Source organism: Lepisosteus platostomus, chromosome 7 (assembly GCF_059453375.1).
Source record: "Lepisosteus platostomus isolate fLepPlt1 chromosome 7, fLepPlt1.hap1, whole genome shotgun sequence".
Lineage (NCBI taxonomy): Eukaryota > Metazoa > Chordata > Actinopteri > Semionotiformes > Lepisosteidae > Lepisosteus > Lepisosteus platostomus.
The window spans coordinates 61,102,030-61,358,495 of NC_142617.1; the positions used below are offsets into that span (position 1 = coordinate 61,102,030).

At 39.2% G+C, this 256,466-nt stretch overlaps 3 protein-coding genes across 14 annotated transcripts; 2 read left to right on the forward strand and 1 right to left on the reverse strand.

Annotated features, from left to right (window-relative positions):
* Window positions 1-3,923: 3,923 nt before the first annotated feature.
* On the reverse strand, window positions 3,924-142,842 carry LOC148659401 (talin-2). Of its 8 annotated transcripts, none has more exons than XM_088641579.1 (60): window positions 142,692-142,842; window positions 102,180-102,225; window positions 87,681-87,793; window positions 74,981-75,155; window positions 73,010-73,107; window positions 72,374-72,503; window positions 71,747-71,899; window positions 68,526-68,668; window positions 64,914-65,041; window positions 64,260-64,323; window positions 63,674-63,778; window positions 61,429-61,584; window positions 59,958-60,059; window positions 58,864-58,940; window positions 56,563-56,743; window positions 55,919-56,032; window positions 55,092-55,200; window positions 53,892-54,100; window positions 52,277-52,375; window positions 51,384-51,551; window positions 50,556-50,850; window positions 49,401-49,567; window positions 45,576-45,704; window positions 42,633-42,746; window positions 41,796-41,909; window positions 41,280-41,414; window positions 40,862-40,990; window positions 40,357-40,459; window positions 38,713-38,921; window positions 35,927-36,046; window positions 35,399-35,596; window positions 34,561-34,700; window positions 33,968-34,061; window positions 33,012-33,101; window positions 32,760-32,882; window positions 31,157-31,300; window positions 30,817-30,978; window positions 30,284-30,424; window positions 28,714-28,895; window positions 27,052-27,184; window positions 26,464-26,565; window positions 25,525-25,695; window positions 24,867-25,013; window positions 23,653-23,754; window positions 23,354-23,473; window positions 22,149-22,295; window positions 19,866-20,032; window positions 19,236-19,419; window positions 19,013-19,138; window positions 18,324-18,401; window positions 17,705-17,821; window positions 16,881-17,066; window positions 15,204-15,311; window positions 14,965-15,070; window positions 13,900-14,024; window positions 10,936-11,061; window positions 10,276-10,338; window positions 9,857-10,039; window positions 9,437-9,562; window positions 3,924-7,790 (listed from the first exon to the last, which is right to left on the reverse strand). In XM_088641579.1, the coding sequence occupies exons 4-60, from the start codon at window positions 75,114-75,116 to the stop codon at window positions 7,662-7,664; spliced, it is 7,707 nt and encodes a 2,568-aa protein (XP_088497705.1). In that variant the 5' UTR covers window positions 75,117-75,155; window positions 87,681-87,793; window positions 102,180-102,225; window positions 142,692-142,842; the 3' UTR covers window positions 3,924-7,661. The 8 variants fall into 8 exon arrangements, with proteins under 8 accessions (XP_088497705.1, XP_088497710.1, XP_088497704.1 ...); XM_088641584.1 differs by lacking the exon at window positions 142,692-142,842 and adding an exon at window positions 142,109-142,362; XM_088641578.1 differs by lacking the exon at window positions 87,681-87,793.
* Window positions 142,843-155,659: 12,817 nt separating this feature from the next.
* On the forward strand, window positions 155,660-157,509 carry c2cd4a (C2 calcium dependent domain containing 4A). Its single transcript, XM_088641586.1, has 2 exons — window positions 155,660-155,809; window positions 156,016-157,509. The coding sequence occupies exon 2, from the start codon at window positions 156,049-156,051 to the stop codon at window positions 157,387-157,389; it is 1,341 nt and encodes a 446-aa protein (XP_088497712.1). The 5' UTR covers window positions 155,660-155,809; window positions 156,016-156,048; the 3' UTR covers window positions 157,390-157,509.
* A 1,807-nt stretch (window positions 157,510-159,316) lies between these two features.
* Window positions 159,317-256,229, forward strand: vps13c (vacuolar protein sorting 13 homolog C). Of its 5 annotated transcripts, XM_088641587.1 has the most exons (86): window positions 159,321-159,522; window positions 163,278-163,321; window positions 164,479-164,521; window positions 171,344-171,439; window positions 175,234-175,335; window positions 179,206-179,268; window positions 181,155-181,217; window positions 182,506-182,615; window positions 182,821-182,880; window positions 185,226-185,285; window positions 185,706-185,786; window positions 191,302-191,359; window positions 192,503-192,630; window positions 193,526-193,632; window positions 195,121-195,292; window positions 195,636-195,698; window positions 195,976-196,111; window positions 196,930-197,024; window positions 197,211-197,353; window positions 198,641-198,833; window positions 199,532-199,646; window positions 200,063-200,199; window positions 200,352-200,484; window positions 202,109-202,226; window positions 202,685-202,817; window positions 203,472-203,562; window positions 204,480-204,580; window positions 205,334-205,487; window positions 206,284-206,363; window positions 207,015-207,074; window positions 209,072-209,222; window positions 209,457-209,573; window positions 209,724-209,827; window positions 211,010-211,177; window positions 211,908-211,943; window positions 213,182-213,486; window positions 213,692-213,839; window positions 214,603-214,714; window positions 215,081-215,208; window positions 215,595-215,751; window positions 216,095-216,174; window positions 217,191-217,250; window positions 217,833-217,998; window positions 219,446-219,565; window positions 220,002-220,105; window positions 220,331-220,498; window positions 220,609-220,913; window positions 221,178-221,325; window positions 222,474-222,624; window positions 223,493-223,617; window positions 224,226-224,395; window positions 224,806-225,053; window positions 225,570-225,796; window positions 225,883-225,975; window positions 226,523-226,888; window positions 227,152-227,241; window positions 227,870-228,025; window positions 228,806-229,070; window positions 229,610-229,770; window positions 230,319-230,440; window positions 231,426-231,723; window positions 232,352-232,741; window positions 232,848-232,952; window positions 233,067-233,231; window positions 235,405-235,530; window positions 235,906-236,039; window positions 236,438-236,564; window positions 236,987-237,222; window positions 237,544-237,685; window positions 238,399-238,539; window positions 238,938-239,019; window positions 239,115-239,184; window positions 239,335-239,446; window positions 241,174-241,287; window positions 242,142-242,275; window positions 242,954-243,035; window positions 243,778-243,891; window positions 244,161-244,236; window positions 244,696-244,859; window positions 247,324-247,369; window positions 248,635-248,758; window positions 250,922-251,036; window positions 253,935-254,026; window positions 254,384-254,507; window positions 254,914-254,997; window positions 255,205-256,229. In XM_088641587.1, the coding sequence occupies exons 1-86, from the start codon at window positions 159,423-159,425 to the stop codon at window positions 255,304-255,306; spliced, it is 11,289 nt and encodes a 3,762-aa protein (XP_088497713.1). In that variant the 5' UTR covers window positions 159,321-159,422; the 3' UTR covers window positions 255,307-256,229. The 5 variants fall into 5 exon arrangements, with proteins under 5 accessions (XP_088497716.1, XP_088497713.1, XP_088497714.1 ...); XM_088641588.1 differs by lacking the exon at window positions 211,908-211,943; XM_088641589.1 differs by lacking the exons at window positions 179,206-179,268; window positions 181,155-181,217.
* The last annotated feature ends 237 nt before the right edge of the window (window positions 256,230-256,466 follow it).

Here is a 256,466-nt window from a genome sequence, read left to right on the forward strand (position 1 = left end):
TTTTATATTGTTTCTGAGAGTATTTTAAACCCAACATCTTTTTCTTTCTGTAACTCACAAAGGAAGAAAATTAAACTAGGCAGCCGGATCACGATTTGGTGATCAAGGCATGTAACCTAAAACCCACTATTTTGGGGGTTTTGATTGGGTCAGTAGAAATGGGAAAAGTTGTTTTAATTAAATTATCTTGACCACTAGACTTTTTTTCCCCATAGAGAAAATATGAGTAAATTGCCCACTCCATCGCAAATTAATTAGATGAGTAATCTGTCCACTTTCCCCTATAATTGTAAGGGGAAATTTACTTTTATTAACACTGTTAATTGCAAGACAGCCTGCAAGTATTTTTGTGGGAGATTAGAAACAGACGATATTGACCCTGACAGATTCTTTTCCTGCTGCCTTGGCGTTTTCTCCATGACATTTCTTTTTCTCAAATGGCTTCTTGGAGTATAAATACATTCTTGACCGGCCAAGATAGTTGACAATTTAACTAATGAGAAAAAACCCGATGCTATATGAATCCATTCCACTCTCAGGCTTTCTTGTGTTTTGGTCTGTGGTCAGTCTTTCTACAGTAATACTTGAAAAAATCAGGAATGAGGTTTTTGGAGAAAAAAGACTTCATAAGTACTGTGAGTTCATTTTTACCAATGGCCTTCTCAGTCATTTCACGTGATGATTTCCATCACCAATCCTTGAACTAGCTGTTATTGCCAGCTCTGGCCCACACTTCTAGAAAAATGAAAGGAGCTGGACATGGAAAAACCCCCAGAAAGGACACTTCCATATACAATTCCTTTTTTTTTTTTCAAAATGGCTTGGAGATGGTTAAAAAAACATAACCCGTGTACTATACCTCCCAATAGCTTATATCTTTCTTCATATTAGTGTAGCAGCAATCCATTTGCACCTCAAGCTACTTTGCAATGTAAAAAAATGACATCAAAGCAATTGCAATTTTAGGAAGAACAATCGTGTGAGACGCATTTCATCTAAAATAAAAAAATAAAAAAGGACTTATTTCGTTCCGACTTGCTCTCTGCCACAGTGCCAAATGAGTTTCATTCCTGTGGTTACACGCACAAATGTGTGCCAATGAAATCCAGCAGTGCAGGGCGTGTATAAATGGGCCAAAATGGCCTTTCCTCCTCTTTCACTACCAGAGCACATTTCCATCCTTGAATTTCAAGCGTGAAAGAGAGGCGAGTGGAGGTTCCTGATCAGTGGGCAATAATTGAAAGAAAAAATAAGAAGACGATTTCCAGTTAAGAAAATATGAAGACAAAATGATTTAGAGACATTATAAGCTGTTTACAGAAAACTCAAAACTTTGGGCATTTTATATGCACTGCAGAATCATTAGCCAGATGTTTGTTTCAAAGAGTCTCTTCTCCCTTTCCATTGTGCCACTGATTTGCAATACCAGGGATGTTGCACTTAACAGGTCTGGTGCTAATCATCAAAACAAGCATTTGATACAGGCTGCTCACAGTGAGAGGAGATGGGTGTTTTCCCAAGTCCCTTCATCTTAATGCTAGAATGGTAATTTCCCCACTTTTCATTATTTTGTTCATTGGACAAAGTTAAATATTTTTTTAAGACCTTCGCGGTTTGTGAGAGAGCTATGTTTTATAATTCAGATCTACATGGTAAAAGTAGTAAAAGTCTACATGGTTAAACTATGCTTAGAAATGAGCAAAGCAGCTGTAATAGAGATACCCTGAGTGCAGAAGAGCTATACATCATAATTTTCTGAAATTATGTTCTCATTAATGCTGAGTCACATTGGAAGGGAATAAGGCAAAATAAATGACTCGCAACATTTCAGCCAATTGTGAACTTTGTCCTCTTTTCTGTTTGAGCAGGATGGAATAAAGAAATGTAAAAAAACAAAACAAACAAACACTGCCAGGCTGCAAGCATACCAGTTGCCTGAATGTTGGGAAATACCAAGCTATTAATCGAACACGTTTGGAAAAGTGAGGCCCAGGGAGTGTGTTGACGGAAACTGCAAATTGTCCCATAAGCTTTACAGAAAATGGGGCCTGGAGCAATTTTAATAATTTAATTTTGTGTGTGTGCGCGCGCATGAGATTGCTCAAGTCAAAAATCCCCTCGTCAAGGTGCAGCTGTTTTCCATACATTACAGAGGGCAGGATGAATGGGAAAGGCTGCAGAAAGAAAATTCTTGGGCAAAGCGAGACAGAAAGCTGGCTGCATTCCAAAACGCAGATTCGACTGTTTCTTGCTATCTTTTCCAAACAAGAACAAGACTTCTTTTAAATATAATACCTTTTGAGAGCATTCATCAAAAAAAGAATTGCCAACATTTCTTTGGATAAAATTTTATTTTAGGTGGAATCAAATCACATCACCAATGATCACAGAAAAACACAGTATACAGGCACACCACAGTCCTTGCCATCCTGCTTCACCGTTTATCAAATTTAAATGAACTAATTTTATACAGCTGCACTGTGGTTGTAGCTTCCTTGGTGCAGTTCTTCACCAGAATGCTGTCCTTTCTTTCCTGACTTACAGAAATATTCATTTGTGATGCTCCAGTGATAGCCCACTCATTTCAGGTTGCGGAATTCAATTCAAGGGCCAAAACACAATCATACTTTTTTGTCTGCTGATAAGAGACTGCATTCCACAGTGAACACATGGCTTTGGTTTCACATCCTGCTGAGCTGCCAGAGGGTTTTCCAGCATCAGGTCTGAAAACGACCAAATATGGTCTTTATAAAAAAAGACTGCTTTTTCTTCTGCCCACCTTTATGGTCACAACCATAGCAGGCAACCATCTGAACTGTGGGTAGCTTAGGACGGTCTCCGCTTTCAGAAGGAAAGCTGTGCAAGGGAGCAGTTTGAGGGTTAGAAAATGAGTAGTTGTACTCTCTCGCAGAATGTGTTCACACTTTTGAAACCGACAATGAAAACAACAGGCAAAAGAAAAGCCCCGATAACTAATATCTCAACTTAGTTTCAGATTGAATCTTAGATATTAGAAAATTCTTGCCTCCTTAAATTCCAGTGGAAAATCAGGTTTAGTAGCTAGTAGAAGTGCTGACATTCGCTGACATTGGGCGAGTAATGGGCCAGTATTCAAAGTTTTTAATTTACAATTCACAAAGGTAGCAGCAATAGGTCCGGCCTGTAGCTATAGTGTAAAGTGTTATACTGACACCTGCTGGAATAAATGTAAATGTTTTTTTTTTAAAGATTAATGGTTGAATAACCAAAATAGGACTCTGTTCAGAAGATGTCAGTATTTGCGGATTCCCTTTGTGCTATTACTATATTATTTGTAATGGCTGTACACCTGTAAAAGGCACTGAGAAAAATGCTGGGAAGGGGCTGATACATTTTAACAATGAGGGACAATTATTTCCCAAGCTGCAGCAGTTTCAAACACATCAGCACCATCTTGGCTTAAGCCAAAAGGCTTAAACTGCGAGTTCAGTGACCACAAACTACAACTTAACTGTAATCCGAGTTGGGTCACAAAAACGTCCACTTGGTTACAGTCCCATTATCACAGGACAACTTTTCAACACTAAGCTTTAGTGCATGACGCTGAGCAAACTCTGCAGCACCTTTGCTAATAACTCTTGAAGAACAAACACAAATGCAGAATGGCCTTAATGTCCACTGACTTTAAAACAACAGTATGTAGTGAAGTCATTTTCAAAAGGATGGAGTTTGGGACAGTTTGCACAAACACAAAAAGAAATGATTCCTAATTTAGCAATTGCTTCATGGCAGGATTAAATCTTTGATTTGTGGATTATCATTGCTAATAAGGGTACCATGATCACAAGGGGGAAAAACAAATAGCAAATGAATAAAGTGATAAAAAATGTGATGTGCATCACAATGTAAAAAAAAAAATCAGAATAAAGACAACCACTAGAGAATACTTTGAAATCCTTTATTTTTGTTGAATACAAAAAAATATTTTTTTGTGGCCAGATAAATAGTATACATACAGCTTCAACTTCATATCTACTGTTTTTGTAGTTCATGTATTTATTCTGTAAAGGAAAAGCAAAACAAGAAGTCAAAATATAGGTAGGATTTGTTTTCATCTCCAGTAAAACACAACACACTAAACTGTGTAGACCACAGGTTCATATTTTACTGTCCTCACAACATTTACTCTTTTAAAAAAAAATCATCCGTAGTGACTTAAAGGAGGAAAACAAGAAAAGGCAGTCCCTTTAATGTGGGTGAGCTGTAACAGCCAATACGCATCATGACGAAAAGGTGCATCTCTAAAGAATTCTAAAGCACCTTAGCACATGCTCATGGAATGCAGTACAAAAAGGAGGTCTTGTTTATACATATATAACAAAGATTTATTTATAATGTTTTATATTTTTTATACATCAGCACATTATTCAGATGAAAGAAGCTGAGCTGCCTTGCAAGGCAACCAGAGTAAAAAGGCAGAGCTCTACGGGGTGGTCATGCACACATATAAAGCAGAGAGAAATGTAACTACAGGCAAAACAGTCCAGGAGAGGGTACTACCTGGGCTACAGAGCTGCATGGCAGGACTTTTGGTTTTGCAGATGAGGCTGTAAGCACTATAGACTAAGGCACTAATAAGCTACAAAAGCCCAGAAGGAAACAGGGGGGAGAAATGGACCCCCAGAAACACATTGACCCAGTGTTAAAAAGCTAAGCAGCATTGAGGGACTCCATAGTACATACAAAATGTATTCCCATCCAGAAATGGACTGATTCTTCTGCTGTTATGCAACAGTAACACCAGTGGAAACAACATTTGGCAAAAAGAACTTAATCTTTGTGCGCAGTGCTTAAAAAAAAAAATATCAGTGCATCCTACAGTGTTTGCAGTGTTGAAAAGAATAAAACGTGAATATATTATTTGTTTGACAAAAAGCCATGCACTTACAGCAGTGGAATTAACTTTTCACACACTGCGAGTCTGACAGCTAAGAGTTTCTTAAAACTAGCTCCTTCAGATTATGGAGAGGTTTTCAGAGTAACTGCTCCATCCCAACTCTGGCCTAACACCTGATTCTAAAAGAATCAGATGTAAGATCTACTTAAGTACATAGAAACGCTCATATTACTAAAAAGAAATGAATAAAACAGAACTTTGAGACAATATTGAGATGGACCAGGCGCTGTAGAATATATTTTTCACCCTCTTTAAATTAAAAAAGAGCTTAAGCCTTGAGGATTGTTCTAAACACCAAACATCTACTGCCTAGCTTAAGTCACTGTATTTTACCGTCAATTAGCAGTTGAACAAGACTGGAACCTAACCAAACAAAAAAAACTTTCATTAAACAGGAGACGGAATAAAAATATTGCCCATTATCAAAGGGTAACAGATTCACACTCAGAGCACCAATTGATTTCCATAGTAACAGGAAAAGCATACTAGACTAACACTGTAAAACCCAGATCAGTTTTAAATTGCTTAATATCCTTCTTTTTCCCCGCACGCCCGATGACAACTAAAATGAACCTCCCAAAATTCTCAAAACATGCTGCCTTCTCAAAATGCTCTCGTGCTTACAAGGCAGTACGAAAAAAAACCTTCTGTCACGCCGTTCTGAGAAATGGATCTTTGAAGATCCCGAAGCCTTCGCCACCTCACTAACCAGAGGCAGATGAGGCCTTTTCATTTGCTGACCCAGAGTATTTATTAGAAGAATACTATACGAGTACAACAAGAATAATATCAAGAAATACAATGAATTCATCTGCTGCCCCTGGAAGAGAAAAATCTTTTTATTTTTTTAAGAAAAAAGGACATTCTATGGTTTACATATTTTTTAAAAAAGTAACTGTACATTTTTTTGCTTTCTATATAGTCTTTATCATCTAGCTAGCTAGACTAAATGTTAGTGGTCTATAATGCCTCCCTGATGTTTTAAATGTGTAGCGCATGCAAGACAATGGAAGGCAGAGTATGGGAAGCAGAAATTAAGCTACTTGTTCTAAACTATCATAAGCCTGCTTCCAGGCGCAATTTGACCATCAGTTGTATTGCATGGCATAGTAGGTAGATACTTTAGAACAGGGGCCTCCAACTTCAGTCCTGCAGAGCCCCAATTCAGCAGGTGGTACACCTTAAAACATCTAGTCTTGGAACAGACGGATTGTGATCAATTAAGCAGGTGTAGTGTCGAATCAAGAAATTCAGAGATCATGCGAGACCTTCCGGCCCCAATTAAGAGTTCTGTCTTAACTGAGCAAAATACAAGTTTCAAGACTACAAGATAAAAAAATTCTTAGAGTTTACTTTAGAAGAGGTGACCCCTAATTCTGTCCGGATTGTAGCTCTCCAGGAACAGAGTTGGAGACCTTAAGAAGCTTTAGAATATACAGTATATGGCTCAATAAGTACTGCAGAAGCAACTTGTAATAGGAACAGGATACCGTTCTCTATACTCCTAACTCCACAACACACCTGGAACTGGTACAGTATGCTTCATAATCAAAAGTAAGCATACCAGTTCTGTTTTTTACTGAAACAAAACTGTACACAATGTCATTTGTAGACAAATCCAAACCTGTGGAATTCTTGAAATGGTTACAAGAGTTCAACAGAAAATTTCTTCACTACCACCCCCCCTTAAAGATTTTAAAGAAAGCTGATCAATTCTAGAGGCTTAGTAGTACTCCACTGAATGAAAATACTGTATTTGATTCAGTAAATCATTGGAACATTTTTATGAAATAAAAAGTTCCCTCAAATGTTTTGATGTGGTACCTATGAAATGTGTAACTGTCATGGAGACACACATGTTCCTTATTTTTTAATAGAAGCATATAAAATAAACATTGGCACACACCATGAAAGCATTTCCAAAAATGTCATTTGGTGTACAGCAATAAGAGAACTACATTACATCAATTAAGGTAAAACTCCCGATGTTTAGAATCATCCAGGATAATTTATCATCAGAATACTGCAGATTGCTGAAGAATCCCCAACTGTTTGCAGTACATTTCCTACATAAATTTAGGCATTTGCAGCCTTTCCAACGCTATACAAAACCAAAGCGCGTGTGTGTACTGTATTTCTTATTTTATTATTCTCCATTTTAAAATGAAGATGGAAAAAAATAAGGACTGGGTCCTTCACAGCTTTTTTTAAAAGGTATTGTTTTCCCAGAATAGTGTATAATACTTCGATGTTACTATATTCAACAAACTGAAAGAAGAAGAGAAAGCAGGTCCCAGAGTGGATATTTTAGAAGCTTAAGGAGTTGTTTTAATTATAAGACTACATGAATTTTCATCTGCACCATGTATAAAATACACCTAGTCCTTCAGTCGTGTAAAGAGCATTTTTAAGTTCCCGACAATTCAGATGCAAACCCTACGAAAGCAATAGAATCCCCTCTTTAGCAGACGGACAGGTTTTCAGATCCACCCGACTGCTAATGAGATGCATCCATAGCCCCAGCTAGTGGAAGAGAACTGGATGGCTTTGCTTAAGCACTAGAACTCTTGGGTTGTAGAAGTAGAAGTGGTCATTTTTTTTTTAAATTGCAGTACCTCCAGCATACACACACACAACAGATTGGCTGCCGCTGGTTACTTCACCAGTCACAGGTAGACCGCAGTGTCCCTTTCAAATCAAAACGGCAGATGCGCAAGAGAGGCCCTCAGTTCTCATCCCCCCTCAGCTCGGTGGGCAGGAACTTGTACTGCTGCTGCCGGATCTGGGCCAGCTTCTTGCGGGCCTCCTCCAGCTCTCGCTCCTTCCGCAGCATCTCCTCCTGCGCGGCGATGATCTGTCAGAGAGGGGGGGGGGGGTTAACCACAGGCCCTGCACCGCGGCCGGAGCTCAGCCTGGACACGTCTCCTCACCGGCTGAGCCCCGAGGTCACGGCGGGAACTGCCCTCGCGGAAACCTGGCTGGAGATGCCTCCCACCCGCGGCGGATGAAGAATGAACAAAGAGGCAAACCACACAGCGGCTCATTTTGTTTTTCCAACGAGTAAACGGATTCAAGAACATACAAGGTGGCACATGGCAGGAAGCCATTCAGCCCATGACGCATCGCGGGTAGATAAAATTAAAGGTGGTCCACCTGCTGCTTGAAGGAGCCCAGAATTTGGTCAAAATCATTTATTCCAGACATCCACAGTGGTCTGTGTAAAGTATTTCCTATTCCGTATCCTAATTAACTGCCTTTTAGTTTCAAATTGTGACCTCATGCTGGGGTTATGGTATGGAGTCTGAAGCAGTTCCCGGGTTTGATCCCATCTACAACACTTAGGAATTTATCAACTTTGATCGAACCCTGTCTCGATATCCAAAAAGAGATTTAGGTACTTCCACCTGTTGGTGTACAACTATTCTCCAAGACCAGGAATCATTCATGTTGCTTTTCTCTTAACTCTTACTGTGCCTACAATATCTTTTTTGTGGTAGGGTGACCAAGCGGTGAACTCAATATTTTATATAATGCCTTACTAAAACATTGTCAAGTTTGAGCACGACCTTATTTGATTTCAATTACACATTCTGCTATATACCAATGCATTTTACTACATTACATGCCCAGGGCTAATATGAAAAACATTCACATAGATATACTGTAACAAGTAAAATACAGACAACATAAAAGCAAATTAAAGGGTACTTTTAACTACTTCTTAAGGCTCAAAAGCCAATAAATTTCTTTCAAGGACAGTAAGACAGTAATTTCAGTAAGAGATGAAAACTCTCCTGTGACATGTGAATGATCTTACACTGTCTGAACTTGAAACTTATTTATTCACAAAACAAGGAAGCACACTTGTGGATTTGGATGCAAGTGTAGGATTAGTACTCGTCCACTTTAAAATGGGCAATTCGGAGATGGATACGAGCCCTGTTCTATCCCAGACATAAGTGGTTTATGGCAACTGTGGGGGTTCTCCAACAGGAATCTTCATTCTCAAGTGACAGCAAGCACAACAAAGAACAGAGAAACTAGGGCTTGGAAGTACTGGCCAAACTTTTAAAGGGCAGCTGAGGCTAGTAAGTACGCCGACATTTAACAGCATTCAGCTGTGGCAAAGCTGGATGTGGGTGCAGATGGAATAAATAATAAGACATTTAAGACATCATCTGGTTTGTAAAAGAGAAGAAACATTAACATACTCTTTAAAAAAATTATATTGTAGAGCACCTTTTTATGTCTAATATGCTGAATCAATTTTAAAGCACATCCAAAATGACAATGTGCAAAGGTACAGCTGAATTTCCCCCATGATACTTACAGTTTTTGCACTGTGGCACCACATGCACTTTTGACCACAAACAATTTGATTCTTACCCTGACTGGGGAATTTAATTGCCACGTACTCAGCATATGTGAAAATATGATTACTACTAAGAGAAACAAACACTGCTCACCAGCACTCCTCACACATTTGTGAAGATGACATACCTGGGCAATTCCACCGACGAATTTGGTTTCAACCACAACAGCGTCGTCGTCGGCCTTGTCAAACGCTGCTTTCTGAGCTGCTCGGACCAGGTTATCCGAAGCTCTCTTGACAGCATTCCCAGCAGCCTTTGGTTACAGAACCAGATGTCATAAAACGGCGTTTCAACCACGTGAAAATGTGCCTAGATTTTTCGTTTACGTAGATGAATACAAATAATTAAATCAAGAACGTTTTAGAGCAGTACTGAAACTGATGAGGCAGTAATATCAGACAAACCCTACCCATACTTACACATGGAACTCAAGTTCCAATTGCATCAGCGTTTTCTTAAAATAAGTGTGTAGGGGAGGATGCTAAACGAGAATGCAAAGTTGTAAATGATGCCTGAAGTGAGCCTCTGTGCGTGTTCAAATGGCTACCTGTAGCCTCCTCATAGCCTCGGAGTCCTGGTCCGCCTTCACTTTGCAGGCCACCAGCAGCTGAGCTGTAGAGGCAGCCACCTGCTTGGCAGAAGAGATCAGCTTCTCCTCACTGGCGTGGCCCTGGACGGAGGCGTTGGCAGCCTCACACAGGTTGCTGGTAGCAGCCGCCACCATCCGAGCCTAGGAAGCAGTGAAATCCAAGGCTGTTACATGAAGGAAAAACTCAGCTGCGTCCACAAATCCCACAATTGAACATGGGACAATTAATGAGTGTTTACCTGGTGGTTTGAAGTTAACTTCCCATTTTTACTACATTTCTTCCTAACTGAACGCTTTTCTTCTAGTCTCTCTAGTACGTGGGAATTTCCCTAAAGCTCTCCCGAGAAGCCCCTGCACATGAACAAGAGAGTACTCACTGCAGAGATTAGCCCCTGGGACCACTGACCATCGTCTACAGCATTGGCAGGAATGGATCCAACCTGGGCAGACAGCAGAAATCATGTGAGGATTGTGTTAGAGCAAAGCATATTCCTTCATGCAGAACAGCTATAATGTAGTTATAAGGATCGACTGACAAAAACCCTAGGCTTCCAAACCCATTCTTTATTGAGAAAGCTTCAATACGGTGTACTGTATAACACATGGTTACTGGAGAGCATTACGAGCCGAGAAATAAAATCGAAGACTGATTTAATTTTTGACGTTGCATATACAAAGATAAGTGTGCTTGCACAGCCCTCCATGCTTTTCTCATTGAGGTCAAAGACTGCAGCAATGTCCCTCTCCACCTCCAACAATGTTTTCCATTAGAGGGTATAATAACTGGTGACCTAAACTTATTGGAAATCTCCAGCTCTTCTGAGTTTACTGAACCTCAGAGAAACAGAAGCAAATCAACTGCTTTAAGATGCAGGACGCGGTTTCTAGCTGCTTCAGCTCCGTAGTCTTCGATCACACTTGACCTCGACGACTCCAAATCGTCTGGAGGTGAAAGGTCCCTGGCTCCTGACCAGGGCTCTGCCCCTCCACCCTGAGCGCCAGGCGCGCCCAGCCAGACTCGGCCCCGCTGCACTCACTTTGCCCTGTGCCACCAGCTCCCTCTGTGCTGCCGACGCAGATTTCACCAGGGCGCTGGTCGCGGCGGCAATGGATTTGGCCGCTTCCAGGATCTGCTCCTCGAAGTCCAGGTTTTCATCTGCTTGCTGTGAGCAAAGCACAGGCGTTAGTCCCAGTTCCCATGATCGCAGCAAAGCAAGAAGAGCATCGGCAACGCAATGCGATAGAACATGCTTTGAGGGGCAAAGAAACAACGTAATATCTCATGCGCTGTTCGGTGATCTTGGAAACAGTAATCAGCAGGTCTGTGTACAAGTGCACAGAGATATGAAATGTGGACAGTATCTAGCTCTGTAATCTTAAATATGTAATGGCCTGTTGCTGCTAGGAGCTTCCTTTGCACAACAGAACAAAGCTACTAGGGGATACTGACAGAAAACATCAGGACTGAGAACCCCTAGAGAGCGTTATAAGATTTGCAGACTGCGTCCACATCAATTATGGTGCCAGGTCTGGCACTTTTTCAGCATGCATGAGAACCTTAAAAACATCCATCAGTCATCAGTCTCACATATTGTGGGAAGAATCAAAAAGTTTTATTTTAAATAGAAACCAAGGCATTTTTGAAAGTCTGTACATCAAAATAGTTTATATTACTGTGCCCAAGATCGAGGGGGCTAATCAGTCCATAAGGAAACGTTGCATGTCCCCTGCCGCAGTGTTGTGCGCCTAACTTCCCTAACCTAGAGCTAATACCCACAAGAATGAAATCAATCTGCGAAAAAACTAAATGCCATCTGGGCTGAAGTGATAGGGTGGAAAACATTGTTTTATGTGATATAAATCACAGTTTGGACCTGCTGTATGGCACTCTTATCTTAAAAAAAATGCACCGCAGGAAGAGATGCCAACCGCAGAGGTCTGGCTTCCTGGAGATTCTATCTCAGCCCGGGGTCTGCCAACATGGCTGAGCAATTTTACTGTATGTATTTTGAAACTGAGTACAAAATATTCCAGCAACGCCTTTGTTGACATTGGTGGACAAAGTTATTGCATCCCAGTCATTTTTACATCAGATGGTGAAAGGAATACTTTTGCACCTAAAGAATGGAGTGCTTATCAGTCAACCCATCCATGTTAACAGTGTTTGACTGAAATGACTGTAAAATTTACTGCACAAACTGATGACGATATAAGGACTTCACAGTCCTTTTTCCACTATTATGAGATGACGTTTTAAAAAGGGAGACATCTTGTGGAGATCTGAGGAGCAGAAAGTGAAACTCAACTTTAGCTCTGTTACTGCATTAATGTTTCAAAACAAGCGCATCTCTTCACTTTGCGATCTCGTTTTAGAATTTTGGACTTGCTCATACATGGAGGATTTAATTAAATATTTAGGCTTTAATTTGCAGTGCCAGCATTTTGATAACGAGAAATCTGTTTTTGAACTAACAACAGTCTTCAAACTGTGTCGCAATCCTGTATATACATCTTAAACTCACATCTTGAAAGAAAGGGTTCCCACGCAACTCATATACTGCAGAATTAAAATTCCCAAGAGCAGATGGAAAAAAATAAATATCCATGTTCCTGTATATCTATAGGCTCTGACACACATGTTCATGAAACACTTTAACAGTATACACAAAGCACAAGTGTCTGGAGACAGGGCGGGACACTGTAGGAATATGTTTGATATATAGTTGGATTGAATAACAACCTAATATATCAAACATATCAGACAGAGCCCTGCAGAGAAGGCTTCCAGGTTTAAAATCAGCTTGAAAAACAACAGTGGGACATGCTGCTACTGAAGAAAAACATCTAATGCAGGGAGACAGAAGACTGGGGAGGGGTGGGTTCAGGATCAAAGGATGAGTGATCGCCCTGACTTTGTGAATTGTGTTACTGACATCTCAACTGCCTCTTCACTGCAGTTATCACCATAAAGACATGGGACAAAAACCCTGCAAGACGTAAACCGGCTCCATCTCAAATCTGCAGGACTGTGTGACACTTATGGGTCTTTGCTTTGGTATACTGTAAGGTCAGTCAAATATAGACAGTTCACAAAAAGTAAATTTCACCCTGTGGAAACAGACCTTTCTCCAGATAAAAAACACAAAAGAGATTTAGATCAATGTGTCATTTTGCTCCAGTGAAAAACCTGACCTTGAGAGCAAGAATTCAGAACCACAGTTTCAAATCTTTTAGGCCCAGTGGCTAGTGGGACCAACTAACTCAAAATGTCCGAGTAAGACAACTCTACACACCCATACAGTTTGCATCTGACAAGAGGGCATTTTTCCAGACACCCCCCCTCTCACTACAACTATAGCCAATGACAAAAGGATCATTTTAATTTTGGGGATGCTTCAACAGACAGGGCTATGTCTGGAAAAAAAACGTAGAGAAAAAAGATTGCTTCTTTTTTTGACTCGACAAAAATGAGGGTAAATCTAAGAGATGCCTTTAGCAGCTCCAATGTAAAATATGAAAACTGGAAAGGTGCACCTAAATTAATTAGAGATTATATTCAACTATTTAACACGTGAAAGCAGAAAAATGAATTTTATTGTAGCAGTCTGTTAGCTTATATCTATATAAGTGAAGTGGGACTGACTCAGTCTGTTTTAACATCGATTGCCCTTTCATTCAAGAGAATCTTGCACTTCTTCCCCTTAATTCAGTAAACAACAAACAGAAATGTGCAGCTGAGCAGAGTTACAACATATACTGTAAATGTAATCCCTGTACAACACACACCACTATTTCTCTAGCATACGAGGTGCAGATGGACTTGGCGGTACAGTACATCCAGGATGTTAAAATGATTCGCTGCGTATGGAAAGTTAAATCTTCTTTCACTACAGGGCGTGTCTCTTTTTGTTTCAGCAATTTCTGAACAAAAAGATGTGCAGGAAACGTGTACAGAGCCAAACACAGGTTCAGGACAACGGCAGAACGTATTGGTGTCATACCTTAGGCTTGGCCCTGGGCTTCAGCTGCTCCAGCTTCTTAGCTGCGGCCTCTATAGAAGCTGCCGCCCCCAGCAGCTCCGTCTCGGCGATGACAGTGGGGTCTTCCGGGTCCACCCATTCGTTACCTGGAAGGATTTCAAAGAACAGTGAGAACTGCTCCTCAGCCAAGAGCTCAGAGTTCTAAGCGTGCAAACACATCCAAAATAAAAGACAGAACTTGCACAATACAGACATAAAGGAAATACGACATTTACAAAGGAATCCACAAGAATCACCACCATAGTCATGTTACACGTCCAAATGCCTTCTCATGTACGAGTAAAGGTTATACATTTTTTACTCTTTCCACTTATGAAAATGTAAGCTTTAACAAAAAAAGAATTGCTATATGGATTGTAAACAGTTCTACAGTCAATACAGACTTTAAAGTGGGCTCAGAGTGTGGCCATTGTGAACAGCTTGCAAAAACAGATGGAATGGTTGTTTTTTTAGATTATGTTGTGCCCGAGGGAACAAAAACTTGCACCCCCCCCCCCACTGCCTCTTCTGTCCAGGACAGACGATCTGCAAGAACGACACGGCAGAATTTCAACTTACCTCCATCTGAGGCAAAAGAAAAAACAATGTGCATTACTACAGGGAGATCCTGTGCTGTTTGCTAGGCTCATGCCATTGCAGTAATAGGGGGAAATGATCAGTATGAAAGAAGAGCCAGTACCGCATTAAGCCAAAACGAAAACCACTTTCCTGTGACGTTAAATCAGAACCACGAGGAGTAAGAATTAGCCTTAATACTACAATTAAGAAAAAAATAACATTACAATGTTATATATATATAGAGAATGTAAACTACATCACAGCCACATGGCACTGGTTTTAAAAGCAACCTTATCATGAACTAATAGCCAAAATGGAAAAAAAAATTCACAAAGGGAGACAACTAGCAGACAGAATCAATCTTAATTCTTAAGAGCTCAAGATACATCAGTAATGTCAGGCTCCGGCTGTATAGGAGGTCAGTGACAGAAAGTTTCCTGTTGCTCTGGCTGGCCACAGTGCGCTCACCTTTCATGGCCTCTGCTGCCTGAATGAGCTCGGTGACAGCTCCCGCCACGCGCTTGGAGAACACAGCCAGCTGCTGCTTCAGCTCAGGGGTGGGTTTCTGAAGGACCTGCACAGGAGGAGAAAGGGGACAAACCCCCACAGTCTGACCTTGCTCAGATCACCACGTAAAATAAAAACGGGGGAAAAAAAAAAAAATCAGAGACCCAGATCAGATCAGATTTTTTTTAAAAAAATCCTACCACCAGCACATGTTCCAGAAGCTCTACGTAGCCCACGGTACACTCCGTGCCAAAATGAAGTGCCCGGTTTCTCACTTCCTCGCTCACCTCCTGGTGACAGGCAGCTTGCTGGAATTACAGGAAGACACACCCAGTATGAGCAGAGTCCGAATGAGAGATTTTTTTGTATGCGTTAAGCACCCTGCTGAGAATGACCCAAAGCAGCGCAGTGCATTTCCCCTCAGATGCATAAAACACTTGGAATTGTCATTTCCTTATGATGCAAAGAGACTCCTAGACAGGCTCCTCCAACAGGCCCACAGTCAGAGCCATGTGTCATTTGACATGCTGCAAGCAAGGGGAGTAGCGCGTCACTGCTGTAGCAAGAGCCCTGGCTAACCAATCCCACATTCATCAGCTGTACTCAGGTGGAGCACTTCTGCTCAGGAAATCCCTGTAACAGCTGGCTAGTGACGAGAGCCAGGCCCAGCCTAGTTAAACCTGGGCTTAGCATCTGCTCTGAATGAGTGTCTATTATTTTTATGGAAACAGAGTGAAGAATCACAAAGCCATTATGTGAATGTGCTTTTTTTGCAGCCCGAGATGCACTATACATCTTTAAGGATAGTTGACATTCCTGAATCAACCGCTTCTGACAGAAATGAAGTGCAGCAGCTGAATAAAACCTGCTTTCACTACAATGGAATTCAATCTGACAAACATGAGAGAATATTTGGGATTTTTTAGGAAATTGATGTTGGCCCCCTTTCCAATGGTTTAAGGCAGATTGCCTTTTTTCAGAACCTGAAAAGGTGAGTGTACAAAGTCATTTACGAGTCTTTAACTCATAAAGCAACAGACCTAAATGCAAAAACAAAGAATTTACCTATCAATTGAAAAGAAACACTTTAAGACTAAATGAAATAAACCCTTAAGAATCACACAGCCCACAATTAATGTTTTAAAGTTTGCTTTCCAGAAGAAATTAATTTTATTTTTCAGCAGCGGGTCCATGGACAGGCTTTTCAAGGTATTCTGATGAGTCTATATCATGATCTTTACAGCCTGCCTGGTAGATTGTGCTTGGATATTTTGACCACAGCACAACCACATCTTTTTGGTAGCTTTTCTAAGTTTTACATCCAAATATGCCTCCATTTGTTTTCTTTCAACCATTCACAAGGTTACCTCTAAACCTGTTTAGTCTTGAAGAGAAATGACTAGAAGGAAACCCCATACCAGTTGCCAAGGGGACTAATAAAGCCAACTCAACAGACCTCTCCAGAATGAGCAACGAAAGATGAACCAGAGGACAACAGAGGAAACCACACGGACGTTCACTTAAAAGCAAGAAGAGGAGGAACCTCGCTACCAATAATGTGGTGGGGGTCTAGAGAAGTTAATGTAACTGGTATCCTAGTCTCCGTCAAGAAACAGCTGGATGAGATCCTTAAATCAATTAGCTTCTACTATAACTAGAACATGGGCAAAACTTGGGCCCAATGGCATTTCTCTTGCTTGTACTGTAAGTTTATGTTCCTCAAAACGTGGAAAGCACCACCCACAACAAGTTCTATTTTACCCCGGACGGAGGGAGCTCGAACGCTCGGTGGTTTATATTTTAGGCGGGGCAGACCGGCACCGAGGGTCCGCTAGAACTTCACGAAGTGCGGCTGTGGAGTGAGGGGGGGCTCTCACCTTGCAGGTCAGCAGCATGTCTGAAATGGCCTTGCGGCTCAGGTTTGCGGTGGAGATCACATCCTCCTGCCGCGCCGAGTTTCCGGCGGCCACGGCTTTGGCCGTTGCCGTGGTGATGCCCTTTGTCATGCGGATGAAGTCCTCAGGCGTGGATGTTCTCTCTGGCACCTCCTTCGACTGGAACACCTGCAGAGGCAGAGCAATAGGCTCACTGCTTTGAAAAGGCACATGACAGCGTCTACCGCGATTATGAGGCGTTTGTTTTCAGAAATAAAAAATGCAGTTCTCCTCTACCCTTTCAAAACATGCATAGTTACACTCCATATACAATTAAAAAAAGAGGTGAGCCATGTTCTTGGAACAATTTAGTTACACAATACCACTTACAGTACTATGACTATTCAGACCGAAGAAGGCTTCCACTTAGTTACAGTATGTTATCGCTGATGCGCTGCTCTTTACCAAGCTCTGGTAGATGCAACGACAGTTACTGCACTTCCATGCACTACTTGAAAAGCATTATTGTAAAAGACCCAGACTTTGCTGTGAAGTGACACTGACAAAGGATAGCAACAAATCTGCAGGGGCGTTGATTTCTTCACCGCGCAGATCCTGACAAAACTCGCTAGAGCTGCTGCTGCAATTTATAGGGAGTATAGCCAGATGGCGGCAGGTACTTCAAGATGCTTTACAGAGGTAAATTAAGTTTGTATAGATCCCCGACGGAGCTGGGATGAGTCAGATGAGCACACATAAATCAGCTTTCATTTGCGCTAGGTCTTGGGTTATGCTGCGAGGATGCATAAGTGCTCTGAGCGCATTACCGTCAGCTCCTGTTTGATGCATTCAATGGTGGCCTCAAGTGCTCTCGTCCCCCGAGTGGCTTCGTCCTCCACAGCCTTCACTGTCTTCAAAAGCGAAGTGACATTCGTCACCATTACCTGAACGGTACAGGAAACGGGCTTTTAATCTCTGGCGGATTACAAAGTTGATGAGCTGCAAGGCGGCTCTTTGCTGGTGGCACAGAGTACAGAACACTATTATCTTCTTTGAATTGGCAGTTAAACCTAATACACAGGGAACCAGGAGCAGGCATCAGTTTGCCATTAAAAAGTGACACACCAGAGCAAACAAGAACTTCCACGTGGCACAGAAATACTGGCACCACTTCCTTGAGGGACGGAAATAAGATGAAAGCAGGTTATGTGAATAGTGAACCTATAGATCACAATGATTTGGTTAAATTAAGGTTGAAAACTACATGACTGCATGCAGGATACAGCGTGGGAAGCTGAACCGCTAGATTTTAGGGTACAGAGGTGAAAAATCTCTTACCAGTGATGAGATTAGAACGTGCATATGAAAGGTTTTGTATTATTACACCTTAAGGCATAATAAGGGTTTTTTGGTATGCACACCACATGCCTTCAACTAACTGCTCACCAGGATGTCTTTAATGTTCGTATCTGAAACAGGAGCACTCCCATGTCCTGTGGCCGTGATTCTTGTGCCTTTGTATAACTAGGGGCAGATCATATTATTGTACAGAACCCTTTATAATGTAAGTCAAGGCTTCAGAACTTCGAAAGGCCTTAGCAAAACTTATGCACAACATTTAATGTCTAAAAATAATTCCCAGCGATATTGAAAGAAGTTCAAAAAACAAAAGAAAATAGGGATTTCCTATAATTTCTACTATGAGCTGCTACTTTTCTTCTCCTCAAATACAAGGAGCTTTCACTGTTACCCTCATGAAAAGAACACAAGGGATGCCAATCCTGAGGAAGAGTGATCAGATTGGGCTCCTGTATAGAAATCCGGATCGGGAGTATATGACTATAAGAAAGAGGGACGTGCTTGTTTTCAAAGGGGCATTAATGATATTCTTCTTGGTGCTCTACATATAAAACACTTAAATTCAAGAGCGAAAGACAAAATGGGAGCTAAGGGACCAAGTGCACCGACAGCTCAGGTACGAGCCGCTAGAGAGAACGCCGTGATGAAGGTAGAAAGATCAAACACTTGCGATCCTGTGGTGCTGCTCCCAGAAAGCCACAGAATGCATTTTCCATTCCCCCAGTCTGCTGATGACAACAGCCCCAAGAAGACGACGTCCTGCCCCTGGGCGGTACCTTGGCAGCGCTCTTCAGCTGGTACATGGACGGGTCGTCGGCTGGCTTTCCTGCAGCGCTCTTCGTGGCGCCAATCAGCTCCGCCAGAGCCTTGGCGACGTCCTTCACCGCATTGATCAGCACCACCTGGAGAAACGAGCAGCACAGATACGCGGCTTTAATCGTACGGGGACCTCGGCAGAGAGCTCTCACGGCTCTTGGAGCCCCATCCTGCTCATATTACTTGTGTTTCCGGGTCATCCGAGCCGATGCTGGCCGCGCCGAGCTTCACCACGTCCGTCAACTGGGTGATGGTTTTGGCGGACGACTGGGCAGCCTGCGCCAGTTTGTCCTGACTGGAAGCAGCACCCGCCACCAGCATTTTGGTGTCTTCAACCAAAGCCTTGGCAGTCTTCAAGATGTTTTCTCTGTGTAAAAACAAGTCAACGCTTAACGAGCCTCACAACAAATGCCATAAATTGAAAACTCACCTTTATCTGAAAATAACAGGGGGGTCTCATCTGCAGTCTACCTTTAAAATATGATTTTTATACCAAAGAAGCAGTTTCCACCTTTGAGATTAGCTCTCAGCCATGCAGTAATGGTCGGAAAGCACCAAAAAAAAATAAATCAATCAACGCTGTATTGAAAAATAGCTTTTATATCCAAGTGACAGACACAGAGAGACATGTTTTAGCCATGCCTTCTCTAATGCCTTTGATCTGAAGATTTAACTTAATAACTGGACAAAACCATCTGTCAAGAGGCAAAGGCAGTAAAGACCGTGCTAGTCCTATAAGCTAAGAACTAATATGGCTGGCCTAAACAAGACCATTAGAGGCTTAACAGTCACCACCACATCGGACATCCTCACCTGTGGTCTGCAAACGACTCCTCGTTCTCGGAATTGAGCGTGCCTGCGGAGGCAAACATGATGGTGGTGTCCAGGTCGGCGATGATGCCAGAGACTGCGCTGGCGGCTGTGATGCAGGCCTGTGTGCCTTTATTCCCGGCCTGCAGTGCAGACAGGACCATGGAAACCTGAGGAAGGGAGCAGAGGAAATCTGGAGACAGTCCATGACATCAGCCTTTCAGCTGTAAAAGCTCATCAAGGTCTGTAAAAGGGGAAGACAGACGTGCAGACTTGCAGTTCACATTTGTGTGTTGTCTTCCCAAACACCTTCTTATCCTTTACTTCTGCCCATCTTCTTCTATACATCACACAGCCACCTAACACCTCCAGTTTCCTGCTTCTGTACAAGGCATGTACTGTAAACCACTTACTAAATGTAGAGGAAAACTGCTTATTGAAACCTTCTCACAAGTACGTGAGTGATATAAAATCAAATTATATGGTAAAATACTCTAGATGAAATATAATTTGAATTTACAATAAATTCTATTTAAAGTTAAATTCATGAAAAAAATATAACAGAACTATAAGCAGAATGGAAAATTCAAAGGTGTACTTAAAACAGAAAACAAAATTAAAAATGTAATGGAAGACATGAAGGACCTATCAGTGAAGGCATTAGGAATAGTATTTAAGGAAAAGGATGAACATTCAGTAGTGTTAAGTCGGCTGTACAAACATTCATTCATTTTGTGAATTTGTGGAACAAAGCAGTTCAGACAGACCGTAGAAAAGCACTGTGTCACTCTTGACAACCGACTGGAGTAACCCACAAATGAAAAATAAATCAAAATGAGCTTCAAGGTTCAATTCTTCTTACATACAAATCTTCAAATTATTCATGTTAACACAGGCTGAGAATGAGGTAAACCACAGAGCAGAACTAAGCGAGAGAAAAGTAGGTGCCTCTAATTGAGAACAAGAAAAGCTACTGAATAGAGCTTTGAAGAGATATTTGGTTTAAAGAAGAGGAAATATATATGTTTTGATAGGGAACCTTATGCTAGGTATTTTCTTTAAAGAAAACGGGTTCCAATGATTGCAAATTATAACACAAAGAGCTTTAAAGCTTATTTATAGATTCCGTCAAACGTCTTTCATAAAAACAAACAAACGTTGGAGCCCCTCTAATAACAAATCAATCAACATTCACTGCTTCCTAACCTCTTGCTTTAACAGGGAATTGTCCAATATAAGTTATGAAAAACATCCCTGTTTTAATCAGAAATGCAGATACATGCCCAAGCTGTATTCCGAATGGAGGACTGCTGGAGAGAACATGGAAAAAAATCTTACGTTTTAAATACTTAGCTTTTCAGTCCACTACACTTTGCCTAAACTGAGACTGGTTTCCTCATAACCCTCCTTTAATTAGTACAAGTTTTGAATACATGGCTTTGAAAATGTATGAATGTGCTTAAAAAGGTCAAGTTGCATTTCCCCATCTAATGCAATGAAGTCAGCAGCACTGTTGAGTGGAGACAGCAGGATGGCGGGACGTTCCATCTCCTGCTTCTCTCAGCACTTATTTTGGAAACTTATTTTGCCGAATCATGGGTACAGATACAGTAGGTGTGCAATACTTGGTGATATGCAAATCCAAACAGCAAGACAAGGGTGGGTTTTTTTTTCTAGATTGCATGGAAAAAGTTGTTCTCCCTATTAACAAATCATCATTTTCCAAGCTTGCGCTGTTTCCCTAGGACTGGAAGTGCCTGACCTCACATAGCCCTGCCATCTGGATTCACTTTCCAAAGCTGTCCTGGTAACTGCAGAGTTCAAGGAATAAGGAAGCCTGCCATGTGAAACTTCACAGAAGTCAAAAACTGTTCAAAGTACAAAGGAACCCACATGAAACTAGCATCTTTACCACAGTGTTCATTGCTTCTAATTCAGCGGATCCTCATTTTTATACTGAGAAAATACAGCATCTGATGTTTCATGGTGGTAAGTGTCTTGACTGTATAGTTACATTAACAAAAACTAGAAAAAATACTGTTCCAGTATCGATATAAAAAACATTAAGTATTTGATCAAAACCAATGAACCGCACATTTCCTGCTGCATTTAAGTATTAGTTCATATGATCGTTTTGTAATCCAGCTCAAGGGGTCTATCTTAACTTTTGTAATATGCAGTCCAGGTGTGAGGTCATACCAAAAATTAGTACTGATGACATTAAACATGCACGATGGCTATTTTGTGCTAATGACGAGTCATCCCTCTAACAGGTTGCAGCCCCACCTTCTCGGTGACAGCTCGGGCACACTCGATGAGCTCTCTCTTGGTGAAGCTGTCTGTGGGGCTGATTTGTAGGGCCCCCGCTTTCTGAACCAGGAAGATACAGCCGTGCCCCAGCTCCTGCACGCGCGTCTTAATCTGGAACCCGATCTGGAATGACAAACAGCTCGGCGCGTGAGTGGAGTCTCCATGGGAGGCTTCTTCTTATTGTGTGCTTAGAAAACAGCTCTAGTTATATCTGGAACGGCTCAAAAAACTAAAAAAAGAGGGTTATATCTTAATCTGGCCTCTGGCACACAAGTTTGTACACTCCTCTAATGATAAATTACAAGACACAAAAATACAGACCTCCTTTTCATATATTCTGAACCTTAAAACACTGAATTGCATAAACAAACTGTATCATTTTCAGAATTCACACAGATTTTCTGAATTCAGATTTCAAAATGTGTGGATCATTGCAGCAGCAGCAATGTTATGCTTTGGGGTTTGAAAATATGAAGTCACTAAGAAGATGAGACATTAAAGCAGACTGGTGATAAGTGTATCAATGACAGCTTGAAGATGAAGCATTATAGCTTTTACACCATCAAATACAGATTCCATTCCATCAATGTCATAATTAAGCACGCTGTAGTGGTGTTAGTTGCATCGCCTATGAGATGTGTCAAGAGTGTGAAATCTAAAAGATCTAGACCAAAAAGAAAAATAATCTAAATTGGATTAAATTGAAGCAGTTGTAATCTTCTCACTGCCTATTGTAAATCGTGGCTGGTGGAAGTGATTCAACTCACATTCTTGTGAGAGTGGGAATGTGCACACTGGAGAAGGAGACAGGAATAATATCCATAGAGGGGTTTGTGATGATTACAGATCATGTTCGTTTGGCCTAAATGAAGGCAATAAAATGCAAGACAAGAGCTATCTAGTTAGGAATGATTGGAATACAGGACATTGTGGAGCACTGCATCATTGTTGTAGGCTACAGATAAGGTGAAAATTAATGCTGGGGCTGCAATCATTTCCGTAGTTTCTACTGTACAGTTTCAGATCCTGTGCAGTAGAAAAGCAGTAGAGGAATTGTATTACCTTGTTTATCAGGGTTTATACCACTCACCAGCAGACTTCAGCTGGAGTTAGAATGTACTTGGGCAGGACCAAACCTTCGCCATGACCAGCTTCGACTCAAGTGAGAAGAGGCTCCTTACCTCTTCAGGCTCCGCGGTGGCGGCAGCGAGGCGACCCTGGTGGGCCAGGTGCCCATAGTCTGTGGTCACCTGAGAGGCCAGCCCCCCCAGCTCCTCTGGGCTGGTCACAGACTTCGTCATCTGGACGAGACCGAAACAGACAAGTTAGTCCCTGTCACTGTGCCCCTGGCTTGAAAATGAAGCCTGCACGTTTATGTACTGTACTTTTTATTTCGGAAAAAGAAATGGTCTTTGCTACATACAGTAGTGGATGATTGTAAACGTGAAAAAATTTACTTAGCATAAAATGTTCCCCTCACCATTTCCTGTGCAGTGACAGCTATTGCCTTGGAGTATTTCACCATGGTCGTCTGATAGTCCACAAATGAACCTTCTGGTTCTGGGAGTGTCCCCTCATCCAGCTAGGGAACAGGATGAGCAGTGAAGACATGCACTTCAATACTGTCCATCAAAGGCAGCTAAAGTAGACTGTGCACGCAAATTTCACAATGGTGCACTCTCTCGCAGGATCAACATTGGCTTACCTCCAGCAAATGGCACACATAAGCAACACAATAACAAAGAAAGTAAGAAAATAAACTTGAAAACAATTTTGAAAATACCTACCACTCCAACAAATCTGAAATCTGAGAATGTAATTGCATGAATGCCTATGGTTATACATTAGTGCACGGACGTCATTTTTAAGGTTTGCAAACAGTATTTTTGCTGTTAATACAGGATATGAAATATCAATGGACAGTTAAGTCCCTTCACATACAATAACTTTTTAAACCACATAAAAATCTGACTAACGTGGTGGAGAAAAGAAATGTTACTTGACATTTATAACAGGAAACCCTTTTGGTCTGGATCTTAGCCAAATCCCAATGGCTCTGGGAACATTAAACTGTGTCTGTTCAGACATTTGTTTTTAAAAAGGCACTTTAAAGACATAACTAAATTTTACAAACAAATCAACACACTAGTACTAACCAATGTACATAGTTATTTCACCATAAAAACAGTACACAAATTGAAATCCTTTCAAAAACATTCCAACAGCATTATGATAACTTGTTAAAGGTCAGCAGTAACTTTTACAGTATATTGACTTTTTAAAGCAATACAGAAATTTGTGACTTGAAAACCCACAGGGGTGTGGTTTAAAATGAAACCCTGACTATGTACTAAAAGCATCGGTGCATTTATTAAGATGAAAATCAAATGCCACCACGTACTGTAATTGGACACATAGAGGATGCCTTAATTGTGCAAGGTTTGGTCTTTTCTCACAGCAAAACCTACACGTTGTCAAGCACTGGCAAAAACACATGCATCTAAACAGCAAATAAAATGTCTTTCTAAAGAATTATAAAGAAGATGATCATCTCATCGATTGGGAAAGTTTTTATTGGGTGCAACAGTATCTTATCTGCCATAGGAAAGTCAAATTAAGATGACCTTTGACAGAACCATTGAACAATGAACTAAAAATTTGTATTTTGATCTAACATTTTCACAGCACACTCACTCTGCCCATGGCCTCTGCGATGGAGTCCACCATTCCCCCAACCATTCCCACTTCACTGGCTGCTTCATTCAGCGTGACCATGATGTCATCGACAGCCTCCTTCATCAGCTGAGCCGCCTCGGCGATGGCGTCATGGGTGTGAGCCGCCTGCGCCACAAGAGGGAGCAAAACACCTTGACCACTGCTCACATGGGCCTCCGAACTCTTTAGAGCTGGTTGCATAACTTTGACTTGTATAGGAGGGCATGGGTACAACATGACCAATAGGGTTTTAGAAGAAAGTAAGGTTTCCAGTAAGGTGTTATGCCTTTCGCCAGCCATTGCAGTAACAGTGTACTATCAGTGCTAACATCATCTTAGTACAGAAAGACATTTGCTCAGGCTTGATAAAGATATAAACAGATTGAGATGTTCCAATAATGCAATGGAGAACTGGTCAAGGTACTCACAATTGTCGTTATCTGTGGTTTAAACAACCTCAAGCAATTGAGTCAATAAATGACTCCAGTACACTGCACAAGCAATCACAAGGGAATATGTAATTCCAATGGATTCAACAGGTTTTGTTATACAGTACATCCTTACAGTTAAATAATGTGCATCAATCTACAGGAAATGGTTGGGTTCGGTACTCAGATCAGCTCTGTTCCAACAATACCTTTGGGTTTCCCCCTCCTTCTTTGGCAGCGTACAGCATCTGCAGAGCAGACTCAGCCAGGGTCTTAGTTTGGTCAAGCACAGTCATCTGCTGCTGGTGATCCAAGATCTTGGACGCCACGCCCACAGAAGCCAGGATTAGAGGCTCAAAGTAACTAGCTAGCTGCGTGACCTGGAAAGAAGAACACGTTGCTCAGCCCACTCAACAGAACTGAAACTGGAGTCAGAGCAGCGAGGAAAATCAGCTTGTTTCAAAACAACTTAAAGTTCATTTTTCATTAGAGCTCATTTGAATAGCTTAAGGCACTTGGACTAGTGCTGCTCTATTTTTATCCTCCTTCTTTTGCCCATAAGACCTTAAACAGTGATGAAACAATCACAAACCACTAATTAGTAATACAGTAATACAATTAATACTGTATAAACTTCATATCGGTCTACATTTATAAAAGTCTATATTAGATCTTAAATTTAATACAAAAAGCATGCACTTACACTTGCATATCTGACATATAAAGCATCTAAACTCAAGTAAAACTTATTAGCATGTGAAATGACTTGAACAGTACGCACAACAGTTAGGGTGTTTACCCAATGTGACTTAGTCCAGCCTCCAATATTCCATGAAGACACTCTTCACTTGATAAATGAGGCCTACTGACTGCTATCTGCATTTTTCCATTTTGATTTTCACCAGGGTTGACACTCAACAGGTTAAAATAGCCTCAGTACCTGTGCCCAATCGACTCTCACTAACAAGGTGATTTATTGTTTTTGCAACAAAGTCTCTTTAGTGCATCATGGTTAGTCATGAATGGAAAAAAAAACATGTGATGAATATTCAAAATCCTTCCATTTTATTCTTTAAAAACCATAATACCATGGATAAAAATGTTGCTTTTGATGATCACTATATTAATCCCACTTCATTTTAATGTACCTTGTGTCCCAGCTGGGCAGCCTCTCCTCTAGCTGCTGTAGATATGGGATCAATGAGATGTCCAATCTCCTGCACTGCAGATGTCAACTGGTCTTGCAAAGGCTTATGGGACAGGAAATTGCACAACTGCAATCAATAACTACAGTACTGAAAACGTCAACGTTTGCTCATTTGCTTAGTTTAAACACTTTAGAGCAACATGGCAATATGAACTGATGACAAAAAGCCTTACATTTTTATAAAACTGTTAGATTAAAAAGATAAGCATATACTAAATGGCATAACCCAGTTGAAGGGAAAAAAACAGTAGCTGCAATGAATTAAAAGGAAGGGAAAGCTATAATGAATCTAAATAGCAAGAAAAAACAACACTTTTACTAATAATGAAACTAAATCCACGTTTAAATTTTAATTTTTAACAACTGTCAAATAAGTTGAAAATGTACACTTTCATTAGCAACCATATCCCAACATCAAAATACAGTCATGATAAAACTGTCTCCCTCAAAAATAAGAGGTAATGCAAAATAAGAAAACAACAGATCAACGTGCTACTGGAAGTTCCAGGTGACTTCTGATGTTGATTACCTCCAAGGAAATGTCATCTCTCGTAGGCAGATTCTGGCTCACAGCAGCTAGAGAAGCTTGCTCAATATCCCGAATGCATTTATTAATGTTGTCGATGGAGTAGTCACATTCGCGCTGTCCTGGAGCTTTATCCCTGGATGAAGAACAAGAGGTTTCTTTTGCTTGCTCTTTTGTTCCATTATCATGCTGCGAGATGGGTCTGTAGGGGCTGTGAGGTTGCTTTTGCATGCAGAGATGTTTGCCACACTTGTAAGAAATGGTGCAGAGTTGTGGTTAGGGTTACGGCCTTGATCTGTAGGTTCTGGAAGGCTGTGGTTTTAAATCCCATGTGGCACTGCTGTTGTACACTTGTGCTTAATGACAACGCCCAGCTGCATAAATCAGTACAGGTGCAAATTGCTTTGGGGAGAAAGAGGCAGCCAAATTAATAACATGATTATGTATCTCAGAGTCTTGACAATCTGGCATTACTTGGCAGTGTAGCCAGCTGAGGGGAAGGAGCACTGCAGGTTTAGAAGGTTGCTGTAGGTTGGGCAAGGAGTTGTTTGCTTGTGACTCTTGAAAAGCAAGCCTCCTGTAAACTAGTTCAGATATTGCACTGATAAATGAAATAGGGGACAGTGTGGCACTATTCCCTGTGGCTATTTAACATCTGGAGTCCAAAGCATAAATCCATCTTGGAGGATGTGGCAGTGCTGGCTTTAGACAAGTGATAGATGGGCTGTTTATACTGAGATGCTGAAATGACAATTTACTCAGAGCAAAGGCAACATAGGGGTTGTAAGGCAGTACTGCGGCAGTACACTTAAGTTTACACTAAAAAGCAAGCTACAGAAAATGCCAGCACTAATGCAACTAAGACTTCAATGTGTATATTAGAATCGCCAGCGTAGGACCCAACTGCTTTGATTTTCCCAATTGCATTGATCTCTGCTCTGATCTTCACTGTCATTCTCATGACTCCTCACAGGGGAGAATGAGGAAGTGCAGGCAGACTCCTCCAATGTGCTCATCTTGGAGCCACTTGCCTTTCAGCACTTCACAGGCAGCACTGCCCCCTACTGCTCATCCTGTGCACTGCCGCCTGAGGGATCCTAGTCAGTGTCGGCTAGAGGCACAATGCGGGCTCAAAATTGAACTCGCAGAGCTCAACGTGTGCTTGGGCCTTGAGTGGTTCATCTACTCTGGACCCTGCTAAGCCTAAATGAACTTGGATCCTTAATTTCTGCAGCTTGGGTATTGCTTGCACTTCAAGAACTACAGAAGCGGAATGTCATGTACACAATAAGAATCGAGTAGGCAGATTGCCTGTTCCTGACACCAGAGCTGCATGAATGTTATAGTAAGAGATTCCCAGACTTTGTTCCCTTTATTTATCATTATTAGACTGGAACCCAACTGAGCAACACAAGTCACTAGGACCATCAGGAGCAGGGCACAGAAGCGCTGTTTTAGACAACTGCCCAAAGAAGTGTTCTGCTTCTTTAACAAAGCAACTCCTAAAAGGTCTGATATATATTCTCCTAGAATGAAAACCCAGAAATGCCACTGGGAAGAACAGGTTAGCTTGAACAAGTAAACTGCTTAGAAATGTAGCCCAAATTAATGCTGCATTTTATTTTTGTAAACATTTACACAATGTAGAAAAGGCAGTAGACTGACCTGATGGATGTGATCAGGCTCTTGATAGAGTCTGACACTGTCCGAGAGTGGCCAGCAAGAATTGACCAGGTTGGTGGATCCTTTGGGTTGATGACCAGAGAGCGGGCGGTCTTTATAAGGTTTGCTGAGCTGTCCAGCATGGCCCTAGCAGACCGCAGGATTGGCTCTTGGGCTGCTGACCCCTACAAAGTGTTTATAGAGGATTGAAATACATCATCAAACCTTACCTCTGAAATAGGACAATCTCTGTATGTTATATATCAAACACTGCTGGGGATAGCAACTTGCTATGAAGCAGATGTAGTTAAAAACTTTCTCTAACGATCACTCAAAATGATACAACAAAGTACTGTATATGGCTACAACAAAGGCAAATTAAATGGTAAATTAAAGGATCAAGCATTTTTCATAAATTATAGTAAATCTTGTTTATATTACACTTAACACAGAACATACAATATATTCAAAGAACTTGTGCCAATTCTAAAGCACTGGAAAATCTCTTGGCTTGGGTGAAGCGATGTAAATTACTGGGATAACTACTAAATCTCATACAATGCATAAAACCCTGACAAGCGGCTAAAAACCAAATACCGCATTTCTCAGATATTTTTTTCATTTACCTGCTAATAATCATGTTAACAACTTCAAGATTATACGTTTCTCATTATACTCTTCAGATTGTCTAAAGTTTATACTCTTGTATAAAATGCACACAAAACACGTGGCAGACTGGCTTTTTATAGCTGTTTGAGATAAAACAAAAAAGGCAAACAACCAATACCTTTACAACCTTTTAAACAACAACAAAACATGCATGTGAAAAACTCATATACTTCACTTTTTCACTTTCCCTCTGTTTTTCTTTATGCAGTAATAATTCTGCAGTGATCTACTCTCAAAATGTTATTCACGTTTTAAGATGCATAAACCCGATATGCAAAGCACAAAGAGTTGCCTTTTACACTTACTGGAAGTGTAGAAAGGAACAGGTGATGAGAAATTTGATAAGAAAATTAAATCATCTGAAAAAGCTGCATTTGGTTGCTCAGGTATATGTCGGCATCAAGTATATGAAGACGTTGATCGATGCGAATTAAAGACTGCTAAATGACAACCTTGGTTTGTTCTCACCAAAATGTTGTTGTAGAAAAATGTCGACAACCCTTGCAGAGGAGTAAACTGTTGATGCTCACAAGATGCATACTGTATATCATAACTCCTAATCAAGTCTAAGATGACTCAAGACTTGAAAAACAGTGTAAAGAAAAAAAGAGAAAAATCTCTTGTAGGCCAGACTAAGAGGATTTCTGTTCCGCCTCAAAGGGGCCTCAAAGTCTCCGTGAAATCAATTTGTTTTGCATGGAGGTCACTAATAGTCACGTTGAGTTCACTTTATGTAAATAAGCAGAGCAAATTACCGAACCTGAAAAACGATCGTCTAGCCAAAGGAATGGAAACTTGACTGTAAAAACACCCGGTCACTGCAGCTGCCATCAACATTACCTTATTTAAAGGGCAGCTAAAGACACAACATTTTTCGTCGGGAGTCCTAAACACACGCAGTTACCTCGTTACTGATCTGCGCCGGAACGCTGGCGAATTCCGGATTGGAGGCGAACGCCGTCAGGTTCTCCACAGCCTCTATGAGGGGCGTGGTGGCAACCCGGCACTTGTCACGGTTCTCTTCTGAGAAATCCCCGTCCAGAGCCTGAGGAAACCAAAACTCTTCACCGTGCCGCTTCTGCTTTTTATCACCACACAAAGGAAACAGCTCTGTGACGGTGAAGTGAACTATTCTGAAGAATCAGCGAAATAAACTACATGCAGCGATGACCGCAACAAGCCAACGTCTAACACCTTCCAAAGGACATTGGACTTCAATGCCACGACAGGTGAAAGAAAGCAGACATTAAACCCGACATCCTATCTTGCCGTTTTAAATTCCAGCAGCGTTCTGGAAATCTGTTACAAAACTGAGGAACTGTTAGAAGGCAGCTTGTCGGGTTATTCCACAAACTGAACAAATACATACAGTAGCAAAACAAAGATCCTCTATTGTATAGCAGTACACAGTAGCGCTTTCGTTAGAAGACAACTTACCTTGATTGTTTTGACAAGATTGGCGGTGCTGTTTGCCACCTCCTTTGCTGACTGCACAAAGTGTCGCTTGGCCACAGGATTGGCAGTTTTGGAGGAGGCGAGGCGACAGGCGTTGCACAAGGCGGAGGTGTGCTTGGCTACAATAGTGGCTGCAGACAACACCTGCCAAGCACATACATCTGTTCAAATTGCTGTGCCTTGAGCTGGGCTGTGCTGCTCTTTAAGAAGACTAAACAGGTGCAGTATTAATGATCGTGGCTTGTAAACCACTTGAACACATTGTCCTGAAAAGTTCCATTGTATGGGTCTTCATACTTTCTGCACCTCCCCTTCCACTCACCTGAGAGGGGCTGCTCGCTGGGTCCACCAGATTCTGACAGGCCATCTGAATAGCCTGGTTTGCACGTGCAAACTGGATGGGATCCACAAGGCCCTGATGGCCTGCCTGGCTGTTGGGGTCAGACACACCAACCAGATATGAAGCCTAAAAGAAAAAAAAAAGCACAAAGGAAGGAGAAAAAAACTCCAGAAGCAGCCTTTTAATCTGAACCCCCCCCCAGGTAAGGCTCTTGGGTTGGCAGGGGCTGCTGGAGAAATAACCAGACCGATGCCCTTCCCTTGTTCTGAAATTTGAACAGCCTCACCTGCAAGAAACACGTGTTCACGCCATTTACAGTATGAGCTGTGTGAAAGATATGCCAGACAACAGATATCACAAATTTGTTTCCACACTTCATGCTAAAGACTGCCAGACAGCTATGCAGGATTACAGCAGGATGAGCTGCAATACGACAAAGTAAAAAGCTGATACTCCAAAAGAAAAGTGTGATGGAAAAAGAAAAGATTTAGAGCAAAGCATGGTAGGCAACAATAATAAAAATGTTGCTCGGTGGATTGGAATTTGTTTTCCTTTTCCAAAGAGTGTAAGTACAACCCAGTTTGTTTAATCAAGTTGATGTGAATAAAAGAAATTAACTTAACCCATCCACCTTTAACAACACCCTTTAAAATGCCCTGCCTGTTGGAAAGCTTTTAAATGCTCACTCAAGCTTAGAGAAGATATGGATACTATTTCAGGGGAGGGGTCTCATATTAACATGAACTCCAGCAGTGCCGTGTCTAAGTTATTTCCAGTTAAACAGCTTTTCTATTTCTAGAGGCCTTGCTTTTTAATAGGGATACCGTTGATATCACTGAATCTGGGTCTCTTATTAATCCTAATATTAAAGGTTAAAGGTTAAAGGTTAAATCCTCCTGAAGGGCCTGTCATTAATGCTGGGGACAGCAGAGCAAAATGTAAACAGAGGTTCACAAACAACATGCCTGTGACAGGAAAAAAATGAGCTGTAGACACCTTTCTCAAAACTAATATATTAATTTAATGCAATGAACAAAACAAATTCTATGCTCAAAAGCCCTGGAATTCTATCTCCAAGGATATCAGAGAGTCACCTTCCCTAAAATCCAGACTCAAATCTTCAAAAAAGATTTTACTTAAAAGATATCCATGTCTGCCCTCTTTTACTACATTGTTATCTCCTTTAATTGTTTTCCTTACTGTAAGAAATTGGTTTTAAAGGTACTGTGTAAAGTTTAATATTAAACTCATAAAGGGGCGGTGTGGTGGCTCTGTGGCTCAGGATCTGTGCCTGTGGCTGGAAGGTCGTATCCCGCGGCCGGCAGAGGAATCCTACTCCGTTGGGCCCCTGAGCAAGGCCCTTAACCCCAGCTGCTCCAGGGGCGCTGTACAATGGCTGACCCTGCGCTCTGACCCCAAGCTTCTCTCCCTGTTTATGTGTTTCATGGAGAGCAAGCTGGGGTATGTAAAAGACAAATTCCTTATGCAAGAAAATTGTATATGGCTAATAAAGTGATCTTATCTTATCTTAAAGCTGAATTCCTGCATGAAAAGCTACGATGTCCGCAGCTGACCAGGGCCTTACCTGACCAGCAGCCTCAGTCAAGCCACAGAGGGCTTTGGAAGCTACACTGACACACTCCCCAAACGCTGGCAGGTCCCCCGTCTTGCAGTTCTGAGAAATGCCTGCCATGGACTCTCCGAGAACCTGTGAAAAGACAAATACGGATCACGACTGCACAGCCTCAAAGTAAAATGCATAACATAGGTTGAAACAAAACAAGGCGGGTATTTCCAGTTATCTACGGTTTTAAAATCAGCTTCTGCACGTTTCTACCTTGGAGTTCTCCATCACACTTTCAATGCAGTCGAAGTAGGAGAGATCGCTGATGGGCTCGTTAGGGTTATCCAGCATTCCCTTCACAGCCTGAAAAGCGGGTAAGAGCCGCACAGATTACATTTTGGTAGTCATAACACAGAAAAACAATATTTAAAAAACCACATTAATAAGATGTCTACAGGAAGAATTTCAGCAATGCTGTATTCTTCATCATCTTGTAATCGTCTGCATTGATTGGGAACAGTTGTTACTGCAGTAAGGTTCACTGTAACTAAGGATTCAAAATATTTTCGCTAGGCCCCAAATGAACGCTGCAGAGAGGTGAATGAGAGATTTAGAGTATTTGGCACAGCCTTGCATCAGAAAGCAGTCTTTTGTTAATATGCATTTCATATTTTGGACATCTGGAAGTTTTCTTCACAGAGTGATGGGTATTCTTAAAGCAAAGCAGCACAGGTCAACCATTACAAGCCACGTAGTCAAGTGATGATCACAGAGGAAGCGATATTGAGCACAAGGAGGTAGGGAACCAGTCAATACAACGTACAATTATCTCCAGTATGGCACAGCACACTGTGTGTATTAATTAAAATGAGTTTTTAAACAAACATGCGAGGGGCTAACTTAATAATACATTTTGTGTTGCAAAAACAGCCAAGAGGGTTCCAGAATGCATCCTTTTGTCCTGTAAAAAGCTGATGTTCTTTTCCACGGACAGAATATTTGCAAATGGAAATGCACCGCACAAGACATATTCCAGAAGGAATAAAGGAAATTCCAGCTGGCAGCTTATGTCAACCAGCATCATAATCATGTAGCTCTCTTCCACTAAGTCACAGTAGCAGCGGTATTTGAAGGGGGAGCACATGATATGATCCATTTTAAGTTATAATTGATTTATTGAAAAAAAGCACACTTCTGCACAGGTTTGACAGAAACTGGCATTACTGTACCTCCAGTTCTCGCAGAGCATTGTCACACTCCTTCTGCCCTGGCGCCTGCTGGGTACACAGTGTGATTAGCTGGTTAATGCTCTCCGTCACTGCTCTGAAACACAAGGGTAACACCAGGGCTCAAACAGATCGCTCAGCCTGACTCCACAGAAACCACACTGGTATGACACAAAAGCTTGCTTCTGTGCAATATAAAGTGAGTACATTTAATCAAGTACAAACACTCCTCTGACTTCCAAAAAGGAAGCTTTTCAGCATCAATGGGCACAGAACATACAGTCCAATTACAGCAGAGGAAAAGAACAGACTTTACACTTCAGGGCGGCTAATAAAAAGACCTACAATACAGTGGTATTTCTTGATGCAAAATTGGAAGGCTGAATGTAGTGCACTACTGTACATTAAAACAAAGAGTTACCATTTGATGCAAAGTGCTGACAAATTGGAATGAAAATACACAAGGCTGCAATAATTAAGACACGTCAGATTATTGCTAGACGGGCACTTTTTACAGAAACTGGACCATTGTCTACACTGCTCTGAAACCATAAACGGTATCAGCATGCAGCTATGTTAAATATTTAGAGCCATACCTTGCTGCTGCTGCCAAAAGGTTCTTGGCATTGGGTGCTCCAGGGTCCACTGAGAGGGACTTGGCAGCTAAAAGCAGTTTACTGGAAGCCATGGAAATGTTCTTCAGGTTTCCAATGACTTGGATCTGGTCCTCCTTGCACTAAGAAGGTGAAACACAATTGCATGTTGAAAACAAGGCCTTTACACACTGCTGACTGGGCACCAAGTCAAGGACCATACTGCAGTGTGGAACTCCTACTCCTCCTGCCCCTGTTGCAGTCTCACTTGTTCAAGAGGTCACCCCCAGGCACGTGGTTTTGGGCTCTGAGCTCGGGCAACGCTGGAGTCACATGCGTCAACGTGGTATTCTTCTAGAATGGTTTTCTTGTCTCATCAGTTCTCTATCAAGGCCGATCTGTCCTCCGTGCCAGGCACAGGCATCCCATTCATCGGAACTGTCCAGATGTGCAACTGATTCTTCCCTCCCATTCTTCTGTGCTAATTTATTTTTTTCAACATTTCCGCAGCTAACAGCTATCACCTGTGGTGATGTCAGTCATGACCCGGCAACCATTTTCTTTATTAATCATTTTGCAGAACTAGAGAATTAAGATCCTATTAAGGCTTAAGCAGACAATAGCATTTCTGAGTAAACCTGTTAAAATGTATGAATCAATTATCATAACATACTACACAAAGCAATCAATTCATGGTTATACTGAGACAGACCATCTTCTACTAATGTATTGGATTTATGCTCACGATACTTAACTAAAGGCAAAATGACTCTGTTGATGTTAACGAAGAGGTTCATTGTGAATTCAGCTCACAGATGCCAGCACATCAATATTGGATTACCTGAGTCTGGCCTGCCATTTCAATCCCAGCATCCAGGAATTCATCAAAGTCCTCACTGAATTTCCCAGAAGCTACAGCCAGCTCGCTGCTGGTGCCCCTGGAAGCATGGACCACCTCCCCAGCCGAATGGTTGAGATCAGCAGCAGCCTGGTTCAATTCACTCTGGGCTTCCTGGAAGGACTTAGTGCTGGGGGGCAGCTGTGGGATGAGTCAGAAGGCAAGGTTACCATCTTCGATTTGATCTGAGGCCTAATCAACACCAAAACCTTGAGTTTCGTTTTCTATGTTGGAAAAAATACCCTTAAAATTCAATTTGTACATGGCATTCTTTACAAAAATGTCTACTGGATATATTATTAAACTGGTAGTCATTACTTGGTAACTAATTTGACAGGTAATTTAACGGTTCTGAGACGTTTGAGACAATCATGGCAGCAACATGGAGTTGTTGCTAGGGCTCTTATTTCCAACATGGAAAAGCTCAAGGACCATGCGATGAGCAAGCGTGAGTGGTCCTGCTGAACTCACAGAATCCACCAGGAGCTTCTTGCTGGCTTCTCCGATGCTTTTCAAGGCCATGTCCACATCCTTCTGCCCCGGCAGACAGTTCACACAGTTATTCAGCGAGTGGGACACAGCCTTTGCCACCTGAAAAACAAGAAATGTAGATGTCAATACAAGCCGCATGTCTTTTTTGAAATCTGAGCTCAAGCCACTAGTCATTTCAGAGCTAAATGATATGATGAAAGCTACACACAATGTTTGCTGAAACTTAAAAAAAATTAGGTGGAGGAGAAAACACGCAAAATTACAAACAGAAATGTCAAACCACAGCTTGTCTTGTCACCCATGAACATGCTTGCACAACACAATAATTGAATTTCAAGCTCACTTTCAAAAACTTCTACCCAAGACCAGGTAATTCTATGTAATTTGCAAGTTGGGGATATCAGGGTATCAAATTCTTAATTACATGATAATCACCTGAAAATAATAGGGGCTACTGATAATACAAAATATTACACCAATGTAAAGTTTTGCATTGTAAAGCGTTTATTCAGCTGTTTATATCACACTGTATAAATGATGTATGTGTAGTAAGACAGTACGTTTACTTTTTTAAATCTATAGTAGAGTTTAATTCTTTGGCTTTTACAAATCTCTCACTTTTGAGACAAAGGCATGACAATTAGCTCTCTCAGAAGACATATCAGAACGCATGACCTCAGAACTGAAATAAAGTTATAAAATGCAGATGGCAGAAAAACAGAGCTGAGCTTAACATGCCCAATTTACACTTCTGATCCAAAAACGCGCTGCTTGATATGTTTGTTTCCCTGAAGGCCTGTAGTGAAAACAGGAATCTTGCTCTTGTGTTACTGAAACTAGAAAACGTGTCAGAGCAACTCTGACCATGAGAATGTAAAAAGGAACAAAATTAGATATATTTCAATAAATTAGAAATCTAATGGAAATAAAAGTAGGCAGGTTTAATAGTGGAAAACACAGAAGACTGTTTAAATACAAGGCAATTCACACAAAGGATAGATGAGGAATGGCCAATTTACACATTTCAACCTATTAAGCACATAAAGCTAAGGAATGTACTGTCTCGCATAAATATTTGTGCACTTTACTGCAGTTTTACTGCAAAACGCAGTTGACTCATTTTCTATATGCCTCCTCTTATCCGATGAACAGTTGTTAATAATAATAATAATAATAATAATAATAATAATTAATGTCTTTGAAAGAGTTAAAAGACCTAAAACGGAAAAGGACAATAAAAAAAAATCATAAAGTAGCTACATCAATTAACTCATACATTTAAATACAGGAAATGGATGAAGTAAAATTTGAAAATGTATCTAACTGATAACATACTCCAACAGACACTGGGCCAAGAAAGCAGAAACCTCATCCCAAGATTTCATGATGAACTGTCCCTAAACAGCATTAGCCAGCTTTGCAGCTTTGCAGCTTTGCAATGCAGGCAGCCCTTAGACAGAGTGTAAGGATAATTTTCTCTGCGGCTGTTGAACACGCCAATGAAATTTTTAGTAACGTTGTGTGGCACTACGGGGGGGGGGGGGGGGGGGCATGTTCAGTGTGGAGATGGAGCCTTGGATGAAGGGCAAAGCGCTACCTTAGAAGCCACAGCTGGGAAGGCTCTTTAAAAACACACTGGACACCCCGCAATGGGACAAGCAGGGCCAGCCCCGGAAGGGGAGGATCATTCCACCAGCCACCCCGGAGGGGGTTGTACCCGAGCATAAGGCCGTCGTTTTTTTCCATCGTTTTTACTTTTTTTTTCTTTTCGCCTGTCCTGTTGGGTATCTCTACTGGGGCAGGCTGACCTTCCACAAGCTGAGTTTCTACCTGGGCCATGTGCTCCCCCTGCCTGCTCTCCCAGACTGGACCCCGTTCGATGGGGAGAGTCCAGTCTGGTCCCCGCCGCCAAGCGATAGGGTAAGTCCAGCCTGGGGGGGGCGCGCTACATAACGGCACAGTGACGCTTTATTCAGCTGTACTGGGAAGCTTTTACCGGCTCTCGTCGCGGCTCCTTCCTCTCCCACATTGCTACAGCTGTATGAAAACAGCTCATTAATCATTATTAAGAAGAGATAAATGGGTATTAGGTCTCACTCTAGTAGACATTACAGGAGCCACTTACTACCAAGGTGTTGCATTAACAGGACACTCCCAAAATGTGGAGAAAAGTGTTGGGTATATTAAAAAACAGCACAAAAAAAGTTTCCTTTTTTTTTTAAATACATAATGCGGCAAAATGAAAGAAGGCTAACGACATGCTATTGGCATGTTAATGACATGTTCACTCATTCACACTGTTACAGTACCGGTGTACACAGTCAAACTACTGGATTGAACAGTTTTCAACCAGACTGATATCTGGAGGTTTTTCTGGTCAGGAAAAGGGGATGAAAATCTTAATGTCCTCAAGACAATTACATGCCACCAGGGTATTCATTCGATCAGGGCGACTCCTTGTGAAAATCAAGCATGGTCACCCCAACGCTTACTTTAATTCATTTACTTTCCATTTTTGTCTTGAATAACTGGAACATGATGGTGCCACAATTTATTACAGCAAACTACCGAGTGACAACTTTATTGTCACTATTATTTACAGTTATTTACTATTCTTTATTATTAAAACACATTATTTATTTAAATCATACGATGTGCTGGAGTATACTAAAATCCCGCCCAAAAAGTGCCGAGGAAAACGATTGTACTGCAAACATGCAAAATGTTCATTAAACCTTTATGAGGGACGTCGACGGCCTGCCCACCTGTGCCAGTCTCTGCTGGCTCTCGGCGTCGCCCTGGGAGACCAGGGCCTGCTTGGCCTCGTGGATCAGCATGGCGGAGCCCTCCATCACGTCCCTGGCTGAGTCCAACATGGCCGCCGCGGCCTGGGGGTCCACGGTGGAGGCAGCGACTCCGCGGGCCGCCTGGGCCAGAGTCTTGAGCGCCTGCGCCGTCTCCCTGGCTGCAACACCTACACAGGCGTTACCGGACATTAGCACACATATTTCTAACCTGCCCAGTTGGTCCAGCGCCACCTTTCCTGTATCCAACCAGTGTCTAAGCATTCATTCCTGGAAAAAAGGTTCATTTTACACATGTTCCCCACACCTTCTGCTAGCTACTGTCCATGCCTAACTTTTACAATCACTCAGTTTTAAATAAATTGCTTTCTGGTGTAAAAAGCTAATCTTGTAAAGTGAACAGTGCCAAATGGAAAGTGTTTCTCATGGGTGATATTTAAAAGTCGGCAGCCTTTGTTCCCGATGATTTGAAGGATGAGCAAAAGTATAAAAACACTCAAAATGACAATCTCCTTCATGGATTTTTTTTGATGCCTCAGTCAACGGAACATCACAGTTAAAAAAAAAAAAAGAAAATCTCTTTTCTTCAAAGAAACAAGTTGGATAGTAAAATGAGGCACCACTGGGGATGTGACCTTTATGTACTATATTCAAAGCCGGAGGAACTAGGCAATTTCCATTATCCAGTAATACATGCTAATGGCATGCTAAATGTATTGAAAATAAGATTAATGAGAAGAAAGTATTACCCTAGGCTCTGGTGTAAATTCAAGCTTTCAAATCAAGGGACCAATAAAGCAAAATCCGTCCATCCTAATTGGAAAAAGAACTCATTCCACAAAATAAAGCCTGCACCGTGTGGTAACCAAGCTGTGTTAAAGCACTGTAGCCTGCTTTTATTTAAAATCGAGACTAATACACTTAATAGAGAAATGGATTAGCTGCTGATCTTCCTAACCAGCGGATGAGTAATCAGTTCCTCGAGCATGTGTCTCTGCTCAGTTTGGGACTGTCCCCTGTTGGCAGATTAAACTAATTAGGCAGTGGATTAGCCTCACTGTCATTCCTTTGTAAACTGCAACTCTGTGTGCACAAATGCAGAAAAATGGACACTAACAGCAACTTTAATGTACAGTATAAAATATAACCCCTATCTACAGCCACTTTGTAGTGCAAAGCAACTGACTGACTAGCCTAATGCCCTCCCTTGCACACAGAGACCATAGACCATGGGAGTTAACCCTTGTGTGAGAGAGGAAGACTTCCAAAAAGGCAAACATACAGGAGGAAAAAAGCCTAAAAATAAAGAACTAATTTTTAATCTTTGTAACGGGGGCTTCGTGTTTTCTTAACAGCCCAAATTAAGAGATGAAATGTTTATAGATGCCAACATCCATTCCTCTGCGGAAGACATGTCTCAAGATAATACAGATAAAGATAGACGGAAAAAAATCATTTGTAAATGATAGCAGTTGCCTCGGGATTTATATTAGCATACAAAATGCAAATGTCGTCAGAGACCACAACTATGAAACGAAGGAATAATGAGAGCTGCTGTCTCCGGCCTGGCCTGTGTGTGTCTGAGGGGCAGTAACAGGGCCGTACCTGTGTAGTGCTCATTGCCCTGCGCGGCGCACGTCAGCAGCTGTGCCATCGATGACCCCACAGCCTTGGACGTGCTTCCCAGGTCCTGAGCACACTTCTCCAGCTGCACACAACATACGAAAACACAGCCGTCAGCGCAGTGACTTTTTCACTTCCTGATCTTGCCCTGGTGCTGTTCCATTAAAAACTCTATTATTCAAAAGGTGTGTTTTTTAAACATCAGTTCATGGTGACGTACAATTAAATACATTTGGTAATTCAAGAAATACATTTTACTGGTTGAGGATTTTCACTAATTCATTCATATGAAATGATATGCAGTACAGGCTCAGGGTCATGACTTCTTTTTGAAGGGATGACATTGCAGATTAGTACCACACAATAAAGGAACAGACCCACAATGCCATTTTAGTGTTTTTTTTTTGTTAAGTCCAAAGAAAATTCCTGCTTTGTCTGCAGTACGTGCCTGTGGTGGTCTTGATCAATTATTCAAAAACACACTTACCGACTCTCCTGGAAGAGGTTTTAACTGTCCTTCGGCGGCAGCCATCTTGGCATCCTGGAGTTCATTCTTCAGGGTCTGAACTGCAGTGAGGGCCGACTCGATCTCCATCGGACCACAGGCCTCGTGGGCCTTAACGACAAGCGCAACAAAACGCATTCCTTCACTCTTTGGAGTTTTGTGCTTAGGTTTTAATTGAATAAACAAAACACCAATACTAAAAAAAAAAACTATCCCCCATGGTTTAAAAAATTGAGATGATTAAACAACAGGATTCATTCAAAGAGAAGGAGTACAATGAATTACAAGCTTAGGTTGAAAAAGTCAAAGGTAAGATCAAATACATTCTTTCAGGACTACAAAAACATCCATTAAGGATGAAACAAAAAAGGGCTTCAGCCTTTGGTCACTCTCCCTGTACCTTCTGTGCTGCAGTCCTCAGTTCAGCCAGACAGGTGGCCAGGTTCTTGGCGCACTGGCCCAGCTGCATTGCTGCAGCCTGGTCAGTTACGGTTGGGACAGCGGATTTTGCAGACGTCACCATTCGACTTCCAGGCTTTGAAACAGCAGAAGGCAGAGTTATCTTTGCTTCATTGCGGCAAGACACATTCCCGAGAAACGCAACCTGTAGAAATGATTACAGGTGTACGCCAGACTGTTCCAGGTCTGCTAGTCACATGGGAGTAGATGGGGAGAAATGTGCTTGCGTTCTTCAAGCTGGAAAGATATCTAGACAAACATGTCTGTGTGCATCATGAACTGCATATAAATAGAGCTTTTACATTTATTTTAGCACTCACCTAAAATTACCAAGACAGGCGACAACTATAAAGATTTGTTAGGGGAGGTGTTGATGTACTTAGTCTGTCTGCTGCTATCCATCTGCTCATGAATCATCTGGCTCGTGCTGCATACGCAGGACCCGTAGCCACAGTACCTGTAAGAAGTTCTGGCTGGCGATGATGAGTGCGAGCTGGGCACTGAGGTCCTCTGGCTGGGCCTGGCTCCCCCTCACACCCTGAACCAGCTGGGGAATGTGGTCTGCAACAGCCTGCATAGTCACAGAACACAGACCTGCAGGTCAGCTTCAACGTGATTAACACAACCACACTGAGATACAGACCCATTGTTATTGCATTTGGGTGGTGGGGTGTGGTGACTCTGTGGGGGCGGGGAGGTGGCTCTGTGGCTCAGGATCTGTGCCTGTGGCTGGAAGGTTTCCGGTTCGTATCCTGAGGCTACTCCGTTGGCCCCCGATCAAGGCCCTTAACCCCAACTGCTCCAGGGGCGCCGTATAAATGGCTGACCCTGCGCTCTGACCCCCAGCTTCTCTCTCCCTGCCTGTGTGTCTCGCGGAGAGCAAGCTGGGGTATTTCGAAAAGACAAATTCGTAACACAAGAAACGGTATATGGCCAATAAAGTGATCTTATCTTATTTGGATGTTTACAGGATACACCCAGATGCCTCAAAATGGAACCAATAATTTGCAGGTTTTTCCTATATTGGAACAACGATGTATTTCAAAAGACTCTTATGTGCTACACTTTTAAGCAATGTCTACAAATACTGTAGCTGGGCTGGATAAACTAGAAAGGTACAAGTCAAAAGCAATCCATTTGCTCCTGCTTTTTTGTGCACATCTCATCTTTCTGACTGTAAATGACAGTCTCTGTAGCTGGAAATGCCAAAGCTCAAGGTCTTTAGTGCATGAGCTGTACAGAGCACATGCCCTGTTCTTCCTGTACCAGACCCCCCTGCCTGCGTCTCCAGTACCTTGCAGCTCTGGACCAGCTGCTGGTGAGCGGCCGTGTTCTTGTTGGATGCTGCTGCATTCTGGGATGCAGCGATGGTCTGGGTAGCAGCTGCCGCAGCCTGCTTAGCAGCGTTCTAGAAAAAAAAAGTTTCCATAATAAACACTTATTAAATCAACACTGACATGAGGACACCCCTGAAACTTTAACTGGACCAAAGTGCCTGTAAGAAACTTTTCAAGACAAGATTAACGAGAGGCTCATTGGCCTTGTTGGATCTTTCCGGTCTAATTAAGTTGTGCAAAGATGAAAGAAGGAAGATTTTAGGCAGTTTGACAGTCAAAGAGCATAAAATAAATGTTAATTCATAGGCTGCAAGAGGTTTTATGTTTACAAAATGATACAGTGTAAGCCTTTAAAACCCTGTACTCCTTTAAAAAATACTTTTCTTAACACATCAGGGGATCCATCTTGACACCTGTATTTCCACAGTGAGGATAATAATAATTGCTTACACTTATATAGCGCATTTCTGGACACTCCACTCAAAGCGCTTTACAGGTAATGTGGATCCCCTCCACCACCACCAATGTGCAGCCCCACCTGGATGATGCGACAGCAGCCATAGTGAGCCAGAACACTCCCCACACATCAGCTATCAGTGGGGAGGAGAGCAGAGTAATAAAGCCAATTCAGAGGGGGATTATTAGGTAAGGGCCAATGGGAAATTTGGCCAGGACACCGGGGTTACACCCCTACTCTTTTCAAGAAACACCCTGGGATTTTTAATGACCCCAGAGAGTCAGGACCTTGGTTTTTACATCTCATCCGAAGAACGGCGCCTGTTTACAGTATAGTGTCCCCGTCACTATACTGGGGCATTAGGACCCACATGGACTGCAGGGTGAGCGCCCCCTGCTGGCCCCACTTACACCTCTTCCAGCAGCAACCAGGATAGGGAACTGACGCACCCCAACGCTCACATTACCGCCTCTTTCAGAGTTGTCTGATATGGCAGGTAGAGATTGTACAGGCTAGGCTACACTATTGGACGAAGTTAGCAATGTGTAAAGGGAGCCAGGAAAGGAAAAGACGGGAAGATCACTGATGTTCTTTCATCTTTTTTAATCTCATGCAGGCTGGAAGGAACAATACACAACAGGGCAAAAATCAGTCATGCTTAAAAAAAACTCTTTACATGTTAAGTACTGCGCACAATATGAAACGCTGCTGATATTGGTAAGCCACAAACTGCATTCTTTCATAGAGTCATGAGAAACAAAAAAGAATTCCACCATCTGTGGGTGGATGAAAAAAAAGTTTCAAGAACAGAAATAGCTTTGTCCTGTGATACTAAAAAGAAAGCTCAGATGCTGTCCTTCCAAAGTGCAGAACAGAATGGCCTCAAACATTTCACGACAACGCAAACATTTGACTACCAAAAACATTGACTTCCACAGAAGAGAAAATTAACAGAAGTGGGGGAAAAATAGCAGGTGGATCAGATAAAGATTATTGCGCCTTCTTTTGTGATCTAGAGAGAGAGAATAGTTGAGGAACAGAGAGACATTTCAGTGTCAAAGAGCAGGAAAATTTGATGGGAGCAGCAAAAATGGGGAAAATCTTGCATTTGAGAAAATAAGTCCTATAAAAGATGTCCTATAAGCAATATAAAAACAACTCAGCCTTAGTTTTAGATAAGTGAGTACTAAATTACAACCCTCTGTTCCCAGATATTTTTCCATTCCTCCAGCTGTGAAATTAGTGTTCATCAATATGCAGCCCTAGAACTGGAATGGAATGTGAAAAAATGCAAAGCGGAAGTCAACAGCAGACTTATTCCTTCACACTGACAACAGCCACCGCCCAGTCCAATGCTTGACCTTCCCACAACTGTGCACGACTGCTAGGAATCAAAGGGCTGAGGTCAATTCTGACTGAAACAGAAATACAGACAGAGAGAAATTGTTTTGGCTATTTCCCTCTACTTCGTAATGGTGCTCTTGGTCCTGGCCTTTATTTTAATCACTCCCAGCACACCTTGATAAAAGCAAAATGTCTATGACGTGGACAGGCCAGACGGGTGAAACCTAGAGCACTAAGTGCAGGATGCATTTTAGTTGGACATCCAGCTAATATATGTACTAAAAGCAAAATACAATAGAGAGAGGTACACCAGCTCTCAGTCAAAGAGTGTGGCATGATGAGGATGCTGAGCAATAGGTATAGGCATCTTGCTTAATCAAAACAGAGTCTGAAGCCCCCTGGGATGAGCCACCACCTGATGTAGCTCCCCCCCATTAGTCTCCCACTGCAGCCAGTCTGGAGGAGTGAAAGCAGATGGTGGTTCATCTCCACAAGCTCTGACTGACTGGTGCTCTATTTATGTGCTTCTCTGTAACTGTAAATTAAAACAATATATTCTGTATAAAACGTACTTTTAAGTATATTTGGTGGTAAAAAAATGTCATTACTGATTTAATGACAAATGGTACTCCTCATAAGCTGTGAACATACCCAGAGCAGTCTTGCTTATAAACAAAACTTATTTAATGCGAGTTGGCCTGTAAGTGTACAGTCAATTTGTCCTGGCAAGGACTGAGGATGGTAAAACGCAGATCTCCAGCCCGACGGCTCTCAGATGATCTGTTTTTTGTGTTCTATGCCCGTCAGACTTGAAGACCCTAGCTCACGGCACACACGACTCCCATGTGACCAGTCTGTGAGCGCGGCCTCCCTCTCCAGGGCACCCACCGAACGTGCAGCGCGACACATCAAGAACTCCACAAAACCAGCGCATACAGAACATATTTCAGCTTTTATTTTCTCAAATGTGATTTTCCTTTACGCAGCTCGAGGCCTGAAGGCAAACCAGTTGAGAAACGCCGGCCGCCTGCAGCCACTGGGCCAACTAGCTCGCTCCAGCGCCCACCAACACCAGCCACACAGCCCAGCTGCTGCTTACCTCCAGCCTGTTGATGAGCTTCTTCTTGATGGCGTTCTGGGCGGCGGCGTTGGTGGCCACCCTCAGCCCCTCTGCCGCCTCCCTCAGCCTCTGCTGCTGGTCCTCGTTCTCGGGGTTGGCGGCGGCCCCCTGAGGGACACGGACATCCTGTTCAATGCCTGCTGGCACGGGGGGCTTGTTTCATAGCGACACTGGGTGCCGATATTTTATTTTTGTCCTCCTGTCTGTGTTACTCAGGCCAGATGTTCCTGTCCCAGTGGGAGCTGTGCTGGTATTGAAAGCAGTCTCCGTGAGACAATAGTTTATCCTTGGACAACTTCAGAAAATTGTCATGCTGAACCCTCCACTGATTTGTAACACTGAGCCAAACCAAACTTATCCTTGTTCTTTTTGAATGTCACTTACAAATGTGCCTGACTGTGGCCTTAACGAATGTGCCTCACAAATGATTCAGAAATGAAAACTAATACCATTAGCAGGGCTCTACTGTATATTGCATTGCTATTCTTATATGGATTTAGGGTTAAGCTTGGTGCAATTTAGTTAATTAAGAGGCAGCCTGGAAAAGCACTGTTAATGCCACCCAGATCTTACCAGCTAAAGCAAACAAACACAAAATGTGATTTAGTGTCTATAAAGCTTCCAGGTGATGCATACCACTAATGAATATTAATGAGTATTTAATATTCTTCTGACTTACCCTTTTGCATACATTAACAGCAAAGCATAATATCAAATGATGTCGTGCATTTGCAAAGGAGCATCTCCAGCAAAATTGAAGGCACAAGCAATCACTGTGAAACATGTCCGATAAAACTGTAGAACTGCAAAGGCATAAATTCTACATATCTACAATTCACAGGGTTCTTATAAGAACTGCTATGGGCTGCGGTGACTTTTAAACCAACTTCCATCAGCATAGTATTTCACTCATATTTCTTCACTGCATAAATCTCCCATCATCAGGATAAATATCTTCCCACAAACAAAACACAGCCCAGAGACTGAACAACCTTCTTTACAATGCATGGACTGTAGACCGAATGGGAGACTTTTTGGAGCAATCCTAAAGATAGGCATCACAATGGGTCAGTTTACCCAAAGCAAGAGATGAAAAACCATCACAAAAGAAACTTATTTCCATATTTCATGCGTTTAGACAACTGCCTGACTAAAAGCAACATGCAATAATGCACCTTTTCCCTTTGTCACTCCTTTACCTTCCTTAAACAGAACGAGCAGAAGACTCCATGTCAGCCTGTTACTGTATGTTCTTTCATGGCACAATGGGAACAATGTGCTAAGACATGACAGAGAGGTTTTCATTCCTGGCTTTTGCCAATTTCCTGCCGCATTTCTCAAGCCGGAAACTGTGCTCTTACAAAACAGCTTTTGGAACAGTGGAATAAACACGAGGTGGAGGTGAAATGTCAATTTTGAGCTTAAACGTAATAACGCAGTATCATGAAACCAGACCCATGAACATAAATCACAGAAATCATTTTCTCATTTCAATTAGTTTACCATCTAGGAATTTGCAGCATTTTCTTAAAAACAGTTAATTGTACTATACATTTAACCCAGATTTCACCACCTCCTCATTTTCTGTCCTCCATATTTGGAGCAAAGACAAGTACAATGTATCTTCCCTCAGCACAACTAAGAAAATATATTTAATTCTCAACTGTATACTATAAAAAAAGCAAAGAGGCATTAAAGAGTCAGTTTTTTATGGTTACCAAGGAAACAATCAGCACTGTATTCTCATATCCCTTAATAAAGCCAGTGATGATGTGACTAATGTGCCACAGATCAAAAGCATTAGCGACAAGTGATCAGCTATCTTTTCATTTGCCTTGGTATTTCACATTAATAATATCCTAGTAATGCCCAGGATATTGAAAGGTGATAAAGAGTAATTTGTGATGTTATTTCACATTTCCAAAGGGGGACTTGAACCGGAAATCAAGCGAGTTGATCCCTTCAAACACTTTTACACAAAGCAAAGTGTTACATTTGGAACAGAAACCAGGTTTATCTTTAAACTTACACACAGCGAAAAGCACTGCACCTTACTGAATTAGAATGGGTAACCGCATGGGAGGCAGTTTTTCACTGACAAGAAGTCTCCATAAGACAAAGGGATGATATGAAATTTACGTAACAGCTGTTCTATGCGTTTTATAACATGAACAAAAAAATCAGTTCGAATCATTTTTGTTTTAAAGAAGATGCCGATCGCTGAAAGATCACACTGACAGAACTCTGAAGAATTCCAACATATTGAGCCCATATGCTTCCTATTATTTTCAAAGTGAAAAGGGTGCCTCTTTCTGAAAAAGCCTCTTTTAGTTCTATCATGCCATTTTGCAATCACTTTGGATTAAAATGCAATTCATGTGTTAAGTCTTTTGCAGAGGCTGTGGCATTCAAAGTCACCTGGAACAATTTCTTGAGGACCTAAGGTCTTCTGGATTTTGTTCCAAACAGAGTAGTCAATTGAACTACTGCATGTCCTTTTTTAGTCTTTAATTTTGTAAGATTTTTTAATGTTTTTTTTACAACTGCTTAAACACAGCATTCACTTCATTAAAGCTACAGATACCTATAAAACACCTCAAAGTCTGGATAGAAGAACAGGTGTTGCACGCAGTTCAATAATTAGACCCATTATGCAACTGAGAGCTTGGGTCAAACAAAAATCAGATGTCACATGGCCTTTCAGGAAGCAAGTTTGAAACTCCTAGATTGGATAACCGGCAGTCTTTGAGCAGATTCAAATTTGAAAGCTTGACAGAAAGATCGTTCGTCACAAGCTTCAAACAAGCTGAGCAAGGGAGGAATGAGTGAAACACATTTATGTCTCTGTCTTTTTTTCTCCCCAAAGGCACAGGCTTCTCAGGGGATGTCAGGAGCTGTTTTCACTCTTGCCTACACTGAATAGGTCACCTTGTATTTAGAGAAAACAACCTGCTCTTGCCAGAGAATTCTGGGAAGCGGTCTTAAAAAGAAAGGTCGCAAGCATACGTTTTTGAGAAGGGTGTTTTCTAAACAAAACAGGTACATTCGGCTCGGCAAGTATATGGAAACACTTACCTCAAGAATTATAAATCCAGAATTGCTATGCAGAAAGTACATTAATCTGGGATTATAAAACGAGACTGTCAACAGAACCCCAAATTAATTTCAGACGAAGCTGGGAGGGAAGACAGATTGGCAAGGTGATTCATCAACTTACACGCCTTACCTCTTTTAACACCACCCCAGTGCATGGAATTCATATTAATTCTAAACTTCAATCTCATGATTTTTAGAAAATTATTACAGATTCATGAATCCTCCGTGTAAAGTTGGAAGTAATATATTATGAAAACTTAAATGCAAATGGAGTGTGCAGACAATGTGGATCAAGATGTGCTCTTTAGTGTATTCTTGCCCATTATTTTGACCATTTTTCCTGCAGTTAATATATTATTTCTGCATCATTCTGAAAGTTTTTCCAGCAGGATTTACTAAGGGGATTTAGGAATGAGCCTTCTACAATTAATAATTCTAAGAGTTATTTGGCACACTATCACTATGCTCATACTGTTAGCCAGTGAACTTAGAGAGGCTGAAGAAAGAACAACAGCTACTGCTGCAGTCACTACAGGGTGGCACCTTTACATCTTGGTGGACAGGGCACAAGGAGTAAATTTAAGGGCAACTCGGTGACAGCTTGGGCTTGAACCAGTAAGGTTCTGGGAGGAAGTTGGTCAACTTCACTATTTCAACTGGAAAAGCAAAAACCATTAAACAAGGATGAGTCTCTCTCCATCTCATTACCTTTGCAGCCTCAACCATTCGGGCTGTAGCATCAGCCAGGAGCTTAGCTGCAGCAAGAAGCTTCTTGGAGTTGTCCACATCTATTTCGGCCTCAGCGTCCGACCTCATAGCGTTCACTAAATCCGAGGTGGCCTGGGCCAAGACTCTTGCCTGACGGACCATTTCCCCTGAAAACCACAAGACAAACAACGGAATAAATCAGGCACAAAACGTTCAACATCTGTTTTAAACAAGACGAGACAGAAATAAAGATGTATCCAAATCATTCCTTATATTCTTAATGAAGGGACAGCATTACCCCTTTCAAAACCTATTTGTTTGGCATCAAAATTCAGGGATCTGGCACGGTGTTCCAGAGTCATGTGCCAACAACCGAGAGCGGGCTGGAATAAAGAAAAGAGTTTCTCTGATGTTTTGTTTTAGACAAGTGCATCAAGCAAGTAAACCTGCCAAAACTCAGTTTATCTCAATCTAAGCAAGGGCCAAGACTTTGAATTGGAAAGTGGCCCACTTTCTTCTTATGAACCTTTTTCCTAAAACCTAATAACACACAGTTTTCAATATTGAATTCAGAGCTTATTTTATGACTTATCACAGGCAAGTTGTAAACCCTGAAATTTATTTCACCTATACCCTCCTGTGAACCCTCAAGCTCAAGCTATCCCAGTCTGTGGTATTGTACAGAAGAATCGCATGAAGGAAGGGTTGATGGTCTATAAGGAATCCGCAATTCCTGCTAAACACATCAACTTGACCCAAGGCACATATTTACATACCTGAGCCAATGGCCTTCTGCATTACATCTAGCAACACTAACACAGACACTCACCCCATTCCCAGAAATGAAAGGAGTCAAGGGTGGCAAGTGGTTAGTTCCCCTGCCACACAGAATTTGGGTCCTGTTCCCACCTCACAAAGAGATAACGGGTGTCTTGAAATGTTCCCTGTGCGTGTAGCTCAATAAGTCTCTGCGCCACCCAGGGCACGGCCCAGTTTTGGTTCCCTGTAGTTCTGGGATTGGCTCTGGGGTGCTGCAACCCTTACCAGGAACAGGTGACTTTCTGATAAGAGCTGGGTTAATGCAAAAAGTCACAGCATCCCAATTCACACATTATATACTCGCTGCCCGGTGAAGGAGACTCTCTCGGTACTCACCAGCGTCCCCCATGGAGCTGAAGATGCTCTCCGTCACGGTCATGATGGTGTCCGTGGCCTGGTCGTAGCGCCCGATCGGCTCCCCGCGGCTGGCGTAGTGGCGGACGTGCTGCAGCAGGTCACTGAGGGCCTGGCTGACCACGCTGGCTGCTGCGCTCACCTGCTGCAGCAGCTCCCCGTCCTCGGTGGCAGACTGGCAGGCCTTGACGCACCCCTCCACAGAGCGGTCCACCAGCTTCCCGGCCTCGATCAGCTGCTCCTGGCACACTGGGGAGCTGATAGTGGGGCTCACCACCTGCGGGAAGAGCAAGAGGCAGCAGGGCAGTGAGGCGCAGACACAAATAAGATGGGCACAGAGCTCCACATACAAACAAGAGGGGAAAAATAAAAACAGACTTACTTGATTCCCAGACTTATTCACAACTCAACATCACACCACCCTCAATGGATAGCAGTAAATTAAACACGCTATCAGGAGGGCACCTTCTGTTTTATCTCATACAGTATGTATAATTGGGGTTAAATGCAATTATGAATCACCGCCACATAATGTAGTTTTTTCAATAGCATGTTTGATTGAGCCTTCATACCACTGCAAATGGCAATTGTTAACAATTGTTGCAATTGATAAAAATTATTATATATAATGTATCACATACAGTATAATACAGTATATCTATAATTACCAATTGAAACATTTGATGATAGCTTGTTGCAATGATAGGTTATCATTGCAACAATTGTTAGGAGTTGATTATAATTATACAGTACATCTTACAGACGTTACAAGTCATCTGTGCAGGAGCAGGCACGCGGTGGAGATGCTACCTTGGCACAGGCGACGAGCTGCGACGTGGAGAGGGCGCACTGCGTGGCCGCAGCAATGACCCGGTTCTGCAGGACGGTGTCCTCCGCCACCTGCGCCACGTTCTTGGCCTTCAGGACGAGCATGGCCGCGGCGTTCGCCACAGCTTTGGCCAAGTTCATCAGCACGTCCTGCACAACACCCAGACCAAACATGAAAAACCGCCCGAAGGGCTGCATCCGGAGCGCACGCAAATCGATTCTGAAACGCCTCCAAACAGCATGGCGTGTACAACAAGGATCGGCACAAAGCACACCAGGTAAAGGGCACTAAGAAAAGAAAATACTCTGCTAAAGAAGCATATAGTTGATAGTGATGCTGGAAGGGATCAATGGTACTGCCAGGGGACTACATATTAAACCAGCAGGAAGTTATCTTAACACTTCCTGGGCTGTGTGATGACAGGAGAATACTGAGGTTGAGCTCGACCGGCCAGTTCCCTACTGCTGAACTCCAGCAGGTGCACAGAGAAGAGCCTCGCACATACATGGGAATTCTTAATCGTGCTGATCTCTTGGGACTTGCACGGAACAACAGACAACACCACACAATGTAGACAGTACACTACAAACATCATAAATAATAACTACATATTTATTGTTCTTGTTGTAGTGAGAAAAGAACAGCAAAAAGCACATAGTGCAGATGTGTATTGAGTCAGTTAAGCAAAAACCAGGTGCAAAATAATTAAACTGGGGAAGCTACTGCATATTGACTAAGTTGGGGAAAAAACAGATGACCTCTGTCTTTGAAGAGCTGATAATTACGAACGAAGGAGCCCAGGATTTAAACACAGCACAAATGGCTGTATCTGAAGAATTCATAGCTGGCCCACCCTGAAGTCGCGTCCTCTTACCTGGAACCTCTCGTCCGTTTCGCTCTCGCCGATGTGGCGGAGCAGGTCCCCGCTGGCCTGCCCGATGCTGCCAGCAGCAGTCAGCACGGTCTGTCGAGGCTGGAGGGGAAGAGCAAGGTTACACAGCCAGGTCTCTGCAGGGACGACGCCGAGAAAGCCATTTACATACAGCCGCATAAAGGATTCTTCAACTGATTCCCTCAAAGTACCAAGACTGCAGCCAGCCTGATCCACTTCACTTTGAACTTTTACATACAATACACACCAGCCCCAAAACAAAGATGTATACATATATTTATATACATATTTTATACACTAAAGGAAACAATTAAGCAACCACAAGGAAAAATAATTTGACCAGGAGTAAAAACCCAAGTTACATCCTCCCATTTGCTCAAGATTTACATGTCTGAATAAGTTATATATACACACATTTCTTTACAGCTTTGAAAGATAATATTTAATTCAAGTATGAGACCCCTGTGGAAGTGTATTTGAAATTCGTTGTGCATGCTAAATGTGGTTGAATGTCTAATGAAGCCCTGTTTTTACAAAGCTTCTTTGTTTCATATTGTACAAAAAACACTTACCAAAAATACCTAAGAAACCGTAATTAAAGGCAAACAGTGACTTAATACAAGTGTGTTTGCAACAGAAACACGTTTGCATGGGGGAGAACCATAAGTAAAGTGTCTCAGTTTTTCTTTGGTTCTGGATTTTGGACGTTACTTTCTGCAAACATTTTTCTGTTCATACAAGGTATTGACAAAGTCAACAGAGAAGACTTCTTCAGAATGAAAGTAGTATGGGACAAGCTACCCAGTTACTGTTAAAGCAGATACCCTGGTTTCTCTAACGAAAAGGCTGGATGAGACCCATGAATATATTAACCATGAAAAGAGCTAGATGGGGTCAAAGGCCTCCTCTCATTTTTAACATCTTAAGACAAATGAGACATTAGTGTACTTTAAATTCCATAATGCCAACGAGGATAAAACCCCTTGTCTACTGGACAATTGCTCATTTCATTGTGTAGAAATGAATGAATGTTTCTCTTACTGAAAAGGATATTAAGAGTGGATGGCTTTCTACAGAAGCTTTCAGCTGCTAAGGTTGACTAGATATCGCTAGACATTTGCACCTGCTCAAACTTGTTTTCTTCATTCGGTTAGATGTCCCTTACGTGCATGGCTTTGCCCATCGAGCTACATGAGCTCGATTTATTCCTCAAATTGCAGTGCGCTGTTTAACTGGAGGTCATGGTAGTGGTCACAGTCTCATCCCAGAGAAGCATGGAAGAGAACCCCCACCTCTCTTGAACTACTTGGATTTCTCATGTTGTACATTTAATTTTCCATGAGAATTTGTTCCCAACTGATTTCTTCCTCAAATGTCAGTGCTCTGTTGAACTGGAGTTCACGGCAGGGATGTCATACCAGAGAAGCACGGAAGAACTCCCTCTCTAACCTCTCCTGGACTACTACACAATTACATGTACATGAGAACTTCTCAACTGATTTCTTGCTCCAATGTCAGTACTCTGTTGAACTGGAGGTCACGGCGGGGGGTGGCGCCTTCATGCCAGAGGAGCAGGGGAAGAACCCCCCTCTCTCACCTCTCCTGAAGCTGGTTCCACAGCTTTGAGCAGGTCAGACACGGCTCCAGCCAGAGTGCGGGCAGCGCGCATCAGGTCCTGCCCGCTGCCCACTTCGTCCTCCATCAGAGCGGCCAGCAGCTTCACGCCTTTGGACATCTCCGTCAGGTTGGAGGAGATGGTGGTGATGGCACAGCCGACAGCTGTGTAGTCCGTGTCAGCGGGGTCGCCTGCGGCAGGAGAAGCCCCACATTAACCCTTCCTACACTTCCCAGGGCATCACCAGGCCCTGAGCACTGCAGTAACCAAGGTGTCAAAGCAATTGGAGGAGACAGAGAGGTGCAGAGACAAAGACTCCTCATGATCGCTCGTGACCATAAGAACAACATCTCCGTCATGATTATTCATCATAAAATGAGGTTAGTAATACACCCAGCTGCAAGCAAAGGATAACAGTGCTCTCTGTTTGGTCAGGCAGATGGAAGACGACTGATTGGCTAGGTGCCTTGAGTTGACAGGCCATTGGCGATTACAACTTTGCTCACTCCAGGGATAGCCTCTGCGTGGAAATGTTATCTTCATTCACACTTTTTTTTTTAATTTGAGCAAATGTATTTTCAAAACATAACTGAACAAAAATGGTAACAAAGGCACAGACGATGCAACAAAAGTTTAAGATAGACTTGAGCAAAGCGGAACCCACAGTCTGAAACTGACAACGAGACTTCTAAAACTCACACTGCCTAAGGATGGCTGGTCATAGGATTCAAACATCATCTAATGAAAGAATGTTTTTGTATCTTACTGAATGCTGTGTAATATAACAGACATTCTTACTTTAGTCAAGCCTTATACACTTTAACGCATTTTATAGGGTAGTTCCTAAAATTAGAATGAATGCATGTAAGTGCATATCTTTGAAACTCTGCCTGTCTTTAAATCATACAAAATGATCTTCCACTATGCTTGACGACCAGCTTCGAAGGCGTAAGTGATGACTTATGGCCACATTAATCTTACAAGCCACTAAAAATAAGGCAGAGAGAACAACCTGGTACTGTAAAGGCATCCTGTGATTTACAGCATATAAGAAAGACCTAGTTAGGTATTTAAACCAATTCATTTATCAAACAGCAGTAAAGCCCACTACGTCTGAACATGTCACCTTTAAACCGCTGTGACCTAGCGCTGAGGGCACTTTCGTCAGCGAGTAAGGCTCACCGGCTGTAAGGTTGACTACGGAGGCAGTCCCCGCTGTGATTGCGTCAACCTGGGAGTGAATCTCGTGTTTTGACTCATCCACTTTGTTCTGAATCCAAACCCTCGACGCCTGGAAATGCAGAAGGGAGATGCGTCATAAATGAGGTCTGAAAAAAGAATACCTCAGACGGGATGTCACGGGCATCTCACGTTGCTAAGGTGGCGGGGTTCCTTTTATTCCTCCAACTATCAGGGCTTTGGCATTAAAAGACCTTGAAGCCTGTTTTGTTGGAGGCAATTTCCCACCACAATAAAAAGATAGCTGAAGCATTACTTTTGACAATTCCCCCACAGCTCCATGTATCCTTTAAATGAAATCTCATCACAGTTACAAATGATATTAAGTCTTATATTAATGAGCTGGTCACATGATACCTGTAACTGTTTTTGCTTTGGCTCTTCTAAAATGTGTGTTATTTCTTAGCACCTATTCCTATTAAACAGAACAAAAGTGTCTCAAATATTGTATGTTTTTATCAATGCACTCAGGAACATTGAGAAGAGGCTGGTACAAAACCAAACACATGTGAAGCTGGAGAGGTTTGGAAAACAGCAGAAGGGCAGCAAACCCACAGTTCTGCTACTGCATCATCCATCAGGTTGTAGCTTCACATGTTGGCAAGCAGCGTGTTTATTAAGCTGCTTACCAGTCTCTAACACTGAATAAAAGACAAACCTGAAGAATTTAATCTTCTGGTCCAGAGAAGGTTTCCTTTTGACGTGTAAGTCTGTTTTGAAAATGCATGGATGCAGACAGCCATATTATACACAACTTTTTGTGAGCTCACCATGTCTTGTCCCAAAGGTGGAAGGTTATCCACTTCACTGAGGTCAGCCTGGGCCTGCTGGACCGCTTGCATACTGGTGTTAATGGTCCCCATTAGAGCTTGCTGTGCCGAGCTCTGATTTAGATAAACATTCAGAATTATATTTTAGGAGAACCATTAACTTTAACAGTAAATCACAAATGATTCTTCTAAGAACAAAAAACAGTGGACAGTTTGACAGAGTGGTAGACTTCAATTTACACTTTCTAGAAAGTATTACATTAATGGGGTATTACAATTTGCAGAGGAAACAAGAGTGATCCCATGGGTGCACCATGGAATTGAACTGTTGCAACCTTAATGAGCTTGGAGAAACCTTTCTTTGGAAGAGCATACTTCCTAAAGAATCTTTTGTAACTTGTTACTAATAAAAATGTATTTCCCCCCCCCCAGCATGCTAGCTGTTAAACTGTACCTTGCAGATAAGTCCCGAAAGGCTACTGTATGGAACAGCATGAATTGTCTCTATTCAAAAGGAAAACCCAGTACTTACAATATATTAACAACACTTTAATAATGCAGCAGTTATTCAGGACCTGAATTAATAGTTGTGCTAATACTGATTAAGTAAGAAGTTGCGACATCGGTCCCAGGTTAATTCTTACCAGTGGGGGCATGTGCCCTCTGTGCATTTGGCCAGTCATGATCTGTTGCTGTGCAGAGGGCATGCTGCCCATGTTAAAGCTTTCTGGTCCACTCGATCCCGAACGCATAACAGCAGGCAGTGCCACACAGCCATGCTCCACGCGACCCATGCGGTTAAACTGCTGCTGCAGAATCGTGGACCTGTAGCAGACAAGAGGAGGACTGCTTTAAGAAGACCAGCTGCACCTATCTTCCAGTTCACTTTACCTAGAAAGTCTACACTCCACATACTGGATTTAAGTCACCCTAACCAACAAGGCAATTTCACACAATATTTTAAGTTTTGCATTGGAAAGGAATTCTCTCTTTTGGAAACGTACTACATTTGGTAGTACAGTTTAATGTAAAATCAGTTTCAAACAACATGAAGAAAATAATCCAGACCTTATCTAACCGCAATGCAAATAACATTCTGGTGAAAATTTAGAAAGGAAGTTGGAAAAAACCGAAGCTGTTTGACTTATATTGAGATTCAACTGATTGTAAAAAAACTTGCAATGTTATAGATTTAACAATGCAACTACAATTTTGTGTGCGTATTAAGCAAATGATGCCAAACGGACAACAGGGTATATGAATCTTCTAAATCTAAGGTTTATGTTGTAGAAACCAGAAATCAGGAGAATTTCCAGCATTGATATATTAAAGTAAGTAAAATAACTAACCGAAGACAAGTTTATTTATTGTTTAAATAAACAACACGGGAGTCTGGGCAGCCAAAAGAATTACTCTTGCATGTCTGGTGGTTGTGAAAAAAATCCAAAAAGTTCTTGAATATTAGACTGTTGCATGTAGAAAAAACATGTCAAATTAAAACCCAGAAGATAAAGCAGATTGGGCTTGGGTGCCAAGACAACCACATTTTATACAGCAAACAGCTATGATATCTAATATTAATCAAAGCGGTGGCAGAGTGCCATCTGTTGCCTTCAAACAACTTCCTACTCTTAGACATCGCTTAATTGAATGGCAGTGTAGAACCCACCAGAGAGCAGACTAGCCCAGAAAGAGCACTGACCGGTGACCGCTTGAGAAAATGACCACCAAATTCCTCATTTCCAGAGAATAAATACTAGCACCCAAGGCATAATGACTATGTCTGAGTCTGTGCATGGAGTTGTTTTTTAAAGGAAACTCCTGTATTGACCTAGGCACAAGACTTGACAGATTACAGAGAAGCAGAACCTAATGTTCGAACAGCAAGATGGAGACAGGTTGCTCTGCAACACAGCTTCCTTTATTTATTTAATGATTCTTTCTTCCAGATCAGTTAATTGGTTCTTAAGCACAAAAGAGGATGTAAAATTAAACGTTCCTGGAGAAATGTACTTCCTCTGTTTAATTTCCACAAGCAAACAAAAAACAATTGGACCCTCTTCATGCTGGGTTACATTGAACATAGAATACAGTTAACATAGGTTGAAAAAAGAACTGCAACCAGAGGTCTTTGCTACTCAACTGTAATGTCTTGTATTCTATGCACAATCACTATCCATACATTTAACAGCACTGGGAGACAGCTAAAAAAATAAACTAGGAAGTTCTCTGCAGCCTGGCAGACTATAATAAATGTATTTACTGATTGAAGAAATGGTACACATAACCAAAGCCAGCCAGCCACTCATCTCCATCTTGCACAACAATGTCTAAATCCTCAGTATTTTATGGTGGCTGCATGTGTTCTGATGAATGAACAGGCCAAATTCATTTTGGCAGCAGTTAGAGCTTGATGTAAACTTTAAATCATTTAAACCCATTTCCAAGGTGAACCGTTTTCTACCATCTGTGCACAATTTTTCATATCTTCCAACATCTTAACCACTTAAAGGCCACCATATAAAGGTGATGTATGCAATTTCTTTCCTTACCAAACAGGAACCCCTTTAACAGCACACAGAGAGACTGGTGTATTTGCATTAAAAGGAACAGAACAAATGAATAGGGGTGTTACCCCGGCGTCCTGGCCAAATTTCCCATAAGCCTTTACCAATCATGGCTTCCTAATAATCCCGATCTATGAATTGGCTTCATCACTCTGCTCTTCTCCCCACTGAGAGCTGGTGTGTGGGGAGTGTTCTGGTGCACTATGGCTGCTGTTGCATCATCCAGGTGGGGCTGCACACTGGTGGTGGTGGAGGGGATCCCCGTTACCTGTAAAGTGCTTTGAGTGGAGTGTCCAGAAAAGCGCTATAAACATGTAAGGAATTTGTAACAGCAATAGCTTACCAACATCTAAAATAATAAAGAAACTATATTCTCACTTCTTTGGGGAGACTGATTCTTCCAGCATGGTGGATTCTTCATCTCCTTCCAACCCAAATCGGTCTTTGCTTTGCTTCTGCAGGAAAAGGAGCAGATGATGCAGCGTCAAGAACAGTACAGCCCTTCAAATCAAGCCTGAAGTGTCCCTCAGAGACCCAGGCAGGTCTGCTCACTTGCTTCTGAATGACCTGTGTCACCTGTGTGAGTAACACTGTTTGATTGGCTAATATTCTTTAATTCTTTTAAAAGCATCTCCTTAAGCACTGTAATGGATAGTCTGTATGTATTAAGCTTCTGTTTTCAATTGCACCCACCGTACCAAAATCTCTTTTTATTAGTCACCCCAACATTACATACATTTCTTGCACAAATGTCGCTGAGATATTAGGGACACAACATAAAAATTCACCACACCTCAGTGCATCATTTTCAACTTCATGACATCTGTTTAAGATAAGTTGTTTCTCTGCTTTTGCACATCTGGTGGTGAATGTACTGTAAGTGACGTTGACATTTATCGTATTTTATCTTGGTATCAGTGCAACACTGAGTTTCCTCCCATTCCCTTGACAACATAAATCAATCTCAACTAGGCCATGTCTAAAGGTAAATTATATTTAAAAAGTATTTAGTTACTTTAAATTGCAGCTTAAATTTATGTTACAAGTAAGAAAAATTAGTGAAAAATGTTCTGAGTACTATGAAAAAAATGAACTATGCTGTATTTACAGTATGTAGCTACAAGTGAAACCTTATGGTCCCCCATCCCACTATTTAACTGATTGTTATGGAGAAAACATCAATTAATTTAAGGAGCATGGGCTAAGTTTACGTTCTTACTGTCCTTAATGTGGATATTTTCCTACATTTACATATATATGCACAGTATACAGTATGTTATTTCATTATGGGTTATGACTTTCCGGTCCCCAACTTTGCTGTATATTGGAGACCCTGTGTGCTTCATAACTATTTTGCATTGTTTTCCCACTACCTAAACTCAAAATGCTCTTATGGCCTCATACATCGTGGGTGGCAATATTAGCTGATCCCAGTGCAAAAATACACCAAACTCAACATTCATCTTACTTGCCTTTTTAAGGATGATGTCAATGTATCCAGCAATGAGTTGTGAGATCTGTTCACCTTCAGTGGTCTGGACAGAGTAGTAACTCTCCTGATACTCCCCAAAATCCTAGAGAATTAAAGAGTTTTTTTTACCACTTAAGAAAATGTCACTGTCCAACAACCACTCACATAACATCCACTGGAATCTTCCATCTGTCTGAACACATGGATTGAAAGATTAGTTTAAAATGGTTTAATGATGTAATACTTTCTTAAATGTTGTGCTTGGATTCCAAACAAATTATGCTCCCTTCTGATGGCTACTGAAATGGCTGCTGGTAATTAGGCTGAGCTATACAGACATGCACAGGGTTTGGGTCATGTATTCTTTCCAAAAGACAGATCATAAAGTCATCTCAAAAGTGTAAAAGATCTCAGTGATTTAACTTCATGTTCTTTTTGTAGAAACAAAAAGGCAGAATTTCATGGATCCCAGTAGGAGTTAATGCCATGATTTGAGCTTTTCCACAGATGTCAAATAAAGTGTAATCAGGGGAATTTGAATCCTTTATGCTACATTAATGCTCATAATGCCGCTCTGTGCTAGCCCTAAGCTCAGAACAAACAAAACACCTCTTCCTATTTCAACATGTGTCCTCCCTTGATAACTGGACTCAATACTCGTGGAAGATCTGAATCAAAACCTTTTAATGGGAGGTCAACAGACACTCCATTTAAAGGCACGTCCTGAGAGATTGTGCTGCTATAAGAATAGCATAGTGTCTCGGTCAAGATAAAAAAAAAATGCAGCACATCTATAATGCAATCAGTTAGCAAAAAAAAATGAAAGCATATAAATTTGAAAGCTGTGCCACATTCATTGTGTAACTGTGCAATTTATATGACTTCTAAAGTCAAGACACTTAGTTGTTTGGTCTTTAGCATCTACATAGCCTTTACAGCTCTCATGAACACTTAGCCTCTTCTGGCTCTGTTAAGCTAAGTTTCCATATTCCTTACACAAAATGAACTTCTCTAAGTGTAAGATGTAAAGTAATAGTGGCACTCTCTGAACCTCAAAGCTCTTTTCTTTGCAAAACAATTACTCTATGGTAACTGGAGCTAGCATATGTTTCTGCAAGGATTTTTTTTATTACTGATCATAAGACATCAATGATTAAACAAAAATCCTTTAAAAAATTTACTTAAAATGTCCTTCTCAGCCACCACTAACTAAACTAGTCATTAAAGTAAATGTAATCTAAACCTCTTCTTTTCTCATTTAGGCAGCATTTCATAGTGTTTGGTTCCACCTAAGAGATTCTGTTGTGCTTTCAAAACAGGAAAATGGCCAGCAAAACCAGCGACCACCTGTTGGTTTTGTCATTTCAAGCTACTGCTAATTAAGAGAGGCTTAGCAGAGCCTCTGGCAGAGTGTGAGGTTGAAGGAATTTGGCAAATGGCTCCTTCCATGAGGGAAAAGTGAGGCAGCTTACCAGTGTGAAGCTCTTTGGTGAGGCAGCCCACCTCTTCACAGTAGTCAAAGGCCACTCCTGCACAACGTCCTTGGTCTTTTCATCCACGCGCATCACCGAGTCTTTGGTTATGCCCAGCAAACGGGGGACCAGTTTGTTCTTGCTTTTCATTTTTTCCTGAAATGCACATCATTTTTTTTTCCTTTTACCTTTCACATAACTCAACTCCGAGGAGCGCTCTGCTGAACAACCACCCCCACCAAAACGGCCTGCTGCACATGGCCCTCTGACGGCCACTTGGCGTACGACAGGCCGTCGATTTCGGGACCCAGAGCGGGACGTACCATTTCAGAGAAGGAGGCAGACTATTATAAAGGCAAATCTTTGAAGTTTACCTTTCCTTAAGAATCTTAACCATTTGCATTACCCCATAATTACCACTCAAGTGTTGTAATAATCACAGTACTGTGCAGGCTTGATCCTCTTACACTTTGATTTCAATTATACCTCAAAAGAAGCTGGCAAGGTTTAGTAAGTTGTTAACATGCTATAAAAAGCCACCTTCTTCCTGACACCCTGCACTTCAGTCAGAGCTGAAATTGAACTAAATAGCTACCACCAGCTGCCCTGCTGGTCAGTGCGGGGGTGAAGCCAGGATATAAGAAGGGGACTCTGCCAGGGGCAGAACTCATCCTGGCAGGGCGGCAGAAAGCAACCAGTAAAGTATCTGCCTGCTCTGTGCCCCGTGAAAAATCACTCCACTTTCAGCTCCCTGTGTAGACCGATTTGGCACCCACCCAAAAGCAATAAATCCTAACATAAATTAGGAAGCAAAATACTTTACAGAGCCTCGGGCTATTGTTTTTTTTCCAGGTTTGAAAGATACATTTCACCAGATGACAAAGAAATAGACTTTCGGCTCTTCAGAAGTAAAGCTCTCCTTACAGACAGATGTCAAAGAAGCAAACCGCTTTCATCACATGAACGTGAAAAAAAAAAGTTGTTGTTTTTTAAATGTGAATGCTGGAGATGCATGATATCCTACATTGATTAAAAACTCAGAGTGGATACAAATATATTCTGTAAAAGTATTTTATTCCCTAAACGTAGATAGGGCTATTTTTAAATTTCAGCTGACTTAAAAAAAAAAACAGTAAGCTTAGTGTTACTCAACAAAAGATAACCAAGATGAAAATACATCAAGAACAGTGTAATATAGCTACAGAACATATCAACCCACTTTTTTTTTTCAATTGTAATTCCTTACTAGCCAGTAGATAGGGAACCAATAGCATTCAACTGCTTTCTTTTAGAATGTGGGCTTACCACAATTATTAAAGGAAGGTTGTAGTATTAGAGCCTTGCTTTTAAAAGGTGCTTATTAGAATACAAGTTAGACATTATTTTGACCAGCAGCAAAAGAAGTCCCAGACTCCTGTTAATAAAGGTAGACAAAGAAGAATGCTCATTCTTTCATGTTACTTATCACATGACTCACTGAGCCATTGTTCACAAACTGTCTGACAGAATAAGAAATAATCCCGGAGCTCTCTGCTGAGGAGAAATAAAAGATTTCTTTTTGTATTAAAATGTTTTGTGAAGCGTTTTGCTCTTTTATTATGAAAGTTGCCTTTCCTTCAGGCACTGTATAATTACTAGCAAAAAAAAACACTGTGGGGCACACAGCTCAGGTATGTTTTCTATCTGTCTTCAGTGTGAATGCCAGATGAGCATTTTTGAAACATCTGGTAGGCTTTAAGTTCACTTTTCAGGTGGAATTGAATTTTCTAAAAAGGGCTTTCATCCCCACCTAGAAACAAGTCAAAATTCTTGTCATATCTCGGAGCCTTACATAATGGTTTATTACTCCAACCTGGGAAGATCTGAAAGAGGCACGCAAAGGACTGAAATCTAGCGCCAGCAAATATAACCAACCTCCACAAAAATCTGTTGTTGACATATCTGTCTGAGGTTTGCTTGTTGAGACAGCAAAGATCTGCACACAAAGCAAACGTTTTTGAAAACTGACTTCTAATCTGTGTCATCCCCTCCTTACTGGCACTTCCATGTGTACGGTATGCCAGGCATGGTCTGATCTTTTCCAGACCAGAACATTAAAAAGGTACTCAGAGCAAATTAAACGCATTTCAGCAAACTTGAATACAGGACTCAAATGCTGTGCTTGATTAAAACACACAACCAGAGCCCTGCACCTCCGGTTTCTTCCTCACAGAGCTACAAGACGTCAGTCTGTGTTCTCACTTACCTTCACCAGGAAGAACGATACTCCATATGTCCGCAGAGATCGTGCCAGCTTGACGTATTTTACTTTTGCTTCTATCTCAGTCATCTCTCCACAGTTTTTGTGTTCCTGTGGTTTAGAAGGAGAGGCACTTTTAACTCTTTCAACAATGACTGTAAAAAAAGATGAAAATTAAAACATACCCCTAATTAGAGCTGACGGTTCACCATCTAATGTACGCTAAGCAACAGTGCATTAAAAACAAAAGAAGATGCACTGCTTATTAAATCAGAACAATCTTCAAAATGAATTCACTGGCTCTTGGTAGCTTTTGAAATCTAAGACGGCATTCTGAAAGAGCAAACCATTATTCAGAATACAGGCTTTGCCACTAGATATGAAATTAAATCTCTTTTGTTCAAATTATATATTTACATGTTACAAGCAAATGAAGTGAGTATTAAAAATTCCCATAAACTTCATATTAAACTAAAAATGATTCAAGCATATAAAACTGCTGAAAGATATTTTGCAGTAGGATATTCAGGTACTTAGTGTTTGTTTCATGCTGAATATTGGGCTACCTCCACAAAATTAAAAAGACATTTACCTGAAATATTTTCTTTTCTGCTCCCCTCTGTTTGATGTACTCTTTAGGCAGAAACTCCTTTAGGCTAAAAAAAGCAGCATATATCCATAATCAGAAATTTAAAAATGTGCCTTCTTTATCTTTAACCTAACATAAAACCTCTCCTCTCATTAAAATGGACTACATTAACATCTGTGAAAGGATGTGGTTTAAATAGTTTAATATTTTATATCAATTTGTTTTAAGCCAGCACTGTGTCTGTAATACCAACAAGCTACTGGATTCTTCTATGGGTCTATGAATTACAAGGTTTGAAAGACACCACCGGTGAAATGCGTTGACTGTTACCTACTGTAAGTAGCACTCAAAGCCTGAATTTATTTACACACATTCTACAGGATCTATATTCTTGTCTGTTTCAGTCTTTGCAGATTTGCTTAACCCATTTTTGGTTGGAATAGCAAGAAGTTCACAACTTCTAAACATTATGATAACATGCAAAACCTATAGTTAGTCAGTTCAGACAAATAAAAAAATGATTTGTAATGCTATATTATATTTCTCTAGAATATCTTGAAGTTCTTTGTGATGATTTGATGGGAATTTTAAGGTAAAAAAATATAAAGGTACTCTGTTTTAAATGTAGCACGGTGGCTATTATAAATATAGGCTTACTCTAGAAATCCAGGCTTATGCTTGTGTTCTACATGAGGCCCAAACTGGATCTGAGCCTGAATTCCTCCAAACTCGCAGGCTTTATCAAAAGAGACAGGATGAGAGCCATTTAAAATGTCATCACGGGCCTAAAAGACAGCAGATTGAAAAAAGACATTTTCAAGTCTGAAATTAAACTTTTAAGGTAACACATGAGAATATAAAAGTGTCAGAACATAAGAAAAGTTACAAAACACCAGCACATTTTTAGTCCATCTAATTCATTTGGTTGTAAGCAGCTCATTGATCCAGTGATCATGACTGTTCCTGAGAGGAACCTGAAACATCAATACAACGTTCCACACTCATATAGCCCATTGTGTGAAGAGATTCTTCCTGTTCATCATCTTAAATGCAGCTCTGATTAATTCCGTTCAAGATGACCATTTTGTATACAGTCTGCCAGTTTGAATGCACATGCGAGAATGTTCCCAAGTATCACCATGATTGAACATTATAAAGTCACATAGCACAGGATCAGTCAAGTAGAATGAAGGTTATGCTTGGAAAGATACTGTATGAACACTGCTGCAAACATGTTCCAATCTGTAACTAAGGATGCCACAGTATGCAACCAAGATCAAATGGCATGGGGGTTTTCTCAGCTGTGAACATCTTTCCGGCTGTTCAATGTCCTATTAAAGTGAAGCATGATCACATGTACTGTAGTACGATCATGCTATTGGTTGCATTAGTGGGTTTACTTTTTCACTCATTTATGTTATCAGAAATTAGAGGGGAAAAGGTACAACCGACACTTTCATGGTGATCTCCTTGTTGGTTCCATCAACCCCTGTGATCAGCCGAGGAACAAGTCTAAAAACTGCCCCATTTCTAGGGCTCTTTACTAGAAAAGAACAGCAGCTGCATTACTATTATAACAGGTCTTCCAAGTGGCTATTTACCTCTTTATACCTAATAGCTGAACCATAAAGTAACATCAACATTATTTGTGTTTTTTCTTCAGCAATCTCATCATACACATTTTTAAGGTGTTTCAATAATGTTACATAACATAAAAAAAAGGTTTGTTTCTACCTGTGGCTCGGAAACCATTTTTCTTTCTTGATTACACAAACTGTCAGGTTAACAGGCATTTGTATGTGCTGCAGCTAAAGCCTGAAGCTACATATTTCATAAACTAAACCCAACTTGCTCATGTAATGCTTTATGTCTTTCCGATAAAGAATTACAACTCTGTGCATAGATGAGCAATGCACACAGACTTGCTAAGAATAAATACCAGGCAGCCAACATTTTGGGGGTCCTGTTAGTTGAAATAGGCATTATCAGCCCTGGCATCTCAGATAAGCATTTACAAAAGAGAACAGTCAGTAAATGGAAATGGCACATCCCTGGAGGAAAGAGCCAAGGAGGTAAAGAGAGAAGAAAACTACAACTGTTAAAGTCCTGCCAGTATTCCCAGGGGGGCAGATCTCACACATAACGTACATGCATGACGCCACCTTTGCAATACAGACATGTCTGTTTTGTGTAGCCTTCTATACCTTTAGAAAAGCTGAGTTAAAGAGCCAGGAATAATCTCAAGCCTCTCTGAAATGAGGGCACTGTCCTATACGGTTCTGTTGCCGATAGAAATATACTGTAACATTCTCAAATAGAAAATCAGATGCAAATGCATTTACGGCATAATGAATCCCTCCCAGAAACCATGTACGGATGATCTCTAAGGCAGGTGGGAAGCGTTCTGGGCTCCTCGTGATGAACTGTAGGATTCTGCGGTGCCATTAGCAGCTGCTGGGCAGAAAACTCGTAAATTCCCAGCAGAGGTAATTTAGTTTGAATTGAACTGGAACACTCTCAGAGACCCTTAGAGACAATTCTCGTTTGGAGCCGCACTCGAATATTAGGGCGGGCAAATTCATGTAAGTGGCAGATCATTAATAAACATTTCAGTTAATTTGTAAGAGGCTCCCTACGGATTTCATGGGAGTGCTATCATAATTCAAGATTCTTCCCCGATTTACAGTACGACAACAGGAGACAACACATGTATGGCAGGTATCTAGGAATAGGAAGGACCAACCCAGCAGGCTCTTTCATCTTTCCCTACATGGCACATGTCTGTACTCAACGCAGATCAAAGGGAAGAGATAGCGATCATTTTGTCTATACAATGTAACCACAGGAAGATGACCTGTCAGTCAGACTTTTCAAATCACCTTCCTTCTGTTTTGGTTAAACCTCTTTAATGACACCTGCACACTAATGGGATGGGGTGAAGGACACTGCAGGTCAGTAGCTGTACTGGGGGGTCAAGCTGGTGGTCAGCCCCCTTTAGCGGCAGTCCACAAGCAAAGCCTGCCTGTCACCCAAAGGGTGGAGAAATCGGTGAGACCTCTCTTGGGACCGTTGGAAGGACAACACCGATAGCGAATCCTCCTAACTGCTTGCTCAGCTGACCTCATAGAAGCCAATGTTAACGGTTTAGAAAACCTACGTGTGGCACAATAATGAAGAACCGTGCTACAGTAACAGACAACGGTGAAGCTCAGGCAGATGTCTTGGCTTTGCATTCCCTTCACTGTGCACTGTAATTACTCTCTTAACATGAGACCATAAATGTCTGACCTGCTAGGCAGTGCAGCTAAGCAAGTACAGTACAGACTCTCTGTCATAAACACTAGGTGCATTGTCTGGATTTTTAACTCTCCAAACAGTTTGAGAAAAATGTTTAAGTTCCTTATTCAATTTAGGAGATTTTCAGTTTGCAAGTCCAAATGATAAATTCTTTATAACAGTGATGTAATGTAATGATGATTTTCATGTGTATTAACAGTTTGATTAAATGGTTTAATAGTCCATGGTCATAAACGCATTAGCTATTTCAGTGTGATCTGCGACTGAAGCTGCACGATTTAACTGAAGTTCAATCTGTTAATTGTATTGTAAATTACAATCGTGTCATTTATTGTATCCTATTTTTTTTTCTTTTTAATTTTTTTTCCCTATTAATTCCTGTCCTTCTACTCTTCTATCCCTCTTAACGAGCTCGCAGACATAGCATTTCATTGCCAACAACACCGCTGTATGCTGTACTGTTTGTGCATTGATCAATAAACCTTGATTGATTGAAGTGTTGACAAAATATTATACAGAGAAGGTTCAGGATGCATTAGACCAACAATCAGAAAAATTAAATTTTAATCAAACATTGATTGATGGATATCAACTTGCTCAATGGGACAAGTATCACAAAACCCAGTTTAACACTTTCATTAGACTAAAATGTTTCATTTAAATCGGCTACTTTAATGGCTTCAAACAAAACCGGAAAAAGTTCAGAATTACTTCATGCTTTATTTACACATTATTTCCTAAAAATAAAAGCTGAATTCTGATACATATGCACATTAGATATTAAATGGGGCCACTTCCTGCCATTCTACATAGCTGTGCCATATTTACTGTTTGGTTTTACAGTTCTGCTCCACTTCTTCTACTTTCCTTTAAGCATGAAGGCAGGAGAGACCCCAGATAAACACTGTGATTTAAAACAAACCTTTTGGATTCCCTGATCAGAACTTGGGCTTTCACAAAAGCACGTTTTACCTGCACATAGAGCAAGTTGAGCTGCACGGGGTCTCTGGAATCGACATTCTGGTCAGAGTAGAAGAACTTGCGCCTCAGAAGCAGCGTTTCATTCTCATCCACCCCCTGTTCCCTGAAGGTACGACTGTGATCCAGCCAGTTCACTGCAAACAGAAGTGAAAATACCCCCCATCAGTGTACCAGCACAAGGGAATTGTCTTTGGTTTTCACTAACTCCCCACAGACGTATGATTTTGCTTACTATAGCCCCAGTGAAATCTCCCTTCTCCTACTTGTAAGCTGTAGAGCAGAAACTGATCTGCATTTACAGTGCTAGGAAGGGTATCCTCTGATCTCTGCAAGTAATTTTTGCGTTTTGACACTGCAAGAACTGAAATCACAGGACTGTCACTGGAAGGTCTTCATCTGACAAATATTCATATCAGCACATCTGTAAGGGGGTTCAACATATATAACTAAAACGTGAATCTTCAATAATAAGGTACAATAACAAAATTAGTACTTAAATTGTACTCAAACTGCTCTACTCAGAAATATTTCTGTATTTGAGGTGCACTAAGACAAATTCCAATTAACATTTTTGACATGGCAATAAAGTATTGAATCTTGATTTTCACAAAACACTTTGAAATCCACTACTCTATGTAAAATGCCATATGATATGGTGAATACAAGTTTGTGCTCAATTTGATTTTGTACTGACGAAAGGTATAAATACTGTATTAACTTTGCAAACCTTTAAAAATACAACACATTTGGGTTGCTCCTGTTTGATGATTACTTTTCAGTTCCTCTGAAAAGGTTTCTAAGCAACAAATATTAATGATCATTGTCATGCTATAAAATACTGTAAGACCAAACTAAAGAAACAAAATACCTACAAAATTAGACATGGGTGATTAAACAATGAAATGACTCAATTTAATTCATAAGGACACAATTCTGGCTTGTGTTTTCCCAAGGCACCAAATAAAGATGTTAATGAAAGAAAAAAAATGAATTGTTTGGTACTTATGAACTCCACTTGACTTATCTAATTATACAGTTTTCAGTAGTCGGCACTTACATAATTAACACCATTGATAAACGGTGCACTTCTAATCTCCACTTATACTGATAGGACAAGGCAGAGCACGGTTCAACAACAGTCAAATGTTGTATGCATACATTTTATGAAAGAAGAATATTTGGGTGAAGAAGGCCGTTTGGATTTTTTTAGATGCTTGCTGGGGTTAAGAAGTACAGTACATAAACAATTTTTAGCATGACAGGTCCATGGCATACTGTTACTGTTCCAGACCTTGACATTACCTTGGGCAGTCCCAAGGGATCTGTACACACAGCTCCATGGCGAGAGGCTTTATAGCAGGACTGGTAGCCTCACATTAAAACAAAAGAAAACTACAAAAACAAGCATGACTAGCCATACAAGCCCTTTTTATACCAAACAGAACAAATTTAAATATGCATTTCCACACCCATAACCAATACTTGAATTAAACGGACACCCAGTGAGGTTATTTACAGGAAACAAGGCCTGTTTTGGCCGTCTCTAGCGGCTGATTAACTGTTATTGTGCTTCAGTCAGGCCAAACCTATTCTTGAACATTTTTACTAACTGATAATTAATTCAGTCATTATTTAAGAGTCATTTACCAGATACTTTTAGCCAGGGACTAAGGAGAAATTACCTTAAAACATAAAAAAGTGATTCTGTAGGATTAGTTACAGCAAGACCTTGGCATTACATCTCAGACAAAAAATGAAACTGAAAGGAGCTTAATGTATCTTGTTCACGGTAACCACAAATTAAAATAGGACCACCCTGATCTTCTCCTCTTAATCTTAACTATGACATATAATCTAAAAACCAAGATAACTGCTCTCCTTTGCTTGAAATGTTCTGTGTTTACAAGAAGTGTCTGTACCGTTATAAATAGATAACAGTTAACCTGTCCAATCAATGAATGTTTCACCTGCCCTACATACAGTACAAAACTGTTAGCAAAAATGAAAAGTCAGAACAGATAAAGGGTTGAGTCTGGTGTAAATGCAATGTTTTGCATAGCTAATTTTAGCCACTTTAGCAAGACCTTAGGAAAACGGAAGGCAAAAAATTACATGCTGTTCCCAAACATTGGTGCAAATTTGACAAAACTTCAGTCCAAGGTCAGTGTCTAGTTAATTCATTCTGACTTCATCTGCACAGTGGCTGTTCTGAGTAAACACCATATGCTTCTTCCAGATGGAAACTGGATACTTTATTGAGGGAACACAAAGAAAGAAAATACTGACAAGATAACACTAAAGCCCTGTTAGAAAAAGACTACTTAAAGCTCAATGTTTTAAGCTCTTTCTGTCAATAATCAAAAAATGTATACCAGAAAAAAAAGGTTAACACATGGTCAAACCAAATATACGTTTTACAATAAACTTCACTGATTTTAAATTAGATTTTTCTTACTGTTTCATAGTTATTGCTTTGAAAAAATATTAATCAAACCACTAGGAAGATTTATAGGAAGTGATATCTGTTTCAGTTGCTATTTCAGGAAGTCATTTACATTGTACTATAGAAGAATCTTCATGTTTTAGGCTTTCATTATCAGTTAAGCTGACTCATTACGTAGACAACTTATTTCTGAAAAGGAGGTTGACGTCCATGATGTCCAAGTCTTCAATGAAAACCATTCGTTAGGAACATAAGAAAAGTTACAAATGCAATGAGGCCACTCAGCCCATCTAAACCAATTGTTAGTAGATAATTGGTGCAAGGATCTCATCCTGTTTCTTGAAAGAAGCCTAGGCATGGGATTTAATAACATGGCTGGGTTGCTTGTTCCTTATGCAGTGAAGTACATTGATCCAGATGTACATGGGAATTCTTAAATGAGCTGATCTCTCAGGGTATACACAGTACAACAGACAACACCACACAATGCAGACAGTATATTAAAAAACATAATAAATAATAACAGGGACAATAAATAGATTGTGCACAATAAATATGTAGCAAACGTTTGTGATATGTAGTAATTTAACGGACCAAATAACATCTCCACTTTCTGGGGATATTTTATCCTGCTTAGCTCTCCATTCATAAACAGCACCCATGATCACCAAATGAAAAGGTAAAACACAAACTGAAAAACTGGTGAAGATATCTCTAAAAAACACGTTAATGTAGCAGGACTTTTTCACGCAGCATTCACAATACTTACAGTCATCGTCTGTGTGAAGCTTAGCTTTCAATTTCTCCATTTTCCTCTCATCACGCAAGAGAGTCCTGTCCTTCTTGAGTGTTCCCGTCCCATCTTCCTTCTTCTCCTCCACCACCTCCTGGATCAAGGAGTATTCCTCATAGTTTGTGATGCCTAAAAGAGAAGATTTAAGAGCTCGGAGATGGAGTGGTTGGTCTCCAGCAGTGTGAAACCAGATCCATCTTCTGTTCAAGGAAATCAATAGAGCGAATTGGAGGGCAGCCAGTAAGCTTAAGTGAGAAATCAAGCGAGGAGAACCAACAGATTTGTTAACACAAAAGCTTGTATACAAACTCCTATAATGCTGTTTTCACAATTCTCTTCACCCTTATTTCAGTGAGACAACACTTTACCAATGGGGAAAGAAAAACAAAGACTGAATTATAAAGGTCCAGAATCTGGTAAAGAAAGGTTTCTGATATTTTTATTACTGCACATCTGTGAAATGGCCAGCTCAGTCTAGCTAGTATACGTCATATCTTTAACAAAAATAACTGAAGGAAACAATTAATAGATAAATAATCCAGTGAGTATGCCTTTAATTTTTTAGTTATACTGACTGCAGGGAATTAAGAGAACTGAACAAACCTATTCTGCTGCATATGGTGACCAGCAGCTCTCCCACAGTTTTAGAATCGTCCACCATGATAGTTTTTACTGCACCATCAAGCATCTTGATCTTCTGAGGCCTCTGTTTCTTCTTGTACTCCAGAATGTCCTGAATTGACCATCAAAAAAGTAATAATCAAATTACACGCTAGCCTTGACTCCAGAGTCATTTTAAATTGGTAAGCTCTACGTACATACAACAGCTCTCCACAATTCCCCCTTCACTCCAACCCCCTACTATTCATTTCAAATGCTCTTTTGCTCATCTCATAACGACTTAAAAAGCAAAAGTGAACTGGATCATCTATTATGTCCAGAATATGAATTTGTTGAAAGGAATCCTCACCAAGGCTACAGCTCAAAACTAGTAGCACCTTTAAATACATAGCTCTTTGACGATAAACTTCAATTAAGCTTATGGGCGGAAAGCACACAAAGGTATAAAGAAATGTTCAAGTACTATTCATAATCCTTTCATATCGCTTCCCAATTCCCTTTTCCTCATCTGTACTGCTGTGTTAGCTCTAGGATTTCACTTTCACTCCTATGTGTGGTCAGTAGGCCAGGAAGTGGGTTTGCATACAACAGATATGACATTGCCAGCTCCTTCTTTACCCCATTCCGTAGCATGTAGTAATCCAGAGTCCTGCCAGACTCCAGCCAAATCCCTTTCCTGGGGTCTTCATCCGAAAGGAACAGCCCGTAATCGGAAGCTAGAATGGAATGAAGCAGGGAGCCCAAGTTAAAATCACCACGTGCAACAACACAGAGCCATCGGCACCCGCCTGGCTCGACCACACACATTTTCATTCATTCGCTTTTGAAAAGCAAATCCCAGTTCTCCAAACTATGACAATATTCAGGCTTTGTGAGTCCATGAAAGTAACACAAATCTGGATTTAGCTGAAAGATAGAGAAAGGGGTGCAACAGTGTTATGTATTTATATTATAGTATTTACATTTGTTTAAAATGTCACTTAAAACAAGGGCTGAAATGACTAAACCTATCCATCCATCTTGTAAGGTGACAGCTCAGCTGACATTCTTAGTTAAAAGTAGAGTCCTAGTGACTCCTGTACTTCATATCCAGCACAATATTTAAAAAAATGCATTATACGTTTATATACATTTACCAGGGAAATGATACTATGGCCAAAACTGTTAAAAGACTGGCATTTACAACTGTTTTTACAGTGGAGATAGTATAAAGAAAAAAATAACTTCTCTGTTAAATCCCTCTCTCGTGATGCTTTTCTTATAAGTCAGGTATACCGGTTTAAATAAAATATTGACCTGTCACTTCTGTTCTTAGCTGGATCAGTTACTGAGAAGGTTCCTTTGCAGACTCGATTTTCAATCTCATCAAGCAATGTAGACAAACTGTCAATGTTCTAGAACTCATCTTATGAAAACTAAATCCATAATATCTCAGCGGAGACATTCCTTGTAAACATTAAATGACATTTGTATTTATCAATTGCAGACAATCTATTCAGTTAACAAAACATAACAAATGTATTTTTCTTGGGTTAAGCAAAGCATTCCAATTACTTCCTCCATATTACATAAGTTGTCCAGATTTCTAAAAACATTTATGCTAAACGGATATTTAATTTTGTACTAGTAAAGCAGCTGTTTCTTCGTTTGTAAGTAAATGCTAAAAAATCTGATTAACTGCTTAATAATTGTGTAAAGCAGGCAGTCAGTCCAAATTAGAGCTTTACACTCAGCAAAAAATGCAACGTTTTCAAAAGTTGTAGATTATAACATTAATCTGAACACTGCACCAAACACCTAACTTTAATACATTTTACCGACAAAAGTCTGAAGAGTTGGTTTGTTAGCTCCAAACTTTAATACAACTCCTGTTCTCTCAAGATGAAGCAAAAATGAAAATTCTCGTCCTGCAGGTAACCTAAAAATACAGCCACTGCTGAGAAAATATCCGGAATGTTATTGAGAAATAAGCAGTCCTTGCATAACATCTTTATTTGTTCCACAATCTGTACAATCAGCCACTGGCAAAACAAGTACATAATTATGCAGCACAAACCAACTGAGGAACAGTGGTGAGGGCAATAAACAAGTACGACCGAGAGATTACATGAAAATGCACACATACAGTACAGCAATTTAAGATCATTTTGCAGTCATCTGTGCAGACATTTTTATTTGCATTCCAAATTTATTTGGCACATAAATCAAAATATCTGCATCGATAATGAAATGTAGTAATTAATGAGAAAAGCCGCATTTATGAATGGGCTTCATCACTCTGTTCTCCTCAACACTGATAACTGATGTGTGGTGAGTGTTCTGGAGCACTATGGCTGCCGTCGCATCATCTAGGTGGGGCTGCACACTGGTGGTGGTGGAGGGGAGTCCCCATTACATGTAAAGCGCTCTGAGTGGAGTGTCCAGAAAAGCACTATATAAGTGTAAGCAATTATTATTAATTATTATTATGAGTCTATTCATGGGTTAGGCAGAAGCATCACCACAAGGTGAATTCACTCCTACCCAGGACATGAAGACAAATCCCAGCCGAAGGAGGTACAACAGTGCTACATGAAATCAACACCTTACCTTGCCCAGTCTGAGCTTCAGGTACCCTCTCTCTAATTATCCGACAGGCATCATACACTGCTGTGGAGGGCTCAAACTGCATAGTCTTCACCACATTGCACTGGCGCACACAGATCTTCAAGGACAAGGCCACCATCTTGCCAGGTGGGGTGTGGAAAACTCCCAATGTTTACACCTGAGAAAAATCAAGAAAACAGATTCTGGTGGTAAGAGAGTGATTTGGACTTCTTGAAGACAAGTATTACCACTGGGATGAAGTAACTGGGTTTTGGAATCACCATATGTGGCGTTTTAACCTCCACCAACCTCGCCTAATGCACTAAAGAATCTTGCAGGTCCTGGCCAATAAATACAGCTATGATTTTACTTTTTAAGTGTCAATGCCCATTTGAAAAGGAGGCTAAGCAATTCCATACAATGCTAAGCAGGCAGTTCTTCAGACCTTTATATTTCAATTGAACCGTGAAATGAATGCAGAGAAGTCAAAGCTGAAAATAGAAGCCTGCAATGTGGCTCAAGTGAGAAGAAAAATAGAACACCAGGAGGCTACCCAGATGTGCGCTGGTGTTCCTGGTGGGGAAAAAAAGGAGGAAAAGCTCATTCCAGTGGAGCTCAAAGCACTGTCACTGAATCTTCAAGACCTCTGAGTCCAAGACCTAGAGGGGTACACCTTACAGACATGTAAAGAATCACTACGCCAATATCAGCATATTATAATGAGCAGAATCAGGCCTCTAAAAACACCAAAGGCATGTCCATGAAATTTGCCCTCTTAATGTTATTATGCTATTATAGAATATAAGAAAACAGCATACAGTACATCGCAATCAATTCATACCCCACTCTGTTCTCTGAACGCAAGGCTACTACTAAGTAACCAAAATGACCATTTTAATGAGACAAAGCCATAGTTTTCACACTAGTTGCGGTAGCAGTATGTAAATAGGTGTAAGTGTCATTCAAACTGATCAAATTTAACAAGCAGACTATTTTGGTATATTGTACTTAACATTTATGGCACTGCTCTACCCCACCTTTTCTCCCCATGTACCAGACAGATAAACTACTTTTGACCAGAACACAAGCCTTTTCCATTTTCCATTTCTCTGCTCAGGAGAACAAACTGCTTTGGTTTGAGCAGATAAGCAGTATCAACTCCACTAGTGCTGCACAGCACAACATGCTAAAGCAGCCTTAAACGGTGGCTGCAGACCTTAACTGGGTTTCAATTCTTTAAACCCCCCCCATTTGACCCCACAAAATATCTCTTGAACGTCTCTTGATTTTTTTTTCCCTTTGTTAGGCCTGTTCATACTCTGTAAAGGCTGGTACTGTAAAGGTTGGCCTAGTCAGACGATGCTGTGCTTGAATCTGCAGGTTTCCTTGGGAAAAGAGGAACCTCTCTTCTGTTCCCATGGAAACAAACCCATTCAGAAACAGTGCTGCTATGCACAGCAACCCATACACAATTCTCTCTGTGGCCAGCCTTGCACTGCATGACCAGACACCAGCAACACCTCGCTTTAATTTCCACTTCGGATACCCACACTCAGCTACTCTACTTCTGACTGTGAGAATAACTCCTCATTGGGATAAAAATCAAAGCAATTGTAGTTCATTTTATGATCTCTTGATCATCTGTTTACGTACATCTACGGAATCATGAAGCTGGTTAATTCACAAAATAACTTATGCAATTTAAACTTATTTAATTTTTTTTTAAAAAAATCGTAAATAAATATTTAGAACAGTTTCTGCCCAGCAAGTTATTAATAAGCTCTCTTTATGGAAAAACTCTACTTTAGTATTGGTTAAACTGGATAAAATAAAAGCTTTCAGTACTGCCAACTCGGCTGTCTCTGTGACCCTTGTGTAGCTACATCAGCTTACGACAAGGGTCAAATTAACTGCAAGGGAACATTATTTCCAGAGCTGAAACCTCTATTGTTACAACAAATGTGGTACATAATGAACAATTCCGCATCCCTTGGGCAATTCTCAAACATGAGCTCATTTATGACTGACCAGATTTATTCATGATTATCATCATACCAATCAGGGAATAATTTAACATAATTTAACAGGAGGATTCACATTCTGAAGAGTCTAGCATGAAAATAACAAAACAGCTATTCAGAAAACACTAACAGTGAGGATTAAATTTACTGTGGAAGCTACACAGCCCGCTCTGTATATCTATCCTCTTACTAAACATGTAAAAGACGTGTACATTACAAGCAGATTATCAGAGTACAATAGATACTGTAGACCTAGTTAATGCTCAGCACACTGTAACAGTCTAATCTACTTTTTGTAAAGAGGAAAAAAAACTGCTGAACAGTCTAATTCTGCAAAAAAGATTAATTTATTAAACTAGTTCACGTCCATTTGGAAAACAAATGCAAAAACATTACATATCCAACAGCAGCATTATACTTTCATTTACTGTATACTTTATATTAACTTTATTCTAACAGTTTCTATTAACTTTATGCCCAATATTTTAAAGGCCATAGAGAGCCAGTATCTGTATTTGGATTAGGAACTCAAAACTAGTCATTTACCACTTTTAGTAGTGTCTTATTAGAAAAGCATTATGAAAGATTATGTAAGCGAAAGAAAAAACCCATACAATGTAAGTGTCACAAGTGTAAGCCGTATGTAACCTACAAGTAAACAATCTTTTTACAGGAACACAGGTTGTCTTAAAACTTAAGTGATAGTACAAAGAACCGCAGATTTGAAACTTCATATTGGCAGTGCATATTGCTAGTGGGGTTACTTCACAGCACCTGAACAAACACAAAAACAGAAGGAGGGTTTGTCAAATATACAGACATGACGATGTGCTGAAAGTAACTGAATCGGACTCTGGCTCCTGCCAGGACCTTGGAGATAGTGGCCAGTGCTAGTGTGCAACAGAGAGTACACACACCAGCCACCTGATGAAGCACACCAACCCAGAGAGGGGTGGAGAGGGGCTGTATTCAACAGGCTCTTCTAAAGCATGACTATTTATTGGGGATGTGGAATTCTTAATCTGAACGATGTTAGGGTTTTAACTTTTGAAATTCAAAGGTTTTTGTTTAAAAAAGAGAAATCTGAATTAACTGAATTTGGGGCATTTGATTAATCTGACCTCTCCCTTTCTTAGAAGCGAACCCAAGTGAGCAAACTCTTGAATTCATTTTCACACAAACAATTAAAACCTCCTCTTCTATTTGCTCTTACAATATGCATGGCAACTTATAGTGCTCATGCGAAATTTAGTCAATTGCTTTTTTCTGCTCACTGAGGATGAGCTCATACTTTTTGCAAACGTATACAGTACTTGTAAGATCCCAAGTGTATTTTTTTATACCCACATCCCCAAAGGCCAACAGGAAAGCTAGTAAGGACTGAAACAGAACGGATGCTCTGGGAATAAGGATGCAGGGATCTGGCCTGTCTTTAGGGTGGTGGATGTGCAGAAAGCCAAAGATACCGATATTCCAGGGCTTTGGGCTTCAAGCAATTCGGGAAAGAAACTGCATCAACTTGTAAGCCAAGGAAAACCACTAATTGAACCACACCACTAAAAGACTGTGGTTTTAAAGAATGGAAGAACTGAAATTGGTAAAGGCATACCCTCATGCTTTGACTTTCAAAATCAACTGTTTTTGCATGAGAAATTAGATGACAGCGCATATTGGCAGCACATATTGTTAGTGGGGTTACCTTCACAGCACAGGGACCTACACAAACAACGCTTGAGAACTGGCTGCCAATCAAACTCCTTTTAAATTTCATTTATTAATGAAATTGATGGGGAAGTTAGTCAGGTTCAAATCGGTGTAGAAACCACCTGACTTCAGCAAGGTTTGGAGTTAAAACACTTGACAGGACTTTGTTATTCATACTCTAGTAACAGATACTTTTAATAAAATCAATAATGAAACTGTATACAGCTTCAACACTGCTTGCAAATGGCTTGATAAAAGTCAAACTCTTGAGAGAGATCCTGTTTGCGTAAGTTTTCCCAAAAAATAACATATCTCAGGTAGAAAATGGCAGTCTAACCATCCAGAGCAGTCAAGAGTTCATGACAATTAATGTCAGTTTTTAGAACAGAACATTAGATGCATGGCAAAGCTGCATGTACGAATACTATTCAACATCATCCTCCCTAGTGACCTAAACATTGGGGGTACTGGCAAAACTAGTATCCAGCAATTCAGGCAACTAAAGGCCACCTAGAGCCTATAGGAAGTACCACACTAGCAGCCATTATTTTACCCAGTAAATGGGAATGAAAAAGAAACTTTGACAGAGAAACAGGTTAACTAAGGCACTCTGATCTGTTCTGCAATTTAGAAAAAAAAAACAGCCGGACTGCCAAATAAAAATAATTATGGGGCTCTAAGCATTCGCTCCTCACAGCGAGAGTTTTGCAGGCAGGCTGTCTTCCTCCATTCCTCTGAAGATTCCACTCTTCATACAGTAACCCTTCGAACAAAGTTGCAGACAAATATCGTCCGTGTGACACTGTTCCCACAGATGTCGGAACAGCGATTCCTGCTGAGCCGTTGTCGCACAGACGCACATCACTCATCAACCCACCATACTGCCTGCAGCACCACGCAGGCCCTTCGCATTAACCACATCAGAGCTGTGCAATTAGCAACCAAACCAGGCCCTGACAGCATTAGCAGGGCAAAGGAAAAAAGAAAGATTCAAAGTAGAACAAAACAAATACTAGGAACAAAATTACAGCACTGCAGAGCAATTTAAGACCATTTCTGTGCAGGTTCTGAGTCATTCAGGTAAATTCTTCTTATTTTTGCAGGAAGCTTAAAATGGATTTAAAGTAACTTTTTATTGCTTTCTATTGGTAAATGGACATGTTCCAGTACTGGTCTCCCTTGGATCAAGTCATTCTCTTGCAGTCTTCTGTTGCAGCTTTCACAGATCAATAAGCTCACAACATGCTTTCCTATTCAAAGGACCATCCAGAATAACTGGCAGTTAAATAAATGGTTTGTGAACATACCCCACTGAATAGACTTTCACCGCAAAGAAAGGCAAGAACCATTACACTGCCTGATCTGTCAAAAAATCAAAAATGATTTTTTATATTTGGTGTAGAATGGTTTGCTAATGCATCCACGAGTGGAAAGGACACTTCTATATCTGGACAGATACTGTATCACAAACAAATGCAATCCATGAGATGACCTGAATCCCAAACCTGACATTAATACACATGGTCTACACCTGGACTACAGATCTTATAAGGCAGGGACAACCAAAAGGCCACTAGTGAACTCCTGCCTATTGACCGACATTGAACTATCAAAATAAAACAGGCTGAATATTATGAAGAAACTGAAGTTTTGATAATACTTTATAAGCACTGTGTCTCTTTACTAAAAAAGACCCGTAACCAGTGCAATCCCAATAGCAAAGTGCTTGACACCTCCAGAATGAAGACGGGTTTTTCAGAGTTACTCAGATATCCAGAAAATGAATAAGTGCTACCTAGAAATACAGTAAGTGGGCAAGACGAGGTCCTAACCTCACAGCTGGAGAGTGAGACTTGAATTGTCTGCATTGAGACCTAATTGTATTTCCCAACCAATGGAAATAATTACTCAGTTTTTAACTTCAGAGCAAACTTTTGACTTAGGATGTGAGTGACCAAATTGCATTGATGGACCTCTATTCACAAACAATCCCATTGCTTTTTTTTTTAATGGGGAAAAAATACAAAACAAAAATGTATCACAGCATCAATTTTATGTTTTTTTTAATGTAATTTATTGAATTACATAAAAAGCACACATTTAAAAAAGAAAATACTTATACAAAAGGGACCAGAATGACCCAAAGCAGATAGAATACACTCAGCTGAAAACACAAGTCAAGAAAGATATCAGTTGGAACCACATGGAAGGTCATATTACAACCGAATATTGATATAAAGATATTGAGATCTATACTGGATACAAGAGGCATCTGTTTTAAGTAACAAAAACACGCTGACACATTTTCTGTAAAACTACTAACGACTCCTGCTGCAATTTTCAGGCCTTACAAAACCTATGAAGTCCTCTTGTGGCATCAGATTTGAAGTGACTTTTCTTCAGAGCAAAGTGGACCACTTGGAAACCTTACACTGGTGGCATGTTTTGGGGACACTATTCTTCCGATTGACCAGAACAGCTGCATTCAGATCAACAGCACTATTCTGTTAACTGCAATCATTTGTGGCTTCCTCAGGATTATTCTAGATATGGATACAATAACATTTCACAAAACCATTCAAGAGATGTGGACTTGCAACCAAAAACAGAGATAAATTAAGAGAACCCCAAGACTTTAAGTGGAAGTTCAACATCTTGGACCAAGACATTCAGATGCATCACTGACTAGTTATTAGCTTTTCTTACTGGCCAACTGGATGCCTAAAGATCTTTAAAGTTTTTGGAAAAATTGACAACACTGACATTTGCAAGCCCTGACATTCTTAAATGTTTTTCATGCCCATGGCTCCAATAAATCTTATCCCACCTCTGAACACATGACGTGGGATCTTTAAATGTTATGGATTTTATTGGGGGGCATATGGATTTAAACTCATCTATAAAATGTTTTAAAATGTTAACAGACAAAAAAGGTAATTCAGTATATAGATCTCGAAATACAAAAAAAAGAGGTGATGTAATATGAGACTTAATGCATCACTTGACTTGGATGTTTTCCCTGGCAAGAACAGTATGATGGCTGGGATGGTTAGTAATAACAGGGTTGAGGAAGCCTCAGTTACATCCCTTACACATATGACCATTTGTCTCACATGCATTTACAGATAAAGGACAGTTTCTCCAGTTTCCTCCACAGCAAAGCTCAAAGTTTTGAAACAGAAAATACTCAAGCAACATCTAGTCTTTTGGACATACAAGGTCTGGATTGCAATCTTCAGACAGATGCCTACTTGTCTGCAAGGTATGATATACAAACGCGAGGGCAAATTAAACATTGATCCCAACAGAGCTTTGTAAAGACAGCTAATTGCTAATCAGTCATAAAAAACGTGCGCTACAGATGGCTAAACCAAATAGCTCCAAATGTAATCCTCTCACCACAAGCAACTAGATTACTCAGAATGTTTTATTAAAAAAATTAATGTGCTCAGCATACAGTGGATAACTTTCCCCAGGATCAGAAGCGGCCATTAGCCAGACAATGCAATTATGAGGAAATTGGCTGTGCTCAGTAACAGGACATGAAACAGATGTGCAATGCCCTTCGCTTGCACAGAGAGCCACAGGCTCCATATGGAAGGTAACTTCAGCCACAGATATCTGGTCCCTCCCACTCGCTGACAGGGACAGCCTGCTGGCTCACAGAGCAGGGCCACACACAATGAGCAGAGGTCAGAGTTCGGAGCAGCTCACGCTGAGCACACACTGCCATTACCCTAGTAGTAGGATCCGAGCACTTCTCCTGACTTTCAAATGAGACACATTAGAGGGGCTGTTTGTCTTGTACATTACTTGTTCAGATTAGAGGAACAGACCTTTTATCCCTTTATCGTCAATGAAAATCAGGGGATAGCAACACATACAACACCCAAAGGACAGGCTCAGTACATTCCCAAAATGCTTGTCTGCGTTCCAACAAGTACAGCCCCACTTGCTCATGTCCAGACTTCCTATAGAGGAGAAGACCGGAATACTTCGTACCGAATCTCCACAGAAACAGAGTAACAGTACATTTTTTTTCTGGAAAGGATATAGGAGTACCAGGATTTCTGGAATGTGGTCACTTTAATAGTTTATCATATTCTTTGAAACTGTCATTTAATTAGATAAACATCCTAAACATTTTAGGTTACCTTACCTTGCTTTTTCAGCAGACATGAGAAACCTGTATACATTTAAATGATTAGGCCACTGGATGTCTACTCTTGTGTTGAAAGCATACAGCATAAAATAAAATCTATAACAGCCACAACAGTAAGCACTTCTTAGGATGGAGATGGTCCATGGAAAACCATTTTCTGTTCACCTCCCATAGCGCATTCCTTCATTAAAAGGTTTTTAAAACCCTTTTTAAGCTTATAAGCAGCACTGGCACCACTCCACATTGAGCAATCAAACCAAAATGTTTCTTGAGCCTTTTTCGAACCATCTGTCTCTGAAGTGAAATTGTACAGTATGTGATATGTTTTGGGAATGCCACCAGTCATTTTCACAAATTCAAATCACGTGGTCTCAATCACATCTAAGTTAATTAAGGCTGACATCCTACCAATGGTTCTCTGTTTAGGCCTTCAACTAATTCCTGACTACAAAATTTAACAGCTGTAAGAAAACAAAAACATGACAGTTGTGGGTCATACCAGACCTCTCACTGATTGATACGCGTTAATCATCTCCAGGGTACTGCAGTTCAGCTATACCCAGCTGATGCAGAAGCAGGTATATCACAGGCTGTAAGTTACAACTCACAAGGAGGTGACATCTTCTCCTAAAACTACATTTTCAATGCTGCTTCATACAATATATCTTTTGATTCTGGCAAATTAATTTAGTTCTTGCACAAACTCTGACTTCATTCAGCTACACCGGCACAAATAACCAAAGCTGACTGCAGCTCTAAGCTCTTCTTTTGCCAGTAAGGATCGTACTGTACCTTTCTTTATATTCCAGAAAATTAACTTTAAAGAGCCTCGGTTAAGTGTTCTGAATCACAGACTTAAAAAAGTAATGGGGAAGGGAGTAGCAAAAACAGGAAAATCAAATACATGCAGAGTGAAAAGAAATGTAATGAGGACAAGAGTGAAAACAGAGAAGGGCAGACTCTCTCTCATGAGTAAGACACCAACATCCAATCAAATAAAACAAGCTGAATCCTTTCCACTTCCTCTTTCTCCTAGGTAAACATCCTCTCATAAAAGGCAACAAAACCTTTTTCAAAATGAAGCTAAAAGGTCACCTCATCTCAGTGTAAGAAACGGTTGCTACAGGGGTGGACAAAATAATGGAAACGACACATGAAAAAGGAGTTTAACTTTGAACTAAATCACAATTACAAATGCAGCTGCAATGGTGAATCATCTTAGGTTGATTGCCAATTAGCAGTATCTGTCAGCTATAAAAGAGGTCTGACAATTAGCACTTTGATGTGCAAGTTTTCAAAGCAGCCCAAATTGCAGGTGCATCAGTCACAAAAACTGCAAAATTATTTCATTTGTCAATGGGAACTGTCTCAAAACTAATGACAGCGTATGCCAAACATGGAGAAATTGCATCGGCAAAGAGGAACAGTGGTCACAAGTTGAAGTTCACCGACAGGGATAGACGAACACTTCACAGGATTGCTCTGCATGGTCGTATAAAGGCCAAGGAATATGAGGCCATTTTACAGGACCAGGAGCACCCTATGATGCAATCACTGCTCCCTCATGATGTTCCCATATTCCAGAATGATAATGCCCCCATCCACACTGCTAAACAAATTCAAGAGGGGCTTTATGAACACCAGGATGAAGGCAAACGCCTTCCATGGCCTCCCCAGTCACCAGATCTAAACATCACTGAACCTTTATGGGAAGTTCTGGAGCACAGAGTGCGAAGTAGATTTCCACCTCCTTCATCTCTCGAAGAACTGGAGCCTTTTCTTCTTGCAGAACGGCGCAATATCCCACTACTCACAGTTCAGGACTTGTATGACAGCATTCCAAGAAGGACTGAAGCTGTTAAAGGCAAAGGTTGGCCCTACTCCTTATTAGGTCCTTGATATAATATATTGTTAGGTGTTTCCGTTATTTTTTCCACCCCTGCACCTTTTTGCAGTTTGCAGAAAAACATGATAAAGATGTAAAATTTGGAAGATAGGAGGCAACGTGGCCACCAGAATTGCAGCCTTTTTTCAAGCGTTTTTTTTTTTAAAGCACTTGGGCCAACTATCTCTACCAAGAGATTAAAATTTGTATAATGGAATATATTTACATTTGTTGCAGCTGTGATCAAACTCCCATAATGTTCTTACAAACTACAATGGTTTGTAACAAATTAACATTTGCCGTCAGGGAAGGCTGACAAGATTTGATCTCCTCAGAACATACACCTACACAAGCAGTTTCAACAGGTAATTAAACTAATTTTCCAGTGTTACACCACTGCATTCTTAACCATCACCATGGTTTTCTGCTACTACAGACTGGAGTTTTCACAGCCTAAGATAAATATTTAAGTTTGACTGGTTCATTACTCAACATGTCAAAAAGTTTTAACCTGATAACAATTGAATTGTACGGAAATACCAACACAAGATTACTAGTAACTTTTATTATTTGCTTACACTTATTTTCACTTTTTTGTAGCTATGGTTTAATGATAAACTGCAAAGTCAATACCTGACTGTGATAGCTGAAACAAGCACACAGCAGAAAAGTTCTTGAATTTCTTATGCACCTGAGACCTGAACAAACGCAATATCCTGAACACCTCATCTTCCATAAAAATTGTGTCAAATGGCAGGTCATCACTTTAACTTTACTGAATAAATGGTTTCAGACTACTGACTCGAATAGCAAAGGATGTTTAGGTTAGCAAAAGCTGACCTAAGTCCTTCTTTAGCTCTTTAGAAAGAAATGACACGAAAGTGTAGTAGACTTCTGTGTTTGACACCGTGATGGTGTCAGAGAAGAAAGATCATTCTGAGAATTTGCAAGACCAATTCCTGCTTCCTTCTGTTTCCTTAACAGTGACTCACTCCTCAGATCATGAGGTCTTCGCTATTGAAATGTCAGACCACTGAAAATGCTATGATATTAATTTGAATGGTTCAAATAAGTTCCAAAAAACAGTCACCTAATTGTCTTTTAGTTTTAGTTTGTAGAATAGAAAACACTGAAAGCTCTTAGAAAGAACATGTTATTCCAACATCATGATGCTACACACGTATGAACATCAGGTTCACTGCACTGTGTGACATTTCTTTCTAAACAGCCAAAGTATCAGTGTCCAAAATATTTTGGAAAAAATATCTGAAAAATGTGTTGAACATACCTTCCTTTTCTTTTTCAGTAATTTATCTGCATGTCGCAGCTCAAACTTTTCTAAACCAGCAAAGGTCTAAATAACTTGTTTCAGGGAAAACCGCCTAAATTCTGACCTCATCACAGATGCTTCACTACTAATATAAATGCAATTTTAATCTTTGAAAAGTCACTTTGCATACAGCTTGACTTGCCCTGGGCTGACAAATGAGTCCAGCTTCAGTCTCCATAGTTCTATGTATGGAAATGCCAGAAATTAGTATATTTAGAGATCTAATCATAGCACTCATGTCACTCGCTGAGGATTCAGTCAGTTCCTTTTGGGCCAGTGAAATCATATGTGCTTCAAAGCTTCAAGAGTGAAACATACGCCATTTTATTTATGGTAAAGGCTCCTCAACTACATATTGAGTTTTTCAGGGGGGGGGAAACCCCTGTAAAGTATCTTGGGGGCCCTTTATCACAAAAGGCAAAACACACACCACATAACTTGAGACGTTTTTATAATGCAGAGAAAGAGATGAAAGTCTCCCTGCAGGATTAAGGAAGCTCTTAATGCAATGGTGAGCCATTTGTACCTGCACGCACACACACAATGGGCTTTGAGGATGTGTCAACCCTTGCAGGAGTGCGAGAAGGGTCCTTGCATTGCTAATACAGGTGGTTTTTATATTCTGAATGGCACAGAATCTCCTATACACAAAAGAACAATCATTCCCGTTACTTAAGACCGTATTTGACAAGTCTCTGCTCTAAAAAAGGTTAGGTACTACGCAAAGACTTTTAACATTTTGAGGATTTGACTGAAGGCAAAAATCAAAAATTAAATATTATGACCTAGAACTTAATTTTTGTTTTTCAGAAATGTAACCACTTTATCAGACCACCCAGCTAACAAAAAAAGATTTTATGTCAGAGCTAAACAAACACCCTTTTACCAATGCTCTTGTAAATTACGTAAAAGTATCAAGAACTGAAAAAAAGAAACATGTAGAAGTGACAGAATTGTGTGGCTACTGAGTTACCTCCAAGAGGCTAAAAGAAGCTTTTGAAATTAAACGTTAATCATTCAGAGAGAAACAAAAACAATCCTCCAGCCAGCTATGCAGAAATTATGTTGGGCCCTCAAATTTAAAAGGCAAACATTCATTATCACAATACAAGTATGCATACAAACATTCCCAGACAATATAGTCCAAGAATAATATCATTTCACAATCATTGTGAACGCAGATATGAACATCTGATAAAAATTGTCTTTTCAACCATCATAAAGACATAATGAGACACAAACAGTTGAGACAAGCCCCTGTGCTGAACAGCAGTACTTGACAGGGAAGATATTCTAAATAACTGAATCATAAGGATGAAACAACATGCTTGTTGCTAGACAGAGCAACAAGGCGAAAGCATACAAAAATGGCAATAAGCAGGATATTGCTGAGAGCAACAACAAAGGAAACAATAATTCACAGATTGTGATAAGTGCAGGTGCTGTTGCAAAAAGCTAACATCCTGAAAGAACACCTATTTAAATCTAGGCACAATAAAAGTTTGATCCTAGCTGGGGAAGCACTGTATTACAAAAGATCTGTGTTGGCTGTTAATATTTATGACTATCAAATTTCATTCCAAAAAACTCCTTTTACAAACCTGGTCAAAGATGAGTTGAACTGGTGTTCAGTGATGGAATCAAAGCAGTGATGGCTCATAAAATCAAGAGTCCTCCACTTTTCTCTCACCAAGAAGGATACCAAGGGGTAGCCCTGTATAGAAGCAAATCGCAATTGAGACATACTGGCAGGCTCTGTCCCTACCACCAAAATGTCGATGTGGCTCCCATCTCTAATAATTCATGTGTCTCTTCGAACGCAACACCAGCACGCTAACCCACCTGTCATTTTCCAACCCATGACTCTCCGGCCCCCATCGATTCAATTATGTACGGTCAATATGTTGATGCAGTGGAGCATGGCTGGCTGGCCCCGGGTCTCTCTCTCAAGGTCACCCCTGCTCACACAGCAGGAGAGCAGGGATGGGAGGAGAGCGCCGACAATATCACACAGACTGTACTCTTCCTGGCCCGCCATGCAGATCCACATGCACGCAAAAATCATCACTCAGGATACAGACTACAGCTTTCCATTACGTAAAAAACGTCACTAGCGTAGGGTGATTCTGCATCTGCGAGTGTGGAACACATCTGTCACCAAAGCTCTTACACCCAGGAAAATTATCGGGAAGCCAAATCATAAAACTCCACACATCAGCTGAATGAATAAGCAGGATGTTTCATTCATCTTTTTTTTTTCTCTGACAGTTTTCTCCTTTCTTCGTCACTTCAAGGGACTGTAGAAGCCAGCTGGGCATGTCTGACATATTAGGACTCATTTGTTCCCTCCCTTCCCCTCAAATTCTTCCACCACGTCAGTTCACTACACATTCCAGTTTGGTTTCAACACAGCACTCCTTGTAGCTTGGAAGAATTTCTCCAGATCCTGAAACGAGTCAAATAAAAACTTGCTACTGGACAGGCTGCTAAATTAGTTTGGGAGCTAAAGTTCACATGAATCCAACTGTCCCGAAATTATTTAAGCTCTACCATACAAATCATAGACAGCTCCTTTGGTCAAGGATCATGATTGCAACAGCAAACCAAGAATAACCACATTCAGAAAGAGTTAACATGTCAATCCAGACTGATGTTCAAGACAGGGCTCGAATTCCCTGGAAAACTTCACTCCTTTACACTGCCACTCCTCCTGGGAAGAGATTCTCAGCTTAATGGTTACATCCAAGCCGTCACCAAACAAGATGAAATCAAAATAAAAATTAGATAAAAATCACTATTAGAACAATGAAATGAGGGCTACCATTCAATGGATTTTAAAATAAGTATGCACCAGCTCAGACGCAATAAAAAAATAAGGGATCTTGTAGCACAAATTTAAAAAATGTAAAACAAGTAAATAAAAGCAAAACAAAAATGTAATTGAGATTAAAATAAAGCAGAAGAATAAACCAAAAGGGCCTATGTTGCCATTATTGACAGCCAATAGTTCACGTGTCATGGACAAACTAAATGACAAAACAGGCAAGTAGATCTTTGGAATATAATTTACTGTAGGCCGTCTCCTAGATGTAATCCAGACTTTAATGTCATTTTGGGAGCCGCATAGAGCACTGAGTGGACTCATAACTAATGGGCTGGGTGTTTAAACCCCCTCCGCAGACATCTTGAGTGGGGTACTTTATCCCAGTTACTCCAGGCCACTCAGATGTGTCAGTGAGGACCCGCAAAGGAACAGTGTACCATCTGGAGTGGAGTCACATGCTCTCTGGTCGACTCCTGCCTGAAGAACTGCTCTCTGCGCTAGCGGGGACTTCATATTACCAACATTGAGACATTCTGCTGTAACTTGGCGAAGATTATCTTTCATGATTTCAGGGGAGGTTTTGGTTTCTCTCGGCTGGCACAAAAAAGTTCAAACCCTAGTTATTTAATGTCTCAAGCGCCTCTTGTAATACCTCGTAAGTTGCTGATCTATACAGTATATGCCCTGCCTAAATCAAAGAGAAAAACTCCCAGGATAAATTATTGAAGAAATAGCTTGTTACTTGGAGTGCATTAATCACCTATCATAAATATTTTTCCAGTAAATACTGTACCATCATGCATTCTTGATTTATTTGCAGAACACACACGGGATTATTCTCAATCTATTTTATAAGCACTGCAGCTGAATAAGAAATAGAAAGGGTAATTTCATTTCACAGGATTATCTTGGCCACTCTTTTACACATTCATGATGTAATGCAAACTGAAAAACAAACTTAGATCAACACATTTTTACTCTACACTTTGGAAGGGCTCTAAAGCGTGTATACAAGACTTATCTGCATGTTCACATATCAATTTCTCAATTTTTAATCTATAAAATACTTATGATCCTTCTCTCAAATAAGATGAAGAAAATTCTATTATTTGTGCCCAATATAATGTAGGAGTTCAACATTTGCAAGAAAATGGGCAGATGATATTTAAGCCAAGACAAAAGACACTAAAAAAAACCACCTGCCACTCTTCAATAAGGATTTCCTTCTTCAAGGTTTTTTCATTAGTCCTTTAACTGTTTAATGCTATACACAGATTTCAGCTTCCAAAACTGGCAGATATCAGCCACATCTAAATAGCTTTCAGCCATTTCTTCAATGAAGTAAATCCAAAACCAGTACTAAAGCCTCCTTTTCCACCACCACACAGTGAGCTTGGCCATCTCTCAAGTCCACCAACACACAGCACATGAAATACTGCTGCAGTCAGGTCAGTAGGGTCTATTAATAGAGCTGACAAACAATGGTGTTCCTTACAAGTTCTTCAAAGAATCTTGCAACTATAAATCACATGCAACAGGGATGGAAGAGCTGAAATAGATACTAAATATACAGGCAAAAACCTAAATTTGAATCCTCACTGGTGACAGAAAAGAACTAGATAAAATGAGCCCCCTGAGCAGTCTGAACAGCGCAGTACATGCACTTGTTTGGAACACAAATCAAGCCCTGGAGTCCAAATATGACTGACTTCAGTCTGGGGTACCATAGATCATCACTTGACTGCCAGGACTCCCTAATCACTGGAGTGCAACTGGCAGAGCAACTTCAGGGATGGGAGCTCTCCAGTTCACTGAGAATAATCTATCTTGCAATGTCACGCCCTGTCACATGTAGCTTATCATTACAACCATTTTATACGCCAACTTTCATGTTGCCCATTGAAATAAACAAAATAAATCTACTTTGGGAAAATACAATTAACAGTGTATAAACATGTTCAAGTAGGGAGCTGCGTCAGCACGCGCAGGCCGTAAAGTAACAAGTAAAAGGTTTATTCCATGCTGAAAAGAGAAGAAAGGAAACAACATTTTAGCTATGGAGCCTTCTTCAGGTGCAAACGTGTTTTACACACCGTTGTAATGTTGAAGGCAGAGGGCTGAGAGCCTCATCCTGGGAACTGAAATAAGTCCAAAGAGCATAAACAAGGTGTAGGGAGTTAGCTCACTGTTATACTCTGAAGTCAAGAAGATCAAGGCTGTAAAGGTGAGCAGAAGTATTGTACGTTCATTCTGAAATCCACAGGGACCCAATGCTAGAAAACTAGAACAGAAGAGACACATTGATGCACTTTAGTTTAGACCCAGGCAGCTGAGTTCTGAGCATACTGTGACGTAAAAATGTTTGTATATACAAGTACATAATACTTGGCTGTTTAAAACCATGCATTAAATATAGTGAGCTCCAGCTGAGACAGATGAAGAAATACAGGGTCTGACTTTATATCCCCCAACACATCCTCATCTCAGAGAAAACCCAAAAGTTCTTCCCTTTGCTGAGGGAAATGTATCCAAGCAACTTTGCTTTTTGTTACAAGACAATGCATCTATAACTGGAATTCTTGGCAGAAATGATAAATCCCATTCTAAGTCTGTGGGAAAGAATTAGCCCTCTCCTCAGTGTCTGGATATTTTGGATGTGCTAAAAATACCCAGAAATGTAGAACGTCCTCTAGCACTGATTCACAGAGTTCCTCTGAGACATATGGAAAAGCAGATTTCAGTTTCTCTGGAAATTAAAATAAGAAATTATGTTTTACTGCATTAGCTCACACAAAAAGCACGTATTTCACCTACTCTATAGTGCATAAATGAGGTGTGCTTTTTTTAACATGCACACCCCTATACCCTGAAGTCACTAGTATACACTATATTAAAGGAAAGGACAGGAAATGTATTGTGAGGGGTTTTTCTGGGAGATACTGAAAATGCGTTAATAGGTCAGTCACAAGTGAACAGCAGAACAGCAAATGAGGAACACATTAAAAATCCCGAAAACAAAATCTACCTACAGCTGAAGTTTAAAAATGAATTAAACTTAGTGTCTGTAAGAAAAGGGAACTTAATGTCTATCAGCTATGTTTTCAGGCAAGATAACCTTATGTTTATTAAAGTGCTTATTTCCATGACAACCTAATCACAGGTAAGCATGGATACAAAAGCCTTAGGCACAGGAAGTGAACATACAATGGGAATATTTAGCCAAAGTTCTGCTGCCTCCCTAATTTCCAAATTCCGTGCCCATGTAATTCCAGGTTCCAGTTTTTCAATGATTCTGCTGTTGTACAACATGTCAGGCTGCACAATAAGCGACCCAAGGACGAAAGATTTCTGCCTGTGAAGATACGAGACAGAAAGCCATCTGTTGAAGATCCGCCCGCATTCAATCCTTGGCTCTTCCTCTCTAGTCCGGTCCTCCCGCCTGCTCAGCTCCGCAGTGGCGGCCGGGACACCACTCCTGAGTCGCTGATGGTATCCTCTTCATGCTCACCTTCCAGTGCTGCGCAGGGAGGTCTCTTCCTGGCTTGCGAAATCGGCACAAACTCACATGCGACTAATTAGCCGGGCATCTGGAATTCCTTAATGTTCAGGCACATGAGAGCCCCTCTGCTCTCTAGCAGCTTAGAGCTGCTAAAAGAAATGGATGTTGAAGCCTACAGAAAACTATAAGTGACTGATAAACTATAAGTCCTACGTACAGTAGGCTGGGTTTTCTCATAACGTGAAGATCTAAACTGAATTACAAGACTTGGTAGGAAGGTGCATCCACTGGGTATATGGAACCGGTTTATAATTTCCCAATTACTATAAGGTTTGAAGTTTGAGTCCAGGCTCCTGTATCTCGGAGCAAATTGAGAGCAGCGTAAAAAAAAAAAACAAGCAAAGTATCTTACCGTAATCTTGAGAATAATTACAGTATACAGTACTTCTGCTTAATTTATCACTGCTTTGGTGCACAATAACATGTGGATTCTCCCTTATGTCAGTAATATTAAACTGTGATGCTAGATGCTAAATTGTGCCATGTCAGTTTTATAAAAGTGGTTTCCGCTAATTCACACACTGCGCAGGATTAAAGAAAACCACATCAGTGAGAGGGCTGGAAGGCTCAGTATTAAGCAGATGTATAGGGTTTCAAGAAAAAAAACCCAGACAGATCCTGCTGGAGGGCAAATGGAAGAGTCTAATACAGACCCCGTTTCCTGTTCAGCACCAGGTAATACAGCTCAGGTTTGCCTTCTTCAACCTTTTCATTTTCCCTTTAAAGAGGCCCGTGATAATTAAAGTCTACTTTCCACATATTTCAAATCGCTCTCTTCACATTTTCAAAAGAAAATCTGACCTTTCTGAGGAAGACCTTTTGATTGCAGTCATAGAGATTCAGAGTCATTTGTCATAGTGCACTTGTGTTCTGCTCTAAAAAAGCATGTTTTCTCATTGTAATGCGCTCTTACTCAAACTACAAGAAAACTGTTGAGAAAATTCCAGTGAGGGAATTTATTAGGGCCAGATGAGTTGTGTACTTGAACTGGATACAAAGTTAATCTTATTTTAATACTACATCTATATCTGTATGTATGCATATTGTGGTTGCTCTTTAAAACACAAAGTTGGGCTACCCAAAATACCAGTACTGTAAAGACGATGTTTATCTGATTTCATACTGTAGTCCTGTAAATAGCACCCAGAAACAAAAAAAAAGATAAAATAGTGCTTAATTTAATAAGCTTTGTATCAAACAAGCATTGTATTTTTAGCATTCTCAAGAAGAAAGAGATGGTATGTCCACATTTATGTTTCCAAGATCCTTGTCTGGCCTAGGAGTCGCAGGTCACTCAGCACTCTTTTGAGAGGGCCCGCCTTAAAAGATCGGAGAAACGGAAAAGAGAAAACTACGAAGCTCGACTCATCTACAGAGCAGGGCTGCACAAATACAACGACAGCCTGAGCCACAAGCCCAGGAGGAATCATTTAGTCCACAGCACTTGGGGGGAGTGGACAGGATCTCAGGGGGTCAATGTACATGAATCGCTCTGCCTCCAAGGGTTCTGAGGGGATAGAGCTGTAACGGGGGGAGACGCAGAATGACCACAAGGTTTGAATACAGAGTTTTGAAAAAGTATCAAAACCCTGAAAAAAATAATGCTCTGCACCTTAAAAAAATATGGATTTACCACACATTCGTCTACACCTAGAACACAGAGTTAAATATTTAAACAGGTAAGCTACAGCCTCAAAACATCCATCCATCTGGTTTCTAACCACCTCTTTCAATTCCGGATCGTAGGGGAACCAGAGCCCAGCAAATAATGGCCACAGGGCAGGATACATCCTTGATGGGACACCAGTCCATCACAGGGCGGATGGACACAAGCGCGTACTCACACCAGGGCCACTTTTTACAGATGCCAATTAACTTAGCAGTTTGTCTTTGGACTGTGTGGGGGAAACTGGACCACTTGGAGGGAAACCGCATCAAAACATCACCGAGGAAAAAAAAAAATCAAAGAATTTCAAGTCAATTCACTTATCGGTTTCAAAAGTGTCTTTTAGGTTCAGTTAAACGGTTTTTTTCCACGTTTGAAGAAACGCCAAAAGGAAGAAAAAAGCTTACCCCCCCCCAATTGTGGGATAAGTTAGGACCTGTACCCGTTCCAGAAGGCGTCATTCACACCAAATGCAAACCACAAACAACCTGTGTTAGGTCATGCACTCTTCTTGTACCCCTCCGGCAGGGAAAACACATAATACAACTGTAGACACTATCTAAAAGTACCTGGTAAATTTAGCATCTTTGAAGATGATGTAAATAACATCCTTTTGATGTCTGGGGAGACTGCTGGCACTATAAATCAGAATGACTCACAGAAAAGTACAGGAGTGATGCATCACTGCCTGCATAAAGCTCCATTTTCTAATGTTGTGATTCAGCAATAGTTGTCTGAATATGATGTTCAGTAAGCCAGCAAACCAAACATATACAGTTGTATGCAAAAGTTTGGCCCCTCCTAGTCAAATTGCATGTTACACTGAATCTCTAAGTGAAAAGAAGGTAACAACCTCTGCAGGGCACAAACTTTAAAATGCTGTATTTCTGCACATTTCAATGCACAATTACTATTTGCTGAATTTAAAAATACAACAATTAATGTGGCATGTGCAAAACTATTCTAGTTGATTTATTAGTACTTTGTTATGGTTTCAAAACTTGATTGACTCATTAGGCCTTAAATTAAGCCCAGTGAAGACAATTCCATGAATGAATACCCTGACCCTTCTAACCCCCCAGGATATTTTGCCTACTTTCAACACCCATGGGCTCCTATAAGCAACACTCCTCACACTGTCCATGACTCCAGGGTTACCTTGACAACTTAAACATAAAAAACCCTAACTTCCTAAAAATCTCAATTTCTTAATCACAAAAATCCTGGCAATAGGGCTGTCTGAAACTTAACACAACGGTGTTGATAAGTTTCTCATTTCTTCCCACCCCTTTCAACTTATATTGACACTACAAAATCTGATTTCATAGCACCTACTTAAAGAAGGAGATGCTTTTTTTTGCTCTGTTGAATGTGACCCCCATGTTTACATCCTAATGCATGACACAGGTTATAATTGGAATAATGCACTGTAATCACAACAGTATGATGGCAAGGCAGCAGAATTTCAAACAATGTAACAGATTGGAAGTGACAGTAATTAAAGAGCACTCATGTGACAGTAATGCTAAAACAACAGTCACAGTCCCTTGCCACTTCGCAACTCCACAGAGAAAACTGCTACAGTGTAACAGATCATGGTCAGCAAAATGTCTCTGGACATCATCCATGTTTCTCTGAGTATTTAGCGTGATGCAGGAAATTAATAATGCTGTCAAACCCTAAGGTAAAACATTTTAAATTGGTTTCTCCAGCCTCTGTGTGTACAGCTCATCCTGCAATTGTATGTACGCTTATGCCAATTATAGCCAACTTTTTCTTCCTCTCAGAACAACCTCCCTAACCCTGTTCTTCACTTCGAAAGAACAATCTTTGTTCCCTGGATTACAGTACCGTCTTCACAGTGCAAGCTGCATGTGTAGAACGTGCCTGGTTATAAGACAGAAACACAGCACATCAGAGTTACAGTAGATAATAAATCTAGTGACAGCACCAACTGCACACTTTTCTGTAGAGGTATTGTCAGGTAGCCTCAGTAAGCTCCCCGTACCATAATTACTAAAAAGTACAATAGTGAGCACCTAATTTTAAGATGTCAGTGTTTAAAAAAACATCAAGGACAAACTGTCATGGACAGGTCACCCAGTAAACTAAATTAAATATTTCCCTAAGTGCCTTTTCTTCAGTTTAACAAATTTAACCGTTATGTTTTTACAGTGAACTGTGCATCTGTTTGAAAAGACCATGCAGTGCAGTCCTGTTGTAGTGGCAACACAAAATTACTTGAAGAGACAGAACCGATGTAAAAGTTTATAGGCAAAATGATTCCTAACAAAAGCAGTTTGTGGTTTATTTAGGACACAAAAAGGTTCACAGTTCCAGCAAGAAGCAAAATCATAAGCATTGTATGTAATTCTTCAACAGTTTACTTGAAAGATCCCTACTAGCATGTTAATCTTCAGATAAGCTCCCTCTAGTTACTTATTCTAGAAAAAAATGGAAATGGAATGGAAAATGGTCATTTATTTTTATACCCACTTAATCTGGGTTCTCCTGTACTGATCAGGAGAGATTTAAAACTCCAATGCACCCATTCGCATTGGCCATTATGTGACAGATTGGGAGCTACACAGGACTTGACAGGAGAGCTACCACTGACTAGAGGAGCAATGCACTTTTCACCGACATAACTGCAGATCTGCAGGCATGAGGTGAGGTCAGGAATCGCTGTTTGCTGGGAAGACAGGATGACATGAACTGACTAATGCCAAAACTGACACTGCAGCACTCTGCCAGCTTGAAACCACCATGCCTACGGTAGACTTCAGCAGTGGAACCTGCGCTCCACGTGTGCGTTCACCAGCTAAGCCACTCCACTCATTGACTTCCTGCTTTAATTTTACAGCTCACTCACCAGGCGTGCCACAAGAATTTACAACATGGAACACATTTCTGAAGACACAAAAAAGTGCTTGCAAAGATGCGAAAACCTAACAACACTATTATGAAGTTCAGGGCTTTTTTCTTAGCATTTCCCATCACGTACCATTTCGGCCATTATTCCACTGGTAGTCAGTATTTGGTAGGAAGGTGTTAAGGACATCACTTAGAGAAACAACACGAACCATAAAGAATTCATCTCACTTTGGTCTGGTAAATGTCTGATAACATTGTGTCTGGGTATACTTAGATATGAGGTGAATAAGCCAAACCAGGAGTGTGAATTGGGTGGTAAATGCATGCTCCCACCACACACTTTCCATTAGCCTGCTTTTTTTATTCTGCCAGAGCAATGTACAGTGCTTCATGCACACAACAATGATGTCTCATTATATACATAAAATATGTAACATCATGGAACAAAAGCTACAATTTAGCTTCAGTGATTCCAAAGTAAAAATGAGATATTATCTTGTTTCTCATGAGTAAGGCTACAGGAAGTAGACTAGTAATGAGCTATTATAATATTTTATTATTCTGTCTAACAAGCAGTGACAGGATAGGGCTCCTGTTACTTTGCTACTTTTACGAGTTGACTTTATTAAGCTACAGAAAATCAACTACTGCACACTTTAAAACCTGCTTTAAACCAGAGGTATGGCAACACCATGTGCTTCTTTACACATGCTGAACACTCACACAATTGGCAACTGATATCTAAATCCTAACGATGCACATCTTCATAAAAGGGAAAAATCTCCTCAAGCTGACAAAATTCCTGCATCACTAATGCTAAACCTAGTTGTGAATCTAAATCTTCTTCTGCAGTCAGCATGTATGTGGCACTTAGTTCTCCATCGCCATAAATCACTATCAGAAGGTGAAAACTGGGAAACCAGAAATGAATTTAGAAGTACTGTAAATAAAACAAGTTATTGTGCTCTGAAATAATTTCATCTTTGTAAAGTGAGGAAGCCCAGTTAAATTTGTCCTTGAAAGAATTCAAAACTTGTGTTAGATCTTTGGCCTATTTCTTTAACATACCCAAGAGCAACTCCCACTTTCCCAAAGGCAACAAAAACACCACATAGTATGTCTTGTGACTGCATAACTCAATACAAGCCAATCTCTCAACAAGGACTTAATCCAGTGGCCGCTCAGAATCAGAGAGTGCTATTGGAACAGCACTAAAGTCCTAACACAAGATTTAGTAAAAATGGCAAACGGCATATAGAAAAAATAACAACAAAAGAAAATCCTGCTTATTTCATTGCCTTTAGTGGCACTACAATATGCTCAATGAAAACACTAGCTTTGATGGAGGGCTCTGATTTAGAGTGGGAACATTCAGTGAAAGTCAAAGAGCTACCAAGGGAATTCTGATCTCATTCTAATGTTGATTTTGTCAGTAGCACCTAACTCCACTGGAGAAGTAGATCATTTTAGTAAGCTCAGGGTGGTCTAGAATGTGATGATTCAAAACTTCAGTACCCTACCATATTCCTTGGCCATTTTTTAAAGGTTTTATTTTTTTTTTTTGTTATAATGAATTGAATTTCATCTAGTCAGAAGCTGACCTGGTTATGTTGTCATGAAAAATGCTATATTCGGGTAATCACCGATTAGAAAAGATACAACATACCAAAGACACTGTCATTATACAGCACTAAGGGCTCTATAAAGTTAACTTTTCAATTTGAGGGTTTCTTCATTGTAGGATATAAGCCTTTACACAACCAAATGTAATTAAGGCTTAAGAGTGAATTACACCAGATCTTCTATTAAGTAGGGACGAAAAGACGTAAAGCACATCAGCAACAAAATATGTATACTCTCATGTAAAAGCAATAATGATGTAAATTTATCGTGGTGGCTGTTAATGCACTGAATAACTATGTCCAATATCTAAGGGGTTTCAGAGAAAAGGCATTTCAGAACAACAGTAATAGATTTCCTTAGGGTCATTTAACAAATAGAGGTTTTATGTAGAAAATCAAATATATACGATTATAAGCAGAGATTTTGTATGAAAATTACATTCTTATAAAAACATGGAGAAAGGCTGTACATTATGAATAGGGGCACAGAGAAGACACCTTTATCAATATTTTTTTTTTTAATTTAAACAAAAAGCATTTATCATCCATGTGTTTACAGCGTCCTTTGCCATGTAACTGTCATAGATGTTAAGTAACCCATTGCATCAAAGTGTAATGGTAGATCTACTGTATCTTTTCCTTTAGCATACGAGAAATAAAAATCAGTCCTTCAGATAACTATTATCAAAGTAAAAGCTCTCCCCTACAGCTTTACAGCAAGAAACAACATTTGGATTGCAGCTGGCACAATCTACACTTTGATACTGCTAAGCAGAAACTGCTGGCACACAGAGGCGGATCTTGGCCACAGATAATTAGTGTCGGAGACCAATTATTAGAACCAGACTTGGCTTGGAAACAAAGCAGAACTTCACACACCAGGAAAAATAAAATCAAAACGAACAAACAAAAAAACACAGATAAAGCAGTCATGCAAGAGGGTTTCAGTTCGCTCACAATTACGATGAATTGATGGCTCCCGTGCTCTTGTTTAAAGTGACTCTTGACTGATGTGCACTGCAATTAGGTATGATAAAGTTTGTCCAACTGAAGGATATAAACATATTCACAACAGGAAAACACGAACAAAAACATTCTTGCATATTTTGCTTCGGGTTTGGTAAATAATCTCCCATAGAAACCAGGCCATTTTTGTAAATGTGCAAGGCATTTCACAAAAAATCAAACACGCAGCTGAGTGAATAACAGCTTTTCTTGAGCTCATTGGATTCTTTGCATGGCTTTCACAATTTACATTTTAAATAAAGGGTAATAAACTAGCGGCACTGGACTGTAATGGGCTGACAGAATTGAGTGACGAAAGCAAAGCTAAATAAATGCCCCCCCCTTGCTTCCATCCACCCATTAACACACATTACAAATAAAGAGCCAGATGCAACATTTATGCTTGATCTGGTAACGGCAATGGAATGATTAAACTCTTTAATACAGCAATACAGAACTCCCTTAATGTCAAACAAATTGTTTCTGACGGATTTGAATCTGTTTATACACACTTCATAAGAAGTGGCTCACCTTTTAGTTCTTTGGGAAAGTTAAATGAAAGGGCAGAAATTGCACTGCAATTAGCACTACTGCCTCACAGCTCTTAGGTTCTGGGTTCCAATACGACCCCAGGCACCTCCTGAATGGAGCTGGCATGTTCTCACTGTCAGCCAGACTTTCCTCACACCTCAGAGACACATACAGTACCAGTTAGGTTAATCGATGAATCTAAATTGTCCATCCTAGGACACGCACACGGGGGCAACGAGCAGGTCTCTGATGATGGATGGACAAAGCTCTTCTGTAGAGCCATCCTTCCACTATATCTCTATTTTTCTTCCTGAGTTGGACATTTTCTTTTTCCTTTTCAGCAGGACCGTTGTTGACCTCAGGTTACAGCCGCATTAAGCCAAAAAAATAGGCAAACGCTGCCAGCTTCTTCCGGAGTCTGCGAGCTCAGCAGGGCTGCAGGTGTAGCCCCGGAAAGGCGGAGAGAGACCCTGAGTGGGAACAGAAGCCAGAGGGAGGACACGTTCCAGGTTTACCCTCCAGGCACATGCGGAATGCCTTCTGACAGACTGGCAAGAGTTCAAAGAAAGGAACAAAAAGATACCGCTCCCATGGTTTATCATGCTTTCCTTTCAAAATGAAACTCTTTTGCCCTTATCATGCGGCTCAGATGCTGCCAGGTTTTTGTACTGTGGGTGACAGCTGAGAGCCATTACAATATTCACTGCACACTGTACATACTTCCTCCCTACCACAGTGACAGCCAAGGCATGAGACAGGCCTGTACTGCAAGCATTTCTAAGGCATTGATTGCACAGTGAGGCACTCTATAAAAGCTCTTTTTTGAAATATCCAATAAAATATGATTATAAGAAACAGGGAAAAAAAGAGATCAATGCCCTTTGTCTAGTGCTTTTTTCCTCCCTTTCATTTGCTGATTTCACCTGATTTAATGATAATCGAGCTGATCCCTCTCATGTAGGTATTTTATCAAACTTGTAATGGACTTCAAAATAGGATCACAGACACAGGAGCAATATTAAGGACCAGCTAGTGCCAAGGGTAATGGAAAGACTCCAGCCCTGGCACGGCATAGATTTTATCTGGAGTGAGGAAGATTTTGGGAAGAGGAGACACAGGTGAACTCTTACTGTTCCTGTGCTGCTGCTTTCACATTAAGAAAAATAAAATAAATGAGGGCGAGAAGCGACTTGATACTAAAAGTAAGTCACTCGTGTGTGCTGCTTTCAAGCAAACTCTGTAACTGAATGTTACTGCTTTGAACAATCTCTATCAAAGTCAGTATGCTGTACGAGCAGCTCAAAGACATACAACAGGTCCGGTACAGGAAAGCGTTTCACTGAGCCTTGTCAGCCTGCCCACTGCTGACTGCTGGAAACCTGTTCCCATGAAAGAGCCCAGAATAAGACCCTGTGCCAGCAAACACTAATGACTATTGCTTCCAAACCCAACAGGATGTCATATGCGCCTGAAAAATCTTACACAGCAGTATAGATGCCATAACCAGGTACAAAGAAAATGTCTGTGCACATCTCATGTTTTTTAACTTAAGTAACTTAATAGCCACCTTGAACTGAGAGACTAGTCTGAGGATTATTAAGCAGCGTATGAATTATGCTTCCATGGTTGGTTAACACTTGGCAGCCTTACTATCTCAGGAGGTTCCCAGGCCTTCAGCGAGTCAGTAGTCAACAATCAACAGCTTTGGTTAACATTGTGAGCTGCTGCACAAGCACACCCTACTCTTAGTAATTGAAAAAAGAGGTGAAGCAGTTGAAAATGCAAAAGCTTTAAACCTGGCTATAAGCAAATAAATTCTAGACTTTATCGTATCATATACTGTACCAATAAAAACACTTTTCAGTTTCAAGATACACAATTAAAAAGTAGTTAATTTAACTATTTAGACCATTAGAAAAGGGTACTAAATGAGGCATAATCTACCGTAAAGGCTGATCCAAAACCTGAGAAACGGAAAGCATTCCAATAAGCTTCCAAAGAACAAAAGAACTCACTTACCTTACTGCAGGAGATGATGCTGCCAGTGCTTTCTGCCAATTTACAGCTGAAAGAAACAAAGCTAGTGTTAGGAAGAGAAACACCACACCACTGTAGAACAAAATCATGACTTTCATAGGCCAACAGTGCTTTACTGGTAAGAGCTGACAGATAATACTGGATTGTCACACAACAGTTTTGTATATCATACCTTCCATGGAAAGTTGCAGTTTGAAATATCAGACATACTAAAAGATGGTAAAAAGAGCATTGTCAGCTTTTGGTTACAAGCACTCATGCCTTCAGTATGCTTAGACATATTAAGCTAATAAATGAAACTTACTTTTTATGCACCACTATTTTGATAATGTTCCACATATATGTAGACAATGTAGAAAGATCTACAAGAATCACCCTTATTAAATACCACAGTGCAGCATTTTAAACCTAGCTCACCCTTAGTCACGTACAGTCCCTTCAGCACTGGGTCTAGACGGCACCAACCCAGTTACAGTACATCTTAGAGGTTACTTGTTTCTAAAGACTGACAACACCTGTTGTCAATGATTTAAGCAAATAACCCATTTAATTAAGAAATCTCTGGTCCTGGAGTGCTCAAGTGAACAAACCACCTGCTTAATTCATCACAATTAAATTGCCCCACGTTCATTAAACCTGCTCAGGGCTCAGGATCAGGGTCATTTCCAAGACCAGAGTTGCAGACAGCTGCACATACAATAATAATAAATAATAATACTATTTAAGTTCTATTTCATGAAAAAGTATTTCAAAAGTCATCAACTAAAAAACTAGAGCACCATTCCTAGGAGACTCTGCTCTAGTGATAAAGTATTACAAAGCGTATTTATAGCCCAGTAGTTTCCGACACTTGCATTATGATTATCAGTTTAATCAGAACAGCTTGAAAACAAAGACATCATAGTGGCAAAACATTTCTTTCTTGGAGGCCTGACATTAATTAGATCTAGGTCATTACAACTCCCCACCTGCAATTAAACAGAGTACAACATGCACCAGCCGTGAGCAACTATATTTTGCATAAAAAGGTTCCAGGAGTGTGGTTTTGAAGTGATTAATTATGATTAGAGACCATTTCCCTTATGATAGAATTAGAAGTTTTAGAACAAATTTGCACCTATTTTTAACAGCTTCTCAGCTGAGGACCTGTCATATGCCTGGCTGTGTGCAAAGTTCATAGTTTTTTTTTTCTTAAAAACTAGGGTGAAAAATATCTTGACAAGATTCTCAACATAAGAACCTATTATCCTAACCAGAATAAAATAATGCACTCAGAAACTGTTTATATGGACACGCACAGGTTGAGCAAGCCTTAATCGCATGCAGAAATTCTGTTTTCACAAAACGACCTTGCACAAACCATCAAACACACAACCTGAATATAGATATACACTGGCCAGATACCTTTCCTCTCTTTGCATGTTTATAACCGAGAGAGTGAGGAAAAGAAAATGAATCAAACTGTGAAGTCATCGCGTCTTTTAACTTCGCTACTCAAAAGGAATGGAAGATGAAATATGGAATCATATGAAAGGTGAGCCAAGTGTTTTCCCTCATTTCTGATTTTATTTTTTTATGGGTTTGGGAATCTCGGAATGCTGCATCCCACATGCAGGAAGCTGCTGATAACAGAAACAGCAACACTGATATCAACAACTGTGCCTAAAAAAACAGACAACGGGGATGTGAAGGGAGCAAAGGTCTTGTGCCTGATCCGAGACACTAGTCCATTCAAAAGAAGTTACATCCCACCCAAAGCTATACAGCAGGCTAAGTAGTTGTATATTCCACTGTCACACTTTTAACCCAATCACTCCTACAGCAGCACACAATTGTTATTTCACATAAGGTTAATACAGTACACACAAGGAAACAAATTACAGTCATTGGGCTTACTACTGTCATTGGTACACTAGCTTCTTTCAACACTTCAAAGACAACAGCAGAAAACAAGAAGACAGCAATGGTTCTTCAGCTCAAACTGGGGCTTAAATGTCTTGTAATCGTTTGCTTTAGTTTTAACATATGTGTACCAATTCAAAAACATCAATTAAGTCAGCAAAGATCTCATAAGAATTTTCTCCAGCTTCCACTAGACCTCATACAGGATAGACATGAATTGGAGCGATTGAAGGGACCAGTGATCATGAATTCGCTTGTGACTTGAAACTGCTGCGTCATAGAGGTGGCCCTGTCCTTTGGCCTATTTTCCCAGTAAAATTTTAAACAAATACTCCTCCGAGTAAAGTGCAGAACAACCAAAGTGCCGATGAATGGGTCAGGATTCCTTTGTGTTGTGTAAAAAAGGGTGAGAGGAACTTAATTCTGAACAGCACCTTGACTACCTTGAGCCTGAACGACTAAATGACATTTAACAGAAACAAATAAGTTAAACCAAACCAACTTTACATTACATTTACCTCATCACAGACTTTTCATCTATAATTACATTTGCAGTGCATAGGACTCCCATTATAAATATATTTACCTAAAAGTAAGCCTCTAGTTCTTCTATGTGTATTGATCTGCCAAAGTGTATTTTATAAAGTATTAAAACTTTATAAAGAATAAAGTGAAACTTTAGAAATTAAAAACGTGCATTGCAAGACTCATTCAGAAAGCAGATACGAGCCTGTTCTCCAGACGTTGCTAGTTCAAGCTTTGTTAACCACGTAATCAGCAGATTGTGACTGCAATTCCCCAGGTGATGATGCACAACTGGTTGATCCTCAGGCTTGGGCTGGCTGGCTTGCTTGCTGAGCCTCAGACACCAACCACTTGTGTGACCTGCCCAGCGTCCCAGTGGCCCAGAGCCACAGAGTCACATTGCTTCTCCAAAAAAAATGAACACATCTGTGGGCACTGCAGAGCTCAGTGTGTAAAATGACAACTTGGAAGACAGCATGTATTTATACTCAGATGGGTCGCTGCGTCAGCATGAGTAAGCTGCAAAGGAACAAGTAATACAGTAGGTTTATTCCATGCTGAAAAAAAGAAAGAAAACACAACATTTCGGCCGTGGAGCCTTCCACAGCCAAAAAGTTGCCTTTTCTTTCTTCTTTTTTTCAGCATGTATTTATACTCTTCCCCCTGTAGTCACATGGAGGCTGTAACATTAAGCCAACCCGATCAACACCTGGCATTCCAAATCAGACCTTAAAAAACATGCAGAAAAAGTCCATTCTAACATCAAAATAAAAGTTAGTGTACAATCTTACTTTCACTGCTGAAAAAAAAGAAACTGTCAAAGGTCAAAATTATTATTCTTTGCTAGACTGGATATCCCAAGGCAGTTGGTTGTATATATTGTTTACTGTACCAGGCATGTTTTCACCAAAGTATGAACAAGGACTATTTTTGATTTAATAAAAATGTGTACTTTTAAATTCAATACCAACATAGGCCTCGTGAAGGCCTGATGCTCTAATATGAGTTTATTACAAAAGATAGCATTACTCACAACACTCAAACTTCGGGTGAATAAGAACAAAAACCAAAGAAAAAATGAAAACCTGTATACAAATGTATAACAATTTCTTAATATTTAAACAGGTTTACATCTGCAAACAGAAAAGAAGTTTGAGCATGAAAGGAACATCATACACAGAGCAGCTTAGATAAACCTCTTCCATGTTATACAGGAAATGCAATTCCAGTATTAAAATCCAAACTACCTTATGCTAGACAATAAGATGACAACTGGGTGGTGATGAGTGGAATTTAATAGATGCTTTTAAGATTGAAGACCAGAGGGAGTTCTTTGCATAATGAGCAACATTACCAAAACACCTCAGCCGGCCTTTTAAAGATGATTTTTTGAGAACTTTACAGGGAGGTATTCTTGAATCGATTACCTTCGGACAACACCAGCTTCTCTCATGTGTAAATTTCCCCTTGTCACCATGAAGCGCATGGACACAGAATAGTCTCATACCTCAGACACCCCTCAATCGATGCTATCGTAGTACTGAGCGGCATACCAGAATCACAGACAGCAGTAGACTGGCAGACCACACCACAAATGCATAATGTTGGGAGAAACATACATTAAAGGTCTTGTGCAATAGACTATTCATTCTCCAGGGAACATTGAGCAAACTGGCCTAAAGAAGCACAGATCCTGCTGCCAGAGGACATGTGATCACAGATTTCCAAAAGTTAACGTCTGCTGCTGAGGGTATTTCTGGGGCAATAGATCTTGAAACAAGAATTCTGTGCCTGGCTTCATCTGAACAAAACAGAGCCCGGGAGAGAGATCTGCTGATATCATGAATAATATCCTTTCGAGTCTGTATAGCAGAATCACCGGGGGTTAAAGTAGGGCACTGCATGGGGGAATGAGCATTTCACATGGCATAATGGCAGTTTGGAAAGTCAAATTAATCTATTAATGCAACCTCCTGTTTCAGAACTCAGTAAGGTAAATCCCACTCAGAAAAAAAAATCTATAAGTTTTAAAATCATTATTTAGAGTATTGTGTAGAAGATGCTAGTGACCAATATTATTGTATATTAATGAGTATCTCTTGTAGGGGTGCTGTGACTGCAACAGCTTAAATCACTTCATTTTTCAAATCGCCATCTTCCACAGGGAAATGATCTTACCTGGCTGATTAATATGAGCGCTGCATTCCTGAATTTACTATAACCCTATTACAAGACATTTAAAACATTGCAATTGAGTGTGTATATTTATATTCATAAACTATTAGCAGAGCAAAGCAATTATGCAGATTAGAAAAAGAAGTCTAATTGTTTTTAATTAAATTAGGCATGTTTTGATACTATAATAGGCGGTGGTTAGAAATTACACAGCGCAGTATTTTTGATAAGTGCAAATAATTGTACTTGTATTACAAAATCTGTTTGCTTGCCAATTATTTGAATGCAATATTAATTAGCCTACCTATTGTGGCACTTCATTGTTTTTTCTGTGAACGAGAAGGGGATCATTTTTCAAACCTACACTAAGACAAACCATGTTACAGCTTTTCCAAGAACAAATTGAGCACATTTGGAAATTGGAACATTTTGTAATTTATATGCAGGTTTTGCAAAAATGCAGAGCTCCCACTGTCTAAGGAAGTCCTTTTCTACAGGGGGTAAAAAAAAATCTCTTCCATGGTACAGTACAGAAATCCAGTTCACTCACAGGGATCAGCTTCACGTGGGAAGGACAAATCAGAAGTTTCAGAAACCTTCTTTTGAAGGGGTTTTGGGTGGTGTATTATTTTTTTTAAAAGAATCGCAAGCATTTTGCTTAATGCATGAAACTACGGTATGGTGAAAGAGTGAGTGCAAGGAAATTTCTATTTCTAACTGCAGCACATGTGGTGCCCCAAGGCAAGAGAAGCCCAATGTTATGTGGATAATGGGCACTTCTGTCTCTGTTCCCAGTGGTGACATCAACAAAATCCCATTTTCCGGCACTGCTGTGATGAATGTAGGATGACCGAGGGGTGATGAAACAGATCCTTCTGTGTAACAAGATCGGACCTCCGCCGATTCTGGGTGCCATCGTGGGGGGGGGGTGCCCCACCCACCTCACACTAAGAGGAAACACCCTCTACATTTCAGCATCTCTCTCCACACCATGGCCCTCGCCTCAAACCCCCACCGTGCAACAGTCACCCCTTGTGCGACACAGCAACTATCCAGCTAGATTTCAATATAATGTTATAATGTTTCTTTATTAGCCCTATACAATTTCTTGCATTAGGAATGCGTCTTTTCGCATACCCCAGCTTTTCTCCATGGAGACACAGACACAGAGACAGGGAGAGAAGCTTGGGGTCAGAGCGCAGGGTCAGCCATTGTATGGCGCCCCTGGAGCAGTTAGGGTTAAGGGCCTTGCTCAGGGGCCCAACGGAGTAGGATTCCTCTGCCGGCCGCGGGATTTGAACCGGCAACCTTCCAGTCACAGGCGCAGATCCTTAGCCACAGAGCCACCGCTCCGCCAATATGTGGATTCAAACCAAATTGGGAATTACAGGAAAGTTAAAATGCTCAGAGATCCATCAGTATTCACTGCCTCCCCAAAATTATTCAAACAAACGCTTCTACCACAAGATCCATACAAAAAGTGATACTTTCAAGCTTCAACATCTATTACTGGAAAAGTGTCTATAATATGAAAAACAATGAGCACACCTCAAAGCAAAACACCAGTGTTCAGCAAATGCTAAGTGATAAATATACTGGAGTGTAGGAAAATAACTAAAGCATGGTTACGATACATTTGCCAGTTTTACGCAAGCTAAAAGGCTTTCCGTCATCGATAGCATATCAGACTCTTGTTTTCTAGCGATAATTCCTTGAATTTATGTAGTGGTTTTCATCTGAAAGTGCTTTAGGTACATGAGGGAACCCACTTCTTCTGGGGAAATGCCTCACCCCCTGAGTGCCTTAAAACAGCAGTCATTCTGTGCTAGGAGCCGCACTGTACAGCAGATATGGTAGAAATTGCTTCAGCCACTGAATTAAAGGTGAAATTTAGGTAGGGCAAACAGTGCATGGCCTAACTGGAATTCAGTTTCTAATTGATCAGAGGACCTTGTTCAGCTGTTAATTGAAAGAAGCTCGTAACAAAATCACTGGGTAGTTCATGCCAGATTTCCACAACCCTGTGCACTTTAGTGTGGTTCTCTTGAAATGCTGAAATTCGTCTTTAAACACTGACTTCTGAACAAGAAGCACAGACCTATTAAACACAGCAGTATTACTCACTTATTTATTGTTCTATGGATAAAAATCACCACACCTACCACCAAAAATAGCTTTAGCTGTGGTGCAGTTTCGATTTTAAACCGTTTTCTTTAAAAAAAAGCTACATTCAGTAACAGCGAAGACAAAATTTCGATTTGGTTTTTAAAGGCCTTCGTCCTTTTAGAATTCACTTCCCTTAATGTTGATGTACTATACAACCAATATCACAGAACGTCTGGCTCCCGGATATTTCAACAAACACCCCTTGGTTTGTCACATTAAAAACGACATTCACTTAAAACAGAAAAAAGCATATTAAAAGGCAAGGCAAATGCTTCCTTATTTAGTATAAGGTTGTAGTTGCAATACAATGAACATTAAATATACACAGTACAAAAATACACAGTGTGTACTCTTTCTTGAAGAACTTGATATAAAATATTATATTAAAGCCACTAATTTAAAGGGGGAACCACAGTCCCAATATCTTAGACTGGTTATTAAATCTTGGCAAAAATAAATTCATTGACGTTCCAAAAACTTTTATAAAATTGTGGACTTTGTGAAAGTAAGGCCTTTCCTGCTCGCTTGTCACTGTAACGATTAATGTAATGTGATGTATGAACGAATACGCTCAGGTTGTGCAGAAAACATTTCACTGCATAAATATTCCAACATGATCTGCATGCAGAGTTAACAAGTAATATTTGTTGAGAGAAATCTTTCGATTGGACTAAAAGAGATGTATTCACAAGCCTGCTTGTATACAATGTAACAAGGCTGCAAGGGACAGTTTTGTTGCCTTGTTCTGAATCGCAGAACACTGTGCTGTGCATACCTGGAAATTTTGGGAGTTGTGTGATTTCAATTGGAGGTTTTACAAATTACTGTGTCCATTTTACTTCTTTCGGGGTTTCAAATGCACTCATCAATGCTGGTTCCTTCTAACCCCAAAACATAAAAATAGCATTGCATTTCCCCTTTAAGAAGGAATAGAATAAACAATTTTTTAAAAAGTGCTACAAGAAACAGTAGTTAACCTTGGTTTGAGCTCTCCCTATAAGAAAACCTCTTAAAACAATATTTTAGTCATTATGGAAGATAAAGCACTAGGGATTAACATCATAGCCACTCATGCTTTACAGACATGGTTAGTCAATCTGTTGTCACTGTATGGTAACTTTAACACAACTACAGAAGTAGGGAATGTACAAATTGGATTAACGACAAAGCTGTGTTGCTTTAAATATGTTGTTAATTTCCATAAATTCATATGACAGACTCATTTCCAGCAGCTTTCTTCCTGCTGAGGATGGTGCTGAGTTGTCACAGAACCTTGTTAGCCAGAGGATAACAAGATCTCTTTAGAAACTGGAACACTGGCCAGACAACTACATCTGACTGCTCTTGCAATCTGACAAAAACAATTTAACTGCCTACACATTCAAGTTGGGGAAGAAGCAGGTAGGTCAAGAATTACAATTAAAAACATGTGGTATTCAAATGACTTGATTTCACTTCATAACATATTAAAAAGCCACATTCCCATTCAAAAACCCTAAACCTTTCCTGGAAAAAAAAGGTTAGTAAAAACTTACTCACACCTTCCTACCCTTCATAAGCTCACAAAAACAAGAAAAACAGGAATATCGATTAACCTTTAACTTACTTTCAGATGTCAATTGCAGGGAAAAAAAACTATTAGATTTAAAAACAAAAAAGGCAGAATATACTGGAGTGCATGGTTGCCATTTGTTATGCAACATGGGACCACGCCTCTCAGAAGTGCCTCCATGTTTTTCTGGCAGCAGCCTCTCAGCTGATATATGGTTCATTTATTGAGTGTGCAGCCCTGGCTTAAAACTTCTATTGTACTTGAACAACAGAGCCTCACAGAGCAAAGCAGAACAGACAGACTGTATTCTGCTGTGGTGTGACAGTGGTCAAAGCTTTTCTCATGTCCTAGCTGAACATCACCAATGCACAGACTACACCTTCTGGAGATCTACAGCAGTTCATATAAACTCATAAAAATCATAGTCAAGGTTCTACAAAGGGTACAAACAGTAGAGATCTTGTTCTCTGTATTGTCAGATTTCCACGAATTGTCTGAGGAACAATCTTAGTGACCTATAGTTCAGCAAAAGAAATGTCAACAGCTCCCAGCCCCCTTTGCAACAGGCTTATTTTGAAGTGAGGCCCGAGATCACAGCCAGCACAATACCATCACCTCCACAGTAGCTTCACAGCTAAATCCAATAATAAAATGTTTGATCCCATTCTGTTGCATTACTTTCAATAGTAATGCACAAACTCTAGGGAGCGTTGGCCTCCTGAATGCTTAATTTCCTGTTCAAAAGCAGCTCACTCACGTGTTTGTCAAGCAGATTAAGAGAAGAGAATTACTGGCATTTTAACCATGTGCCAAATTTGAGAAAAAAGTGAAATGATTTCACACCATGTGCAACCTCAAATTCAGATATTTTACAAAGGTATTTACTCAGAAAAATGAAGCTGATTTTTGCATCTCATTTCATTGTCACTTGTGTGAGAAAAAACTTCAGAAACTTCTAGAGGTTTACTTACTAATCCACTAGATCATTACTGTTCCACCATTCACTGAAAAAGGATCATAATTTAAATTAATGGTCCTTAAATTTCAAAGCAATACAAACTATCATTTTTTTCCCCCAACAGCTCTTTGTGAAAATATAGAACATGTCATAATATGTTCAGACTCTTTGAAACAAATATAAAAGAAACACACATGTAAATACAGTCAAGAAAAGGGAAACTAAATGTATCAAATACTATTATGAATAATGACTGCTGTTTGACTGCAAAAGCATTATCAATCTTATTTGTAGTATGCATCATGTATTGATTACATATGACACCTGTAACATTTATTCTGACAGTTTAACCATTTCTAATTCTAAAGACAAAGTGCATTACAATTTGGAAAGGTTGTACATGTTTGGTTTCATTAATGCCAGATTTCTCATTGCAGAACTCGACGTTCCCAATGACAGAGGAATAGGTCTACCTGGTCTCAGTACCCTTACCTTGAACCACAGAAGTGACCACTGTAGCCCACCAGAACCACAGCCAGGGGTACGCATTGATGCAGGCTCTGGCTGTTACAGTAACCAGGGCATGAAAAATAAATGGACTCGGCTGACATTTAATAGGAGTTCTCAAGGAAATGAATGGCACAAAACAAGTCTATAAACTGGGAGGAGGCACTATGAGACAGGGTGGATAAAAGGAATCGGAACATGATTGTATCCAGGTCTTGACAAAGGTTAGTCCTGCTCCCTCTGAGCATTGTTAAAGCATTAGACCGCAATTATGATGTACCAGTTCACAGAGATTGTTACCAACATAGAACGAGACGTATATAAGCCAAAGAAAACCTCTGTGGGCTGAGGTCCCAAGAGACAACTACTTCCAAATTCAAATCTCATTAGATCTGAAAGCTGATTTTGAATACTTATTAAAGCAAATCACATACAATAGTGATATTTAACTTAATCTGAGTTACACGGACGCCTGGCTATGCATTAAATATTATAAGAACAGATCATGCAGAAATCAACCTATAATTTTGTGAACCAATTTTGCTTCAGACGCTTACAATCTTTAGTGCCATCAAATTTCAGGATCTCAACATTATTATTCGTATGAGCTTAACATGCAGAGGTTACATAGTTATACTGTCACAGTCTAGTGCCTCAGCCAGTCACGGCTGGCATCATCCAAATCGGTGAAGTTGCCGGGGCATCTGAAGCGAGGGCAGGAGTATGGGATGTGGTCGGCCGTCTGCTCCTTGCCATCGCCACATTCGCAAGTTGGGTCGTCAGTGAGGCCCCACTTGTGTAGGGTGGCCCGGAAATGGCCATATCCAGTTCTTTGTCGGTTCAGCTTGACCCAGAGAGACCCATTGGGGGTCAAGAGCTACTTCCTCGTAGTGACCTCTAGGCAACGTCTCCGACGGCAAAAAGCTCTTCAAACGGAACTTACCATGCAATGCTTACCAGTAATGAATTGTACTCCGCAAGAAGAAAATAACCTAAGGGTCTTTCAAGAATCTCCACACATTTAAAGAGACAGCTGGATTACTTAAAAGCAGTAGCCCTCCTCCGACTATGTTAAAGTTGGAATATGGTAAAATAGCAAAACACATTAATGTCAACTATCCACATGTTGTATATCAAAGTGCAGCTGAATGTCACAATTTCCTACCAGAGCACTGCTTGACGAAGCTGAATTTACCCATTTTGGTTGTCCAGATACATCCAGTTCTCTCAACACAGTTTTCATACTGTAGGTTTCTCTTGGGCAACCGGAACTCACAGATACCTCTCTTTTCTCTGGACTTCAGGGCTCAAGAGAGAACAGTACATTGAAAAAATGGTGCGTAGTTGGCTCTCGTTCAGTATTATCACAGAGACCAGGTTTATCTGTACAGTGACAGCAATAGTACTATTTGTCCATTCTTTTAACAGTCTAGTGCTTTGAATATATGGTTCAATGTTATGAAAAAGCACAGCTTTTAAGCATGACTCACACCTCAATTTACACATCTTTCTACATCAACACAGTAATAGAACGAATGATGGAAAAAAAAAAAACATTGCTTAACAATTGTCTGACGGGGTTTTCTCCCACTCTTTCCAAGTCACCTAGACAGAACCCATAATACTAACAGCACAGGACTGTCTCAGTGTCTCAGGTGGCTACGCTGGGGGGAGGGGCGGGAGGTTACAGTGTGGCCGACTTGGACAGGCCTGTGAGCTCACTCCAGCTTGCCAGGCTCACCGAGCTGAGCGCACTGGAAGCAGCCAGGGGGTGTTCACCGTTTCCAGGTCTGCTTTTCTAGGGGATGGACTGCTGCAGTAGACCTTGATTACAGGATGTGCAGGATACCTACAGCTTCCCCCTTGTAAAATCTTGCCGCTGTCACACACAACTTTCCTGAAATGTGCCAAAGATGGTCACCGCTAATTTCACAATACTCTATTGCATAAAGAAGAGGGACAAAACTGCCCAGAACAGCACAGACCTGTAGTAGTTCTAGTTTTAGCTACTGTAGCTGAATATATCTTGAAGCAAAAAAGGCAGAACAAAACAGTCAGAAAATATGACCGATTTGAAGAAATGCATATTTTGATTTTTTTTACTTTTGACTTTAGTTTTCACGATTCTGGACTACTTCTCAAAAGTCAAATTACAAAGAAAGGAAGTTTTAAACCAGTTTGCCTTAAAATGGATGTCTGATGGACAAATGAACTTTGATCTGTACATGGAGAATAACAGAAATGAACAACACGTTAATGCATATTAAATGCTGGTTTACAAAAATGGTTGCAGGCCAAGTGAAAAGCATGCAGGCCTTCACCCCAGATGCAGAGCCCTGTTCTGGGTGCATGTGTCCATCCATGAATGTACTGTATGCAATAGCTATTTGCAGCAATGAATACCACTCATTTTGAATATACACAGTCTCTCGCACAAGGAGTGGGAGGCAGTCATTGTGTAGCTACACAGCTCTGCAGCTGCCAATTAAAGAAATTCATCTGTTTTCTGAAGTATCTCTGAACTCGCTAATGTATCCAATACCTATATAAGGAGAAATCTGGTCAGTTTATAAGTGCAGGTTATGATCACATCTGGGTGAAAACAGTTCTACTGAAGAAAGTACATAGGGTGATAAACAGTTCCTAAGAATAAACCGCAAAAGCAATGAAGCTGTTTTAAAATGTTATTGAAGCTGAGCTTTTACCTCGTGTTTTGAAGTTACACTTTGCAGATGGACTGTTTTTTCAAAGATTAATGAGTTGGCATATTTCTTCCAGGAAGAAAAAAATGTGTAATATCTAGATATTAAAAAATGAGACTCAACCTAACCTGTCCATACTCACTTGCACTTATGTCTCTAATATAAGTGCATTAGGCAGGCACAACACTATCACTGCATATTATTTGAATTTATTTTTATTAGTATTTTTTTTATTTGAAGTTAAGTAACAACATATTGTCTTAAACTGGGACCTCTTCTTCACAGGACTGTAGGTATGAAAGCAACCAATCATAAAACAGACAACGCTGGTAAGAAATTGAATTGCAGGAGAAAAGCTGACAGATCAATTTTTTTATTTCCACGATTCAAGTGCTGGTAAAAAACACAAGATGAAATTACTTCATTAAACACGATCTGATTACAATGCATTAGTTGAGATCCGTACTCTACAAACACTCCATTAGCAAAATATGTTCTTTATTTGTCCTTGGAACCTGGCAAGGGTAATCTAATCGTCTGAATTCTCCAGACTCAGCAAAACCATTGCATCCTGTTACACTGTCAAACAGAAATGCAGGAGAGAAACACTCCAGCACTTGAAAAGTTAAATAGGGAAACACGCCTTACTAGTGTCGTTCCAGATCTTTCCACTCCAACTAGTCTTAAAAATTCCAAAGTAGTAAAGAATAATCAGAAAAAGATATGTTTTCAAGGAAGAGCCTTTTCACAGAAAATGTACTGATTTATCTACTTTGCACATACTAAATTGTCAACAGAGAAAGAAAAATGAAATACAAAAGAAGCAAATGTAGGAAACCTGAGAAATAAGGATTTCTACTAAAGGCTTTCACTCATTATTCAACCACCACTTCAATTAACTCATATCCAGCATGTTTCACCACTATCAATCTATTACTGCTGATGCAGCAATTTAATTAGCTAAGTGGGGAGTTAGAGGTTCAAGCTTAGTCAACAAAGACAAACCCACAGTCAAATAAATGAACCACAAAATGAATTGCTGCTGTATGAAGTGGAAACAAAAACACCTGTTTCATTAAATAAAATACATTTTAGGATCCTTTGGAAATAGTAGTATAATGCAGGCTAAAAACAAGAAATAGAGCCTGTGAAAAGGCTTGACACTGGATATCAACTAATTGTTAACCCTGTTTAATGACCCAGAAAGAAAAGAATTGCAGAGAAATTGCAGTAGCACAGTACAGAGCACAGAGCGCCTGTCATAATTAAAAGATTTAAGCAACACATACTGCTATTATATTAACGTAATGCGCTAAACTATTTAAACGCAAAAGTGTTAAAGTAGGTTGACTTTTTTTGGCACCACATAAAATGTGTCCCAATCACTGAAGTTCTGATTGTAGCCTTTAGGAAAAGGTAGCTGAGGCTCTCAACCATTGAAAACATTTGAATGAAAAGTGACGGAAAATGCACCAAGATTGGCCACATCGAAACGATGATACTTTTATCAGTGCTTTTACAAACAAAACTGGTGTCCTGTCAAAGTCATTTTCAAAAGCCTCAAGCAAATAAATCGTTACTGTTCCCACCAGCAGATCTGTAAAATAAGTAACAATGGGCACGTCTGAGGTGCTGCCTGAATTTTGTGAAAGACTGGCCATTAAAAGCCTTTTAGAGAGGCTATTTCTTCAATACAAACTTTTTTGATGTGTAATTATCAGGTACGAAATATAATGGGATGAAAGTTTAGTTTTGCTCCTGAATTTTCACACCCAGAAATCCTATTGCTCTTCCTGACTTCAGCTTTCAAGTTTTAAAATAATCTTGTATTAACTATTAACAACAAACTAATTGGAGACAATTAGAAGTTAAATGGCTTTTGTTTCTATGTATGAGTGATTTAACATTCACTATAAACATCCAGGCAGCTCTTTTTTAATAAATTAATCACTGATAGAGGGAAAACTGAAACGTCATCCTTCTTAATAAAGACATTATTGAACCGTAACACTGAAACACATTCTGAGACTAAAAACATTAATTAGGTTTTAGTTAAGATGTCCTGGAAAATAATGATAGCAGAGAACTAACCATCCCATGCATCAATAGCACGTGAATCCCTTGATGAATAACTATCTTCCAAGTGTCGAGAAGGAAACCTATTCTACAAAATTAAATTAAAACAGAAGTGAAGTCTCACATCCTTTCCAGTCATATCATTCAACAGGCTTAAGTATTTTTGCACTTTTAACACTCTAGAATATAAACTGGTTGCAGCTTGCAACAACTGATCAAAACTTACACATTTAGCAAAATAATTACTTTTCAGATATTTATATAGCTTAAGTCTATTTTACACAGAGATATCAAACTAAAACAACCCAAAATGTTCTAACAGTTACTGGCACCAAAATAAATAGGAAGCACTGTTTAAATAGAAAACTTAAAGACAGCCAGAGAGGGGATCCTGGACGAGGCTGAAACTGATAGCTAGATTAGTTTGGAACAGGGAGCCACAACGCTGCTGTTCAAAAACTACTAAATATACATTGTACAAGGCATTAGAAACAAGGTCGTGCTCTGTGTTAACAGCTTCTAACAAAACCCTTTCAAGGGCAGGACATTGATTCGAGGGGCTCACTTTACCAAAAGCCAGGGCTGCTGAAACAGATTACACATATCATACAAAGATATGACATTATAGTTTGAAACGCCACATTAACATGCAAAGAGACAATACTCACCTGTATGAAGCACAAAATGTTGAAAGAGAAAAGCAATTAAAATATGAGCGCGAGGGTCTTTTCTACAGATTTTGTTTAATAAAAGGTCAAGCATTGAGCCTATCTTCTTCAGTATTGTCTTATTAAGTGAGCATATTACATTTTCAGGCAGTGTGATTTTTATTCCATGAAGGTGTCTTTAAACTTATGAATGTTATCCATTTATGGAGAACGTTTAGTTTAATCTGCTCTTAATGGGCTCCAGAAAGCAATGAAGAGGGTGAACAAGGTAATTAAATCAATCTGTTTGCTCTTAACAGTGACTCTCAGTTACTTTATTAACATGGATGCTACAGATGTTGCTATAAAGTTGATTTATGATGGAACATCTTTGAAATGCAACAGGAAGGTTAATGTTACAGTTTAATATTAGTCTGAGAGACCTGAAGTAAACCCATTCCTCACTACTAATTTGCCAATTAATTTTTCAAAATACTGAAAGAAAAATACTAGAAAAGCTGAGATGTCAGGCAGTCAAGCTGCTTCTTTTTATAGTTAATGCTAAAACAATCTGGCCCAGCCCCAAAAACAGCTTTCTTGTCTTAAATAACGTCTTAGGATGTTCCAAGATGTTACACTGAAGACGCTGACTGGAGGATGGTAATGGGATCTTCCATTTCTTGGAATTCTAATCTACAAAACATTTAAAACTCACCAAAATAAAACGGTGTCAAGCCGTGTCAGATCAGATAAAGCCATGTCTAAGCTAGAGCTCAGACACAAGCAACAAATGTGTGCTCAGTTAATTGAAAGGAACATATCCTTCTCATACTAGCAGAGTGAGGCAATTTTAGATCTTGCATGATGCATCACTCTGTGATAAGGAGGACAATTTGTAGGCCATTGGCACAAGAACTAAGTTTAAAGGCTTGGAAACAGCAAATCCATTTCTAAAAGGCCACATGTTTTATAATTTTACTTTTGCATGCTCCAGTATCTTCTTTCATTGTGAGTTTTGCAAAGATCACTACATCTGTGCACCAGCTGTTACCAGGCCTCTTCAGGGGTCAAAAGGTTAGAAGCCTTGTGTAGAGATGGCATCTAATCCATGCTGTGGAAAATCTGTAGAAAATGAAATGACAAAATACACAACCTCTTTCTATTACGCAAGGTAAGCTACCCATGGCCCATCCCCCACGAAAAAGCAGAGTGTCCCAAATGTTTATTCAAACCTTCCAATTGTGGAGACACCTCCCTCTCTTCACATCCCTGTAATTCAATTATTCCTGCTACAGCGTTCCTAACAAGAACCATGAATGGAAGCAAAGCATCCATTTGAGTGAAACTCGCTGGCAGCTTTCACGAGAGTATGTTTATAACAGAAGCTGGAATTAAAACAGCCCTAAATGGATCTTGAAACTAAGCAGGTAAGAACTAAGTTTCAAATAAACCTTTTACAACAAGCAACTAAAAACAAGATTTTTTTTATGTTATGCTGCTACTGCCCCTTCAGTGCCTTATTTAGTAAAGCACTCTCAAAGCCATGAACCTGACTTGGAGTTTACGTAACAACCAAGAAGTATTTGTCGGCACCAGTGTGACTATGAGGCTTTCATGACATGTAAAAGAAAAGGTCTACATTAGACTGTTAAAGCAGTACTGTAGTTCAACTAGATTCACCTGCTTAGGGTTAAAGTCAACGCAGAAAGAGATTAAATAATTCAGTAATTCAACCTTGGGTTTGCTATGTTTATAGTCATTAAGAAGCATTTTGGACTGAAAACCTTTCAGAACACTCCGAAAACACAGACACTCTCGAATCTATAGGTCCTTGACTTTAACATTAGAAGCTTTCGCGAAAGTAGTCAACAGCTAACTATTCAATCTCAAAGCATATTAGCTCTTGTCCTTGCAGCAATCTCATGGGATCAAGAAAAGCTGTCTCTGTAACATTTTCTGGAACCCATTAATGTGTTCTAGGTCCCAAAAGATTTCTCCTTAGAACAGGATGCAATTTATTCCTATCATGAAGCGTGTGCACAAGTAAAAAGTGTAAAATCATGTCCAGTTCAGCTAGCTTATCTACACGAACCATAAATGACAAACTGCTGTCAATTATTTAAAAAGCAGCAGTTTTTTTTTTTTATTAAGAAACCACGTCTTCTTAATAGTTATTGAAAACAAGTCTCACAACGAGAAGCTCCTGGCATCTCATTGCGGTAATTTAATGCAGTTTCTTCCCGGGTGCAAAGACATAAAAATCAAGCTGTCAACAACATATTAGTCTCTGAAATTACTTGCTGAGCATCTCTGGAAAAGCAACATTGGTGCCGTCAGTAATAAGGAACCACATAATAATTAGATCCATAATCCCACACAAGTGCTTCATTAGGTTCTGAAAAATCAACCCAGGAGCACTGGATGGCTTCAAAACACTAATGAAAAGAGGATGAAATGGAGCCTTCTGAAGCAAGTCATAAGGAAAAATTAACTCCCAGAAAATAAAAATGATAACTAAGTAACCCCAGCTGGACTGCTCCAGAGCCAGACAGCCTGACTGTCCAGTCCAGCTCCAGTGTCCAGCTCTGAGTGGCACATTCTACTGTGGCATGGGTGGCATCCAATCTACTGTTTTAAATAACCTCTACTTCAGTCCTTAACACTTGAGCAAAGCATAGAGTACACAATCCCTACTTAGTGTTTATTCACAATCCCAGCAGAGCACTCTTTCTGCTGTTAGGATGTCAGCCATGCTGCATTTGGAAAGTAGCCAAAGAAGGAGTAGATACAACAGTATTATTACAAGCAATAAAAACTGAAACATTTCATTTGTGAAGCACAACAAATATTTATAATGCATTCTTACAGTTTAATAGAGCTTCCAGAAATACAAAAGTCATGCAAAAAAATGATCTGGTACTCATATAAAAATTGTTGATGCTCATATTTCCTACATATCACCCAATTATGTTTTTCTTTTTTTATCCGTACATCAGGAAGCATCATCATAGCACCTGTAGGAAGGAACAGGGCAAATCTTAATATATCAGGTCCTGCCTCTCTGCCTAGCCACTGTTTAAATGAAGGTTACCATGTGTAAATTGAAATTGAACATGAGTCTGACTGATAATCATAAGGAAAGTACAATCTAGGACCTTTTTCTGTAAAAAGCTTTTTTATGCTATGCTGAGTTGTTTAACTTCATGAGGATAAGAAGATACTTCAAATGCTTATATTGAAAATCTATGGACACATTTTTTGACATCTTTCCTTCAGCTATCCACACTCATGAGCCTAATTGCATACAGCAGCAGAGGTCTCCAAAAAAAAACAGTCTGGACAATGAGAGTGACAAAGGGATCGTTAATGAATGGAATATTGTTTCGACAAAACAGTTGAAAAGCATACTACTGCAGACACAATGTATTGGCAGACTGAACTGGCACCATCGTGGCCTGCTGGAGACCACACAGAGAACACAGAGCCGAGAGATGGCACAGGCTTCCTCCTGCGTTATCTGCCTCGACTCCCACCTCCCCATGAATTTCCACTGGAACGTCACACCACCTTCCCCCTGCAGAAAGTGGGAAGCTGCCTTAAACATAAACCCTGGAACCCTCCAGATCCAGGGAAATTAATGCCTTTGAGGGCACTCCATGCTCCCATCAAGCCCTCACACTGATCAGACGCTAGCATTGCTGCTGCACACTGTGACTCAGAAAAGTTAAGGAGACAAGGCTGGATTTCACTCCACCTGTACTGTACTCAACAGCCTCTGAGACACACCTTAAGGATCCAGACTGCATTGTGTACATCTTGTAATGCTGTGCTCTAGTCCTCGTCTTTGCTTTTCAAATGAATTAATACCGACACTCAGGTCTCCACTCAAAAGGCCTAGCACCTGTCACACTTCCGAGCGGACGTATTTATAGGTAGCGGAGGGGTCATATTACTCCACAGGACAGTGGCACAGAGCATAGTATGTCCAAGGCACACACTATTAGAATATATGCTCCTTCTGATTCTCACTGGCACTAGGTCAGTCTTTGGGAGTTTTGAAGTGCTATTTCAGTCCATTTAAAGGAAAGTTAACAGTTGGAGTAAAACGAGTCATGATGAACTTAAAAGATAACATCTTAACTCCTTCCCATTCTATGCAGCGTATTGGCAAGCTAGAGAGTGGGGGAGGAACGTAGCAGATCCCTAATAAAAACATTCAGTGGATCACCATAGTTGCATTGCAGTTTGTCATCATGTAAGGAACTTTTCCTTTCATTTTTAAACTGCTTGCAAAGAAAATACTTTTAAAAAAACAATATTGAAAACAGGCTGTGTGGAAGGTGACGCCTATGGCACACATGCTGTTTGTTAGGCTTTTCGGTCAGTGCCAAAATATGTCACTTGTTTTTACTATAGGTGAACAGTTTATGCCTACGTAAGTGAAGACCAAAATATATAGCATCTCCATCTTGAAATGCATTCCATTAACTACACAATACTAATACATCAAAATAAAAGCATCAGCTCAAGTACAGCATTAAGAGGCAGAGAACTCTTCAAGGAAGCTCTCTACTCGAACATTATGTCTGATACCACATGCAACCTGCATGTAACGGTAACACCGCTTTGAATGAATTGCCACAGGATCCTTCATTTCATCCTTGTCAGCATACTGTAGCACTCAGAGAAAAGACAAGCGAGCGAGCTATTTTTACTTCTGACGAAACTGCACTGAATCTAGCCCATTGATTTTGTATTGCCACGTCACATATAATGCTAGAATTAATCACTGAAAAAAGGAAGAGGACAATTTAAAAGGCAAAACAAGACCTGGGTGACCTGGATATCACCAAAGCCAGGGCTGGCCAAATGTGATCCCAAATATTAAATCATGTGATTAGACAGGTACAACTCACATCAAGACTCAGCCAACCTGTCATCACCTCTAATCAGCAGATCTCTATTTCCCACCACCTATTAATCTGAGGCTTTAAATTGTCCTGGAGGGCCATTGTCTCTGCAGGTTTTCTAGGACTCTTCAAAGCAGCAAAGACTAGAGCTGGGAGACACTATTGGTTCTATTAAGCTAATAATAAGTCGAATTAGGTTAAGAGATGAGTTGGAAAGAAAACCTGCAGACACACAGACACTCCATGCTCAACCCTGCACTTTAACATAAAACGATGCACCAGGCCATATGTTAAAGGTGAGAGCAGATGGGAACTGTCATCCCTCTGTAAAGAAAGCCGAGTTTAACAAATTTGTGACTCCAAAGTAATCTATAAATAAAAATGCTTACTAGTTAACGCCTGCTAGTGCTTTTCAAATTGGTTTAATGGTAATGGTTTATTTAATGAAAAAGTAGCAGGAGTCTTTCAAACTATCACAGATTGTAAGCTCAGGTTCTCTGAATAGCAGCTAGCAACAACTAAGGAATCCCTGTGATCCTGACATGTAGGCAGTAATTTAAAATCTAGATATGTTAGCATAACTATACTGGACTATTAATTCCAAAAACAAATATGGAATGTTAGACGGCACTTTAATAAAGTTAAAAAATCCATTAAGATTTTATGACATCTATATGACAGCTATATTAACTTAGAACTCGCAGCTGGCAGCCCACTGAAGCTAACCAGTATCTGGATGGGAGACCTCTTGGGAAAGCTAAGGTTGCTGCTGGAAGAGGTATTAGTGGGGCCAGAAGGGGGCGCTCACCTTGTGGTCTGTGTGGGTCCTAATGCCTCAGTGATGTAGACACTGTACTGCAAAAAAGGTGCCATCCTTCAGATGAGATGTAAAACCAAGTTCCTGACTGTCTGTGGTCATTAAAAATCCCAGGTCATCTCAAAAAGGAGAAAGTAGGAGTGTTACCCCAGCATCCTGGCCAAATTTCCACCTGGCTTTTACCAATCACAACCTCCTAATAATCCCCATCTATCAACTGGCTTCATTACTCTGCTCTCCTCCCCACTGAGAGCTGATGTGTGGTGAGCGTTCTGGTGCACTATGGCTGCCGTCGCATCATCCAGGTGGCATATTGGTGGTGGTTGAGAGGAGTCCCCATTACCTGTAACAAGCTTTGAGTGTCCAGGAAAGATCTATATAATTGTACGGAATTATTAGATTTTGAAGTCTTACATGCAGGAACATTCAATCGGAGATAACCGAAGTGCAACATATTAGCAATAAATGTGCCAGTTTATTACAAGGGTGGACATAGAATAGCATACCACTATTTAACATTCATCCCGGGAAAAATATCTAAATCCTCAATCATTCTATTAACAACTCACAGAAAGAGGAATCAAAATGAGGTCAACTTGAATTTGCCATTTGCACATTCCGTTTTGATGCATGGTAGCCCCTGGAGGGTTATTTTTTAACCGTGCCGAATTTCAACATTTATCCCAAGTAATGTGCTCAGAGCATGGCTAGTGGACCAGGCATTCCTCGAGAATGAATAATGCAGCCAGACTTTGCAGTTCGAATGAGGTCTATCACTTACACAAACAATTCATAACCGCAAAGCATAAGACCTGCAGGGTGCCCACTGACAGACACACAGGATTCTCCGTCTGTCAGAGCCAAGCGCTCTGCAGGGACTAAAACAAGCAGCCATAAGTAGTGAAATGCACAACTTACTCGCTGTTCATTTCCTTGCTACCCACGTTAAAAGATGGCTGGTTCAATACGCAGCTCAGAAGGTGCCGATATGATAGATTTAATCTATGCCACCCCCAAAAATGAAGGGAGAACAACTATAAACTTCTATGTCACTGAAGCATATCAGCGCAATGAGAGCACAACTATGCCCTGCAGAACTGAGCGTACTTACTGCATGTCACTGATCTGGAATCCTCTTTCCCTCCTTTGTGCCTGTCCATTGTACAGGTTATAAATAATGGCCTCACCACGACACTATATCACTGTCGCGTCCCAGGTGTAAAGCCTGCCACTTTTGTAAAGTCTGCTCATGATGTCTCCCCTCCTGAGCGTACTGGAGCTGAGCTGTCGACATTGGGACCACTAGTCAGGCATAGTTACTATACTATTCTGGTCTTGATGGGAGGCAGTGGGCTGCAGGCAGTTCGAACAAGAATTATGTTAGAAATTACAAGGCTTTTCCTTTCAGCTACAGCTACAATGCTGACAACAGGACCAGAGAAGGAATAGACAAGCATTTTTTTTTTTTAAAGCTGATAACAGCACCATCACAGTATTCGTCAAATTTGGATCACTGGGACTAGACTCAGGCTATGGCAACAGCATTTTCATGAAAAACTAAAATTGTTTGAAATACATCTAAATAAATACCATGAGAAAGAATGGCTTTAAAATACAAAAGAACATGTTATAATACACAATTTGAGCCGCTAGGTTTAGTTAGAGTGAACCTTTAGCTTCTTTGTGAAAAGGATACAGGACAGAGCAATATCTGAATCATTTTTGAGTTACAGTATGTTTTTATTAATATTAAAGACAATACAATCAGCAAGACACTTCAAATGGTAACATTACTACACATTGAAGTGCATAAATATATGAACATGAAACTTGAGACCAGTAAATTCTTAACAGTTGGCACGACTTAAATGTACTAATGCAGTGTTCAATCCACACACTCCTAATTAGTTTGTCATTAAAGTCAATATGAGATAAACTGAGGCCATAATCATGTTACAATGTACATATCTAAAACTGCTGTATCTTTCACATGAAAACCCTTTGCAAAGATTTGCTTTTTCCAGGCCTTATGGCTCGTTATACACAAAACACCTAGACAAAATAAAATGTCTTTTTCACTATTTTTCACCCTTTTTCCCCCCCATTATGTGTGCAGTGATCCTGAGTAAAGGAGACTGGAACTGACCTCGGGGAATAGACCAGTGAGACTGATCCCAGTTCACTGATTAGCAGAAGCAGTCCAATCAGGCCTTGTGTGTTTCCGGTATTAGAAAATTAACTTCAGTTCAAAACGTGGTAACATTTTGTTCAGACCTTCATATCCAAAGCGGGCCAAAGGCTTGATTAGAAAACACTATTGGCAATTTTCTTGTTCCCGTTAGTAAATCATATTAAAGAAAAGGTGAATTAATTCAGATTTAGTCAATTTCGACTTCCAAAAATGTCAATGTGCAAAGCTCTCCATCATATGATTTCATAAAACTCTTAAATGTTTTGAACTCAGGATCAGGAATACAACTGCAGCAGAATATTACGTACAAAAATGCCATGTCAGCATATGTGATACTGTATGACAGGCAGAGTAACCCAACTGCAAACAAAGCAGACCCTGAGATATCACAGAGGCGGTTTTACATACAGTAAATGCTGTTGGTGTATTAGGCAATTCCTAATATGAACGCATACTCAACAAACTCAGGATTTTCGACAGAATCTTTAACTATGTTTTAAACCTCCACAAAAAGTGGTAGCAAAAACCATAATGAAAATGTGTTTCAAAGGTTAATCATCCAACTTGCAACCAAATGGATTTGAAAAACTTTTAGGTTACAAAGGACTGAAAAGTATGATCATTTTACACACCAGTTCTGAAAATTAGAACTACTCTCAACTATTCTTTTGCGCAACACCTTCAGATATTTCTGAACCACACTTACTAGATTACCTAATTTAAATGAAGAAATGCACATTTTTCACGTCAAAGCCCCCACCCCACTTTGGAATGAAGGTAACTCCAATATGACCAATCAGCACCATGCCAGTACAGTGTTACTGTACTTTTGTCACAAAACACCAAATGTCAGCAGGTCTTATTAAATGGCTTAACTATTTCAAAACCACAGACGCTTTCATCAACAATCCATGTGATTAACTGTGGGCCATAGCCAATCCTATATGGGTTATAGGTTTGCGATACACACTGCTAAGTTAGAAATAATTAAAAATGCAATTGTCCTCTACGCAAGACAATGACATCTGTAGTTTGAGGATTGATAAAATAAGAATTATTAAAATAATGTATTATTACAAGGGCAAAGTAAACAAAAATAATAATGTCAAATCACTCTGCAGTATGACTAATCCTGACTCCTTGAGTGAACGCAATGCAGTACATAACTACTGGATAACTGCTTATCTCCGCAACATAAGAATTTGAAGTTTATAAACAATAACAGTTTTAAGATGTAGCATTCCAGCAACCGCGGGTCAATTTTCAATTATTTTAAGTAAAGAATGTGGGGATAAAGCAGAAAAAAATCTTTTTGCAAGTTTGATCTGATCAGCTCCTGAAAAATGAACTTTGTTCAACAGGAAGGAGTCAAATTATATTTACCATACTGAGTAACTAGTACATCTAAGTAATTAAAAAATAAATTTCAGATTCTTATCAAAAGATTTGCTTTAGCAGACATCAAAAGAACTGCTTTAACCTTTATTTGCACAGCAAGGACAATAGTGGCTTTATTCTTTTCATAGCTCCGCAGGTGCAGGGCTGAAATATCTTATTATTATTCTGAATGCAAAAAGTCAAGATGCACACTGAAATATAAAGCATTATCCTCTTTAGCGAGATCATTCTAGTCAATTTTCATTTATTAACAAATTATACATCTTCATTGCAGGATAACGTTTTAATAAGAACTCGGCCAAGATCTTCTCACTTGCTATGAGAAGAACCGCTGTAAGATTTTGGTTACAGCTTTCAGTAGGTAACGAGATTTTACTTAAAATCCCAACCCTGGGAGACTAGCTGTATTTCATCACAAGTTCTGCAGCTACTACTGATAAAGCATGGCCTAAAGAATTTAACAATGAATGCTATGAATTTCCTCTTTTATTTCCTTTTGAGCAGCTCTTCTGAAAGAAAGTCGAAAACACAAAAACACTAAAGATGGGGGGAAACAGGAGCTTTTCATCTGTGGATGTGCATGAATCTGGCTCGAGACATGACTGAAGGTTAATACACGATGCACCATTCGGTGAGGTTTCTAGATCTGCCACAGTTTTGATTAAACGCAACAGCAAAAAGCTTTTTTGGCTTTAAAACGTAGTCACAAAAACATCCTTGACTTGATCCCATGAATTTGTCACTCACTTCATACTCAAGTATCCACAAAAAAAAACAATAATTAGGAACTTGAGAAACAGGAAGAAATGAAGGATATAGACATCAACAGGAAATATCTTACTGCAGATGTTCATCTTCACCATTGTGAACTGCTTTAATCCTATATAGACTAAGCCTTTCAGTATAATATACCTTTACTTAATTGTCAGAATTCCTTAATGGTTTGCTCAGATTTGGTTGTTTCCCAAAAAGCTGCATGCTCAAGTGAAATGTTAGAACTAAATTACAGGATCACCTGCGTGGAAATTGGATCCTAGGGAATAGTCAACATGGATTTAGAAAAGGTAGTTCTTACCCAACCAACTTGTTACAAACTATGTACAAGTAGCACTAGTAAGAGATGCACTTAGACCATACATTACGGTGTTTACATTGTCAGAAGGCTTGTGATCAAATCTTACATAAAAGATTCTTAAATCGAAAATGGAACAAAAGCAAAAATAACCTACAGTATTAGCTATAAGTGCAGATCTGTGGTAAATACCCTGTTTTTGTTACTCAGCCTTGCACCTTTTCCTAAATGTCTGTATGAATAGATCGGCTGCACTGCAGTTCACAGGGTCATGTCCTATAACACATTTAGTCCTTTCAGGAAGTGCAGTAAATGTCCATAGCCTCCCAAATGATGAATGGATGTTTATATTTATCCATCTTTTAAAATTGCCCACCACAAAGCAATATTTTTCAAAAAAGTACAACCGGATAAAACCATTTTAGGACACTGGCAAGTAAAAGCATTTTAAAAATTGCATGAAGTTTATTAATTAGCCCTTTAAAGCAAATTTAAAATACCGCACAAGAATAGAGACAGTGACTGCTAGCACAGAGTAGCATCCTAAGTGTTCAGCCTCCATATCAGCTTCCAGCATGCACCAGTGCCTTAAAGAGAACAGCACAGGACTGATGTCTACTGACCTACTTTTTTGACAGATGGACCGTATCCAAGTCTTCCCTTTTCAACTACACGCACAACATGGTGTATGATGGTGCGTTTTTCTGATGTTTTGGATTAACATTACCTTTCATCTTAGTTTTTTTCTTCATGGGTTCAGTAAAGGTTAATATTTGTATAAAATAAGCAGTTGCCTCTAAGCATGTGCATTAGGCAACTCAAAGACACCCCACGTTCACAAAATGTTTTTTAAACCTTTTGATTAACATAAAACAATTCACAAAAGTAATGCAATCCAGCTGCCAAAACCAAGAAGGGCCCTTTAAAAGCTTTTGACTTACAGCACAGTGAGAGTTTGTGAGCACTCAGCCTAGTCTTCCCAATTTCAGAGTTTGAAGACCTGGCTGGTGTCCCATTCACTCTCCATTTACTAATAAACAAAGCATGAATTCCCTTATATAGTTCTACTGTGGACACAAAGAAGACATTAACACATGCTCATGTGGTAGAATGTGATACTGTCTGTGAGTATTAAAGCCACAGAGCAACTGACACAAGACCTTTACAGTACCCATCTCTACTGTACTGCAAAATATAAAGTGAAATAAGTGAAAGCATCTTCTTAATCACTAATTAACCATGGTTTGCTCCTGTTCTGTTTAAGATTTGCAAGCCCATCCTTAGACAAGACAAATGGGGAACATTTACAAATGTGGAAATGTTAATGACAGTCCTAGACAAATTCTTCACATGTATAATTCGGTTTACCTTATAAATAAACCATGCTTTCACTTTCAACTATGTGATCTAAGGGAGAAATAAGTAAGTTGATAAATCACCTTGAAGAGTACACCAACAAATGCAACCTCTTTTTTTGGTGCCTAGAATAAATGCCAACGAATGCCACTGCAACTTACATTTCACTCAACCATTGTGTTAATTGTATCGGCATGATAATAACTGTTTTCAGCCATGGTTAGAGGTTTTGGATAATTAAAATTCAAAATATTTAACATAAGAACAGAATACACAGTGTGTTAAACATTAAAAAAATAGTTTTGGAAACACAACTTTGGATTTTGACAGTTGTGGAAAAGCCTTAAGTAATGCAAAATGTCATTACTGTAGAAGATGTGAACAATTCTAACTGTATCACATGCACCTGTATATGCATGCTATAGCAGAGGATATGCCCCCAAAAGAGTATTTTGATTTAGATTCCCTGTTAAAGGGTTAAAAAAGGCACATGGGAAATAATGGAAAAATTACCCAGTTCCTCGTTTAATACCAAAATAAGATTTTGAGCAAGCCCCGTGTAAACCTGCTCTTATTAATCCTATACAAACATATAAAGAAATCCTGTCATTGAAGACATCATTTTGCTGTGCAAATAAAGAATGCAAAATAGAAAAAAAGCCAGAGGATAGATAGCACAACAGATCAACATAAATGAAAGGGCCCCAAGAAAGCAGACTTTCAGCAGATTTCAAAATCCCTTTGACTAACAGTAAACCAGACAGTATACTGTAACTCCACCTGAGATTTCCATTCTCAAAGGGATAAAGGAAACAACCATTTCATTTCTTTCAATTATGAAAACACTGGCAAAATTCCTCTTCAGGATGGGCACCATTGAGTACACAGGTGCAGCCAGATCTGTGGTTTATGTGCATTTTCTTATTTTTTTTTACTTACGTCCTGTGAGTCTGCTTACTTACAGTAGCTGTAGATTGTTTTTTACTTTATGATCTTACCATTCTGTAAAAACCTTTCACTTTCATTATGCATTATTATATTGCTTCCCCACAGCATATAAAAGTTGATGTACTGTATCTTTATAAACACTCAAGTCCCTTTCTAAGTCTCTTCTGCTACCTGAACACAATACTCTGGACAGGGTGTCCTTTTCAAACTAGCTTGCATGTACTGGTCTCACCCATCTTAAGCCTTCCAAAACAGTGGAATAAAACTGATCACTCAAGATCTATACACTGAAAAGGAGGTAGCTCTCCCAGGCTACAGGAGTCCCACCTCTGAATCACGATGTGGTCATTTCAGCTATATGGCTCCAGCAACTCCGTCAGAGCCCATTTGATGCTCCTCGGGAAACGGAGAACATAACAGCTGATGCTTAGTCACTAATGGAAGCCTGTACTGATCCCATTATCTCCCAGAACAACAATAATACATGGAACTGAAAATCTATACTAATGGGAAAACTAAGAAGAGAAAATGTCAAACTAGGGACACAATATAAGCAGTAGACCAATAGTGTTTATGGTTTTCAACCCATAGACAATTTACAGTACAACACAATTATAGTCTCCAGTGATTTTCCCAAATCCCAACAAATTGCCTATTAGAAGACACTTATTTCTGATTAAATGCTAAAAAGTCCTCGTAAGGCTTAAATAATTCAATCCTCCCTTGCACATAGTAAAGATCTGTAGCAGTGACAGCAGATGAGCAGCCAAATCACAGGACAAATGAAGAATGTTTATGTTTTAAAATAGACCTAATGCAGATTCTGCAAATGTTTTATTATATTCTAAATTATATTCCGACACTGAAAACACAATTTCCACCAAACCAACAGAATAAGTTTGCAACGTTAATGTGAAAAAGTCAGTGTTGATATTACACTTCTGAGTACGTATGCATGATAGCTTCTTCTGTGGATACAAGATTCACAGCGTCACCAAAAACTGCCGTTTGCATACATCATCAAAAGACAAATACTAGCCAAGAAAAGAATAAACATCTATAAATACAATGCAAAATAATTAAGACATGGAAACAAGTCATTTCAACACTCCTGTTGTCTCATCAATAGATTACATCTTGCTATAATAATAAGACAGGTAGCCCAAGTCTTCTTTGTAATTTGATTAAAAGCATAGCAACACAGGACACACAAGTGCCACAGGTTCTGACCTTTCCCCTGAATCACAGTCCAGGTCCAGCTCTATTAGTGGTAAAACACCTGCTTACATTTCTACATCAGTGACTAAGGGACATGACATGAAAGGGGTAACCAGGGCAAAAATAGTTTGGCAGGAAAAATAGTAACAGCCAGCTACTCAACAGCTTCTCCCTAGCCCATTTAAAGATGTTCTCCAGTCTCTTCTGAAATCAAACCTTTCAGATAAATAAGACTAAAGACAGTCTTAAGGAGCAAGCACTATCATTTGTCCTTATCCAGGTTGTCTTGCAATACACACAAAATTTACATTAGCTAAGGAACAAATACAATAATGTAACTGACCACCTGATCTTTAGAATCATAACATCCTCAAAGGAGTTGACTACTGCAAATACAGGTGGGACACTTCTCCTTCCATTCATACAGTTTAATGCTCGTATTGATAGATTTTCTCCTGCGTTACTGAAACATATCTTAAAGCAAAGACTATTAACGATTCCACAGTCTACCATGAGATACACCGTCCAGGAGACGGAAAAAAGGAAAGTTCACATGGTGCTTCCTATTTAATTACATCTACAAGCAAATGCCAAAACTTCGGCAATTCAAGACAAACAGTAAAAACATCAAGCAAAGCAGTGCGATTCAGTATTTTAACACCTACAGAAGTATTAACTTCAAGAACTCAGGCTTCCATTATGTGGAATAAACACAAAACAGGCTAACTAATTCCAAACTTGCATTAATGATATTTTGCAGACTTTGATAAAATACACAAATGGAATTTATGTACCTTTTTTCCTTAAACGTGAACCCCCTTCTTAAGCCCTGAGGCATCCAAGCAATCTGAAGCAACTCTTGCCAAAGCTGGCTCAGCTGCTATCAGAGCACAAATTCAAGGTCACTGATAAAAGTCCAGGAGGTTACCAGCTTTCACTTTCCTGTTGTGGAATACTGTACAACACTTTATACACAAGAGCTGATCTAAACATACAGCCAATACACACACAATACAGCCAAACACACAGTTCGCACTAAGATTTCAGCTATTCTCATGGGAAGCTTTACCTATAAACTGCTGTCCAGTTTGTAAAATACTACAGCATTACATTTTGGAAATAAAGCATGAAGTGTGGAATAAATCTTTATGAAGTACGAACAGGTGCACAAGCACCAGAAGATGTAAGTGGAAACTACACAGAAGTGCAATCATAAAGGACTTAAGGGAACGCCCTACGCCGGCAGTCAAAAGGAACTGAAGATTCTAGGTCTTGAGCAGAGAAGATAAGGTAACCACATGTCATTCACAATCCTCTAATGCGTTGACAAATTCAACTTGGCAGACTTCAGAACCAAGACTGAAATATGAGCTAGAGGACACAAGTCAAAACTATGCAGAAATGTATATGAAGGCAAGAACAGGAGGCATTTCTTTGCTCAAAACGCTGTGGGTGTGGAGAACAAGCTGCCCAGCCATGCCGTTGAAGCCGATATCCTGGCTTCTTTCTAAAGAACAGTGTCTTCTGGATCAGTTAAACTACAAACCAGCTATATGGGCTCCCTTTCTTGCTTTCTTAAACTTTGCAATTGTGCCCATCAAATATTTAATAACAAAATGCAGTCCACTAGTAAGAGGTGCAATTAAACAAGAAATTCAGGCCACTGACTTGTTAGAATCAGGCCACTGACTTGTTAACATCTGTTTCCAGAAGGTAAGGGACAAAAGGAGACGTGGCTGAAGGTTTTTGCCAAAAAGCGGTGCTGACCATGAACTTTGAATAGGCGAGAGAACTAACTTGTATTTTGAACAAACCTAAAAGAAGACACCCAATCAATGTTACTGAACTGTTTTTAAACAAAAAGAAAAGATAAAACAATACAGTAAAAATAAAATCCACTGAAATAGAGTTCATAAGAAATCCTTACTAATCAGTTTTGCAGAAATAATTTTCAGTCACATTTGAATCACTCCCTTCATTTCCATGCATTTTACCCATTGGTTTTAAAACCACGTCATACATATACGTATAATGTTTATACTAGTACAAGTGTACTAATCAGACATGTTATAGTTTAGGAAATATATAATACACGGCTGTGACTTTAAGTATACTTTACCTACTGTATGTAAGTCTCATGGGGAAAAAAGGCAGGCTTGAGAAAAGAGAATAAAAAAGGAAATGAGGCCATTGTCTCGCATTACCAGATATATATATATAAGTTATATATATACAAAAGACAACTTCAACTTACAGACACAATAAGCTACAAAAAAGTCTTATCAGAAGAGCAAGAAAACCCTACCCCAACCACAAAGTCTCAACTCAAATTTCATCAATTTAAGTAACATTTACAGAGGACCAGCCAAGCTTCAGTAATGAATTTCTGGCAGCAGGCCACACACTCATTTGCAACACAGAAGAAGTCTTCAATATTCCAGTTCAGCCTGCTTACCATGTTTTCAGAAAGCTGCTGCGTTACTGACACTGACTTCGCTTGCTCTTTGGTTCACAAAGACTATCATCTTATACTAGACCCTGCTTTTAGATGCTGTAAATGTCTGAGATATAGTATTCAGTTGCAATTGGCAGATGGATAATCCTGCAACCAGCAATCGAGGTGTAGCTCAAGTCCCTTGCATGCATGCCATAATATATACCACAGACTTGTACTGCTGCCTAGAGCTAATTATAATTGTGCTAAAGCCAGATGAGGATCTTCAATGAATAATTAAGCTCTATGGCGGGACAGTGAATTATGCCGAGACTTACATCGTATGAACGCAGAGCGGGGGTGAACATCAGCTATTGGGCTGAAATTTCTGGACATTACACACCTTAACCAAGATAAAACGCTACTTGTTATATTGTAAAGGCATGTCTGGTGGTAGATAATTAATCTGGACAGCCTAACAGGTTTCTGTTCAAAGGCTTATGACTTTTTGTACATATACTAAGTTGTTAATGCAATTTAAAAAAAAAGTCTCCAGCACAAATATTCTCAAAGTACGACCTCAGGGCTCAGATAAACATCCTAGAAAATGCTGTGTCTCCTGAAATCTATAAAGGTATTTTAGCAACTGCAACACATTGTAATCATAAAAGGTTTTCCAGAGCTGGAGACCTGTGGGTGCATTTTGAGCAACCGGAACATACAACTCCGTGCAAGTGTTTTGGTTATCACTTTCCTTAACCTTATCAGTTCATCGTGCAACAAATAGGACTGCTCATGGGAAAGTAAATACAAACCTACAAGGAACTAAAAGGAGGTAGCATATCAGTACAGTAAGGACTGCTACCCCACCCCACACCTTTTCGTGTCATCACGCTTGCCTACGTTCGTATCCTTAATGGGCACACGTCATGCACAACAACAGCTTTCTGTGGCAAGAAGTAGCACTGTCCTTATTGAAGACCAGTGTCCACTGCTCTATCCACCATGCCTCTGGCTGAAGAGACAACCAGCAGAGACTGGCCACGAAGTTCAAGAAGTGCGGTCTTCGGTGGCTTTGTGTTTACACAGCACATCCCGGAATTATACTGGCTGAGATGCCAGTTTCACCCACTAATTATTCCGAGTCGGCGGCCTTTGATGACAGTTGAGGCATTTCGTCTCTTGTCCTCACGGGCACATGCTGGATGGATAAATGAACTGCGAAACTCTGGATTTTAACTCCTTCAAGACCAGGTGGTCCCAGACGCATAGAGTTAAACCACTTTAGCTGTGATCCTTGTTTACTGTACCAATGGTCTGTATTTAAGGTGTTTCATACAGGCCCCGATCTTATTAGTGTTGCAGCTTCTTGGGACGACTGGATAAACATCTCATGGAATCTTTGAAAGTCCATATGCTAGAGAAGAAACATCTATTACATGTGGAAAACCGCTAACAAAAAAGTAGCCCACTAGAAAAGAAATAGGTCAACAGAAACAATCTTTTACTTAAACCTCTACAAGCATTGAAGCAAACTGTATCAAACCTGACAAGTGCCTTCCTAGACGTAGCCCATATTAACGCCCTTGGGTGCAACCAAACAATGTCAGCCACTGTACAACTTTCTCACTAAAGACATTTGTCAAAGGTGACTAAAACCATACCAAATATTTCTATTTCTGGAAAAGGCCAATATGTGATATAATGAAAAGAGCCCTAATAAGAACCAGCAAATACGGTCAATGCATACAGTGCCTTGCAAAAGTATTCATCCCCCTTCGACTTTTCCACACTTTATAGTGGTACAGCATGGAACCATAATGTATTTAACTGAGAATTTTTGCCGCTCTCCATCCATCCGTTTTTCCTTCTATCTTTTTGAGTTTTCCAGTCCATGCTGCATCCCCAAAGCATGAATCCGCCACCACCATGGCTCACTGTAGGGATGGTGCTCAGTGTAATGTGCTGTGTTGGGTATGAGCTAAACATTAAGTTTGAATTTCAGTCTCATCAGACCATAGAATCTTCCTCCAAATTGTTGAGTCTCTCACATGCCTTCTAGCCAAGATGCGATATGAGTTTTTTTCCCCAACAAAGGCTTTCTTGCTGCCACCCTTCCCTACATGCCAGATCTATGAAGTTTGCATGCTATTGTTTTTCTCCTGCACAGTTTCTCCCATCTCTGTCATGGAGGACTGCGACTCCTTCAGAGTTGCCGTAGGCCTCCTGATGGCCTCCCTTACTACGGCTCTTCTTGCCCGGACACTCAGTTTTGGAGGACGGCCAGTTCTAGGCAGATTCAGAGTTTTTCCATGTTTTCTCACCTTTTTAATGATGGACTTCACTGTGCTTCGAGGTATATTCAATGCCTTGGAAATTTTCTTATATCCTTGTCCTGACTGGTATTTTTCAAGAACCTTGTCTTGGTTCTGCTTGCAATGTTCCTTGGTCTTCATGGTGTAGCGTTTCCTTGGAAATGCACTAAGTAGGGAAACTCACAGACACAGGTTTATTTATTCTGAAATCATGTGAAACACCTCAACTGCACATAGGCGGACTCCAGTCAAGTAATTCTGTGACTTTGACAATAGAGTTGGTTACTTCATAGGTAATTTAGGTGAGTCAAAGCCAGGGGGTGAATACTTATGCATTCAATTGTTTTCTGTTTTTATTTTTAATTTAGTAAAATGTCTGAATTTTTTCAAAAAAAAGTTTTTTCCTCACTTTGACATTATAGAGTACTTTGTGTTGATGAGTGGCAAAATTTCTCAGTTAAATACATCATGGTTTCATGCTGTAACACAACAAAATGTGAAAAAGTCCAGGGGGGATGAACACTTTTGCAAGGCACTGTATATTCAATAAAAGAGATCAAGAAACAGCCACAACCCATCATAATCCTATACATTTAACATTCAATGTCTTAGTATTACTCATCCAATGATTAATTCTGCAACAGATTCTTAATCAACAGTATGTACAGTCCCATCACACTTCCAGCACCAAGTCCTCTACTGTATTTGCCACTATGTCACAGGAGCAATGTGTGAATCAGTCCTGAGTCTCATATTGCAACCTACATTAGCAGAACCATTCATGCATCGCAACATTGCTGGAGAGCGAGCTGAGAATAATCTTGAAGACCGAACACTTATATAATAACAGACACAGGCAATGCTAGACATCAGACGGCATAAGACTAATATCTCATCACTCCACTATGAGGCTGTTGATTTATGCAGCCAGATCTCAGACAGACAGCCATAAGAAAACCTTTACTGCTTCAATTAAGTGACTTCGGGTCAATGTAAGCCACATGAAAGTTTCATAAAGACCAGTGGTTTTCCGTTTTGTAAAGGATGAAAAGAAAACAACTGCCAATGAAAAGGGTGAACTACAGCTCCAATGCTCAAGTAAGTTCAGTGTTACCATGGAAATAGAACACGTTATGACATATAAGAAATATAGGCCTACTGTATGTGCTTTGAATAGAATAACTACTTGTAAATCTGTAATATGCCAAGTTCTTCTTTTGAGAGCTGTATGAAAAGAGAAGCCATAAACAGAAAAAATACTAATAGCGAACTGCCAACGTGCTTGCCACATTAAGAAAATGCAGGAATTAATTTCGGATAAATTTTGATTAAACTTGTGTCTGGGTTCCATTCAGATGAACAACTGAACAGATTTTGGAAGTAAAAGTGTCCCGGTAAGGCACAAGAAATGTGATGATCTACACATTCTCTACCAAATCACATCTTAGGGAGATAAGCATTACAACAGAGTGTTCCTACTCTCCTAAAGTGACATTTGTGTGAACTTACGAAAAGTGAACTAGTTAGTGCTAGAATATCAAAGACATGTCATAAACTGATGAGACCGATGTGACGACAAAGCAATGGGAAAGTGCATCACGGATTACACTATTTTACCCTAAAAGTCATGTCTTCTCTGAAAACCACAAAACCATCAAAAATACACCCATCCACACATCCCCTTCTTCCCATTCTGTAAAACAGCATCCATTGTCACTTCCAGTACAATCTATGCCTACAAGAACTTGACCACCTTCTGTGGAGTCATCTTCTATACAGATGTCACCAAGCCCAAACCTAATCCAATTTAACATGTCTAGGATAAACTAGCATATCAGGAGATGGGGCCGTCCTTTTGACCACTATGAAACAAACTACAAGTTGGCACATTTTAGCAGTCTGCCAGACAGGATTACATCCACATTCTGAGTTGGTTGAGTTCTGCATTCTCTGGTTCTCCAATTGTGACCATTTTCACTGACTTCCTGTCTTTCACACACGTACACATTTGTTAATACAATCCTGAATATTAATGGGGGGAAAAAAGAGTGGTTCAGCATAAGGATACAGGCTGCAAAACACAAGATTCAAGGGCTTAACAATAGCTGCAGGCTACAGAAATGAGCAAAAATACTGTGGTTTACTTATAATGAGATCAGAAGGTCTGTAACAAAGATGTTATATTAGTGGACTTAAATTTTTCCACACATAATTTGGGATAGTGGGTTGGGCAATACAAAATATTAAACGGATACTGCTGAAATACTTGAAATGATTATTTTTAACCCACCCACCCTTTGTAAAAGTACCTACCAGGAAAGGTACTCTTAGCTGACAGTCTTTTCCAATAACCAGCATATAAATGAATGGAATAGATATAAACAAACCCCTCAGTATTTCTGTAATATGGTAACATTTGATGCATACTTACAATCTATGAAGAATGCATCTAAAATTAGAGTGTATAATTTTAGAACAGTCGACTATGAAGGAAAAGGGCAGAGCTTTCAAACAATAAAAAGGGAACAGACTGTCAATAGATGTATGATTATACGTCAGAAACCATGTTAAAGTCTCAAATTAAATTAATCCCCTAAAAACAGCTCAGAGTTTAAGAAAATTATATGGCTTAAGTGGTTTAATAGAGAAAAATCAGAACAGAGTACATTACAGACTGCAGAAAGAGGATTCAAAAACAGACAAAGCACATACAGTACCAAGCTACAGAGCTAAAACGATATTAGAACTGGCAAGAGAGGCAGAAGAGAACACTACAGAGGCAAACAAAAATGCATTCCTTTAGTAAAACATTTTCAGTACTACAAATCTAAAGCAACTGAAAAAGCCTTAATAGTTTACAAGATAAAGAAGGATTAAAAATGAATTGTGAAAAAATAGTAAATGTATCAGATGAATATTTCTTGCAGGTTTCTGCAACCAAAGACATTAATGTGTACTGTGCTACAAAAGCAACACCATCAGTGTAAGATGCTCATTTTGCCCATGTGAGTATTTAGCTTCTAGAGGGAATAGGTCAACATAAAACTAATCACCAGGGCTTGATTTACTCCTTAAAAGGCAAAACTGATCTGTGAAAATCTAAATTCATAATAATAAAGGGGGGCTATACTGAACCAAAAAACTATTACATGAGTCGATAGTTTATTAGGCTTACTTCTGGTACTGGTAAAGATATGGAAGCAATACTTGGACAACATGGATTTTCTTCCAACACCAAACAAGGACAGTTCATAAATTTAAAGCACACAACATATTAGAAATTTCTCAGAGGTCCAACATAAAAGATTAACTCTTGAATTATACACTATAGGAATCCAAGCTAATGTACACAGATCACGAATTGGTCAATGAGCAGAAAACAGTGCATCATCTTAAGGAGTATAAGCCTTAATGCAATGGTTATAAGCAGTGGAGCAATGGAGTACCAAAGACTGATCCATTGTGGTTCAGCTGCTCTTCCTGAACTACATCGATTGTTCCTAACTACCGACTAAATTTGCAGATAATCCACAAAGGTGGGAAGTGACAAAAAGCAAACGCAGCAAAGAAATGGTAAAATCATTAATTCAACAAGATATGAATTTGTCAATTCATAGGGGCACAGCGATCCCTGCAGGTAGATACACAAAACACAAACATTGCAGATTCTGTCCTACAGGGAAGGAGTGGGGGTGATTAAGTTGCTCCTTCCATGTCCTGGAAGCAATTCCATGAAGTAATACAATACAAATGCATGCTTCAGTATAATGCAAAAAGCGTTTAATTTCAAATCATGTTTTGGACTCAAGCTCTATAAACCTTTAATAAGACACTGATTCAGAATATTGTCACCACAGTATAAAAAAAGAAAACAGCACTTGGAATTCCATAGACCGCAAAAAGAAAACGGATGCAATTACCCTGGTCTCTGGGGGTTGCCATACACCGAACAGTTAAAGGAACTGAATCTCTTCAATCTAATCCAAAAGAGATTGGGAGCAGTTGTGAGCCAAGAGTACAAAATCCTACGGGGTGCAGATCCTGTCAGTCCACGTGACTCTTTCATACCCAGGAGGGAAAGAGGAGCGTGACATTACGGTGGCAAAGTAAAAGGTGATTTCATTGAGGATGGAGAACAGAAAATGCTTCTTTATAATAGGTAGTGGGCGTCTGGAATACGCTTCATAGTAGTAAGCATATGAATTTCTAATCATATGAGTTTTTAAACCCCCCACCACGCATTCTTATTTTATGAACAAGTTTTAGTTCATGGTTTGACTGCGACATTCCAGATTTCCTCTCGTTCTAGAAAAAGATGATCAGCGGTTAAAAGACCAAATCTGCACGTTGCACGGTACACATGCAGTGGCATATTGGAAAAATGCAAATGACTGATTTTTTTGTTTGTTTGTTTCTAAGGGAAAATAAAACATTTATCAACTTAATCATAGCCTTTTTTCTTTTAGCAGAAAATCTTGAAATTCCTAAGATTTTTCAAAGGATGACCCCCCCAACATGCGATTCACCTGTAGGTATTAATCGAACAAGCGCAAGGCTGCAGAACTGATCGTGTTGGAGTCTGCACCCCTGCTGATGAAAGCGATCTCGCCCGAGTCCTCGTCTTGCTGTCAGCTCAACCCGTCAGACTGACAAGCCTGTTCCTATCCAGGTTCGTTTAATTTATTTCGTTTCGCCTAAACAGAAGCCTTTGACCCGGGGGTCAGACGTTCAAGAACCCTTGCCGAGGCACTTTTCTTAATTATAACCCGCACGCCACCGCCAGTCATTGGGAGTAACAAGCCTGTGAACTGGAACCCGGTCACTTTGCAGCTAACCCTAATGCGCTGCCTTCATTCAACTCACAACCCTCTCTTTTGCTTTATATGCAGTAGTTTCGCCTCTTCTGGAAGCATTATAGTGTCTGGAGAACGGGATCTGTGAACACATTTAATTTCTCAAGGGGTGTGGCTCTACCATGATCCGCTAGTAACTGCACCAGGAGATGGTTTTTACTACAACTTCCGCTTGGAGATGCCGTGCAAAATTCTTAGAAATCCCAAACAACAAGACATACCACACACACACACACAAAAAAAAAAAACCCTTGTCGCGTAAATCTGCTGGTTTAAAAATCACATCTTGTGGTCTGAATAAAAACGACTTACCAGCGTTTACAAATATGCCTTTGCTACAATGTTTCTCTTACACGATACTAGTTAAAACGTGCGGTTTCTCCGACTGCTACATTGTGTTACAATAAAAACTACAGCAGAGCGCCCCTGGAGTACTTGATCTACATTCAATCAAGCGGCCGACCCGGTTCTGCTGCAACCTACTGCACAAAATGTTTATGGGGCAAAATGACAGCTGAGTTTACACGTTTAAAAATAAACTTTGTCCATACCGAGAACTGGATCGTACTGTTGGCAACCATCTGGTAAAACGCTGCAGCCAGTAATCAACATTTTTAGGCTAAATAAAACATTACTCCAAGACTTTTTTTTTCTCTCCAATACAACCCCGACCCATGTTTTTAATATTATCAAGAAGCGCTGAATTTATTTTGTAACCTCTTGGAAGAATACTTCAATTGATCTTTACTTTTTAGAAAGCTGAGTGACGGGATCTATTCTCTCTTCAGAAATGCAAATATAAATATCAGAAAACGGTGTTTTGTGATCATGGTCACGCGGAGGTAGGGGCACTGGTTTAAGCAACCCGCCGTTTATTTGTAGTCTATGTATCAGAGGAAAATAGTTTTACACTATTTCCTTGCATGCTCTCCGAAGGCTTTTAATTGTCCACTAATATCACAAAGTTTACTGGAATAGAAATCTGACTAGGTACAGTAACTACAAGATATTCACAGTGCTAAATGGGAGATCCATTAAAATATGGCGGCTTCAAATCTCTTCGCCCTTATCCATGCAGTTATCTTATAGGCACCAAATTACAATTTCTGGAGAAAAAAACAATACATACATGGACACAGACAACATTCGCGGCAGAACGTTTATTCTGTACGTTTAACTTACGACATACAGGTTAAAGGCAATACCCCTCTCTCGCAGTTATATCTCGGTTGCTTATTAGCGAAGGCTTTAAGAATCCCGTTAGGACTCGGTTCTGGCGTGGTATTCGAAGCGAGTTTTTTCCCCTCTTTTCCCCGGGAGTGAAAAGCATGATCCCATTCTCCACGGCGTTCCGTTCCCCGTCTAACCCGTCTCCGGCTGCCAGCTTCATTCATATAAAATTAATCAACAGGCAACATCACTCAGCCAGCAGCCTTCTGCCTCACAATACGCCAGGGTCTCCCTCTCGCTTTTAGTGGGCTGAACCTAATTATGTATTTTCAATGAGACATGAATCGTATGTAACAGAACGGGGGAACGGGCACTTTCTAACAACCCAAGTAAGTATTTTAAACATGGGATCAGATGGTTCGTAGTAGTCCTCGCTCTTTCCATTCAGCATTATCAGTACTTTTTCGAATGCACGCTGGATGGCAGAAATTTAAATGCATTAGTTCAGAAAATCAGCCCTGCAAAGGGGGGACAATTCAAGCTGCAACGGCGTACATAAAACAGCAGGCACAAAAAAACTCGCGGAAAACATTAAATCCTACCTGTGAAATGGCTAGTGTTTCATTGCAATCTAGCAGACTTAAGATGTACAGCAGAACAGCAGTCCCTGCCTCTCTGGAGCCAAACCCCTCCTAGCTGAATTCTCCACCTAAATGAAGAGTGAGGGAAAAAAAACGGATTCCTGCACTGGGAAAAGAGGAAACGCGTCATAATCCGGGGACACGCGCTTTTCTTTTTGGGAACACAGTGATGGTGTAGATTTTGCTTTATCGTGAAGCGTTATTTTTGTGGCGATTGAATCAGACGCGATCGGACCGTTCTGTGTTTCACGTCTTTCGTAACGCACTGTTTTATTAGTGGGGTGTGTGATATAACACATTTTAAAAAGTGAAGCTGTTTCACCGAGGGCGGCTCTATCTATATGAAATCAGTTTCTGGGGTGTGTGGAATTGCGAATGGGGGGGTCGTCGACTCTTCAGCCAAGTTAGGCAACAGACATGTCGTGTCGGTGTAAATGATGTAGCTACCACTGACCTTTATGCTGTTTCAGTTCTGGGCTACGCACATTGGACTCTCACCACAGAGGATATCGATCTCCTTGTTTGCTCGAACCTCACATTCCTTCTGTCCTTGTAGAATAGGCAATATTAAACAAATATTCCAAAAATGGACTGCGTTAAAATTAGAGTTTTATTACCCATTGGTAAGCATGTTAAAGTATTCCAGACAGAAACGTATTGTATCGTGTTCAAGTGTTCGCTATTAAAAACTGATGTAGCTTTTTTCCCAAAGAGGTGCTGACAACGGAGATTTACACGAATCTCGGTGCAACAGATGACGTACACTATAAAAATAGTATGTACAACACATTAGAGCAAAATGGTGACAAATGTTCTTTTGGCCTACAGAAATACTGAATGAGCTGGCCATTGCTTATGAAGTTCATTGCTTCGTTGGGTTGGAGTGCAGTGGGCTTAAGAGAAGAGAGTTAAAAAACAACTAGTGATCAGGAATAAGTAAAAGGTTTATTCCATGCTTAAAAGAGAAAACAGGAAACAACGTTTCAGCTGTGGAGCCTTCTTAGGGTGTGAAAAAGCTCTTTTTTAGCATGGAATAAACCTTTACATCTTCCTTTGCAGCCTATGCATGCTGACGCAGCTCCCTACTTGAACTAGTGATCAAATTAGTCAAACCGAGGTCCTCTCTGCAGTCATTAAAAATCCCAGGGCATTTCTCAAAAAGAGTAGGGGTGTAACCCCGGTGTCCTGGCCAAATTTTCCATTGGCCCTTACCAATCGTGGCCTCCTAATAATCCCCATCTATGAACTGTCTTAATTACTCTGCTCTCCTCCCCACTGAGAGCTGGTGTGTGGGGAGCGTTCTGGCGCATTATGGCTGTCGTCACAACATCCAGGTGGGGCTGCACATTGGTGGTGGTGGAGGGGATCCACATTACCTGTAAAGCGCTTTGAGTGGAGTGTCCAGAAAAGCGCTATATAAGTGTAAGCGATTATTTTTATTATAAATTGCATGTCATTCTGCATCACTGAGTATATTGCAAAGATTGGGAATTGACGTGAATCTGGAGATGGGGAAGCATGAATGGAGTTCTGCATCTTTCACCACCCTAGAATTACTACTGGTTAAAAGTGCATGGTGGTACATGTTTTATGAATATAGTTTTTAGTCTGATTAAAATCTGAAATACCGGTAAACATCATCTAAAATTCAGCACATAATTATAGCCTTCAACGTGACTGCCTTTTATGTAAACAAATACACTTGCGCTTTGTGGATATACTCGAGCAGCTTGGTTCAGCTGCCAGTTTATGTGAATCTGTTTTAAGCTGAATGTGCATCCAGATACGGTTAGCTTGTTTTCTATTTTGTTTTCTTCAGATGACATGAGAGAATGAATGAGCCACACAAGTGACAGGTTTATTGTGTTCAGAAGAAGTCCTATTCATTATATGATCCTTTGTTTAGGAACTTTCATTCAGGGTGGATTAGAAGTTCCCATTATGAAATAAAAACTGTAATTAAGGCAAGAAAATGTAATATGCAGCCTTACCTGGGTGTCAAGTTTGAATAAGCAATAAACTACAACATTGCACAAGAATAGCAATAGTGTGAACACGGAACACATTGCATAATTATAATTATGATGTATAATATGTCTGTGTGGTTGATCAGAAGCCTTTAATGCACGCTGATACATTAGTGGTGGATTGTGCAATTTCTTGGACACAGTGAGTTCAATAACTGCACAGCAACACATACTTCAACGACAGCAGACTCTGGAGTTGTCTTCGTGTATCAAGACCTTGTTGTCACAGCAGTGGAATGTGCTGTCGGAACACACAGCAGTGCAGCATGTGGAATGAGCCGCAGACAGAAAAGAGGTCCTGTATCACTCAGGAGATTCTGTGAGCGACACCTCCATGGGTTCGCGTATTTTCATGGCTTCCTCACCTTCACACAATGATTTCATGACCTTCCTTCGAACCTCCTTTCTTGTGCTGCTGGCGGGCTCTCTGTCGTTACCCAGGAGCAAGGCTGGGCTGTGACTGGGAGACCCTTGCAGCCTTGTCAGCAGTGAAAACTGAACACTGTCACTTTTTGTGCAGACAGTGGGTGGAGCTTCATAGACAACTGGACGCCAGAGAATGCTGATGGAGGGATCTGATGAAGAAACTTAAGAATATTTTACAAGCAAAATAAATATTTAAGGTTTCTCCACAATATATGCTTTTTTACATACTGTAGATCTTTCTACAGTTTCTTTGTGGGTTTATTTACATTACTTTTCTAACAGAAATGCCATAATGTCCTTAGCCATGAACAGGGGCTGGTGATGATGTGATGATGATGATGATAATAATAATAATAATTCCTTACACTTACGGTATATAATGCTTTTCTTGACACACCAATCAAAGCACTTTACAGGTAATGGGGACTCCTCTCCACCATCACCAGTGTGCAGAATTAGTGTGCACAGTACACTCAACACACTGGGCTATGATTCGAAACTGAATTAATTGTTTGAATGTATGTTTTAAAAATTCATCTAATCTGGTTAGCATCATCTTTGATTGGTCCTTTGAGTGGCAATCTTTATAGTATTTGTGATTTTCAAGGATTCGATATTAAAGGTAATTTCAGAAGGAAAGATCTAGACTTGAGCCCTTATCGGGGGCTGCGATTTCAACACCACAATCCAAGAACAGGAACCCATACCAAAGTAAAGAGTAGCATAATATTTAATTTCCTTAATTGTTTTGCCTTAATTTTTTATTTTAACATTTAACATTTTATTTAACAATGAAAGGATATACAAATATAACACATACAAAGTAAAATAATTTACTGCTTTCATCTTTCATTTTGTGATTTTTTTAGACTAACTATTTACCTTATACCACATGGATGGGAGGTTAGAAAACTAATCAGCAAAAACACAACAAATAACCAACAATCTAGACAAAACACTGCTTCATCCTCTTTCACAGAAGAAAATCAGGTCTCAATGGGACCTTTTGCCTTAAGTTTTATATGTACTAGTTTTTTTTGACAGGTAACTAACATAAATGGATTTTTTAAATTTTAAATACAGTAAGTGGAGTTGTAATTCATTTGATTCTGAGACGTTAATGCGATTGGTTATGATAGAGAGGCCTCCAAGTGAGGAACTCAGTGTATTGGTCTTCACACGAAGAGCAGGAGGTCTAGTGATTGAAGCTCGTCACCCTCAAAAGTGTAGCTTCTGTGTTCACAGGCAGCTTGTACAACACAAACAACAGTGGTGCAGCCTGTTTTAATACTTCTTTTACAATGCTACTCTTGGAAATCACCCGAGTTTCATCTTAAACATTCCTGCACCAATACATGGTTGCTCTTCGACTTACTGCTCCTTTACAGTGCACTGGTACTGCCTCTTATTGCCAGTTTTACTAGTGGCAAGTGGAGGGAGGACTTTCCTTCTTCTTCATGCTTCATACGGTGTACTGTACCCTGATTCGCGTAGGGGACTGGTGGGCAGAGGCCATGACTCAGAGTTTAGTCTTACAGTGTGTCTAAGTGGCTTTTTTAACAATGCCATTCACTATCGACCTATTTAGGTCAAATCTCTCTGCAGCCAGTTACCATTTCTGATTTTTAATTAAGGCATCAAAACCAGGAATTAGTAAGGAAGTAGTTATGTAGGGAAAAGCTCTTTTTGTGAGGATTTTCATGTTACATGTAGTGGTTATAACTGATACTTTAGGAGATAGTATGTGATCAGCTACCGTATAAGAAGCAGTTCTAGTTAACCCACAATCTCTCTTCAAAAACATCTGCAGTGATTCTTAAGAAAGTCCTGGGAAAACGTATCACACCAACAACAACTCCTTCCAAAATGTCCTTTTACTGTTACCTGCACCACAGATGAGGCCTTTTATTTTGTGTTGTGTTTATTTGATTTATTTTGTGTTGCTGGAAGTGGACGGCATCTAGATCGCAGTAATGAATTCAATGGACCTATGGAGTTAGTCATGTGGTATCTATAGACTTTTTAGCGTTGCTGTTTTAAAGATATATCCCCTCAAGCAGTGTCAAAATGCAATTGTATTGGACATTATTGTTAAGAGCTAAATTGTCACATATACCTAAATAAGCAAAGATCATTATCATATATGTATTTAAAACATTCCTATGGGGTATACAGTACCACTAAAGTCAACCTGTGTTTGCAGAAATTTCAAATTCAAATAGGAGGGTTTTGTTTGGAGAACTGATTTAGTTTGAAAACATTGCATTAAAATAAATACCCTTATTTTCTGTCTGACAAAATGAAATTTAAGTGGACTTTGAGAAAGTGTGAAAAAGTTGCACAATGCCCAACATGATGTTTAAGTGAGAAGAAGAAGCATTGTCAGCTCACTGGAGATGTTTTTTGAACTGCAGTCTAAGATCATAGCTATCTAAGTCCGCAATTCCTCAATTTGCACAAAACAGAAAGCTAATATAGTCTGATTCAGCAATGACACAGGAGTTTGTGCACTGCAGGAGCACAAGCAGTGAAACACAAGGACACTTATCTATGAGAACTCACTTCTGATTGAGAACAATGTCATTGGCATGCATTTCTGCTGTAAAAGTGTTTTAAACTGGCAGATCCACACAAGTGATTTGTGTGCTGGATTTTCATCCTAGATGGCAGAATGAAGCCCTTCATTAATATGGTGTCAAAAGATTTCTACAAATTGCTGAAAACATAACCTGGAAATGCTGAACTTTTGACTTTTTTTAATACAACAGATAATAAATGAGCAGAATGAAATCATTTTCCAGAAGGACTGAAGTGTCTTTCCAAGCGAGTGTGAAGTCTCTGCTTAGCGTTGCCAGAGAAAACAAAGTATTATAATTGGATCTGGAATACCAACATTCATATAGTGATTTCATTACAAAGTGAACAATATCCTTGACATCTACCAAAGCTATATTACAGCCCAACAGCAAAGCCAGTTGTGATTAAATGCAATTATAACTGTCAACTTTGAGAAACTTTTATCCATTTGACAGTAATGACGACAATCTGAAAACTTTAAACAACAATTATTCTTCAGTGCAATATGTGTTTTCTTTTTTACAAACATACACTAAATAAAAGTATATATTCGCCTGATTGGATTTGCTGTCTATTTCCTCTAAGTAGCTATCTAAATAAGAAAAACATTCCCTCCTAAATCATCACAGAGTTGGCTTGCCAAGAGCTTTATTAAATTATTACTAAAGAAAGATAATAACAGCAAAAAAGTCAGAAGTCAGAAAAATGTCATACATGACAGATATTGATGACATTTGAGAGATACAATTGTTTTATTTTAGAGCTACTTTTAACTCTAAATTACAAACACAAAGAGAGACAGAGTTACCCTTAAAGAATGTCTGTAATGTCAGTCTGTCAGCAGGGGAAACTCTAGCTCATTTAGCTGAACGTCTGAACATTTGTTTTCCCAGACAGATCTTACATTACAAGAGCACTGAAATTTCAGCAGGGGTTTGCTAAAACTTTGTTTAGGTGGTTGATGGTGATAAAAGAAAGTTTAAAAATTGTGAAGTAAGAATAATAGTTTTAAACTTACACCTCTTTGTTTTCTTTGTATGTACACTGTATTGTCAAAAGATGATGGATGTAATTTGTTTAACTATCATAACATTAATATTTTTTCTGATCCAAACAATATCAAAATTGCCAATAATTCCATCCAAGAAGCAAATATTTTTTTTAGTTAGCAGGAAAACATATAATTGGTTTTGAACTCAAAACAGGTTATTTTGGAAAGCTACTTTGGCCTTCATAACTATTTGGGACAGTGAAGTCAAAATAACTATTTTTGCTGTATATTCAATTTGAATTTGAGATGAAAAGTTGAATATGAGGAAAAAAACACTACAAAATGTCACCTTAATTTCTGGGTATTTTTGTGCCTACTGTGTATACTTTAACATTTTGGATTAATACCATCCTTTGTATTCCATCCCCCCATTTAAGATCAACATACTGTAAGTATTGTGACAAGTAAATTAAAGTTGTATAAAACGTAGTATTTGGCTGCAAATCCATTGCATGCAATAATTGCATCAAGCCTGTGACCAACTGACACACCAAACACCAAATCTTGTTCTTTTGAGATTTGCTACAGCTATTTTTCAGTTGATGTTTGTTTTGGGGGGGGGGGGGGTTCTGACCTCAGTCTCCTTTTCAGCAAGTGAAATGCACGCTTGATGGGATTTAAATCAGGAGACTGACTTAGCCTGTCTAAGATGTTTCACTTTTTCCCCCCAGTGGTTGCGTTGGCAGTATTTTTGGGTCATTTGTTCAGAACTCTAATGGCTCAAATCTCTATCTATTTGTGGTGCTGATGAGAGGTTTGCATCTTGTGGTTTTGCCTGTCTAATTCTGCTGTCAAAGTCTTCTGTGAACAGTAGATTGTGATACCTTCACCCCTGCACTGTGGAGGTTATTGGTGATTGCATCAACAGTTGGTTTAGAGTTTTTCTTCACAGTTCTGATAATTTTTCTATCATCAAAAGCAGTTGTTTCAACCTGGTCATTGCCAAAAGCTAGGCACACCAGTGGTTTCTTTCTTTTTCAAGATATTCCAATTGGTTCATTTTGCTATGTCCAGTTTCTGTGCTATGGTTCTGATTGAATTCTTCTTTTTTTAACATCCAAACTGTTTGCTTTTCTTTCATAGATAGTTCTCTAGTCTTCATGTTGGTATAGGTCTACTAACTCCAGAGGTAGACACCAAAAGTAAGAGCAAATCCAATCAAATCCAACAGTACACATTCACAGTTCTTTTTTGAGAGCACAATCATTGCAACAGGAAACACCTGACCAATAAAAAAAAACCCAATATCCAATTGTCCCAATACTTATACTCACCTGAAGTGATGAATTGAACATAAAAAGTGCTATTCTTAAAAGGCACACAATATGGGCACAGAAATACCCAGAAATAAAAGGTGACATTCGGTTCTTTTGCCTCATATTCATGTTTTCATCTCAAATTCAAATTGTTTGAGTATACAGCAAAAACAGCAATTTTGACTTTCTTGCCCCAATACTTACAGAGGGCACTGTAAATTTATATTTTGATTAATGCATTCTTACAGTATGTAATTTTACTTTGTTTCTAATTTATTTTCTTAATGGATCTGCAGCTTCATGTACTTTTTTTTATTTCCATTATCCTTTAGTGGGATACAGTAGTGGAATCTGTCGGAGTGTATGAATGTATTCACCAATGACTAGAATATGACTTTTACTAGGCTATTTGCAAACAGTTGTTACATACACTTATACTGTTTTATGTAGTCTCGATTTAAACCAGATCAGGTTAGTTGCTATTGATATCTTAGATACCAACAACAATGAAAATAAATGAACAATGACTGATTCTTTTTTGTTAGGTTCCAGTGGATTTTGTCAGCTGATGTGGTATTACTTTTACGTGCAGCAGACAACACCACAGAGCAGTGAGAACAGAGGAAAGTTGTGCAATATAGAAATATTTATCAAAAGTAACAATTTAAACTTTATTTTTTTCACTGGTACATCACATGAGACAGCAGTAAACTGGTTGTTATGGATAATCATGTCATCATGAAATTTGATGGTCCCGCCACAATGAAAGTCTGTAATAAATATACTGGCAGGAACTGAAATATTTTAAATGTCTTCCAAACCTTAAAACTTTGGATTTCCCTTCAGGCAGCAGCATTAAAACACTAACAAAACTGTTCAGAAAAAGATTGTTGGCTTAAAGTTGTAAATGAATCTGGAGCGTGTTTGATGTATGTTGAATCTCTCGGGAGCGTAAGTGCCTAAACCACAAATAGACTGTTTAAAACTATTCTTTAAAGCTCTTGCTGTTTAATGATCCCAGCACTGTAATCTCCAAGTGATCCCATATTTCACACCTGACTATAACTTTTAATTTAGCAAAGATATACTGTACATCCTGCAGACAGTACTGGATCTCTCCAGCTACAAACAAGAGCTGTTGTGACAAGATGTTTAAGGTCCTTATCTTTTAATGAATGAAGGAAAATTAAGTGCAGATGGATTTCATCATAACTTTGGCTGTAGCACATGTTCCCCCAAAGCACTATTAAAAGGCCAGCCTCCTGCATGGAAAAAATAAGGTAAATGTGGAATTAATCATTGCAACATAACTGGCATTACATGCTTTTCATACCTTAGGACACAACTGTTAAATAATTGAAAATGACTGCGGTGCAATCAGATTTACCATCACAGGAGGGTGCATTTTCTCCTCTATTGGATGCATGTGCTTCAAAAACTTGGAAATATACTTCTTTAAATGAAATTGCTTCGTGTTTTAAAATGTGTCAGAGCATCTATAAAAATAAGTGTTCGCGTTATTAAAGGCAGAAGGGCAAATGAAATTTGTTCATCTTCTCCTTCCTTCTCACCCCCTTCTTCTTGTAATTAAATCTGCAGTTGTGGAAAGTTACTTTTATGGGTGAGCACATCTCAAATTGCCATTTCTTGAATGTGGGTAAACAGCTTTAATGTTGGTTCCCAACATTCATTTTGGGCGCGCTACACCGTAGGATCTTCTGAGGCTGGACACGGAAAAATAACCAATTCCGCGGGCTGTTCAGTCACACACATACTGCTCTCTTGTGGACAGTACAGTTACTGTAAATTTAAAAGCTAATTTTTTGGCCTCATGCTTTCTCTTTATGAGTTGTCAAGGCTTAGATATTTTTCTTTTCAACCGCTTCCTTTTTAAAGCGGCGTAATCTGACCATTCCACCATTCAGCATGAAAAGGATTAAGGTCGTGGTGAGATTCCTGTCATTAGACGCAGGGAAAGCAAGATTCTACAATAAACACGTGAGCCTGATTATGTAGCTACACACTGTATCATTACGTATTAGAAACAGATACAGGATATTCAGTGGTTCAACGGGGGGCATTGCGCAGATGCACCCAGATAATTAATGCCATCAGTAGGTAAATGATCCTGTCTTTTCATGTCTTGGATAGAGCCCCTTTGGCGGGTTGAATTGACTTTTTCCTCCCTGGCGAGAAAGGTCTGCCAGTGTGAGAGACCCAGCTGGGTAGTTGTCCCTGCGGTTCGGACTGAACACTCCAATTTCGGTACTGACGTTTTCGCTTGATTGATTCTCAGGCTATTACATTCAACAGAAAAGTGTTCCCCCTCTGAAGAGATCAGACAGAGATACGTTTCTTAAAGGTAAAAAATATATATATAGGTATCGGCGAAAGGTAAGAAATTTAATCACACCTAGAGCAGAGCACGCCTGCAAGCCCTGAACTCCCACCCCCGAACACACAGGACAGGACTGCTCCACACAGAGAGCCAGCGCCAGGCGAAGCGGCCGAGGTGTCGCGTAAGAACTGTAATAACTGAAATTGTCATTGCAGCGGGAAGTAACAGGATAATGAAATTATTTTTAAAAATCTCAAAGTAGGATTAACAGTCTAACCGTATTACAATAGTTAAACCGATTTCAAACATTTTTAGTCTTTTCTATATCAGACCTCTTTACAGTGATAACACCCTACACAGAATTTGGTAGAAAAATGGTTACGACATCACTTGGAAGACAAATTGCGCCTTAATTGGCCGAGTCACTCTGAAGTCCTAGTTGTATACAAATATTGAAAGGATATACCCCAATGGTAAATATATCTTTGAAATAAATTTCGTGCTTAATTTCTGGAGGAAAAAAAATCCGTTATGCCAATATTTTACTTCCCACAGGAGGGCGCTGATGCTATACTGAATGTGTTCTGAATGTATTTTTTGTGTGTGTGTATTTCGATAAGGTTATTTTTAACATTAGGCAACACGTGAATTGAAAAGCCTACACCAATCTCTGCACTGATACAACAAGAAGGGCATTCGTTTAACGATACTGGAACATCTTACAAAAAAAACAAAATTGCTGGACACATCTAACAAGACCTGATATCACAGGCTGTCTCTCCGTTGCCTTCACGGAATAGCAGAGAAAGAGATACACAGAGCTACAAGGAATACTCCATTATTAGACACTCTTCACTAAAATGAGAAACATAATCCTAGACTTGCCATACCTGCCAGTATCAGAACAGCAGACCAGCTTCTCATTCCATTGGAAGAGGAAACTCAAGACTGCTGCAGTCTAATATTCAATTTACTATTACAGCCTGAGGAACAGAGAAGAAGCAGAAGCTTGGTTAAAGTAGACCCACAAAATGTAGAATTTATAAATCTCACCAAGACAAGCAGACTGAAAATGGAAGCATGCAACTATTTAACATAAGGTAAAAGCTTCTGTCCACTAGATAGCACCGACAAGCTTGTACTTTGTTTTTATTGGCAATGTTTTCATTTTGTCAAGGTAGTTTCCAAAAAAATGGCCATAAACACAACTGATTTTATCCAAAGTAAGTGAATTTCTGTTAATTCATTTGGACATTCAAGGCCCACTCTGTATTTAACAGTATTAGCACACAAGAGGCAAACATGTTGACACAGGTAAGATACCAACAACAATGACAACTGCTGTCCAATCATTCTTTGTACTTAAAGCAGCCCATAGCTTTAATGTGGGCAGTTTACCTGCCTATAATTAAATCCACCACACACTGACAACAAGTACCAGGTGGGATATGGAGAACAACAGGTGGTAGGGTTAAAAAATGGGGACTGCCAAGGACCACAGAACCGGAATAACCGAACAATACTTTGAACAAGGTCTCTAATACCCTACCATTGGGCCTAATGAAAGAAACTATAAGTAAAATTTTGTGGACCTCTTTTGCACAGACCTTGGATGACCTACAGTACAAACAAACACACAGCGTTCTTGATAGAGCTGCTGAAATGGTCACACAGCACAGGGAGCTCAGCCTGGGCTGGGAATGGCACCACGTGGAGAAGGCCCCCCAGCTACAGTTCCTGCACATCCTGGACACATACTGGATCTCCGGATCAAGAGCTGCAATTTCACTACGCTCCTTTTCATGTGCTGCACATATGCTATATGTCGTCGGAGTTCATGTGTTGTGCTGGTGCGTGTTGGGGGGTGGGAGAGAGTGGGTGAATATATTGTACATCTTCGAAAAAGATGGAGTAGAGATGAGAAAGATGACTGGAGCTGGATGGGACACTTGCCTTCCTGTCTCTATTATTTAAGAACAAAGTCTTTTCAAATGAGGCTGAATAACATCTCTCTATTGTAGGCAGGTATGACTCATACCTTGTCAGGAGCTTAGGAACGAACCACACATATTGGGGATCATAGGAGCTGTTAGAATTGAGTAAAATAAGTTATGGAGTAAACTACTGAAGAAGAGATCATAATTTAGAGAAAAGTCATTTTAACTGCATACTGTACATTAAGGATTGTTTTGCATGATCATTAATAGAAATGAACTGATTTATAAATGCAAAAAAGTTGCAGATTTCATACATTATACAGTATATATTTTTGTACAGTAGATATTTGAAGTGACTTGCAGGCAGTAATTTGCCCTTACTTACAGTGCATAACACAGTAGAATGTTACATAAATGCTAATTTCTACATAAATAGTAGACGTTTTTTGGTAATTTTACACTTCATGGTTTTTACCTCAAACAAAAATACATGCATAGATGCACACAAAAGCAGGCAAGTACTTTAAAAATGAGATGTTTTTTTAAACGACAGTTCAGGCTACTTGATCAGCAGAATACATCACTGTGGTTACTCATTAAAAGTCTTCACCTGCTGGTACATGTGCAGGCCTTTGACAGTACTGTCATGCAGCTCACAACATGAGAGAGTTACGACTGAGCCAGCAACATTAAACATATTGCATAGGATTTTGACTACTTGGATGACATGCCCTGATCCAAGAGTTCAAAATCCTGAAAGACCTTTACAAAGTTATTCCAGCCACGTTGTTGAAGGCAGAACCCGGGATTCTAGGAAGCAAAGACTGGATGAGATCCTCTGATGAATGAACTACTGTACCAAAAGAGCTAGATGAACCAGATAGTCACCCCATGTTTGTAACCTTACTTACAGTACATATACCTCCAGTACCTGTAAGTTCTTATATACCTGCTGCTGGAGGAATTAATACATCACTTACATTTTGACCCAGATAATCTCACTCCGGTGTGCACATTCACGAAGATGGAAAAACAAATAAGCGAATTAAATGTTCTCATTGTATCGAACAACTTTTTGATTATTCTGTTACGAGCAGTTTACCTTCTCCATCGCTTATCTGTTTAACCTTTTTTTTTTTCATGAGGCATGCTCATGCCCGTGAAGAGTACTGTTGTGGTTTCACCATTTCCATGACTACAGTCTACTAGGAAAAGGGGGAGGGTCCTTCCAGAGCGTGCTCCTTCCTTCCACATGGGAGGTGCGCTTGAATGGGATTGGAGCCGCTCCAGACATCACAGCCCTATTTATACAGCCCGCAGCGCTCAGCACACCAGAAACCTGAGCAAGCCTGAAGTGGGGGAAGACCTGCTGCTGAGAAGCTCTCTGACAGCACTGGACCATTTATGGTAACTCTTCAGCAAACCCGTCTTTAAAGACGCATTGCTGAATTTCTGAAATCTCTGAAGGTAAGCTTAAGACTTGGTTTTTGCTCATAAAGTTATGTTTATACATAAACCGATTCATTGTTTAATGTTATCATAGATTTTTGTAATTATGTGAATTCTTTTTTTACACATCAGCAAGACAGCTGTATAATTTCATATATGACACACGTCAGAATGCCAGCTATATATCAGCACTTATGCTCACAAGTTGTCTTCTGCTTTTACAGATTTGTGCGCTTCTTCTCTCTGATCTTTTGCCCATGTGGGTGATGGACAAAATCCGCGTGTCTGTGGAAAGAACAAGCCTGTCTCTCCCCATAACGGAATACAGTTTCAAAATCGGAGACATCATGTTTGGAGGAGATAAGATGTCGTCTGCGAAAAACAAAAAGATCTCCCTGTGCCCTAATATCATCACCCCCGACAGAATCCCCGAGTTCTGCATACCGCCGAAATTCCCCTCACAGCAGGACCTCAAGACTGCTGAACTGAACAAACCCACTCCCAGCCTTAAGATTTCCTCTTCGGAAAAGGGCAGTCCTGGAAAGGTTCCCCAGCACCGAGAACTGGTCAACACTCATGTGATCCAGGTGGAAAGTGTGGACGAGATGCCCTTTGACTATGGATACAGTGACGAAGAGAGCACCAATGCTGATCCACAGTCCCAAGCTGCACTGTCCTTGCCCCATCTTGCAAAAGCCCAGACCTCCTATGGGTTTTGCACCTTGCTTGAAAGCCCACACACCAGGAGAAAAGAGTCTTTGTTCCACAACGATCCCAGCTCCTGTGGGATCCCAGTGGTACTTCCCAGAGGCAGGTCCAGCACGTACTCAAAAATCTCCTCGTCCACCTTCAGCCTGAACGCCATAACTTCCAGGCTCTCCCCCAGAAGTTTCAGCTTGAACAGGCAGGGCACATTGGACAGTGACACTGCTTCGTCCACAGAGTCCTCCCCTTTCAGCTCTCCCATGTTAAACAGGTCTCCCCCTAAATCCTCTCTGTTCAAGGCACTGAGCCAGGAGAAGCTGCTGTCCAGGACTGTGAAGAAATCAACAGTGTGCAGGAACAATTCTTTGTCAACAGACGAGGGGAGTTCAACAGACAACAGCCCAAATATCTTGAGAAGAGCATCTGAGGGCTTGATAGACCCCATGCCCTGTCCCTATGGCTTGACCCCCCCTGCAATTTTCCCAATGGACCTAGTGTACTACAGGGATAGATTCATGAAAGAAAGCCTCATACCCCTGGGGAAAAATGGGACCCTAAGACTTTCTGCTGAGTATAGCCCAGAGAATCAGAGGCTCCGTGTGCGCTTGATCAGTGCAGAAGGACTGTATGCCTTGTCCGTGGATCCCAAAAGCATCAACTGCAGTGTCAGTATCTCTCTGTTGCCGGGAAAAATCCAGAAGCAGCGCAGCACTGTGATCCGGAAAAGCCGGAACCCTATTTTCAACGAGGACTTTTTCTTTGATGGAATTTCCGAAGAAGAGCTGTCTTACAGGTCTCTCAGGTTTAAAGTTGTTAACAAAATGTCAAGTATGAAAAGAGATTATGTTTTGGGAGACTGTGAGCTCCCTCTGAGCAGCATTTCACCTGCATAATGATTCTACAGGACACCTTTTTTACTATTTATATGTATATACAGCAAAAAGTGTTATTTATTTATACTTTTATACTTTGCTAAATGCTGGTTTGATATTAAATGGCAATTTTGAAAAACATGCTCAGGTGTTGGGTGGTTCTTTTTTCCTCATACCGATACAGAACAGCTACTGTATTAGAAACAAAGTAACAAAATACTTTCACGATAAATGTCTGTATTCATCTTTATGTCCTTGTCCTTTAAACAGTTTGTGAGCCACATACAGTAAACCTACAAATAGAAACAATACAGTCTAAACAAGGCTATTGTGTATTATACCTGACTACAGCACAAGTTGATCCTTGTCAAAGGAAACATCAGCACTCTCAGAGATCCAGTCTCCTTTATTGCAGGCAAGCTTGATTCATATATTCATTTACTAATTGTAAAAACAAATCTATTTCTTTCTTCTGTAAAGAGCAAGTAATTTAGGGGATTCCTTCTTAAAGAAGTACTGAAACTGCTTTAGTTTCATTCAAGTAACAGCTGTAAATCCTACAGGTATAATTCCAGATATACATATCCCAGTGCTTTCAAAAGCTCTTTTACAAATTAAAAAGGTTATGTAGAATAGTAAACAAAATGGGTAAATGTGATGTATTTTTATTGTGATGTGAGGAATACACTTACTGTGTTCAGAATTTTGAATCTTTATATATGAATAGTAATATTCCTAATTCTGGTATTCCAGTTTTAGTTGAATACTAATTTAAATCTGATACATTTTGAAAGTGATTTGATATGAATCATTAGGTACTCTTCTACTAGTACGAGCATTTTAACATCAGGATCAGAAAGAGATGATCAAGAGTCGCCTTTACAATCTGTAAACAATGAGATGGAAAATCGGGAGATCGTAGTGTAGAAGTTCCCACTGGAACAACGTAAACGTGTTACCTGTAGGTGTGTTGGAATTCCGTCTAAATAAAATAAAAGTTCTATCCACAAATTATTTTAACTAAAATAAATAGTATTCATAGTAAAAATATTAGCATTCAGCAGAAGCAAAAATTACACTAATGATGTTAAAAATCCAGTGTCCGAACTGAACAGGAACTACAGGAGGGTGCACTTTTATAAAACACGTTCCAGTTTTCGGTATGGAAGTGATCATGTCTTTGAAACAGTATACCAAGAAACAGCTCTGCAAGCCTTCAGCGGTTTTAAAAGAGCCGTAAACACGTTGAACAACTGAAAGGTGTGCATGAATATTCAGTCAGCTACAGTGAGAACTGTCTTCAGGTGTACTGTATATATTAATTTACACGGCTATGCCTTCTCAACAAACTACTAACAAACTTTAGTAGTTTCGACGAGTAACATAAAGTGCACACATTTAAAGATTGTAAGAAGTAAGCAGGAAATCAAGCGTATAGGATGTTATATTTTCCTCTTCTTAAACTGATATTCTTTCCAAGGTTACATATTTACAGAACATAAAGTATCACAGCATAACACTTGTATTGAATATACGAAACAACCACATCTGATAAAAGATTAATTTTAGATAAGTGCCAGCTCTTTCGCTGTTAATTGCTTAAATATGTATTATTACATCATATATTAAAATATTTCTAAGTCATTAATTACTTCTCATTTACCTGGGTTCACACTAAGATATCTTATTGCAGTGACTATAAGCGCCATAAATGTATTAGCTTAAAACTCTTAATCGTTTTCATTTAACTTGTCAAACCTTTGCAAACAGCTCGATGACAGTCGGTTCAAAGGTCAGGGTGACCACTGCACCCGCAGGCTGAATTACCGTAATACCGCTGCGGTCACACTGATTGACTGCATCCGCAGACGGTGTCCTCCGCCAGTATACTGTACAGCTCAGGCAAAACCAGTTGATTACAGAAAATCCTACCCTTTCGGTTTAGCACTTGTACTACAAAAGGGATGAGCCAGGCATCACGGGATTGTGCTGCTCAGACTGCATCGAGACAGCTGCTTCTTTAAGACGGAGGCAGGGTGCACCGCTGTTTAACCATGGTGTTTGAGTCTCTGGTCAGCGATTTATTAAACAGGTTTATAGGCGACTATGTGGAAAATCTTGACAAGTCTCAGCTGAAGATTGGCATTTGGGGAGGTAGGATTCGGCGTGCATGTTAACGTTTTCACTGCTTTGTAGCTATTGCTATTAAGGCGGAATCAGGAAAGTAACTCTCATGGTTCAGGGCCAAAACATGTCAGTCTCGACAGTTGTAGCCAGCTGAGCGAACAAGGGTGCATTACAAAACACATCACATGACGAGCGAAAATGCCTCTTAAGTCTTAAGTTTGGAGTGTGTTGATTTATTCAACGCAGTTCAGATGTGTTGATTGTCGCATTTGAGGTGTACAGTATACGGCTAGCCAGCTGTGTACACGTCTATAATTAATGTTTACACTGCTGTGTGTGGAAGGGGGGGTGCTGTACACAGTGTACGAGCCCAGCAAGGTTTGTGTTTTTCAGTGTCAAAATGATGAATGCTGTACGTCGCCTCTCAATCAGAATCAACGCCTCTGAAGGAGTCTTTAGCATGTGAGAGATAAGCCACAAGTGAGATTTGATAATACTCTATCTCTTCTCTACTTGTTTATAAATAATGCTAAATGAGAAACTGAAATATCCTGGGCGGTCTGCGTTTTTTGGCATCCAAATATTAAGAAACCTCTTATTTCTAATTAAAAATATAATTCATTTTACTTCATTTTATGGTGTATAACTTGGGTGGAGTGGTGGCACTGTGGCTAAGAGTCTGTGCCTGTGGCTGGAAGAATGCCAGTTCAAATCCTGTGGCCAGCAGAGGAATCCTGAGCAAGGCCCTTAACCTCAACTGCTCCAGGGCAAGTGATCTTGTCTTGACTTATTTTTGAAGAGTGGAATTGTCCACAGTTCTTTTGGAGCCGACAGCATTTTATTTTTTGCTCTCACTTATGTGACAAAACCAGTTTGAGATGAAGACAAAGCTTCTAATGAAGTATTTTTGTGCAGAAAACGTAATGATAGATGATGTCAATATGCTACGTGTTTGAGAGTTTAATCCCGCAAATAGGATTTGATAGCAGCCAATATAACCAGGTGGATAACTGGGCAGTATTTCTAGACTTAATTTTTCTGCTTTTTCCTAAAGAAGTTTGGATATATTGATGTACTTAATGTACAGTATATAAAAGATGGCAAAAGGTGAAATTTTAAGACCATTCATACGATGTTGTAGTGTCTGAAATATCTATCAAGACAGTATTTTGTGACATTGTCCATAAAATATTTGTCATCTGTTATTCTTTGTCTAATACAATAGAAGGCATTCAGTTGAATAATATATGTTTGGGGATGGACTCTAGTCCCAAAATTGTGACCCGTTTCCCTGTGAGACAGTAATTTCGTTTCAAGCACATTAATGTGCAGAGACACACCTGACATTGCTGATGTTCATGGGTGTTTCAGTGTCATGGATATTGACGTATAACTAGACAGTGGTAAAACAATCATTATTCTTCTTTTCCTTCACATGGATTGTATTATACAGATATTCTTTAAACATTTTCAGGTCCGGTCATGGAGGCCAGTTTTAAAATGTTGGTTGCTAGCTATTTCTCCTCAGTTATTAACCTCCTACAAGAATCCCATTGAAACAGTCATTTTGTTAGCAAAAATGTTAACTTCAGGTACTGAGTATCTTCATTCTTCTTTCTCCACTTCAGTAATGAAATGACTCAGTCAACCACAGTATAACAGTATACTGTTTTCTTTATTCTACTACTGAATTCTTGTACTTTTAATTAACTCCTACAGTAGTGAAAATGAATGTTACACAGTGGAGCTTTTAGAGGAAGAAAGTTTACAGTGTATTGCATAAATCCCTAGATAAACTAGACTGGTTTGTCTTGTTATGCTGTACATTGACAGAGCTACAGTACATTAAGAGTAAGAATGTTGCAATGTCTAGTATATCATTGACTTTTCTTAGGGAAGATGTGTTTCTTTCCCTTTTCTGATTCTGATAATACTTGTCAGAATTGGTAAATTGGTTTAAATTATTGAAGACAATTCTGTAAAACAAGAAAGAAGAAAGAAAAATCTACCACAAATTCACCCAGGTCTCCACTGGTCATGTCTTTTGAAACCGCTCTTACCTCATCATTATTTGTGTTGCTTTCACAATCTGTGCATGGTTGAAATCGGGTCTAAATCATTAACTTGGGTTCTGCACACCCATTATCTTCTAATTGCTAATGCAACAGTTTGGTTTTGGTCTAAAAAGTTAAACAAAATATCCCTATTAGTGTTGCTTAAAGTAAAGCACTTGGTGAACTCAGAGAAGTCTTGTCTTTTGCTTTTATTAAGCTTGTTATATTCTCTACCTTCACAGTGATTAGCAATAACCATGGACACCAGAAACCTGTGTGGACAATTTTCTTTACAAATTAACATGATTCTAACCTTGTCATTGTCTAATAGTGATTGCCCACAGATTAAAATGTCCTCATTAATTAAGCAACTATTAAATTGTTAGTTAATATTTATTCCTCTAGTACAAGGTTTTATTCATCTGTGCACAATGAAGATGCAACAGTCTTTAAAGGTTTATTTCAGAAGTTGATTGGACACATGCATAATGTTATTGTCATTTTTAAATAGCGTGCAGAAAGGTTTTGTGATTGTATGATTAGCTTCATCCCTTGGGATAACAAAATACCAGTCTCAATGTTTGATTTCTGAGTTAATATTATCAGAATAGGTTGGCATGCGTTAAACATGTGTATAAGTAGCCATTTAAAAAGACATGTATTTATTTAATGCAAGAACAGTGAAAATACAACCATGCTCCAGTTGAGTAATAAAGATTGCCTCTTTGCTATCTCTGTGATTTCAAGGTGGTCTATCTGTCAAAAATGTTGTCTAGAGATGACAGTGTGTCTTTGTGGTGCTGAATAATGCACTCCAACAATCTCTCTACCGTCAATGTATGCTGGACAGACCTGATAAAGACAGCAAAGTCACACTGGGTGTAATGCAAATTGTTACAATGTTCTAACCAGTCAGGGGTGTGGTCGAAGTGTCACTGTGCAGACATGCAATCTTCTATGTCAGTAGACCAACCTTTGGAGCTGATTTCAATAATGCAGTCGGCAAGTGCTGCAAAGATTACATTGGAAAAACCTGAGTAAAACAATGTAGAGGTCTTATCCTTGATGGTCTAATACATTTCTATAATTCAGGTGTTTGGTGGAAAATAGTCATGAAGTTTCATATAAATACAGTATATATGTTGCAGCATCTTATTGTATGGTGGGAGTCATTTTGTGATAGAAACTTTTGTTGTTAGGCACATGCTGTGTGAAACTGCTTTTGTTTTACTGTGGAGATCAGATCCTTTACAGCAGGATGGACTGTAATATTTAATTGTTATGGTCCAGGCTGGTTAAGAGGGCTTCTTTTATCAGGTGGTAATTTCGACCTGCAAAGCTAAATGTGAAAGAAAATACTTATTACTGTGAATAATCCCCATTAATTATTGAAGTTAAGGCAATTTATGGATGGAATAGGAGATTATCATGCTCTGTAAACTGTAATAAGGTGATTACTGTTTTTTTATTATTGTATTTTTCACAAAGCCAGTATATGGGTATGGATTTTTCCAGAACTGTTCTGATTGTATAATTGATCCTGGGATGTTTATAATCACTTTTAAATGAATGGAAATACCTTTAACAGCATTATATGCAGTGTGCCTAAGATAATATACTTTGTACTTTGATCCTGACCTTTTAAATAGTTTCTTCATGACAAGACTGCAGTAGGGTCTGTTGAGTACATGCAATAAAGCCAATAAACTACTCTTTTTCTATTTGCAGGTAATGTGGTTCTTGAAAACCTTAAAGTTAAAGAAAATGCCTTGGTAAGTACCAAGTTTTTAAGTGATGGGTGTGTGAAAGTGCATTCTCTGGGAAAAAAAAAACTCACTTTACATTCATTACACTGTTGCCGCATGGAAGCAAAACACATTCCTTCCACTCTTAGAACTTAATACAAAGTAATCTCTTTATAGTCTGATGCAATATGTCACAAGGCTTCTTGCACAAAAAGGGTTATGACTCAGTATTCCTGCAAGGCAACCCTAGTTTCGGTGTTAATTCAAGATTCTGAAGCAGAGCTGGAACCTGAGACGGTTATGATGTAGAATTTTTATGAAGCCTGCATGTTGAAGTCACTTTTGGAAAGCTAACCTAGGTGTGTATTAAGGAAATGAGAAATGCAGGGAATTGTGTAAATGTCAGTGGCTGAGAACAACGGAAATGCCATGTGATTGAAATGTGCTTACAAGGCATCTGTGGTCTCGGTGATCGGAAGGTGTACGTGTCAAGCAGTGTTCCAACAACCATGCAACAATAAATGGTTACTATAGACCCATTGTTACTAATGGGTCTGGTCTATGTACCATAAATGAATTATTGATTATAGAGTTGATGGTTTCTTTTATAATGTCAGTCTGGGGGGGTGGGGGGAAACTTCTGGTTAATTGAGTCATGAATTTCACTGTAGTTGTGATAGGTTTTTCAGCTTTACCTGTATTGCTCAGAGGTCCTAAAATAGAACACTAAAAAAGCCTGATAAATTAACTGGAGAAGGATAACATTGCTGATGTAAAGTGGGAGTGGGATTGTTTGAGAGCACACTCTGGAGTGAATGACTCAGCTGTAGGCTTGCTTTTGAGTTGATCAGTGGTCTTGGGAGCATCAGTGCTGTAATCACTGCCAGTCAGATATTGAATACAAGTCATGGAGTGGCTCTGGAAAATTAATTAGAGGGATTATTGCTAAAGCCAGTCTTTTTGCCTTCCATTTTGGCAAAAAAACGTGAAAGATTAATGTCCTTCATAAAACAGGCTTTTGCTCTGCAACCTTGATCTTCATACCTATAGAGATTATTATATTAGTATAACTAAATTTCAGCTAAAATAACACTCCTTTGATTTGTATTTTTTGTTACATGACCATGATATTTAATTCCCTTGTTATTATTTAATTACTTCATATTGGTTATTTTCTCTTACAGAGCGAGCTAGATGTTCCCTTCAAAGTTAAGGCCGGGCAGATTGGTGAGTATGGCTGTCCTGTTACTTTGACAGATTTTAGACAAGTACAGACCGCAGTTTTGGTCACACAATACCAGCACTACACATAATAAGTACATTGGAACTTTTTTCCAGTGAAATGAAATTCCCCTTTGGTTAACATTAACATTGTCAAAGTCCGCAAGTGAAATAGTGACAACGTGTGTCTAGCTCTTCCCCTGCTATGAGTGGATCCTGATCCTTCATAATGTTCCAGTACTCGGGTCACCCACCACCTCAAGCAGTGGAGAATTCTGCTATACCAAAAGGCTGCACTCCTGTCATGAGAAAATTCAAGGCTATTCTGGTGTGATTACAGTACAGTATATTGCCATAATGGACTCACTTTCAGTGTACAGTATACAACAAATGTACAGTAGATTGTTCTTTGATCATTTCCTGCTGTGAGCTTTTCGAAGGTCACTGTACATTTGTAACGTGATGGTCCGTATCGACCTTGCTGAAAGAGACAATATCTTTTTGAGAATATCTTTAATTTTAATTTTGACGTCTATATTTGTAGTGCATTCCCTGCCTTTTGTACATCTCTTTTGTGATTTTTTCACGATCAATAAGAATTGTGAAATATTAAAAATATGTATGTAGTATACTGAAGATGATAGGTAGCATAAAATGTAAAGAAAAGAAGTGGTAGTGCTGTTTTTTTAAGAATGCAGTGATGTTCAGCACTCTTTACATGACCTTTTATTCTCCATACATTTCATTTCATTCTTTTTTCAAAAGCCAAATGAGATGTTTAGAAGAGAAATCTCTATTAGAATTTCAACAGCACTGTACTGTATTTCCAGAACATTGTAGAGCAGTAAGATGTACACTTCTTACTCTGTAGGAACCATATCACAGTGCAGTCATTGTCATTTTAAAATCACTTGATTAAAAAATGTAGCTGTTTCTTTTAAGCCATTATTTTCCATGTAAGTGTCACTGTTTATGTTAAAAGGCCACTCTGAACACCAACTCATACCAGAGACTTTCAGAGTTAACTACCACGTAAGCTGATATTTGAAAGAATAGAAAAAAGGAATCAGATGAATGAAATCATGATGATCAGATGCGATCTCAGGTGCACTTCAATTTATTGTTTTGCTCGTGTTGTTTGAAGATTCAGGTAAATCTTGGAAAGTTGTTACAGTTCTGTCATTTAAGAGAGAGATGCATACACAAAGATGGTGTTTTGTCTTCTCTCTGGTGTGTGGCTTTGCTATTGCAGTGATAAGAGAGAGGTCAAAATCTTGTTCTAGAACCTTGCCAAACAGATTGGTGTTTCTGGCCTATTAGAAGAAATTTGTGAAAATTGTATGTACACCAGAAATTTACAAAGCTTTATTTTTCTGTTCATCTGTTGTGTTTTTTCAAGTACTGTATCTGTCCCGAATGGAAAAATCTTTTAATAGCTTAGAAACTGAGGCCGGTGGAAATCGTTGTTGGTACAGCTTTGCTGCAGACATTTGACACATGACAATAACATACAGAATATAAATACAGGACCAGAATGGACAATATACAGTACAGATTATTAAAATGCAGGATGATGAGAGACAGTACACAATACAGAACATAAAAATGCACTCTATAATCAAATATGCATAAAAATGCAGAGTTGATGCCCTGCAATGTAAACATAGACAAATAGACAAATGTAAACATAGACAGATCAGTTCAATTTAAATGTGATACAGGTCATAAAGCACAATACTAAGTTTTTGATGGTTGGGGGCACATTAATGGTTGAATTCTTACAGTCTGTAAGATGAAAGTTCGAGAAAAGGGGATGTTCTCATCTGAATAGTTTAGACCACATTTGTATGAGCAGGAATATCTGTTTTCCTGCTTTTCAAAAGCTTTTGTGTATCAGAATTGTAGAAAAGTTTGTGTATGGATGTAGAGTTTTATGCTCATGTGGCCTATGTTCTGAGATGTATTAAAAATTTTTGCTGTGCTGTAATCGGCTTTATTTAGCTTGCGGTGTTGTGCACCGATTTGTTTTCATTTTATTACAGCAGCTCATGGACTCTTGGAAGATCTTCATGTTTTTATAGTTCCGGTGTCTTATAAGCTTGTGTAATTAAACTGTTTCTCTCCAAATGAAAGATTCTTTTTCAACACACAATATCCTTCAGTGTCTTCTAACAGGAGTGACTAAGACTAGTTGGACTGCATGCTGTACATTTTTAAACCTGCTGTCTCAACACTGTGACTTTTTACCTCTACCCTTTTATGCTACCAGCTATCATCAGTATACTACATTCATATTTTTTAATATTTCACAATTCTTATTGATAGTGAAAAAATCCCTGGGTAGCATAATAAGCAGCTGCTCCTGTGAGTTGACTTTCTGAATTTCTGTGAGCAGAATGACATTAGTTCTTTTTTCTTTTTGTGTGCACATCTTGTTTCACAATGTTGTGACGTGCGATACCCATATTGCTTTGCTTCAGTGGTACAAAACGCTCATGAACAAGGAGGGCAGGTGGCTGTTTTGGTTTTCCAGCAAGAGGTTAATGGATCTTGACAGAAGTGACTTGTGACTTCTTGCGACTAATGCTAATGATGCATAAAATGTATATCTGTCTCCAGTGAAGAAACAGCCCCTTATGATTTTGCCATTGTTCTATTATTACGAAGACCTAAATGCACACAGTGATACTGTCAGTGTGAATGATACTGAGCAATATAACAGGGTCCATCCACCCATTTTCTAAATGCTTCTTCCAATTCAGGATCGTAGGGAGGCCAGAGCCTTTCCTGGCAAGCAACGGGAGCAAAGCAGGGTACATCCTGAAAGGAACACCAGTCCATTGCAGGGCAGACACACAGACACGTACACACTCATACCTAGAGCTGCCCTCCAACAGAGTCCTTTACTGTAAACCTCAATTTGAATCTGTATGGACCACTGGACACCACTTTTTTTTGCCAAAACCTGAACTCATTTTATTGACTGGGAATCTCTTTTTGTATTGTGCAGCTCTCATTGGTCAAGGCTGCCAAAGAATGGTGATTTACTGTAGTATCATTCATCAAAAAAGATCTGTTGGAGTTCTGTTCTAATTTTGAGAGTCTGATCAGAATGAAATCAGGCCTTGGCATAACATATAACACAACCTTCAGTTTTTATTTTCTGGAATATCTTAATACATTGGAGACAACTGATGCAAGAAGGGCATGTAGGCTGATATGAGCAGTTAGACCTCGAGGTGCAGAATGATGCCTTCATAGAATATTTTTGTTTCTGTTATGAGGATAACAAATATATGATGAGATTAGTATTTTTCAATATTTGTTTCTGTTTTAATCCAAGCTCTGTTTGATTTTTACTGTTTCTGTTGTAGATAATTGGACACTTTACATCTTGGTGTTTTAATGGACCAGTTAATTTTGACAAATTTTGATCTAGTTGTGATTAAACTGGTTTGCGACGTTGCCTGGATTTTAGGCTTATTACTTGAGCTCTCATTTCAACTAATTTAATTTTCACTTCTAAAACCTTCTAGTGGCATTTCCTGGACTGGCATGAAGCAGATTTGCACAGTAGCTGCTACATATAGGCGTTGAATAATGAGCTCAATTTTTTTATCTCCTTAGTTGAATTGTTGAAGTACTCTTCGCATGACTTTTTATCTTTTGTGGTTTTCCTTTAAGCGCATGTGAAGAGTAAAATAAGCACACTCAGAAGTTTTGTCTTTACGTGGTTTATAGTCTCCGACTTTGAGAAAGTTTTCCTGACACAATGTTAGTGTCAGGCAGAGTAAGAGCTTTTTAATAACATTTTTTAAATTTATATTTTGAATGTTTTTCCAGGAATATTATTTCAGTTAGAATAGGTAGAATCCTAGTCTTGAAGTTTAGAAACATCAGTTTATTTACTTTAATCCTTTTGCTTCATTTTGAGAATTTACACAAGATTTTTGAGGTAAAACTTGGTGATACGTGAAGCAACAAAATCATCAGGCCCTTAAAGGTTTTTACACATGATTTATTTTAAGAAGTGAAAAGAATAATATTTGTTTAATCTGCCTGTGGACTGTGGAGCACAATCTGACCCTGAGAATAACATTGTGTGCCAGTGCAAACCCATGATACAATTACTTCCTTGCACTACAGAAACTTGATTGTTTCTTGTGTGGATTTGTATGCACATGCATATTGTCAAGACAATCTGAAGGTCATTCTGTCCCAGTGTCAAGCCTATCTTGAACATCGAAGAAGCTTTGTACTTTAAAATTTCCAAGCGTTTCTTTGGAATAATTATACTGCATATTTGCATTTTTCCTTCCGGCTTGCAATGAAGTGTGAAGGATGAAAGATCTCATAACATTTAGGTTTAATCATGGTTTTTAGTGCAACAAGGATTTTTTTAGATCTTTACTTTCACACATATCATATAATTAATGTATTATTGCTGAGGTCCCTGATTAATCATCAGTAGTTTTTTCTTTTTAGTTCATATGATTTGGCCCTAAGATTCAGTTTCTTCTGATCTATTGTTACAAATTCCATCTAATTTGTGTGACCTAAGCTATTCGTTGTTTCTTCACATGGTCTGAGTATTTTGCTCATGTTTAATGCCAGGTGGGTCTTTTTTGGAAGGACAGGTTCTGTTTTGTTGATATGCTCATAATAGAGAATATTTCACATTAAAAAAACTGTAATTTGTGAGTGTGTCTTAAATATCAGCTGTAATTAAATACTGTCTGTAAAAATGGTAAACCTATTTAATTGAAGTTTAAAAACATGAGTTCAGCAACTGAATGAATTCTGAGTTCTCCAGAAGGAGAATTGTTAGACCCTAACAGCTCAGACTGAGTATTGATCACTGGTTGATGGAGTTTGACTTGAGACATTGGGTCAAGTGCAATGAAGTTACAACCATTTCTTTCTTATGTTGTTGGTATTCTACAATATATCTAATATTTAGAAAATCCGAAGAATAAGCATTTGTTTTGCATTTTGTGAATGAGGTAAACTCCGCCACCATTTACTTCCTCTGGCATCCCTCCAGGGTTATGCATCATATCACATCAGGGATCTGATGCATGGTGATATTCACTTGTCCCTGGGTTAGGGGAGTCTTCACTGAGAGGATTCTTTCCATGTTGTATATTTCTTCAGATAGATACAGCAGGAAGGGTAGTTCATATCAGTTTTTTGTTTCCAGACTGCAAAAAACAACATCTAGAAAATAAGATTATTATGCTGTAGCCATAAGCAGCAGAATGTCTCACAGAAATGGGGGCTGGAGCAGGTCTAACTAGGTTATTAGTCTACAGCACAGGTTTTCTATCTGTGTTTTGTGGGCAATGTGATTAGATTCAGGTTCATTGTGTGTAGGTTTGTATACAACCTTGTTAATCGATGCCATTTACAGTGCATGTACAGTTTATTTTGATGCTAACTGATAAAGCATTCTTACTGTCTGCTAGACGCAAACAGTATGCTTGAGAGCTGTACAGTACCTGGAACAAATATGACATGGGTTTTCAGCCATAGCATCTTCCAGTACAAGCACTTTTAGCTGGACCAGACATCTCTTACGATAAAGTGGTGACAGAATATCACTTTCTGTCCTGTAAAATCTGTGAGAAATTGGAGCGCCTCTCTCAGTACCAGATTTCAGTGACATGAAGGAAGAGCCTCAATTAGGAGAGCACAAAAGCATATTGATCTTCACCATCATTTATTTCTAAGCAAAAGACAGCCTGAAGCTCCTTAATTGCCTAATTGTATGACGTTCACAGCTGTTGACTTTGAGAGCCAGTTTGCTCCTGCCTGGTGAGCCGTGATGTCATTGAAATCCGATAAAAGCCGTAAAATGCCTACCCTTCAGGCAGGCTAGGCAGCCCTAATAAGACTAGATGATGGACTTTCAGAGCTGCTATAGCAGACCTCCTGCACCATTAAAAAAATTAAACATGAAAAGTAAATTTGCTCAAAGCAAGTGTTATAAATAGATAAAACCATTCATCCAGTCTTCAGGAAAGTCTTGTGGGGGGGTTGCTGGGCAACCCCATTAATTGCAGTCTGAGCCGGAGCTCATACTGGCTTAGGTCTGCACATTTAGATTTTGTCTGCTGCAATCCCTTCTGGGGACATGGCCTTACAGGCGAATTAACTGTCCCCCACATCGTGAAGCCATGAGGACTTTACAGTAAAGCGGTTTCAACATGTCTTTCATGGTATTTGGATATAGCCAGAGCTAAACTACCCTTCAGTAATAGTGCTGGATTTACCAAGGAAAACAGGACCACACAGCTCACCTAGTGCAACACAGAAGATCAGAAAAAGCTTCGTGTTCACTGTGGCATTTGAATGGTGCTTTGAAAGGATACATTGCATACTGTGTAATTTGACTTTATATGCACCAAATGTTAAGCTGGTAATGATACGTTACCATGACATATAGAAAACAAGCTGTCTACCAGGTTTAAACTGTCAGATTCCAAGTCTGCTTTTCTTTGACATTTTATGGTATTACATAATGTGTGAACTAGTGAGTGTTTTGACTAAAAGGTTGCTTGCTGAAGTGCCCTTTCCTTGGCCACGGAGTCCGTTTTAAGCCTGTAAATGAAAAAAAGAGCAGGTGTTCCTAACCATAACTAAATACAGATAAAGTAGCTGAGGCTGATCTTGGTATTCTAACGAGAGGTCTCGAGACAAGTATTTGTTTTTCTTGAAGAAGAACTTTATATAATCTTTTTTTTTTTTTTGCTCATCACGTTCCAGGAACGATGCACTTCCCGGACAGACACAGCAGCGAGAGATATTAAGTGGTTGGGTTTTTTTCAGGGAAGCTGACGCTGAAGATTCCCTGGAAGAACCTGTACAGCGAGGCTGTGGTCGCGACGCTCGAGGGCCTCTTTCTGCTCGTCGTCCCGGGGGCAAGTAAGTGGCTCCTGGGTGTCATTTTTCTGTATTGCAGCCTTTTGGTTTGCAATACTGAAAATGAATTGAGTGGTCTGAGGTTTTGAACACTATTTCTCAGTACAGCTGTACTGTGCCATTTAACTGGGAAAAGTAAATTGATGAATCGATTCATTCATTATTGTACTGTACTTCTACTTGAATATACAGTATTTTCAAGTGTTTTGTGACATTTTCCTTTGTTTTTGGAGTTGCAGTGTGTGGTTTGGCACGTGTGAAACATGTGCAATAAGAACCCTCTTTATAGCATTGACTGATAAAGCCCATGCTGAGCTGATAGTGGCTGCTACTATAGGCCTGAACCACATGTAGCGTATTTACAAAGCAGGTTCTCTTGTTTCCTAGAAATAAAAAAAGCTGTGCCATTACATAGTACATCTAACAATTGCCATGATTTGTCTACCCACTCTTTCTTGCACCTGTTTGTGAACATTTTGTCTCAATGTGGCTTATTATTGAAACTGGCTTTTGTCACCTGATGGCATTGAGGGGATTTCAGTCATTGTGGACTGCTTACTTTGAAGGTAAATCAATTCTACAAAAATACTCAATGGTGCCAAGTTGCTGTAAATTCAACAAGTTGATCTTTTTTTATTCTTTTATTTTAGGCTTTGTTTTTTTTTTTCATCTTATTTACTCTGCCTACCTCATGTTCCCCTCAGTACGTATCTTCTCTCACATGGCCTGAGTCCATGTTGCCCATCTGCCTGTTCAGCAGAGACTTATTCAGTAACATGAATCTACAGAAAGTTAGAAGTTTACCACCTTTGGAAGCTATAAGCATACCTTTGATAGCAGTGCCCTGCTGTTCACAGCTCTTAAAATGCAATGCAGTATTCTTTAAAAGATGGGCAGTCTTGTTGAAAATAACCATCAGATATATATGCTCAGAGACATCTTTAAACCTAGCCATAAATGGTGATGAAGAATGGTGCTGTCGGAATTGTGAGAATGTTTGAAAGAAACACTCTTCACTAATTGCTTATTAAAACCAATGAATGGGTTCCATAAGCCTTTTCAGGTGGAAGTTGAGGTTAATTTAAGGACTTAATTTTTTTTAACTTATTTTTTCATCTTATTTCTTAAAATTCTTATTCATCCATTGTAACAGAATAATGTAATATGGAGCAAATCTAGAGCCATTTTCTGAAAAATTAATATATATATTTCAGAATAATCCCTCTACAGTAATAAACACAACACAATGTGTTAATGATTATTTTCTTAAGTTAATTAATGCCCTATGCACAAAGATACATTTGGCCTATCTTTGAATAAATGTTAGATTTTTTAATGGGGGAAATCCATGCTACAGTTCTTTCATTTGAAATAATATGACGTTTTGTTCAATAAGCATATGCCTACAAGCTATCATTCAGTTAAATGAAGTCAAAACGTGTAACTTATCCCAGGCAATTCCGATTTCCTTTCATGTGCTAAACATGGACTTTGGAAGCATGACCCTGTAAAAAAGACTGAACTTCTCAAGCTGCTCAGCTCTGACCAGCTAGGAGGGCCTTAGATGAATTAAACTTTACAACAGGGTGACAAGTCATCACCGTGTCATTTTAGCCCAACACACAGCATGGTGGCATATTTAGCACATCCATACTAGCGAGTAGAAGGAAGTGCAGACCATCCAACTACATCATTGACAACACACATAAAAATGTAGGATCAACTTTCCTTTCCTCTGTATTTAGATTTTTTTTTTTACAGTGGCAGGTTTTTAAAAAAATAATACAAAGACATTGCTTCCCGGCCCTCTAGTCTTTGGAAATACATTGATTAATTTTAATGACAGTTGTGATTGTTGCTTAGCAGAGAACAAATATTTCAAAGCCAATGGCAAATGTTGCATATCTCAATCAGCAATTAACTAGTAAAAGCTCAGCCTACCTGCTGCTGCCTAATGTTTTCCCAAGGGTTTTGTTTTTCTGCTGATGAAGGGCCTCTCTGGAATCACTGAGATAGGCCGTGGCATTTGCAGTCTCTTTTGATACCAGAGGGAAGCCCACACATTTTCAAGGTGTGCTATCATTGATAAGAGTTTGAAATGTGGGATAGTGTTCTTCTCTGAAGCTGCCAGTCCTTTGTTGGTTTTATAAGGACTGTGCATGACCAAAAACAACCATAAACTCTGAGGTTCTGCCATTAATGTGACAGTCCATCTGCTGAGAAAACAGAGCTGCGCATGGATTGATGGCAATGAAGTTCTTCCTTTGGTCAAAAGACTTTATTTCACTTGCCAAAACGTGATAGAAAATCCCTGGGATCACTATTTACATTTGAAAAATATCTGTTCAATATTTATTATTGAAAGCCCAGCACTTAATATACAGAAGTTATTGGAAAAACACCAGCAATTCAAAATAATCACATTGACCTTCTGAAATTCACAATGTTCTGGGGTTTCATTAAGTTCACTAAGAAGAATAAATCACAGCCCCTTTTTTCTGCAATCATTTTCTACCAATTATTTGAAAAAGAATGTTTTGTGTTGTAAGACTGCTGTTATGTAATTGAAGGAAATTAAATTAAATCATAGGCATTCTTAGCTCCGTGAATATTGAAGAATTTCTAACTTGCAAGGCAGCCGGTCCTCATGAACTTGAATATATTTATTGCAGGCATTCAGCTTTAAGGTATGGCTCAGCAGAATATTCAAAAAAGGCCTTTTGTTCTGCAGTTGCCTGGTAGCACAGGTGTTGCTCTGTTCTTCAGGCCCTAGACAGAGTTGCATATTGAATTTTAATTTGCTAATATTGTTAGCTGCACCCGTCTTGCTAATTGAATAATTCTGAATCTTATTTTTGTTGGTTTGTTTTTAAAGTTAACTCTATCCACCCACTGGGAAAACACTCTTGATGAGAACAAGTTTGTCATCACTTGATACAATTGGAAGTGCTCTGCAAACCTACAGACTGAAAACTGCTTATTGTAGCTCTTTATGGCAGCTAATGAACAATTACAGTAAATTTTGCTTTGTAAAAGGAGCATTTATGCTAAAAAAAGATGTAAGATTTTGGAAAGGGCTATTTTAAAGAATAACCAGGAAGACAAAAAGTTATTTATTTTATTTATTAAATTGAATCCTGCCTCAATTTTAAATAACAGAGGCTAACTGGAAGCACCAATGAGTACATTTGCTTCCTGCTTGCTCAAAAAAGTAAATGTGTTTTTAAAATATAATTTGTTTTGTTTTTCCTACAAAAATGAATTTGCCATGCCTAGCTTAAAAAACCTGGTTGATCCAGAAATGGATGCTTATCCAAACAAGTGTGGAATGACTTATTCTGTAGTTTTGACGTTCCCTGTTGGCAAGCAATATGTCATTATGCAGCACATCAAGCTCATCAGTGGGGTGAATGTGTTGGTGCGTGCACAAGTACTTGAGAAGTGTTGCCCATCCCTACACCCGATGAGGGTTAATGGCTGTTTTCGGGAGCAAGTTTCTAAACAGGATTTCAGGCATCACAGCTGCCCTTAGTAAAATGCCTCATCACTGTAGGCTCCAGATAAACTCCTGTTTAAGGTGAATCGGTTAATCTGAGTTTCTTAGGTTCCATGAAAAATCCCATGCCATTTATATACATCGATGCAAGTATATTATTAAGATGTAGGACTCTTACAGTAGCTCTTTATGATTTCTCCTTAAGAACTTCCATTCAGCCAATAAATGTCAACCTGGGAAGGCCCTCTGGAACACTTGCTAGGTTTAGTATATCTGTAACAGGTTTCTGTTTTTTTCATAGCCGTTAAGTATGATGCAGCTAAGGAGGAAAAGTACACACAAGAGGCCAAACAGAAAGAGCTGCTCCGGATTGAAGAGGCCCTGCTGGCTGCAGCACAGAAAGGTATTTGCTCGACGCTCTGGAAGTGACAGTGAATGCAGTGCTAAGATCAGAGTCTTTCTCAGCTCAACCTGTTCTCAGGACCCATCTTCTGTCCTGCGCCTTTCCACGTCTGTGATGTTCATTCATCAACATTGGTTGTGTGGCAACACGCATTACACAGAGTTACTCAAAAATGTGTCTTCATCTTGAAAAAACTAAGTCTGACTTACTGGGGCATGCTTTACCACTATTACACTACCGCTTCATTTAAGAATGTATCCTTCTTCTTTATGGTTTCTGTCTTTGCTTTTTGTAATTCAATTATACACTAATTTTAAATGCATACAAAATATTAAGCGCGAAAGAAAACTCAGTTATCTATCATTTGTTTTTGTGAGTAGTTAACAGAACCAATGATCTAATCTATTTCTTGAAAGAAATCAGGTTATTAGATACATAAACATGGCTGGGTTCCTTGTTCCATTATCCTACATCCCTTTTAGTGTTTTTTGAATGCAATTTCATGTTTTTTCTTCTTGTGTCCTCTGTTTCAGGTTTCACTGTATTTCAAATGTCTTTGGATTTTTACTGTTTGTATTGTGTCCCCTTGTAGTGTTCTCTGTTCAAGACTTAAAAGGATCAGTTCTTTCAGCTTGTCAGAGTAGGACGTTTCCTTAAACCCTGGAAGGTATTTGGTTGCTCTTCTCCAGACTGATTCCAGTGGTTGCAGTATTTTTTTTAACACAAACACCTACCGTAAGTCTTTCATAGTAGTCTGAAAATCTGGATGTCATGTAATCAGCTTTGACAACTCTTAGCTGATAACGGCACTGTGCACTAATTGATGTAATGGCATGTTACACTGAAATGGCTTTCATTTTGGTTCCGGTTTTCTGTAAGCAATTGCATTTGTAATGGGTAGTACTTGTGTATGTGTGGCACTTTTCATCCCAAAGGATGACTGAATGTTACCTGTGGAAGATGCACTTCTTCCACACCTGACGTGTAGTGACGTGCACGTGTTGGGGGCGGAGCGGTGGCACTGTGGCTCAGGATCTGCGCCTGTGGCTGGAAGGTTGCCGGTTCAAATCCCGCGGCCGGCAGAGGAATCCTACTCCGTTGGGCCCCTGAGCAAGGTCCTTCACCCCAACTGCTCCAGGGGCGCCGTACAATGGCTGACCCTGCGCTCTGACCCCAAGCTTCTCTCCCTGTCTGTGTGTCTGTGTGTCTCATGGAGAGCAAGCTGGGGTATGCGAAAAGATAAATTCCTAATGCAAGAAATTGTATATGGCTAATAAAGTGATCTTATCTTAGCACCCACATAGGAGAAGCAAAGCAGACAAATGGGCAATTGATTCAATGATTCAATGAATTTTCAGTGTTCAGTTCATTTAAATTGAGGAAGATCCTTAAGCCACAGCGTACAAGCTCAAAGTGGAACTTAGCTGGTACACCACCTCATGAACTGTGCTGTGAGATCTTCAACAGCAAAGACGTCGGGAGCAAGATTTATTGCTTCATCCGAAGTACAGCTCTGCTTACAGCACATTGCACCCAGTCTCCATCACAGGGCATTGGTAACATTTGATTTGAATCTGACCCGACAGAAACAATTAAAGTAGGGGTATATGCCTGTATAGTTAATAACCACTGCTGGATTGCAAGAACAAGGCATTGTTTGTTTGATTTTTTTTTTATTGAGAGATAAATTGTGCATGCCCTTTCACCTTGCTGTCTACAGGTGACCGAGAGGTACTCATGTAAACATAAAGGGACAGGATGTTGTTAGACTCTTGCCATCTGGTCATGTTTATTGTTACGGTCAGCAAATGTGTGAAAAACAACACAAAAAAAACTGGCCAGTTGTTCAGCTTCTAAAAAACAAGGGTATTAATAAACCATCATTTGTAATTGGACTGACAGCAGAAGCAGGTAATGAAACAATAAAGGCTGTTTGTGTTTCATCCCTCTTATCAATTTACCAGAATTCCCTTCTCCTTGCCACTTATGAATTATTATAATTTTAATAATACTTATGTCTGTGCTGTCGGACTCTGACACTTTTAATATCAGAAAACCTTGACTCTGTGTTAATCATTTTAGATTTGATTATGCTGTTCCTTTTCACTGATGTATTTCATTAAACACTAATGTTTTTATTATCTAACACACAATAAATCCATCTAGATTAACTGTATCCTGGATTCACAGCAACTTTATTCTTGTTGACAGCACTAAAGAATAGGGATAGGAGATGCAAACAATGTTTTTTACTTAAATGTAATATTATTAATTACTTAATGACTGGACGCTGGGTTACAAGAAATTGGAACTTCTTATTGGAAACAACATTTCCGTGTGTTTAATGTGAGAAGGGTCTGATCTGTAAAAGACATGTCAGTCAGCCAAACGTGCTGTTTATTCAACTAGAATAAACAGGATGTCTTGAAACAGGTTTTCATGACATAAAAGACTTTCAAAGTGGAACTTCCCCTCTACTTCCTTTCTGCAATTGTAAAAAAAATGGGCTAAGGTTCAGAAGGTAATTTATTATAAATCATGGGAATCTTAACCTTAAATCATCATAACAAACCATACTTGCAGCATAGAGTGTCTGATACAGTATAGGAAAACTCCACAGGTTTTAGGGGAATCACTGTAGAGGTGTGAGTTTGCAGCAAAGACTTTCATCAGATTAAACATTTTCCAGTAATGATCTCCTTACGCTCATGCTCATTTCATCAGTTCAATCCTCAGCCTGTTCCTCAGGATTTGTTGCTGCACACTAAGCATAAATAAAAAACAGAGATACGGTTAACTTAAAAAAAAAAATGATATAAATAATTCTTGAAGTACTTCCACGTTTAATGTGGTGGGACTTTCATTTCCATTCAATGCTGTGTTTTAAGTGTTTTTCTTTACTCACATCAAGTTACTGCATAAATATTATCAAAAGGTTAGTTTGTTTTCAATATAATTAATATTGATTCAGATACTCATATGTTATATTTTAAGTGTCTCTCAGTGTTTTTGGCATTGCTCTTATTTGCATGATGAACTTCAGTAAAGGATAGTTTCACTGTGGAAGGCATCCAGGTTTAAAGTCAACTGAAGGCAGGAAAAGGGGAACTGTGGGTCCTTTTTTTCTCCTAAACATGATCTTTTACATCTGTAGTATCCTGAGCTCTGAAAATGCATTGTGTGACACAGACGTCCACATATCCTTGACAAGTTAAGTCCATGTTTTGTTAGAGAGACTATTCTATGAGAGATCCTTGTAGACTTGAAATGGTCCTTATTTTGTTCCAAGTTCTGTTAGTGTACTAACTTCCATATTCCATACAGTAAGCATTCCACTTTTGTGCTGTAAAGAAATCCAGAACTGCTGTTCTTGTTTGGAAATCATTACTGCTGCCCTTTAGCCCTTGAATTTAATTTACTTCTACCTCTGTGGTGTTTTCAGTCAGGAAGAAGCAAAATTTTCTTCATGACGTGTGCTCATTGTGAAAGAACAAAACAGTCCTTCAGTCCCTGAGAAATGTATTTTACACATGCCATATTCTCATTAGTTATCATACAGTATGTGTTGGCACACCAAACGCCATCGCAGTCATTGTCTGAGTGCAGTAAATGTTTTAAGTGTTTATTTCTGATCACGCAGCATTGCACTTATATAGATTTTAGTAGAATTTTTGGCTGAATAGGCAGTAGTAAAATCCATATTTGTAGGTTATTATGCACCATTTTCCTATTTTTGACTAAAGAACCTAGTGTTCGCAGTGATTGCAGCTTTGTGAGTATTTTGCATTGCTCTGTTCCTTTAAAAATCTTAATGGCTTAATAATTTAGTATGATGTTTTGCTATTTGCTTTTTGCCAACGTTGGATGAAGGCTCTCAGTCAGGAGACTTCTTATTCAATCTGGAGAGCTATGTGTACAAGGAACCAAAGCATGGTAGGTACAGATGGTGTCATCAAAGGTTCTTTGGTTAGTAATGCTACTATTAATAGCATTAAGGACTTGCAAAAGCCTGCTATTTTTTTATTTTTGCACCACCTTTTGGTGAAGAACCGATTTTTGGTATACGTTGTCTTAAAAAACTGGTATTTATTAAGAGAGTCAATTATCCAAATTTACACCCTGTAGTTAAGTGAAAACATTTAGTGGAATAAATGCATCCTAATACCTGCAGGTAGCTGCATCAGCAGCATGCATAGGCTGCAAATGAACAAGTAAAGTTTATTCCATGCTGAAAAGAAAAGAAACACAACATTTTGGCTGTGGAGCCTTCTTTAGGTTTTGTTTCTTCTCTTTTTGGCATGGAATAAACCTTGTTCCTTTGCATCTTAAAACCTGCACGGATTGTGAAGAGCCTTAATTTTTTTAAATTCCTTCCATATGTGACAATTTTTTTCCAGTCTTCCAATCAGTACAAAAATGACTTTTGCAAGGCGTCTCACCATGCTGTTCTGAGTAACTCTTGTTGTTTTACATGAATACGACTTGTTTCTTGTGTTCAGTAACAGTTGTATTATTTCTACCATGATCGAAAACCTAGGAATTGGATTTGTCTTTTGTGACATATTTTTTTTATTTTTAGAAAGTTTCTTTTAAATAGGACTAGGACTAATGTTGATTGGGAATGATGAATGAATTGCTCCTCGACAAAGGGATTTTTTTGTCATGAAATCTGGCACATTTTTATCTTTCTGTCAATTTTATACTCTACCATGATTGCAGCCACGATTGTTTTTTTTACTTCAGATTGTATAGTTGATTTTGTAAATGGTAGGATGATCCAAACAGAGCCACACAACAAGGCTTGAGCACAACACAGCCAATTACAGAGGAGTGTGGAAATGAAGGCAAGAAGGACAGAGTGCGGATTGCTGGCACACATTATAAATCGTCTTTTCCTTGTCTGCATTTTTGTCTTGAGGACTTGCTTTAATAAGGAGTAGAACTGCATGTTGATTATACATCATACAATCTTTTATTATGACGTATATTATAATTATACATCATGATATATCTTGGTCATCCTGGCACAGACCTGCATTGGATTTTTTTTTTAAATTTGTGGTTTTAATTCCGAAGTAATTCCAGTTGCGTATTACAAATACGTTTTAATGCAGAAGTCCCGAAGGTCAAGAATAGTTTGAGAACTTTTTGGTTCTTATATTTTATAGATTCAGTATCATCAGATAGCTGTTATCATGCAGTGATGAGGATTTTGGAGATGGATATTAGACTACTACTGTCTACTGGGAAAAGAGTTCAATAAACATTTATTATGTGTGCCCCACCATGATCAAGAAGAACAAACATTTCTATTTGGTCATGATGTTATTTAAGCCTTTAATCTGTTAAAAGTTATTATTTAACAAGTCAGACCTATCATGATCATGACTGTATATAAGCATAACCAAACAGCCAGAAACCTGTCTAACCTTTATAGATTTAGAATTATGCGAATACATTTTCTTGTGGTTTACCTTTATAGTAATAATAAAAGGTGCAAAACAGATCTATTCAGTTTTCGTAAATTTAAGAATGAGCAGTGATTAAATAAAACAGCTGTCATACTTTCCATCCTTAAGGAACATTGTCTCTTTTTCTAATTAGCTGCATAGTTAATAGTTTTTACTCTTATTTTGGTGTGTTGTGGAATGTTGGGAATTTGTTCTTCATCAGATTGCTGTTAGAGAACATTTTATGTGATTTTAATAATTGTTTCTGTTGTGTGCTACTCTGAATTATGTTCTGTTCTGTTGTGCTTTAGATGTTTTTCTTTACTAACATTTATTTTCTTTTTTAATGCTTGCAATAAATGATAAAAGGACGTAAGCATAAAAAGTATAAAAAACACTTTAAGAAATCTAAGCGACATGATCACAAGCAAGGTAGGTATGTGTGATGCTTGTCATTTCACTTGGAACTTCTGCTAGGGGACTTGTTCCACGCAGTGACTGTCTCTTCTTAATGAATTTAACATTCATTAAAGTTAGTGTTCGTTTAACAGGAAAGTGGACTGTAGTATCTGGGTGAACAAAGCAGTAAATAAAAAGAGGACTTGAATTTATTTGATGTACTGAACTGCCCAATATGACCCAATATTCTTTGTTTCTGTGGTATATCATCTTTCTACAGACCTATATTGACACTCCTACTGCTTTTTGATGCTTGTATTAAAAGAAAGCCTTTAATACAGCATTGACATCAGCTGCATATCAGATTTCTTTCCTGATCTTTTAAGATATTAATTAACTATTGGTTTAGGGCTGGGTCTTACCGTATTGGTTCAACGAGACAATGCCACCGTACATCTGTGATCTGGATAAACATCTGCGCAGTGATAGTAAAAGCAATTTTGTGGGAAAATATGAAATTTTAGTTTACTCCTAATAGTTTCTTTGATATGAATGTTTATATTGATGACCCACAGAGGTATTTGCTTACTCCTTAACTTAAGCGTCACGTTATTTTCACACTATTGTTTGGCTAAAACAGTAAAAGATAATCCCTGTCATTTTTATGGAGCATAATTCCCTTTTACAATTAGAAACCTCAGGACAATCTCAAATTTCAAAAAGTATCCTCCCCTCCCATGATTTTTGAATGGTGATTAGTGTGTTTTTACAAAATGTTGTTTAATATGACATCAGATAACCCTGCTTAGCTCTTGGGTGAAACCCCTGATACATGGGTACATAAACATGCCTGCCTCCGTATAGCACACGCCAAGCTCAGCAACACCTGTCGAGAGTAAGCACGAGCTGGAGGAGCATTGCACCTCTTGCCTGTTCCACGACAGGCCTGTGGGTCTTTGGTATGTTGCGGAATCTGCAGGTTTTTTTAAACCTGAGAGATCTTTGACTACTACTAACCCTTACAATTGGCCATTTAGCCAATTTTGCACAACCGCTGGGGCAACTGAGATGCAAAGATGTTGGAATTCTGAAGTGTTGAACTGTTTTATGTCTTTCTGTCTATTCCTTCTGTTATCTCTGTACTATCTTTTCCATCAATACTGTTAAAAAGTGTTAAATCAAAGTAAAGTAAATATTGACAAAGTACTACTCAATGGCAAAGAAAAAGGGTATTTTGGGGGCATGGGTTTAAAGTGAAATTGTTTCATACTCCAATGGTCAGTGTCTGAGCTACATGAATGAATGTGTCCTTTAATTCCAGATAAATCCAAAGATGAAAAGAAGGACACATTTGCTGAAAAGCTAGCAACACAAATCATCAAAAACCTGCAGGTCAAAATAACCAGCATTCATATCCGATATGAAGATGATGTAAGTGTCTTTTTCAGTTTTTGAGCTCTGAAAGGTTCTTGAAATGCACTAGCTGGTTACCTGTTTTTCAAACATTGTAAGTTAAGCAGAATAAAATTACGTTTTGTAATCTTGAGTATCATAAGTCCTAGTCATGTTTGCCACGTGTATCTGTTCAAAACCATTAAGATGGGACAAATTATGTATTTTCTGGTTTTATTCACAGATTTCTGATCCAAAACGGCCTATCTCTATGGGTGTCACTCTTGGAGAGCTCAGCTTACAGGTACTGTATAATATATACAGTGGAATGGTACTGTATATGGCAGAGTGGTACGGTATGGTAGATTTTCTTTGGAGAGATCAACTGGTTTTGGCAGGGATAGAGTGACCTGCCTCATTTTGTAAAGACACCTTTTTCTTGTAAAGTGATGGGTGTCACTGGGTGTATACAGCTGAAGTTAAGGAAATTGTTGGTTTACTGCATTATTTCTAAGTTTTCATTAGATTTCCTGTGCTGCTAAAGTTAAAGGACTATGTTCTTACAGCAGAACAGCATACCGTTAATAATACAGAAAAATCAAAATTACCAATGTGTCAGTACTTCACTGTCAGCCTTTGAAACACATTTCATTTTGCATAGTTATTTTCTGTTCAACTTAAGAAAATGTGAATGTTTTATCTACTTATGCGGATCTGGGTACATTTTTGTTTGATTGAAGAGACAATATCATTAATGTTAGGTAAATATTAATGTGCTGTACGTCATGTCTTGTGATCGTGGGACTGAATGTGAAACCCATTTTCCAGTTTACTGAACAGAAACGGCACCTCATCACTAGTGTGCAAGGCGAGTGATGAGAGGATGAGGTCAGCTACTGTACTGTGCCTTGTTTGCTCTGGACATACAAACATGGGCTAGTCTGACTCATTCATGGGAGATGTTGGCGCTGAAAAGGCAGCACAGTTATTTCTTCTCAGAATCTCTGCAGCCCTTAGAGTCATAACTTGCCGTCACAGCATCTCGATAGGCTTATCTGGGTGCAGGTTGCTTCCTCAGTCTCGGAAAACCTTTGTAGGTTGACTGGAGATCAAGAACCTACTGTACTAAGCAATGAGGAATGAACTGTCTGCTTAGCTGGTTTACATGAATTGAAAAGTGTGGTTTATGTTAAATAAAAAATAGAAGCGAAAGTAAATCATTGAAGATTAGTTAAAATAAATGGATGGTGTTAGTTCGTGTGGTTTAGTGGTTACAATTGAGGTCCTCACAGCACAATGAGTGCAATGAGTGTTGTTCTTCTCTGTGCTGCTTTAATTGTGGAATTAGAACCTTCACTCTTGTGCAATTATCCTTGTCTTATGGAAGGCATTATTCCAACATATTGTTCCTTATGGAGAAGACGGGGAACACCCACTGAGGCACAGAGTGGGGCACAGAGACAGTAACTCACAGCTTCAGAGCCCTGGTTTATATTCCAGCTCGAGCTGTCCGTCTGTGTGGTGCTGGTGCAATTTCCCTTACCACCTTCCAGGTGAATGCTCAAGACGATTCAATAACTTTTTTTTTCTAGTGCGGCTTGCACAAGCAGTGTGACTATAGAGAAATAAAACCAAATTAAAAACAAATGTGTTGTTTCTCTGCTGTTTTGCACAGGTTCAGCATTAAATAGGGGTATGAAAGCTATACCACAATAATGCTGGTCTTGAAAGGAAACCACAGTTGAAATATGTTTTGCCATACCTCTTTCCTCCCGAGGACCATGATGTTCTTTCATTTTGGTGGTAAAACATATGTGAAAAGGTTTGATGCAGTTATCATTTATGGGGAGAAATAAAAAAGCAATGTAAAAACACAGATGAGTTTTGCTCCCTTGCTGTAGAAACCTAAAGTGTGTGTATATACAATTCAAAACCAAATAAGAAATGTTAGATTAGCTTTGGATGGACTGCATATTTGCATTGCAAAGAGGCAGGGAAATTTCCTCCTTGTATTTTCTGTGATGAATTTTTCCATTGATTGAGAGAACACCATGTCCTCTTTGAAGACCTGTCACACTAATACGCAGGTCGAAGGCTTTAATTAGCGTGCAGCACTCAGAGCCTACTTGGATCAAAGCGAAAAAGATTCAATTCAGTCACCGTTTTCTGAATCAGCAAACACTGGGAGTCTTCAGTAAATGCTGTGCTCTCAAAACCTTTTCTGCTTTACCGAGTGTTTAACATCATTGGTATAAAACCTCTTTTCAGACTTAAGTAGGAGAAATATCTGGATTTTTTAGAAGTATTATACATTTTTCAGTAGGTTATGTTGCTTATTTTAACATTTTGTGACTAAAAATACATCCGCAATGGCCCATTAATATTGTGATGGCTTAATGGGTTTATGTTCCACAGTGTCATCTGTATGTGGCTTGTTTATAATGAAGGTGCATGAGCCTTTCACGCACAAAAAACTCTCCAGGCAACATTTATTGAACATAGGTTTTTGTGCTCATGTCTCATTGCAGTTTAAAAAACACAAATGATGAGACACCTTATAAAGTAAAAAGGGCAATGAAAATGCGAACATGATCAAGTCTGAAACGTCTGAAGACTGACGAGAAGGATGTGATTGTTTTTCTTTTGTAGACCTCGGATGAGAATTGGAAGCCGTGCATACTAAATGAAACAGTCAAGATCATCTATAAGGTAATACTAAATCCAACAGTACAAATTATACTTAACAGTGAAGTGTGTTGCATTTCTTATAATGCACCATACAGTATGCCACCACGAACTGCAGAACTTATTAAACAAAAGAAAAAATATAGTTTCTACATTCCACGTATTCTTGGTATTTCAGTGATATATTTTTTAGCTTTTGATCTTCTCTTTCTTGTCCAGGAAATGTCTCTTTAGCTTTCTGTAGTGCCTGTCTGTGTCTTTCTGTTCCTCTTTGCCGCCATGAATCAGCCTCTGTTCTGCTCATGTATCGAGCCTTGAGCTAATTGTCCTTCTATGTGATCTTGTGAAAATTAAAATTTGAAAATGCCCTGGGGTGCTAAAAATACTGTGAATGGACAAATACAGAATGGATGATTTTCTGATCTTTTAAACTTGGTCTTCTAGCTGGTCCGTTTGGAAAGCCTGTGTGCCTACTGGAATGTTAACAGCCAGATGTTCTACCGAGGATCCTGGGACAATATATTGGTAACCTTCATAATTGGTTTCTAATTTTTGTTAGTTTTTGATTTTTGTTTTATGTTAATACACAGGGAAATTAATTACAAAGCTTTTGTATATCTTGACGGTATCCTGTGTAATAAGTAGCCATGGCTGCATGAATAGTATACATTGTAGTAGTAATAATAATAATAATAATAATAATAATAATAATGTGATCATTATTATTAATTATTTAGGATTTGCTCCTCAGCTAATGGCAGGTGGAGTTGATATTTCTTATTGTTTCCTTTATTTGTGCCTGAAACATCAAAAGTACAAACGTATTCAAACTGTTAAGCTTTGTTTTCAAGCATAAAATGAAAAAAGCCGCCCTGTGCTTGTCTGTGCAGATTTTGTGACTAATGAGGTCTGAATAGCATCTTTTCTTGAGCTAGAACTTTTACTGTTGACAGTTTAATAGAAGGAATTCTCAGTAATATACAGAAGGCAGTTTTATTATTGTTTTTCAGTAATTTTAGGTCCATCAAAGCAGAACGTTGCTTGTTAACTGCCAATATTGTGACGAAAAGCAAATGTACTGTTTCATAGTGTTCCCCAAGTAGGTGTTAAAAAGGACTGCAGTTTTGTGTTCAATAGTTCCTTTAAAACATTAAACACTTTGTATAAGTAAACAAACCTTTCTTAACAGAAAACTTCCTTTCAGGTAAATATAAAGTTTTTTTTTGTGTTTACCAAAGAGGATCTGAAGAAACCACAGGAAACTGTTCTATAATCTCGCTCAGAGTTTGTGTTAGGTTTTTATATTTTGTTTCAGTACAGATAGTGTGGGAGCCGTGGTACAGTAGCTCCGATGGCAAGGGGGTCTGGCTCCTGACCGGAAGTGTCCTGGGTTCAATCCCAGGTTTAACCCTTCGGGGGTAACAGGCCGGCCGGAGCGTGATGCTGACCACATCACCTCCAGCTCCAGTGTCAGATGGTTGAGAACAATGGTGGCCCTTGCCCTCCAATCCCCTTGGGCCTTGATGGCCTGAAAAGGGGACCTAACCTACCTGCCTATAGATAGTGTAAGCATTTTAACCAGCACAGTGGCCATGTGTTTTAAGTTTAAAATCCAGGGTAACTACTGTAGCATTTTGTTTTTTTTTTTTTAGTTTTAATGTTTATTATTAATTTTCAGCTATTTAACAAAAAAGAAATCCTCGAGAGTGATTTATTTTCTCTTTATCTCTGGATGAACGAATGACACGCAGAAAGTTGGTTTCAAAATTAAAGATCATGTTGAACATGAAATGTAAAGAAGCGGTCAAAAACAAACCCATTTTAAAATTAGTGCTCTGTTATTTTAGTGTGTTAACTAGAGCTACAGTAGTACCTGTTTTTTTATGGCCCTGCGGTGAGTTGAAAGCAGTTGCGAAATCTACCTCTGGAGCAGGTAATTGTTTTTAAAAAAAAAATTAAAATAACCCATTACCCAAGAAGAAGTGTAAACAAACATGACACTCAGTGGAGGGATGATGCTCAGTGTCATGGATTAGAAGCTGATATAAGCTCTTTTGTGGTGCTGGAAAGTGGAGAAATCACTTTAATCAGTTGCACGTCTGGTGAAGAAAATCAGGTTTCTGGAACAGGCTGTCGAAATCATCAAAATCTCACAACACAAACATCCTCTGTCAGGATGTTTACCCAGTCTTGGTTACCTAACAGATCAGCTTTATATCTCTTTAATTTGATCAGCTTGCCTGTCTTCAAAGGCCTCGGATACAGTGCTTTATTGTGGAGTAGCATTGAAGTTGACAGAGACAGAAGGAAGTGTGCTGTATGAGCACGTACCAGATCTGACTGGTACCTTCCACTCCTGCCTAGGATTTCATAGCAGCAGCAAACAAGATAGGAAGTTTCAGTGAACCGCGAGTTGCTTTGTCCATGAATTGACGGTGATTTATATCATCATTGCATAATATCTTTTTAAAGAATACATAGTCTCCACAGACATTTTGCTCTTTACTTTTTATTTGCAGTTAATCAAATAATTGCTCCCGCTCCACCAAAAGACATTCTATAAAACCAAAAGACAGCGTCTTCTACCTGAGCACCTTTGTCAGTCCCTACATGGTCCCCAACACTGGCTCACTGTTTAGTTGTATCACGAGTGTTATGAGGGCTGTTGATCTAAATTTGTGTGGTGTACTTATATGCATGTTTAATTTTATGTGGAGGACTTAAGGACTGTAAGGGTAAAGCTCATTAGTGTTCTTTGTTTCTGGCCTGTTTGAGAATGGACTCCCACACTTGGATGCTTATCTTGGTGTATTCCTGGCCTTTTTTATGAATGAGTGATTCTGGCAAGCATCTTACCTCTCCAATGAGAACGTTGATCTGAGCTCTCTCAGTGCACTTAAGATGGGACAGAGGCCTCAGGAGGAAGGCATGAATCAGCTCAGGAGCTGGTTGAACTGCTTGCTTAGAAGAAGCTGAGGAGATGTTTAATTGCATTTAGCAGATGGGTTCAACAGGCTGATCTGTTTTCAGTTGGCACACTATGTCATAGGCCACCTACTGTACGTATGTCATTTATAACAGATTAGTTCCCTCAGAACAACAATGGGCATCAGATGGATATATGTTATTACTGTTTCTCTTTTGTGGAGAAAAAATGAAATAAAAAATAGAAAACAGTTCACACAGGTAATGCAATACAGTAACATTTCATTTTGTTTTTCAAAAAATGTTGTTTTCTAAATAATTTCTGATTTACAAATCCCTTCTAAGAATCTGGTCAGATCATCATGAAGGGAAGGACATTATGGAATCCTTATTACTACCCTTCTGTGCTTTCACAAAAAACACAAAATCTAAATCACATTTTTATATGTGGTCAAAGTGATTTGCTAATGTCCCCATATTTGCAAAAGACAAATTCTTAATACAAGAAATTGTATATGGCCAATAAAGTGATCTTATTTTATCTTATTTTTGCAGTAGTGAAAGAGCCTGCTCACATATTTGCTATGTATAGTTTGCTGCGAATAATTAAGATTGATGGTGTGGGATCATTTCCTTTATCTTGAAAAAAAGTTAAAGCATTGCAATGATTTGCATTAAAGGCAGATGTACAATTAACAGAAAATAGAGTTCAACATGCTGCTTAATTTGCAGATTAACATGAAATAGAATTGAACAGTCTGTAATGCTGAAATCAGAATTAGTGGTTTGTCATTTGTTCTGGTCAAAAGTATAAAATATATAGATTAAAGTCAATTGTGCATTTTCATAAATTGCAGTTTTTAATGTGCAACCTTTTGTAAGAATACATGTTTGAAGAAATCCAGTGAAATTCCTTGGTTCAATCTAAGTACTTTGCTTCAGACTCTATGTAAATAAAACTTTTTAATCTTCCACTGTTTAAGCTTAAAAGCTTAGCTTTTCTTTTGCTACTATAACATTAGTTAGTTGACATTAATAAGAGAAAAGAGCATCCTGACTCTGACTTGTTTAATATTATACAGGAAGTGTCTGTTCAGGAAGTGAGACCAGAGGAAATGACACGGTTAGCAAATCAGGTTGCCTTATTCATCTGTGCTGACAGGTTTAATAGCCATGGCTCCTAATTAATAGTCAACATAAACCATATGTTGAGGTGTGCAAGAGACAAAAATGAGTGTCACGTAACAGGAAACTGGTCAAACAAGCTGCTCGTTTTTAGAGGTGGATTAACAATAACTACCTCTCCAGCTTCCTTTCCCAGATTTAATTAGCTTTCCCATAAAGGATTAAAAAAACACTTTTGTCACACAAGTAGTGGTACCTATTGTCGTTATATCTTGGTACCTATTGTCGTTATATCTTGGTGATGAATAATTCAGCAATTTAAAAAAAGCAAGGGTTGTACGTAGGAAATTTTCCAAAATGACATCAGTTTCACATTAAGCAAAATGTTAAAATGTATGTAAAGCAAAATGGCATAAAATAAGTTCTAAATGTTAACTTTTTGTTGATTGTGTTTTTAATGCACAGTGGCAGTTTTGGAGTTTAACTTTCTATTTTGTCGGGCCCAGGAAGGCCAGTAAGAGGGTGATCAATTTCATCCTAATTTTTTTTTGCTGCTTTTAAGGTATTCCTCTCTCTCTGGGAAACGATAAGGATTATCCATCTATTCTGCATTTAAAAAAATGTTTTAAACTCTTTTGTTCATTAAGACGTTATTTAACCTGGAAGCTTACAGAGCACATGGTTTAGAAGTCCAAGAGACTTCTGTAGTAAAAAACTGTTTCTATATTTTGTAATGTGTACCCAATCTGGTTATGGGAATAATATGCAAATACCGTTGAATTACTGTACATTCCTTGAGTTCATTTTCTACAGAAGGCAGTTTTTGTGTTGATGCTGTACAGTATGTGCTTCGGCGCTGCTTCAATTTAAAATTGTATAAGCATATATTGTATAATTTAGTAAGGCTGTTCAGTTGCACTTCTGAAAGGTCTGAACATTTTGTACTGATTAAACAGACTGTGAATAAAAATAATAATTGCTTGAGGTTGAGAACTCCAGCGCTCAATCCAGACTATTATGACAGGTGAGCGAGCGCCGGAGCAGCTATTTCTAAAAGGCTCCAAAATGGTTTCTTTACATTTTTTTCTGTATAATGATAGGTACTGAACATCAGTAGTCTTTGGTTGCTGCCGTCGGTCTGCGATGTGTCCTGAGCTCTGCAGAGCAAGAGCAGACCAGCCTGTCCAGGCTCAACAAGCCTTGCCTGTTGCTTTTCTCACTTATTTGTGTGGGATATTTAAATCTGTGGTCCTCCTGTCTCGGGAATGAAGACCTATCTCACTTAAAAAAAGCTGAGCTTGGAAGACTTTCCATATTGACATAGTCATGCACGTCTGTACAAATATGACACCTTTTTGTACACGGAAATGTCAAAAACTGTAAGGTTTCCTGTAGAGTAGGTGTATCCACGTTTGAGAATTCAAGTTTGTTGAGTCCTGTGGATCTGTCAGAAAATAAAAATGAGCACTGAGAATTAAAACATACTTTAAGCCAATTGAAAATAAGCAGAGGGACTTCATGAAGGCACCAGAAGCCCCAACACTCACCCTGCTTAATGGCACAATACTTTATGTCTTATATAAATATATATTATATGTATTTTCTTAAATAAATGTGGGTGGTGCAGACACTGAATTTGAATATCTGGAAATGTTTTGCATCTTAGAAGTGGGTGGTTTTAAATTCTCATTGGAACTTTATTCTCAATTTCATTTAAAACATCAGTTTCCCTTAATTTCTTTGATGAGATATTTAGTCAAGCTTGTCAGTGTAAAGTATTTCAAACATTTTATTGTATAGATACACGATACCTTATAGTAAATATAGTATGACCCATAAATAAAGCCTTTTTGAAGGTGATGTACACCTTTTGTTAAACAGGACTTTGCAGGTTCCTGAAAATGCTTTTGAATCATTCAGGCTGCCTGCTTTCTTTGTTATTAATTGTTTATTATTTTCTCTTAACCTCCTTCTATTTATGTCTCTACAGTGGAAGCTTAAAGATGGAATCAATACAAAAAAAGACGAGCTCAAAGACCATCAATACAGTACGTAAGCAGAAGTGAACAAGCAGACATAAATTAGCATGGGGATAAAGAGTTTTTCTCTTGTTAATTTTATGAGCATTCCCTTTGCTCTCCATGCCAGCAAAAACAGGCTGAAAGGGAAACCATGGAAATCCTCCTCTTTATCTGTGCACTGCTTTTATCTTGGGACAGACTCCCACACAATTATTTGTTTTTTTGGCATTCAGAAAACAACCCAGTATCTATCTGATGTGCCCACAAGCATTTAAAGCTCAGTCTAGAAGGTGAAGTGGCCAATGAATTCTGCTGGTCAACACTCTGTCTTTAATTACAAAAAGGGCCTTGTGCAGCTTAATTCTGTTGCAGGAGAACACCAAGCCTGTGTAACATGACTACCTTTGACTCAGATTCAACAAATAATCGTCCTCAAATTTAACATTTGTTCAATGCAAAAAATAAACATTAGAATCTGATGCTATTTGATATGCAAAAATGATTTCTGCAATACTGAACATTTCTGAGAAGTAGGAGAGGAGGGACAGTGGAAACCTTTTGCCTTCAGTCCTATTGTAAATATTAATATGCACAGCAAACATGAAGTATTTGTACGGGTACTACCGGTAATACTAGATGAAATGTGTGAATTCCCCTGATGATGAATTTGTTTACCTCCACATTCTGTTTGTGTAAGAAGGAAAGGAAAAATATTGTTGGAACTGCGAGCACCCTTACCGTTTATTTGAAGATTGGCATTGCACATGTTGAAATAGATTCTGATTATGTCTGAGACTTTCATTTGTGTGTTCGACTCTGCAGCGTCTCTGGATTTCTGGTCTTGAATTTGTTTAAAGAGGCAGTGTGTCGGTACACAGAGAATAAGGAAGTAAGGTATTAATTCAGGTTTAGTCCTTCTCGGCAGAGTGCACTTGGGAAAATCCCTCCAGTGTCCTTGCTCACTATATCCTACCTAGCCTCCTGAATCTCAGCTAAAAGAAGTTTTAGAGAACTGAAAGACTTCAGATTATTATGTTACTGTTATGTGCATAACAATAAATAGTTTGACTGCAGAAGACCTCTTGCAATGACTGTAGAGTCGGGGTAGCAGTCGGAACCAAAGAATGTTGGCTTTGAAGAATAATGCAAACTTTCTCTGTTCTAATACAGTTTTCAGACCCATTTTTGCTTCGGCAAGGCTTTGCATTGACCCCCATGCTGAAATTGAACTCAAGTCCCCAAAGGTCTGTCTGGATTTGGCTGTGCAGAATATTGCCATTGAAATGACCAGGCCACAGGTAAGAAGGCCCAGAACCTATTGTATGTGTTATCATCAGGCTATTGGCTTTTTTAGTGTCAACAAAGCTTCAGGCCATATAGAGTTGCGCTTCAGTATGACTTGCCTTCATTACTGTGCTCTCGTATAATAATAATAAGAATACGAATAATTTGTTGTTGTTATTATTATTGTTATTGTTATTGTTATTGTTATTGTTATTGTTATTGTTATTGTTATTATCAGATGTGAGGTATCAGGACTTTGAAGACCTTGTTAGTCTCCTCATCCCACAGCACAGGCTTATTCCTTTTACATTTGCCAAAAAATGTATCTTTGTATTAAACAAATTGATTTATACATATCAACTGATATTTGTTATCAGTTATCAGGGGTTTTGCTTTAAATGTTTACCCATTCATTTCCCTGCATACCTGTAATATTTTGAGCATACTTCAGCTGCTTACAACTGCATTTTTAAATATTTAGACCAATTTGCCTTCATTATGCTCAACCATAGATTTGTGAGACTTCCCCCGCCTGGCTGCAGAGAGACATTGTCTTCTGTTTAATTGGCAGATGTGTTGCGTGGGATTTGATGTTACGCACAGTTTAATTTTTCCTGTGAAATATTTATTCGCTGTCGATCCAGCACTTAGCATGTGATGTCAGTGACTTAATTTATTTGATATTTATTTGCTGGGGAAAGCCAGGCACGGCTTTTAGTCATCTGTCTTCTGAAATGGGAATGTTTACTGCCATGTGCGAGCAGTCAAATATTTGAGCATTTTGCTTGATATATTTTTCTTTCGAAATACCTCACGTTTACAAATGCGCAAGCTCCTGTTGTTGCATATTCTCTCTTATGAATACCATTGTATAAAGAGCTATTTTTAACGTTCCATGTTTTTTTGCAGTATCTTTCTATGGTGGACTTACTTGAATCTATCGACTGTATGGTAAAGAATGCCCCATACAGGAAATACAGGCCAGATGCACCTGTTCACAGGAACGTCAAAAAATGGTGAGCTAGTATAAGTGTTTAATAAAACCTAGGTTCATGTTGCAAAAACCAAAGGAGTTTCTTTGTTCATTTATTATTGTATTCAAGACCATATTACTGAATGGAATTCATTGAGATCCATCTGACATCTGTTAGATGTGGTAATCTCTTCCATTGGTTAAACAATTGATGTAATAGTCTATTGAAATAATATTAAATACCACGTCTTATGTGTCATTGAATGTGTTAATTGAATCTGGTTTTGATGGGTTCCAATAATTTGCATTCTGGACAGCAACTTTAAACAGTTTATACAGTAAGTGTAAACTTACACCTGTCCTTTCATAGGCCAAATTCATCTAGGCTTTCTGGATAGATCCAAATGCACAAAAGTACTTGACAACCTGCTAATTACACACCCATGTAGAAGAAAATTTTAATAAATTACTAGAAAGACTGTAAATAAAGGTTTTTGATTTATTTCTTCGTGTGCTTGACCATGGAAGGTCTTTTTCATATGAAGGTCATGGTTTGGCTCTTTCAGGAAGTGACAGTTCCATTTTTCCATTTAGAAATTAATTAAAATTGTCCTTCAGAATGAATATGTTTGGAAAACTGTCTAATTATATTGACTCATTTGGGAGCTTCAACAAGTGATTATATTGAGAGTTGAATATGACCCCTTTGCAAGTATTGTTTGATGTGTTGCATTTAAGAACGCATTTCATCCTTATCTGAACCAAATACTTGCATTGAATTGAATGCCTGTCACCATCAATTTAGGAATTTTAATTTACATGTCATATACAGTTTCATCCATTAATGCCATTGTTTTCAAATAACCTTCCTAATTCTTAATTGTTATTGTAGACGTTACTGCAAAATTACATTTATTTTACATGTCATAAAAATAGATCAAATCTGAATTTGAATGAATTGCATACAAAAAGTAAGAAAAACAACCCGAAAACGCATTAATTCCATCAATTCCTAAAGTAGCTAGTTTTATGTAAAAAAAATGGTATGGTTATGGTTTGCCAAACCAGGCATGGCGTTATTTGGTTTTCTAGAGGGGGAAGTGATGTTAGCCAGTAATGACAGGTTTCACACATGAGTGCCATCTAGTGGTTGTTGTGCAAAGAACCGTTTTCATGCATATCATTCGTTAATGACAATATGGGAATAATGAGACCCAGGGTGAGATGAATTACTTTTGGTATATGGAACGTTTCAGCTAATATGGGACTATTTACCACCCTGTTACACCTGTTAGTGACTGTTGGAGAACTTTTGTTAAGGTCAATGAATAACATACCTCATTGTCAAAGATGTTAAAGATAAAAGTAATTGTTTTTGAGTGCCTCTTGTGCCTTTTGCACTACACACCACTCTGTTTGGACTTTTCAGGGTTTTGGAGACCTTGAGTGATTGACATTTAAAATATCGGAAGTGTTGAGCTGCACAGTTCAAGCAGTGGCTCAGTGTTCATTTCTCAATGTTTATTTCCAGGTGGGGTTACTGCATCACCAGTGTGCTGGAGGTTCAAATTAGGAGATGCAACCAGATGTGGTCGTGGCGTCACATCAAAAGGCACAGGCAGACTCTGAAGGTTTACAAAGCAGTCTACAAAATGAAGCTAACCCAGAGCAAGCTCAAAGATGACATAGAAAAGCAAATTCAGGTGAATTCTCAGTTAATCTGTTTGTGCTTGAATTTATTAAATAGCCCAATTATGAATTTATTACAATTGTGCATTTCCTTCCTAAAATTAATGATTTGTCAGCCGTAATAAAGCAGTTCACCTTTAAGAACACTATTGTAATTTAAGAACAGTCAGTACTGTCTTTGCTATGCAAACTGCACAAAAAGAGGGATTTGTACTAAAGTTTTCAAATAGGGATTGAAGAGTATGTGAATGTGAAATATGTCATATTTGTCTTATTTCGTAATCTGCATATTTCAATTGAGCTCTTTTTAACACTTAGCCTATTTTTAAGATGTATATTTCTTTTTTGTTATCCTAGGACCTGGAGAGAATCCTTGATGTTTTCAATATAACCTTGGCCCGTCAGCAGGCACAAATGGAGGTATGTATCTATTTCTTTTTATAGAGCTGAATGTTATCTAGCAAAATTAGGAAGTCTCAATCCTTTAAAGATCTCTCTACATTTAACTCTCCGGTTTGCACATACCAGCAGAAATGACTTGCCATTCATCCGAGACACAAAATACTTTCAGACAGGGGATCAGAGCTTTTTTTACAGGGACATGTCCAGTGTCTGATTTAGTCTTTCAGTATGTCTTTGATTTCTGGCACCCTATCACGCCCTGTGGGTCTGTCTCTGGTGACCTGTTTCTCCTCAGCTGGTCAGGTCTGGCCAGAAGCTGGTGGGAAAGAAGCAGAGTGGAGAGAAGCAGAGTGGAGGAGGGTTCTTCAGTGGGTTTTTTGGAAGGAAAGAATCAAAGAAAAAAGTACAGGAGGATTCCACAGAACTGGAAAGTAAGATATTCTGCACTTCTCTTTTGAATAGGGAATGAGATACCCTTCTCTTGACTTTCATTTTTTTTTTGAGTGAAGAGAAAATGAGGTACAGGGGGGTCCCAGATACACATCAGGGTTAGAGACCTGAAAGTTGTGACTTAGAGCAGCACAGCATTTTTTGAAGGAATGTTTCACCTTAAGAACAATGGAAATATGGGAATTAGAGACCATAAGCATGCTAGCTTTGCCCATGCAGCTTAATTCAATGAAGCTTTTCCCATTAGAATCGTTTATTATTTTGTGAATATTATTTTCCCATTAGGATTTTCCCATAAGAAGCAGTGGAATAGAATAAGGTTAGGGACCTTAAATTAGATTAAGTGTGTCTAACCAAGTAGAGTTCAGAACACTACTGTGTATTATAAACCATTTATATGTAACCTTTATAAACCCTTGTTACTCTTATCACTCAATTTTATCTTGACTTACCAATCATTTTAACATAACATCATTTGAAACAAATTTATACAATCTTCACCATGGGCTATGGTAAGATCTGTAGTACTGAATTTAAAATGTCTTCAGTATTTTTAAGGATCATGTGTATACTTGTTGGAGGAAGTTCCATGTAGCGTCCAACATCAATGGCACGTCCAGCTCTTTTGCTAAGCTGTAGTACTTCTAATTCTGCATCCAGATTAGTGCTTCTGTGCCCTTTTCTACATTCAGCACCTTCACTGTCACTTGCACTGTTTTAGGAAATCAATGTTGCATGGATGCAGAGATAAAATATGCTAAAAGGTGTCATTTACTTGGATTTTTTTGTGCTTCTCTAGGTATTGATGAGTTAATGACTGCGGAAGAAAAGGCCAAACTCTACACTGCTATCGGATACAGTGGCAGCTCCCATAATCTTTCCTTACCCAAGCAGGTAAGCAGTTAGTCTTTTCTTTATGTAGGGAAAAGAGAACACAGCCGTTTCTTTTGATTCTTGGTTGTATCAATTTAAAGGTCTTTGTAATCTTGAAGGCTTTATAGATGTGTGCGTCCACAGTGTTAATCGCATAGGGCAGGCCTGCTGATGTGATCCTGCTGCGGTGTTCCTCTTGTGTTGCAGTATGTGGCTGTAGTGATAATGTTCAAGCTCTTCAGCACGTCGGTCACTGTCCGAGAAGAGCCAGGTGTGCCAGAGATACTGAAGGTGCAGATGATTGATTTGAGCACCAGCATTTCCCAGAGGCCTGGGGCTCAGGCTGTCAAGTAAGCTGCATCTTTATAGTCGGCATCGCTCAAATGAATTTCATTTTTTTTGTTTGCTAAACACTTTAATTGAGCTTCACCTGTTCCTCTGTTGCTTACCACCTGATGTTGCTTCACACCTGTGTAAACAGCCATCTTGCACACCTGGAAATGCCTCACAGAAAAGCAACCTTACTGTTCAGTGTTTGTCTGCCACTAATTACTCACTTGAGCCAGTGTTCCACTGTTCTGTACAATAGGTAGAAGTGCATTTCTGTCTTTTTTGCCAAATTGTAAGGTCCTTACGTTCTGTACATGTCATTTCAGTGCAAACCTGACTAATACTAATACTTAGTAATACTGTCTGATTAGTCATCCAATTTGTGATGTATTAAATAGCTGCTTTGGATACAACACAAGTGCTTCTATTTGCATTCTGATATATTTCTGCAGTCGTCTATGCCCATGCAGAGTCCTGAAACTGCCGGTCCTGCTGTATCTGCAAGACTTTATTATGCACATGGTCTCCACCTGAAGACCTTGTAAATTGTAAACTAGGATCTAAAATTATATAAATATAGGATCACAATAAAACTCTTTATATTATTTTTTTCTAGTACAGCTGATCATTTCATGTTAATTCTTGTTTTGTTTGTTTTAAAGAATTGTTAATTATTTAAAATTAAGAGAGAAAGCATGCATACTGTACCTTGAAAACAGAAATATGAAGTTAGATTTTTAGAGTTGTTCATGTCTTGATTCCAAACTGTTTCTAGATCCATTTTATCAATACTTGTACAAAACAAACTGGCCTTGAAATTATTGCTAAATTTAAAAAATCACATAACTTTAGCATGACTGTAAATTGACCTGCTTTCACTGTATTCTTAACCAATGTTTCGGTACTTTCAAACTTGAAGGCAACAAAAGATTTTCAGCTGCTTGGCAGGCAAAAAGAACAGACATGCAGTAAAAAGAGGGATTTGTATTGCATCAGTAATGGTGTTTGTTTTAAAACCATACATTGCATAGTATACAAGATTAAGTTTCCCTGGAGTTATAAAAACATCAAATTGTGAAGTAGGAATCTGTCCTCATTAAAAATAATTAAACAAGAATGAGAATTCATTTAGGTTGGAGTTGTATCATTTCAAGGAAGAATAAATTCTTGTTACATGTACTGTAGCTTCTCACAAGCCCCTTGACCTAGTTTGATCCTTTGTTTGTCTCAGATAGAAGCTCAGATAAGATGAACCCTACAGTGACCAGTGTGTAATTAACTTTGGCTTGTGCTGGGCTGCTTTTCAGAATGGAGGCTAAACTGGAACACTGGTACGTAACAGGGCTCAAGCAGCACGACGTCGTCCCCTCCCTCGTGGCCTCTGTAGGCGACTCCAAGTCCTCGCTGCTCAGCATCCTGTTTGAGTTGAACCCAGAGGGCAGCACAGCTGACCAGATGCTGGCGGTCCAGTCCCAACCTGTGGAGATCATCTACGATGCTGTAAATATATGAACCACTGTGTTCTACATTCTTTGTACTTTACAGCTCTTAGGTGTGTGAAGGTGCTGTCTCTGCACACTTACCTGCTGCGTTAGCTGGGCAGTTTGCCTAAAGAGTAAGATAACACACAAACCGACTGAAATGCATTGGTATTGAAGGTGAAGAACAACAAAACCTGTCACTAATGCTTGTACCAAATGCATATATTTTTTTTCCATTAAATACATTATGAAGCCTTAGAATGGTTTATTCATGTTAGTTCATAAGTTAAATTTGGCACATCTTTTAAATCAACTGTTAATGCCGCACAAATATATGATTGAACAGGATGCTCAGTGTCTTCTCTGGCATTCAGGTTTGTAAACTGCATTTTGCCATACAAAAAAGGCTGTGAAATGCTGGTTTCTGACTGCATGTGAGTATAGTCCAATGTGAGCACAGGTATACTGTATATCAGTCAAACAAAAGTCTGATCTCATCGGAATCATTTTACCTGATAAGTGTTTTACAGAACAATGTTTGTACAAAAATGCTGAGAAATGTAGAAGTGTTATTTTTCTTCTTATCATATTCTAGAACTCATACAAGTTTTAATATTTGGCTGCATATGAATTTTACAGTATTACAGTATAATACAGTATTTACAGAATTACAGTATTTCAACATAAATGTTCATATAAATATATGCTTTCTCTCAGATGACAGTGAACAGCCTGGCAGAGTTTTTCAAAACTGACAAAGGAGTAGATCTGGAGGTTCTGACTTCTGCAACATTGATGAAATTAGAAGAGATCAAAGAGAAGACTGCAACAGGTGGGATATTGGAATTGATCATTGTTTTGTGTGTACTGGTATTATTTGTATAGCAAAGTATTTGAAGTTACTTGTTCTGTTAAGAGCCAGACCATGAACCTGCACAGGTTCTTGACTGTTCCAGACTTCACCACAAATTAGGGTTGAAATGTTGATTTTCTGTTTCTGTGTGCTAATAAAAAAAAACATTTGCTACATTTATCTTCAACGGAATGCATGTTAAGGGGAAGTCAGGTTTTGTGAACAGAGTTAACAACAGATAAGTGAGAAATGCAGCTCTTTGCTTTACATTTTAAATCTTAGCATGAGCTGTATTTAAGATAAGACAAGATCACTAACCCCAACTTGCTCTCCATAGTTGTATTTCTTTAATGTCACGATTGTATGGATTAATTTTGTGCATTGTTCTCTCGCAGGTCTCTCGCATATCATTGAAACCCGTAAGGTGCTTGATCTCCGAATCGATTTAAAACCCTCAAAGCTGTTGGTGCCGAGTTCAGGCTTCTACAGTGAGAAATCAGATCTAATTATCCTGGATTTTGGCAGCTTGCAGGTAGGCATTTAACATTCTCTGCTGCACTTTAATCATAATGCCAAGCTGGTGAGTTACTGCATGTACCCATTCCTACCACTGTGTACACCTGTCCTTGCATTATTCAGTACTTGCTGGTACTGGGGATGTGAATCTGTTAATGTCATTTACAGCTGAACAGTGTAGATCAAGGAACCTACAAACAGACATCTGGAAGTTTCTCCTCCCTGGAAGAAATCATGGACAGGGCCTATGAAAGATACAGCTTGGAGCTCAGAAGCGTCCAGGTTGTTTTTTGCAAGTCAGGTATGTTCAGGGTCTCCTGATTTCCTTCAGCATGTACTATAGAGTTAAAGCTACATTTCCTTGAAAACTCAAAAATGTTCTTTTCATTAAAATTTTTCAACTTTGACATTTAATGGTGTCAGTTTTCTAATAATAAAATAATATGAACATAGCCTAAAGGAGTTTTAAATGAGCTTTAAAAGTACCACTCATTGCCCTTTTACTATTGTGTGGGTTTAGGGTGTCTGTGATGAAAATGCTTTGTGTTTTGCCCGCTCAGCTCTTTCTCTTGGTTCTTCTGTTGTATTTTAATTCACTTCTGAAATAACATTTTATTTAAGCTCTTATAATGCAATTTGAAGGCCTTTATGGAATCTACCATTGCATTCTTCATTGCTCTATTCAATAACAAGTGATGAGTTTATACCGTACCTACAGTAGCTTGTTTTATACATATGGATATCTGCTTTATTTTCCAAGTTCTCGCTGGAATATTGATTTACATGTGCACAGATTGAAAAGGTGTCAGATGTGAGTGCCAGAGAGAGAACCATGTGAGCAACACTTTGTAATTGGCAGTTCATGATTAATTCCTGGTTATAATTAATTAGAGAAATTAGATGAATAAATGAAGAACATGTGCTACTTCCTTTATACCCATTCAACATGAATACATTAAGAAACCACACAGTACTGTGTGCTGAACGTTATAGTAAATGTGCACATATTGTGAAGGGTTACCTTAATGGCAGCTCAGTGTTCATTGGGTTGGCAAGCCAAGATCAACTGAACTATAATTAGTATGTTACATTATTGACAGATAATAATAATAATAATAATAATAATAATAATAATAATAATAATTGCTTACACTTATATAGCGCTTTTCTGGACAATCCACTCAAAGCGCTTTACAGGTAATAGGGACTCCCCTCCACCACCAGTGTGCAGCCCCAACTGGATGTTGTGACAGCAGCCATAGTGCGCCAGAACGCTCCCCACACATCAGCTATCAGTGGGGAGGAGAGCAGAGTGATGAAACCAATTGATAGAGGGGGATTGTTAGGAGGCCATGATTGGTAAGGGCCAATAAGAAATTTGGCCAGGACGCTGGGGTTACACCCCTACTCTTTTCGGGGAAAGCCCTGAGATTTTTAATGACCACAGAGAGTCAGGACCTCGGTTTTACGTCTCATCCGAAGGACGGCGCCTGTGTACAGTATAGTGTCCCCGTCACTATACTGGGGCATTAGGACCCACACAGACTTCAGGGTGAGCGCCCCCTGCTGGCCCCACTAACACCTCTTCCAGCAGCAACCTTAGTTTTTCCCAGGAGGTCTCCCATCCAGGTACTGACCAGGCTCACACCTGCTGAGCTTCAGTGGGGCTGCCAGTGGTGAGTTGCAGGGTGATATGGCTGCAGATGCATTAATCTAGTGATGCACACATGGTCCTGGAGGGCCACAGTCCCCCGGGCTTTGTAAGAGAGTTGTAATCTTCAGTGTATAAAGACCTGGGAGCGGTGGTAATATAGACCAGGTGAAGCCATCAAGAGCCCAGGGTGCGATGGAAAGGAGAAGCCACGGGCCAGAACCAGGGCTGAATACCTGGGCCTTAATGGGCCGTATCTGACTGTTGCCTACAGGCGAGGACTGGAAAGCTGCTCTGTCACAGAGCTCATCGAAGCAGCACATTCTCCAGCCTATGGACATCAAGGTCCAGCTGGCAAAAGCCATGGTGGACAAAGATGCCCGAATGGCCAAGTACGTATGAGATTCTTCTCTTCTTCTCTAAAAACCAGCTGTCTGGAATTTAGGAGGAAGCACAGAGGACAAAATACAAACACATTCAGTACATGTCCATGTTACAGCAGAGTCGCACAAGTTACCCAGTCATGCAGTGTTACCCACACCTTAGTGAGGTACCAAAGAAGGGGTCTGTGTCTTTGAAAGTGACCACTATGACACTTTTTTTTTAGTAACAGTTTTAGAAAACACAATTCCCAAAGAAAAATAACAACATAATGCGATGTAACAATTGGTGATTACATTTCATTTTAAGGAGTAAATTTTATTAGTGTTTTTAAAGTGCTGTTTATTTTAGAATATATATTACGAATTTATGATCGTGCCATGTATATTTTATTGAACATCAATTGTGTAATTTTGGAAGTGGTCAAGTATTATTTTCTCCAGAATGACTTTGTAGCCTTGTGTTTCAGGTTTAAGGTTTCTGGAGAACTTCCCCTGATGCATGTAAGGACATCAGACCAGAAAATCCAAGATGTGATTAACCTTGTAAACAGCATTCCCCTACCACAGACAGCCTCTGTGCCAACCATCCCAGCTAAAAATGTAAGTGTTTCAGCAAGTGAGAGGCGCCGTAATAAAAAAAACAGACAATTAAAGAGCAAGTGAATGCTGCTGTTGCCTTTTTGTTCTCAACTGGAACATGAGAAATAGTAGCAGTTTATCACAGAGCTTTTAAAGCATTGTAACCCTTCTGATTTTAAGTAGTTTATCACACACATATGAATAATGATGTTTTGTTTTCACAAGGAGAAGGTTGTCAAATGGAAACAATAGACAAAATGCAAGTGCACTTTACATGTTTTGAAAAAAATAAGTACTATATATAATTTTTGTTCACCATATTTTTTGGGTTGGCATTGATGCAGGACGTGCCTTCAAAGCACTCATAACTGGGCATTTATTATAAGGCTTAATGCATGTGAAGAATGAGCCCCTTTTACTTTGAATAACAGCTTTTAATAATCATGGTGTATCTTATAAATATTATGTCACAGCTGTTAGTTCTGTCTCGGGGCTTTCATGTGCATTGAGAGTTTTCATATTTATGGCTTGTGATTCTATTTCTTGAAATGTTGTTTTTTTTTAAAGCCTGGCTTTATTCATTTTCCCTGCTGCAAGCCGTACAGCCCTATCAGATGCAAGAAGAATCTGAAAGCTGCAGGTGAAAGTGCACTGAAGTTTCTGTGCTTGGTTTAGGTGCCGGCTATCCCGCTGATGGAAGCCATTCCTGGCGTCCGCTTCGAGAAAGGGTTAGATGCCACAGCTCTTCTAGATGTTGGGGCAACAGGTGGGTGGCTTTTAATCATGAGCAGACCCACCTTTATAATGCTGTGTTGGTTCTATTAGGTTTGTTTTGCATACGGGGGATTGTAAAACTTTCAGTTGCTCACCTGTTTTTAAAGTACATCCATGACCAGTTATGATCGTGACCACAGAGTCTTTTATTTGAAAACATACATTTCGATTTTCATTTGTAGTACTTCTTGCACTAATGGATTTATGAGTCATTGATTGCTGTAGTTTACTCTTTTCTTCTTTGACAAGAGGGCTTCTACTGTGTGAAGTTTTGGCTAGACGAAATGGGCTGTTGCAGAGAAACAGGTCGAGCAATTCAGTTGTACAAGAGAATCCCGTAATGGTGGGGATATGAAAGGGCTGGGGAAAGTGCTAGAGATTGCTGTGGTCAGGAAATCCGCATGCAGCAAAATCAATTTCGGGTGATAATAAAAAAAAAAGCTTGGAAATATGAATAAGAAGGAAGTGCATAAATATCTACCTCCTAACAACTCAGATCATGTTTGGGGGAAAAACATCACTAGGTTATTAAGCGTAATGAATACTCCAGGGTTCATAGCTTCATTACACTTACCTGTAAGTAAATTATAATTTAGTCCTGTGGTGTTCAGATTAATCGGCATCTGGCAAGATAACCTGCACCCTTCTTCAGCACATAGAGGACTCAGAAAACCCTGTCTTAATTTTGAAAAGGAGGGGGTAGCAGACAGAATTAAGAATCTGTCACTGAATGTAAGGGCTTGCAGGTAAGCAAGTAATAAAACATACACTGACTGTCAAAACTGCATTCTAGTTTTTAACAGTGAAATGAACTTGAAGAGACAGGCTTATTGTTTAAACAGAGTTCATCCTGGCTCTGAGGTTCTGATTGAATGCTTCAAGTGGGATGGTTGTGATGTCTCCCCTCAGATTCTGATGAGGATACCAGTGAGCGATCCGCAGGAGAGGACAGTCAGAGAACCCCTGTAGAGGAGCTCACTGACCTACAGTTCAAGTTTGAAGTCAAAGAGGTACAGCTTGGTGTCTGAGGCTCAAGGGTAGTGACTTGTTTGAGTGTACTGAAGACCATAAGCAAAGGGGAATCAAGTTAATAGTTAATAACTTCCAGTACTTATCTGAAAGAAATCATACAGTATGTGAGCATCTAAAAATGAAGTTATTCTATTGGATGTATTACGATAAACATGTTTTTAATCATTGTTATTAGAAATAATCAGAATTAATTGTATTAAATAATTTATTCAGTGTTCACCTGAAAGAATCCCAAAGTTCTTTACACATATACAGTATAACGGGAACCACTTTATCTAGTTTTTCTGTGCACATCAGGTTATGAGTCAGAAAATATTTCACCAGTTGAAGTGCTGAATGTAGGGAGGACAGATTGTACAAGCCCAGAGTGGAATTTATCCAGTTGTTAATAGCCCTACTCTTTTGAATAGTGCAGGGTTCTTTCACGATCAAGTAGGTAAAACTTCAGTTAATTGTTTCTTCCGAAGAACTTGGGAAATTCTGGTTCAGAGGGAAGAGCTCTATGACACCACATCCAGCAGCAAAATAGTTTTCCTTGGAGGTCTCCCATCCGAGTATATACCAAGTCCAACCTTACTTAGCTTCTGAGACCTGACAAGATCAGGCTACAGGGTGGCAATGTTGCTGTCATAGGACTAAGTTGTGGGGGACAAAAGTCCAAAATGATTAGGATGAAGACCTGGGAAAAGTGCCTTGAATTGGAGTAACACTTTGCTTCCTGTTTCATTCAGGTTTTGGTTGAACTTACAAGGCATGGCATGCAAGAAAGCATGGTGCTAGCCCTGAACGTCTCACAGCTGGGTGCTGAAGGAAGCCTTCGAGCTTTTGATTTGACTGTTACCTCCTACTTGAGAAAAATTAGCTTGGATTACTGTGAAATAAAAGGTGTGCCTTTTTTTTTTACAGATTTCTTGTTGTGTGTTATTATTATGCAAGGTACAAGTAAAGTAAAGGGACTGTTTCAAAACAAAGGCTAGAGTTCAGCTAAAATGGTCACAGAATGTATTGTTATCACATGTGCCCTGTTATTTAGGACAGAAAAAAGTAAATGCACTAAGTTGCTTTTTTTAGCATTTTTGAGCCAGACAGATCAATGAGTGTGCTGTTGTTATGCACGTAGGATTTAGAATGATCCTTCTAGTAAATCAGAAATGCAGAATAGATGTAATACAATTATTATGGGGATGTTTTGCATTAAAGAGTCGCTGACAAGCAGATTACACAAATGTGCATAACACAATTTCAAATATACGGTAATATGCACAATTGCTTCTTTATGAAATCAAACACAATTGGATATGTGAAACTAAGGAAATATGCTACTTGCAATCAAGAGCAAATACTCTAAAAGTATTCATGATTTAATTTTTTTAGAAGTTAATTGCTTGTTGGGGTAAAAGAGTTCAAAGAGTTTCACTTACAGGCCAAGTTATAGTGCAGGAAAAAACTGCAAGATTGTTGATGCAGTATCCTGATATCTGGTTAGGTGGTTTTTTTCAATATACTGTAGATGGACATTTTAATGCAGTGGAGGTACAGTACAGTATCTGCATATGCCATTATTTGTTGTTCTCTGTAGATTAGGGCCAATAAGCTTGTTTCAAAGTGTTAAAAATATTAAATGTGTCAAATATAAGCCTTGAACATACTGTACTGCTAAGCATCATGTTCTTTGTTTTAGATGTCCAAAATCAGCCCCTTCATTTAATTAGCTCTTCAGACAAACCTGGTTCTGACCTTTTGAAAGTTGAATACATCAAGGTGAGTGTTCACTGTAACTATCTTTAGTTTCCATGCTGCACATAGATTACACATTTTCTTTTCTGATTAGATGCAGAGATTTATTTCCACATTACTTAACAAGCAGTGTAAGCTGTAGGTTAATTCTGTTTGCAAAATTCCTCTTATTTCAAAGAAGGGCTGACCTCTTCCAGAAGTTATTGTTCAGAGGCCTCTGGAAACATCACTCAGTCTTCACAACAGTGATCCACTGCGTTGTCTGAAGACAAAAAAAAGCTCCCCTCCTAAATTTTTCATATTTTATGTCACTGGATTACCCACCTAATCACTAGTCATTGCATACAAACTTTAATAAAACATATTCTTCCATGCTAAAATATCAACTCTAAAGTCTGTTGATAGAGATTATAATACTGTACATCACATGGTGAATTTAAACTTATACTTAGTCTTTTAGCAAAATTGTCAGAAACAAATAGCATGTTACATCTGGGTTTGTAAACCAGCTGTCTTACATAGAAAAGTAATTGTTCTACCAATGCAAATATTTCAATCTAGCTCTTTACATTGAATCCTAAACAGTCTTATTATGAACACAGAGAAATAGAAAAAAAGATATAGAATGATACCCATATATACAGTATTTGTTTTCATTCTCTTCTGCTTTTGTAGGCTAACCCTTCCGGACCCAACTTTCGAACTGTGTTTGATAGCACTGAGCAGTCACTAAAGGTGAGCAGTGCGTTTGTTTGTCTTTGTGGTAGACCAAGGCAACCACTGATGAGTGCTTGGACACGAGTATGACATTTTCCCCAACAGATATCATACGCAATAACCCCAACTGTTTGCATTTCCTTGCGTTTCCCAAGTTTTAATGCCTCTTACGGCTCAGGAAGAAGTTCCAGATAAAATATTTTCCTTAAATAAAAACTTGTTCTTAATTAACTCCTAGTAAGTAAAATAATAGCACGTTATTTTTAGATAACGTTGAAAGCTTTATCTTACGTAGGTTTTAAGCCTACTTTTGCCTTTTTGCCTTTGAAGAACTGGAGTAGAGAAATAATAAGCACTGTTTTCATCTGCCCTTTCATTGTGGTCTATGTGTAATGTTTAAACCAAAAAAATTAAATTTATTTAAAATAATACTGATGTTAAAAGTGCTTCGGTAAGATATTATACAGTATTTTTAATGTATTTTGAATTTTTTGTCTTCTGAAAATAGGCAACATTCACAAAAAACAAGCTATTTGCTTCATTTATGAATGTGCACAGATGCGTGTCATTTTGTAATTTTCTTCTTAAAACCTAGGAGTGCATAATGTGTATTTCTGTTTTGTTATAGGTACGGTTCTGGCTATGACAAATTGTAGCATTATCCATAATTTGTATTCTTTTAAAATTGCATATTCATTATTTGCAAACTCATGTTTGAAATTTAAAAGAAATCTGTGAATATTAGATAAAGTGCTGAATTATTTTCAAAATTAATTATTTGTCAATAATCTGTTTAAACATTCATATTTTTTAACTACAGTATAAAAATAATTTAAGAAGTGCATGATATCATCTGTAAATCATCAGAGAAAATAATGATGAAAAAATATGTATTATGATGACGTGAGATGAAGTGATGAGCTTTGTGATCTGAGGTTTTTGAACCTACATTTTAACTTCACCTTTTCTTCATTTTGTACTAAAATTGAAAGAATGTCATCTTTTATTCAGCGAGATACAGTATAAGTGTTAATTCTTTTAGTGTGCAAAGAATATGAATATTCTAAATACAGGGGTGTGTTTTGAACATTAATAAAATTCATTACATTTCTGAGGAGGTGTGGAATCTTATCTAAGCACCTTTAATATGTTCAGATCCAGCAACAATATTATTTTAGTTACCTTCCCCAACCCATTTTTTTTACACATCCACTCAATTTGTGTAGTATAAAAATAGGTTAAGGACTTTTTACGGGGATTAGACTTCATAGTAATATAACATTTTAAGTTATTTTAATTCTTTATTTTAGAGACACAAAACAAATGGCAAAAATGTATAGCTGTATAGTAATGAAAGAATACAGACAACAATAAACAGTTGTGAAGATACACTATGCATGCTCATGCATGGATTGGTTTAAAGGATTTCATTTCATTCAAAGATATTTCCATTTTCTTTTGTTCTTGTTAGTGATCACAGAGAGCATCCTGGTATTCCTGCTTGCTTCACTAATGTACATATTACATGTATTATTTAGATCACAGTATTTTCTATATAATTTAATATTCTTTGCATATACCTGTAAAAATACTCTTTAGAAATCCTGTGTACTAAATAACTTCCTTTGGCAATTACTATAGTCCCTTGACATTCAGAGTAATTAAGATCTAAGGCCTTGGTTTTAATTTGTTAATGAATCTCATTCTTAATTGTGTAACATACAGTACACTTACTTATTGAATATATACTGAGTTCCACTGCTTGGTAAGTGTGTTCATTACATTCATTTACATTACCATTGCCCTAGCTGCAATATAGAAACTGCACACCATGATCATTGCTGTTACATTACAATTTTCTGACTCAACCACCCAAAAAGTTGACCTATTAGCTCCTTGTTGAGATGATCTTCTCTATGGTAGGTGAAGTTTGATATTTTGATGTAGGTCTTGAACAATTGTAATGTTTTTGTTTCTAAAGAACACTCCGAGGTTTTTTTTGTACCCCTGTTCAGGTGGCCTTGTCATCTCTTGACTTCCTCCTGCATACCAAAGCCCTGCTGTCCACGATTAACTATCTCACTGCCGCCATTCCTCCGAGCCTCCCTGCTTCTGGAGAGACCGAGCCCAAAAAGCATGCAGAGAAAGAGACGTCGGGCAAAAGAGGCAACGTCTTTTTTAATTCACTCTTTAAATGACGTTCATGTTGTATGCAAAGCAAGGGAAATGCCACTTCTGTAATTTTTTTAATAAGCTTTGCTTTTGCTTAGTGGACATGCACAAAACGAAGTTGTAGTGCAGCACGCACTTGTCAAAATATTCCATCCGACCTGAAGTTGTGGTGGAGGTATTATTGTGTGTTGATTCATACTGATTATTTAACATTTTTCCTGTTTACAGTGTCAAAAGGATCAAAGGACAAGGACATCTATAATTTCAAGGTCTTTGCAGTGCTGGGCTCCTTCCACGTTGGGGTTTGTGATGATAGACGAAGTATAGCTGACATCAGAATTCAAGGTAAACAAGAATGAAATACAGTACCCGTTGAGTGCATTTCTGATTAAATATGCAGTATACCATTATTAATTTAATCAAATTGATATTGCTTATATTGAAATATGTTAAACATTAAAGTTTTAAAATACATTACATAAATTTGTTTTATAGGCATAGATGCATCAATGTTTGTCCAAGCAAATGAGACTCAACTTTTTGCAAGACTTAGGGACATTGTTGTGATAGATGTCGACCCGAAAACCATTCACAAAAAGGTAAGATACTGTACCTTACCTTGCTTTGAACTGTAGTTATATCTCCTGATTTATTGTAGGATTAATTATTGTAGGATTGTGGAGTTCAGGTGCCTTGCTATAACCTATGTGCTCCTTGAACAGCTTCCTCTCTTCAGAATGGATGTCTTAGATCCTTTCAAAAGTTCAGCTGTCAAATATTTATTGGATAGCCTAAATAGAGAACCATCACTGCTAAACAGAAAAGAACTAAGTCTGACCAAATTCTAGAAAATTGAAAATTGAATTTTCTAACCTCTTTATCCAGTTTGGGGTCATAGGGAAGCCTATCCTTGCAAGACAGTTTAGTGTGCATATTGCTCAGTTTTTTGTAAAGTAATTAATTTCTCTTCTTTTATTAGCACACATGTGTAGGATGCAGCTCAATTAGTGATGCAGGAGAGTGATTAATAATTCCATAGCCCTGAAAGCCTCTGAGTGTATTTAATTTAAGGTTGTTCGCTTCTTGTTTTACTTACCCTAAGATTAAAATATGTATTTTAATAGATTTTGATAGTTCTAAATCAACTCACAAAGGGTAACTAATTTAGCAGCACTGAAAGAGAGCTACTTCTTGCTCTTTTTTTGTTGTGTGAAAGACTGATTGTTAATGATGTTGTTTGCATTTCCAGCAGAGCTGTTTTCAGCGGAAACTGCTACCTAGAACAATGCAGAGTGGTGTCATGCATCAGTTATGAATAGATTTCCACAAGTTGCACTGACTAATGTGATTATACACAAGCATGTTTGTGCCCACGATACAGAGCCTGATGTACACAGAGGCTGGCATATATTAAAAATAATTATCATAATAATACCAGAGATGTTGTTGATTTGATCCTGGGCTATGTCAGCAGTTGACTGGGAGTGCTCACGTGTTAGCCTACATCTGGACAATTGGACAAGCAATACTGAGGTTAGATGGACTTTTAGTTGATTGGGGTTCCCTTGACTTAGTGTGAAACAGTGGGTCCGCAGATGTGTTTGGTGGCTGCTGGCATATAGCAACTTCAGTGAGCAATGCAGTGCCCTCCCAGTCTGTGCTAACTCTCCGCTATTCCACTGACAGATGGATGTGTTGGAGGAGTGCCCTTTTCCAGGTCGTTTTTTTCTCTGTACGATACCAAGCAGTGGGGCATAGTTACCTTTTTCTCTCTCTTGTAGGCTGTCTCCATTGTGGGAGAGGAAGTGTTCAGCTTCCAAATGTGGCTGTATCCAAATGCCACAGAAGGCGATGGGTATGCTGACACCTCAAAGGCTGATGGGAAGGTGACTCTGAAGCTGGGCTGCATTCAGATTGTCTATCTGCACAAGTTCCTGATGTCTCTCTTAGTGAGTACCATGGATTTCCACGTTTCTATTAATTCAAAAAGTGCCTAATGCTGTCACCTATAGCCAATATAAAGAAGTAAAGGGTTTTTTTATTGCACTACTTCAGAACATAAGAATGGAATTCAGATGAGGGGTGACAGTTTGGCCAATTTAACTTGATTTTATTGCTAGTAGCTCATTGATCTCAGGACCTCGTCTAGCCTTTTCTTGAGAGAATCTTTATACTTTCTTTATAAAAGTTTGATAAAAAAGCTACGTTATGTGGAGATTTCCCAGATTTACAAAATACACATTTATGCATGTAATCTCACAGAAGTGGCACTTTCAGCTCATTCCTTGTTTGAAGGTGACATTTCTCTCTGTTGCTCTTAATTACAGGATCAAAAGTTGTCTGTAATGGATTTAGTGGTCACAGATGTTGGCACACTGTTTCTAAACTGTTTCTATTTTATTAGTTTCCATTACTTCATCTAAAAGGATTGATGTTACTTTAATTGAAAAGGAAGACCAATGCTAATCTTTCCCTGTTGTTCCTTTACAGTTTAAAATACAGTGATTTGGCTTATTAGAAGTACATTAGACTATAAATTAATTTGAGCCGAGTCTCTGGAGTAAAATGTGCTATGTGTTTAGAAGATTTTTTTCTTCTTTTCATACGATCCTTGCAGTCTCCTTTCCTGCTCTGTCTTTTTCATTTGTTCCTACTGTAAATCCCTGTTGTTCTTTTCAGGACCTTCTTAGCTATCAGTACTCCTCGCCTCACCAGGTACAAGCTATGGCATGCAACCTTGACAGCTTCACTTACAGCACACAATGCACTTTGAGTCTGCTACTGTATGTCTGGGTAGAACCATTACTGCAACACACTTTTTGTAATGAGCTCTTTACTAAATTCGGGATGTACTGTATGTAGGTGTGTGAGCCTTCACGTACTCATATCAATTCGTATTTAATTCCAAAAACTCATAATAGGGTCGGGAAAAGACCATATTTAATATAAAATTAAAAATTCTTTGTTTTTCACCTGCACAATTTAAAAATGAAAACGCCTATTTCAGAATTAGAATGCAGTGTTAATGAAGCTACAAATGCTGTTCCTTCTGTTTGGGTGACAGTGGAGGCATGCTAATGTAGCCTGGCTATTTTTATTTCAGTGAAAAAAGAAAAAAGGTTCTGTTTCGTTTTGTAATCAAAAAAATATAATTTAATTGCTACACTTTGACAGCGAATGCCAGTTTACGGGTCTGTGTCAGTTTCACATTTTTGCTTTAATGCCAAACCTTTATGCAACTAAGAGCCACTGTCTTCCATCTCTGTAGATGTCATTGTTATGCTCAAATGAGATTTCTGCTTTTAATAAATTACTCATCTAATAGGTTTTAAAGAGCACATGCATGATGTGTTAAATTTGTAAAACGCCTTTGAATGCCTCACTCAATAATATTTATAAACTTATTTCAAAATCTCAAGTATTTTTGACATGAAAAATATTGTATAAGAGATCAAAATCTTTCTCTGTTTTGTTAATGCCCAAATGCACAAGGATTACAATCAAAGTATACATTCCATTCCATTCCGGACCTAAATTTAAACCCTGTTACTGGCTTTTGTGCGGTAACAAGATAACAGGTGATAACTTGAGATTTCTTCCAGCTGGAATGGTTGTATTGCAGAGTGTGAAGAGTGAAATACCATATGTCCAGAACGAGCAATTAAGCCATTGAGAAGTAACCTGCTTTTATGCACTTAGAATTCACAATACATGGCTCCAGCCAGCCATTACTTCAAATTTGCATTTGGTTTAAGCAAATTTGACTGGAAGCCAGATCAGCTGGCGTCTGCTACTCTCTTGCATGGCTTTCAACTACTAACAAGCAGTGTGAAGCAAAATGACACAAGGACGCCATTCTAACAGCGCTTACTCCCTCCATAGCTGTGGAAATGGATAGAAGAGGAATCTCTTTGACCAATACTATGTATTCACGTGCTCTTCTTTCCTCTCAGAAATTCGTCGATAATTTCCAAACTGCGAAGGAGGCCTTGTCTGCGGCCACAGCCCAGGCTGCTGAAAAGGCAGCCTCCAGCGTGAGGGATCTGGCCCAGAAGAGCTTCCGCCTCCTGATGGACATCAGGCTGAAGGCCCCAGTCATCATCATACCTCAGTCCTCCACATCCCAGAATGCCTTGGAGGTTGACCTGGGTCTGATCACCGTGCAGAACAAGTTCTGCCTGCATCCTGTGGGGGGCTGCACCCTGCCAGCTGTCATTGACCAAATGGACGTCCAGCTCACACAGCTGAAGCTGTCCAGGTGAACTACACTACTAACCTCTCATACACTCCCATCTCCCATGATCTCTGCAAATGAGAGGATACACTCAGACCCTTTCAGTATTCACAGGCTTTGTTTTTATAATCTTTGAGTCAATGTTAGAAATATGAATAGTAAATAGTACAAATCTTTAAACACAAACCTGGCAGACATTCCTCACTTATTATGTGCTGAATTATTCCAGGACTGTCCTGAGAGGAGATTCTTCTCAGCCAGATATAGAGATTTTGCAGCCTGTCAACCTCCAGCTGGACGTGATGCGCAATCTGGCTGCTTCCTGGTACAGTGAGATCCCAGGGGTGAAGATCCAGGGTAGCCTGAAGGCTATGAATGTAAGTGCTTTTGGCTGCCAGTGCAGTAACGTAGGATTTGAATAACGATATCACTGTAAGCAATGCTTCTCATTAACTTTTGGGGTCTTAATCTTCTGTAACGCAGGAGGTGCCACAAAGTTTCACCTATTATATCTAATGATACAATGATATTGATCTAATGGGTTGATACAGATCATATTGTTGGAATTGGTTTTCAGTGCTGTGTGATGTCTAAACTGAGCTGTCCTCTGAAATACGGTGTGTAGGAACCTGCACATAGACAATTTAGTAAAGAACAGCAGACAGTGTTTTTTAGAATAGGTCAGTCTGAAGTGTGTAAAACGCCTTTTATCTCATGAAACTAGTTATGGAGTGTCAGATAGATGTCGTAGTTAAACTGAGAACTGCTAAAAACATGCATCTGCATTACCATTTTTGAACCTTGTACTTTTGCCTCTGGGAAATTTTCATGCTCAGCCCATTGTGTATCAGTTTTCAGGTACAGATATTTAGTACTGAAACATTCTGTGTGTGTTCCTGCATTTTAAAGGAAGACGTTGCCTCAGATACACTTCTTGCCCGAGCTGCCTTAATCAAACATTTCACACAGTCGTGTTCCAGGAACATGTAAACTAATTCACTTTTTTCCGTAGGTCTTACAGTCTTCCATTTAAAAAGTATGGGTTATGGCCTCCTGTGGAAGAGTAAACTGAACTGTCAGGCCTGTGTTTTTCTATCAGGGAATATGATGTTCATTTACGGTTTACCTGCCTTGTTTTAGGTTGCTTTGGGCGAGGATGATTTCGCAGTTCTAATGAAAATCCTTGTTGAAAACCTTGGTGAAGGCAGTAAGGAGCTGAGCGCGTGTGACGTGAAAAAAACAGAATTCGCAGGTGATTTGCCCTATACAACATTATCACGGGAAGTCACTAAGAGTGAAAGCTACTGTATACTCGGCTGCTTCTGCCCTCTGTGTTGGTTTCCTTTTAAGCGATTTAAAAAATAGTTATCAGTACTTTACTGTTATTTTCCTGATTATAGCAGTTATGAGACTATAGGGAATAAGATAATGGAAACTATAGTATGGAATGTAATAAATCTAAGAATTCCAGAGAGAGTCTCAGGTGAAGCGGAGATCGTGCAGTAGCAGATCAGGAACAATGGATCTGTGCTGTGTATAAGAAGGTAGGAGGTCAGGAGATTACAGGTGTAATCGAACAGTTACCTACCAGAAATCAACATTTTCTTTGTCTTGTCAGCTAAAGGAAAAGACACCCAAGTGGCGGAGAGCTCTTTGGCAGCTGAGGTGGGGAGTGAGCCGGCCAGTGTCGGAGGAAGCATCAGTGAAACCACTCTTAACGTTCTCTTCAATTTTGAAATCAAGGAGGTGTGTTGCTTTGAAGCTTTCACACCCTTGCCCAGGCACAGCATTATGTTATTTTATTTGACCTTTTAAAATTAATAAACCAGCAAAGCAGTAGCTTGGAAATATAACAAATATGGCTAAAGTTACCTTGGAAAAGGCACTGAAACTGTGAGTGAATGTGTTGAGTAGCAGTCTCACTGCACAAATCCAGAGTGTGAGGGCAAATATGTAGTATAGGGGTTTCTTCTTCATTTTCCTTAGCATGTCTTTAAGAAAGCTAGAGGCTGGAATTAAAAAATAGATAATCAACAAATGCATGAACAAAAGAAAATAATGTCTTGTTTGATTTTAGGGAAAAGCTGTAGTCACCAAGAAGCCATATGAATCACTAATGTTGTTTCTTGTAGGTACTGGTGAAACTTAAAAAGCAAAAAAACCAGAAGGAATGTCCTTTCCTTGTGCTCCAAGTGTCCCAGGTTGGAATTGAGACCAAAATAAGAAACTATGACATGTGTGCTACAACCTACCTCAGGAAGATCAGTATGAAGTGCCTTGAGTTTACAGGTTTGTACAGGCTACAGGTTAACATTTATCCCTCAAAAATAAATCATAGGTTTAAGTTCAGTAACATTCATAATTAAAACCAAATTCTAAACTTTAAAAAGAGCTGCATGTACTATCAAAAGTCATACTTAAATATTTTTATTCTCACAATTATTTTTGCATTTGAAGGTACAAAAGTTGGATGTGAATAGTAATGTTTCTGGACATTTTCTGTATATATACTGTATATTTTTTATTTGTATAATTGTATGAAAGACTGCCTTTCACCTGTTTTTTTTTTGCTGTACCTGCAGATTTTTAACACAAGTGATTTAGTTGTGCTGTTTATTATTTTGTTTCTTAGATTCTAATGGTGAACCTCTTCATCTAATCAGTTCATATGATGAATCCGGTACAGAACTTCTAAAAGTGCAGTACATCAAGGTAGTGTCTGTGTTCAAATTATAGCATTTAATTTCACCTAACTGTACGCCTGACGTTTATTCTTGAAATATTAATAATGATGCTAGACGTTTCCTGATTAGAAAATGGGAGGTGAAATAAAATCAGTTACCAGACACCTAACAGTGATTTCACTGTATAAACGTGTCCTAAAAGGAGCATCTTTCAGAGTTTTGGTGGCTTTTTAAGGGCATGTAGTTGCTGCGCGTAATGGGTTACTCTAGTTACCTCACGATACTGAGTAGACAGTGGCATTTTATAATCTTTAATTTTGCCAAGGACTGATTCACCCTTCATAATTCAAGGGCAAAACAATTGACTGTGGCTGTTAACTTTGATTTTAGACACATGAAAGTGGACTTAGGTGTTTGTCCGCAAAGAGTTGCGATACGGTAGAAGCTAACATATTCATACTTTTAATTCCTTGGCGACAGCATCTTCAGGAATACATTTCAAGCTCTGCAGATTCTGAGAACCTTGTTGGACTTTAGCAAAGTAGATAAGCAACCACCTGTTCAGAGCAGTAGCACAAGAGTGAAGTAAAATGGAGGCCCAACAAAAGCCTTTTCCTTGAGAATTCTCTCATTGCCAGGCACCAGGTCTGGAAGTCAGAACAACACAAGAATCTACAGACGCTTTCATTCCAGAAGCACTTAACAGATAAGGACTGTTGCTTTTTGCAGCCATACACAGCTGTAATTAATAAATAGTTACCCCTCTTAGGATTATTTGCAAGAAACTGTAGTGTCAGGCACAGGCAACACAAGAAAGATAAGATTACTGTACGTTGGAAGCATTGTACTAGGTTTGTGTGCCAGATGGAAAAATATTAATGTATTTCCTTGACACCTTTCTGTGGCTTGTTTGTAGAATAATATTTAAGTCTTTACAGTAGTACATATGCTTTGTAACATATGATGTACAGTAGTTTTTATAGTTATTAAGATCTAGTTTTATATGCACTAGGTGAACAGATTTTCTACTGTCTGTCCCAACAGGCTGACAGGAACGGGCCAAGCTTTGAAACCATTCACAAGAAAACAGAGCAGATGATCGATGTGAGTAAAATGGGCTCTATGGCTCAACTGATGTGTTATAATGACAGAGCTGGGTTTCTTCAGTCCCACAAGTCACTTTCTACAGCAAGTTTGTATTGTTTTCTCAGTGTTCTTCCTTTAAGGAAAGTGCCAACACATGCCCAGTTTCATTTTGCATGTTCTTCTATTCACATCTGTGAAAGCTTGTTTTTATATCATAACAGCGCCTTTTTTACTCTTAGCATAGAATCTGCAATAAATGTACAGGACGTCAGCGTGCTTTTCTGCAGCATGTGAAGTGTTGTTTTGAATGCTTAGGAACCGTGACTACATCATAAGCAGAAAAGGCAATTAACAAAAATAAAAGAAAACAACAGCATTTCATTTGTTTCAGTGTGTAAGAAGCAAGTCATTTTCTTTCCATATTTCATTCCAGTTCTTCAACAATAGTGAATTAAATTTTCAAATTTGCCAAAAGATCAATCATGGATCTAGCTTTCTTTAGATTCAACATCTGAGTGAGTCTGGATGTCATCTAGAAATGTGAGACTTGGTTAAACAGCAAGTACAACAGCAGACTGTCTGATTATATTTCATGCACAGGTGACCTTCACATCTCTTGACCTGATGCTGCACACAGAATCGCTGCTTTCCACCATTAATTTCCTCTCCACTGCCTTGTCTGCACGAAACCTGACCTCCTCTGACAGAGAGCCCACAGTGACTCCTGGAACAGGGGAAGAAATCAAAATCTATGAAGCCCAGACAAGTAATTTGATCATTAATCTTCCATGATTATATTACTTGCAGTGATAGTTAACATAATGTGGACACCTGGAGAGCATACAGTAAACCTAAACATAGGGGGAAAACTATACTTAAACGATTGTCTTCTGCAAAATAATAATAACATGTTAATCTGAAAATATGATACGTATGATTGTGTGGACTAAGATGAAACTATAACAACTCTTTGCAGACCATGTGTATATTTACTAAAGCGAAATCTTACTTTCTAATTAGCCCACAATATGTAGATGTTCTAACATTATCTTAGTTGACTAAAAAACAAATATTCTATTTTTGTTAAATGATTTAGATGGGTTTAATAACATTTTGTGATCCTTTTACCTTTGTGCCATTTTAGTTTAGTACACAAAGATAAACCCATGTCTATAAGTAGCACTTAACCTTATCAAGGTATGGCCCTCTGTTGATTTTAGATTGCGTGCAAAGCGCATTCACACAGTGTGTACATATTTAGTGAAACCCAGTGATACAGTGGTGAATGAACACAATATAATTAATAATAGTGCTTGTTTTTATGTAAAATCAAACTTCAGGGAAGAGGGGGAGGGATTTGAAGAAAGCGTTGTAAAAACCCGATTTCCTCCAGTGCACTGTAGCAGTAATGAAGTTCAGTGCCATGTCCTTCAACTGTAGATTTAGTGCAGTGCTGAGCATTCCCACCTCACATGCAGGAGACCCTGGTGTGGTTCCTCCATGGAGAAATGGGTTTCTTCATGCAAACCTGGAACAAGCTACCCAGCTGTTATGTTGAAACTAATACCCTAGCTTCTTTCAAGAATCCCCAGATCAATCAACAAATAATTACCAAACAACCTAGAGGTACCCACAGACTCCTTTTGTTTGTAACTTTCCTATTGTTCTTATGTAGTATCTTACTTTTAAATTATAAATACTTTTTTACTTTGTTTCTGCATAGGGTTTCTGTTATCATAAGTCACAGTCAAGACAGGTTTGGAATAAGCAATGGATAAAAATATACCATTTTATATTTGTAGACTAGACTACCTGTAGACACGGGTATTGCTGTATATTGAACTTTTGCTTTCTGTTTTTTTTGCTGTTTCTCGAAAAATCTGAATATTGAATTCTGACACAGTGAGATCCTCTCTTTAATTGTGATCTTAAATGATAAGGTCCTAGATCTACCTACCTGTAGGTCATGGAACAGTTTGTAAAATGTAATGTACAGTATAGCATTGATGTATGAGTTTCGTACTTATTGATAGTGTCCTCCACTTTTTCATTTCATGTCTTGCATGAGACGGGGTAGATACGTTTCCGATTAACAAAGGATCAAATGCGTGTTAGATATTACCTGCAGTGCAGGTGAAATTCAGCAGGGGATTGTTGTGCTGTTCATGCTGCTATTCTGCCCCCTGCTGACAATTATGTCTGTGTGCTTGCAGCATCTCTCAGTTTACAATCTGATGATGATGTGATTGACCTCAAAGTTGACACCAGGCTTGGTGCCTTCAATGTGCTTGTGTGCGATGAAAAATGTAGCATCGCAGACATTAAGATTCGGGGTAAGAGACCATCTTGCGGGAATGACTAATGATTTTTCCCTTGGTTGAAAATGATAATTTTAATTCTCCTTATTTATTAAGTTTTATTTTTCATATATGTTCAGCATGTACTGGTAGTATAGCTTCATAATAATGATGTATTATTAAATATTTGTCATAACATTCTTATCATCTGTGAAGGGTCTTGTCACATAAAACAAAACTTGAACAATAAGCTACTTTCTATTATATGGGCAGCCTTGAAAATGTAATTGAAAATTGCTGGAATCTAGAATTAGAATAAACAACACTTCTGTAACGCTATGTTGCAAAATACTTGATTCAGATGCGTTGCTTTTATTTTAGATCTATGTACTACAGATCACTTTAAAATAAGATTTAACATCATGGGTTCTATATTTAAGTTATAAGGAAGAATTTCTTATCTGTTGTGCAGGTTTTGATGGGTCTTTACTGATGAAGTCGACACAAACACGCATTTCTGCCCGGCTCAGAGATTTTATCGTCACTGACGCTGACTCAAATACTGTTCATAAAAAGGCAAGTGCTTGCACGGTTCTGGTGTGAAAGTTTGTACTGGAGAAATGAATATCACATTTTGTTGCTTACCAGTTAAGTGGTTCTATTTCCTTTTGCCTTGCTAGTTGTCTTTCTAAAAAAAAAATGAATTCTGTTTATTTCTAATTAAATGTGGAAGTGCTGAGAATTAATTATGAGATCAAAGACTTACCTTCTAATGAGGTTTTTATTCTTTAATGATATCAGGCTATCTCTATCGTGGGAGATGAAGTGTTCAGCTTCACAATGGGGCTGTATCCCAATGCTACCGAGGGAGCTGGGTACACAGACACCTCCAAGTTTGATGGAAATGTGAATCTGAGAGTGGGCTGCATTCAAATGATCTATCTGCACAAATTTGTGATGTCGCTGCTGGTAAGCCTTTTAAGTGCCCTAAATAAATAAATAAAAAAATACCCCTTCTTTTCAGGTAACCTTTCAGTGTAGAATCAGTCACATCAAGTGTTACCTTATATTTTTCTCAGAATTTTTCGAACAACTTCCAAACTGCGAAGGAGGCCTTGTCTGTGGCCACAGCCCAGGCTGCTGAAAAGGCAGCCTCCAGCGTGAGGGATCTGGCCCAGAAGAGCTTCCGCCTCCTGATGGACATCAGGCTGAAGGCCCCAGTCATCATCATACCTCAGTCCTCCACATCCCAGAATGCCTTGGAGGTTGACCTGGGTCTGATCATCGTGCAGAACAAGTTCTGCCTTCTCTCTGCTGAGGGCTGCCCGCTGCCAGCTGTCATTGACCAAATGGATATGCAGTTGACCCAAATGAAACTGTCCAGGTGAAATGTCTTTTGAATTTGAGACAGGTGTCTTGCAGAATAAAAAGTCACTAATAAGTTCCAATGATGTTTGGCAAAATATTTGAGTTATTCTTGATAGCTTTAAAGGAAAAATACATTTATGTCTTTGGACACTGAGCTGCCATTTCTTTTAAATTTAATATCCGAGACTCATTTTCTTCTAAAAGAAAACTCAGAATTACATTGCTTTATTTTTTTTTCCTACAAGTCCACCTGCCTACTTGATGTTGCTGTTTGTCTTAGAATTTATGTGCAGGAAGGCTCCGTTCAGCCGAGTACTGAGCTTCTGCAACCTGTCAACTTCCTGCTGTCAGTCAAGAGAAACCTCGCAGCTCCCTGGTTTGACAAAATGCCAGCAGTTGAAATTGATGGAGATCTAAAACCTATGAAGGTATTGTCTGCTTTTTAAACAGAGCTCCTGCAATAGTACTACTGCTACTACGACTAACTGTTGTAATGTTCAAGGAATCGTTAAGAACATTGGAAATGGCTGTGCTTATAATGCTTTAATACACAGCAGAAACGTTTTTCTTAATAGGGACCTCGAAAAGTGTTATACTGTATAAGCATAAATGCAAGGTGATAACGTTAACTCTTTACAATTGCAACATGACGTTAATGTTGAGTACATTCTTTATTAGCTGCTAATTTTCTGGGGTTTCTGGGATTTGAGTTGTGTGATCTTAACATGACCCTCGGTCATGTCACTACCTGATTAGGACCAGGATTCTCCAAGCAGTGTTGTACAATTGGCAATGTGGGGGGCTGGCAATATTATAAGGCTCTCTCAACTTTCCAGCGAAAGAGTGTTTTTAATGTGACTTGTTGTCTGCCTGTGGGCTGCAGTGATGTTAGAAGAGTTAGTGCCAACAGCAGGAGTAGCACATCTCTCAATGACACAAGTTGTCAGATGGCTCTGCATGCAAGTATGTTGGAAGAACAGTGTCTCATTCCCTGCTGTGCAATACAATAGTAGCATCTGGAGAGTTAAGTTTTAAAACGCTTTCCAGTTCCTCACTGAGTGGGTATACTGTATATATATAAAAAAAGGTGTTATCAAATCCCTGTTTTCCTGCATAATGAAGGTGTTATTCTTCATCAAATATCGGTTGATATTCCATTTTAAAACACCTTTTTAGTCAAATTCCATTTACATTTTCTGGGATGCAGTTTTTTTCTTGAAAAGCAATTCAAGGAGGAGGACTGGTTCAGCCAATAAAAGCAATAATTTTTTCTTGATTATTATACTCTTTGTACTGATGATTTGGGTCTCGGCAGCCATTGGCTTAATTTGATGCGTCTTGCCTATTGCGTGTACAACTTAAGAGGGAAGTTGTGTAGTAAGAGGGTTGTAGTAACATGTTGGAGCTGCTTAACAAGCTGGCAGTTCCAGTTTGGGAGGATGTGAATAAAAACATAGTTACCATTTCAAAATGTTAATAGAAAAAAGAACACAGCTCTGAAAAGAGTTTTCTCTGGCCTGTTGCATCTTCCTTCTTTACTAGCGTGTCATCTCTTTCAATGCCTCTTTTGTTCTAGGTTGCTCTGAGTCAGGATGACCTCTCTGTGCTATTGAAGATTTTGATGGAAAATTTTGGAGAGGCAGCCAGTCCACAGGCTGAGACCCAGGTTTCTGCAATTGCTGTGCAAAAGCATGAGCCAGCACAGACTGGACCAGACATTGTCGATGGTAGGGCCCTGTGGCATTAACACAGGTGAAACACACACAACCCTGAAGAGAAGTGCATTTGAAAGGACATGGGTGCTTTCATTGTACTGAATATTAATGAGTGTGGCTTACAAACTAGCATTCACTTCCCATTGCTCGATCAAGCAGTCTTTGAAGTGATAATGCTTTGTAAGGAACCTTTTTTCATCAGCTCTCAATGCTGGGACTGCTGTGAATTCACTTGCATTTTGATTTGACATTGAAAAGTACAAAATATCAAGAATTAGCAATGCAGAATAATCAATAGACTGGCCCACAGTGTGCAGTATTGAGTGTGTCATAATGAACAACACAGAATTCACGACAATATTAATGTTAATGGTTTATATTCATGCTGTTGAAAATTATTTTTCTATTACTACAGTTGCTTTTCTTTAAAACAACATGTTTTACATATTTAAATAGCAATTATTATTTTCTTTCCCAGAGACTGAGCTTTGGAGAAATAAATGAACCATTCCTGATAATTGTGAAGATTTAGCTAAGAAATACAAAACCAATGTTCTGAAATATTTGCAATGTGAGTCTTAGTTGTAATACAGTATTGCACTATACGTACTGAGCTTGCCTGAATTAGATCTGTACATCTGGTGACCTTTACTTTTTAACATTATTCTAAAACTGATATTAGCCCATATGTGTTTTTTTTCACCTTAATCAAGTAATGCAAGACAAAAAGCCACCCTACGACTACATCGCCTGTAAAAAGGTCACCCAGCTCAAATCTCTTCTTTCTCATTAAGGATACCTCTGAGTCAGATGGTCTTTTGTGTTTGGCCAGGTTTTATTGTCAGCAGCTTTTGTGTGCTCTTGTTTTATGTTTCCTTAGGAGGCACCGAGAAGCAGAAAGATGTATCTAAAAAGCAGGATTCTAAAGATCCATTGGAAACTGTGAAGTTTAATTTCAGCATCGAATCCCTGTCTTTAGCCCTGTACAATGACAATCCTGAAGAGGTATGTCCTATTTGAAGTTATATGGCTTTGCTCCTCATCAGTGAGAATAAAAAACATGTCTGAGGTTTTTGAGCATAAGCTGAAGTATTTATTTAAAAATAAGAAAAAACTGCACTCTCAAAAGACCTGTGTCAGCTCGGTTTTGGCTTGATTGGACCAATTTAACAGCTTTGCCCTACTCTTCACGTGCTGATGCTTTGAAAAAAAACAAGGAAACCTGCAGACATGTAATCCTTCCAGGACCAAGACTGGGAGACCCCTTCCTAAGATCTTCGCTTGACCTTTCGTATTTAATATTAAAGACATTTCAAGTGTACAGCAGAATGCTCTGTTACTTTTTTTTTTCTAAGGAATCTTAGAGCAATGTACTGTAAATTGCATATAAAATATCAGGTATATTAAATACAAATTTAGTTTTTAGTTGTTTTCAGATTTTAAATTGGTTTATTTTTTAATTTAATTTTGAATTGATTGTCTTTAATTGCTGTTAAATAGGTGTAAATTGTGGACCAAGAGCAAATGTACTCTAGAATTACTCTACAATATTGGTAAAATGTAATATTTTACAGTAGACAGTTGGAATTTACTCTCTGTCCTTCTCTCTGTAGAAAGCCCCAGTCTGCCAGCATCAGGAAGGTCTGAGCCTTGGGGAATTCACTTTGCATCTAATAAAGGCCTCAGGGAAAATGCTCAGTACTGGTGATTTAGAGGTCTCCACCTCTCTGACCTCCTGTACCCTCGATGACATGAGGGCAGGGGTAGAGCGTGTCACTTCAAGGTAAGAGATAATGTGCTGATCATGTGACTTGAATGTACTGTCTTCAGAGTCATGCTGACCTTGATACAGAACCCTCTCTATTGTAAATGAAACCTTTCAAAAACTTTCTGAAGTTTTTGTAGTATACTCGTTACCCATTATGCCCATAAGGTCTGCCAGAACTATAAAATGTATGTGTGAAGCCATCCAGTGATTCATGCAAGAGACTATTGAAAGTATATTTATCTGATAACATGTGAAGTCTGTTAAGCAGTGTTTTAGTCATATGTGAGTGTTATGCACTTTAGTAGTTCAGTAACTGACTCATGGATAGATAATGATAAAAACACCTGATAGTGCTCAGTGTTCCTCTGAAGGAACAATGTTTCCTGTTGCTTACATTTCATTTTCCTGCTTCAATATCCCTCCAGGATGGTTGGCAGAAAGACAGAGGATAGCGACGATGTCATGATTGAAGTGACTTTTAAACAGAGCAACCTTGAGAGATCGGTGGTGGCCGTGCTACAGAAGCTCTATCTCTGCGCCAGCGTGGAGTTCCTCATGGCAGTGGCTGATTTTTTTATCAAGGCCATGCCCCAGAATCCCCCTGCTTTGCCTGAGAAATCCAACCAGCTGCAGCTGAAACAAGTCTCACTGCCCAAGACCAGCTCAGAGAAGGGTTTGTAACTTTTATTGATTTTTATGCTCTTCCAAGACATGGGGAAAGACAGTGTTGCATGTTATTCGGTATTAAAGGGGCAGACCCACCTGGATGTGGTCCAGATTAGATGGCCAAAGTTCTTCTCAAGTTTGAAGCAACCTGGAACCTGCTGAGAACCAGTGGGATTACCAGTGACATCACAGACAGACGCACCACTCCTCCAGTCAGCATTGACTCACCCACTAGGCGCTGCAACTCCTTCCCCAGAGTCGAATGCCTCTGCGGATGGGCATGTCAGAGTAGTGTATCTGCATGTCTGGTTCTGTCCCAAGCATTTCCTGGAGTCACTGAAGGAGAGCCACATCTGAAACAGTTAGCAGATTCAAACCTGGGTGGGCATAAGAATTATTCAAAAAATTAAAATTTAAAAAACAGGATCACTCAGTAGGTTTTGGTATAGCCTTGTGCTTTTGCAGTGATGATTGTAAAACATACAGTGTTTCTGAGATCACTGTTGCATCCTCTCTGCTGCAGAGCCTTCTCTTCCCAGAATGAGAATCCATGCTGTTGTCATCGACCCGGAGGTGGTGTTTGTTGCTAATCTCATGAGGGCCGATGCTCCGGCGCTTGTCGCCTCTTTCCAGTGTGACTTCACCCTGCGCTCTGAGGAGGACTCCCAGATAATGACGGCCAACGTGAAGGCCCTCAAAGTTCTCGCATGTCCTTTCATTCGAAACAAGGAAGACAAGGCGGTCACTACAGTAAGCAGGGCGAAATCGGTCTGATCAGAAAACAGTCAGAATGCATGTTTGGGTTTTAAAATGAAACATGTCTGTTTATGTCTCAGGTATTGCGACCATGTTCAGTGTTCTTAGAAACAAAAATGGATCCATCTGAGCCGCTCCAGGGGTCTGTCACTGTGGAGGAAGTGATTATTAAGGTTGGTGTCATTCATTTGCGTCTTCATCATCAATCAAGAGTATTATTCTGCCTCAATTCCTGATAGTTTTACTTGGCCTAACAGAAAATTTCATTCAAAAAGAGAAAATAGAATACCTGTTTATCGAACATTATTTGAGAAATTATAATTTTTATGAAAAAGTGCTTAGATAATTTGTTCTATTTTTTTAGCTTTTCACTACGATATATACTGTTATGCTCAAAGTATATTCATAGGTGTAAATGACATTAAATCCCAGTTTCAATTAATATACTTCACATCCCACATGCATTTATTATTGCTGGTTTTCCAGTGGTAGAAACGGTAACCCTCAAGCATATGGAAAGCCTCCGTCAAGCAGTAAGGTTTGGAATTGTGATTGGCGGGTGGATTGGAGTTTTATTTATTATACTTATTATGCTCCTGAATCTTTTAAGAGTTTTCCTGATGCTTTGTCTCGTGGTCAACACTCTGTACTGCATGATTTTAGTCTGTCAGGTTGCCTCCCAAGTTTTATCTAGATGTCCACCTCTCATCTGCCTTTCAGATCTCGCCCATGATTCTCAACACTGTCATGACCATCACGGCAGCCATGACACTCAAACCCAAGGAAGATACGCCCCAAGAGAAGGCTGGAGATGTCACCCAGCTCTGGGCTGTTCACAACATTTACAGCTGCAATTACTGGTTTCTAGGGGTGGACAGGGCCAGAGAGGCCACAGAAACCCTCAGTGAAAAGGACTACAGAGGCAATGGGGAGACATTTTCTGTCAATGTCAAAGTGGTACAGGTGACCATGGAGTCGGGCCTGGGTCACCGTACTGTGCCTCTGCTACTGGCAGAGATGTCCCTCACAGGAAGTGCCAGGAACTGGTCATCTCTGCTTTCCATCGACGCAGACGTGACGCTGGAGGTGGGGGGGTTTGCACTTACATGCTTGGAAGCATTTGCTTTCATTTTAGTCTCCCTGTAAAGATTAACGCATGACAACAATGTATAATAATTAACTCTAGAGATAATTAAAATTGGAGCCATTTGCATTTTTGCCTCTCAGTATGTATTATTATGAAAGGACAGTGGATTTCTTAGGACAGTTAAATTTCAGTTATTCTGAAGTAGTTGCCTGTATAATGCTGATAACAAACATTTGATTTAAATACAAGTTCTATGTTTTAGGTAAATTACTTCAATGAAACCCATGCTGTATGGGAACCACTCATTGAAAGAGTGGAAGATGGTACACGTCGATGGAACTTGACACTGAAGGTATGCTTTCCTCTCATGTCATCTTTCACAGCAACGGAAAACAGTCTAAATAAAAAAATTAGAAATTAACAGTATTTTGTCTTCTGTCAGCAGTGATAATAAAAAGTCTTTTGGGAAGGCTTTCCAGTTTATTGAATGAAAACACTGTACATTACTGTAAGAGGCAGGTTTTTTGAGTGAAAATGTAACTTGGCCTAAATCCCTATTTGTTTTCACTCACACACATGTATAATTTTTTATACAGAAGATTCACCTTTACATTACAGTTACATAACTGTCATGGTAATGGCACGAGTTAATTGTTTTCAGTGTATGAGTTCATTGGAGGCTGGTTTAATGTTAAATAGGTTTCAGTTTGCTACTTACAGTAAATGCAAGACTATATCGTACTTATTTTTCATTTTGCTATACAGGGTGTTTTCAGTATATGGCATTGATTTTCATGGGCATTGTTAGGCTTCCTGAGTCTGTTTCAGTGGTTTGCTTTTCTGTATGATGTGTGAAAGTTTTTGCCATGAACTGGGTATAGTCAAGGACTTGAAATATGTTGGGCTTTGTAAAATGTGTGTGCTTCTTACAGTTTGTTGCATTTAAAGCTGGGCAGTCAGCGTGTCTGCTTTCTCTGTAGATGAAGAACAATCCCATTCAGGATAAAAGCCCTGTACCTGGGGATGATTTCATTTCCCTCCCGGAACCACAGACTGCGATCAGTATCTGCTCAAAGGACACGCTGAATGTAACCATATCCAAATGCTGTCTCAATGTATTTACCAACCTAGCCAAGGTAAAAACATTTTCTTTGGTTTAATCAAGAAGATTGTCACTTATATTAGGCTAGCTGCAGGAGGAGAACGGCATTTGGTTTTGTATCAGATTGTTAGTGTAATTTTCTTCATTAAATTTAAGTAACCTGCACTTGGATATATACAGTATGTCCACAAAATTACATTCACTTAACTGTTTTTCCTATGCTGTACAAATCCATCTCCTGACCTCCTGAGATATTTTAAAAATCTTCGTCTCTGGGTGATTTAATTAAATCAAGTTCTGACTTTATGCTTTTGTGTTATAATACCCTGGCATTATGCCAATGCGCAAGCTATGCCAAACAAATGCCAGATGCACAATAATGTCTTTATGACATGGGCTGTTGTGCTGTAATTATCAGTTGATTGCATGGCTTGAAATCACATTGTCTCAATTCTAAGCATAAAACAATTAAAATTATATTTTGAGCAGACAGAGAAGTGTGGGTAGAGTTTAGTATTATGTAGTTTGGAGTGCAAGAAAATAATTTTGTCTTCCACTATAGATGATTTCTTGGACCTCTTATATAATTGAATACTGTATACAATACACTGTATTTACTGTTTTACTGTAGACCAATGGTCTTGTAAAAGAGTTAACATTATTCAGGAAATTGTTTCCCTACAGTAAAATGTCAAATGTAAAAGTCCCCATCGCTTTTCGTGTGTCTTTGTTATTGATAGACTTGTGTCCCTTTTCTTATAAACAAGCAAAAAAGGTTGTTTTAATCTCCCTTTTTTTTCTGTAATGCGTTAAGGCTTTCGCTGAAGGAACCACCTCCACGTTTGACTACTTCCTGAAAGAAAAGGCACCCTTCACCATCCGAAACGCCTTAGGCATCCCGCTGGTGGTACAGCACAGCTCGAACCTGCGTGTGCTGGGCCCCTCCACCCAGGGCAAGCTCCACGAGGTGGCGGTGGGGCAGAGCGTGGAGCTGGAGTACTCTGCCTCCGAGCCCCTTCACAGAGGAAAGCTGTCTGCCCTGCAGCGCCAGGAGAGCTGCCTCTTTAACCTGAGCATGGGTCCGTGTTCCGATCAGAGCTCTTTTCTGTCATTAGCTGTTCATGAAATCTCATTGGGCTTTGGATGCCTTTTACATCTTTGTCTGGGATTTCAGTCTGAAATTTGTACTTAGTTGGAATTTTAGGGTCCTGTTCAAATATATATAGTACGTGTAGTTTCAGCAGTGTTACTTGTGTAAGAAAATAGTTTAAAAATGCACCTACTGTATACAGCCAGTAAAGCTTTCTTACTGGAATAAAAGTCCTTTTCTCCCATTTTCTGCAAGAATGGGCAATATCAGCTATTGCAGGCTTGAGCAGTAAATGTTTAAAGCTACTTTCAATTAGCAACTGTTTCTGACCTAAAAGAAAAGCCGATTTCTCTTCTTTTCCAAATAATTTGGTTTAGGTTTTGATTGAGGTTTTTTTAAGATGACAGGAGGGAGACCCTGCAGTTTTCAGAGGCAGGTGTAGCTGCTTCCTGAACTAAAAAAACTGGGGCTCTATTTAGGGAAGAATGCCACTCACTGGGTGGTGTTTTTGTTTCCTGAAATACGCAGTTCCCTCTGGCTACAGTGAAATAGCAAATGTTCCTGTGGACAAACCAGGGCGGCGACTCTTCAACGTGCGCGGCCCTATGCTCCAGGAGGCTGTTTCAGTGCTGACACAGATTGATGCTGCCGACGGAAATAAAGTTATAACTGTTCGCTCACCTCTCCAGGTAAGAGCGTTAAGATTTTTGGAGTTATCATCATTTTCAGTATGACAATATACAGTACTTAAATTCATTGTGTTTCTGTATGGTACTTTGCTTGCTGTATATAGTGTACTCTATACTGTACATATATGAACAGAAGACATACAGAAAGGTGCTGAGGTGTGAGAGGTATTAAACAAGTGACAAATGCTACTGGTTTTATTGACCATTTATTGCATTTTTAATACCTGTCATTATATAACAGCCTTGGCTTAGACATTTAACCATGTGCCTAAATGAAGCGCAGAAATACCATAGTATTACATTATAAATTTTACAGGAGACTTAAGAGTTTAAGGTTTTTTTTTCCCAAAGAGTTAAGGTGGTACCTAAAAGGCATCTACAGTAACAGCTGCTGACACTGGTGGTACCCTGACATCTGCTGTAGCAGCTACTGTATTTCCTGATGCCTTCTGCTGCTTGTGCCATTATAATGAAGATAGGAACAGGTCTGATTATATTATTAAATATCATATAATTCATTTGTTGCCTTTTTTCACCCATCCATTTAGATAAAGAACCACTTCTTCATTCCATTTTCCATCTACAAGTATTCACTGCAGAGCAATTCATTGGAGCTCGTCGGCGAAGCCGAGCCTGAGAAGGAATGTCACGTGCCTTTGGATTCATACAGGTGGGGGATGGACCAGAGCGCAGCGCTGAATCTCTTTCATGTACCTGATGTGAGGCTGGGTGGATAATTGACGCTTTAGAAATACTGGATCCGTTATAATTATTTCTATCTTTAAAGAGCTAATTTACGAACTGCATTTCAAAGAACGTACTGTACATGTGCTGTACACACAGTTATAATCTATAAAGTTAATACTGACCTTAAAAAAATGGAAGCATTTGTTATCTGAGGAGAATCTATTAAACTGCAAACCTTTCAATGTTTTCTTGTGCTGACACAGAATGAATATGTAGTCCTTTTAAGGGAGATGTTATTTTTATCCTTTTTGTGTTGTGAGTGATCTCTATCTGCACTTTTGTGTAAATAGAGCAAAAAAAAAGTCTTGCTCTGAAGTACAAATCCGTGAGTGCATTTATAAATACATGTTTTCCCTTTCTTATTAATACACATTTATACTTTGTTATATGTGAAGCATCCATGTTTGCAGTGTTTTCATTTTTTACTGCTAGTTTATTGTGTGCAACTAAATAAAACACCATTCCTGTGCCATAAATATGGATCTCAAGGGTACTTTTATGTAGCACAACAGCTTTGAAATCTCCAGTAATTGCTGTAGCTTAAGGCTGGGGATTGGTACCTTAATGGTTTCAGTGTCTCTGGGCACCTCAGGTTAACTTAATAGTTAATCGAGCTAATAGCTTCGTGAGACCTTTAAAATCACTTGCGTAAAAAAGATGCAGATATCCAATTAATTGTAAATGACTGCCTTTAACTTGAAATAGCCAGCTCTGAAAGGCTGCGAAAAAGTTAATTATTTCAAATTAAGTATATTGCTGCTGCAGTTAAAGGTTCAGTTAAGTAATCAAGTGCCAGCCGGGGTGATAGCCTAAAAGTAGGACTGGGCAGGACCGGGAGGGAGCAGGCTGTGGGACGTACTGCAGGCCCGGGAGCTGATCTGTTTCCTCTGGGCTGTGTCCGGTGGCAGGTGCCAGCTGTTCCTCCAGCCTGCAGGGAGACTCAAGGGCCAGTACAAGGAGTCCACCACCTACATTGCCTGGAAGGAAGAGGTGCACCGCAGCTCGGAGGTCTGCTCTGTGCTGCAGTGCCCGGCCAGCGACTGCAGCTTCCGACCCCTGGTGGTCAACACGGTGGCAGTGCCTGATGACCTGAGCTTCATCAGCAGCCATGGAGAGGAGGAGTGGGACCCTGCCTACGTCATCCACCTGCATCCCTCCGTCACTATTCGCAACCTGCTGCCGTATTCCATCCGCTTCCTGCTGGAGGTAACGCACAGCACTCGCTGCGCATGGTGTGAACCATGTAGCACACCATGCGCTCGGACTCTTGTGACTTTCACCTGCGCTGAGGCACTGGCAAAGTCATCTTGCATCTTTTATTAACAGAACATCTTGCCCCCACGGTTAGCCAGCAGACCTTAGGTGAATATTCAGATTATTCAATGTGAATCTAATACTACCCTCGTGTTGTCCATTCGAATTAACAAATGGGCTTATAATCATAATATCCAGTTGCCTACTGGACTATGCACAATGGACATGCAGTTTGAAACTGGTTGGTTGGAAATTTCTAATGGTCATCTGCCCAGGGCTCCAAAGAAGGGGCCTAACATGTTTTCTTTGTGTTAGAGTGTAACTAGTAAACACTGTTATCCATTGCCAATGAAGTAGTGATTTTTCCCATTGTATATACAACATGCCTGTTTTTTCAATATTTTAAGGACTTTGAAAGGCTGCTATAATTCATTTTCTTTGTGGTGCAATATGAGAGGCTGAGGTTCATGCCTCTCCTCTGTGGTTTAATGTGGCCCCTAATGCCACGTTCAGGATCAGTCTCCTCATTGTGCGGTGTCATGGTGCTTGCTGAAGCCTAGTGAAAGCGTTTTATTCTCAGGGGACCGCAGAGACTCACGAGCTACAGGAAGGCAACTCTGCCGATGTGCTGAACGCCATGATCAGAGGAGAGATCATGGAGCTGGTGCTGATGAAGTATCAGGGTCGCAACTGGAATGGGCACGTGAAGATCGATCAGGGGATGGCGGAGTTCTTCCCTGTGTGTTTCACTGCCGACTCCATGGAGACCCTGACTCTGGACTTGAGCATTCACATGGCCCGAGTGAGTGGCCGCCTGGTCCTCTCCGTCTTCAGCCCCTACTGGATCATTAACAAGACATCCAGAGTGCTCCAATACCGCGCTGAGGAGATCCATGTCAAACACCCCTCTGACTTCAGGGATGTCATCCTTTTCTCTTTTAAAAAGAAGAACATTTTCAGTAAGAACAAGGTACTGTATGGCTTTTAAGCTTCAGGGGTTTCCGGAAAAAAACTAATTTTTCTGTTATTGTTGTTTTGCTAACAAGAGACCTTTTGAAATCGTTCTTCCATCACAGATTCAGCTCTGCATTTCCACAAGTACATGGTCCAGTGCCTTTTCCTTGGACACTGTAGGGAGTTATGGATGTGTTAAGTGTCCTGCAAGCAACATGGAGTTTTTGGTAAGCTGTTTTTTTGTCCATAAAATGTGAACCGTCCACCTGTTTTGTTTGATATCGCTTCAACAGTCAGCATTTAGCAGTCAGCCAGTCCTCACAGCCGTGGCTCTGTTACAGATTGGAGTGAGTATCCAGATGAGCAGTTTCAACCTGACTCGGATAGTGACCATGAGCCCCTTTTACACACTGGTCAACAAGTCAGCCTACGAACTGGAGGTGGGGGAAGTCCAGTTGGATGACACTGTGATGACGGGCAAGTGGCATTACATTGGATCAACGGAGGTAAGGGGAACGACTGACCTATAGAATAGCAGTAAACAAGCAAATCTGACCCTAATAATAATATAAACTTTATTTTATATAGTGCCTTTAAAGGTGGCTTCTCAAAGCTCTTTACAGGATGACAACAACAATAAATAAGAAGAATACACAAGATAAAACACAATTACGATATATAGAGGAGAATTGTGAAGAAACTAAGAAAGGTACTAAGAAAAGCAGAGGGGTGAAGAAGGGAACCAGTTAAGTAGAGGCTTTTCTGAAGAAGAGGGTTTTGAGTCTGGATTTGAAGGAGTTTAGAGAAGGTGACTCTCTGATATCCTTGGGGAGAGAGTTCGAGGGCTTGGGGGCATAACAGGAGAAGGCCCTGTCACCCATACAATGTAGACGGGCTTGGAGGACAGTAAGGAGAGCAGAATCAGAAGAGCAAAGGTTGCGAGGTGGGGCGTAGGGCGATAATAGTTCTGACAGGCACTGAGGTGCCAAGCCATGCAGAGCCTTATAGGTGAGCATGAGTAATTTAAAGTCCACACGGAATTTGACTGGAAGCCAGTGCAAGGACTCCAGGATAGGAGTAATGTGAACACTTGCACTAGACCTGGTCAGGATTCTGGCTGCTGAATTTTGGACATACTGCAGTTTGTTCAGAGTAGATTTAGATACCCCAGCGAGTAGAGCATTACAGTAGTCAATTCGAGAGAACATAAATGTGTTGATCAGCATTTCAGCCACAGTTAATGATAGCATAGGGTGTAGTCTAGCGATATTTCTAAGGTGAAAAAAAGATGTTTTGACAGTATGCTGCACATGTGGGTCGAATGTTAAGCCAGAATCAAATATAACTCCAGGGTTTTTCAATTTTGATTGAAGCTCAAGTACAGAACCATCTACAGATAGGGTTACAGGACTGGCTTTACGTAGTTGATGGGGGCTGCCAATAAGCATGACTTCAGTCTTGTCGCAGTTAAGATGAAGGAAGTTTTGAGCCATCCAAATTTTTATGTCAGAGATGCAATTAGATAGAATAGAGACAGCCTCATCAGTGTCAGGTTTGGTATGGATGTATATTTGAGTATCGTCAGCGTAAAAATGAATGCTGAGGCCATGTGATCTTAAAAGCTCACCAATTGGGAACATGTAAATGCTGAAGAGCAAGCGGCCCAGTATTGAGCCCTGAGGAACACCAGACTTAACAAGACCAATTTCAGACCTGTACCTATTAAGAGAGACAGAGTGACAGCGATCAGTGAGGTAAGATTTGAACCATTTGAGAGCAGTGTCAGAAACTCCAAACACAGTCTCAAGACAAGAAAGTAAGATGTTATGGTCAACAGTGTCAAAAGCAGCGCTGAGATCAAGAAGGATGAGTATAGAAAGAGAACCAGAATCAGAAGCTATTTGAGGATCGTTAGCGACTTTGACCAGGGCAGTTTCTGTGCTGTGAAGTTGGCGGAAGCCAGATTGAAGGGGTTTGAAAAGGTTGTTTGTCATGAGGTGGTTATGTAACTGAAGTGTGACAGCACGTTCCAGAATTTTAGCAAGAAAGGGTAAGTTGGAGATGGGGTGAAAATTGTTAAGATTGTCAAGAGCTATGTTAGGCTTTTTGGCACGGGGGTAATGGCAGCAGTTTTGAGGACCGTTGGTACAATGCCAGTGCTAATGGATTCATGTATAATATTGAGGACAATGGGACAGAGAGAAGAGAAACAGGACTGAAATAAAGTGGTGGGAATGGGATCTAAAATAGATGTGGTGGGTTTCATGCGTGTAACTAGTTTAGTTTATTGAGGGATGCTGAGTCAAGAAGAGAAAAGCTGGAGAGAAGGGAACCAGAGCAGTTGGATGAGGAGGGAGGAGGTATGGAAATGATATGTGCAGTGGAAAGAATGTGATGCCGGATGTTGTCAATCTTAGAACTAAAGAAATCTAAGAATGTGTTGCGAAGTTGTAATGTGGTGGGGCAGTATGGCTTGAGCAGTCCATGGTGGAGAAAAGATGTCTGGGGTTGTTTTGGTGATTTTCAATGATGTGAGAGAAGTAGGTGGATCTAGCAGACTCTAAAGTAACCTTATTTTCAGATAAGTATTCTCTCCAAGCCTGATAATGTGCATTTAGGCCAGAAATGTATGTATCCATAAACAAAAATGTTTATGCAAATGTATTCTTTTTGCCTTAGTGCCTTCCACTGTGGCCTGAAACTACAACTGGCAAGCTGTGTGTCCGGATTGTTGGCTCAATTGCATCGTCAAAGTCCTTCTTCTTCAATAAGCAGGATAATGGCACACTGCTAAGGATGGACGAAGTAGGTTTTTTCATCTATATAAGCACATTATGGCGCAGCACGCCAGTACAGATTCCTAATTGTTCATTGTAGGCAATCTTCCGAAGCAGAACTTTGCAAAGTGTAATGAGATTGTAAATGGTTCCTATCTCAAATAACACAATTGGAACAAACAGGAAAAAAGTTCAAAGTAATTCACTCGATTCAAAACTTGATTCAAAACACAATTTACAGAAAGTATTGTCTTTGAGCTCTTAGGGTCATAGAATAACACCACCACACTTTGTAATCTAATATCTTCAGCTTCAGCCTGTAAAAAGTGTTATCATATCAAGGCAAGCCTAAAAAAAATCATTCTGTCACATTTTCGTTGAGTCCTGTTTTGTGTATTAACAGTGTGGAGGGCTCATTGTGGATGTGAATATCTCGGAACATTCCACGGTCATCAGTTTTGCTGACTACTATCAAGGAGCGGCCCCAGCACTTGTTGTAAATCACACTCCTTGGGTCACGATCAAATACAAACAAAGGTAGGAACAATAATATTCTCATCCTTGAAGCTGGTCCTCTTCCTGCATCCACCACTACACTAAAAGATATATTGCTTGCAACTGCAGTACAGGTAATACAATTTCATAGATTTGCAATATCCTGTGGATGAGGTGGTTATAAAAAGTTACTGTGCTGACTTGTTGAGGGCTCAGTCGTAAAACCTTGTGAGTTCTCTGGTTTCCTCTGTTTTTCTGGAAATTTAAAAGAGAAATACAGTGTTCTCACTCTGCATTCTATGTTCAGAAAGCTCCATTTTGATTTAAATAGGGACAACAGTGTATTTAAGGTTAACTTGGTTGTGCTCAATTAATTTTTGAATGTACCCCGGATTTGGACGTCTCTTTACAACAGTGCTTTGTGTTGTTCCTCTCCTCAGTGGTCTGTCTCAAGAGAGAGTGCTGAAACCAGGAGAGGTCCAGCACTTTGCCTGGGATGATCCAGCTGGTGTCAGGAGACTGAGCTGGAGCTGCCAGGAACAAACTGGAGAGCTGGACTTAGTGAAGGTGACCCTGATCTTAGATCTTAATGTGTTCTGATGCCCAGGAACGACAATGTGTCAGAAGCATCTTTGTTTGTTTCTGTTTGCTGCTTATGAATATACCTTAAATAGAAGGTACCCATCATTAATATTAATATTAACTAAGAGTATCTTACCCCTGAGTGTAGAGACACCTGAAGAAGGCTCCACAGCCGAAACGTTGTCTCTTTTCTTCTTTTTTCAGCATGAAATAAACCTTTGCATGTTCCTAAGAGTGTCTTAGTCTGGATTGCTTTTATCAAGAAGTAAAGTTGAACTTCGTGGTCGTATTGTACTGAAGTCATCAGATCGTGATGTGCACTGTAGGTTTTTCTATTAAAAAGAACAAAATGAAAAAACAGTCTCAGACAGGAGTTGATAAATAACATCTTTTTGCTAATTTCCCAGGATGAATGTGGCCAGTTTGCCTATGATAGCCAGACTCAGATTCACTGGGTGTCCTTCTTGGATGGCCGTCAGAGAGTCCTGCTCTTCACTGAAGATGTGGCTGTTGTCACTAATGCACGTCAGGCAGAGGAAATGGAGCAGTTTCAACAAGAGATCAGCATGTCACTTCAAAACCTAGGGCTGTCTCTCATCAACAATGACACCAGACAGGAAGTCTCCTATATTGGAATTACCAGGTGAAACAATGCTTGTTAAAAGAATGTTACATCTCTGCAGTTATTTAATTAATGTCTTTGATAAAGGCATTGGTATCTTTGGATCTGGAAATGAAATCAGGGCTGTGGGCTGTAATATGCATGCTGTAAATCAACAGATACATGCAAGGGCAAGTCTATAAGTTGTACGTTTATGATTTAAATCTGAACAGAATCATTACCAAACATTTTTTAAGCCCTGACATCATGAGGCCTTAACTGTCTTGAAGGAGACTGCTGGAAAAGTCTGTCCTGGGAGTGTTGTGTGAGGACAATGAATGATTTGTCTTTCATGGTTTCCAGCTCTGGCGTAGTGTGGGAGATGAAGCCAAAGAACCGATGGAAAGCCTTCAAGCAAAAAAACATTAACCTGTTAGAAAAAGCTTACCAGAAGCATTTATCTACAGGTAGTGAACCTGCATGGATTAAGATAGACAATTTAGAGGTATGTGACTTACAGTACATATCGTGTATTGTATATTATGTATTAATTTGCAAATGCAGGTGCACTCTTAAATCCAGATCCCAGGATCTTGGAAGTTTGGGGCTCAGAGGGAAATGCCAGATGCAGATTAGCCTGAAACCAGCTCCACATTGTGTTTGACAAGGGAACCATTGCTGTTGCAGTTTAATTCCGTATCTGCAGTTTAACCCCTAGCTATTCAGGATCTTTATAACTTTCAGCATTTAAATGCTTGAAGGAATTGTCCCTGTTTACATTAGGTAATGAATTGATTGAGTTTAATCAATAAGAACATGACTAAACTCCAGCATAACCTTTAATCCTTAAGAAGAGAGGCTTGCACCCTTCTGCACTAAAGTACACTACTTAAAAATCATATCCATTTAATTTTAAATAGCATATTTCATAACAATAGATTTCAAAGCACTTTACAGTGTAGATAACAACAGTAATCAGTAATGATAAATCAACAGTATTTGAATAGAAAAAGCACATGCAGACAGAAAAAAACAGTGTTTCCGTATTTGTTAGAAAACACAAGTCTACACATACTTGCACATCATGTGTTTTGATCAAATGACTGTAATAATTGGTATCTTCACAGCTACATTCTTTCTCTATAATTTGCTGATAGGTAAATTAAATTATATTGTTTTAATCGACTTTCGCTAATAACAATATGAACCTTTCACCAGGTGAACTTCAGCAGGGTGCCAATGGTCATGCGTCTCCCGTTTGCTTGCCACATTAGACGGAACTTCCTGTCTGGAATTCAGGTGGAGTTCAAGCAGTCGCCACACCAGAGGAGTCTTCGAGCTCAGCTGCACTGGCTCCAGGTACCGATTGGCAGTTGGAAAGACTTGACAATAGTGTGGTCCCATTTCCTACGTTTGCAGTGTGCTGCATTACACGACATGCTGAGTGCCTCTTGAAGTTAAAGCTGGGACAGTTTGTTGGATCTTCTGTATGTGGAATTTACTAGGAGCATCAAGAAAACTCGTCAGCACTCCCAGTGCCTGAGGCATTTACCATAGGCTTAGGGGGCCTGATCTGTTTTCAGAACTTCTCAAGGAAATACAGTCTAGGTTAAATCTCATCCTGAGAGAATGGAAGGGTGTGTGGATGTCGTCACCCTGCCAGATAGTGCCTCAGAATTGCTGGCAAACACAAAGCATTTTCCAGTGACTCGCAGACATCACTTCAGTTGTGAGATTTGTGTCATTTCCTTTAACAGGTGGACAACCAGCTCCCAGGCGCTATATTTCCAATAGTATTTCACCCTGTGTCTCCTCCCAAGTCAATTGCCCTGGATTCAGGTGAAGTACCAAAACAAACTCTCCTGAAATCAGTAGCGCTTTCTTTGTCTCGTGTGTTGCAATGTGTTCGCTGACCTTTTCCCTTTTCTTTACAGAACCCAAGCCCTTTATTGATGTCTGCATCATCACTAGGTTTAATGAGCACAGCCAAGTAATGCAATTCAAGTAAGTGTGCCATGCCCCTTTTAAATGTAGCGAAGGACTTGGCAGTGAACAGACTGCCAGTGCTTTTGTATTCTTAGATTCCCTTGTACTGCCACAGATTGGTCCTCTACCGCTGACAGCCCTGCTTTTGAACTTCTGTATTTTTTTCAGGTACTTTATGGCACTTGTGCAAGAAATGGCAGTGAAGCTTGATCAGGGATTCCTGGGAGCAGTCGTAGCCCTTTTCACACCTGCCACAGACTCTCAGGCTGATAAGCAAAAGGTACCTTTCCAGCACTCGGGGTTCTGTCAGTATTGGGGATATAGTGATGAAGTGAAAAAAGCTGGCGAGTACTGCCCTCTGCTGTCAGATTTGAGAACTACAAAAGTTCAGGCTTGCACAAAAATGTCCTAACATTTAGGAAAAAAAAGAAAGAAGAATTGTGAAAAGTAGTAGTATTGTGCAAGCAGTTAGGTCTACAAAAAAAGTATTGTAAAGTTTCTTGCACTTTATTTTAACTTGGCTTTTTTGTAAAGCTGCTTTTATGAATTCAAAACCAGAACACAATGAGATGAGACCACCTTATCAGATTAGTTTCTGCTGCCATGAGAGGTCAAGATCCAAATCATCATTTAGCAAAAGCACCCAGAATTGCTGTTTATGAAAATTTAAAATTAGTTTGATAAATCTAAACTATTCTGTTCGTGCTGTATTCACAGTAATAAATTGCAGTCCTCGAGTCTGTACTGCCTAAGTATTCTAATGTAATCTTTAATGCTTTTATTTTGGTATTTGACTAGTTTTAAGACCTTTTTTTAATTGTTCTGTAATATCATTGAACTATTTAAATCCCTATTCTGCTTGAGTAGGTGATGTTGTATAATTTGATTCACTCTTTATTCACTTAAGACCTACCACTTATTCAGACATAAATGCAGAACATCTTCTTAGAACCATTTTTTGTTTTTAAAAGAAAGTAAGTTCTCTTCTAATATTTTCAAAACATTATTTTGTGACACAATTATGCAGAAATGTTCATTTGTTTTCTCATTTTGTGGGGTTGAATATTTTGATTTCATATGAAAGGAGAGAATTAATAAGATCAGATCACTTTATTGGCCACATACAATTTCTTGTATTAAGAATTCGTCTTTTCACGTACCCCACCTTGCTCTCCATGAGACACACAGGCAGGGAGAGAAGCTTGGGGTCAGAACGCAGGGTCAGCCATTGTACAGCGCCCCTGGAGCAGTTGGGATTAAGGGCCTCGCTCAGGGGCCCAACGGAGTAGGATTCCTCTGCCGGCCATAGGATACAAACTGGCAACCTTCCAGCCACAGGCACAGCTCCTTAGCCACAGAGCCACCGCCCTACTAACATTGTGAAGAACGTGAAGGTTATTGAACAGGATGTCAATCAATGCAGTGTATTTTTTGAACAGCCGTTATTTTATTTTATCTGAGGAGCACTTCTGACCTCAATATAGTTAATTACCTTGTGACATAGCCAGGGACGTCATAACTGGATCTTTAAAAACAGTCAGAACCACGTCGACAAACACACACGCACAGAAATAAGGTTTTAAACACCCTAGTATAATTTATTTATGCTGCAGGAAATTCAAAGCAACACACCCAAAACAATAAAATGACAGCCTAAGCTCTTCATCGAGTTTGTGCCTAAAGGTCTTCAGGAAGCCCCTGTCTAACACAAGCTGATGAACTGCTTACCGATCACAAAAACAAACAATTCACACACACAATTCTCTCTCCAAGACTCTTCACACAGTTTCCAAAAAAAAACCCCACAAAACTTCTCTCTCAGAATCTCACTAAGTTCTTCCTGTGCCTGGTCAGTTCTCCAGCAGGCAGACATCCGTCGTTTCCCAAGCACTTTGAAATGTAAGGCTTTACTCACAAAGTGTGGGTGCACTTGTGGGAGGATATGATAGCACTTGAGGGGCTGTGCGTTAATTTAGGGACATGTGTTTGACATGTGCACGCTTGCAGACAAAGCTCATCGAGAAGGATCTTGAAGCCCTAAAAGCAGAGCTCATGGAGACATCAATAACAGACACGTCAGGACTCAGCTTCTTTGAGCACTTCCACATCTCTCCTATTAAGGTGAGTCTACTGTATAATTAGATCATTGGCACTTTTTCAGGAGCTTGTGTTTACACAGAATAGCCCTTGTTGACAAAAAATATCGTGAGCTCGGTGGCACTCTTGACATTAAAGCAAAGCTTTGTGAGTTTGAGTCATATCCAGTTTCTACAGTTTTAAACATCTCACAGGTTCTTTAATTATATTCATGTTTTTATTGACTGAGAATATGTCTTATTATTTGGCAGTACATGGTCATTGTATCACCACTACATGTACACTGGATTTGCTAGAATCTCACATGATCTTGCTTCCTGAATGATCCAAACTGTAAAGAAAAGCAAGTTGAGCCATAAAGGTTAGGCGTCCTTTGACTGAGGCATGCCTTGCTTGCCTTCGGCTGAAGCCCTGATCAGTTGCCAAAGATCCCCTGTTGCAAGCATACAGTATACAGTACTACATACTGGTGGTGAAGTAGTGAGCATTGCTCTCTTACAGCACTTGGGCCCTGGGTTCAAGTCCTGGGGTACTACTGTATCTGCCTAGAGGTTGCGCAATGTGTTCTCCCCGTGTTCGTGTGACACAAAGACATACTGGTACACTAGGTTAATTGGCAAAAGGGAAAATTGGCCCTGGTGTGAATGTGAGTGTGAGTGTGCCTGTGTGTGCCCTGTGATGGATTGGTGTCCCATGCAAGGTATATCCATCTTTTGCCCATTGCTTGGGAAGATAGGTTCCGGTTGCCCTGAGTATCCCCTGAATTGGATAAAGGATCAAGGATCAAGGAACTGGGCTGTTTGCACCTTAACAGCATCCCACCTCCTCGCTTGAGAGCTTTCTGTCTCACTAAGAGACTTCCTGTGCTGTATTTGCAGCTGCACTTGAGTCTGTCCCTGGGCTCCAGTGGTGAGGATTCTGACCAGCAGGACATGGTTGCTATTCAGTCCGTCAATCTGTTGCTGAAAAGTATCGGGGCCACCCTGACAGATGTTGATGACATCATCTTTAAGTGAGTAATCCCTTGTGTTATATAAACCACTTATCATTACAGTAATTTTAATGCAGCATAGCACAATTCAAAGCAAATAATCCCTGCTAGCTTGGAATACAGACTTACAATCTTACAATCATTTCTTATCTATTTAGCTGATGCATTCATACAAAGAGACCCATTTACTGTATACAACAGGGTATTGTACTGCAGTGATTCAGGTGAAATGGGTGAAGTACCTTGCATATGAATATAACAGCAGTGCCCTGAGTGGGAATTGGAACCACAGCCTTCCTGTTATGACTCCATGACCCTATCCACTTAACAAAACTTTAATAGGGAGTAAAAGAAATGTAAAATAAAATGGCAATAAAATCCCACTTACCTATACCATAGTTCCACATTGCAAACAAAAAATGTGGAAGTCCAATGAGTGTTTTGCCATTGTATATAGAGGGATTCTCTGTTGTGCAAAAATAAGCCTTAATACAATTTCCAAAGTTAAATAGTAACTGGATGGAAACAAGCAACAATACAATTTACATTTGAAGAGTACTAGAGACATCTGCGAAAAACAGTGAGAAATTGAGTACATTACAGTGTACAATCATTTTCTTTCTTTATTTTGGATTTGATTCTCAGTAATGACGAACAGACGTTTTTTTCCTTTTTTCGCATCTCTTTACATTTTTGCAGACTTGCCTTCTTTGAAGTGAAGTACCAGTTCTACAGAAAAGGGAATTTAATGTGGGCTGTGATTAGACATTATAGTGAACAAGTAAGTTGTTGTCATACTTATCATGTATGTATAGTCACATGAGGCTATTTAATTTTTCTTTTTTATATTTTTTTAAAATGTACTAAAATTTCTACTATCATTACACAGATGACAGGTACAGATTTTCAGATAATACTTAATTCAGATAATTACATAATCATCCTGTTCTTTGAACTAAAAGTGAAGAAGAAATACTGTTTTCCTTTGTTAAATCCATTTCAGAGATTCTAAGTACAACAAAAATGTTTTACATGTTTCTTTGGTTTTTATTTTTTAATTGCTATTTATGCTAATCTACACTTAAGTATTGATTACATTATCAGGAAAAAGCTGTTAATGCTTTGTAATTTGGCCTGAAAATTAAAAAATAACTATTCAGATGTTCATTTATGCATGCCAGATATGTTGTTGTATATATTGTGAAAGTACAGTATGCCTTCCATCATTCTCATTTAATAATTTTTTTAGTTGGGAAATACAGTAAAACCCCTCCATGAAAGCTTTGCAGAAGTCATATCCCGATCGAAATACCAGAAGGAAGCAAATCGTATCTTGCATGGAGTGGAATGGTTGATTGGGTTTAGCTTTTTTTGATTAGTCCAGCAGCTGAGTTAACTCAGTAATTAACTCAAGAATCCAGGAAAGAATAAATTAATAAATAATAAGATAAGCTATAATGTTCAGATACTATCAAGCTGTTTCTTTAATGCGGTGTCGTGTCATGTTTCTGTTTTGTGTTCAGTTCCTGAAGCAGATGTATGTGCTGGTCCTGGGTCTGGATGTTCTGGGGAACCCTTTCGGCCTCATCAGGGGCCTCTCGGAGGGAGTGGAGGCCTTCTTCTATGAGCCCTTCCAGGTGACTAGAGCAGCATCACATAGTCTCCCTTCCAGTCTTAAAGGCTTCTCCCTCCTGCAACTAAAGAACTGGACAAAGGTGTTAAGTAGGTCTAGTGTACTAATAATAGCTTGGTCATATAACCATGGACAGTTATGGATCCCCACTTGTAATGATATAAAAAGATGAATAAAAAAGCTGGCATTACTAGACCCCAATCACCTATTTAGCCTTGTAGTGTTTTTTCCATGCTGTTGCGAAAGTATTCTCATGGTTTATTGTTACTTCAGGGTGCGGTTCAGGGACCAGAAGAATTCGCAGAGGGGTTCGTAATAGGAGTGCGGAGTCTTTTCAGCCACACTGTGGGTAAGGCTGACCTCCTGACTTAAAAAATAAATAAAATGCATCCACTGAATCCAGACCCACATTCCCAATTAAGGATCTTCTGAAGGATTGCCTCCCGTGTAAATAGCTAGCTTCTCTATGCAACTGTGTGCGAGTCATGAAAAATAACCTCACACTACAACACAGTGCTGCGTTCCCATAGAACCTCGTCTACAGCAGTATGAACCCACAGGGCTGTTTTGACATTGATTTTGTGCTACTGACATTAATATCTGTTCAAATAAAAACTTAAATACAATACCTCACACCAGTGTAATTAATTGATATTATGAATGTTTTAATTAAACAAGGTGTTTTTTAATATTCCAGTTACCTTTTCTCTCTTTGGATGTGTTTAGTTGCTTTGTTTTGCACTGAAATCTCAGCAGGGTCACAAACACCTGGGCTAAGTCTTCTGTCCGCCAATGTATTTCGGAATAGGAGGTGCAGCCGGGATGGTTTCCCGAATCACCGGATCAGTTGGGAAAGGACTGGCGGCCATCACCATGGACAAAGAGTATCAGCAGAAGCGCAGAGAGGAAATGAACCGCCCGCCGAAGGACTTTGGAGAGAGCCTGGCCAAAGGAGGAAAAGGCTTCCTTAAGGTAACCATTGCCAGCAAAACCATGGCCTTTTAGGAATATATTATGTGTTCTGTGTTTGAATAGCATGTTCTAGGTGAAGACAAAAAAAGTCTCTTCTCGGCGTTTTTATGTAGCACTAGAAATAAATGGCAGTGTGACTCAGACACCTGAACGAGACGAGATAATCAGTTTTCACATTTTACTAGAGCTTTTTACCCGAACAAATGCCAAAGTGCTGGGTCTCTGGAAGCTCTCAAGGTGCAGGAAGAGAAATCTTTGTCATGACCTAGAGGGAAAATGATGGGGTACTTGTTGCCTGGTAGCCTCATCAGGCCTCCATGGGAGATTCGGAATCCCTCCCGTTCCGGTTTCCCAGGGCAACTGAAGATTGTGAGCCACCACCCTCCTGGGCATAACACTCATCTGAAGGATGGCACATACTAGAATAGAGTCTCTAGTGACCATACTGAAGCATTGGAGTTGAATCTTGGTTCACAAGCAACAGCTACAGCAGCAGATTGCTTTTCAGGAGAGGTCCCCCATCCCAGTACTGACCAGGCCCAGTCCTGCTTAGCTTCTGCCAAGGTCATGTACAGGGTCATTTCCTCCTCACAGAATTTATAAGCTTATATTAAAATGTCCCTCAAGGATTGATTCATTTTGGTTACGGTTAAAGTAACAGATGTTAAAATGTGATACACCAAAATTCCCAGACTGTGTGATTGCAGATGCTGCAGCTGCTTATTTAAGGAATAAAATCATTTTTTAGTAATGGTTTAAAAATTCCTAAAATATGAAATCGGAAATCCACTGTGATTTCCGAACAGAAATCTGTAAATGCAGAAAAAACCACAAACATGTTAAGTTTTGGTTAATTAACAAAGGAAAAAATATTATAGCTGCCACTACCTAAACATTATATTTAGATTGCTTACTTTGTGTATCCAATCTGCAGTTTGTCCCCCTTCTTGTAAAGCAGCTTGTTTGTTTTCTACCAATTAGCAGGAATACAATCATGAATACCAGAGTGTGCTCTGTGAGACCTTTGTATTTTGATGTTATTTTTAGGCAATGCAAATGTCACCCAGCAAAAGCTCAAGAGTAAATATCATGTTAATATAAACAATGCGCCTTGCTTCTGTTTTTGTGTGTTGTTTTTAGATTAAAAATAACATGCACACCGACAGGTACTGAAACTTTCTGAGAGAACATTGCCTGAAGCACCTGGTTTATTCCGAACAGCCAAGATGTTACAAAGCCTCTGAATAATTTTGAAAAAATGCTTAATTTAGTTCAGTATTTGTGTTAACAGAACTTAACTGGACCTGGTTAACCAAATAAAGAAACGTAAAATAATTACATCTGCTGAACTGATTTGTTCTTAAACTTATAAGCTTAATATGTAGGACAGGTTTGCTTTAAAGATATTTGGAATGACTTCAACTTTTAGTGGAGTTTTCAAGCCTGTTGTATCCTATATTTCAGGCAGGTCTGTCATTAGGTATGAGAAGGTTAAGACTGCTTTCCTTTTCCATAAATATGAAAGAATAATAAACACTGCTGTTGCTGAAAGCATGCTTCATTTAGTAGCATTGCTATTGTGAGAAATACCATGTTGCTTGCATCAAGAATTATTTCCTAGTTTTAGGGGGTTGCTATCGCATAAGTTAAAGGAACTAGATCTCTTTAGAACAAAGGAGATTGAAAGGAGATTTTATCCAAGAATATAAAATCCTAAGGGGTATAAATAAGATCAACATGGGGAACTGTTTTAGTCTCGGCAACAAACAGGGACACAGACTCACAAGTGGAAATTGAAAAGGAATAAAATTAAGGAGCTCAGTGCAACAAATTCATCCACTTACATACAGATAATCAGACGTGATGACAGTGTCACATCATAGCTCCCCTTATAAATCCAACAGACGAGTTAAAAATGAAATTCATATTTTATAATATATCCAAAATATTCATACTTTTTACATTTGTGTAGAGGGTAGAAAAATCATCCACAAGTGTCTTTTTCACAATAAAGCAACAGAAGAAATATAAAATTCACAAGATGTTCAACCTGCTCCAGACTTCTGAGCATTCAAAAAGCACAAGAACATCTCTTCTTAACAAGAAACCATTTTAGTCTCGTATTCAGTAATTTCCATTATTGTGTCACATCCACAAAGGGAAGAAAAAACGTATCAAACGGCATTCGATTATTCCACTGTACTGGAGAGTCGTGCTTTGAGATATGGTAATGCCATAAAACCAAATCAATGTGATTTTTAATAAACTTGAGATTTTTTGCTGTAATGGGTGACATAAAAAGGTTACACCGTTCGTGGAGTAAATCCTACAGGACACCAGAATGAATTTGGAATCTCTGCTGTGCTCATGCTTAATGTTTTTAAAGAACAATTCTTCCCTATAATTATTTTCCTAAGCCAGTGGTCTTGTGTAACTCTAATCATCCACATCTTATCTGTTTCAGGGGGTTGTTGGTGGAGTGACGGGAATCGTTATGAAACCTGTTGAAGGTAAATTTGCTCATCTTTTCCCTCTATTTTAGTAAATCTTTGAATTGCACATTCTACAAACATAATAGCTTGTTCGTAGTCTAACCTACATGGGTATTTTTGTAGTTAAGTTCTCCTAAAATTGCTAAATTGCTTGCAAACATTTTTGTTTATCAGTGGTTCCATCTTTAACTGGTTTTGCCCTTATCTGACTGGCAGGCAGCATTTTGCCTCCCATGGTTCTCATAAATCCCCCATGGCCCCAGTCAATCACGGAGTGCCTCAGGGTTCAGTCTTGGGCCCTTTTCTTTTTAGCATTTATATACTACCTCTCCGCCAAATGTTACGCAAGCATGGTCTTATGTTAAAACTGCTTTCCCCTCTGGTCTCCCTCCTCCGTCACATACTGTATCTCTTGTTTGTGTGGCATCAAACTCTGGTTGACATCAAATTCCCTGAAGCTCAATAGTGACAAGACCGATATTTTACTGGTGGGCATATCACTCCTACGCTTAAGTCTCTACATTGGTTCCCTATAAAGTCGTGTACTATATTCAATATAAGATCTTGTTGCTGACTTTCAAAGCTCTAAACAATCTGACTCTGTCATACCTCTCTGAACTCCTCCATGTTTACACTCCACCCCATAGGCTCCCAGGCCGGTCCTATACTCACTGTCCCCAGGACTAAGTGCCAGGCTTTTGGAGAACGTGCCTTCTCTGTCACTGCTCCAGTGTAGTGGAGTGACATTCAACAAGCTTTACGAGAGAATCTTTATCTATCTTCAAATATAAACTTAAAACTTACCTTTTTACCAATGTCTACATCTGATTGCCTACAGTACATTTTTCCCCACTTTGTTGTCTTGTTTTTATTCCTAATGTACAGCATTCTTGGGATTGGAAGGGTGCTTTATTAATAAAAGTTATTATTATTAAAATTGTTGTTATTATTAAAATGTCATTTTATCAATCTAATAAATAGTCTAAAAGATAGATTATTCCCTGTCTTTTCTGTTATGAAAGTAAAGAACTGAAACTCAGAACTTTAGCTTTGATATTGTGAGCCCAAATGGAAGCCAATCTGAACAAAAGGGCCAGGCATAATTTATGTTTTGATATCCATGTGTTTATACAATTTCAGTTAATTTTTGTCTAGTTTTTCCCCAACATGGTTTAGTTTTAAGGGGTGGTATAGCACAGAATTATTTCAGCCCTAAAAGAAGTGTAAGTGTCCTTTTCTCAGCGCAGAGCTTCCAGATTCTGACCCGGTCTTTGTTGGCGCAGGTGCGAAGAAGGAAGGCGCAGCTGGGTTCTTCAAGGGGATTGGCAAAGGCCTGGTGGGAGTAGTAGCCCGGCCCACTGGTGGCATCGTGGACATGGCCAGCAGCACATTCCAGGGAATACAGAGGTATGGATTCTTGGCCTTTGCACATTCTCACATGTTCTTCTCACACAGTAGGATTGCCAGTCTGGTCTGAAAGCCGAATGTTTAGGCAGATTCTAAATTTCTCTAGTGTCTGTTGTGTTTTGTTCTAAATCAGTCAGATTAATGACTGGGTTTTACACTTTGCCTTTTTTCTTCAACAGCTTGTTAAGCAGTCGTACGGATTACTGTGGAACTTTTAATATTTCCTGTGTTTGATCACTTAGAATTTGATCTGGATCTGAAAGGAATGATTGTTAATAGGATAGGGTCATGACTAATGTGATGAATGTAAAATTGCTTTTGGGGTCATGTAGTGGGGGCTTCGGCACAGACAGAGATGTTTCTGACTATGAGGTGAGTAATGCGTTATGAAACAGACCCATCGTACTGTGCATTATTTCAATAATGTGCTGTACTGTACTTCAGTCGAAACTAATCAATTAAAAACATTTGCCTTTCCATTTATCATCACAACTCGTTTCCCTTTCCCTGCCTGGAGCACTTTTGAGCCCAGAGCCCAACCCTGAGGGGAGAATAGTGAGAAACTGGAAGTCCAGATCTGGGGAATCCTGATAAGTCTGCTTTCCATACTTCACACTGGTCTGTGGAAGTGCATTACAGTCTACCTCTTTACCAATTTCTTCTTTTTTTAATTTGGGAGGCAAAATTTACGTCCCCTTTTTGTTTGATTTGGCAGTTTTCTGAAAGCCAGTAAAGGGATCCCTTCTCGAGACTATCCAGCCATCTCCCCAAAACTGTTCTCCTCTCTCGGCTGGGCCTACTGCACGTGATTCATTGCCCCACCAGGCAGACTGTGGCCTGGTGCAAAGCACTGATCCCAAATGAACCCAAACAGATGCCATGCTAGAGTTCCATGGGGCACGTGAGCAGTTTGTACACAGAGAGAACGAAACTTGCCGTTTACTGGAAGAGTGCGGTGGGTTTATGTTTTTTCACGTTACTCTAGTGCTGCTGGCTCACATGGACGTGAAAAAGGGGCCTTAATTCTTTGACGTCCATTGAGTTCTGCTTTCAGCAATTTAGGATTTGCACATACTCATGCAGTCTTTGCTTTTGTCATGAGCTTTCCCTGCTGCTCTGTTTAACAAGTCACAGTTCTACACATTCCTGGTAACCCTGTAGTGCAAAATCAATTCAGCTTTATATGGTCCTTTCTCCTTCAATCATTACACACCATTCTTCCTGTAACTTTGCAATGCAATTGTAAATAACCCACTAAATTTATTATTCCATGCTGTCAAAATAGATGTAATGGAAGGTGAGCTACTGTAGCTTCTGGAGATGCAGCACATCTTCAAGCTTTTTAATTCATTAAATTCTTGTCCCTCTAAATGATTATTGAATTACAGTTTTGAATTGCATAATTTTTTTATTTTATTCATGCCGTTACCCTTAAAGGAAGTATTATTCAAATCTTTTAGATGATTGCAGAAAAAAAATCCTGCAAATTAACAGATGTGTTTCATCATGGTCATTGGTTAATTAGTGAAAGGTAACTTGTTTTCTGTAATTGGGGGTGGCATCTCATTAGAAAAATATAGTGGTATGAATGATACTAAATCAAGCATTAAAGGCCCATGTATGAAATATTTGTACATTTCCAGAATGCAGAATTTTTGTGATTGATTGGCTTTGATAGGCTCTGAGCTTATTGTAAAACTGGCAGTGGAGAAAGCGCTCCACTTGCCTCTTCTACATTTTGTTTTAAAGATATACAAAGGTTTACTGGAGGGTCAGGTACGCATTCACTGTTCAAGCAAATCTGCAAGGACCAGTCACAGAACTGTGCGTCACGTAGCAGAAAAATTAAACCTGCTCACATAGATATGAGACGCTATATTTAATCTTTAAAGCCATATATAAAAAGTGTACTGTATTTCGCTACAAAGTAATTTCACAGTTATACATTGCTTAAATGCTAACATGAAAAAGGAAGAATGAATTTTCTTAGTTAATTCAGAAACTACTACAAACCAATAGAAGACCAACAAAGAAATGAGGTATAATAGTGAAGGGAAACAGCTGAACTGGAGCTCTTTTGGATCTAGTCCTCATTGCCAAAGGAACTACCTGCTTTTGAATGGAATGACAAGGAGGATTCTGGGATTTCTCTTTGGTTGCTAGGGTGGCAGAGGCAACTGAAGACGTCACTAAGTTGCGGCCCTCTCGCCTCATTCGCGAAGATGGAATTATTCGGCCTTACAACCTGGGGGACGCGCAAGGATATGACTTATTCCAGGTAATCATCGTAATCGTAATCGGACTTAACTTGCATTATTTATTGTTTGTTTTTGTTTGTTTTCCTGCCCCAGTGCCTTCTTCTTTTGGAGGGCTGCTGTCATGGCACCTCAGTTTTTCATTTATCATCCAGCCAAGTGCTTTTACCGTTAATCACAACGCAGAGACAGGGTCATTTGCCATTTTCAGATGTTGGTCTTATTACATATCATATTGTTTTGTGTGTGAGTTGTAGTTGGTGCAGCATAGCTCTGTTGTATGTTTCACTTTTCATTTCTCTTTTCACTTTTCATTTCCTGAGTTACCCTCAGTTTACACGGGAAATTGAAAGTAATTTGAATGTTACCTCCGGAACTTGTCAGTTATGAATTCTGCGCGGTGTTTAAGATGTACAGTATCCAAAGCAGTTAGACACCAGTTTTTAAAACAATTAACATTGATCTGCCTTTGTGGGACCTTTACAATGAACAATGTATTCAATGAGAAGGACCAGTGAGAACTGGAAACAGCCCATTATCAGAGCACATGTGCAAGTAGCAGTTCAGCGGTTTGACTGATCAGCTTTTAAGATCATCGAGAACAAGTGATTAAGAAAATATAACAGTATAAATATACTTCTGCAGATAGCAGTTGTCTTATTTTCCCAGTATACCTGTAGAACCACCAGAGGCAGAGAGGTATCCCAAAGATTAAAACATTTGTATTTTAAGAAAGAAAATGTTCAAACTCATTACAAAAACTACTTTTATTGTGTACTTTGTAGTGGAAATACATTTTTTTTAAGAACAATAATAAATAATAAAAATAAAATTTTACCTGGGAATGTGCTTCTCACATTGAAGGGTTTTCGGCTGGAATGTGTTTGCATTAGATGCAGGAAGAGTTCATAAGGATCATCAGCTGACAAAAGGTTGAACATAGTAACTGACATGTTTCTGAGTTCCATAACTCCAGTATTTGCAAGCTTTGCATATATTTTTTCCTTATTAATTCTTTGTAAAATGATAAAATGAGTGTAACACCTAATTTTCTCTATTTCTTTCTGCAGTCTAATTTTTGTTTGTTTTTTCTTTTCTCACATGCAGCATGAAATGGAATAATCTTTGCTAAGTAATTGTATTGTAGGTTATAAAATATTTTTAGTAATGCTATATTGTGCTAATGTAATAAAGCTTTTACCCCTAAACACTGTTCCACGATGTTTTGCAAATTGCTTTAAAGTTCATTGGAAAGCTTATGGTTGCCAGATGGCTTTAACTTATTGCTGAGTGTCAGTTGACTTTTGTTGAAAGAATTATATTGCATTTCTATTGACTGGTTTTTCAGATTAATTTTAAATCAAATGTGCTTTGTCTGACAAAAAACCTATTGTGATTTGTAGAATGAACAAACAATTAAAATATTCTTTACACTAACCTTACAGTATGTAAAGTTGCTGGTCTAAAGAATACCACCAACATTCACAGGATTAAGAAATACATATCATACTTACATACTGTATCTTGTTCTTTTGTTAAAAAATTAAGCAATGCTTGTTTAATAAAAAATCCTATATAGAAATGAAACAGATATGTTTCAGAACAAGTATGCATTTAATATTGTACCTGACTGAAAATATAATCAGAGATGGTGTGGTTAGTTTGAATCATAGTTATTCTGTGGCAGAGGTGAATTTGTGGAATGTTCTTCACAGGCACACGTGAAGAGATTGTGGGCAGATTCTTCTAAAATGTGATTGTCTAGAGTGCTATCAAAATACACATTGGCATTAATGTTAGAAAAGGTATTTTACTGTTAGTAGTATTGGTAGTGTGATACTTTGGCACAAGGATAGTTTTTATAATGGGTTGTTAAATACAGTTTTCAGTAAATCAAAGAACTGACTGAGGTGGATCTGTACCAAATTCTGCGAAGAGTATTTTATTTTTCCTTGCAGTTTCCAATAAAGGTCTCATATACATAACATTAGGATTGCAAAATAAATGTATACTAATGAATCAAAGGCTAAAATTTTATTTTCTTACTTTTTTAGAATCTAAGGTTGTAAGGGTAAGCATAAACAGCATGACTACAGCATGTTTTTTTAAGATAATAAGATTTCTGAATCTGTTTATTTTCAACGGTCTTCTTTAGAATGACTTCAGCTTAATGTAGAAAAGTCTAAATCCATTTTAGGAATAAACTGTATAAGACATTTCCTTAGAACGAAATTCAAGCATTTTTTCATTGCCTTAATGCATTGTGAACCTTTGTTTGTGATACTATAATCTTGTAAAGTGAATACTGTATTTTTGATGTACTTTATAATGTACATTTAACATCCTGTTTAAGGTCATCTTGAATAGTAACATAAAAATAAACCAGTCCATCTGATTTTGATGTTGTATGTGATGTTTCTTTGTAGTGCACTGAAGGAGAATCGGGGTGTATTAATAGATTAGTGCAAATGAGATATACAGTATATCTATCTGATGAAACAGTAGTTATTGTAAACTAATGTGAACATCCTGTTAGGACTAGTGTGTCTCTTAAATGCATTATATTCATTATATTATTTCATTGATTGTTGGGTCGCTTCAAATTTATTTCAAGATTTTAACTTACAAAGACTTTTTTCTTCTAGGTACATTAAGATATCATTTTGCTAGAGTAATTCAAAACAAAACGTTTACCATTGTTTGTAAGGAGGGGAAAAAAACATTATAATGTGAGTAACAGGATTAAATTGAGTGGCATCTGAAAAATTGGATGTCAAGAATTAACTGCAAAAAAAAGTCAAATATTATTGGGGGTTCTTCAATACATTATTTCACAACCAGGAATTTAGTATCTTAGGTATCTCAAAGGTGATTGTGTCTTTATGTACCTCATACAAGCACACGTCCTGTGCTCTTTTCAGAGATCAGAGTTAAAACTGCCTGATGGCGAGCTATTCAGAGACCACTGTGTTTATCCAGGAAGTAAGAAAACAAACATCATTGTGACCAACAGGTAAGGATAAGTTTGTATTGTAAATGTGATTGACCATACTTGTACTGGAGGCTGAACTTGTAATGAGAATTTAGTGTAGTAATTGTCCATTAAAATTGGCTTATTGTGTGGTGTGTGGAGTTGTCTCTTAGGCACTCCTTGGAGCTGAACACTTTATGTCTTGTTAAAAAAAGATTAGATAAGAAATGTCATCTTTGTCACGTGAAACTAGTTTAATTCTTAATATATAGGAAAAAGGTCTTTCTACAGTAGGTAGAACATTTTGCACATTTTGTCTTCTAAATGTATTCTTGTACAGGAGCAACAGCCATTATGAAATGTGTTGCTTACTGACCATAATTTTCTGGTTGTTTTTAGACGGGTGGTGTGTGTGAAGGAGATGGACTTTGTGGGCCACTTCAGTAAAGAGTGGGAGTACCTGTTTGAAAATTTCAGCCGCCCTCCTTGTGTAAATGGAGGCGAACTGGAGATCTACTGCAAGGTATGAGAATATCTGTAGTTTGTATATAGTATATACAGTCAGTCCTCCAGAGAGCTTATCAGTAATTGGAAAATTCAAGTGTTATGTACAGTAGTATTCAGATCACTTAACTTTTTTTTTATTTTTATTAAATTTAATCGCATCCAAACAGTAAAGGCACAAGTAAAACGTTTGGACGCAAGTTTGCTTTCTCAAAGGTTGTTTCTTCGAACTGTTCACCATGCATGATTTTGAAATAAATTATTTTATTAGTAAATTTATTTCTTTGGAAATTAGAAACTTATTAGTCATACTAACAGAAACGAGGTCCTCGATGTTATATGTCACAGGTTTCTGTTTGTATTAGTTAGGCTGACCTGTGGAAGAATTGAACATGGCTAAAGAGGTATTTCTTTGAAATATACAGGAACAAAGAATGATGAAAATGCAGAAGAAGGATGGCCAGGAAATAATAAGAAAAGTGCAGCTCAAAAGCCCCAGTGTTGCCCAGGTGAAGTACAGTAGCAGCTTGGTTTCTGTGAAATCTTCATCTCTTAAGAGAACATAGGGAGGATTCTCAGCACTATTAACTTCATTTTGGAATAGAATGATCAGATCTCTAATTTAGCCCGTTTAATTTAGCCCAGTTAGACTAAGTAGCTCAGGATGTGACTTATATTGGAATTAACTTTTGTCTGTTGTCTCCTTTGCATTACAGAAACTTTGCAATGCAATCGAAGATGCCCAGGTATCCAGACGGCAAACTCAGATGGTAAAGCAGAAATCCCAGAGATTCCTGAAACTGAGCAGTCAGCAATGAATCGGGCTCTCCCCAGTACTGCCTCATGCGGATTTGCACTAAATCAGTCCTGATTGTTTGCACTTTTGTATACCAACCTAAATAATCTTAATTTCCAATTTAATGCTCTGAACAATGCTAAACTGACATGGATTGATTGTATGTTTCTTTTTTTATTTTACCTTTCCATAACGCTGTCGTGTCTTTGTACGTTAGAAGTTTGCAATACGTAAATGGATGTTTTTTTTATATTGCAGTTTATAATTCTAAAGCACAGATGAGCCATTCTTGTGATTCTAGGCCTGTGCATCTTTTGCTGTGCTGCTTTAGTAAATCGGGGCTTTGCACAAGTAGTAATAAGTATGGAAAGAACAGTTCAGCTATGCTGGGAGTGCTGTTTGTGTAACTGGAGGATGTACTACTTAGGATTAATACACACTCGTGCTTCTCCGGCATCTCTCAATTAAATGTGTTCAATATGTGAATCATCAATTGGATAGGTAAATGAGAGATAAACTGTACCCCCACAAGTTTTGTATTCCTTCAATTTCTTTCCCTGTAACGGTGGACTAATCTAACCACCATTGCACCAAGGAATTTAATTTTAGAAGTCACTGGGTACACATTGTTGTTTTATTCTTCTGAAAAGAAGTGATGTAAAACACCTTTGTACTGTATGTGATTATACATCAAGAGAGGAAGCCGGTCATGATTAATGTATTGGGCTTTCTGTGATAAACATGTTGTGTGCCTTAATGACTTTCTGTTTACATGATAAAGGGTTTCTGGCATGTAATTGTTGTTACAATGTTTTAGGTTATCTGAAAGTTACTTTAAAGATTTTGTTTTTATGGGGGAAGTGATGGCATGGAATACCAATCAAGGATGATAAGATCAACCAAAGAAAGGTTTATTAATTAAAGAACAAATGTCTTTAAACTACACGTCTGATCACATATGATTCTTTACTGTTCAAATAGTACAGTATGTGACATTGCAAGCTTAATGAGGGATTCAAAAAATAAAGTTAAATATTTTTTTCTGTATTGATGCTTAAAATCAGAATTTCAGTATGTACTTAATATCAAATAGTTAAAAAAATGTTTATGAAAGATTTATAACCGTATACCTCAAAAAGAGAGCTGTGTATAAATGAGGCTTCTTGTTTGCAACATTTTCAA

Coding starts and splice junctions, on each gene's coding strand:
- LOC148659401 (XM_088641578.1), bottom strand. CDS start 75,116: ATGGTGGCCTTGTCCTTGAAGATCTGTGTGCGCCAGTGCAATGTGGTG. Junction 72,504..73,009: donor ACTACATGCTACGGAATGGG/GTAAAGAAGGAG, acceptor TGGTCAATTCAG/GACATTCTGGAGTACAAGAA. Junction 15,071..15,203: donor TTCTGGAACATGTGCTGGTG/GTAGGATTTTTT, acceptor CCTCCTGTGCAG/GTCCTTCAGAAACCCACCCC.
- vps13c (XM_088641587.1), top strand. CDS start 159,423: ATGGTGTTTGAGTCTCTGGTCAGCGATTTATTAAACAGGTTTATAGGC. Junction 202,818..203,471: donor CAACCATCCCAGCTAAAAAT/GTAAGTGTTTCA, acceptor TGCTTGGTTTAG/GTGCCGGCTATCCCGCTGAT. Junction 243,036..243,777: donor TTAGACATTATAGTGAACAA/GTAAGTTGTTGT, acceptor TTTTGTGTTCAG/TTCCTGAAGCAGATGTATGT.
- c2cd4a (XM_088641586.1), top strand. CDS start 156,049: ATGTGGGTGATGGACAAAATCCGCGTGTCTGTGGAAAGAACAAGCCTG.